This window comes from Anarhichas minor, unplaced genomic scaffold (assembly GCF_050575085.1).
Source record: "Anarhichas minor isolate MPS153535 unplaced genomic scaffold, ASM5057508v1 ptg000027l, whole genome shotgun sequence".
Taxonomy (NCBI): Eukaryota; Metazoa; Chordata; class Actinopteri; order Perciformes; family Anarhichadidae; genus Anarhichas; species Anarhichas minor.
In genome coordinates, this window is record NW_027466473.1 from 13605398 (window position 1) to 13874434 (window position 269037).

The window sequence follows — 269037 nt, forward strand, 5'->3', positions numbered from 1 at the left end:
GCACTTGTGACTGTCTCCCCTGTGGAGGCTGTGTCAGATCCTTTTGTTGGGGAGATCTGTTACCTTCCCTGCCCTTTGTCCCGACATGTTTGTCCCTATAAATGTTAAATACTCCCAAACAGCAGTTATTTTAAAAGCTGCACAGTGCAGCCGACAGAGACAATGGGGATCTTCAGCATATTATGTAATTGTCCCTGTTTTTCTAATAAGATCCTCTATCTTCAAGCCAAACATTTTGATAAACTATTGGATGATCCTGAGAATTGTTTTGTGTTGACGATAACGAACAAGTAATCTATTTTTTTAAATATGTTTCATCTAATTATTAGTTCATGTTTGTAGATTTACAGATATCCACTAATGAAGCACTTTTAGCGGTGAAACTGCCACTGAATCACTGTAGGACCTCCTTAACTCGCACATTAACAGGATTTCTTAAGAAAATGCCTGAAGGATATCTCTGTTGCTCGAGTAAAACCCAAATTAGAATCTCTGCACACTTCCTGTCTTTTAATGTGTTATGGTGCACAAGCTATACAGGGCTTTTGGAAATTGAATTAGTACATTTTCCTCAACAATGTGTGTTATAATATACAGAGTTTACACCAATAAGAAAAAAGAAAAAAAACAAAAGGTTTCATTCACCAAAACATGGTCAAATGTGAAATGCTAGGTAGCAAAATGCGCTATTCTCATGACTACAAACATTTGATTTCTGCCAAACATAAATATATAATATAATAAACACATTTCACTGTAATATCATTGTCCTAGTCTTGGTAGAAAGGCCCTTCCAATTGTGTCAACCTTTACACTATTTGTATTTACCTTTGTCACATGCGCCTATGTTTGCTTGTGTTGATGACAAAAGCAAATAGCTAACAACGCAAGTGACAATATGAAGCCTTGAATTTACCCATATTATGTCCCATCTTTGCATAAAGTGTCTGGAACATACTGAGGAATGGACTGGACTAGGGGATGGTGCTGCAGGAGGGGTTTGAGTAGTTTCTATGGATATCTTGATACTTTTTTTGCTATAAAACTGGGTCGCTGTTGGAATTATTGTGAATCCAAGTTGACTGCTAACTCTCAATAAGTAAAATAGTAAGAATAGCAAAACTACTTGAGGGTTCATTCTTTTTTTTTATTTGAAGCCTCTGTTGCAAAAAGCCAGGTGGGTCATAAGATAGCAAAGGAAAGATGGCTGAGTGAAGCAGCAGCATAACACAAGCTTCAGCTGCTCTCATGGAAGGTTTCCAAGGAATGAGATGGATTCTTCTTGAGCACCTCACTGCACCTTTCTGCTCAAACCACATCTCTATTCTGGCACTTTTTTTTTTACAATTTTAGAAGGTACTTATTTTAGGATGACATTTCCTTTATTCAAAAATACAAAAAACAACATCCACACACAAAGCAAGCTTTCGGTCGGAGACCTTCTTCAGGGCAAGAACATTCGTGCACAGATTCAAGTGTGTGGATGCTTTTTTTCATTAAGTTTGATAGTCTATAGCTCCAGCACCTCAGCTGAGGGTCATACTCTATTTTTAAGATGACATTTCCTACTTACTTTTCAGAGTGTAGGTTTGTATGATTTACGATCTTTTTCAGAAATTCCTCAAATTTACTGTGTCAATCCATATGTTTTACTTGCGAATGTGTTCATGTCTGTTTCCTTATCTGTTTATGCATGCCTGTGCTTGTCAACTTTATCTGTGTGTCTTTGTTTTTTTTGTTTTTTTGTGTAGAACTTGAAGCCAGAGAGCCAGCAATTAGAAAGAGGACTGGGACATCTAAAAGCTCAGAGGCACAGACCCAGCATACATGCTGGCAGTCAATTGGCAAGCCGGGGGAGGTGAAATTGGAGAGAGAGAGAGAGAGAGAGAGAGAGGGAGCGAGAGAAAGAAAGAGAGAGGGGAGACGAGAGAGGGAGGAAGGAGGAGGGCAGGGTGAGTGTGTGTGGGAGAGAAGAGAACCAGAGAGAAGAGGGCGGGCTCAGACTCAGCCAGCGCACACACACACTCTCCTCTGCCTTCAGTCTGGTCTAAGCGTGTAAGAGGCAGCATGTGTGAGTATGTGCTGTAATGTGTGTGTGTGTGTGTGTGTGTGCGTGTGTGTGTGTGTAGAGTGGAACGCTGCGCTGGAGTCCAGGAGACGTCTCACCGATGCAAGGATTCCCCTGTTTGCTCTCGGAGAGGATACACGCTGACTGGGTTTTAACCACCGCAGGGAATTAACTGTTACTCACACAGGAAACACTGGGAGCTGAAGTAAAGGTAAAGAGATTCCTTTCATGTTTTGAGGATGTGTTCGGGGGCTTTGTGAGTGACAGAGATAGAGTTGTTGTTTGGGTGTTGGAGATAGCTGGCTTCATGTTGTGTGTGTTTAGATGATTTGTTAACCGTTTGGATGAGCGGAGGTGAAGTTCTAGTAAGGAGTTCAAATGTGTGCATCTGACTGCATGGCCCATGTATGTATGTGTGCCAATGTCTGTATACCAACATGTTTTGTATGCTTTCTTACATGATGTGTCTTTTTTGTGTGTGTGTAATTTAACACTTTACTACTGTTTGGTGGTGGCTCTATTCTCTTGATGGATCATTCCCACTCTCTCTCACACACAGTATATTTTTAATACAAGAGAACTGCAAGAAAAAGAGCATTTCACACATTTTGTTCAAATAACCAATCTGCATGGGCCAGTGTGTGTGTTGATGAAAGCACTTTATCAATCATTAATGTTCTCACTTGGACATTGCCGGGTTTCCTACCCGAGGTAATTTAGTGATAACAAAATAGCTTAACAGCCCTCTGGACTGGTACCACCTGACATTTCCCCGCCATTGAACAAACGGCTCAGCTCAAAGGGCAAACAAAGTAGCCTAACGCATGTGCATATTTGACAGTGTGCTTTTACGCAAGAAGAAAAAGGAAAGATGAAATAACTCCAGATAAAAACTCAAGTGGTACTTACGGTAATCGTGACTTTAAGCTGAAGCACAGGTCAGTCCTGAAAATGTCTGGTTGTGCCATCAAAGGTTCACAATGCGAAATGACGAGAGCGTGTGATCCACGCTAACGCGTTTGGATCTGATAAAGACATTAGCCTACTTTGTGTGTATGTGTGCGTGCTGTGTTGTGTTGTGTGGACATATTAATAGAGGATAGGAGGGGAAACAGACAGACAAAAAGGGAGACCTAAGAGCTACTTAAAGACGATGAAACAGCAGAAAAAGGCAGTGAAGACTCGGCAGAGAGCGACAGTAGCCAACAAGACAAGAGAGAGAGAGGTAGCGTAAGAGAGAAGGGATAAGGGACAAGTTGCAAGTGAAACAAAAACAAAGGAGGAAAGTGTGCAAATGTGGACTTTTGCCTCCTACTTATTACTTCAGATGTATTTACCATCTGACACTCAAATGTGTGTGGGTTAGTAGATATGTTAGTTCTCAGCGGTGCAGAGGGTCGTCTTTAGGCATCCAGGCAGACGAAGAATTATGAGGGGTCAAAGGGCATAGTGTCTCCACTGTCCTTTCTCCTCCATCCCTTTCCTGCTTCTCTGGAGTTCAGTACAGATCAAATGAAATATAGTAAAAATAAGATGATGTGAGTTTTGCGAGTCAATTTGTTATTTAGTTGTAGATTTGATATCAGGATCAACAAGACAAGATATTTACCACTCAGAGTGTTTACAGTTTGCTGCTTAATATTGCTGTGGCATGCCAAGTCCAGGTTTTAGGCGAGCTGATAAAACATAACAAGAAGCCAAAATACCTGTAATTTGGTAAATGTGGCTTCTGTCCAAAGAGCTTTTCAGTTTCTAGTTCATTCAGCCTGCTACAATATATTGGACTGGCCCAACCACCGGGAACAATTTAGTAGTTACTTAGTAATTTAACCTATTTCAACTTCAATTGAATACTGAATAACACATTTCTTTAAGAATATTTGCACTCAGATTCTGCTACAGACTTTGCTCTTCGTGTTTGTTTTAATATTGAGAACTAGCCATCTCTTTCCCCCTCGCTCCCTTCTCTTTCTTGCTGCAATTCGCTGCTTCAGTTGCTGCTATAAGGAAGTTGAATGTTCTCAGTGTGTTTTGAGGAAGTGATCCGTGAAAGGATTCATAGTGGCAGATAAAAACCTGGTGTGTGTGTGTGTGTGTGCGCGCGTGTGTGTGTGTGTGTGCACACGCTTTCTTTTTTTCAAAATTGACAAAGACCTTGTGAAAGCCTGGGGATGTGAAATGGGGGGAAAGCCATTATCTCATACACATTTACACTCCCCTCATCCAGGTCTATTTGAATGTGTGTGTCCATTTACTATGTGTGCAAGTGTGTGTTCAGGACAAACAGTGTGCATCCACACAACCATGTGCTCCATCTGTGTACAGTAAGCTAATATAGTATGTGAGCGTGAAAGGGGGGATGGGGCTCCGCTAAGTGAGCCCTGCGGGTGTGCGGGTGTATTTGTATTGTGTGTCTGTGTGTACTTAGTGACCCAGATTGATACACTGCTTTCGGGCTAAGTCAGCTCACCTATAGCCAGTTAGAGGTATAGACATATCCTCTTTTACACACATCCAGCCTTAAACTGCCTCCACGCTCCAAAAGTCCCTAAATCGAGCAAGAAAGTTGCCACGTCGCCAACACTGACAGCTCGTCTCTTCAGGCCCCCCTCCAAGGCCCCAAACGTATCATCATGAACGTTAACATATTATAATGAACGCAAACAACAAACATGGCTATTGAAAGTTGTCACAGCTGTTAAGCCAGCAGCTTGTGGAAGACTCCGATGACGAGCAATGAGTGCATCAGCAGAATACGAGCAGGTAGACAGGCAGGTAACCCGTCCAATCATCACATTCGGGCCGAATGAAACGATTGGACGGGCTTATTACAGGCCTGCGACAGCCACAGATACTGTTTTTTTTTCTTCTTTTTTTGGTCAGAGCATTTGATTGCTGTCAGGATGTGATGAGAATTTCAACAGAAATATGATAACTAACCCTGCCTTTAAGTCATACTCATCCTTTGATCTGCACATGTACAGCTCATACAGCGCTCCATGCATCAAATCATACATTATAGAAATGGAAATAATAATCACCGTCTCCGCCCTCAACAACATGGAACTCCAGCTTGTTGCGAATACTCTCACATCTTTATCCTCCACAGTGACTGTGACTCTTCTGACCTTGTGGCAGAGCAGACGGACGCCCCCTCTCTTCACGATTATAGATGCAGTAAATAAGATGCAGTTTGATGAGCATGTGGCGGGCATGATAAAGGGATGATGCAATTAACATGAAAGGGATGATCTCTTATTCTCTCTCCCTCATCTTTGTCCGTCTTCTTCTCTCATCTTCTAACCGTTGTTGGAAAATGCTTCTCTTCCTCAGAGGTCTACTTATTTCTGCTGTTAAGCAAATATAGGGCTTATGCAGCCCCCAGTGCCCATCTCCCCACATGCAATCAAGCTGTTTAAATGTTTGTGTTTGACTGTGAGCCTGTGGGTTCTCCGTGTGTCTGTCTGTCTTCTGTGTGCCTGTCTCTCAGTCTCCCCAGTCCCTGCTGCTGTCACTTGCAGCCCAGTACCAGACAGATATCGTTGAAGTCTGTTTTGGGAAAACCGAGACAAAACTGACAGCTGAGGGTGGAGGGACGCTAAAATGATTTTTCCTTATCTATGGTTTCACTGAGTGTGTCTAATTAAGGTGCAGGTTCTGTCATGGCTGCATTCAATCGTAAGGGGAATCCCTTTGCAGTGTCGTTATAGTATACGGCAATGCTTCACAAGGGGTGACAAGATAAATCTGACAGGTTGTGAGATGATTTGAAAACAGGAAAGCAGGGGAAAGTATTTTGTGTCATAAACCATGCTATTGTTGATTATGATTAGACATTGTTTTCATTTTTTCTCTCTCAAATAAGCTGGAAACCACTGGGATTTTACATACATATGCATGCATGTGCACGTTTGTGTGTCTGTATTCCCTGTTCCCGGCCTTTTGCATAACCTTTTGAAAATATGAGGAATTGCGCAAGAGAGGCTGACCGAGACGGTGTGAACATTATGTCACACTGACGTGTTTGCTTCTGTGCGTCCATTGGTAATGTCGCTCGTCTGGTTGAGCAGGACTACAAGCGCTGTTTGCCGGGCAGTGGGAAACATCAGGTGAAGAACTTTTGTTTTGTGCCAGACTCCTCAACATCAACCCCCTGATGAGAAGAAGGGGGAACAGATGCAAAGGGTGTGGGAGAAGCAGAAGGGGATGCCTGTAATTTGTGAAGGGGTTCAGACGGGGGAGGGGTGTCTCAGAGCTGCCATGAGCTGGCATGTTCACTCATTTCCCATCTTTTGTCTGTTCTGTGTCTGCTGATGAATTGGGAGTTTCTTCTTTCCTTCCTTCCTTCCTTTGCTCCCTCCCCGTTTCTCTGTCTTTTTGTCTTTGTCCCTCTTGCTATCTCATCACTCCTTCCTTCCTCTCTTGGTTTGACGGCGTTGCCATCGCTGTCATGTCTGCCCATTATCTCTGATCAGTGTTGCGTTCCAGCCCACACATCAGCTCTGATGTGTAAATGCATGTGTCTGTGCTTATGTGCATGAATGTACATCTTATTTGATATACACAACGTTAGATCTTCATATTTTTCTAGGGTGCCCTCAATTCAGAGGAACAGTGGGAGAAAAAAAGCAGAGAAGGTGAACATGTCGAATGTTGTTCTCTGAGGTATGAGGAAACAAAGGATGTGTGCAGTTCACACAAGCTGATATGTGTCATGCCAAAGAAGTACAATTTCAAGTCCATGCATTGAGACAATGTTACCTGAACAGGAAGCTGGTGTAAGAGACTTCAGAGTGAGAGAGTGGAAATACATGTGTGTGTGAAGTGCTGAGTCTGGATTTAAAGGAGGAATTACTGTGGGAGTGCGAAGAGTGTCTTCAAAGATAGTCTTTATGCTTTGTTTGCACTGAGGAGATTTGGCCTTCCCGGGATTTCCTTCTTTTTAATCTGCTTGGAAATCTTTACACCCCCTTTCTGTGTCAGTGTTTGTGTGTTTCTGTCCAAGTTTACATCCACGTGTGTAATTACAGCAGAGGAAACAAGCCACTTGGCCATTGTCTCTCCTCTCCTCCTGCTTTCTTCCAACCCCCACATTCACATTAGTTACATAAAGAGAGTGCTGACCAGCAGCTCAGTGCTCATCACATAGTCACACTTCACATTCCTGCTTGTTGACCTGGAAGTGATGCGGTGGGATCGTACAAGTCGGTCTCAAAAGCCTGTATGTGCATTTGTAAGTGTGTGCATGTGCAAATATGTATGCGAATATGTCTGAATGTGTGTGTGTGTGAACGCAAAGATGAAGGTTTACGGGCAGAGCAGCATGGCTTTTCTTTTTGTTCTTTGGATTGAGATTCTTTTCGGATAAAAACCCTGTGGTGATTGCTGTATAAGGTTCCTATCAGACCGTGTGTTTTTGTTATTGTCTCCTGGTGCGTTGGTTTTTAGACACGTGAATGTTTGTGCATGTGTGGTCAGATTGCCTTTGTCCTCTCCCTTCAGGCCTGCACTCAGATGTCAGTCAGTCGTGTGGAGCTTATACAGGTCACTAATGCACCGGAGAGGAGAGGCTCTATTCACCGTAGCCACTCAGAGCCCAAACAATAACCCCCAGCTCGTGTCCGCACACGAGCTCAACTCCCAGGAAATGGACCCATTGACCTAGATCCAACCCCATCCACTGAAGAGACGCCACATTGCTGACATGTTGTTGACATCCTTGTCTCAGTGATAGTTTTATTTGTTGCCATCATCATTTAAACATTGGCAGAAATCCAGGGCTCTTTTGTTTTGTAGCCGGGGAGTTGATTACGGTTTACCAACCTTTTATAACCTTATATATACACAGGGGCTGCTTTCCTGAAGAGAATTAAACCTACAACCTAAAAGATGTATGTGGATGTCTCTAATAGTGCTATAACAAGCCATTTGAAGCAGTAACGTTGGGCTCTGGGCATTAAATGACTGCTCAATTATGACAAATTGCAACTAATGAAAATATTTTTTTCAGCCTCAATCTCCACTGAGTTTAGTTTTAGTCGAGCAGTTTGTGAACCTTGAAATATGCAGAACACTGATGCAACAGTCTGGGTGTGGGTCCACTATATTCTCTGAATCGGTCACACCTTACTGTAATGTTTGTGTGCAATGCACAAATGAAGAAGTAGGTAGCAAGAGGGAGGGTTCCTCTTTGCTTGGTAAACAGCAGACAAAAAAAAACAACATGATCATGTGATAAGTACAGTCAGAAAATGTGTACATTCTGCATGCTTGAGTGTACATTTACTATAAATGTATAGATGTTTGAAGTGCCGACATTGGCTACTATTATAGTTGTAGCTATTAGTTTAGTTATTATTAATAGCTATAGTTTTTTAAACCTTTTTAGCATTCTTCATGAAGTTTGAAATCTTATATTATTGCCGTGGTCTCTGTCCTCTGTTGGTCGGAGAGGCAGAGACACAACATACTGTCTGTCACGTTCTTGCTAAACATTTCTTACCCCCATCCCTCACTGCGGTGCATTGTCTCCTGTCTCTTCTTCAAGGGGATGCTTTGTTTGCAAGCGCTGCTGTTGACCCAGCTGCAGGGATCCACTAAGATAACTTCCCCTTCCACCTCCCGCTGTCCCCCTCCCCCCCCCCCTCTCTCTGCAGTACACCTCTGTGTTGCCCATTCCTCTGCCACTAACTTCTTTCTTTACACTCCCTGCTTACTCACCTCTGTCAGGATTATACTCTCATGGTGTCTCCTCTTACTCCTTCTCCACCCATAATCTTTCATTTCCTTTCTCCTCTTTCTTCCCCCACAGTACCCTCTCCACTTTTTTTCCTTCCTTCCCTCCCTACCTGTCCTTGTGCGGTCAGGCCAAAGCCTCGCTCTTGCTCCCTGGTAATGTAGTATTACAAAGGATTTGCAGAGCCTCAGCAGAAATCTTAATTAATGAAGTGATAACGTTGTCTTTGCATCACTCTAACAATTTGATTAAAACCAGAGGAAGCTAATACCTGCATATTGCATTGTTGCAGTAAAACCACCATCACGCTATCTCTATCTTTCTTACAGACAATCTGGTCACAATAACCTCTCCAATAACCCTCTCCAGATAGTCTTACCCCAGCCATATCGTTACTGACAACACATCGGGCCTGTTCACATGTGCCCTACTTTGAACTGACACAACATCTATCTCTATCAGCCCCTCAGGACCTATCAGCACCACTCCACCTCTTTACCTCTTATGTCTCCTTCCACCTCAGCACACATCATTCATCTTTCTACCTGTGGCCCAACAACACTCCATTCCACCAGCTCTAACAACCTCTCATCCCCTTTCAACACCATCATTTTTTTTTCAGACCCTCGAGCTTCTCTCATCCCTTCCCCCTGTCTCAACCTCCCACCTCAATCAGTCTACCTTTGCCTAAAACCCTCTTATCCCTCTCTCACCCACCCTGTTATTTCGCTGTCCTTTCAGCCTGCACAGAGCGGAAGAGGGAGTATTACCCGCCAATTTGGCTCCATTCACACCTGTTTGTCTCTGTCAATGTCTGACAATATATGGTGCCAAAAGTAACAAGTATGTTTAAATATGAACTTGGTCATTTTATAGCCTCAAATAAATGTAATTGGGGTACTCCTTCACAGGAAGTAATGGAAACTTTGAATGGGTTTTCAACAGTGCACTTTTCCCAATAAAATATTTAGTACATTTTATGTTAAAGTATTAGAGTTTTAATGTGGAAAAGAAAAACAAAACTTTGCCCAATAGGTCAGTTAAGGGTAAACGTGGAGAATTAATGAGCAGGAATCACCTTTTCAAGCCATAGCACTACTCAATTATTTCAGGCTTATCAGCGCTTTACAGAAGTGTGTCTTATCCCACTTCATTACTTCATTGCCGTGTCAACCGAGCTGAGAGGAGTTTGTCTCAGTGTGACTCAGATAAAACAGGAAAAAACAAAACATCACAATAAAAGAAAAGAAAAAGAAAAATCAGGTCCCACAAACAGCACGATTCCAGTGTGTGCTACAGTGCAGGAGTTAACAAATATATATAGAATTGATTAATAAGTTAGTGATAAGTTTACTGGGATTTCTACCTTCCCTGTGTTGTTTTTTAAAACTTATAAAATATAAAGGGAATCTCAACAATATATGTTTTTCAATAAAGAAATGATTGACATCGACAGGGGGAAAGCACACTCATTTTGGCTACAACTGACACTGACATGGCTGCTATCTGCCGTTTAATTAATAAAACCCGAGTTAAGTCTAACAAATATAAGGGTCACACAAATGTTCTTGTGTCCTGGAGTTTCTTTTCCCATCAAGCCTGTAGAAGCACATCATTCAGCTGTCATTTCAAGAAGAAATTCAAATACATTCAAATACGCTGCCACGTCCGCACAGTCCTCCTATTCTTCTGCAGCAGCTTTTCTCTTATTGCTCAGCCGCTCCTCCCCCAGGCCGCGTCTTGCCCCGCAGGGTTTCTACGGTTACCAGCTGAATGTGGAGCACAGTCGATGTTTCGTCCCGCTCCTCCTGGATAATTAAACAACACCGCTCACATATTTGGAGCAGCAAATCACCAACATGAATATTCAGTTGATTGGTTTTGATGACTGGGTGGCGATTGTCTGTGCAATCACGATTTCATTAGGAAGAACGAGGGTGCGTTGATTGAGGAACAGCAGAAAGACGATGATGATTCATTAGGATTCAACAAAAAAAGCAAATGATAGTTCGCCATTTGTCATGCAACCTGCTGCTTGTTGATGAATGCACTCTATGGACAAGAGGATTTCAAGTGGCATAGTAACCTGCAACAGAAGTCCAGGATGGATTTAATTCAGGCTTACGCGCCTTGATCTCCTCCTTCATCTCAGAACAAGTGGGAGAATAGAGTGCTCTGATCATCCAGTGTAAATGGCCTCACATTCAAATATACATCTTGAACGATCATAATAGGGGGGTTTAAATCTATGGGGTTTCCTGTCTTTGAATTCATACAGGGACTCACGGATCGCCGAGTTAGCACTCGGCAGCAGCAGCTACAGAGTGGAGCGTCAAAAGCTACACACACTCATTGACTCTCCCGGGCCTCACACTCAATGCAGGACTTGTGGTTGGAGGATTTTCTTTAAAATATGGTAATCCCTGACTGCACCGTGCTGCAGAGACGGTCTGAAATCTGAGTTAAGGAGTGTAGAGTGTAAGCTCCTAGAAAGACGGAGGAGCGTATTTAATGAAGTTAGTGACACTTGAGGAGTGAAGTGGAGTGAATTGGCTGACACTGAATTGTCACACAGACATTGACCCAAAATCTATAATCCATTGTATGTGTCATTTTGCACATGATATACTGTGCAGTATCTATTTCCTCCAGTTTTTGTTTTTATTTTGTTTAGCATGGTTATTTCACTCCCTTTTTTTTAAAGATTAATTGGCAGTGAATTTGCTTTACGACCACCATCGTCGCAATCCTAATTCTTGTCTCTTTTCCTCCACAGTCGACAGAAAGAGGGGAGCATATAGTAAATGAATAGCAATTGTCTTCAATTCTTTTCTCCTGTCATTTTTATGCTTTGCCCTCCTCTGTGGCCTCGAAATGAAAGTGCTCTTCAGGAAGGAATTATAATTTGTCTCTCACTAGTTAAAAGAAGAATGCATGTTTGATGTAAGCAGCAGCCGAGACTCAATGCTTGCAGGCAAGCTGTTTGTGTATGTGCACGTGTCTGTTTAAGCTGAGAGAGGGGGGATGTGGCGCGTGTCTTGTCAGATCCCAAAAGGATGAATAAGAAGCTAATCTCCCTCTTCCAGGGAATTCTACCAGTGATGTCTGAGACAGTCCCGTCTCAGCGGGACTGTGGGAGTGCAGCGGAGTGTGCGCTCCCATCTCTACAATAGGATAATTTCAGAGCATATCTGACCGTTATCTTGCCGTTGGATAGATATAGTTCCTCTTCAAATATGAACAATGCACACAGCGGTGTGCACATACCGACAGTCACTCACAAACACGTCCCCGATCCTTATTTGTTTGGACCACTGAGCCTGCACCCAGTCCTGAATCACGTGTTATTCACGGTGCGTTTGTTATCTTTCAAAGCAGGTTTACTCAGCGTAAACAACAACAAGGAAGCCGGATGTACATGCATGCATGCATGCAGGTGTATTTCTGCAGGGGTGTGCAGGTGTGTATGCAAAATCGGGGAGTATGGAGGGGCTCCGATAAAAATGTCTCCCAGATTCCCATGGTGTTCTATCTTGACTTGCTTGGATTGACGTCTGCTCCATCAGGGAAATTCCTTTGTTTACCCCCCAGAGACAGCATTAACCTCAGCGGGGCATAAAGTCCCTGCCCTGAGGTGGGGGGTACGGTAACCATTTGAGGAATGTAAAAGGTGCGGGAAAAAGGCCAAAGGGAAGGGTGAGTCCATCACAAAACATCATGTGTTTTAATGTTTGATGGAGGGGTGGGGTGGTCGTGGTTCGAGGGTGCAGAGAAAGGTGAGGGAATATCAGAGCTTCTCTGGTTACAGAAGTGTCCAGACTACTGTTGCTGCCTTTAATGTCTCTTTTAGGGTTGGACTAATGACTTTGAATCATTTATTGGGTTGTCTATAGAGTTACACATATTTCAGCCACCATGTTTACTGTGCTCTTGTGCAGAATTCAAGACCACAAGTTTTAAATCAGTAGAAGTAGAATTATAAGTATATTGTAAAAGCAAGTTCATTTATGATGGATTGTTATACTTTGGGGATGTAATTCATGTGCTCGTCGATTTCATAATTTGAAGTCTGATTTCAGCAGCCCACTCCATGTGGTCTAGACAAAGACAGGCTTATAAAAGCAATGAGACAGGTTTTGTTTGGCTTCAATCGCAGTACAGTAGCGCACATCCACGTCATGTGGGGTGTGAAACTGGAGAGCTGAGCTGTGTGTCATGTAGGGTGGAGCTGTGAGACAGGTGCAGAGATGAAAAGATTGGCGGGGGGGGGGGGGGGGGGGGGGGGGGGGGGGAGTAGGGTGTGCCTGCTCCATGGCTGTTCTGACAGGCCTTTGGTATTTTTTCAAAGAGTGTGAGCATGTGTGTGAGTCGGAAAACCTGCTCGGAATTTATCTTGGGATTGTGCAGGTGTGTGTGACTGGAAGCATGTCTGCCTTTGTACTATTTTACTCTATTGTATGCTGCAAGAAACTCCCTGCTTGTGTATGTGTGTGTGTGTGTGTGTGTTCGTGTGTTAGGGGATGGACGTGAGAGCACATAGGTGTTGAGCATCTTTCCAACACAACTGTGGCAATGTGTGGCAATAGGAGTTTGACAGCTCCAGTACAGAGTTGTACTTGACGGCGTAGTTAAGCGGCACATTCAGCCCCAGTAAGATGCTCAGCTGGAAAACAGCAGATGTGCTATTGTGATGTGTAGATGTTGTGAAATATGCAGCAAATAAAAATCAAATACAGAATTTAAAATGCAGCAAATGGACTTGATTTTTTCAGAGTTGTGTTTTTAGTGAGACATTTAACCAGTATGGAATTTTATTTTAAATAAAGATTGTTCTTTGTCCCCTCTCAGTGTGTGTGTGTGTGTGCTCGTCTGTTATTGGGCATGTCCGCCTGGTAACGCTTTGGCTGCTGTTACGCAGGCCATTGTATTAATACGCTCTCTCAGCGTGTTAATATACTGCGAGAATGAGAGCGAGAGACTGAGAGAAAGAGAGCGAATAATTATGTTTCCCCTTTTGTCTCGGCTCCCTCAATTAAGCCCGAAGAGAGGCAGCCAGAGCACATGTCTACTTATCCACTTAAACCTCGGCAACAATAGGACCCCCCCAAATTTGCCTCTATCTATCTCTCCCTCTCTCTCGTTCTTTATTTCTACCTTCCCCTGTTTTCACAGTTTTCCATATCAAACTTCTATTCATAGCACAGGACTCCCAATATGTGTTTTTCTTTTTTTCCCATTCTGTGTCTGCACCGACATCACCACCCTCCCTCATCGTGCGTTTCGCCTGCAGCCTTGCCTCACCTCTCAGCTCTACGTGGGTTTAGCAGAGAGCCCCTTGCTCTCCTTGTTACCCCTCTCCCTCTTCCGTGCTTTGCTGCAGGGCACGGGGAAGGAGGAGAAACTGAGAGACTAAACATTTTAGACTGTACACCGCCAGAGGAAAGGCAGCGTTTTTGATTTCCCATGTGTTGTGTCAGACAGGATTGTTTTGTTTGTTCGGCCTGAGTGTGTGTGTGTGTGTGTGTGTTTTTTCACACTGAACTCAGACACAGACAGATAGACGTATAGATGAACGATGTGGCTTGGCAACAGTATTTTTTTTACATTTTTTTACGAGTGAGTTATATTGCTTTCCATTCACCCACTATATGTGCCATCTAGCTATAAAACATTTTAGATATCAAGTCCTGTGTTTACATTTATTGTCAAAACATTACACTGATGCCAGATTCAAAAGGAAAGTAGAACTATAGCTCCAAAATAAATATCCAGCACCTGTCATGCATTGTGTGTGCATTGTACTTTGTGTGTTTTCTGTTTGTTTTGGGGGGGTAGGTGGCCAGCATGTGGGTTGGGATAAGTCTCATCAGGCCGGATGGGATGGAGGAGGGCTGAGAAATAAAGGGTGGAGGGAGAGGAAGAGGAGGAGAAGCATCAGGGTCAAGTTAAGCTTATGTAACTGCTTCCCACAGCTGAGGAGAAATGTGCTGCAGTTAAGTTTGAATACATGAACACACATGCTGGCATGGTGCAGGTTGACCAGTAGGAACAAAACACTGTGTATGTGTTCTATGTACGTGCTCAGCAATGGCTTTCACATCTCTTATTGTCCTTTTCACTTCTCCTTTTCTGAACTCTCATTTCTGTGTCTTTTCCCAGAACTGTAACACGGTCAATTTATTGTATTTCTTCCCGAGAGAATAAACAAAGTGACAGTACGTATCTTATTATTAACAATGTTAAAAGCAGCAGCTGTAGGCAGAATTTAGTGAAAATAACAGGAAGTAGTAAACACAGACCGGCACTGTGGACTTTAGGGAACAAATGCTTTATTGGCCTTTTAAAATTACTCACCAGATGTGAAGGATGTAAACACACCCTGATTGACATCTGCTTTGCAATTGATAAAAGCTGTATTTCTCTCTCTCATTTTTTTTTTTTGCAGGACAGTGAAATGATTACTCCATTATTTTCCTGCTTGTACGCTGATCAGAACACAAACAAATCTGACAATAGTGTTTGCAGCAATGAGATGAGCAGTCAGCCTCCTGGCCATCAGTCATATCTGCCTCGTTCTACATATAAACTACATTTTCAGAATCTTTTTCTGAACTGAAAATATGTGCAAAACGACACACAATGAGTGCACTTGCATACCTTCACACTATACATAGCACATTATGGAAATCATGGTCTACTCTAAGCAGCTCAGGGCTGTTATTAGGGAAAATTAGGTCGTGTTGGAAAGGATCATTTAATTGAGTCTTAAGCAGAAAATCATTCTGCATAGCTGCTTTCATGTTCTGTCATTTTACCCACAATGTCCGTGTGTGTGTGTGTGTGTGTGCGTGTGCATGCATGCACATCTCTTTGTCTGCAGGGAAACAAGGGGTGTTATCCCAAAATAATTTGTGCACATGCCTGTACATGCCCGTCTGCTTTCAGGTTGGCAATGAGTTTCAGGGTGCAGTTCAAAGAAATTGCAGTTGTTTCTGATGATCTGTGAGTTTGTATATGTGTGTATTTAAACGTGTGTTTCTTTATCTTACTTGCCTCACTGCATTATCTTAACTCCAGGCTTACTGACCACAGTGTCCCTTATTCTCTTTCATCCTGCATGATGTCTCTTATCACCTCCTCTCTAGTGTGCTTCACAGCTTTCCTTTCAACTTTGCTTCACCCGCTCTATGTGTCGTACCTGGCAGATGCTCTGCAGTAGTTTTTAGAACCACCTTCCCCTCCTCGTCTTCCTCCTCCTCCTCCTCCTCCTCTGTGTGCGTTTGACACATCGGGTCACTTTGAAGTTGTGAGAGCTCCACTGAAACACTTCTCTCCCTTCTTGTTCCTCTCAGGGCAATCTGACACCGCCGTTTGAGGAAGTGTGGAGGATCATGCGGTCGGTGAGAGGCGACACCGCGCTGATGTGGAGCAATTGATGATGCGGCTGCTCAACCACAGGTAACCACAGTTTGTACACCTTGGTCTCTAACTGCAAAAAAGCTCAGCAACTGTAATTTGATTTTGTACAGAACTGTAAAATCCACTTTATTTGAATGCTTCAACGCTGCTACTTTATTTTTACTAACTTAACAGAAAAGAAAGATTCTTAGATGTTTTGATTCTCAACACAAGATTAAATGATTTGTTAAAAACGGATTTTATACTTGTTAGACGAAATTTTGTCAGTTGCTCTCTGCAGTTTGAGCCCACACTGAGAACCTGATGGTGTGGATTTGATGATGTGTGACTCACAGAGGACCGACTGATCTGACAGCATTTGACTCAGCAGCTTCATGAGCTTATATAACAGAGAGCAAGAGGCGATGCAGGATGCTGGGATAACTTTGTGATCAGCAGTTAAAAACATATTCAACTGTTTAGGGAATATGGCTAATGAATAATTTCAACACCACTGAAGGGGAGAAGTGCCGCAGAAAGTATCAGGCGATCCATCCTTGTATCAACCGAGCCATGCTGCTGCAGTGCACTGCAAAGTTTTGGCATTTCAAATGTTAGATGTCTTTGTAGTCACTGAAACAACTGAATGGGACAACAGCAGAAAACCCGCAGGAAGCCTCTGTGAAATGTTAGCTGTGCCTATGCTCTAAATCAATTTTTAATTAACTCTGTTGTCCCTGTGCGACCCCATCGGAGTGCGTCGTGTTGAGCAAATTACCAAATATTAAGGTCAGTTTACGTAGCCCAAAACTGGCAAGGGAACCTCCCCCTCAATTGTGGATGCCTTGATCTGCGTGACAGCTGAACTCAACAAGACATACAAAGAGATCCTCGATGCCTCTGACGTACCACCATTAGTTAGTGGGTCATCAAATGTTACTCACTCATCCAGCACAGAGCTTGACCTGCTTTTCTGCTGTAAATGTGAGAGAGTAAACGTGCCAATGCCATTAGAGGACAAAGCCTACAATTTGGTAATGATTTAAAAGCAGAGTACATATCTCTCAATGATTTCAAACAAATATCCACATATATATATATATATATATATACAAGCTTAAAGAATGTGTTTCATCCTTAATCTACAGTTGAATCATGGGAAATGTAGAAAGTCAAAATGGGGACAGTGGTTTCTACGGCGATGTGGCGGGACATCTCTCCCGAAAGCACACGTCCCGGTCACTCCGCATCTCCAGCAAGCAACCGGTCACCCGACGTTCCCGCCTCTCTTCTTCCGTGAAACAGGAACACAGAAACTCTGATGCCTCAACTCGCTCCTCTAGCACCCCGAGCATCCCACAGTCCTTGGCAGAGAACGGACTGGAACCGTTTAACGGCACAGACGCATTCGGAGAGTTTGGCATCAACCCTCACTGGACACAGCGCGTTGCTATGACAATGAGGCCGGAGTCCTATCAACAAGATGACGACCCGTTGGCCACACCGACTCCTGAAACCTCAGAGGCGGACACTGTTGCTCAAGCTGGGGGAGAGGACTCCATGGGGGAGGGGGACGAGGTGGGAGACGTTGTTGGCGAGGAGCGGTACCTCCAGCGAATGACTGAGGGTCCACGGGAGGGAGGGAGTTTTAAGAAGAAGAGGTCCAAGTCAGCGGACATGTGGAGAGAGGACAGCCTGGAGTTCTCTCTGTCGGACCTGAGCCAGGAGCATCTGACCAGCACTGAGGAGATGATAGATGGAGGAGAAGAGGAGGAGGAGGAGCAGTTCACATGCCCCAGAGGCAATGCAGGTGAGGATGGTAAACACCCACTCACATGAATGCAGTCTATTATCTTAGAGAATACATGTCCGGTGTTTTCATGGAGTCATTCGGAGGCATACCTTTCATAGGTACAAAGACTACCATCGTCATTGTCAATGCTAATAACATTTCTTGTCTTGAATGGATACAGTAGATATTGAAGTTTTTACTCAGAATATACTTTTCAAAAGAATGATTTCTGATGACTGAGAAAAAGGTCAATATATACGTTTATCTGTGCGTGTGTGCAGTGGTGTTAGCTTGATTTGATTCGTTGTACAGGTGATGAGGGGGAGGAAGGTGGGAAAAATTGCACCAAGAGACTCACTGAGTAGCGGAAAGTGATTTGAAAAAATCAACTGATTGAGGGGTAACTGCCCTCTATCAGTTGCAGTAGTTCAGTCGATCACAGGGTTGTTAGCTTGGCTGGTGCTGGGCAGAAGCTCATGGAGATCAGGGCTACATTACCCAGTAGCTGGTAACTTAACTACTGAAGGTCTAAGCGCTGAGAATAATGGATGGGCTTGCTGCACACGCACACTCACATGCTCGAGCTCACTCACAAAAATCATGCAGATTCACAGAAGGACACAGACACGAATGGAAAAGGTTAATTCATACATCAAATGTGGCAGAGTAATCTGAAAGTGACTGATAGTAATCAGAATACATTGACCTCACCTGGCTCTCACACACACACACACACACACACACACTGCCCTGCAATAACCACCTGTGTATATTCCAGGCTCAGCTGAAAGGGCATCGTCTCTGGACCATCTGTGCAGCCAGCAGAGTCCTGGCCTCAGGGGGCAGAGGAGCCGCTACGCTAAAAACCGGAGAGAAGCCCGATGCGATGGAGAAGGGGAGGAGGGGTTGATGTCTCCTGCCGAGGAGGATGGTGGCGGGTATGGAGCATTCACGCTCCCCTGCCGACGCTCCCACTGCCTGTCAGAGGGCTTGGCAGGGCTCGGAATCCCTGCTGCACCATGCCCTGCTTTCCAGGGACGCCGTGCACAAACTACTCAGGTTAGATTATATGTTATGAATATGTGAATACATATGCAAAGCAGGCAAAACATTAATCGGGTTAAGTCTTCTTTCTGTACTTTTCTGTGGTATCCTGTCTCTTCTTTCTCTCTTCTGAAATACAGACCCCTAAATGCAGAATGAGACGTTTCCTGTGTGTAGTCATGATGTGCAGTTGTGTGTGTGTGTGCATGGATATACATCCAAGTATACTGTGTATATTTGTGTAGCAGGGAAAGGGATTACAAGGAGTCAGATAGAAAGTTGCTGTGGGGCTACTTGTTCAACACTGGCCTGGTTTCCTGGTTTCCATTCCCCCTCCAGAAATTAAAGCATTAAAGCGTAATATCTGTCATGCCCCGTTCACTAACCACACACACTATCATAACACGTATAAATATGCACGCAAAGATATTTTGATCATCATTTAGAAGCTTTTATACGATGTTAAAAAAGCAGATTCACCCAGAGGATAAAAGAGGAAGCAAAGTCACTGTTATGCAGCAACAAGAAGCCAATTAATAAGAGATTCAGTGGACAAAACAAAACTGCATCTGTAGAGTACAGAATGTAATTTCCATGTGTCATTGATTTAAAAAAATTGCCAAATAAGAAGGATCACTACAATAGCGAACCAGGCTTTTCTTTCAACTCATTCCCAGAACCCCCAAGCACCCTTGGATAGCAGAGCACACTAAGTGCTTATTATAAATTCATCCAGCCAGGCTTAGGGGGTTGTTAGACCGGATATAAATAGACCGACAACACAGCAAAACAAAGAGAAAAACAGGGAGACTCAGTTTGGTGAAAGAAAAGTGTGAAAGCACAGAGAAACTCTTGCTCAAAGTGAAAGGCTTTCTTTGAGCAGAAATCCATAAATATAGTTTGTGCACAAACACATTCTGATTCAGGAAGGCACAAACACAAAGGCAAACCCAGAAACCTTGTGTAGCCTAAGCTGGTTTGTGTTTGTGAGTGTGTATTTTGGCTATGTAATGTATTAATAACTGTATAACATTCATTTAGTTTATGTAACATTAGTTTCTCTGTCTCATAGGATATCTCGGGTGTTTTGGGCGAGGGAAGTGAGTATGGCGATAGTGGCATCGATGGCGTCACCACAGAGATAGACATGGACGGAGAGCTGGTGTCACGGCGCTGTAAGGCCATGTCGGCCTCTTTCTCAGTTTACTCGGCTGCTGAGAGCAGCGTTTTCAACGGGAGCGACAGCGGGAGCAGCAGTGCCGGAGGAGGGGAAGGGCGAGCCGGCGAGGGAGGCAGGGGAGGAGTGTATGAGAATTTCCGGAAGGAGCTGGACAATCAAGCCTGGGTTGGTTACTTTTATATGTGTGTCTTGGTTCTTTTTTTAAATACAGGTATTGATAATGGATCCAACGTGTTCGTTATTATTTACATTTTCCCATCACTCTCTCTCGTCAGACGCATCAGGGTCGGGACTGCACGGAGGAGGCTGGCTCCGCCGTGAGTGACGAGCAGAGCAGCTCCACACTCAGTAGTGCGTATCCATCGGACACTCTGATTGGCTGTGCACAAGGCATAGTCAGGAAAGCAGGAGCTCTGGCTGTGAAGAACTTCTTGGTTCATAAGAAAAGCAAGAAGGTGGAACCTGCAACGAGGCGCAAGTGGAAACACTACTGGGTCTCTCTGAAAGGTGAGCATAGACCCTCCTACTTTTATGTCAAAAATTTCTTTGGATTTTTACCGGTGTTAGATTTTACACAAAGTCGTGCAGCCCTAATGTCCCATTCAGATAAACATCTTATCCTGAACCTGTTTAATCTCTCTCCCTCTTTCTCCTGTTAGACTGTAATCACATCAGTCTTTACACAGCCCATGCCCTTGGTTGTCACCTCCACTGTCCTCTCTCACTCTCTTCTGTGTGGCCTTACGTTTCCTCCCCTCGGCCTCATCGCAATTTAATTTTACGGCGGCATCCGTGTCGAATCCAATCTCGTCCTTTTGAAATTCACAAGATACAGCATCTGTAGCGGCATCTCTGCCTGCCTCCTGTCCTCATATCCACCCCACTAACAATAAATGAATCCGACTGTCTCATAGTATTCATCCTGACCTCATGTTGTACGAGCTCATGATCTTTATTATTAAAATAATTATTTTGCTTGAGGATCAAATACATTATTAGTATTAGTATTCTTTTTTAGTTTATGAGGTATTTTTCACACATTAGATCGTAAGAGAACATCAGTAAGAGCATTTTCTGACTTTCTTTTTTCTCTCCGGCTTTTTTTTTTTAATGTGTTCTTCCAGGCTGCACTCTTTTCCTGTACGAGTCAGATGGTCGTTCTGGGATCGACCATAACAGCGTTCCCAAACACGCATTGTGGGTGGAGAACAGCATTGTCCAGGCCGTCCCTGAACACCCCAAGAAAGACTTTGTCTTCTGCCTCAGCAACTCAGTGGGAGACGCTTTCCTGTTCCAGGTAACAGAGACACTGTTATTTAAATGATCCATTATCATGTTACAGTGCGTCTTCTTGGAAAAACAAAGGGAGAAGTAAAGTATTATACTCAAACATACAGTTCAGGCTGAAACAACAGCTGCATTGGGCCCACACTTTTTTCAGTTATTTCATTATTTTTTGGGACTACATGAAGTGACAGATCACCAAGAGAGACAGAGATTGATGGGAGTAAGAAGAGATCTAATTTCTCCTCGGGTGTGTTTGTGTGTGTGTGTGTGTGTGTGTGTGTGTGTGTGTGTTTGTGTGGCACACAAGTACATGACATTTAGCCATGTGTGGGAGATAAGCCAGTACAGTGTGCAGTGTCCATGTGTTTCTTTTATGTCTGACATGTTTAAAGGCCACACTGTCATACTGTGACAGTGATCCACCACAGTGACCATTGTGTAATATTAAAATGTGTCTATTTATATGCATGGCAGCTGTCCACAGTGACGTTCAATCAATGAATGGGAAGATAAGTAATACGATGATGATGAGATAATTGTGACCACCTTCTGCCAGAGGCTAATAATGGGACTCGTGCTCGTATTCTTTTAGCTGTCAACTTCTTGATTTTTAAAAAAAATTCTTCTTCTTCCGAGATGTCACCTGTAATTTGTCCCTTATTCCTCTCCTGTCAGACGTCAGGCCAGACAGAACTGGAGAACTGGATCACGGCGATCCACTCCGCGTGCGCCGCTTCTCTGGCTCGGCAGCACCACAGGGACGATACAGTGCGACTGCTGCGAACCGAGATCCGTAAACTGGAGCAGAAGATCGACATGGACGAAAAGATGAAGAAGATGGGAGACATGCAGCTGTCGACCGTCACTGACGCCAAGAAGAGGAAGACCATTCTTGAGCAGGTGTGGAGCAGGGACGGAAGGAGGCAAAGGGGAGTCAGGAACTCTGAAAGTACTCAAATAGATTAAAGCCCGTTTTCATACAGTAATAACAGGCATGGTCAAAAACAGAGGAATCATTATCAGTGTGAAATAGCCTTCACATATTTTCATACTTTATGTCCATGTGATGCTGATGTGAACCAGGTTTGCGATCTCATGTGTTGAGCACCCAACTGAATTCCTTTAACCTCCAGTTGAGTTGAGTGAAAACACCTACGGCGCTTCACAGATGCACATCTTTGTTCCTTCAAACTGCACTGATGCTCTCACACACGGACATCGCAGCACTAAATCACCTCTACTGCACGCCGCCATCCAGACAAAATGTTCTTAAGGAGTACTTGCAACGACAGATGTGTTATGACAAATGTTCCGACAAATATTCCGACAAATATTCCGACCGGTGTACATCAGAATGCAGAATATTCATAACACGTGTTGAAACACATGCAATGCATGCTATTAGTCCGCAGGTGAGCCTGCAGTCTCTTGCTAATACTTCCATATTTAACAGCTGTTTTGAAACGAGTCACAGCTGGAATTTCAAAGCTCTTTTAGGATCAGATTTTCTTTACTCTCAGTGGAACATCGCGTGTAGCTTTATTCGAACTCCATGCAAGTCTGGAGTTGCTGATGAATGTTAAAGCAGCATTGCATGTAAACATTGCAGGAGAGCTTAAGAATGTGCACTCAAACAATAGGGCTCCTTGTGCGAGCAAGCCTCTGTGTCTTTGTATGTGTGTGTGTGGCACATGGTTGATAGTCAATAAAAGAAAACAATATTACATAAAAAAAGCACCAGGAAGTAGTCAATCTCAACCATGCAGAACATGTCCCATTTCTGAGAACCCACTTGCACTTTGATTGCCTACTATAAAGGCACATTAACTAAATTGTGGGATCAAAGGACTGAAAAAGCCTTAACCCGAGTGGCTGATTCCATCATTGTCTGACTTCTTTCAAGATCATTATCTTGGAGCAACGTTAATCTACAAAATGAGTTTACATAAACACACAGGCCTGGGATCTGCGTTGAATTAAAGACTTAAAGAAAGAGCAGTTGTATTAAGTCCTGGAACTAATAGGTGAAGGTAGGAACCAGTGCAAATTAAGCCTAGATTGTGTTTCATTGCAAGTGTGTGTGTGTTCCTGTGTTCCACCTCCCACGGCCCACCCTGTGATACATTTCACATAGCACAGCAGGTCGGCGACTGGTGGGGGTTGTGTTGGTGAGTAATACCTCTCCACAGGGGCTTCAGCACTCCCACATCTCACTCCTCCTGCAATGACCAAATAACCATCTAACAAAGGGTGATATGTTATGCATATTCTATTATTATTATTAACAAATTCCATCCGTGGCCAAATCGGGAGCAACTCCAAGGATAAATCTGGATCCAATCAGCAAAGTCTGTTTATCTTGCATAATCACAAGCCGTCCCTTTCACTTTCAACTCCTCTTTCCCTCTGTCAGATCTTCTTGTGGGAGCAGAACTTGGAGCGGTTTCACATGGATCTGTTTCGCTGCCGGTGCTACCTGGCCAGTCTGCAGGGCGGAGAACCCCCCAACCCCAAACGCCTGCTGGGCTTTGCATCGCGTCCCACCAAGCTGGCCATGGGACGACTGGGCATCTTCTCTGTCTCTTCCTTCCATGCACTGGTATGAAAAATGTCCATGCACCCACTCACATTTATGAACACGTTTTTCTTTTAGTACTCATGTGTGACTATTCATTCTGTCTCCCTCACTTGTTGTAATTTGACTCTGAAACCTAATCAAAGCTCCTTAATCCAAAACTCAAATTCTGTCCCACATGTCTCTACGTGTTCCCAGTAAGCATTGCGTGAGAGGTTCATACCGCTGACCTTCAATATCAGCGCAGCTTGTAGAGTGGGTGTGTTTATGTGGCTCTTAGAGTGAGCATCTTGTCACATACGCCCACTGAAAGAATTTCTGCTTGCCTGACAAATCTGCAAACTAAAGACAGTACATGTACCCTGAGGTTAAAACACACTCAAACTTAACTATGGTTAATTAAGAGCAAGCAGAATGGAAAAGGCTAAATGGTGAACATCCCTATATTAGCTTTGCACAGTAGCAGCACAGTAGACTTGTTGGGAAAGTCTAACAATCTTGTGTAGCTGATTCTCACAATAAATTGACCAAAGTCCGTACCAAAATACTACCCGAATGTTGCAGCCCAAAATGGGCTAAAGTTATCTGTCATTGTTCTTTCCTGGATATTTTGCTTCCTGTCAGTATACAGGAAACTACTGTAGATGCACGCCTGCATTTATATATCTGCACACACTGTATTCACCTCACACATTCATTTGTCCAGAGCTATGAACCGTGCACAGGTTGTCACCTCGAGCGCTCAAAGAATGTGCGGGATAGAACTGCACAATAGATGGAATGATCTATAAGCTGTTGTGTGTTATGCTGCTGTGTGCTCTGCCAAATTATCATCCAGCAAACAAAGAGCAGAGTGGAGAGAAAGAGGTTCAAATTATATCTCTATAGGCCAGTTTCATACAAGCAGGCCATCGGATACACCAAACATACACACACACACACACATTTACCACATCTGAGGTTGATAGTGTTTTTTTGTGACTGGTGGATCAATACGAACTCTGTTAGTAAGCTGCCATCCCTGAGGCACTTTCCCACAAACAGGCTTAACGCTCTCTGCTCTGTTGACCCCCCCCCCCCTCCTTTTACTGCCTACTCCCTCACTTCTTTTGTCTCTGTCTCTATTTAGTCTCTCCTTCTTCATATCCGCCTTATTTTCTTCATCCTTTCCTCCTCTATGTCTCACACCGTCACTGTTTTTCTCCGTCTTCTTTCCCTCCAAGTTCATTATCGAATCCTTTTTTTCTCCCACATTTAAAATGTCATAATTGCATTAGTCAAATACTGCTATAAATGGGCACTATATACTTTGCTATGTTAATGAACTAAATGAAAATGAAATACATTAACAGAATAAAGACAGAACTTGGTAATTAAATAATGAAATACAAAAACATTAAAATGAATCAATTCATATTGCCTATAGCAAAAGATAGCTGTCCTCTCTCTCAACTCTTGAGTGTTTTTCCTCTTTCACAAAAGGAACATCTCTAATGTTTTTGTTACTTTCTTCAGTAATTCTTTTTACTCATCGGGGTTTGTTATTATCCGTCGCCAACAGGGACATTGTAATAAAATAGGCAGTAAAAAGGCCTCTTGCTTATATAAGAAGAGTCTTCAAGACAGTTTGACCTATTGCGTTTGAAGTGTGTGTGTCTCATGAGCAGTGACTGGTGAGAAGACCAATAAGCACACGTCCACACAAGTACAGTGCATAAATGACATACATGTGCGTCAAAGTATGCACTCGTGTACCACATAGTCAGTCAGACTCATAGCCCAGCAGTTCATGTGTGAATTAACCCAGAAATGCCAAGAGCGGTTTCTCTTTGAATGAGTAGTGGGTCACTGAGATATGAGTGGTTGAGTGTGTTTAGTATGGGCCATTTTATATATCAAGTCAATGGATTGAATTAAAATAACAATGTTAAAATAACAATTTGGATAGACTCTCATACAACTCTTTAATTCATGTTTATATACCCTTTGCATTGGATTCATGTTTTCTATAATAATCACTGTCACAGGTGTCAGCCCGCACGGAAAGCAGCATCAGGAGGCGGAACCAGGCAATGCCTCGAACCTTCAGTAAACGTCGTAGCCGGTTCTCATCCCTCTGGGGACTGGACACCACCTCAAAGAGGAAGACCAAGGGACATCCTTCAATCAACCAGGTTACCATACATCCATACTATAAGCTTGTGACTGACTTTAGTTTTTAGCATTTGAAGTGGTAAAACTATATGATGGTAATAGTTTGGATGGTAATAGTTTGGATGCTCCATGTCAAGTCAAAAACATTGTATGTACCTGTTGGTTTTAATATGCAATACAAATGCTCAACAAACAAAAACATAGTGCAGGTTTGCAGGATGGATAAAAGTTTCTGAAGAGTGTATTTTAGTAGATGTATTAACTGCAATGTTTGTGACATATTTAGGTGCAGTTGCAATGTCCTGTTCTCTGTATGGTTGCAGGTCTTCGTTGATGGGATGGAGCCAGTGAAAAAGCCATTGGAGCGCATGTTTGAAGACTCTGCCAGTGAGAAATCTGTAAGAGCTCAGCCGTCTTTACAAAAGCTCCAACATGACTCAAATGTAACTTCATATGAAGGACCAGAACAGAATTGCGTCCTGTTTGACATTTTAAATGTGTGCTGTTTTATATCTGCCCTATTTATGAATGTTGGCCCAACTTGTCACCATTTCCATTTTGGTGACTGTTTCTGTCCATACAGTAATAATCTTCCTCAGGCTAAACACTAAGTTCCTCCTTCCGTTTGGCATTCACTACAGAGAACCAGATCAAATGTAGCTGTTTGCCTCTCGCATAAGCCAACATAAAAATCACTAGGGCATCTGATGAATCTTTGTACTTGTTTAATGGATAACTGGCTTCTTTAAGACCCTGAGGCTAGCAACATCGCTGGATTTTCCACCTCCGTTCACTTAACTGAGATCCTTTTGGTGCTCTTGCTCTTCATTTGTAGACTATCTGGGGGAGGCACAAAATCCCTGCATCCTTCTGCACCAATGAGCATTTCTTTGAGGTCATTTTCATGCTCCTGCTTTAATGTTTTCAGACATCCACTTCTCTCCTAGCTGGAGAGTGAAAGGAGAAATTTGCAGACTATAAAACTTTAAAAGCTGCAGCATTTCATCATTTCTCAATGTTATCAGATGATTCTTGAGTTTATTTGTGGTGGATAAACAACCCTTTTCACCTTCTACAGCTCTTTCTCCTCCTGCACCACTCATCAAATGATTTGCTCCACCAGACTTTGCAGGACTAACTTTAGTTTACTGCTTTCTCCTTTTTCTTGCCACTAACCACTCTGCGTCATAGCCAGAAATTATGCCATTCTTCTTCTTCTCTACCATCTTTTTGCATGTTAAACACCATTTATAGGTCCGTGTTGACAGATTTCCGTTTTCTTCTTGTCATTTGCTCCGGGCAATTCCAACTCTATCAGCATCATTGGCTTCGACTGGGGGGATATTTCTGTCTGCTAATCCCTCTGAGACAAATTTGATCCGATATGTTCTGATGATTAGCTTTCTGATGTTTCAACTAATTATGCAGACATTTGCTACCAAAGGACCCGGCAGCTTCACACCATCTGTGCTTTTGTATGTCTGTCATATTGACCACAATTTACAGACAGTTGCAAATAATCAATAATATCTTCAGAGAGAAAAATAGATTATCCAAGGCTACCATAGGAATGTAGGTTTCCGGGAGGACCTTATCACAGGGGTGAGGGATGATATATTTAGATGAACTGTGAAGGAAAAATGTCCAATTACCCATGGGTTGTGCAAGGACAAGCATTCCAACTCCATATTTTATGAGAACTGGTAGAAGGCAGCAGAGATGGGGAGGGGGGTGGGACTCTGTGTGAACTCAGGAGATGGAAGAAAACTCTCTAACACTCACCCACTCTGATTGTGGAGGCCCCCAGTGGCTCCATGTGAGATTGATTTCCTTCCACCCACTCCCAGCTTCAGCTGGCAGGGTATGGGATGACAGTGAAGAAATGCATAGGAAGTAACATGCTTCAGTTGGTTCTAAGATAGTGCTGGAAATGCTGCATCAGTAGAAATGAGAATCTCTAGTAAGATTACTGTAATTACAAATGTTCACATCTGATCTGTTTATTCTAGAGAATCCCACTGATGGCAGAAAAAGGGAGTGAGAGAGAAAGATAGTTTAGTGTGCCGCCTAGGACCCCCGCCCTCCAGCAGTGGCATCCTACATGGGCCAGGAGGGGAGCCAGATGGTGTCGAGCAGGGCTGGGGAGATCAGGGAGTTGGGGGGAGGTACTTGTTTGGGCCCCCGGTCTGTTGTCTGTCTGAGAAAATGTGTGTGTTTTTCTTTATAACTGTGTGTGTGTGTCTGTATTTTGTTTGTGCGTATGAAGATGAGCGTGTGTGTTGTTGCATACAAAAATGTGCTTTTGCATCGAGCATGCTCCCTCTGTTTCTTTCTCTGTCTCACTTTCACTCTGGCCAACACATAGATTCACCCACACACACACACGCAGAATGTTCATTTAAACAGGGACCACCGGCCCGTGTTGTTAACAGTCAGCAGATTGTATGGCGTGAGTGAAAGATGGGGAGGAGGGAGATGATGGAGCGATGTGCAGATAGAGGGGAAGGGGCACCAGAAGGAGAGGCAATGATTAGTGTGAGGGGGGTTGCAATAGAGGAATGAAAGAATAAACGAGTTTGTGGAATCTGTTACTTGATAGGAGGAGATAAGGTATCAGTGACAGACAGTGTGAGGTCGAATAGATGAGACAAACAGAGGAGAGAGGCTGCCAGATTGTCAGAGGTCAGACTGATGGGCTTAAAGGTTACAGACTCTGCTTAGAACAGAATGCGCACACATATGTAACACATACCCACGCAGTGAGACAATTCTATCAGGAGGCTCTCATCAACACAAATGAATCAGATTCTGTTATCAGATCTCCTGCTGCTTTCAGGCCACCGCCAGTGTCCATCGTATCACTCAAATCAATCTAAGCAAATCTGTGTTTGTTATGTGAAGAGCGGGAATAATGATGAATTAGGAGGATTACTACACGGTTTTAGCAATTTCTAATTGTGGATAATAAAATATGTTTTTTTCTCATTCTTCACTCAGCAGAATTTCAATTAGAACTAAAAGGTTTTCATGATAACATTGAATTTATTATGGGGTGCCTTCTGTTTCCACTGAGCACAAAGGCTACTCAAAGACGCATAAACTGTGTGTGTGTGTGTGTGTGTGTGTGTATGTGTTGCATTTTCAGAAGGAGAGAGAGGGCTCTGTGAAAACACTTCCTCAGCAAAACGTAGACAGCGACATTTGGGTTCCTGATTACCTGACTCCCTCCTGGGTGTGTCTGCCGAACAATCAGCCTGTCTTGGCCATCATACAGCCCGGTGAGACGGCGCTGGAAGTCCTGAGCACCGTCTGCAAGGTGGGTCATTGCTGATAGCGGTGCAAAAAGCAGTGCAAAAAGTGCACGCTCTTCAATTAATGGCATTTAAGAGTGATAATTACACATTGCACTTTGCTTTGTTGCACGTCAGCCTGCACACACACACATAAAGACACACATAAATGCTGTAGCAAAACTGGTAACAGTCAACAGCTGTTAGGCATGCAAATAATTCATTTCAACAGGTTTGTCAAACACGTGCAATCTTGAGGAAGGAGTCTCATAAAATTGCACACAGCTCTGTTGACGGTTTAGAAAACATAATGTTACAAAAGTTGTGATTGCGTAATCACATTTTACATTTTCAGCTGTTGACAGCTGACATGTGAAAGTAAACTTAAAAAAAAAAAATCTTGTCTTCTTGAATTAAATTCTGAAAACGAATCTGAGAATAGCTGAGATGTGAGACTGTCTCTGGTGTTTCTAGGAAGGCAGAAAAGTGAACACTTTATATGTCACCCGTGTACTTCCACTGACAGTTTCACAGATCTTTTCTTCAATTTTCCTTGTTCTCCATCTCCTCTTCTGCCTAATTGGTCTCAGCCAGAGACACACTGGAATAATGATGCCTAATGATACTTATACGTTCCACTTACGGGTCTGTTGAAACACATGGGTAAAGCTGATTGACATGTGTGTGTGTGTGGGCGTTTGTGTGCATGCATGCTATAAACATGCCACAAGGAACTGGAGCATCTAATTCATGGCCCCTGTGTGTTCCATGCAGGCAGATATATGTGGATGATATACATGATTGGATAGATGCATGCCCGTGTCCTTTTGTCAGGGGATGTCATGAGCTATTTAGTGTGGTAATGGTAAAGGCAATGGTGTTTTGATAGGTGAGTTTAAAGTATTATCCATGTGTTACATGTGAAGACAGGCTTGGTTTCAAATCGCAGGGAGAAAAAACCCCGCAAATAATTAGAGAAATTATGTCTCTGAATACATTGGTTTAATTTTCTTCATTGCCCTCCTGTCTTGTTGCCTCCAGACCCATAAACTAGACCCCTCCGGCCACTACCTGCGTTTGAAGATGTTGATCGACAACCAAATGCTCGTTTATGTTCCCGAACTTGAAGACGATATCTCTGATCTGGTGAGGAAACACACACTGAAGCACTGTGATAATACCTTGTGATGTAATGGAGGGAATAATCCTGTTATTTCACTGTACGTGATATTAAAGTTTGTTTTTTGTATTACGGTCTCAGCTGAGACACAATGTCCTATTTGGATTTTGGGTTTTTCACCTTATTACTAATTCATTTTTGTTTCATTCCGGGCAGATCTGGGTGCAAGCTTGTGCATGTTTTATGACTTGGTTGACAGATTTGATTTACAATGCATACAAAATTCCCAGGATGCAAAAGTAGCACCATCACATACTCTATAAATTATGCAAAATAGTATTCAGAGTGTATTATGTGCACCATTATTCATATAAACAATCACTCTCATTGAAAGAGACCTCACCTCTATTATTCAGCCGCTGTAAACCCCGAAAAGGAATTCTCTTTGCGACAGTGCTTTGTAGGTGATACACTGAGCTCTGTCTCAAAGTAAAGTCATTGTATAACTCGCTCTTTTATCTCCCTGCTTTGATCAGTGACTCATTTCACCCTCTTTCATCCTGAGTCTATAATATTACATTATTATTTCTCCACAGTGAGGCGAATCACACACGGCAGACTTCTGTCCCTGTCTGTTGCTTCATACACACAGCTGTGTCGATGCTCTCGCCCCGCTGTGAGGTCAAGCCCTTGTCTGAGCACCAACTCACTTCTCAGACTTGACTTGAATTTTGACCCCACAACCTTCACTTGAGATTGCTCTGTTAAGGAGCCTGAATAATACATGAATCTACCCATGCTTTATTAAGAGCGATAACATGACCTTGACCTTCTCCATCCAACAACACTGCTATCCATCAATTTTTTTTGCCAATTAAATATAATTTCCTTGTGTTTGCAGCTCTACAAAGAGATTGAGGTTTGCCCCAAAGCTACCAAGGTGATCCGGTTTGACAAAGCAGAGTCCTGCACCATCGGATATGGTATGCTTGTCTCTGACAATACCCCTTTTTGAACCCTTTTCTGTCACACTGTCGAATTCAGTATCAAATTGATTTCTTAATACACTTCTTTGAGTCATGCTCTGTTAGTGACTAAAGGGGGGTGACCCAGTATGAGTGTGTTTTGTCTTAAGTGGAGCTAATCACTTGGTAGTTATGAGTCAGCAGTGCACACTGTCAAACTGAGATTTCTTCAAAGAGGACTAAAAGAATGAATGGCCGAATCTCTCTCTCTCTGTCTTACTATCTTTGTCTACAGGTTTTTCTGTGGCAGTTATCGATGAGGAGGGGACGCAGCAGCTCCATATTACTGAAGTGAAAGCAGAGGGCCTGGCCTCGGCTAAAGGTACGTATTCCTTTTCAATTAATAAACAAACGAAGTTTGTATTGTATGGTATGTTTAGTGTCCTGAGAGTTTATATCGAGGCAAAGAAGACAAAACAAACAACACAAAAAAAAAAACTGTTACTGTTACCATAGTTGGATCGGAGTGCAGTAACAACAGGGATTAAGTAAAGGGTTTGTGAAAGCTGGGTACGTATTTCTCTCTTGAATTGTCATTGCACACTCAACACCCAAACACCTGACCTGAGAAACACCTGATCCCACATGACAGCTTATCAGTGCAGCTTTGTGTGAATGCATCGCGTCAGCTACTGAGCTAGCATAGCTAAATCTAAGACGCCTGGTGGTTTTGGACAGAGTAGAGAAGAGGTAAAGAAAAAGAACACCTTGTCTAGAAAGGTGTTGGCTCGCCGGTTAAAGGAAAGAGGGGAAAGCTGCAGACGCATTACTCTAATGCAGTCTTTTTATTTTATATTATATGGATCAAAATTTTGGCACGTCTTGCCCTTTTCAGGATTGACAAGGCAATCAACATCAACTTAGAAATGTCCAAAGCGAGTTCATTCACAGCCAAGAAAGGCCTCCAACGTCAGTATGGCTGCATGATATGAACCAGCAACCAAAAAGTAGAAAAACATCTGTATACTTGCATCAATAAGTCGAAAAAAGAGTTGAATCACCTGTCCTATACTCCATATATGTCAGTCTGACGATTACTGGCTTTCATCCTGAAAAAGGCAAAATCTTGATCGATGAAATAAAAAATAAAAAAGATTGCATAGGAGCTATGCATCTGTGGCTTTCTTCTCCTTCCTGAGAGCAAAGAAGAAAATCAGCATTCCTTTGTCTGCTGTTTGAACAGCCGGGTCTCGAGATCAACCCCCATTCGTTAGTCCTCATTTTTGAACTGAGCCAGAGAGACCTAATGGGTTTGAGAAACACACGGCCGCTCTGTAGATACAGCACTAATGTATAGAAAATAACATGCCCCACTATTGGGCCCCAGGGTGAGACCAAGGTTACTCAAGTGTGAGATTGTGTCCTCCGGTGTATTACCAATCTAGAAAGCTGCTAGTTTGGCAGCGCTGCCAGCAGCCGGAGGATACAGCTGTACTGACTCTCCACCTCTAAAGGCGAGTAGAGCTAGAGAAAGCTTGTGGCATCCAGACAACACAATGCATCTTTTTTGTAAGATTACACCATATTTTGCTGAATCACAGAATAAAGTATGTCAGGCACAACATTAGTAGGTCCATGTGTACGCTGGGATTAGCCTGTGTGTGTGCGTGCGTGCATTTTATGAGGAGTGAGGAGAATGAATGGAGAGTGAACGAAATCCCGCTTCAATTTCTGCAGGGTATACGCAGAAACCAGGCCATCTCCGGACAAGGAGCCCCAAAGGGTCTTTTCTCTCTCTCTCTCTCTCTCTCTCTCTCTCACTATAATTTCTGCTCCCCCTCCCCCTACAGAGGCACACAGAGACACATCCATGCAACACACACAGCCAAGTACACATACACTCAGCAGTATATGGCCAGAGGGGTTATCTCTCTGTCCAATAAAGACTCTGCTACAGCTGACATTTCACATCCCAGACAACTAGGTCATATCTCAGGGCTAAATGTGTGCTTTGTGTGTCTATATATGTAACTGTGTGTGTGTGCCTGCATGTGTCTGTAGCATTCAGTGCGTTACGAAAGCCATAGCACCAATGCCTGCTGTTTCTATAACAGTAGACGATACAAAATGAGACTTAAGAAAAGATAGCAAGCAACCATGTGCTGAAGTGTGACTGTGTCAACAGGAGGAAAACCCTTTGTCTTCCTTAATTCTGCAGTGAGGGCAGGGGAGACTGCTGTCAGATCTACTAAACAGCTGTCACAACCAATCAGGTTTATTGGGGGAGGTTGTCTGCTAATTGGTCGGCTGATTGAGTGCTAATTCTCAATTAGCCGAGCCGGGCACAGGTGGTTGAGGGGAGGGGCAAGAGAGAAAGCCTCAAACTGAGGCTGTGATGCAGTGAAGTCCGTGGAATCTGTTTTTGTATATAGTACCACACAGATGATGTACATGATGACAAGACAGATATAGACAGGCATTGCATCATCCTTAAAGCCATCCAGTCTTGTTAGATCAGCATTTGCGAATATGCATAGAGGGATGCATTCTTTATGTATTGGAAGACATTAGAGTCCCAACATGTCTGGTGAGCCCCAGAGCTGCCGTTGAGAAGTATGGCACCAAAGTTTTGCTTGTGTAGATCATTTGTTCGCATTAGCACTCTGGGATTGATGGCCCACAGGAAAGCTGCTGTGTTTGTTTTCACTCACTGTGTGTCGCTTTTATCACTGTCAGCCTTTTATGTTGCAATGTATTTCTCTACTTTAAAGGATGCAATTACTGTTGCTGTTTTTTTTTTTTTACATTAAAGCCTGTTTAACTTGATTTTCTCACTTAATTGTGTCCTTTCATTCTCCACCAGGTTTGAAAGCAGGCGATGAGATTCTGCTGCTGAATGGTAAACCTGCATCTGCCCTCCAAATGGATGATATGAGGGCTGCGTTTATAAACCAAACGCTGACCTTGAGCGTCAGCACCCTGCCCCAGCTGGACCCTCGCGTGCTGTGCTCCCTTCCACCGCGGCGCTCCGATGGGGAGCAGGACCCAGCCACAGACATCTTCTCCCAGAGCCAAGGTAAGATTCCTGTTCCACATACGGTGTGGAGGCATGGGTTAAGTTGTTTTCCTTATTTGGGTTTTGAACAAAGGCAGTTTTCATTAGATGATGTATAAATCATCAACAGTGTCCTCTAGTGACAAATATGGGGGCTTCTTTTTCATTTTCAAATAATAACTTAAGTTTGTTGAGGGCCGTCAGGCATCAGTGTTATCAAACTCTTCATGTTGTTATATAACAGCTGTTTCTGTTGTTAAAATCAGATCAGGGTGATCAAACTAATGCCTATTATATCTGTAGCTTGACAGCATGTTAGAAAGAAACAAAATAAAACTACCCTTTTAGGTTTTGGAATTTAAAATTGAATTTCCTTTTTAAGTTTATATTCTTATCTCTTGCCTTATACCATTGTAAATCCTCTAAGCCCACAACTTTGTGTAGTGCAAAAGGGAGTATGCAGATGGTGATTTTTTTTTTTTTTCTTTAAAGCAGAGGGTGAATAGGGCGATCTGCTAATTATGCTGTCTGATAACCAACCTGCAGGCAGCTGCCAGCTTTCCTCTGCCCTGCTCTTTTCATCCGTGCAAGGGCACCATTTGTATTCCTTTTATAAATTGGGGCTCACAGCGCACGGGCTGACAAACTGGCATTGTTTATACAGGGACTCGGAGCACTATGAATATTAATATGAATCCGTCAGCAGCGCAGAGCTGTCATTGGGTAGGATATGCCATACGCAAAGGGTCGGACAGAGAATAAAAACACTTCAGCAGCCAGATGGAGGTTATCGATGATCTCATGCTTAAGAGGTGTGTGCACAAGAGGCCTTCAACTCAAAGGAAATACATTTAAATTTCTCACGGATGTGGATAGAATAATAGACGACACGGTCGTATCATAACAAGAAACAATAAGGGTTATAGGGATGTTTGTACTGCCGTCATTATCTTTGCAGCTTAGGGATGCCGACTTACAGGGTAGTTTTTCATAACAAAAGTGTATTGTGCATATATCCAGAAGGATACACGAACACTCAGATTTCTCTTTAACACTATTAAAGGAAGTGTAGAAAATGAAATGCATTAGAACAGGTTAATTGTACAAAAGGGTCTGTAACTGAGCATTAGGGAGAAGGTCCTGTTATTTGGATACACGCAGCGTATTATGTACAATTTGCCCTTTGTCTCTGTCTGTAGAGGACATCCTGGATGAGGTGTCGGGGTTGACGGTGGAGAGCCCAGATCAGAGCTTAGTGGAAGGATCTCGGCGGACCCTGCAGAGTCCTGGAGATCATCAGGAAGACAAAACGTGCATGGGGACTGGACAAAAGGTAGAATATGGCGTGCAAAGACACAACTTTGATATGCATACACACTACGACAAACGTGCACATACATGCAACAGAGCAGGGGATTAATAGTAGTTTTACACAGTTTTACACACAACGTGTGTGTGCGCGTGTGTGTGTGTGTGCGTGCGTGTGTGTGTGTGTGTGTGTGTGCGAAGTGGCTGATTAGCTGCATTATTGTGTTGCCATCCTTCAGCTTGCTGACTACAGCAGCAGTGTGGTTAATTCCTCCCTGTTTCTTGTCTCAGATCTGTCGTACAGAAAAATGAAAACACTGATGTCACTGACCAACTATTCAACACATTCTGGATGTATGTTTGAACAAATACTGAGAGTCCATGTGTTTATGATCATATGAAAACCCTTTGGCAGGTCTTATCCTAAATATTTCTTCATTCGTGTCAGATTTTTGTGTGTGTATGTAACGAGAAAGCTGGAAGATGTTCACAGGCTTTTTCTTATGTGATACTTGTGACCTTTTACACAAAGACTGAAAGATGGAACTGAAAGATCTGACACAAGCGTGTAAGTGGTCTGACGCGCACACAGCCATAGTTCACACACTCATAACTGCCTTGAAGTTGCTTTGTAGTAAACTTAACTTGATAATTAAGTCATGCAGTTCATTTTTTATTTCTGTTGACACCTACAACATACTGTAACCATTATCTTATTCTTACATAAATAACAGATTTGTTTTCATACAGTGCTGACAACATATTGCAGGACTACTTTGTGGTGTGCTGAATAGCTCGTGTGTCAGTCCTAGCACATGTGTGTGTGTGTGTGTGTGTGTGTGTGTGTGTGTGTGTGTGTGTGTGTGTGTGTGTGTGTGTGTGTGTGTGTGTGTGTGTGTGTGTGTGTGTGTGTGTGTGTGTGTGTGTGTGTGTGTGTGTGTGTGTGTGTGTGTGTGTGTGTGTGTGTGTGTGGGGTCTGGAGCACAGCGATGAGGACAGACAGGTGAGCGAAAGAGTGAGTGAACGGCATCACTGTCTAATTAAGATTATGTCGGGTCTGATCAGGGTCGGCGCGGTGATTGCTGGGACGCGCCGTAGTGCCAGCCGGTCTCCCTTGGATACGGTTGTCACTTCCATTACCATGGCAATGTCTGATAACCAGTAACCACCGGAAACAATTTTCTTCTTTTTTTTTTTTTCCGTACCTCTCTGTCGATATCCCAGACATGGACAAAAGAGGAGAGGGAAGGGACAGCGCTGTGTTCTGTCTCGGATATGTGTCAGTGAGCTTCAGTCTCGAGGGCGAACTAATGGGGGAGGTCAGAGCCGGCTCCAGTCCGGTTGGACAGTGGTGGTTCTGTGACTCCAATGTGCCATTATTCGTTTGAAGCAAAGTATGCGAAGATGAGAGAAATACCGACAGATAGGGTTGCCAGGATGGGCTGAATAAGGACGGGAGGCTTTTAAGTCTCATTTGGTGCACTTAATGTGGGGAAAACATCCAGCAGTTCTAAACTTGTTAAACTTTACAACAGTTTGAACCTCCGCACAGCTTCTAATTAACATTTAAAGGGATTTTGCTATTCCAAGCTCATAGTGTTTCTACATGCAAGAAGAAATCAATTCAAATCTATTCTAACAAGTTGAAACACTTGGAAACACAAAATGCAGCATGTCATCTTTATATAAAACCTTTTTGGAAAGTGTGCAGTTTAATCATTTTAATGTGTTAAAGAATATGCAATGTCACTGGTGTCAGACTAGCTGTATGTTGTTTTCTATAGTGAAAGAAACTCTTTGTAGCATCTTATTACCATTAAACGAGCGCAACATTTGTATATGCAAATTCAGTAAAAACGGTCAAGTCATCAGTCAGCACAAAATGAGTACAATTGTCTTTGTTCATCAACCAATAGGTTTGTTCATGATGATACGTGTGAAATAATTTAGTCTCTTTTGGACACACAGTAAGGCTTGAGACTCGGACATTGCTTACCCATGTCTGTAATATGTTGTCCCTTGGTTTTTAATGCTTTGTCATGGGCTTCTTGGTTTATCATCCGATGCTATTACACATACAAATAGAAGAAAAAATAAAAATAAAAGCCCTGCAAGGCAGTACAGGGCACAACGGTACATCAGAGTAGTGCAATTTTATTAACAAAGCTCTGGAAAGCGATGATCTTCACCTTTCAGTGTCTCACCTCCTGCTCCAGTCTTAACGTGTGCTGTCTTGTATCTCTCCTAATGTCTTGTATCTCTCCTAATTTCCACCTGCTGTCTGTTTTGGCCTCATTTTTTCATCCTCCTTTCTCTCTACCCTTCATTTTACTTGGCTACTTGATCTATTGTCATATATTTTGTCCCTATAATTGAGTACAACAATGTGACCATGTCCTTTTGTCAGATGTGACAGCTCAGTGTTTTTTGTCCTTTCTGATAATCCTGTCTCATTATCTTTGGTTTGAACGCTCTTTCTCTTCTCCTGTCCTCCTAGTTTCCTTGTGACTTCCTCTCCTTGTTTACCCTCCTCCTCCTCACGAACACCCTGCTGCTCCTTAACATAAACAGTAGGAGGCTGCCGTTGGCTCTCAAACTGCTCCGCTCCCTATAGCTTTCCAGTCGACTGTGGGCCCTGACCTGGAGCACTTGGATGCTAACTCTTGTTAAAATAAATGAGAGAAACTTGCCACAGACTCCCTGGGAACTTTAAAAAAAAACATGTTATTTATCCTTTTAAATTTGGGTTGCCCTTTTTTGCCATGGTTTTGTTTCCCCCACTCTGCTCTTTGGAAAGCCTCCAAAGTGCCGAAGATTGCGTCTTACCTCATTTCACCCACCGCCTGCAGTCACACGGTGGCAAGATTGAGGAATAGGAGGCAAAATGGGACGGTTTTAATTATCCCCACACTCTAATTACTTCATTCTCCACAGTGTTTCACATCATTTAGTGGAGATAAATGAGTGTCTGGCTAGCCGGAGGAAACGGGGAGGTTCATTATTTTAGACAAAGCACAGAGCCACCTCCTCGATATGAAAAACCAAACTGGAGAATAAGACGGTGATTGCCTCCGATAACGGCGATAATGGAGATGACTGTGATTATAGTGTTCTCCAAGGTGTAGTCATCGTCACTGACGAGTGCTGGTTATAATTTACAAACCTCTATCAGTTTGGCTTTGGGGTATTTGAAATAGGAAATGCATTATTCATTGTGTGAAGGGTGGAGGGGACCGTTTCCATCAAGATTTGTTTTGATTAACTCCTGATGGTATAATTCAGGTTAATTAGCTCCTTGCAGGCAGTTCATTTGTTTAATGTAGTTACTGGCTGCTAAGAATACATACATTTTGTGTATCTTTAGCCTTAAAATCTTTTATTCTTTCTTTCTTTTTTTATAAATCGTCCCTCAACCTGCTTCTTCTTACTGCCCTCTCGTAGGGCCTTCCAGCTTTGTCCCAGTTGTTATTGTCTTCTCAAAGTCTTCCACTAGAGGGAGCACTGTGCCGACTCATGAAGACTGCAAGACAACAATTATGTTTAAGCATGCAACCAACAACGGATCTGGTTCAAAATGAATCAAGTATGATTAACAATATTGGTTGGAATATTTCAGTATTCTGTGTGTGTGTGTGTGATATATGATAATGTGATCTCCAATTTAGGTTAATTTAAATGTGCAAAACTGCATTTTCTTATGTTCTGTTATTAATGCCCGATGGTGACTACTGTTTTAAGGAAAGAAAGAAAATGCCTCGCACTTGACACTTTCCTCTCCCTTATAACTTCCCAGAGTTGTATAGCAGGAAGCTTGCAGTCTGCAAATGAATGTATGTTCATGCATACTGTAGATTGGTGAAGACTCGTGTGTCGTAACATCCTTTAGCTTCAGATTAAATGATTAAAGTCCCCCTCTCTCTGTGTCATGGCGTATATCCCATCATTCCTCGTAGGGATTTATGGATTTGCACGTTTCCCTGATTTCAAATGAGACTGAACTTCAAGACTCTCCTCCCTCCCCCCCCCTATTTCTGTGTTCACTGATATTCACAAGTACATGCCATCCAAATGTGTGTATATATATATATATATATATATATACGTATACATGTGTATAATACATGTCAAGATTTAATACACCAAGTGTATGTACGTGTGCGTCATGTGTTTCTGTCCGGCAGGTTATGTGGATATGGGTAATCTGTTTATCCTGGCTCTCACTGTGCGTGGTTTCAGCTGACGGCTGTGAGAGCAGGTTTGTGCTCGCCTCCACGCTCCTCCCTCATGCTGTACTCCTGTCTCAATCTGATCGAGGGCGAGTCTGGGATGTAGTACATTTTGTGAAAGGGTAAAAATTCCTCTCTGTTGGAAATGATTAGGAAATGCATGTGTTGGACTGACGATGGAAAAGGTATTGCTGCCGGGGTTTTTACTTCTCTACTTGTTGCTGCCTCTAATTGTTTTGTTCATATGTTCTCTGCTAAGCTGTTGTCTTTTCCACATGTCTGAGGTCAAAGTTTTGTGCATTGCGTGTGTGTAGAACTGCGTGAGCACACATGCTCATTTGCTGGATTGATTGTCCTTTTTAACCGACTTGATAAACATAAAAAAAAACACACTTGCATCGGTCAAAAGGTCTCGTAACTTAAGTGAAGATCTATTTCAACTAACAACTGTGTAACAAACAGTTTTATTCCTCCATGTATTAAGCAACTCTTGCTTCTCAGAAAAGACGAGTGAGCAGCAGGTGTGGTGTGGTTAGCCATAACTTGATCGACAAGTGAATTTCAGGTTTTAGATCGAAGCATTTACGGCACGAGAACTTGAAGTTCCAGTCAGATCTGGAACAAATATCATTTGTGGAATATACTTCAAGCTGCTTTGACTACCAGGAAGAGATGTTTAGTGCATCAGGGCATTTCTTATTTTGCTGGGTATGTTTTCATGTAATTTTTAAACGGGAGATGAAGCTAATGCATACCATTTGCGTTATTCATTTAATACGGCTGCTGTCGTTTCTCATGGGTGGTGATATAAGTCTCTGTGTTGTGATGAGAGAGAGAGAGAGAGAGAGAGAGAGAGAGAGAGATGCCTGTTGTCTTTTCGTGCGCTTCCTGTGTTTGGCTCTCACCACCCACCGCTTCCCCCCCCCCCCCCCCCCCACCCCTTCTCTTCTCCTCTCTCCTTTCTCCTCCCCTCTTTGCTTCCATGTCTCGTGGGGATGTGATGTTTGATCTTGTTATTTAATGTTGTATTCTCCGTTGAAGCTGCTCTTGAACACCTGGACAGACGTGACATAGCAACAAGGACAGGACAAGGACATGCAGAGGCAGTAGGGCGATTGAGACAGAGAGACTGATAGGATAGACTCTTTAGGATAAAGTGACATGAGCGTGCTGTTTTTTTACTGCAATCTGTTCTATTCAATAAGTGTTTTGACCTATTTGTTCAGCTGCAATGGTAATCATTTTACCAGCAATAGTGTTTTGCAGAGCGGTGTGAGAGCTGCATATCAGGTATTGTTTATTTTACACTTTTTTTTATCAGTTTGGCTGGACGTGTTCAACATCCTGCACAGTGTATTAGTTGTACATTTTGGCAGAAGATACTGTAAAAACGATTCCTCCTGGCTCTGAGAGGCATTGAAGGAGGAATGGAAGCTACCTGGACAGGAAAAGCAGGACAGAAAACGGACACCTGACTTCTCCTTGACCTTTTTGTTTGACCTGCCAGCATGTCAGCCTTTAGGAGGAGCGGGAACTCCAGACGCTCGACCGAATCCATCTATGATATGTTACAGCTGGTGAGCCGTGCAGTCTGATGAGTGTGTGTGTGTCTGTGATCCCTTGTGTTGTGGATATGATCCTGCAGAGCTCAGGGATTTTGTGATGGTACCAACAGTGCCGAGGTTAGAGGTTCAATTCCCATCAGAGCAACCCATTCTAACAACTAATGGAATATTTTTGACTCATCACACACTGTGATAACATGAACTTCAGGGTTCAGACCTTATATCCCCCTGTTTATATTTCAATGGAACGAGTAAAGCATTGTTCATTGTGTCATTAAAAAAGCATCACTGTGCTGCAAATCTAACAATCGGGATGTATTATCACTTGTGCTCAGTTGTTTATCTTAAATTGTATCCGTTTAAATCGGTCTAATTACTGACGTGTGTCAACATTTATGCTACCCAGGTCGCAGATTAGAAAGTTGTGTGTGTGATCAGTGTTTCTTGCACATTGATCCATGCATCAATTTCTTTTCTGCAATATATATTTTTAACAGGAATTACATATTTAAATGTTAACCTCAACTTAAATAATACATTGTGTGTCTGTCTGTTTTAAGGAGGAGTTTTAAATTGTCGTCAATGTTCTTGCATGACTCACCTTCTGGGAGGGATGCTCACAATGCTGCGTGAATGACTTGGACAGGCCTTATGATAAGCAGGCTAATTTTAATTGACTTGTCTTACATACTTTTGGTTGCTTGTGTGATTGTTGTTAGTATCGTTTTAGTGACGTAAGGAGCTCATCTTGACTCGATGAGGAATTTCCGTACCAGCAAATCGTGTGTACGTGCGTGCGTGCGTGTGTACCCAGCAGTGTTGCAAAACTGGTTTGAATACCACAATGGAAAAATTGTGTTTGTCATCGCTGCAGCTTAACAGGCGACCAGCCATGAAATCAGCAAAGACAAGCCATGTTGTTCAGCTGACCAGCTGTCTGCAAATCGGTCAGTAGAAACACACCAGCAGGCTCTGTGTGTTTCTTCACGGATTACAATTAATAAACACCTTCACTGACTCCACACAGATGTGGGATGTTTGAGTAGCATACATTTGCAACAGTGCTTTTATTAATAAGACTGATGACTGCCGCTGTGAATTGGAAACGTACATTTTATCAAACAAAACAATGGCTGAAAATCAGATCCTTGCGTTGTGTTTTCTGCAGATACAGATCACCCGATGAACTGCAATGGCTCATTGTGTCTCACTGAGTCTTAAATATCTCACAAGACAGGGGATTCTTAGTAATTGTCCTGCCTAACCAATTTCTTTAAAGGTTTAGTAAAGGCAAGAATTGGGCGTGTATTGGAGGTTTTAGATAGGAGTCATATTAAATGAGACATGGAACACGAATCTTTCGCAATTAGTGTTCCGTGTGTGGGCTGAGTCATTCAGTCGTCCACATTTCAAGGAGATTATTTTTTCTAATTGTCATTTTAATGTACTAGTCCTGGCTGAGTGGAGGCAGTGAAAAGATGACTCTTAACAGACCTGCCTGGACTTGGCCCGCAAACAATCCCATGAAACCACAGATTCACCGAGGTTTCATATAAATCCACTGAGAGAATGGAATATGAGATCTTAAGAAGTAGATTATTAGGTTGCATTTACAGACATTGGAAAGATTTGTAATAGTTTTTGGTGTTTTAGGAATTATTGCTGTATTACTCGCAGTGCATTTCAGATTTGCACATCCAGCCTCACTTTAGATGACGCTCCTATGTCACTTCCTTCGCCTACGCACTGTTGCATCACCTTCGCAGCCTTGGAACTATGAAAGAAACCGTCAAATGTGGACAGAGCCTCTTGATCCCAATTATTTATGTTCTTGCGTGGGTTCCAGTTTGTCATTCTCAAACTGCTGCTGCACCTCCAGTATGGAAGAAAATTCATCCAAGCTTTTTCCAGAAGTTGTTGACCCTCGCTTTGCAAAGCATGGTACTGAATAACGAATGTAGGAGTCTTTAGTTTTTAAGAGTAGCAGCAAATCTTAACTGCTATTGGTGTAAAGCCAGAGAGAGGCAGAGGGGAAGAGCCCTCTACTTTTTTCTTTTAAACATTAGGCCCACTACGGTACCAGTTTGGCCTGGCGGGTCTGCACATGCTTGGCATTTATACCTGGGGTGGTGTTATGGGAGGTTTTGCAAGCCTGTACACTATATGTTTTGTGGTGGTGGTGGTGCGTATTTTCAAGTTTGGCTGCACCCATTACATGATGACTTATGTTTTTGCTTCTGTTGTGATTCTCTGTCCGCTTAGCTCTACTTTGTATCATGTCAAAAATGCACAAATGAAAGTCTTCTCTGATATAAAATCCCCCTTATAGAAATCCTACTGATGAGTGACATGTTCTTTGTCTCTTTCTGTACAGAGCACAGAGCAGGTCACGGCTTTCTGCCGCAGTCTCCATGACATGAATCCCCTGGAGTGCCCTATGTCGTCCTCCTCGTCGTCGTCCTCCTCATCCCTCTCCCCGAGCCCTGTGTCAGCTCTACCGCCCACAGCAGGCATTGCCACCCAGAGACAGCTCTCCCACGCAGACAAACTCCGCAAGGTCATCAATGAACTTGTGCAGACGGAGAGGACTTACGTCAAAGTCAGTATAAGCTCTCCTGGAGCGTTAAGACAATCTTTACCAAATCGATACCTAGTGAGTCATATTTGTATCTATTTGATGGTAACGGACACACAATCTCATATTGTTGCTGGTAAAATTATATTAAACTTTTTGTTTGAGGTGTCATCATCATTGTAATAGGCATGCAGATTAACATGCTTTTGGTGTCATGGTGGGTTATGTTCATACCTGTGAGACGATTTCTTTTTTTAAATTTAAAATCCTCAGTAAAGACGCCAAATTAAACAGCCTTGCCTTCAACACAAGCTCTTGCCCATTTTTCCTTCAACATCTGATCACAGACTAATCTTGTTCCTATCCCTTGTCTTTTTCAGGACCTGAGATGCCTCATAGAGTGCTACTTGACACCTTTGCAGAAGGAGAGCTTCCTTACACAGGATGAGGTACCTTCTACCTGACCTGTATAATCCAAGAATAAAAAAAACTGTATACGAATTGTTGTAGATGTACATAACCCGAAACACTGACATTGCTCTTGAGGTGGTAACCGTGTCAGAACGATGGTTTGCGTGTGTTGTAGCTGGACGTTTTGTTCGGTAACCTCGGGGAGATGGTGGAGTTCCAGGTGGAGTTTCTCCGGACACTGGAAGATGGGATCAGACTGGTGCCAAATCTGGACAGACTGGAAAGGGTGGAACAGTTTAAGGTAAGGGAACGTACATAATAACACTTTCGAGCTACTATTGTTTAGACCTGGCTATGTGGTTTAAGGTGTTTATGCAGTTCTGTAGACATGTTTGCCCTGACGTACATTTTTTTTTCTAACTGCTGAGGGCCTCAAACAAAACACATTCACTTGAAACTTCTAGTGGAGTAAAACCTTTGCTAAAAAGTGATTCCCATTTACTATGGTGCAGCCTCGATTTATGAGCAAAGATATTTCTATTGAGATGGCATGCAATGCTTGTGTGTTTCCACAGAAAGTGCTGTTCTCCTTGGGGGGTTCATTCCTGTATTATGCCGATCGCTTCAAGATCTACAGCGCCTTCTGCGCCAGCCACACCAAGGTCCCCAAGGTCCTGGCTAAAGGTAAAAACATGCACACAAAATCGACTGGCATCAAGCACAGAGCCACCACATGCTCCTCTGGAAGTTGTACAGTAGTTCATTGCTCTCTACCATCAGTGGCATGTGATGAGGGGCTTATGTCGTACAGGAAGCATGTTGTTTTATTCCCATGCCCTGCAGTATGAAAGGCAAGCTGCAACTAGTATCGGCACACAGTGAGGCATAAACTTGAGACTTACAGCGCTGAGTTGAGAGGCGTTTGAAAAAACAGTTGAGTTTTGCATTTACTGCTTTGGTTGCTACTGTCACTTCAAGTTATTTACAGGTACAGAGGCTTCATCTTTTAGATGCAGCTGCCTGTATCTGTTTGTGTTACTTCTCCCTTTTGTACAAAATGAACAAATGCTCATATCTCTGCTCCTCCAGCGAAAACCGACCCAGATTTCAAGGCTTTCTTGGCTGAGAGAAACCCCAGACAGCAACATTCATCCACTCTGGAGTCTTACTTGATCAAACCCATCCAGAGGGTCCTGAAGTACCCGCTGCTGCTAAGGGAGCTCTACTCTCTCACTGACCCCGACAGTGAGGAACACTACCACCTGGACTGTAAGCCATTGTTTTTTTTTATTTTTTATTATTCACATTTTTAACTGCTGTGAAGCTCCAGACCCATGGAACTGTAATTAATGAAGATGCATTCAATTATGGTAATTGTGATTTGGAGATGATGAATGTTTGTCCAATTCAGTTGCAATGAAGGCCATGAATAAAGTTGCGAGCCACATCAACGAGATGCAAAAGCTTCACGAGGAGTACGGAGCTGTTTTCGACCAGCTCATCAATGACCAGACTGCGGATAAGAAAGAGGTAAACATGATCGTGTACATTTTATTAAAGGCTGGATCTGTTGCGAATCCAATAGATTATCCAATATTTTAAATGAATATTTTACAATCTGTTGAATTACTTCCAAATGTCTCAGGTGGCTGACCTCTCGATGGGGGATCTTTTGCTACATTCTACTGTGGTGTGGATCAACCCTCCAGCCTTTCTCGTCAAGAGCAAAAAGGACCCTGATATGGCTGCTTTTGGTAAGGCTTAATGTGGATTTTGGATTATATTGTAGGATTGATTCTCCTCTACTAGTCTTTCTTATAAAATATTTTTGGGGGGATTGAAATCTTTTTTTCTTTTTCTTTTTTTCAATTTCAAAAGTTTCAGCTCTTTAATGGGCATAGACATCTTCTACATAATTACAGCTAGACTGAGGGATTATAATTACATTTAACAGCTTTTATAGATCCACCCAACTATATCCAATGCACTTAAAATTCAACAGCCTGAGACTAAATCCTAACGTAGCATAATGATGTACCGAAGACATAAAATAAGCTTCTTAAAAGTAGAATTTATTGCATTAGTTTTGGTTGCATTGCAGCTCCACTTGATGTACATTTAAGAGTTAGAATGGGTCAAAAAAGTTCCACAGTCTTCATTTTTAAGTCAAACTCTTCAAACGATGACATGCAATTTTGCATCTTTTATGTATTTGATTGGTCAACATATTGTATAACATTGAAAATCCTGTCACGTCTGCAGGATTTCAAATAGACACATGATCTGCAGAGCGCTCATCCCTGTGTGTTAAATACTAAAACACTGTGATGAGTAAACGAAATATGTCCATGTACAGTAGATATGCAGTTACCGGTTTCTCTGCAAACAAAAGAGCAATGCTACTGTGTGTCTACTGTTCCCTGCCCTGGAGAAACACTGCATAACACTTGCAGGCACGCGACACTTCACTGTATCCCACATAACACTGCCATGCATAGTGTGGGACTGGGTGCTATTTCAGACGGTGACGAAATAGACTTGTTAAAAGAAAAACCCAGTCGGGCATATAACATATAACATATTTTCTTACTTTTCATGTGAAATGCAGCATGTTAGCTTTTCATTAATGGGATTACTTGAAATTCTCACACACCCAGAAGTGTCCTGTGTCTTAAAATTGCACTCTGCTCAGACACTTTTGGCAATGCATATTTCATGTACATGGTATAAGGGCTTTTCCTGGCAAGGCGATGGTGAGTTGCAGAGGTTGCTTTGTGCATGCAATGTCGCGGCTTTTAGTCCATATTCATCTTTGGTGCTGCTGATATAGCATGCCAGTAGTGTGAGGCTATTCTAAAGGTGGGACTAAAAGCCTCCACTGACATGGTGCATCAAGCTGCCACTGTAGTAAATCGAGGAATAAAAAGTCTATTTTGATGTCTGCGATGAATGAAAGCAGACCCTCCTAATGGTTTCCATCTTTCCTTTGCCCTCATTTAGTGTTCAAAACAGCAGTTGTATTTGTGTACAAAGACAGCTCCAAGCACAGGAAAAAGATCGTAAGTACTATTCTTTTTTTTCCCATTTTCTGTTGAATCCAGTCAGAGAACCACTTTGTTGTTGGATGTATTGTGGGGATTTGGGGCTCTGGGCTTTCTCTTAAGTGGTTTTCTTTTAAATTGCTTTTTGTTTTGTTTTGGGTGGCACATTGAGAATACGAAGGAATTAAGGTTAATGTCTTTCATCATGGGACAATAGACTGAATTGAATGAGGGTAGTTTTTGGCAATTGAATAGACTGAAGAGACTTTATATGCACACTGCTGCTATTCCCCTTGTACACTACAATAAAGTACAGTATGGTGGATGGTCGTGTCTGTTAAACCAACCTTCTGTCATTGCACTCTTCTGCTCTCTGCTGTCATCTCGATGTATTGCAGTGGTTATGTATTGGATATCCAACCAGTCCGTCTTTTTCAGGTTGGATCTCACCGCGCATCTGTGATTGATGACAAAGATCCTTTCCGTTTCCGTCACATGATCGCAACGGACTCGCTCCAAATCCGTGCCCTTGCAAGTACGTCTATTTACATACAGTAACGTGCAGAAAATGTCATTTTCTAATCTTGCATCACCATTCCTCATTAAGTAGTGGTTGTTTTTTTGCCCCAACTTAGTAGACTTGTATTAAAAGAAAATGTATTTAGGTAGCCATACAAGAAAGAAGTTAAATGCAGGAGCCAACTCACTGATACTGTTTTTTCTTGTGACTATCCGTGACTAAAGAGCTCCAACATAATTGGAATAGATCATCTGTAAGATCAAATCCCATCAGCAAAACATTTGAATTATACGGTCTTTAGTCAAAGTTATGAATTGGACAAGAGTTGAAATGTTTAGACGAAGCTCTTTGAGGCGCCATGTGGAGACTTTAATTTGTCTAGCCTGGGAAGCATAGATCTCATAATTGATATTGTCATTCATCCAGAATACAAGTCTGTTCAGTTGGGAAACTTGTGTGGTGATTTTTGCATGTGCTACAGATGGTGCTTTTTAATAAATACATGAATTACATTTGCATGTAAGGGAGTATGTCATCCAAACCACAGAGGTTGATTCTGATGACTTCTTATTTTCTGACGGTGGCTTCAAAGGCTCTGCAGTCAGTGTTGCTGGTTTTCTTTCGCACAAAATATATGATAACCTTTGTAAGCAAAACAAATAGATACCTATTAATATGTCTGCATGCAATCTTCCTCACATCTCTGTTCTAGATGAACCTTAAATCATTGTTTTAATCTGCCAAATGGCCTATTGTTTAAGAGGGAAGAAATTGATGACCTAAATTAACTGAATGAATATAGATGACATCTCTATTTTCCCCTCCCCTCAGACTCTGAGGGTACAGTGGCGTGTGAGATAGTTCACACCAGATCTGAATCTGAAGGAAGACCAGAGAGAACCTTCCAGTTGTGCTGCAGGTATTACTTATTTTTTCTTTTTCAAAAACTGTACACATGTATTGAAATCATGTGAACAAAACATTTTCTTTTGGTCTAATCTGCAGTTCTCCAGAGAGTAAGAAGGACTTCCTGAAAGCAGTCCACTCCATCCTTAGGGACAAGCAGCGCCGGCAGTTTCTTAATACAGAGACTCTGCCACCCAACCAGCAGTACGTCCCATTTGGGGGCAAACGTCTGTGTGCCCTAAAAGGAATGCGGCCCGCCATGAACCGAGCAGGTGACAAAGCTTAACTATAGCTTCTAGTTCACGGGACAAGAAGGGCCTGCAATGTTTGTACAAGACATTAACAAGACGGTTTCTTTTATCTTTCTTTCTGCCTGTTTAGCATCACCTCCATCACGAACGCTGTCCCGCAGGAAACTGGTGAGGAACCGCTTCACCATCGACACCGACCTGGTTTTCCATGGCAACAAAGACAGCAACAATTCGGACACGTCCCACCAGTCTTCTTACCCGCCTCTGTCCCAGCATGCTCTTCCTCAATCCAACAAACCTCAAGGAGAGGACACGGACCGTTGGGTGGAGGAGCAGTTTGACCTGGCTTGCTATGACGAACGGGGTGTGGGCATCGACGTGGGGCAGATGAAGGAGACGGACATTTTGAGCGACGACGATGAGTACTGCAAGTCTGTCCGAGCCGCTTCGGCAGAGCCGGCCGACCTGGAGGGGAGGATGGAGGGACTCGACCTTCGGGTCGCAGAGGTGAGGAGCCGCAACCTGAACGGACGAGTGGAGTCTGAAAGTGAGATAATGCTGAGTGTCATGCAGGAGGAGGAAGTTGATCGAATAAAACATGGTGATGATTCAGGCTTGTTGGACTCCTTCACCTCTTGTGGTGTCTCTCTGTCTCGCTGTGCAACCCCGAATCTAAAGCTTGCCCCCTTGAAGCAGTGTGCTGTGGGGGGGGCCACAAATAAAGACCACGATGTCATCTGGGTGCGGCGGGACGACTTTGCCAACGGGTGCAACAGTGACGTCTTCTGATTGGGAATTGTAGAAAGCGAGATGAAGAAAAGGAGACAAAGGGTGGCTTCTTCCACTTTTTACATAAAGTAGGAGGGCAAGAAAATGGGGGAGAGATTAGTTACAAGCTTTAAATATGTAGAATTTGGAGGTATTTGTGTTCAGAAGGTATTAAACCTCAGCCAGTTTTCCCTGTATCACTACACAACCCTCCTCTTCCCACCTAACCTGCAACTGCGTTGTACTGACAATCCTAAAGTACTGAAACACAGCGAGGTATAAGGAAAAGTAAAATGTACTCTCATCCCAAACTGCTTAAAAGTGAAGCCAAAAGAATACATGGTCCTTACTGTTTTAGACGTACACCCAGGTAATGCACACACCTGTGGAATTGTATGTGAACATATGAACACAACAGCACTGCATGTGCACGCAAGTACACAAGTAAGTGTGTGTATGTACACTGTAAGTATACATGCATAAAGTACACAGAGACTCTATAGGCAGCTACTGTACTGTGCACCCGTTGTACTGAAGAGACATCACTGATCTGTGGTCTTGTGGCTAAAATGTCTATTTTTCAACACAGGAATGTGGGTGTTATATTTTTCTGACTCAGAAACTGTGTTTGTATTTTGACACTCAAAGGGCTGTGTGTTACTGAACTTCTCTACAGGGGCTTTTGGCTTAATGACTGCTGTGTAAGAAGATGGCGAGAAGATATAACTAGCTTTATTGTGCTTTTTATTGTTTTAACTTAATATCAGCTGCACATTGGTGTATAGTCAGGAGTACAAAGGAGTGCCGTTAACCTCTTCTATGAAACATTTTGAAGCTCACTTTTGTCTCCTAGGATATTCTTGTACAAGGTAGTATACAAATGTATTTAATTATTGCCTTTTTACTGTATTTTTTAATGTTTACACCACACTCGGCTGCCCAGTGTTCCAAACCAGCTTTTGTGTGTTTGGTGCCAGAAACGGGCTTGAGAGAGCCAACGCTTGTGCCCTTCACATGACTATCCAGTCTCTAATATAGTTCCTCAAATAACACTCCGTTGTTATTTTGGTAACTAATGGATTTCATCAATGTCCTTAATATACTGCATCCACTCTTGCCCTAGAGGCCATGATCTCATCATGCCCCATATTCTTGAATATGCCATACCTTGAATCCTTAAAATAGCATAATTCCGCCAACAATCCTGTTTTACTTGACTTTTTTTCTTTATTTTGAAAGGAGGTATTCAATAGAACCATGTTAGTGACTGCACTGCAACTCCATAGAGAAGGTCAATCATGCAGTTGACCTGTCATCCTCTGACCAATTCACACATCATCATCATCATCTTCTCTCTCTCTCCAGCTCCTTTGACCTTTTGTCATGTCAAGAAGCATCACAACCACGGACAAGCTGGCTGAGACTTTACATCCATGACATTTGACGCCATTCCTTACTATATTTCCACTTTCCCCCTTCTGCATTTCTTCCCTGTTTCCACCAGGCGGTGCTGTTTCACTATGTCGTCACAACAACACCCTGATCGCAGAGCTCGACACCATCATGCACACCTTAATGGATGTATTGAACATGCACTTAATACCCAAATGTGGGGGGAGAATCTGATAGCTACTCTGATTCAGAGTGTGAGGTGATTGGAGGGAAATAATACACTTTGGATGTTCTTATTATTGTCTTTTTATTATGATGCTGGTTTCTTAGAATTTAGCTTTCTGGGTGATGATGCCCATTATGGACGCTCAGACTGTGAGACACAATCACCTGGCCTTGGAGGCAAATCCTGTGAGAACCCCTTTGACTCCTCCCTTTGTACTTTTAAAACTGTGTTCGTACATACAACTGTGGAGTATTATCATTTTTGTTTAAAATAAATTTTCTAAATTTAGTTTTGTGTGACGGTGCTAATTATTTTTCATTTTATTCACGTGACTGATGCCAAAGGGCTGCTTTCCCTCTCCTACAACACTGATGCAGAGAGAACCCACTTTTCTCCTTCAAAGGAAAGATAACGTTCAGTTGATCCAATAAAAATGAGAGATGCCAGATGATTTTGCAGATTCAATTGCTGTCTTAAATTGTATTTTGTTTAATTCCAGGTATTGCATAAAAGGAAATAAAGGATCAGTTTTGATGGATAACTGAACAAATATTATGAAAGTAGCGGCAGTTGAAACTTTAAAAGGAAGTGGATGTTTGATTTAGTAAAGCTGCTGCATGATATAAAGTAAAATGCATCACATATACATTTCAAAGTAATTTAGACACAAACAATACAGTAAAGTAAGACATTTCCTTGAAATTAAATGTGGCTCACCAGAATGGGCCAATAATGTTTGAAGAAAATTCTCTGTTTTAAAATGTATTATTTTTTCAATGTGAAGTAGTCCTCATTTTGCAGCTCGAGCAGACATTTACATGCACGGTATTTACCAGATGCGCTACAGAGAGAGAATTCTGCTCGGTATTCGTATCAGGCAAGTTTGGTGTTCGGGCTGGAGCCCAAGGACTCCTTCTGGAGAGGCTGGATGGTCATTTTCTGAGTTAATTAAGTTTGTCAGGTTGAAGTTGGCAGGGTTTTTTTTTTTCACCTCACTTCAGCTGCCAGCTTTGAGAGAGTTCACAAACATTGTGATAAACAAAATGTCAGTTCTGACGTAATGCAGAATTTGCTTGAGGAGAGCAGGACTGTGAGATGGCGGGCACCTGGAATCTTTGCCTTTTTCAAATGTCACATCACACAACAGTGTAGAGTTGGCCAGCTTTAGAAATCCAGCAGTGACTAGATGTTTTATGCTACTCCAATAACAAAATAATAGTAAAAATATAGTATTTAGTCAGTTCTATAAAGATGATTAAATATGTTCATGTTTGAAAGTGGATGTTAAAGCACATCAGGTGACTCTTTTATTTAAAATACATTCCCATGTCCTGTTGTTATTTGAGGATGGGAAGGCATCCAGTGACCCAGTCTGATAAAGACCTTGCTTGTCTGCAGTGAGAGATAATCTGGCATCTGCCCTGTAACCTGAAGATTATTCTCCCCTCATCAGGACCGGTGGAGAGAGCCGCTGCCAATCCATCTGCTCCTTAATCCCAACCGAATGGAGCAAAACTATCCAGAGATAACCAGAATTAGACCACGGCTACATTCAGTGTAAAAGCTGGTCTATCAAACAAAAAATGAAGATACCTATTTTGTAGGGAATATAGAGAAAACACATTACTTGATTTAGTACATTTCTAAATAGATGACTACCATTCTTTCTACTAATGGCGCAAATCTTTATTCAATAAAGTCAAAATAAGGTGTTTGGTTATGCAATGAAGGACAGCTTTAGCCTAAGTAGGCTACATATATGCAACATGAGCTTATACTTTTAGGGTCAGAGGTTACCTACAGGGTCATTTCAGAAGTAAGACATTGACATTTGTCATGTCAAAATGTAAATACCAAGCTCTTCTGTTTCTCTTCTGGGCTTTGACTTCAAGGATAAAAAATGCACTTATAGGAAATCATTTTCTTCATAATGTTTCCCTATGCAGGAGATGTGTTTGGCTGTTGGATTTCAATAAAAAAACTTCTAAAATTATTTTTTTAAGAGTCCCTCATTTTAATTTCCCCCATCAAAATAAAAGTTGTTCAGCGATCCAAATAAAGTACAAAGTGTGACGACCAACCCTGTTCTTCTCCCCTACATAAATATATATATTTTTATTTTGAAAAGGCGTACCGGAAATCAATTACATTTTGGCGTCCGTGGCACAGATCCGCGCGCTCCCACTCTCCCCAGCTCCTGCCTCACTAGTGAGTAAAAGTGGACGCGCTTACTCTGCCTCGCTGTTTCTTCGCCGCCAGTTGTTGTTCAGAAGATGTGACTCGGATTGATTTTGTGCAGGAAAGTTGGATCCACGTAACTGGTAGTCGTCATTTGTCGTTTATCTGGTGCGACGGGGTGATGCAGAGTGCAAAGGATCGAATTGGGAATACAACTTGTGCTGCGCGCTGGCATGGCGCGTCAGGTGTTCCAGCGCTTGCATAGAGGCCGTTTCTTTCTGTCATGGTGTCAATACCCGCGGTGAGTTCGCCTGGAGCACTATGGAGGACAGAAAGAGACTTTTCTTCTATCTTCTCCTTGCGGCGCAGCTCTGTCTGAGCTCAACACAAGTCCTCAGAATCGGTAAGCGCAACAGCTGTTTACGCACGGTGTTGTTGGCGTGTCTGAATTGAACCAAGCGTTCTGTATATGAATTGTTCCATTTTCTACCAGAATTAGGAGAGCATCTGTCAATACATCCTATTCCAAGTATTTGCCCGTGCAAATACAGATGTTGTGACCTTAACGTTTTTTTTTAAATTTATGGATTATAATAATGTATAGATAGTTCCCTCTGTGCTGATACATTAAACACTCACTGTGATTAATTCATAATCTTGAAGTCTTGAGTCTGGCTGGTGATCATCATTTTATCAAAATGTCTTAAAAATGCCATCAATAAAGGGAAAGTTTTTCTTTATTATGACTGGAATTCTGTCTCAACTTTGAGCTTTGCTATCAGAGGGTTTGTCTGATTGATTTAAATAATTTAAATTTCAATCTAATTCCAAGTTACATTATACAGAAGTCTACAGACACCCAGACAAACAAAAAGCTGACAGTAATAGATTATTGATTCCTCCCTGAAGACCCTGCTGGGGCATTTTCATTCAAAATGCATTCCCCAGCTGACCTTTACAAACGGATGAAACCTATCCATCCCTGAGATGGATGTAATGCAGCAGGCGAGGGCGGTGTAATCATCAGTCCTGCTGTCATCTGGCGTGTCGTTAAGAGGAGTGAGGGAACTTTACCTGGACTTGATTAGGCTGGATGAGGCTGGTGAACGCTGTGGGCTGTGTTCATTATCCAAGGGTCTCATTTTCAGGCTCTGAATCACACCAGAGCCCAACTGTGAAATGTGGACATAATTGACTGAATAAATTGAGAATTGGTGTCACTGCGACCTGTTCCGAACTAGGAGAGGTATAGAGGAGGTTCACATGCAGTACTAGTCCTTGATCAGATATACAGCAACAATTTATGCAGACTATATTGAGATAGAGTTACAAAAACAAATGCAAGTCCTTTTTTATCTTATGTTTTTACACTAGAAACCATGGTTTTGCATTTTTACCATATAGTCTATAATATTTTCCAATCCCCAATAAGGCATCTGATAATGAAGGTGCAGTAACATACTGTATATCAACAACTAAATGAAGCCATTATGACCCTAAATAATGTGAGGTTCTGGGTTGTGAGCCGACATTTAGTTGAAATATCCCTCCGTTGGTGCCTTAACAGAGTAGCTTGCCACTTTTGGATTGGAGGATTAGGAGGACGATGTCTATGTAGGGTTTCTGATCAAATTGAAGATTATTTTCATACATATACTACTTGTACTTAATACTAGTTATTTGCGTCTGATAGGATTTTTCCACAAAAAAAGGTTCAATCCCCTAGTTAAGAGCTACCCTTTCTCCCTCACTGAAAAATCCAGATGTGCAAACGTTTTAAAAGTTCTAACTGCTGGACACAAGATATTACTTCACTGAATGTCTCTGCGTTTGTGCACAAAGTATCCACATCACACAACAAACTAGTTGTAATGTTCCGAATCCTGCTTAGTACGAGTTTAACTCGGATTTAAGTAGATTACGAAGAAACACAACAAACTGCACATACATCATTCTGCACAGTGAACCAAGTGAAGCAGCAATAACTAAGACACATTTTGAGTGGAGGGGGACTTTAAAGAGCTTGCTGAAAGGACAAAGGGTCACTTTGAATTACATAATATATTCACCAGCTCACAACTAGTCAACCCAACATATTTTGTAACATAAGCACATGACTGCATGTTTGCTTATTGCTGATTTGAAAAGCTACAGTTAAAAGATTGTGGTAAAAGATTAATCAAGACATTAACAACATCAAACATATCTTGATGTTTCTGTATTGCAATTGATTGTCAGTTATCAGCTGACATACTGTATAAATCAATATATGTAATATCTGTGATCACTTAAAATTCTGTGTTTTTTGTTAACTGGTATTCAGGAAAAATATTTTTTCGACCCACAATATAAGAATTCTATTATAGGTTGCACATCTTTAAACACATCTTGATGGACGCCCGCCTGTCGATCTCGTTTTAGTATGAGCAGCATTTGTTCATTTTATCTGGTCCACAGTTGCACATGCAGCGCGTTTCTGATCCGGAGTTTAGCTCTGGGTCACACATTAATATTCAGGACCATTCAAGACCAATAAGTTCAGCTTTGATGGTTCAGCTCAACGCAAGTCCAGAAATTCCCACAACTCTAAAAGACTTAGTGTCTGTGTGTGCACGTGCATTCATGCATACGTGTGTGTGTGAGTGTGTAAGAGAGTGAGAGAAATCTCAGACGTTTGGCTCCAGGTTTCACTTTATGTCAAATGGCAGTTAAGGTGGATCTGTAACCTGCATTCATTACGAGGGGTCGCCTTCTTAATATTATTCATTAGTTCCTTTCTCTCCAACAACTGGCCGTTAGGAAAACAAATCCGCCGCCAAATTGCGGGGAGTTTTTTTTTGGAAAGTTGGCCTCACTTCTGTTGAAGATATTACACACAGATATTCTGTGGAGTTGGCTGCCTCAGTAGCGTGATCGTTCATCACGCTGGCTTTTGGTTGTGAGAGAGGAGAGGGCGCTGTAGTTTGTCATGGGATTGCATTGATAACACAGGTATCAATTTGTACCTATCGATCCTGAGGCTTTTCTTGTGACGTGCAGATCGAGTTCAGGCTGGTGAGAAAAACAGTCACGTCTATGCCCCTTTTTCTTGTCTGATTTAGTGGCACATAACAAATGATTTTGGAACCTACGAGAGACTCAACCTGAAAGGAAGCTGTGTTTCTTTTGCCAGCCTGATTGCAACTGCAACACACACTGCTTTCGTTGTACAAGCAGCTAGTAATCCCCCTTTTTTTTTTGTTGGTGAAAATGGTCAAGTTGTTAAATAGTAAGCTGAGATAATTCTGTCAAAATGCTACAATTGAGGATAATTATCGTGTGCTGAATAGCATTGGCTTAGACTTCTGGATCAAAAGCATCATATGTTCTAGACTTTTTGCAACAATGATTCTCCTTGTACATCACTCTCACAAATTCAAGTGCAAACTGATAGTGATGTAGGACATGTTGGCTTTCAGATACTACCGCTAGCCTTTTTTGGTGCCCTTGCAATCATTTTCAATTTCCGTCTGTCTCTCTTTTTTTCTGTTTTTCGCCTCCGACATCCCTGATTGCATTTTTGCCTTGTTTGCCCAAATGTGCGTCTCCCTTGATTTGTTGTCGGGAACAAAACGTTTCCCTTGTGTTTTCTCAGCCAGGGTGCACTGAAACGTCTGTCATTCCGTTTGACACCTGAGACAACTTTCCCCCCACCCCCACCCTCCCAGAAGCATTTCCTCCTGCCTGGAGCCAAAGTGCACGTCCCTGTTTTTAGAGCGACACAGATGGCAGGAGTTCTTGTCACTGTCAGCAAAAAGGAGAACTCTCTAGTCCGGTGATCTTCCAGTACTGTTAGAATGATCCACATTTCTTCTATCTCAAGTACTAGGAGACAGTTTGATGTGTCCTCCACTGAAATGTAGAGCTAAATAAAACTTTTTGGTTGATCACCTTCTGGAGGTTAAACAGATGAAGAAGAAATCCCCCCCCCCCCCCCCAAAAAAAACAACAACAACCTTGGTTCCCTCCCTTTTGTTCAAAGTGTGAAAGTCAGTGGAACTAATTAGGAATATAAAGCCACATGCAAATTAACCTTATTATCACGGAATCATCCACTAATCATTCCATTGTCAATCAGTAATGTGTTAATCCAGCATAAAAGGGCTGTGGCAGTCTGAGTGTTCATGATGAAAAAGTGATGTGAGACAACATCAACAAGGTCTTGTACTGTGGCAGGATGTTAAATGTCTCAGTAATCTCTATGCAAATAGCAGGTTAGCACAAGTTGTTATCTGTCAGTCAAAAAGTACAGAATTTTGCAGTGGTGCACTTCACTAAAACACAAAACTGTGACGTCCTCAGTCCGTCTCTTGACTGTGACTGTGTGATGTTAGTTTTCTCCTTTCTGTATCACTGCTACCCCATCTCGTTTGAAACTTCCAATTAAAAAGAAATACTGTAAAACGTTGTTAAATAACACAAATCTTACACAAACAATCACCACTGAGGTAAATGGAAAATAAACTTTGATTTTATGTTTATTGCCCTCGTCCTCAATTTGACCATAATGAGCCGTCCTGTGTTCTACGCGGCTTCAGTGCATCTTGAGTGTGCTTATATTTTTATGCAAATAAATTCCACCTGCAGTGCAAACTCCAAAGGCATGTTAAAAGGCATTTACGGAGTCCTGTGGGGCCTCTGAAACTTTTAGCGCCCATTTAGGCTGTCTGATTTGATGTTCCTGGGGCGAATTATTCCTCATTATTTTGGTAGCTGAATGAAAGCTTTTAGTGCTCAGAGGTACATTAATTCATTTGCATGGGGAAAAAAAACCACCTTGCTTAAAAGAAAAATGCCATTTTTATGATTGCAGCAGTCACAACCCACAATTACGTTCAAGCTGCTCAGCATGAAGGGATGACGCATGACTAATGTAAAATATCATTATTTGTAATTAAATAGTGAAGTGGCAGGATGGATGGGTTGAGATTTTCCATTCACACACACGCGCACGCACACACACACACACAAACAAACATCTTTATCTCTTTCATGGGTTTGATCAGGTTTGCGTGACAGGTTGGCACAAAGCTCAGATTTGTTCTTCAGCTTTTTATTTGATGTGTTCCTCGCACCGCAGCAGGGAGATAAATCTCCCGTCCATCCGTTGTACTGTAGCACATATAGTTACAGCAATATATTTGATAATCTCAGTAATTGCAAGATAAACTATATTTCTTTTATTATTTCTTCATGTTAAATGCCTAATGGTTCTTGATTATATTTACTAATTGGCTGCCCGTGCATTTACAAGGACTTGTGACATCTTTTGAGTGCCTATGTATTTGAATGCTGATAGTGTACGTTTGTGTGTGTGCGTTTTGAATTCATGAAAGTCGGCGGCGTTTGTAATCAAATAAACGTTCCTTCAGCATGCACAGAAAACCAATCAAAACTTAACAGAGAAGTCATTTTGAGGGATTGACATGTATCGACTATTCATCATGTTCGCCAACTTACACAGCCAGACATTAAATTAGGTTGGTAATTTATATTGTGTGCAAGATGTGCACTGTGACTGACCGCGTACTGCTAATCTCAATACCACACATGGAGCTCCTCCGGCTGTACTACATGTAATACTTGACCAGCAGTTGTTACCAAGCGCAGACAAAGTTCTGATATGTTTTTCCTCTGCCTCCCCATATTGTTGTGTCTCGCTATATGCCAGCAACAGTTAATTGTCCACCTGTTGTGGCTGCCCAGTGAGTCCGAATGCCTCAAACATCCCCTCTGGACCATTCTCACTGTCTGTCTGTGGAAATGAGAAGCTGGCTCTGGGATATACTTCAAAGGATCAGTTACACAATCCCTGAAGAACTCTTGTGTTCCTGCAGGGAACAGTGCAGATCCAGCCAGTATAGTCTTTGCACTGGATTTGTAAACCCGTTCTGTGTTGCACTTTTCAGTCGGGCAGTTTGGTCAGAGTATTAAACCTCAATACCCAAAAACCCAAGCCGGTACATTAAAACTATTTTCTTTTAATTATTGAAATGCTAAGTCTTCCTTAGTCAAAAAAAACAAAAGGTTTTACAGTCAACGTTCCTCATTTAAGATATCATTTTTTTTACCGATGCCGAAAATCAGGTATCAAATCAGCATTTATATAAAAGAAATACGATACCAGCTCTAAATCTCAGCCATAGTGTACCATAATTGTTTGGATGCGCAGAATTCTAACACCTACTCACACATTTTTTTTTTTTACCTATCTGGCCTTCAATAAGCTGAATCTGTGCTTGGCCTGGCCCAAGCTACATCCTTAAGGAACATAGAAACACCTTATACATGCACAATAATCACACAGCACCATACAGTATATTGTGAGCTATATTATTATTATGAGCCAATGCATCTGTACTACAACCAGAACTAGAGTAAATTAATTCAATGGCACTTAACAGCTGTAGTGCTCCTGAGCAAACCAAACATCCCAACAAGCTATATTGTTTCTACTCTTCTTCTGTACGGTTGTCTCTGTCCTAACACATCATTTCAGAGCATTCAAATCCAAGCTGGTGAAGTCTCTGCTATCGTTTGCTCACTATAACACATCAGCAGCAGAGGACAGACGGGAAGCATTTCATTAGATCTGAACAAATAGTACAACAAACAGAAAAGTTGTTTAGTTGTTTATGAGTTGAATCTGCAGAACCAGCAAGGGAGCAAAAAGTTGCTGTTTCTTGCGGAGAAAACTACCTTGAAAAATGTAACTACAAGACGGACAATAACTTGTCCAGTGTTTTTTTCTTTTTTTTGCTCTTGACTGATGTGACTTGACTCGTCTTTCATAAGACCGTTTTGAACCTCCACGAGAAGCTCTTACAGCCTTTTTATTTCCTGCCCTTTCACACTGCTGCAGCAATTACACTACTTCCTTTTCATCTTGCCTTTGAGTCCACACTTCACATCTTCTGCGCCCTTATGACAGGATGTTGATGAAGAGTTTCGGGGCAATTTCAGAAGTCTGTCTGAACAGCGTTGTTCCTTCAAAGCCTGCTGACAGCTGGTCCATGCGGCGAGTTGTTTTTTGGCCCCGGGTCCCCAAATAGTTCGAGTCAGAATAGTGGAAGAGCAGCTCCTCCCCACTTTGAGAAACAAAGTGTTGAGAATTTACTTCATGCTTTGGAGACAATGCAAGATTGTTCATCTTTGAGTACTTAATATTCATCTTCATTTGCATGCCTCTGTGGGAATTCCTGTAATTTATTCTCTTCTTGTAGAATATTGAAGCTGGAGGCGTTGACATTACAAATGATATATTTTATTGTGGACAAAACATTTATGGATTTGTTTATGGCCAGCAGATTTGGTTGGCATAAAAAAATAACTATTTGAATCGACCCTCATTAAATCAGAGAACATTTGGTGTAATTTTAGATTGTGCAGAGTGCAGCGCTGCTTTGTAACAAAAATACATGGATGTTGCTCACCTCGCCTTTCCATGTCCGGCCCAATGGGATGAATACTACGTTTTCTGCTTTTTAATGAGACATCCTTTATAAAGGAGTTAGAACTTGTTACTATGTTTACATTGGCGTTTAACAACTCTTTCTTTCTTTTTTGGGTTGCACACCTAATGTTAGCCTAACCTGCCTTTAGTTGACTTGTGGATTTCGTTTTTTTTTCTTTCATTTTCTATAGTCATGACCTCACCTAAACCAATCTCAACTGCTTGTTGGTGTAAACTTCAAATAAAAACTACACCGGTTGAAGATTACCCCGGCCTTCCTGTTATTCTCCTTCCACCACTCGATCAATCCTTAAAATAATACCATGAGATGGAAGCCCTGTCTTTCTTTGTTTTACTTTTGTGTTTTCGGTAGCTTTGAAAGGCTTTCATTTAACCAAAGCTGGTAGAATGTCTCCACCCAGACAGGAGCACAGAATCCATTCATTTAATCTCTGTTATCACAGAGACTGTTGCAGTGACGGTGTCTTTGTCCTTCATCTCCATGTGCAGGTGGTATATTTGAGACCCGGGAGAGCGAGTTGGTGAGTATGGATGAGCTGGCGTTCAAGTTTGCTGTGAATAACATCAATCGCAACAAGAGCCTGATGCCCAACACTACGCTCACCTACGACATTCAGAGGATCAACCTTTTTGACGGCTTTGAGGCTTCCAGGAGAGGTAGGAAATGATTAGAAGACGTTTATGTTAAGCTTTAGAGTTTAAGGGTTACTTTGATTTAATGGTTGTTTTACTATTTTCCTTCTTATGCATAGTGGGGAATGAATCCATGTCATTTTAATGTCTCTGCATGCATTTTGTAGATATGTGAAATAATTGGATAACTAGGATTAACATCAATTTCTGGATATAAGGGATCAAAAACACATCTCAAAGATAGAGAAATATCGGTTTAAAGTTCGCCAAACGGATGTATTTGTATTAACTTTAATTAGTTCAGTTTCTTAAAACGAAATAGCTTCTGTTTTAAAAGTTTATGATGGACTTTGGTTGAGAAACTATCTCAACAACCTGTAGAAAGAACCACCTGACTTTGTGTTCCTACCACTAGTGTGTGACCAGCTAGCTCTTGGGGTGGTCGCAGTGTTCGGCCCGTCTCACAGCTCCTCGGTCAGTGCCGTTCAGTCCATCTGCAACGCTCTGGAGGTCCCTCACATTCAGACCCGCTGGAAACACCCGTCAGTGGACAACAAAGACACCTTCTTCATCAACCTGTATCCCGAGTATACCGCCATCGCCAGGGCCATCCTGGACGTGGTCACTTTCTTTAAATGGCGGAAGCTGACGGTGGTCTATGAGGACAGCACAGGTAGGGCCAACTGTTTTTTTTTTTATCAGTCAGATTTTCATTGTAACTTTCAAAACTGAGTCACAGATATACTTCCAAGAAATCATTATATTCTGCCATGCATGAAAAGGGAAATAATGGAAGGTAAGCCCACTTTATTTAGTCAGCCTTTCATGTGGAAATAAAAGCACATTTTCAGAAGAGAAGTAGTTTTAGCAGGATGGAGTTGGGTGATATCAATTCAACAAAACTGTATGTTGACCAAATACATTGGTGTCAACTATTTTTGCTTTAAGAAAATATTATTTACAGGAGATGTTTGTGAAAGAAAATGGTGGATATGATCAAACAGTAGAGCTCATTTCTCTCATCTACAACAGAACAATTGCATCTTAATCTGTAATGTAGTCTTTTAAGAGCAGGAAAACACAATAGCTAATGATTTTTATTTCCCACTGAATTACTGGATATCAGTCATAACATTGACATTTGAAGGGGAGAATTGTCAGGGAGAAGAGGTCAAAAGGGCTGGCTTGTGTTTTGTGGACCAATATATTCATATGTCAAGGTTATAATTACTCACAAAATGCAATTCCACTGTCCACCGTGGTCACCTTCCTCACACTGGCTAGTGTACCCAATCTGTGACACGGCACGAGAGCCTCACATCAAACAGCTGCCAGTAGTACCCTGCACTCTGCCTTTATGCTGCAGAGAGCCAAACCACAACACTGATGGCCTCAAATCCAGCAGTGTCCAATATAGAGTGAGTCCCTACCAACGACCCAGAGAGTATGAAGTGCCGCTGTTGAAATGTCATAGTTTATAGATTGTTTTTTTTCAATCAGAAATGTATTTTCCTTAAATGTCACGCAGACACACAGCTGTGTAATTACACACTGATGTTCACACACATGATACATACTCAAGATACAGGAATGTGGGGTGTGTTCACAGGCTCTGCAACACAGGTGTGTTTTATACCCTTTGAGGGGTTTAAGAACCAAGTAGAAGAATCTGAGAAGAAGATGCAAGAAGTTAAGCAAGACGTTGGGCAACAAGGTGATGCAGTGAAAAGGGATCACATCCCTTAGTTAAAAGGATAGGGGTCCAAGTCTCCATGAGAGCAAGCACGTTCCCTGCTGAAGGGTTCTTGAGCCTGACCTGATACCGTCCTGCCGCGCAGCAGAAATAAACAAACGTTTAAGAGGGGGTAATCTAACCGTCTCATTTGTAATTTTTTTATAGGTCTGATGCGGATGCAGGAGTTGATCAAAGCTCCGGCAAAGTTCAACCTGAAGATCAAGATCCGTCAGCTGACCCCGGGTAACCAAGATGCCCGACCGCTGCTTAAGGAACTGAAAAAAGACAAAGAATTTTTTATTCTCTTTGACTGCTCCTACCACATGGCCTCGGAGCTCCTCAAACAGGTTTGATTGATTTATTAAGCATCTTTACATTAGTTTGTTCTACAGATTTTACAACACATGTAATGTGTCCTTTGGGGGCCACACATATTTACCTTGTTTACTAAGGTTTACATTTGAATGACAGCCATAAAAGGATACGATAATTAAAAGGATCAAATAGTATTTCCCTTATCAAAACCAGCATTTTAAATGGTGCACAACTTATTTCCCATTTGTTACTATTTAGCTAATTTAACACAGATGGTCAACTGTTTGTGACTAGTCTTGTGTCAATTCTAACACGCCTGATGGACTGAGCGGTGAAAAGTCATTTCTGTAATCTGTAGTATTTGTAAAACTACATTTTTAATATTTGTTCATGTTTTTTTTTTCTTCTATCTATATTGCCAACCAAAAACAACAGAGAACTCATGGTATTTAAAATAAGCAGCATGGCCTGACATTGTCGTCTACTACTTTATTTCTTCTTCTCAATTTGCAGCTCTCATCAATGGGAATGATGACAGAGTACTACCATTTCTTCTTCACGACTTTGGTGAGTTAGAAAACTAGTAGTTTTATGGGAGATACCCGACAAGTTGAAACCAAGCTCATCTTTTCTGTGGTCGTTTGGCCTTGGACTGGCTTTGTAAAGTCACTAGGATTATTTAAAAAATATTGCTGTGACTCATCGATTCACATTACAAGGCTCAGACAGTTACACCCTGTGCTAGAGCTTAAATCTCTGTCCTCCTCTTTTTCTCCCCCCATCGAAAAACTCATCAACACAAACCGACACATCCCTCCTTCTCTCCCGCTCCTCTCTCCCCTCAAAGGATTTGTTTGCCTTGGACCTGGAGCCTTACCGCTACAGCGGGGTCAACATGACAGGCTTCCGACTGCTGAACATTGATGACCCGTGGGTAGCCTCCACCATGGACAAGTGGGCCATGGAAAGACTGCAAGGTCCCAAACAAGAGAGTGGCTTGATGGATGGAATCATGACTGTAAGCACCGTACTGTTATTTTACATCACAGGGCACTGACAATACAAACACCTGCTCTGCTGAAAGGCAATGATGCTCATTTGTATGCTGTGTCCTCCTCTCACTGCCTCCTCCGCAGACAGACGCAGCCTTGATGTATGATGCAGTGTTCATGGTTGCCATTGCGTCGCAGCGGGCCACACAGATGACCGTCAGCTCCCTGCAGTGTCACCGCCACAAACCGTGGCGCTTCGGACCTCGCTTCATGAACCTCTTCAAAGAGGTCGGTGTCAGATAAGGCCTTGGATCACAGACAACTCCGAAACCGTGTTACATCAGCAGCATGACTTAATAAGAAACCCCTGTTGCTTTTAGCTTGACCACTATGCATTTTTCACGATGTTTTTCAGTTTGTTTTGAAAAGGCTTCGTGAGTGCAGGACCCTTCAAATTTCCCATGTCATGTTTACCAAAACTGGATGCCAGATCATTTCATGTGACATGTCACATCATAGGTCCCTTCTGACAAGCCATGCTTTGCTTCTCAAAGTACACAACATGAAAATATACGGTATTTATGTACTTAAAAGTTGAAAGCATGTGGTTTGGCCTGACTGTCAGACTGGATGCCTACAGACAGAAATGAGGCCTTTGATGCATGAGTGTATTCATCTCGCTTAAGATAAATCTTAAATCCAGCAGAGGGCCGTTGCCCGCCATTCTCATTCAATCCCATCACTCTTTTTCATGCCCCCATCCAACTCTCTCTCTCTGTCTCTGTCTCTCTGTCTCTCTCTCTCTCTGTCTGTCTCTCGCTCTGTCTCTGTCTCTCTGTGGTTCTCTCTCTCTCTGCCTCTCTCTCTCTCTGTTTCTCTCTCTGTGTCTCTCTGTGTTTCTCTCTCTCTGTGCCTCCCTCTCTCTCTCTCTCTCTCTCTCTGCCTCTCTCTCTCTCTGTTTCTCTCTCTGTGTCTCTCTGTGTTTCTCTCTCTCTGTGCCTCTCTCTCTCTCTCTCTCTCTCTCTCTCTCTCTCTGTGTCTCTCTGTGTTTCTCTCTCTGTGTCTCTCTGTGGTTCTCTCTCTCTGTGCCTCTCTCTCTCTCTGCCTCTCTCTCTCTCTCTCTGTGTCTCTCTGGTTCTCTCTCTCTCTGCCTCTCTCTCTCTCTCTCTGTCTGTCTCTCGCTCTGTCTCTCTCTCTCTGTGTCTCTCTGTAGTTCTCTCTCTCTGTGCCTCTCTCTCTCTCTCTGCCTCTCTCTCTCTCTCTCTCTCTCTCTCTCTCTCTCTCTCTCTCTGTGTCTCTCTGTGGTTCTCTCTCTCTCTGCCTCTCTCTCTCTCTCTCTCTGTTTCTCTCTCTGTGTCTCTCTGTGTTTCTCTCTCTCTGTGCCTCTCTCTCTCTCTCTGTCTCTCTCTCTCTCTCTCTCTCTCTCTCTGTCTTTGCATCTCAGTGTTTCTTTCCTCATCTGCTTTTTGTTTTGTTTGCCATCGCCCAACCTTTGGAGCATCTGTCCTCCTGTGCATTCATCACTAGATAAGAGCCTTTTTGATTGTAAGAACCAGTAAAAGGTCTAAGACAGCACCCAATTAAAAACCATTTCTAACAGGAGAGTGCAGAATAGGAGGGCACAGCTTTCATTTCAATGGCTGAAATTAAATCCTGGGCACTATAACCTGCATGTTTTCAATCCCTTCTAGCTATTCTATTGCACAATAATGAGACAAAATTAAATGAATTCTATTTGAGATGTGTGGACAAACGTTTGTCATGATAGGAAACACAAACGTTTAATAACCTTTAACCTTTAATCATTTTGTAATTTTATAGAAATGTAAATTTCTACAACTGTAGAAAAGTTGTTTCACAGATTTATTTTTCCAAGTCTATTCTTATTGATATTTCTTTATTGACTTCATAATGTTTGTACTGCAAGAAATATTACTTCACTAAGAAATTTAAGGAGACAGATTCATCACTTTCCTGTCATGAGGAACTCTGATTACTTCTAGCTTTCTAAAATTGAGAGAAGCACAGAGAAGAGATCATTTTTTTTCTTAATTTCCACATGAGAAATAAAACTTGATGTTGCTATTTAATAGTAAGTGTATAATATCTACCCTCAATTCTGGCATGTTAACAAATTCTTCTTGTTCAGGTTCCACACTTTCTTAAAAACTTTAGTTATACCTTTTTTAAATTCTAACATACATAATATACATAACTCACCCTAAGCAGTATCTTGGGGAACATCTTGTTCCAAAGGGGAAAGCTGGTTTGCAGCATTACATAAATTTGAGTTCATACTCAACATAAATCTATATCAATTATCAGTGGCTTGGTGTAACATGGCACTACTTACGTTTTATGTTCATGTATACCTCCCTTACTCTCTTTCAGTATTAAGCATAAGAAGATCAATCAATGCAGTATACAACAAGTAAAAAAATTAAAATTGTTATGTGTTCAAACAATATAATTAAATGAAGTCCCTTTGTGCAGGATGTGAAATCCTGTGCTTGAAATGAACAGGGCTACAGGCAGCCAGTCATATTTAGATAAGCCATTTAGTTGTGAAGCATGTAGTTGACTTGTCATGTACAGATGTGAAAGTTAACTGTCCAAAGGGATCCTTTTTTTTAACTATGTACTGTATTGAGATGCATGCATGCCAACATGCATGCATCTCAATGATCAAATGAACAATTTGAATACCCCTACTGTAAAGATGCATGTAAATGTAGTTATTATCGCTATCATGAACATAAACTTTGATGCATATTGAGATTGTACCACAGAAACAACCTATAGACGCCCTCCAGTTTTCACCGGATGTCTTCCAGCAGTCTGTCAACACTCTGTCTGCCTCAATCCCCTTCACTCTCCTCCTGGGAGTTTGCTCCGGAGCTTCAATAACTCTCCGCACTCAGACAGCATTTGAGACTATCCCCCACTTCTCTTTCCCTCTCCCTCTACTCCTCTGCTCTGTAGGCACAGTGGGATGGACTGACGGGGCACATTGTTCTTAATAAGACCGATGGCCTGAGGAGAGACTTTGATTTGGACATCATCAGCCTCAAAGAGGACGGCACTGCCAGGGTGAGCACAGGGGCCCGAAACAGCCAATTACACCACTCTCATGCTGCTTCCACCCTGGCTGATTCATTCCATTAAGGCATGTGTGTGTGTGTTTGTGAAAGAGAGAGAGGTGCTGTAGAGATTTTGTTTTCCATAATCCATCCACACATTTATTATTTGGTTTAGATTTGTCCGGTCATGAATATTAATAACTGCAACAACTGATTATTTCTTTCCACACTGTCTGTGCTTCCTGTTGCCTTCACATTTTCAAAAGGGTGTTGTGGAGGGCGGAAGTCGCCTCACGAAAAGGTGGATCAAGGTTTGTGCCAGTGCCATGTTTGGTCTAAGCCTTTGTTGTTCTCCCCCCCCCCCCCCCCCCCCCCCCCCTTCTCACTCTGTATGCCACGCACTTCCCTGCTCTTTGCCTTGTCAACCTTGTTTCTCTTCACTGATTTTGTGTACAGCAATGCCATGTCTTTGACATTTCAGTTTCACCCGCGTTTGAGTCCGGGCATTGCTCTGACTCTTGTCAAAACTTTATCAGCAGTGTTAGAAAAACATATTCCTGTCCTGCAATTCCACATGATGCAATGTCGTCCCACAGCTGGTACCTGTGAGTAATAAGAAAGAAATAAGGGAATATACCGTTCCTTCACTTTTGCAGAGACTTGTCAGTCCACTACTAATAATGTGCTTTACTATTAGACTGTCTTCACACTTTCATGGAAATCATACTCACGAGCAGTATTTCATTTCAGCCGAGAGGAATCCAGTTATCAGAGGAGGAGACAGCTGAAGTTGAAAAGCAAGAGGAGGCAAGGGGACAATTTAAATGCTAAGTCAGACAATATACTATAAATACTTAACTGCAAATTAAATAGTCTTACTTAACTACCTCGGTTTATCAGCTTTAAACCAAGTATTTGATGAGTGAAAGAAGGGATGTTGAATTAATTCATCCCCTTAAACTCATACTTTACTGTCAGAGAGGAAGAACTTTGCCAACTTCTGTCTGTCTCAGTTCTCAGAGAGACAGGTATACAGGCAGGCAGCAACTGTCAAGGTGCAGCAGCAGTGATTTATACTGTCATTTTAATTCCATTCAGTACTTTTAGTCCTCAAAAGCCTCCCCTCAGAGGAAATACCACAACATGGTAAGCACATCACATAAAACGCTTCACTTGATGGTCATGAAAAATGGATTATCAGTCCGTTGCAGTCGTGTAAGTTCTTGGGCACTGGAGTGTAAAATACACTCTGAAGAGGATGATGGGACTATACATGAGAGTCTTCAAGGAAATAAAGTATTTTCTTTTAAAGTTGTTGACTTTCACCCCCTCTCAGCTGTCTTGGCCTGGCTTAGTACGTCTCCCGCTCTGTGGTAACGGTTCTCCAGTTTGATTTGGTTGGATGGAGATGAGCTTTAGGATTTACAGATAATATTTTACTCCCAGCGTATGAGAGAGAATTCCTGTCAGTTTTATAGCACACTTTGTTGTTGGAAGCTGCTCTGGTATGCATGATAAATTTGCAAGGCTATACACAGTAAATCCTTGACTATTGGGTTTAAAAGATGATGATTGTATGCTGTGCAGTCATCCTGGGCTATATTTTAGCATTTATTTCATTGGCTTGCTCAGATTACTTTATTGCTTAAACTACAAACTGACTAATCGTGTGGTTGATGTTTAATATCGTGTGATATTTCCCAAAATAACACAGTTCTACAACACACAACACAAACTAGATTGTGTGAAACTGCACAATATGAGACTGAAATACCCTCCACACTAACAAAAATATTGTTCTCACTTGGTCCATTTATCTTTGAGATTGAGGACAAAACAATTAATTAAATCCAACCCCATTCACTGTGTTCCTCATCTGCAGTGTCCAGAGATAAGTCAGATTAATGGACTCCTGCACAGAGTGGACCCTTGTGAAAGTGCCACGGTGGAGATATAGAGTGCTTTTAGCAAGGTTATAAGAGAGCACATTTTGACTGGGTGAACAGAATAAGATAGAATGTAATGGGGAGTAAAATGCATGTTATCTTTTCCAATAGGTAATCCCACGTAGCCCCTTTGTGCAAAATATATTGTGCAAAATCAGACTGTAGTACTCAGTTTAATAAGATGTACTGATGCGTTCACTACTACTCATCGTCCTATGCAGTGAATGCCTTTGTTTCTGACTAAAAATACCCAAATTCATTACTTTTTCTTCCCAGACTGAGCAGCAAAAGGAGTAAAGCTTCAGTTCTATTAACAATGAAGCCTGATCATTTAATGCACTTAATGTCATGAGCCCCCTTGACCTTTGCTCAGCTCTTAACCAGTTAGGGGATTTGAAAGGGTCAAAATCCAGCTGCCAGACGCCAGCTCTAATCTGATAACTATCTGGATTATGCCGCCTGGTTGGATGAACCGGACTCTCATTCACAGCTACTGTGACAGTATGGAGGAGAAACACCATGTCGTTCTCTATCCGCCCCTGACCCTGTCCTGCCCTTCATTCACACTGTCCCTGCTGCTGTGATTTCCAATCCCTAACCGTCATGTTGAAGTAGGGCTGCAGCTGACCATTATTTTCATTATTGATTGCTCTGTGGATTTTTGTTTTTGAATCATTTGGTCTAGAAAATGGCAGGAAAAAAACGAAACCCTAAAACCCTAGAGATATTCAGTTTAGCATCAAATAACAACAAATCAGCAAAGCCTAAAAAAGAGTAAAAGGATTAATTTATCATTTAAAAAGTTGCAGATTCTCAAGCAATTTATCGTCTTATCGTTTCAGCTCTATATTGGAGTTATAATATGCACAAAAGTGAGTTATAATAGTTATTGTAAGTAACACTTGTTTGCTATTTTTGATATATGTGTATTGTTTTAGATTCAAACAGAATGAAATATAAATGCTAACAGATTTCCGTGCCAATCCAAAGGAATAATTTATCACAAAGAAGTTTTTCACATTTGTTATTAAATAAACAGCTTTGTTGTTCAGTCAATGTTCAGTTCAATACCTGATGCACACAACAGGTATGATATTGTTTTGCTCCAGAAAAGTCTCACACAATCAGCAGCAAACTACTTAATTTGCATATTCACTGTACATAAAATGGAGCTTTGCCCAGAATCATCAGAGCAAAGACGAACAAAGGGAAATGTTGGAGGACAGTGAATGGAGGAGGAGGTTGAAAATAAGCCAGGTCTTTCAACCTCAACACTTCTTTTTTCTTTTTCTTTTTTTTTTCTGTTCGACAAATCAGAAAATATTACAAATATTGAATGTATCTAAACAATTTAGTTTCCTGTTAAGACCTATAGACTAAATCCGGCCCTGTATATTTGGTGTCGATCAATTAACCGCTTAATTCAAAGTTTAACAGAAGCAAATATCTATACACTTCAAATATTGTCTTCCGTATTACCTCTTCCGGTCAAAGCAGAACATGTGGCTCAATATATCTAAAGACTTGTTTGCCTTTCCAGATTGCTGTGTGGAACTCGTACAGGGGGATGAACCTGACGGAGAAGTCCAGTCGAGAGAATAACAATGTGACAGACTCTCTGGCTAACAGGACTCTTATCGTCACCACGATACTGGTGAGGACGGTGAAATAGAGGACATCATAGGGAGGGGGAAGGAGGATAGATGGGATGTGTAGAACACAGAGAGGTGGGCTTAGGCCTGTCCCACTGTCAAATTGTTACTTACTCGTAGACATTTTACGCCCTTTAAGCACACTTTCCGTAAGTCTGCATTTCTGCGTACTTTGCTTAAGCAACTACCTACAATTCATGGCGTTGTGATGTTAAACACAGGGTGGAATGCAAGCATAGACTACATGATACACCTGGTTTACTTATCAACCATTTCTTTTAATTTTGCTAATTGAAGCTGTTTTGAAAAAAACAAAGAATCTGGAAGACGTTCAAATCTGCCAGTAAAAAAGGTAAAATAAGAACAGACAATTGTACATGTTTTTGTGTCATCAAATGTGATATGTTTGCAGATATAAATTGCAGAAAAGGAAATTATGAGAAGCACAGGTGCTAAGGAATGGACAATTGTTGCTGAAATGGATAGTTTGAATTTGTATTTTCACAATTTGATCCTTATGCACACCGGCTATACACAGAAACGATGTAGCATAGTAGAAAATGTGTTTCAGGAGCTTCATCCGTCAAAAAATATTCAGACATACTAATTCAAAGACAATTGGATGTGCTGTTCGGATGTTTAGCTTACGGATCATCAGCTCTGAGATGTAATGAAGTGCTGAACCCCAAACTCATTTGCCTTTCACTTAGCATATCAATAATTGAATCAGAAAAAGAAATATGCCTGAAAAACAGTGAAATATGTTTTCTTTTGCTGTACAGGAAAATCCATATGTGATGCAGAGAAAGTCAGAAAAGGAGCTGATTGGGAATGATCGTTTTGAGGGTTACTGTCTGGACCTTTTGAAAGAGCTCTCCAACATCTTAGGTTTTACATATGAAGTCAGACTGGTGGCTGACGGGAAATACGGCGCCCAGAATGACAAGGGAGAGTGGAATGGGATGGTGCGGGAGCTGATTGACCACGTGAGCTAACTGCATTTACACTACAGGAGTTTCTATTCACAGGTCTATAGAGTGCTGCAGGGATGACGTGTTTTTGTAGGCCAACCCCAGAATTTAGCCTCTTACTGGTTCCCTCAACAAAAAGCAAATGGGAATTTTTTCATTGGATTAATGCAGAAAAGAAGCTCCGCGGCAAATACAAGTTTATGATACTTACACCTTTTTTTTCAGCAAGATAATCTTCACAAATGATCACTACTTTATGATTTATAAGGTGTGAATGCAATCGGCAGAAGTAAAACACTAACATTAGGCGAGAAGAGAACTACAATGAGGCTGTAGAGGCAGTCCTGCATTCGCATTGAATCAATAAATTAGTCTATAATTGAGTTCACAGATGGTAACAAAGCCTGTTCGTGTTCCTGTTGGTGATGCATATACAGACTAGAAGAATCACGTTGCACCAGAAAAACACGGTACAGTCTTGTACTGCATAATCAATGGTCTTAGCCTCCTGCTAAACAGGGCTTTTAACAAATAACAGGTAAGCCCTAGTGAATTATGAATGCATTTTACTGGGCCCCGTTTATTCTCATATGTAGATACCCAATGTAAAAGTTTACAATATTCTCAGGCGAGTAGTAACATATGGAGTTAGGCAGACTCAATCCCCCTGTCCTCTTGGGAACCTCCAAATACATTTTCATCATCCTGAGGTTTGAATTGTTGCTGTTTAACGATGAAATGAACCTGTCCAGTTATCTCGGGTATGAATATGGGAATCAGTTGAATAAGATAGAGAAATCTAGGTAAGACTGTTATTTTAACTATCACAATGCGGCCTGATAATGAAATTGATAGTGTTGACCATTTTCTGAAATCTTGTTTTGTTCGTTTCAGTAGTATTTCAAAGTTATGTTTATATAACATTGTATGAGTGACTGCTGTGATTTCTATGTACATGAAATGCATTGGATTCCAGTTTCAATGGAAAGTTAGAATTGTCCGCTTAGTTAAAAAACCTTTACCAAGATATATATGTTATCGGGATATTGATACGCAGACATTTGATTGTTCGATTGACAGAAACAAATACTGGAAGACGCTGAATGTAACGTTGAGCATCTTACTTTGTCTTACTTTGTTTTCTGTCTTTTAAAGGTTGCAGACCTTGCCGTGGCCCCCTTGACTATCACATATGTTAGAGAGAAATCGATTGACTTCTCCAAGCCCTTCATGACCTTAGGTATCAGCATCCTGTACCGCAAACCTAACGGCACCAATCCAGGCGTGTTCTCCTTCCTTAATCCCCTGTCCCCGGACATCTGGATGTACGTGCTGCTAGCCTGCACAGGGGTCAGCTGTGTGCTCTTTGTGATTGCCAGGTAAGAGGATAGATTGATGCTTGTGATAATGAGATGATGAATGATGGGACGTAAACAATAACACTGAGGTTGCTGTGGATATGCTGTAGGATGTACAGATAGTGACTGTGGTCAGGGTTTGCCACAAACTATTTCGTTAATAATTTGAAATTGCACAGACAAGAAAACGGTAACATGGCGCCAGCACCAAGCATTTAAAAACATACAAACATGTATCAAATTCACATTTTCTGTCATTTTATTGTCTTGCAGGTTTACTCCATACGAGTGGTACAACCCACATCCATGCAACCCGTCCTCGACTCTAATACAGAACAATTTCACTTTATTAAACAGTTTCTGGTTTGGCGTTGGAGCTCTTATGCGGCAAGGTATTTAACGCAATCAATATTTTTATATTCGCAATGGATCAAATGGCTTCTTGAATGTGAAAGGGGTTGCTCCAAAAAGTCCTTCAATTTATAAGACAACCTCTAAAGCATTTTTTAACTCATTTTGGTTTTCTGGTCCATAACTTGTTATTTTTCACTTTACTTCACCGCTCTCACCAACGGTGTTTATCGGTTGAAAAAGGCAGCTGTTTTTTGCTCGCTTTGATAAAACCCACCATACAATACCTAACCCAGCACCAAACAGCAGACTGACAAATTTAGCGCCTAACTAGTGAACATAGTGACACATTTAGCAGCTAAAATAACAGATTCCCTCATGAGTTATAGGAGATAGTCAGGTGTTCAGAAACATGACTCTAAAGAATCAGATATTGTAATCGGAATCAGAATCAGCTTTATTGTCCATGTATGCGTGTACATACAATTTGACTCCGGTTTTTCCGTTGCTCTCAACGTACATACACAGAAATAGTCAAATAAACAAAACAATTGGACAACAAAGTAAGTTTAAAAGGTAATAACAGCAAAGGCTGCAAATGCCATACTGTAGAGCTGCCTATTAAACTCTCTGTACAGCAGTAAAGACGGTACTAGCACTGTAAACTGTGCTCTAAGCTTTTTTAATTCAAAACATCAATATTTGCCTCCTACTTTCTGCGAATGCCCTTTCCACATAGCCTGGATCCAGTCCCCAATTAATTGCAACCATACCGTGTAATAACAATCATGTTGAACTTCATGGGGACTTGACCTCCCTCGAGGCAGGAGATTTGGGCAGGATAAGTCCGACATGCCTGATTGGATGGCCAACAAACCTACTGACGACACTAGTCCAAGTAATGGTGATGCTGATGAAATGTTCCAATTTTGCTGACAGCAAACTACAGTCGTCAAATTTATCAGATCTTCAGAAATGCAGCGGTATTGATAAAAGAAGAGACGAGCAAGTGAAGCTTTCATAAACAATGTGGATGCCTTTAGATTTGGGTTTATTTTGTAGCATGTGTGGTGTATGTTACACGCTGTTTGGTGGTTAACAGTGGCCTTGAGCCGTGGGATACTGTGCCTGAAAGTAACTTCTTCATTACATACATGGCCGTTAAATCAAACCTCGAAAATATTTTACTACTTTTTCTAAGTTGTACTTTTTTGTTCTATTATGTTTTTTGCAACATGGTGTTTTAGACCCAACAAGTAGTGCAGAGAGAGAAAATAACCGTATTAAGAGGTGCACAAGTTATCATTTAGGGCTGAGGTGCAAATCCAATGAGAGCTCTGGTGTGAATCCAGCTCTTAAGATAACCCCAAAATGACCATGGCACTTGACTTTGCTTTGGAAGAGGAGAAATGTTTTTTCATTGTTTTGTTTTTTTAGTTGATTGTCTTCACATAGTACACACACAAACTGCACTTGTTACCATTCTGGTTGTCACATATACATTTAAGCTATTTTTTAAACCTTTTGTTCCCCATCGCTGTGCTTCCAGGATCAGAGCTGATGCCTAAGGCTCTGTCCACTCGTATAGTTGGCGGTATCTGGTGGTTCTTTACCTTAATCATCATCTCCTCCTACACGGCCAACTTGGCTGCCTTCCTAACGGTGGAACGAATGGATGCGCCCATCGACTCGGCAGACGACCTGGCAAAGCAGACCAGGATTGAATATGGGGCAGTGAGGGATGGATCCACCATGACCTTCTTCAAGGTACAACTTGTGTAAACTCTAAATTAGCGCCTGCTTTTTCCAAAGTTCATGTCAAGTTGTAGATCCCGTCAAAATATGTTGCACACATTAATGAATTTAAGGTCATAAGAGGTCATAAGACTAAGTTAAAGTTCTGCTGTGTTTTTGTATTTGAATATATTACACAAATAGCTCGGGTTATTTAGTACCAAATTAACCAATATTAACATCAACCACTGGACACCATAGTGTCATTTGTTTGTGCTCCCCTCTGATAAATTTGAAGTTTACTCCTGTCTGGTAATTTAAGTGAATTCAAAAAACAGTTAGTTTATATTGACATCTCTGTCGTACTTTCAGATGCGAGTATGAATCAGCTGTACAGTAGCTTCCCCTCCATAAAATTACAGTCATGACGGTTTCCTCAACTGCTCCCCTCCATCATCCTGCATCTTTGCCAAACATCCCATGAAAGAGAAAAAAATCGAAAGGCAGAGAAAAAGAGTAGCATTTACTTTAATTAAAGGCAACGTAGATGCATCAAGAGATAAGTATATGATGGGAAGTGGAGCAGATGCATATTGAGACTACTTGTGTTTGCGTTTTGGGCTGTCAATCTTGAAGTTCGGCATATGTTAACTTGTTAGTTTGTATTATATAATATACTGCTGTACCGATGTCCTTAGGCAGGGCTGTCACTTCCTTCCCCCCCCCACCCCCACCGCCACCCACTCTCCTTGCATCCTGGTGGCTCAGCAGGGGTGATCCATGCAGGGCTTTATCTTCTCAGATTGCAGCCAGTGATTACGTCTGCCTGGATAGGAAGAAGCAGGCTGTGTTGATGGCTTGAACAAATTGAATCAGCTGGAGGAGATTTAGAACACAGCTGTCCCATTTTCTCTGACTGAGCAAGGAGAAACACGCGCACACACACACACACACGCACACACACACGCACACACAGATACACACATACGCGCGCTCTCACAAAGATGGAGTCCCACACATCCTGCTGTTAAACTGTTATGCGTTTATGATAGTATTTCAAATATAGTTAAGTACATGTAGTTTATGTGTAGCCACAATCACAGATAATACAAATGCATACTTTTGGCTGTTTGTCTACGTTGGCAGAAATCAAAGATCTCCACCTATGAGAAGATGTGGGCGTTTATGAGCAGCAGGAAGAACACTGCATTGGTTAAGAACAACAGAGAAGGCATCACCCGGGTCCTGACGACGGACTACGCCATGCTGATGGAGTCCACCAGCATCGAATACATCAGCCAGAGAAACTGCAACCTCACACAAATTGGAGGTCTCATCGACTCCAAAGGCTATGGAGTGGGAACACCTATTGGTAAGCAGAATGTGAATGTAAGTGATTGCCAAACAAGGGAAGAATTGTGTCTGTAGCACAGTAAACTGTAGGTTTACTCCTCACCGCCATGTTTGTCAGTTTGTGGAGAATGAAAAGCGCCAAAGAACTGTCGATCAAGAAAACATTACTTACCAAGTAATGGAACAATCATTTTCAATACTCCACTCACATTGAAAATGAGAACGTAATGTCTCGTTGCAGACAGTTATTGACTTTGTGCTTTGAGATGAATGTTTGGAGTTGCCCTTGTAACTTCAATCCAGTGAGACTTGTTTATGATTGCGTAAACATTCCTTGGTTGTTCTCTGTGGTAGACTGTATACATTTAGCCTTTAAGTTAGTGAAAACAAGCCATTGCCAAGAATATAAACAAATCACATTTACGCACACTTTCGAGATTGTTGAAATATACTGAGGGCCTTCTGAAAATTAATAGAATATCTGTAAATGTCGGCTGTGTACTGTAGATACAAACGTCAATTTCTTTGGAATTTGCATTTTCATTCTTCAGGAATAAAAGTACAGAGCTTCTGTCCTGTATCCTCGACATGCAAGTGCACTTCCATCCAAAAGCTCTGGCAGCTGTTCACTGCAAATGTTCAATGTAAGGTTTCAGGCCAGTCTTTTGGATAGAGCACTTAAACTGGAAGCAAGTCAACCTGCTGGATCGTTTGTGCAGTTGGTACTCTTTGATGTTCACTTAAGCGGTGCTTAACATCTTGTGTCTCTCTCGTCTATTCCTCTTGAGATGTTTAAAAAAAGAGAAATGCAGAGCCTGTTCAAATATTTCTTTTTAAACTGGGGTAGTTTTTCTAAACACAACCTGTCTTCGCCAAGAACTACTACATACGTTGGCAAGAACAGGGCATTCATTTAGATGTATGGGCATCCTCCATCCACTTCATTTCTGTAATTACCATGAGATGTTCGCTGGCTGTCAGTACCAATCACAATTATATATTCTATATTATTACATGGCAATTATTACCTCCTTTACCAACGTTATAGTGATACACAATTGTGTCGTCTAAATTGATAAAAACAAGCACATGCTGATAACTCTTTATTTTGTGTGCATGCATGTAAAGATAGTTGGTGTATCGATTTTTTTTCTTCTTTAATCAGTTGAGAGTTAATTTTGCACTAAAGTTCTTAGTTAAATGAGAAAATACTCAGTACTTTCAATTTTACAAGTATTTAATTCACAGAGTATACAAAAAAGGCTTTACCATTTGTTATTTCATATTGACTATTTATATATTTGATAACCAGACAACATGCGGGAAAGAAGATTTTTGCAATATTGCCCGGCGCTAACAAAAGCCAAAGTTCAAAGGTTGCAAGGCTCTATTTCCAGCAGCACGGGGAGAAGTTGTACAGTTTGATGGCTTCAGAGACATAGGACTTCCTGTAATAGTCAAGCAGACATACGGCATGCAGGTGATGAGAGGTACTGCCTATTATCCTCTGTAGTTTGACACACCTCCACCAGAGCCTCGAGTTTCACTCTCACCAGTTCGCCAACCTTCCTGATGAGCTTTTTAATTCTAGGGTTGCTGTTCTTACCCTGAACACTATAAGATGTAATGATGGCCACCGCATAATGGAGGATTATCAGCGGCATAGTACTGCAAATGGCAAATGACCAGATCCTCCTCAGAAAATTAGAGGGTAGTAGAGGGCAGTGGGGTTGCTCATCCAGTCAAATTTGATGATGAGCTGCAGGTGGTTCAGCCCACATCATTTGTCTGAATTCAGCCTCTTTTCTCTGCTGGTACAAGAAGAGCTAGCAAGCTTGATCTGAAGGCAGAGCTGTGAGGAGTGAACAAGAGAGGAGACGGGTGAACACCTGCGATGCACCTGGTACAAATTGTGGCTGACCACCCGGGTGATTTTTCATCTATGACACTAAGCGAAGCATCTACCTGCAGTATGTGTCCATTAGTGTAGTCCAGAGCAGGGCAGGTGATAACGGCATTAAAACCAAATCCAAAATCCAAAAAACATCATGCAAGTTAGGAAAACTATGTCATCCTCCAGAGCTATATCTAACTACGGTTCTTGTGATGACTTCACTTTACCTCTCCAATTACCCCATAACTTTTTTTGTGTTTATGTTTGCCAGGATGTTTTCCACAGCGCAGGGACTCTGTACAGGTTCAGGTTTAGGTTAAAGCTTCAGAACTGACTGATGCCCTCAGGGCAGATCCAGCCATGCCTCGGCTGAGCTGCACTGAAACCGTCTTTATTCAGCTCTTTTCTTATCTGATTAACAGGCTTGAATGCCCAATATGTTTTAGGACCTGGAATACCATTGGATAGTGGAGGGGAATGCTCTAGAGGAGTTGGGGTGGAAGCCTCCTTCTGAAACCTATTAAAAGTGATTTAACTCCTTCAACTCCTTGGCCCCATCAATGTGTCCTGCAGTCACCTGATCTCTGGTCTGCTTGTTGCGGGGGATGTTATTTGAAAGGCTTTTTAAATAACGATAAACTAAGATAAGCAAATGGGACTTTTATATCCTCATGATACTTGTTGATTCGTGTTTCCTGTCAGTTAATTCTGTGTTCGTAGCAAAGGCTTGAATTTCATGGTAGAAAGATGGTTCACTAAAACAGTGTAAACAAAGTAAACAGGGGTGCCTCAGCAGGGCATGCTTTATTTTAATAATAGGGCATTTAAGGGTTTTTATGAATGCTCTGTCATTACATAATGTCTTTTCATTTGCCTTCTCCAGGGTCTCCATACAGGGATAAAGTGACCATTGCCATCCTTCAGCTGCAGGAGGAAGGGAAGCTGCACATGATGAAGGAGAAGTGGTGGAGAGGCAATGGCTGTCCAGAGGAGGACAACAAGGAGGCCAATGCTCTGGGCGTGGAAAACATCGGCGGTATCTTCATCGTCCTGGCTGCTGGTCTGGTTCTCTCTGTGTTCGTGGCTATAGGAGAGTTCATCTATAAGGCTCGTAGGAACGCTGACATAGAGGAGGTGAGTGAGGGTGAGGAACTGCTGTGCTTCTGCGGAGTGATAATGGCAACTGACCGGATTAAAGGTTAGACTCTGCTCTTGTTCCTAATGAGATCTTTGTTTTCAATAAAGCTCCGTAGAAGAAAAGATGCTGTTAAATTCATTCTAGGTTGTTTTAAAATCTTGAGTATGGAAAGAAATTAGAATATAATGTATTCTCACACACATTTTCAGAGACAAGCAATGTTCTGTTTAGTTTTTCTTTGTCACTTGCTAATTAATATTTTCTAACTATGGAAGTGCTTGTTAGATGTTGTTTGCTTGATCAAAAGTAATATACTCAAAATCATATTTGCACCTGCTGGTGTAAACAACAAGAAAGTGCATCGATGGATTCATGACTTATCAGTGCCTGACAGTCCTACACAATAAGCAGTGGGTTAAATATAGTAAAGAAGTGATGGGTTGGCAGCTCAAATTGACAGACAACTAAATCATTCACGCACTATTATTTGTGTCATATGTCATTCATGTCACCAAAAAGTTACATCTTAAATTAAAATGACTAACTATTAGTCTCATTTCTGTTCTATCTGCTTTCGATAACAAGAACATCCATTTCCATACTGTTATCAAAGGCGATGCAGTACTGTACCATTCACACCATTAGTTTCTTCTTCTGTTTCTTATTTGTTCTGTGTTTTTCTTTTCTTTGTCACATTTTTCTTGTTTTTTAAATGTCTGTTTTGTTCTCTTTTCTGCTCCATTCTTTTTTTTTTTCTGTGCATGCTTGTGTCAGGCCTTCTGTTTCTTTTATGGGGTGCAGTCCCGTCAGTTTCAGCGGCGTGGCTCCAACTCCTCCTCTGGCACCTCCTTATCGACTGATCTGGAGAGCGGCAGGCTGCTGGGGGATGACACAGAGTAGCCATGGTAGCACATTTACAACACACACTCAATCTAGACGATAGGTTTGTAACTAGCTGTCCTTTTCCTCTGCCCCCTGCTGAAAACACCCCAGTATATCTGCACCTGTGTCAGCCAATCCTAATTACCCTTTTACCTCCAATACCTGACCCTCATGCTCACACTACTATGTCCCTTCTTCCAATCGTTCGAACTGGTTTCAACTGAAATTTTGTCCTCAAATGAAGTCCTTTTGTCCTTTGACCAATATTAAATTATGACAACGTTGATCAAGATTAGTGTGGTTTTATACTGTTTAATTAGGTATATTTAAGCAGTCAAAGACTCTACTTTTTATCTTCATGCAGTCAACTCTGCTTCATAAGTGACAACACTTGTTATTTGCATGCTTTTGTTATAGCGCATGTATGGAGCACTTACAATACAGACTTTAATTAGGAGAAGCACTCAGGAAATCTAGATGTTGTTTTTAAGTTGCAAGTTATTATATGACATGTAAGTCATCTGTTCGTATCCTTTTTAAGCACCCATTCGTTTAACTCGGGATAGTTTGACAAATGTGGCATTTAAGTTAATGTACAGCAGTGCTGCCCTGCTGTTTTCTCGCTTGCACTAGTTAAATAACCTTCCTACAAGTTTTGTTTTGTTCAGTGAAGTCTCAGTAGGCATTTGTGTATACTTTAGAGGCCAACTCTGAATGCCTTTTGGGAAATCAAAAGATAGGAAAAGTTATTTGAATATTTTCCTCCTCATTACGTTTGTTGGGGCGACTGGTTTGGTTGGCTGAAATTTGGATAACATTGATGGAACAACGTGTCGAGTTCAGACGTCCCCTGACACTTCTGCTGACTGCAGCACATTTTAACTGAAGTAATGATGGATGGGATCACAGAGGGATACTGACCTTGTCATCTAGTCACAAGATGAATCTCACCAAAATAAACAAAACAAAACAAAAATTCTGTAGGTTGTAGAAAATATGAACCACTACAATGAAGAAGAATTGATCATTTTAAAGTATTTAACATCAGTAAGATAATTATGTTAACTCCTAAATAAATAGATACCCTGATACGACCAGAATCAACAAGGTTCTTCGTCCGAGTTGTTTCTGTGTCCAAAGGTGAATCTCGATTTAGTTACACTGGTACTACCAGGTGGCAAGAAACAATAATGTGATATTATAAGTAGATTAATTTCAAAATCATAGTTCAATTAGTTAAATCAGTTCCTATTTGGTGAGTCAGCATTGACCAAGCATTTATGAGTTTAATGTGTTCTACCAAGTCAAAAGTATACATGAATTTCAATCTGCAGATTCAGCTCCTCTTTCTCCGTCTTTACGGTCTGAGGTTTGTACCAGGTAGGTTTTCCACTGATACGGAGTGTTACTGGTAATCGTGGGAAACCCTGCAGGAAGCCACATTTCTTTGAACGGCCTTAGGCCGAGGATGAAAGAGGAAGACCTTCTATGGTCTTTGGATGCAGAGACCGACAGATAAAAACCGGATGACTCTGTGCTGCGAATGATAATTTGCAAAATACATTTTGAGAGTAATGTCTCTGGAGGAGAGCAAACTAAAAGGCTAATAAACATGATCGAAGATTAATGAGTTCAATGCGATGTATTATCCTGCAGAATCAAATAAGCCTCAGGCTCGTTAAGATGGCCTTCTCTTTTATAATTTAAATGAATTACCATATTATGAATGCATAGCTCCCTGCATCATGATGTTGCGCTGCAAACATTGTCCTTCATCTCTTGATCGTGTTCTTGGATTTTATGATGACACGACAGCATTTACAAGTCTTTTGGATAGATTTACATTTTATGTGTTTTGTTATTTCTGGCGTTTTGCTTACTTTACAATATTCAGCTGCAGGCAAGCTCCTGCAAAGATGAATCAAATGTTATTGCCTTCAGTTTAAACTTAAATGAGTATAGCTTTCAATAAATGATGCATTAAATAATTCCTCAGTTAATTAAGTTATACAGCAGCAGTCATTTTTATGTTATCACATTAACACAATCTTTAAACTCGTGGCCAATATTTAAAGAGGTCATAATGTCTTTTTGAAAATCTGCTTTATTGGTATCTTAACTCAGGCCTTGTTGTTCTCTTTGGCAGTGCGTATCTTTTAGCTCCCGGATGGAGGAGTTGGGTATCTCCCTGCAGTGTTACAAGGGCGTCCGGAGGAGGTCGCGACCCCACAGTGAAGCCAGGACAGCTTGCGTCCTCTGTCAACCAAAACGCACTGCAAAGAGGGAAGGAGCACGACGGGACTCCAGCACGTGAGCCTTGGATCTAAAAACTGATGGAACTTTGATCAGAGACTGCAACCTGATCGCTCTTCACTCCTCAAATTTGTTTGTGGGCCACGAAATGATATGAAGGTGTTTCTTCATCACCCCTTTCTTTATATGTCTGGGTAATAGATTAAGCATTAATTATACTGTAGATGTACCTTAGCTAACAAAGTCTTGGCCTTGTATCAACATTAATAATGTTAAAACGCGGGATGACTACGAGAATGAGAGCCCTCTCATAGTGTAAACCATTGCTGTTCCCTCATGCCTGTAGTTCCCTTTCCTGAGCAGTTTGCAGAGTTGAATCTGCAAACTTTATAGATTTTCCCATCATGTAAATGTATAACAACTTCACTGATTTTCAGAGTAAAGAGATTTTTGAATTTTTTAAACCATTGACTGATTCGCTGTTTTTGTTGTTGATGCTTGGCAGTGGTGTGTGTGCGCATGTTTCTTTGTGTGCCTACTGGCAGGCAGCAAAGCAGCTTCAGAGCGGATTGCTGAGCCAACCTTGGACAGTGAAAAGAGATAAGGACCTCTAAGGAAAGTCAGGAACAAACCTGCTGTTTTATACCTTTCAAGCACCAAAATGGCAGACAGCAAACACCCCACCTCCTTCCCCAGCACACGCACACACACACACACACACACACACACACAAATACACAAATGCTTGTGATCATGAAATATTGCTGTCTGTGTATCAGAAAAAGGATATGATACGGGGTCCATATCATATCAGGAGACGAAGAAAATGAGAAGCATTTTTTAATGCATGAAATTCTCAGGAGGTCAAAGACAATTCCCTTGTTCCTCTGGGAGCAGAAGTCTTGTTTTTCAATCAGTCAATTCAGTCATTTTTGTTCTGTTTGCAGTTGTCAAATTTGAAAGCCTGAGGGGAGATCTTGTCTCCCAGTATTGACAGTGGATCTCAGTGGATGTGTGCAACTAAAACAGTGAAAAGCTTCTCTGCAAGTACTTTACAGGCTTAGCTTACCTACCTGGAGATTTAAAGGGGAATTTTAATTTATGATAAAATATAAGATTGTGATCCACAGACAGAGCCATAATACTATACCTTTATTTTAGGACGAACAAGTAATTCCCACAAAAGTTCCTCACAGAATGTTCCCTATAGAATGGGATTCAAATGTAATATTATTTGCCAAATTTTCTAATTCAATTTGCCTTTACAGTCCTCAATTTATATTTGTATTGACATGTTTTGATATTTGATTTGATATATATACATTCTGTTACATCTTCCTCATTTCTACTGTGTTCTGAGCATAAAGCTACATTAGGAGCTCTTTTCTCTGCGTAAAAGAAATGAATCAGAAAAGATTGACGCTCTTTGTCTCTCTGCCACCTCTTGCCCAACCCTTTAATCACCTTAAGTCTCACTGTAAACCTGCCTTGTACTCTTGTCAATGGACTTGACATGTACGATGTGCTCTTCGGGAATAGCCTGCTGAAGCAATTAGTATTCTTGACATTTTTGAAATACTGCCATCGATAAAATCAGAATCGGGTTAAGAACACAATCATTCTTTACAAACAGTTATATTGACAATGTCTGTGGTGGGAAATGTTAATGGTGCACCCGAAGCATTACATCTTAATACAATTCATTATCAGTAATGTCAGGACTTTCAAAGCTGACCTAGCATTTACCAGCAAATGCATGACATTTCAAACAGGAAAGAGCAATACATGAATATAAATACTTTATAAATTACTAGAGTCAGAGCTTTTGTTCTGATATTTGTCTCGGTGGATGGTGTGCACTGGTTTGTGTGCATCCTATAAGGGAATTGGACTGAGCTTTTCTTAATCTGTTCATGTAATGAGTTTTCTTTTTTTTTTGGTATTCAGATTAATTCTGGTATTGGGCTCAGTCCAATGTAATAGCATTTGGTTGTCTCTAATCTCCTAACCCCATAATTCTTAATCAAAATCAAAGGCAGTTTTTTTTTTTTATCATCAAATAATCCATCATGACATTGGCATCTTGTCTGTTTGTGCCGTCAGCAAGAAGGTCAGAGATTATGATCCATACTTCTATACCTCTTGCACAGATGAAGAGAAAGAGATTGAGAGAAAAGTCTAGAGCAATCAAGATGAAAAGACAGCTCAAAGAGCCCGTTGTTGACATTTTAAACATGTCCAAAATGGGAAGTATATTGCCCTTATTGCGTTCACTTGAAGGAAAGGTCGGCAACGGACAGAAAATCTCAATAGAGTTCAATTTAACATTTGTTGTATGAAACCAGCTGCATTATAGAAATACATTTGACATCAGAAAGCCCTTCTTCCAGAATTTCTACCTCATATGCATCTTAAATATCACATATAAATCGTTCAAACCTGTCAAGTCTGACAATGTAAAGGAGTGGCAGACGTTTGAGTATGTCCCATCCATCACAATGAGATGAACAGTCTCTGGGGCTGATAAGGCAGGTCTGTGTCAACAGCCTGTCAATGAAGACAAATGAGGAGGAGGAGGGCTCTGGGAGGTGCAGAGCATCATTTATCTCTCTTTCTGCGTTGTCTCTCTGTGTCTTTCTTTCTGTCTACCTTCTGAAATCCTCGCTGTAAATAATTCAGGGGCAATGCTCTCATCTGCTGGTGTGTAGGTGAACTGGCCTCACGGATGTATAACTTCAGAATATTGCAGTAAATCAGAACATGGGGAAACCCTGAACAGTAATTCTTTCAGAGACTCGCAGGGCCTAATTGTTTTTATTCATTTTTTTTAGGCCTGCCTTCAAATGCTTAAGGTCAGTTTAGCATTATAACTATTATGTTGTTTTGGCCTATAATGAATTATTTTCATACACCTTGAGCCGATAAACAGACCAGATGGACGGTTGAAGATGAAGTTGTATTTTCAGCAACACTTTGGGATCAAATGCAAATTGTTGCTATTGTGTTAAAACAATAAAGTTTTTTGCATATTTATTGCTCAGCAGATATGAACCATTTCCATCAAGTAAGCCCACCACAGGCAGTAAAAAGCTAGTCTACAATGTAAACAGTATATTAATTATGCTATACTACCTTTGTAGCGTCAGATAACTAATTACAACCAAATGTATTAGCAGAATTAACACTTGAACAAAGATCATCGTGATTAGAACTACCTAGAAGACAGAAAACATTATTGGGAGAAATGTATTTTAAGTTTACTTAAATGTACTCTTTAGTTGGTTACATCCCAGTCTATGGTTACATCCGATTAAATTGAGGGGGCGGGGTTCATGACCTATATTGCAACCGGCCACGAGGGGGTGGCTTTGGCTGCACTTCAGGGGAGCTGCATGGAGCTGTCATGATGTCCATCTTTATACACAAATTAATCCTTTTAACCACAAATTGTGACCAGACATTTGGGTGCCTCACACTTTCAGTAAACCCTTCCTGCCCGTTAAATTCCCAACCTCTCAAACTCCCACCCACAAGTTTTGTCTTTGTTTTAAAAGAAAATCAATCATTATCCCTTCATATTTTCTAGACTGATGATGAAAAAGCCCACCCTTAAGTGTCTGAATCCCCTTTGAAGTAGCCTATGTATTGTAAGAAACTCCCCCCATATAAAACTCATATCATCTGCGTTACGACCTCCCCGCAGGAAAAACAGTCTATGCTTCTTCCTCCAGAGCTTTTATAGCATGAGATGTTCATTCTGAGCAACTGTCTCATTGCACAGCTATTGCAAAGCCAAAGACCATCCCGGCGACCGTGTCACTCAAAGCAGTGCCGCAGCTATGGGCATTTTTGCGGGCTAAAGTCATGTCATCTGAGACATTTAATTGGGCCCGGGTCCCCACGGGGGGGGGGGGGACAGAGGACGGCATTCCTCGCCTGCCTGCGCCCTGTTGTGTTGCTCTTCACCGCATGGCTGCTACAGTCAATGCCAACACAAACTTGAGCTGCTGGAGTCCCTCTGACTGATGCATTGATTATGAGAACTTCTGAATTCTAAATAATATAGCTGGAGTCTCAAGAGTGAAGAGGAGGTCAACTTTTGGAGAGATAGTTATGCCATGGTGCGGCCGAGAGACGCCTTATACTATTTCTGAAGAGACCTCAGCGGTGGTCCGACGGGGAAAAGGCGGCTATCAATATTGAGGACGTATAGACTTCTACCCGATTTTAATCTTTATTTTACGGAATTTCCTGCGTCGGGCTCGTGCTGCTTCAGGTAACAATGACCTGTTGGCTCAGATTATTCATTTTCACCCAGTATATGCTGGAGATAGTCCATGTCTGTCATAAAGTAGTCTCCATCATAATAAGGATTATATGACAACAATAGGTGTACTATTATGCTATTCCATCTGCTAATACTGTTATATGTTGACAGTATTAGGCATGTTTTGCTTTTCCAGCCACCGAAAGAGCCTAAATAAAAAAAGGCTGTATTTGCTGGTGTAGAAGGTCATTGAGGTTTGTTGAGTGAGACAGAGGGTTTACCAGAGTTAAAGCAGGCATATGCCCTGATATAAAAAGCCCGTACCTACACTGGAGGGGGACATGCAAAATCCAGACCTTCGAGTCTGTCAAAGTTCTCTAATCATTTAACCCCACTGCAACTCTAAATGCATGATGAAACTGGTGGCTGAGTGTGTGTGTGTTCATAAAGCCCCGTACTTTTCTAGGTGTGGATTAATCACATGATTTATCAAAGCAAGACTTTAATTCCAACTGATAACAGCACCTGCTGAGTTAAGTATTTAGTTAAGTGTGGATAAAATCCCAATAATGCACTGGGTCGGAATACAAAATGGTATACTTGGCTTACACATCAAATTAGGACTCATACTGCTTCATCTGCTGATTGTCTGGCCCATAAATAAAATAGTGAAAAAAGTGCCCTTCTTCAAGAAGCTAAGGTGGCATTTCCGAATGTGTTGTTCTGTCCAAGCAGCAGTTTAAAACCCAGAGATAACCAATTTACAGTCACATAAAACAGAGAAATGTAGGAAATCACCACAATTGTAAAAACAGATTTTTTTCATGATAAATCTCCTACATTATTTTCATTATTGCATCGTCCCGTGTCTTTCATTAGGCCCTTGTTACTGTGCTAACAGCTCTGTTTTGTGCCTGTGGCCTCATGAAGGGATAAATGATCACCTCAACCAGAAGAGTGTCTCCTGATAAATCTGAAGTTAGAATCGCCTTCAGCCTCGACGACACATCAGGTAAACACACACTCAGCAGCAAACTTTGCACACACACACACACGTACGTACTCTAGCTCTACGTGCGCTCCCCTCACACACTAAGGGCCCTGCACATACACGTGTGTCTCGTCATCTCACAAATGACGGTAACAACTTATTTTGAGTGTAGTTGCACCTATTACTCAATTGATCATTTAACACCTGGTGTTGCTTGGAGCTCTACTCTCACTGCATTTCCAGTATGTGTGGAACACATGCACGACATTCCTCCCACCAAAACAGACCAGGCCCCCCCCCCCCCCCCCCCTCCCCACCTCACACCCTATCACTTTAACTGTGTTCATTCTTCTACGCTGTGGCGGAGACAGGTGCTCCCTCTATTTCTGTAGGACCACAGCATATTAAAAAGTGACCACACATGCATGTGCGCAGCTGTGCACTTGCGAAGTATGCACAAGCAATTGCTTATGGGACCAGTATTATTTCATTTTTTAATCTTCAATCCAAACTCAATGGTCTACCCCTACCTATGGTGCAAGGTAGTATCTGTCAGGATGTTTTACTGCAGTGGGGCCAGGCACTGGGACAGCAGCTGCAGCTATGCAATGGCAGAGTCAGGTTTCCCCTCTAATACTAACAGTGTCATACTGCCTGATTCACTGTTCAGCTTTTAGAACACTGGCCTATATTTATAAGCAGTTAACACGTCTAGTCCTACTCCGCCCATCTCTGATCCCGCTTGTCTTTCTCTTAGGAAGTGAGATGAAGGGCTGTAGCAGGAACGACACTCAAATCCCACTCGAGGCATTCTGCCTGTCGTTCTCACATGGCAACATGTCCTCTTACTGAAATCACTTTTTCATTTCATAATCATTCTTATTGGTGTGCTTTTGTTTTCTAGCTTGCCTTTTCTTCTCACCTCAACCATCCATTTCAGTTCAGTTTAGTTTCACCTCGTTTTCCGATACGTGTTTTCGTTTAGTTGTGCGCTGGTTCATTTTATGATAAATCTTAAGTACATGGCCGGCTTTAGTTGGTAGCACGCTTACACGCTTTGTTTTAGTTGCAGTGGTTGCTTCCAGAGCTGCTCAGGCACAATCTGACCCTACCCTCCAAGATCAAATTTTAGATATTCCCTGGACGATCGTGTTGTTGCCTCTTTGAACTTGTGTTTCTCAGCAGGGGGACTAAGACCGGTGCTCCATCTAGGGATCATCCTCTAGGGCTCTCATGACTTCATGCCAGGCATAGTTATAACCCCACACGGTGTCAATCCTAAGCATTAGAACTGTATTTATTCCACATCATAATTGGCCCCATGGCTGTAGGCTGGCCCACTGTTACTTCTGCTTTTAGAAGGTTGCATCATCCTAGGATTCTCCACATGTGTTCCACAACTCCAGGGGGACATTGCTGGCGAGGCAGAGGCTGGTGCAGACAACCTGTCTGTTTCTGTCTGTCTGTATGTCTGGCAGGCGGCTTGTCTGTCTGAATCCCTCTATGTTCATACATCTGGCCTGTCTGTTCTTTCTGCCCACTGTGTTTGTCTGTTTGTATTCTATTTCTTACCCTTCATGTCTTTCAGTCTGACAGCTCATTACTGCTGTACAGTAAACGGACACGGCTCATTTATACGTGTAGCAATGTGTTGCAGTGGGGACGTATCAGAGACCCCTATAGTGTTTCATTTTGGTCCAATTTAAGAGGCGAAAAAGCCACCGCCTGTTTGATTACCCCATTATTTGGACCTACATTTGACAAAATAATCTCTCTTCCACAAGTTTAAAATCTTTGCAGGCTGATTATCATAAAGTACTTTGATGGAAGAAAGAAAATCAGTCCATAGACTATTGGTGGAGAGTACACTAACTATTACTAAAGTTCAGTTTTGAGGTACTTTTACTTTACTTGAACTTTTGCTGCTTGAAACTTCATTGTAACAGAATGTTTTTACAGTTACTGTTTACTGCTACTTTTACTCCTGTAGAAGATCTGATCTTGCAGAAAAAATACAGTATGCTTTGGAAAATAGTCAGTAGTAAAGCATACACAAATTGTAGTCATGTCAAACCAAAACAATTTTAAAAAGTTGGTATCATTAAGAATATACAATATTGTGTTTTGGTATGTCAGTATACTGTATATCAATCATTATACTGACTGTTCACATCTGAAAATTGCATTCTGTTTCTATAGATGTAAAAGATGTGGAGGACCTTCCTAAGACTTTCCCGGATCTTGAACAGCGACTGCAGGTATACAGCACTACTACACTCGCACATGCTGTGGCATCACATTGCTTTGAACACACACCTTGTTTTGTTGGCAGAGCAGCACAAGAGAGGATAGACAGAGCATTGGAGAGATAGCAATGATTTTAAATCCACAGTGCTGGTAAAGGATAGCATTGCGTGCCTTTTAAAAAGTCCAAATCCTGCCCTGTACTCTTATGCTATTAGCTTTTTGCGTTTCATGTCTAGCTCTGGTTTGTGTCTTTATGTTTTTTTTTTTTTTATGGATCTAATGGATAGTCAAATGCCAAATGATTTCCCTCTTTGATTTTTAATGTTTTTGCGGTGTAAATAATACTGTTGCTGTCATTATTGCTCTTTCCTTTTACTGTACAACTATTTTACATCTAAAGTCAGCCCAGAGAAATCCTTCATAATGAAATAAATCCTGAATTAAAGTGGACATAACCCTCTAAAAAGTGTGATGTTGGAATTTTCCTATAAAGCACTATTCTGTTGATTGTAGAAACAGAGCATACATCAGGAGAAGCTTGGGTTAAGCTTATCAACCTTGTAAATCAATGTCTTCACTGTGTGCGCTCAATCTGCTATTAGTGTTGTCATTGAATTATCCTTCAACGAGTGCCAGAGCCAGGGTCACATAAAGTGCATGTTGGTTTAGAGTATCAAATGAGAACAGCAGTAGCAGGCCAATGAATGACAGCTTTCATGCACTGTACCACAGGCTAATGGAGATATCGTTTCGTTCCCATTTATCGTAGTTGTGCTTTTTTTATAATCAATATTCATATTCAATTTATAGGACTAAAAAACGTTTTTAATGACAGTAAGTTGATTTGAACATGCAATATTCTTATCTGGCGTCCGACATGCTATCATTGCGCCACAAGGTCTCCCACTGTAAGGCCTTCCATGGTGTGAAAAAAAAATTACTTATACAAGAAATATGGAGACAAGTTAATTTAGGTCTCAATTGTTGTCCTCACATACAGCAATCTCTTGTTTCACCAGCAGTGATATCTATAGCAAATTCCATGGACCTTCTTGGAAAGTAGTGTTTCAAATAACAGGTCCAGGTTTGTATATATTATAATCTCTTTTGTTTTGTTTTGCCTGGCCCTAAACTAACACGGCATCTCTCTCTAACCTCTTGCAGCCAGTGCCCCCCTGTGGGTCTCTGAGAGACAGCGTTCAGGTGTACAAGGAGCACTGCAGGATGGCGAGAGAATTCCACCAGGTCAAACACGAGATCGCCGTGCTTGAGGACCGCAAGTGAGTCCCTGTGAATGCCTTTTTAAAAAAATAGAAAAAAAAACATACCAAGAGCTTGTAATGGGTGCATTGGGAGCACATCTGATCAGGAGGATGCATGTTCAAATTACGTTTGGTGTCATTTCTTGGACCAGAAGGGAAAACATCTAGTCTTACTTACTCATAGCTTTGCCTGTAGACTTCTTGGCTTAATGAAATATTAAAATATTCACTTACTGGTACACTATTAGGTAATATTGATTCAAGGAGAACAGATAAGAATGTGCTTTTATAATTATAATAATAATTTATAGTAAAATCAGTGCAAGTTTGGAACATAAACTTAGACCATTATAAACAAGGCATTTTGGATCAAATGTCCACCAGATGGCACATGTTTATAGCTTTCCCACAGCATTTAGCACATAATCTACAGCGAGCCCTTTCCATGATGTGATATTTGAACATGTATGACTTTGATGTCAGATGTATTTCTTCACTATTATAATTACTTTTAAATTAGAAACAAGATCAAGCATGTGTGATGTATACAGGAATGAGTGTGAACGTGAAGGTTGCACTGTTTCTGCGGTTTCTTTGTTTTATTCTGGATCATATTTAGGAAAAAGTAAGACCTGCTGTATGCTATAATGCACATAGAGTATGTACTGTGTGTATGCTTGCACATAAACAGAGGTGTATAGCACACACACACACACACACACACACACACACACACACAGTGCACACTGTCCCCTGTGCCCTCAGCAGCTGTGGGTAGTTTTAGCAGTGGGATTTTCAAGGCCCTTGCTGTTACCCCACTACCACACCTACCTACACACACACACACGCACACGCACACACACACAACCTACACTACTTGGCAGCTCCTAAATAGAGAACAGCATGGCAGACTCTGATGTGATGAGTATAGCTTTGAGTTTGGATAAGAACATGATGAGTCAGGCTGGTAGAAACTCTTGGTTCTCTTTTTTCACACTGTAGCTCACGCCAACATCCACTGACACACACAAAGTTAGATTCACACTTAAAGCAAAGTTAGACACAACTAGACACAAGTGACGGCAACACCAATTGTGCTTTTAGGCCGATGCTAAAAATTAAATTAACTGATACAGATACTTAATTTTGAACATTGGATATATTTTTGTGGAAGAGTGAATATTTTTAGCTTTTGGTTATCGACCATAGAGAGGCATGACGCAATGACAGTTTTGCTACTTCCTATATCACTACACAAAGATAGACAGGAGATTAATCAGACTTACAGTGAAGTGTTGCAAGGACGACAACAGGAACAACCCTCTAACACACTGCAGAGGGATTTTCCAAAATCCACTTAGTCTACTTTTGATCAGTATCAAACAAGTACATACTGTAACACTATATATTGAACTTTAACTTGTTTAACGATCCATTTTTTGAGTTCGATCAGTCCTGTAATACCAGTGAACAGAATCACTGGGAACCATCATGACACAAAGAGATTACACAAGAAATAGCCCCAATTATGAAAGAATTATAAAACATCCATATTCAAAGTTTTGGAATTGTTTTAGTAAACAGCGAAAGGTATTTTTTTCAAATTTGAAAGTATATACCCTTTTTATTAAATAAGAAAAAATGTGTTCTGTTCAATTTATATCAGATTTGATCTGGCTTCTTTGGTATTCCAGATGGAATTTCTTTGACTGAAAAAGATCTCTTCCTCTTTTTCATAAACATGCATACACACACGCGCATACATAGGACATACAGGTTTGAACTTGCTTCTGATAAAGAAAGGAGAAACTCAGCACTGAAGTAATGCATCTCAATCACTGATCTTTAACTGCGAATCACACTGCGTTTTACTTGTTGTTCAAAATGTAGTTTTTTAATTTTAGTTAAAATTTTAGTAACAGTCATTTAACCCTAAAACCAGCAAAATGATGTACGATTATAAAATGGTATATTAGAGAAGCCACATATCGCATATCTGTGTGTTTTCCATGTGTTTCATAAAGTATTCAAAAATAAAGTTATGCTTACCAACTCAGATGGAATTAACAGTTTTAGGGAAATAGCTGAAAATAGATTGTGGATGAGGAAATACACAGAGATAAGATAAGATGAAATAAACATCATAGTTTCCAGTCAGCAGTTATGTCTATTTATATCATATTTTTCTGGTCTAACAGGAAATTAATAGTCTGAACATGTTTTTTTTAGACATTGAACAAGACAATTTCTAATAAATAGTCCATTGTAATCATCAGTTAATTATTCAGAAAAGCTGAATTTGAATGATGCATCATTTTGGACTCAATAAGGTAAATTTAATCATATGAAAATTACATATTGCATACCATATTAATTCTAAAGTAAATGTAATTGTTAAGTTAATTTATATAATAATGAGAAACATGTTTAGACAAGATTGAAAAGGTTAATTTGTGATCCAAATAAAAGATTAGCCCCACTAACACAATTCAAAACACTTGCATCCCGCTATTTAGCTGAAATGAATAGATTTTTAATAATGGCGCAAAGAAATTAAGCATTAGGCTTTTAAATCATTTGGGCTTATTATCTCAAACCAATAGTCATCTTCTGTGAAAAAGTTATGGCATAAAAGCTCCACAGACAGCCTATATTGTAGGATAGAGACTCCTTTTCTTCTTTGTTGATGCTGCTGTTAATGTGACTTGGCACTTACCAGCAGTAATACAACACTGACATTCACACACCCTCAAGCGTGAGGACATGACAAGCATGTTGCGCATATACATTTCTGTGCATGTGTGCTTACACTGCCATTCAAAGTCCAAAGGCTGATCTCTTCCCAGAGTGTGAAATCACTGTTTGCCAGCGAAAGTCAGGTCAGCCTGTCTAAACCAGAGCTAGAGTCATTCAATTGGATTGACTTCATTGGGAAAGATAGTTGGGATTGTGAAATAAAGTTTATGTTATTTTTTCATGAACATACAAGTCCCCAGCCCACATGGACTTACAGGACACCAAATATACAGTTGGAGTGGAGAAACATTTGTCAGAAAATAACATAACTTCTTACCATTATATCGCAAACAAAGAACTTAATCTTCTTTACAGAGACCTTTGGTGAAATTCTGCTTCACATAAGGCTCTACACTGTAGCTTTTCATCATTAATCAGCACACCATCTTCTATTATGCATAAGAATATACATTACCCCCCCCCCCCCCCCTATATTTTAGAAACAAGACACAGCTGGAGAATCTAAATTGCTCATCGGTATGTTAGGTGGGTTATGAGTGTTCCCCTGCCTCAAGCCAAGTGTAAGCTGGGACAATGTCGAGCTTTTCACAACGAAAAAATATTAAGCGGGAAAAATCTTTTTATTTCACTCCTCTCTTAGGCGCAAGTTGCTGGCAGAGCTGGTGGAGGATGAGAAGAATGCCATGGAGATCGCCCGCCTAGAGGAGGAGTTTCGTCGTCTAACGGAGGAGAACCGCAGCTTGATGACCGTCCACAACGAGCGCGCTCAGCAGCTGGAGAGGCTCTGCTTGACCAATCGAACGAGGCAGGACTCCTCGTGACCTCTGACCTCTGCGGAACCCGAGGCCTCCAGAAATCCAGCATGACGCCAGGCCCGGACACCGTGCAGAAATAAAGGCACAGCTAGTGTTCATTCTTCATAACAACAGTCAGTGAATCAGCCACAGAAAGGCATTGTGTTTATTCATGTCTGAGTCATTTGTTTGAACCAAAGACTTAATGTCATCATCTGTGTGGAGCTGTTGGAGGGATTCTACCAAGCCATGACACAAGGCCGCTTTTCTGGGTTTTGCTATTACGTGATCTTGCAGAACCTCCCTGGTCGCCATTGCAATACCTCACAGTATATATTTATACAATGTCAGCTGCCGCGAATGACCAGATATTCTGATATCTGTCTCAGGTCCTGTAGAGACTCAGAGCTTTTACCTGAGGTCTGTGGAGGGAGCCAAAGGTGGTATGATGTGGTCCAAATGTTGTATTTTGAGGAGTGTTTCCCCTCCCTCTTCCTCTCTCCCACCCCGTCACTTGCCCGTCAAGTTCCTGTTATGATAAAAAAGGAAATGAGACAAATGTTTAACAGAGTGTCAGGGATCGGGAAATTATAGCCATTTGTGAGGAACAGCAAAAGAAGGGTGATTATCTATTTCACAATATCTGCTGCGACACAACACTGTATGAGTTGTACATTTTTTGATGTAGCGTGTCTCACACACCTGTAGAAGGGGAGGTATACAACAAGATAAACTGTTGCTTATTGTCCTCGTCTATTAATAAAATGCATTTTAATTTAACACTAGCATCAGTTCCTTAGTTTCATTTCTCGCCATGCTTTTGTGTTTGTGCTGGCTTCATGATCATATTGCGGTGCTTACATGGAAAAAGGAACTAGATTTATTTTTTTTTTCATGAGGAGATTAGCTCAGTCTGGAATTCTGAAACAGTCACCTGATTGGCCAGTTTGACACTGGCAGCCTTCCCTCTTCCTCCTTCAAAATCATGTGACATTGACAACTGTGCTTTGTGAAAACGCTCAGTCCACTTTGAAGGTGTGCTTTTCCTTTATAGAAAAATTGCTTGATAGTTTATCATTAGTGCCTCAATAGTCACCTTTATCATAGTATCACAGATATTTAATACATGGCCCAAACTGCTGCTGACATCTCAAAAGCCTATAAATATATAATGAATATGAAGACAAATAATCAATTATAGGAGTTGTGTTGGTACTCCTTTATTAAAGTCGTTAACTTATTGTGTCTCTGCCAGCAAAGGTCTCTCTCTCTCTCTCTCTCTCTCTCTCTCTCTCTCTCTCTCTCTCTCTCTCTCTCTCTCTCTCTCTGACATACACAAACACACGACAAAGAAAACTTGAACTGAAAAAACAGAATCATATGCTGCCACCTGTAAAAAACAAGATATGAGTCCTACTGAGAAATATTCATTTTCAAATGATCATAATGGCCTTAATAGTCTTGCAACAAGTTACATTTTTCTTTGCACAACTTGTTCTCAAAATGCACTGCCTGCAATTGGTCAAGTAAGTCTAGACAACTCTAAAGACACAGACAATAGATAACATTCTGTTGGGTTTATATTCCCAACCATCATCTTAATCCCTGAATTGTGTTTCGGGGTAAATCTATAAAGGAATTTTCTGGGAAAAGCCTGTTAGTTTACCAGATAAATTCAAAGGTGGGATTGTGGACGGGAAAAACTGCTTGCTCATCCTATATCAGCAGGAGTCTATGAGTCAGCGCTCTGTTACACCCACAGTTGTTGCAACACACACACACGCACGCACGCACACACACACACACTGACACAGACACAGACACACACAAACACCCACACACACTCTCACTCCCTCTATCTCTCCCTCCCTCTCACATACTCACACACAAGCCATATGACTGAGTCAAGCTCAGTTTTTAGTTCCTACCAGAGTTGAGATAAGGCTTTCTGGGAAACGTAGCCTGGTTGGACGCATTCCATTTAGAAATAGCCATGTGTGCTCAGCAGCTGGGACTTTCTTTAACGCTCTAAGAAACGTGGATATATAAAGTCAGCCTTGTAAGGTAGGCATGTCTTTGTTGTTATTTCTATGTATAACTTTTTAAGTATGTATAACCTGAAAGGGGAAATGTTACCTACAAGTTTGTATGTGCGTGTGTCTATGTTTATGTGTTTGTGCTTACATATAGATGTCCCTGATGGCCACATCTGCCCCCCGGTCATCTGTGTTTACATTTGAGTCTACAGTGCATTCCTCCCATGTGCTGCGCTGCCTGGACGAGCAGCGTCGCCGAGACTCAATGTGTGATGTTACCGTGGTTGTGGAGGGTCAGAGTTTCAGAGCCCACCGCTCAATTCTCGCTTCCTGCAGCGAGTACTTTACGCAGAGAATCTCCTCCCTCACACAGCATGGAGCGGTCATCACTCTGCCACAAGAGGTGAGATGTCACCTCACAATGCCGTGCAGGTAGAAAGTGGATACACACAAGCCACGCTGCCCAACAATGGGTCAAAATGAAGTGAGAAAAATGACTGAAAGGTTGACGGTACGGCTGTATGAGAGTTATTTGATGGTATCATTTTTTATGTTGTTTAGTCGAAAATCTCATTTTATTTTTATTTATTTTTTATTATACCACATCTGTTGAAAAAAAAGTTGCATTAACAAGATTCTTTAATGGGAGGACCTGCTTTAAATCAGGTTATTGTGAACTACAAACCCACAGAAAATAGATTTGTATTGGATGCTTTGTTAGTAAAGTCATATGATCATTGGCTTTATTTTGTTAAACATTTGTGATCATTTCCTTGGCCTACAGTATTAGATGTTTGATTATCTGACAGGAAATATTATAGAATTACCGAGCGCAGTCCTTGAGAGTTAACTTGAGCATATAAAGTGCTCATTCATGTCACTTGTCCTTTTTTTCCAGGTGTCTGTTGCTGGTTTTGAACCCTTGCTGAAGTTTGCCTACACATCCAAACTTCTCTTTGAGAAAAATGACGTCTTAGAAATACGTAACTCCGCCTCCATTCTTGGTTTCAGAGACCTAGACAAGGCATGCTTTGATTTCCTCCTCCCTAAGTTCTTCTCCAGCAGCAAGAGCCCTGCCCCTGTTCCGAGAAAGACCTGTTGTAAGAAGAAATGTAAGAGGCGATTGTCAAAGGAAGACTGTGCCACTGACTCTGTTGATGTGTTGTTGGACGAGAAAGAAGTAAAACCAGTTGCTGACTCACCAACTCAGCAGGAAGTGGCTCGGCACTGTAACAAATCAGTGAACAGCAAAATGGGAAGTCAGGACGGTGCAGGCACTCTTACACCTGTAGCTGAAGGGACAAATGGCCGTTTTATGCAGTGTCCTAAGTATCGCAAGTCCCTGGCTTGTGGTAAGGAAACTTGTGTCACAGAGAAAAGTCTGAACAATCCCGTAACGGTAATCAAGAATGACTTCGATCTCCCCTGCTCGCCCTGCTCCAGCACTGTGAACAGCAAGAATGACGTTGAATTCCCTGGTAATTCAACCTCTATTTCCACCAGGCAGAGCAAAAGAGGGGCTGATGAGCCATGGAAAACTGAAATACGTGACAAGAAAAAAGGGGACGGTAGGGGAGGGGAGGTTGATATGATTGAGAAAGACACAAATGAAAGGCAGAGGAAATGGAATGAGAAGGAAAGAGAGATGGAAAAGGAGGAAGACATCAGCTCTACAGACAGATCCAGTGTCAAGGTAGTCTCGTCAGGGCGGAGCACAGTGCTGAGTGAGAGGTCATCAGGGTTAATGTTGCATCATTGCCCCCTGACGACCTTTGTCGAGCGCCCTGCAATCACACGGTCACCGGGGCACGAAAGGTCCGTCATGGACAGTACAGAGGGCAAGAAAACAAGGGACTCTGGTGCACTAGCGCCAGGGTCCATTCATCAAAAGGCAGATGATGAGATCGATTCTGGCTGGCAAGAAAGACGACAAACTGGCTGCATGCCGGTAAATAATGCCAGAGACGGGAGCGCCGTGGAAAGGGGGGTGGCCGAGTACCTGGCCAAGCAGCTGGGCTCTGACATGAGTTTATCTCAGCTGAATTTCCAGGACCCTGATGCAGGAAGTTCCTCTGATACAGGGAGCGGACGGGTACAGAGCACATCTTTAGAGTGGCTGAAACTCCATAACCTCAGCTCCACAAGCACAAGCTGTTCCTTTTACCAGGAGCTGGACCAAAGGAAATGTTTATGGAAGGGGGCAGAGCTGTCTGAGTGCGAGGGGGCATCGCAGTCAGGTGTGTCATCCCTCAACTCAGGGGAGGATGGAGACTCAGAGACGGAAACAGAAGGAGACAGTGAGTCCTACACAAGAGAGAGGGCCAGACAGGTGAGCAGCTAAAGCACGAAACAAGCCTGCTAAGGCCCTGCACATCTGTTTTGTTCGTTGATATGTCTGTCCTGCTGCCACCTAACTGTGAAGTTCATGTGCTGAAATGAATCTGTGTCAAAAAGGGTCAGCAAGTTCACACTCCCTGTAGATTACTTTTCATTATGTTTGTTCAGAATCCCTTTAGTGCCAAGTTACTTATTCACCAAGTAGAAATGACGACGATGTGTGTGTGTGTGTGTGTGTGTGTGTGTACGTGTGTGTTGCGACAGTGTGCATGTGTCTTGCGAATTAGTTCAGAGTCCAGTTCATCTGAAATTGACAGCTCAGTCTGATGAGTTAACAATAACTACAGGCGGCTCAAACAACAGGTTTGCGGAACGTCTCATGTTACTGTTCAGAAGGTGTGATTGTGCAGACAAAGTGAATGTCATTTCAGAGGAAAAGCCGCGCTTTTATTTACTCTTGATAAAACCTTAAATGATTGCTCCAGTAAACCAGTGAGTGTACATTTCCTGTCACACATTAGCAGCAGCAATAACCCAGCACCCAACCTCTGCTTTTAAAAGGCAACTCCTCTTAGAGTCAGAGTTAATTATTAACAGCTTGGTGAAAATATAACTTGGTGTCTGAATTCCAAATCCATTTTGACTTTTGCCTCACTTAACTGTGTTTTGTTCAAATACAAAAAGCTCCACGTGTTTTTTTTGACAATTTAATATTTTTATATTTTGTGTGAAAACAGAGTCTATAGCAACTACCAACAACACAGAACACACAATTTTTTTTTCACAATTACTTTGTTTGTTCTACTGTCTGCAGATGTCTGCAAATGACTTAGATTGATGCTCTTTGGTAACTGGGAATAGCTACTGTTAGCTACCAGGGAAACCAAAAGCACTATTCTCCTCCGGTTTCGGATGCGCAGTGGGTGACGCACTTCTTTGGACCTTCATTTTCCTAAGAGATGGTACCCGGTGGCAGACAGAATTGCTTAGTATAAGCGAAGCTGATAGGGAACAAATCTAAATGCTAATGGTGTCGTTATTCTATTGCCATTACATTGTGCAATCAATATTCCTAATGATAGTGATAAGTTACGCAAAAATATGTGTCTGTTAACACTTTAATGCATTGACTGATGTCCTAAGAATAGTTAAAATGTCTTTGTTCTCATCTATGTTTCTTATGATGTTCAGACAAGCAAATTAAACCTGTCTCTAAGACTGTTGATTTAAAGGTGTGTGTGTGTGTGTGTACTATAGTCACATTCATATGTCATCTACAGCTTGACGTCATCCAAAAAGACAAAACTATGTATATATATGTATATATAAAACATAATTATATAAATACGTGTATTGATTTTTGCTCCTTCAGTGATGCTGATACCTTTGTTACCTTTATTTTCTGTTTGGGCGTCCGTAGGTGCAGCTGCCTTTCTCTGTAGAGTGGATTGTGGATCTGAACAGGTATGACTTCCAACAGCTGCTGAAGCAACAGGTCTTTACACAGGAACAGCTGGAGTTTGTCCACGATATAAGACGGCGCAGCAAAAATCGCCTCGCAGCTCAGCGTTGCCGCAAGAGGAAACTAGACTGCATACATGATCTGCAGTGTGAAATCAACAAGCTGGTAAAAAAAACAAACATGTTTTTGTTCAAATCAGTCAACTTTTATTAATAAGCACTTCTTGTTTACAGACATGTTAATCATGGTGTGTGTGTGTGTGTGTGTGTACTGCGTTTCACAGAAGACAGAGAGGGAGAAACTAATGATGGAGAAGAGCCATTTGAGCCAGCTGAGGTCAACAACATGTCACAGTGTCTCTGCATTATGCCAGAGGGTGTACAACGAAGCCAACCTGCAGCCAGAGCAGCTCCAGGTGTTGGCCCAATACGCCTCCCCGAACTGCCCTCTGTCCTCTTTCTACCCTCGCACAGATGCACTCATTTCACAGCCTCAGCCTTCTATCTCGGCCTGCTTTGCCGGCCTCGATAAGCATATGGCGTCTGAGGAGGCTTCGTCCAGCTCAAAAAAAGCACACAGTCACAGGTGATGGTCAACATTCACTTTAGATACACACTCAGCGCACGTGCATTACTAGTTGTTAAACGGTTCCCACTCTATCGTAAGATATTTATAGACATTACCACAGATTATGGACTAAGTACAGGCTGCATAGTAAGGTAACTTGTGATACATTTATAATAGGGACGTTCATAATCATGATCAAGTCAGCCATGGTGCATGATGAGAATGTTAATATTTTAGCACTGAGACAATCACAACTTTAATCAGAAAACAAAGGGAACAATGGTCTCTTTATTTATAACGCGCTTCACTGCTTAATTACCTCAGGATAACACACACACACACACGCAACATATGTACTTTAATTGTTTAACATTTTGATAAAGGTTCTCAGGTGTTAATAAGAACATTCAGCATACGATACCTCTTGCAGACAGTGCTGGCTCTCTTTTTAGAGTGCAACACAAGCCAGCATTTTTGCACTAAAACCATACAACACAGCAAACATAATGTGGCACGTTTACCTTCTCGTCATATGTCTGGCAAAGATATTTCAGACTGTCATTGTGGTCGTCTGACCACAGTGACACAGCTCTCCTTGGTTACGCACCGCTCTCTGAGCTTGGCTTTGACTCACTGTAACAGACCTCACGAATTTGCCTAAAATGTTTAAAGTGCTGTCTAAAGAAAGTGTACCTAAGCAGAGCTTTTATGCTGAGCATGAACAAAGCAGCTACACTTTTAGGAGCTGCCTCACTCAGTGTGATGAAAACCATTCCCATCATTTGTCCCACATTATGTGTGTGCCCTGTATTGTGGCAGGTATTGGACTCTTTTTGTATATGCCATGGAAATATTGTGTGTTACCCAGCACAACTTGATTATCTTTAACACCCTTAATTAAATTCCTGTCAAGGGTCAAGCGAACTATGTAGCATTACCATGCAGTACAAGCATATTGATGTGTATATTGTGTGTCTCCTGTACTATCAACACCACAGTTATGTTTATTAATTCTTTACTCCATGTTTTGTACTTCTTTTGACTTTCACCTAGTTTATCCCTGCTTATGGTAGATCTTTGACACTCAGGACTCATTACAGAAAACCAGTTTGCAAACTCCTCGTGATCAAGTTTCGCTGTATTATATATGCATATATGTATAGATTTCTTTACACCCGTGACAATCACAACTGTGCAGCTGGTCTTACATTATTTGTGTAAATATGAAAATCAGTTATACATTGATTTTATGAGGACATTTTGAGTAACCACATTGTATTTTTGAGGACAGTGGGGTTTGAGGGTGTTATTTTGTTGTTTTTTCTCCCACCAAGCCGATTGCAGACTGCTCAGCCAAAGTGTAATGCATGATAAAGCTGGTGCTTATTGCCCTCTAGTGGCAGCACCTGTGCAGTCAACAGACTGAGAGCTGTATAGACGTGTACTACGATGTGTCGGCAGCACACATTGCTCTACGACTGCATTATTTTATTTTATTGCATAAAAAGGACTGTATCTTTCTATCATAATGTCAAAGTGGATTCCTGCATTTATTTAAGCAAAAGGGAAAAATAACCAACATTGAAAACAGAAAATAAAAAGCTCCAAACAGTAAAAGATGTTTACTATCATCCCTCAGTTGTGAAGATAATTCTTAGTGCAATGCATTATACAATATTATATATATAAAAAATAAACAGAACAGTAAGGTTAATGAGATGTAAAATCGGTCAGTGTTCAGTTTGAGGGATAGCTCAGCTCATAAGGTTTTCAGAAGACTCATCTTTCAACTTGGACAGATATATTAATGATTGAATACTGCACTTAGTCTTTCATGTTTCTCCCTCCTGAATCTCATTCACCCTCTCCCACATAGCCTCATCTCTGTTACCTTTTAAGTTTCCCTTTCTTTTCACTATTTCCTTTAGTCCTCCTCTCCCCCTCTGTCTGTCTCTGGAGGCTATTTTAATTATGCAGAGACTACAATTTCATCCCTCAATATTCTTTTATGTGAGCAAACATAACGTAATACAGATGATTACGAAACTATACAAAGATCTGTGAATCACAGCATGCTGGTCATTCTCACTAGCTATTCATGAACTTATCATAAAGAGAGAATTAAAGGAAGACCCCGGGTGGCTAAGGTCAAGCAGGTCAACTTGGCCTAATAGGTTTTGGCACCGGGGAGTGGGAACCAAGAGTCGCTGAGGTCCCAGGGCTTAAAGATGAGAAAGTCACCCGAATAAAGGTAATTTGCTTGAGTAAGCATGCATGTTCACACGCTGTAATTAAGTTACAAATCCAGTCATTCTCAAGTGGTTGCACTTCATTTTAACTCGTCTGTCTGTTTCTACAGCTAAATCCAACAGTGTTTATATTTGTTGTTTTTCTGTAGAAATGAGACATCTTGGGAAACACACTATATGAGTCATGTCTCCTTAGTAGGCCATACAAGTCCAGTCTAGAAATAAAGGAGTGTGCATTGCCTGCACTGTTACTAATGTGACAACAGATGGCACCACATGAGCAGTTACTGATGGTGAGAACAGGGCAAAAGACTCTTGATCAGATTAGGTTTCTTCTATCATCTTCTTGTCGCTGCATTACGTAAATTGCCTCATGGCCTCCACGTGATTAAGCCGGCTGAATGTGTTTTGATCTTACAGAGTGTGTGTGTGTGTGAATTCTGTCTGGAAAATATTTAAAAGGAAGTCGAATGTGACCTGTTTTTAATGCGTTTGCTTCCGTTTACCTGCTTGCACCTTTGTTGAGCTGCCTGTCTCATGTTGCTGTAAGATTTGAGTATTGCTTTTCTCCCATCTCATTTTCTTCTCTTGCTAACTGCTTCTCCTCGTCTCTCTCTCTCTCTCTCTCTCCCTCTGAGAGAATATGTGGGTGTTTTCTGTAGGTGGTTCTCTGGCAGAGCCTGAGCACTAAAGAGAACACAATATGCTGGGCTAGTAATCCAAGTAATGAATAGTTAGATCTGTGCCAGCTGTTGTCATGGGAAGAGTTAATTAATGGACCAAAACTTTGAGAATATTGTTCCAAATTGAAATGAATGTTTAATTGTGTTTTGTTTTTAATTGCATCAATGACACCCACTCTCACAACAACAGCTTGTTTCTAAAGGGGTGTGTAGGATTTTTAGGCATCTAGCGGTGAGATTGCAGATTGCATCCAACCTCTCCGCTCACCCCTCCCTTTCCAAGCATGTCTGAGAACTACAGTGGCCTTCAGGTAATGTAAAAACTCAAAAGGCTCTCGCTAAAGCCAGTGTTTGGTTGGTCCGTTCTGGGCTACTTTAGAAACACGTCGGTACAACATGGCGGACTCCATGAAGAGGACCTGTTCCCTGTGTAGATATGAAGGGCTAATTCTAAACTATCAATAACATAACCATTCTGAGTTTCAGGTTTTTATAAACTAATGAAAACAGTTATGAATATTATTTTCAGTTTCTGCCAATACATCCCCCTAAATCCTACACACTGTTATTTTGTGTTGAGTTATTTATGCCGTTTAGATGAATTCAGAAGACAACATTCTTCCAAAGTGGCGCTTATGGATCAGTTGTTGTATTGTTGGTGGGGATGTTTTTAACATGAGCCAATAGCAGACGACCAAATCTAATCCCTCAAGCAGAGAATAATCCAAGCAGTCATGTGGCTTCCTAATGAGAACCTGAGGGTCCTTGATCAGTGAGGGGACACACACACACACACACACACACCTACAGTGTGTATGAACTATAGTAATCATACTGTAAAAAGGGTTGTTCCAGGTTAAAGTTAAATGGCAAGAGTACACATTAAAGTCACATTATTGTGTGGCAAAAACAGGGACGTGTGATATGATTTCATTTATTTTTTACTACTTTACACTAAATATTGAAAAGAACAATGCACAAAAGGTGTAATCAGCAGTTTGTCTCAGTTCATTTGTGAGACAAAACATTCTATTGTTGAGCTACACAGAATGTGTGCGTGCATGCAGTTCTTTCTAGGATACTGCAACATCATGCTGATATCCCACGACGTCACACACCCTCATGATGAGCCCAACTAACAATGTGAAATTGTAATCCTGTGCAGAGGTCATTGTTCAGTCCCACCAGGCCCCAATGTGCATGCTGTAAATGGCCACCATAAGAACACATGACACTGCTGTGATCAGGCGTATAAATACTGTGCAAGCACTCCTGACAGCTGGACGACACAATGTAGCATTCGTCATTGAAAATGTCCTGTACATTTGTCTCAATGGCAACAGTCCACATGATGCAATTGATTTTATACAGGTCTGGCACATTGACCCAAGGATTTGAGTCACAAACACAAAACTTCACTGTCTTAAGTTACACTAAGAAAAAAGACAACATTGAGCAAAGTGGGTTCAATTACCCTGCCTTTCACAGACATAGTACCAAGTAAAACAGAGGTGCAAGGTCAGCAAAAAGAGGAAAACAACATTGTTGTAAGATCAATACAAAATACAACATCTCTGGGTGTGTAGTCGAGCCTGTGTGGGTTTATATAATATGCTGCAAATACTGTCGGCTATGTGAATCAGATAATGAGAGAAATAGGGAGAAGAGGGGCTGGGGACATATACTGCTAAAGAAAGACACTGAAAGCAGCCACATTTCTAGGGGACGGAGAATTTTTCAGGATACAAACAATAAGGATGGAGTGTAGTGGGAGAGGAGAAAAGGTGATGTAAAAAAGATACAAGGACAGGGAGGGAGAGTGCGTGGGTATGGGTGTGTGTGTGTGCTTGTGCCTGTATGGGAATAGCTTCTCACGGATGTTGAGGATAACCATGAAAAATGATCTAGTTACCATGGATACAGAGGGTTAGGCTTTGGCAAGTGAACTCATGAGAAAGTCCAGTTTACATCCAGACAATCACCATTTTCTTTCTGATGAAAAAAAAAACTCCGGAGATGCACAAATAAAATAAATGAATCACTTTGGTTAAATGTTGCCGTAAGATATAGTGGTTATGGAAATGAACTTTGTGCAGGACATCCACTCTCTTCCATTAACAAACAATCATGTCGAACAAACCTTTGATCACCTCAACCTGAACTACTCCAGTGGAACTAGAAAGACTAGTAACACCAGGCAAGCTCCAGCCTGTGTGTGTGTGTGTGTGTGTGTGTGTGTGTGTTCAACTGTCGTCCTTTCTTTGCCTCCGACCAAGTTGTTGCTATAAATACGAATATGTTGGCGACTTTGTCAGTAGCAGGAACAGTTTTACACATAATAACATAATACATTAACTAGCATTACTCTCATAAAAGCATGGAAATAACTTAAACGCATAATAAAAAACCATGTATGTGCAAAATTCACATAATTACACAGTCAATATTGCTTTCTCTGGCTCTGGTAGAATGAACTGTAAAGGAAGCCTGCATGTCAGTTTCTTGCACCGAGTGAAGGTGGAGGTAAATAGAGAGAGAACAGCATCACAACCACAGTTGCTTGAAATGGTGAGGAACCAAAAACACAACTCCGGTTTGCCTTTGGGGCGTGTTGCATCAGGCACGCTGGGAGCATTTACTCCGTTTGTTCAGTTTGGTGCAGCACGTTGAGTGCCAGTTGCCAGAACTTCTCCAAGTGAACTTAGAAGAGCGTGTAATCTTGAGCAGCTGAAAAGAACAGCTCCTGTTTTCTACGTTTAATAACCATGCCAAAGAGCAATAGAAAAGGGCTGAAGTTATACTCGTTTGTCTGCCAAAAGAACTTTTAACTCACAGTGTGATGAGTCACTAAAAGTCGTGCTTCTTACTTCTTAGTCCATGTGATTTTAGTTTACAAACTCTGTTTCTCTTGTAATTGGGCACTGAGAACACAAACAAACCACAAACACTCACCGAAATAAAATCTTCAACCCTGGTTTTGGACCAAAGAGGCCGATCTGTACTGTGTGTACTTAAGATTTCCTTGAAAAGCTGGGTGGTGTGCCTGTCCCTCTTTGTACTACTGTCTTTCCATTCTGTTCTGTCTCTTATCCTTATTTAGAGCAGCCAGAGCAGCTCATCTGCCTGTCGGAGTGAAGCTGAGGTGAGATGGTGTCTGGTATCACGCTTTTCAGGATGTCATTCTCTGTGGCCATGATGTGCTTTACCAGGAGGTTTGCAGCTTCAACGATATTGAGATTATCCTAAAAGAGAGAGAGAAAACTGTCAGGCATGGGTCTATCATTTTGTATTTCCTTCCCTTTTATAGCCTGTCGCGTTCAAGTATTGTTTCACATTTGTATTTCCTGAATTATATATCCTGTCTGATATTTTGATTGTTTAAATTTTTATATGACAAAAGAGAATAAAAAAAAAAACATCTATGATCCCAAGAAACAAATTGTGTCAAGTAACCAAAGTAAACATACGATTTATGGACTGTTGGAAAACATGATTTTAATGGATCTGTTTGGGATAGTTTCTAAAACACTCATCTCAGCTATGTCAGCAAAGCACAAGGTTCCAGCTTCAGCTGCCGTGCCGTTAGTATGCATCCTGTGCAGGCGTTAACCTACAGCATGTTCTAAATGTGGGTAACTAGCATGCTATCGTCTTCATGTGATTAACACCATGTGTGCACCTTAAAGTGTCTGAAACTACTACAAATGAATGCTGTAAACATGTTTTTTCTAACTGCTTCCAAAGAACAACGTGTGTGTGTGTCTGTTTGCGTAGCCTACTTCTGACATTTCTGGCTGAACCTGCACCTCATAACCTTTGACCTTTTAGAATGTTGAGTCTTGATGCCACAAGAATGGCAGCGCACTTATGCAGCTCCAGCCTCCAACACATTAGTGTCAACAGGGGATGTGTTAATGACAACAGTTTTTGTAGAATTTATAGCTGCGTGTAATTACTGCAGAGTTTTTGGATCAGTGTGTGGAACGAGGTTAATTCAAATTGTCATGCATTGCAGAAACGTACGTTTTGTTTAGATTATTTGGCAGCTCAGTCCTTACAAACATATACTGTACAGAAAGAACTTGTTCAAATATAAATGTTTGAAATTCTAGTCAGGCACGCCCTATATCATAAATACTATAATATATATGTGATGCACAAAATACCTACAATTTTCTATTGATTAAGCAGAATTCTTTTTTGAACACCAGGCAGATAAATCAGTTAACAATCCTCTAACTAAAATAGCTTGTTTTGACCCTGCTTTTCAAATTCCTCTCGCAGAGCCACTTTCCACGAGGATATGAAATTCCAGCTGGCTCTGTGGGGATGTTTTTCACTGACAGTAGGGATCATCTCCCAATCAGGTCACTTCAGAGTGTGACAGCCGCTCACTGCAAAGGCCTACCATCTGGCCCATTCATTAACATGTCGATGACTAGAGCAATACTTTGATGTTTTGGGAAACACATTCATTTGCATTCTACAATTATATGAAAAGATCGACACTCATGTCAAATATGAAGCTAAAGCCCTAGGCCAGTTAGCTTAGCATAAGGGAACTGGGCTTGGGTATAGAGGAATTGGAATTTTTATTTATACATAACATAAACTGTACACATTGCACTGCTACGTTCTTACGTGCCTGACGGCACGTACTTTGATTATAACACGCTATATGAGTTTTTATGACATTTTTCTAACATACTAAATGGTATTATGACTATTTACTTGCATACTTTATATGATGTTTTTATGACATACTATAATATAACTTATTATGACGTTTTTATTTTTAAAAATGTCATCACATCCTATACTGTGACTTTTGAGACATTTTTTCATCACATACTATACAAAGACTTTATTATGAGTTGCTACACTAACTTTTTTTGATGATGTTTTTCTGGCATACTATACGGCACATTTATGATGTGCGACCGATGCTTATGCCCGCCAGTGAAGTCAACCAGGCTAGCTGTTTCGCTCTATTTCCAGTCATTATGCTAAGCTACGCTAAGCATCTTCCTGTTCCAGGTTCACGTTGACAGACAGATATAAGATATAAGAATACCTCAGCCCTGGTCTCACCTTAGCCGAGGTCTCAAACCAACCGAGAAAGCCGTGGTCCTTGCAGAACTGGTCCATTTTGATGCCGTTGTTGGTCAACTCCCTGCCCTGGTCGCACTTGTTAGCCAGGAGCACAGTGGCAATGCTCTGTCCATTAGTCAGCAGTAGTTTGGAGTCCAGGTCCTCTTTCCACTTGATGACGGCCTCAAAGGTTGTGGACCGTGTCACATCAAACACTATGAAGGCTCCCATGGCTTCACGGTAGTACACTCGTGTCATGTTTCCAAAACGTTCCTGACCTGTGATGAACGAACACACGCACACAGGGAGCTTAATTCATTAGTGTGGCAACACTGTTATTACGTCAGCCATCAGTTTGATAAGAGCCTCTCATTGTTTTGCAGCAAAACAGCTAATGCAGCTGGCATTTAGCCGTTTTAGACCACATGCAGCAGAGCCTGCATTTTAATGAAACAGCACATTCCTGTGGTCTTACCGTCAGGTTGCACTTAACTAGATGGTCAATGCAACTGCTTGTTCCCGCTGATAATAGGCCTACTTAAATTACACCTGTAATGCCTGACTTGTTATGAAAATAAACTTTTGTCCCAGACTGTAGCGGTATTCTTACAATAAAATATAACCATGTAAAATGTCTGTGTTCAGCTATGCATGTATGGGTGTTCATCCATGTTTGAGTATTGTTGCAGGGAATAGAAATTAGGTGCAAGTTAGAACAGCTGTCAACAAGACATTCCCCTGGGAGAGTTCTGCTGTTTAATGGGAGTACTTGTTGGTCCAAAACTGAGCGTGTGCCGTGTAGGTGTGTACATCCTGCTTGTTTGACATACTATGCCCTCTCAGCAGAAAATGTACATGGTTAATAAATATTTACTTATGAGAGTCCATTTTGGCTTTGCTAGAAACACTTCTGACATGACAAAATGCTGCCTCATGAGTAGGAGGAAATGGAAAATCAGACAGGACATAGATGGGGAACTTCCCCCTTTTCGTGCAAGAGAATATATGACTTGCATTGCTCACAAGGAACCCTCATGCGCAGAGAGACACACGCATCACACATGTCACTTGACACGCTGTCATTCAGTAAATGTATGGTGCAATCTACAGCTTTACATTACTTCAAAGTACAACATGTGAAATGTACCGTAGAGTATAAGAAACCAGAATTCCTCAGCCCCTACTGAGTCTATCCCTGCTCCTCCTCACAAGGATACATTTAAAGCAGGTAGATGAGACTACATCAGATGTGACATATAATTGCATTTGACCGCTTGAAGGATGTGTCTGCGTGTGAGTTGTGAGTGACTAATGATGTTTAGCTTTTTGTTTTGGCTACAATGACACCCATGTGACTGGCCTTAAAATCTCCCTCACATGGGCCTAATCACATGAAGCAGCATCATACCTTGAATGAATGACTGAATGACAGTGTGCTGGTCTTCCCTAAGCACCATTGGCATTGTGAGCATGTAGCTCAACTCACAACAGAATCACTTACACAGTAACTAAGGTTTGTACAGAGTTCAAAAGTATCCTCTCAATAAAGATCTGGCCAGAAAGTCAGATGTTTGTGTGTGTGTGTGAGAGAGAGAAAATACTGCTCTTCACAATGACAGTGCATCTTTGAGCTGTGAATGTTTCAAAAGTTTACAAAAGTCATGTCTCACTGTCATTTTGAAGATAAGTCTTATCTTCCCCAAACCATCAACTTTTCAGGAACTATGACAAACTGCTTTGCAAAACAACATGTTTACTTTTTTTTCCAGTGAGAATATGAAGAGGTCCCTTAGTTCTTGCACATATTTGCCAAATTTAACACGAAAATATACTTTAAGCTTTAAATAGTGTGCAATTAAAATGCATCATACCAATCAATGAAGCTGAGCCCTACAGCTGCAGATAACTTAAAAGTTTTGAATTCTTGAAGTGACAGCAGGAGACAACTTTTTATACCCAGCAAATAAAAGACAATTCAACTTTCCAGTCTACTTCTTCACTGCCTCACCTGCAATGTCCCACAGTTGAAGCCGGACCGTGTCAGAGTCCCAGTTTAACACCTTCAGGGCGAAGTCCACACCGATGGTGGCCCGGTAGTTGGTGGAGTAGGTCTGGTGGACGTAGCGCCTGATGATGGAAGTCTTCCCAACCCCCAGGTCTCCTATAACCAGCACCTTGTACAGGTACTCCTTCCGGAGTCTCTGCATGCCGTTGGAGTGCGCTGACTGATTGGTCATCTCACTTATCGGATCTCAGGCGCAGCAGCTTCCACAAACTTTGGCTCGGTATGAATTCAGCTTCGTCCCCTCTTCCTGTCCCGTGTGTCTCCCTCTGGTGGGGGTTGGAGACGTGTGATCTGCTGAGGGGCTGTGCTTGGGAACTTGTGACCTCGGAGACGTGCGCACGGTTTACTAAAGGCGCAGCGTAATATACTGCCACTTTATGTGACTTTCTCAAATGTTAACCCTTTATGTGCTGCGTAATAGTCGCTTCCTTGTTTAAGTTAGCCGAAACAACTATAAGCTTTACACTGCAAAGGAGAGCAGGAAAGAGTGATACATCCTGGCCTTGTCTTTTTTGTAGTCAATGGTTTCCCTAATGCTAAATGTAGCTACACTTCCCACAGGTTGCCATGCCCCTGTTGTCTGGCCAAAATAGGGAATGAGCTCCTTAAATTTATGTGTAGATGCAGTTAGAAAATCAGTCGTATTGCAATTAATGCAGTGATGTCAGTTAGTCACCCTCGTGTAAAACTGCTCAGATTCTTGCAATGCAACTAGCAGGAGAAAGCAAAACAGTAATTAGATACGAGTGCTCCCATTTTAGACTTTGTTAAAAGGCATTTCCGGTATGTAAAAATCTTTATCCAATATATGTATTCCCCATATTTAGCAACACATCCAACTGCTGGATCAGGCATGTCAAACACAACAAAATATGCATTGCAGGTTGACGTTTACAGATTGGCACGCTTGTCTCTGGAAACACAGTCTGGGGCATGTGTTATGGTCACAGGAAAACATTGTACAAAGGATGCCATACCCAAGAGTTACTAAAGCAACAATATTTTATTCATAATTGATACCATAGATTAACCAAAACTATGAGAGTCTGGAGGCCTGGCCAAAAAGAACAAAAACACAGAGGAGTCTGGGCCAGCCGCACCAGGGGCTGTAGGACATACAATCTCCCCCCCCTTAATGATCAAAACTCAAAATAATTAATTAAGCCACAAAAACTGGACTACCGAACCTCCATCTTCAGAAGAAAATTTAAACCAGGGAGCAAAATAAATGACAGGCACAAGGCTGTTTAGTCTGAGAAGAGAAAGTATTACTCACCAAAGTTATAGAAATAAACACCTGCTTGTTTAAACAGACCCCAGACCTGGTACTATTTGCCATATCTCCTAGACAGACAGATGCAAAGAGGAGAGCAGACTCTTCATTCAGTCTGTATCTTCAGCCAGGTTTGCACTCTTGTTTGATTTATAGATTTATTCTGTTTGGCCAGTTATTAACTGTTTGCACTCTGGGCTAATCAACAATGGCTATTATGTAATGAGGGGTTGCTCACATAGCTAAACAGGACATAGTGACTCGACTAACATATACTTCTTGCCACTTTCTAGCTTTAGGTGTGAATTAGAGTTCCAATGATTCTATTCTTCCCTCTGGCCCCTGAAGGGAAATAATGCTAAAACTGTTGTTTTCTGCTGCCTTTAATAACACATGTGCCTTGCAAAATTGGCATTTTGGCTATTTTTTTGCATTACAACCTGAAATAAAAATTGAAACAAATATTCTGAAGAAAAAAACCCTGAAGATTGATGCATTTTTTAGTTTTCACCTACTTTGCTATGAAGCCCTTAAATAAGATCTGGTGCTACCAATTACCTTCAGAATTCACATAATTAGTTAAATTAAGTCCTCCTGTGTGCAATCGATCTGTCACATGAGCTGTCACATGAGCTGTCACATGAGCTGTCACATGAGCTAATGGAGCACCATTAAATCCATTGTTAAAAAAAGTAAAGAATATGGCACCACAACAAACCAAGGGAGGACCAATACTCACGGATCAGGCAAGGAGGACATTAATCAGAGAGGCCCCGGGCCCCATGCCTTCAAGCCAGATGTAAACCAAGCCAGAAATGTATAGCATGCGATATTCTGTGTTGTGTGAATCTAAAGTAGTCTGTAGGAGTGAGAGAAATCATGGTTATGGTTGTTTTTAGGCTGTGAGTTGTGGTGCAGTTGACTTATTACATCATATTGAGAGTGTGCCTATATTTTTTTCCATTCCATTTATATCAGTGAGGGTAGACTACAGTATGTAACAGCATATACCACCGTCAGATTTCAAGGAAAAACAACGAGTTGGTCCATTGAGGCCTTGATATCTCCCTGGGCTCTTCAAAGCTATTACGCTCTAACTATACACTTTGCCCACCATCTTGTGAATGTTAATTTCACTGAACAATTTTGGTCCACAATGCACGGCATAAGATATTATAATATGTTATTTAATAAAGAGTGCCCCAGAAACCCTATTTCTTGTTAGGTCTATTAATTATCGCCCCGTGATTTGACACAATTATCTTCTTATTTAGAGAAGGTGTATAAGTAAAATCGGCTTAGGAGGTGTATAAATAACTACCGCTGCACATGATCCAGTTTCTTAAAAAGAAATGTGACTCCTTAAAACACGATAATATAGAAAATTCGATTTGTAAGTGTCATTCAAAAGTCACTTTGAGACATTCTCTTCCAGTAAGTTACACTTTTGATTTTTTAAATAACTGATGAATAATTCCTCCAATAAAGAGCATTTACAGAGAATTACAAATAATTGTAAGAAACTGCATTGCATTTGGATGGAAACCTTTAATGCAGCACAAGTTTAAATAGTAAATTCTGGTTATTTGAAAGGCAAATGAAGAGATAAAACGAACAAATGTCTTCTGTAGATTATATCAGTGAATTATTGGCATAAAGCGTATGTATACACCTGCAAAATTGGCACAAACCTGCATGCAAATATGGCAATTGTCTATGGTGATTTTTACATCAACAGCCAGTAGAAAAACAGTGCACATAAAAAAAACAACCTGAATACATTCCTGCCTGTGTAAACATACAGAATGAATAGGGACTGAAGGACATTCGCTAGCTCCGCTTGAACATCATCATCTGCTAGCCTTTCAGTCCCTACTGTCATTCATCTACATCCTCAGAGAGGCCAAAATGCAGATACAAAAACAAGTATATTCATTGAATATTTTCAAGCATAATAAATAACGTAGTCAAAATCTCATGAATATTATAAAAAAATAATATATCCTCCTTATAATGCCTGAAACATGAGCCCATCTATAGAAACACAATGCCATTTACTGCAGGGAGACGTTGGCACATATGTAGGTAAAAAGCCAGGCTAGAAACCGCTGTTTCTCAACAGATGTCAGAAAAATCTGGCACACTTTCAGTTTGCTTTTCTCCTCCTAAAACTAATCTTAAAAACACATCAATATACACACACACTGATAGTATCATTAGTTTTGCTACTGTAGCTATTCATCTTATTGGTTTCACATTAACAATATCAAAAAGTAATTTATTACAAATATAACCAAATCTTGACATCATGCAAACTGGAAACAATTTTGAGCCAACAGACGACAGCAGTCGTTCAGCAGGTAGGAGTTGAATCGTAAACGTATTTCGGTTCAGACACATCATACATTCAGATAAATCACATCTAAAAGAAAGAATTAAAGAAAACAGCCAAGTAGTCCATCATCTCTTTAAAACACCTGATGGTGTTGTGTCTTTTGTTCTCAGGATGGTTTCATTCTCAGTACAAAGAGAAGGCTGTTGAGAACTCTCCACTCAGAAGAACCTGCTTCCTGATTTGCATACAATAATGCAGCATCTGTACACTTTCTATTCTAGCATCTGGATACAAAATGCTCGCTTATGTCTTCCAGGATTGACAACAAATTAGAGGGCAAGAAAAATGTGTCACACTTGACCTTTGGATTTCAGACAAAGTTATTTGAGCTATTTTCTTTTGGACAGATGCCTTCATGCTGATACAGTCTGCATCCACTCAGGTCTCAAAGTATTAAAGATTAGTCAACAGCAATTATATACAGTAAGCAATTAAAACTAATTGGTTTATGGTTATTTGAGATGCAAAATATACAACTTAAATACAACTATATTGAGTGTTACAATACCTGCACTTACCTAAACAATTCAAATGCCATTTCGAGAGTCAGTGTATGAGCCATTTTGGCATAATACAAAGAAAAACTGAACATGAATATTTGGTAAATTTCCCCACTTAAGATTGATAACCATTATATAATGAACTAAAAATGCAAAAGGCAATTTTACATGTTTTCTCAGCTTATCTCAGTATTTTCTTTGGGATTTGAAAAGTCAGGGACCTGTGTCAAGCATCTAAAATGCCCATAAGTGTGTTTCAGCTTTTTACTCACTTGGAGACAAACAATGAAGCACTGACATTGCTCGGCTTAATTTCAGCATTTAGAATGTGCAGTCTTGCCAATGGTATTTCTCCAATGTGTGAGTGAATTCATCCCAATCTGAAAATTTAATTTTAAAAAACGGCTTAAATATTCAGAATATCCACTTATAGAAAGGCATCCAAGAGTCTGGTCCGGTCTGAAGCATTTTCTTTAGAAATAAATACTCCATATAGAGTAAAAACAAGGAGAAAAAATGTGTAGCGAGAGCAGGTTTAGAGAGAGGAGGAGCTCTGGCAGTAGTGTCTCAGCAGCAGCTGGTCATACTCGGCCTCAGAGGCTGGAGACAGCGAGGGCGGTGAGCTGCCGCTGGAGCTCAGAGACGAGTCTCTAAACGGGGAGGGAGGCGTCAGAGCGACCAGCTCCTCCATATCCTTGGCTCGCCTGCTACTCACGCAAGTCCCGGCCAGGTGCTCATAAATCTTACCTGCTGGTCGACTCTCGCAGAGATTGGAGACGACCGCGACCTCGGCATATGTGGTGACAGTGGAGGCGGCCTGCTTGCTTCTGGATGTGAGGTACTGAGGTGGGCAGGGGGCGGCATCTGCAGCTGCAGGCAAAGCGGTGGTAGGTGAGGCGTTGGCGGGGACTCCCCCTGGCAGCATCATGGTGTTCAGCTCGCTGATGTTGGCAGTAAAACGATTAACCACACAGCTGATTTGGTCCATGATAGTGGTGCCCTGAGCCTGGCCACCAATCATCCCTATGCCGATGTCAACAACGCCTATGACACTAATGTCCCCACAGTCCACCATACCAACACCCTGGTTGTTGTCCCCACCTCTTCTCCTGACTCCAGCTGGGTTCTCAGTCTCGTAGGTGGGTAAGGCTTGTCCATCCTCTCCATCTTCTCCTCCCTGGAAACCCCTTGGTGATGGAGAGGGGGAGCAGCTGAAGGGCTGAGACACCTGTTGCTCTTCAAACTGCTCTTTGACACCTGTACCCGCAGGTGCATCTCCTCCTTTAGAGAAAGGCTTGATGATGGCTGTCTGGTTCGTCTCGACTACCTCCTTTTTCTTGACATGGAATGACATCCTCTTCCATATGTTTGGTCTGTAGCTGTGCTCATTCTGCGCCCATGTCACCGATTTCCCATTGGAACTGCAAAACACATGAAAGAGAATTGTTTACATTTGATGAAAGATTATTATAAATATGACAGATTCATCGTGTGATACTGCATATAAGACATTATGTGTAAACATGTACTGTATATTACTATCATACCAGGGTAGCTTTTTCATATTCTACTTCTTTCTACCATTTCTACCATCCCCCGTTCTATCTTTTGCTGTCTGAGTAATTTTACATCTCCCTCCATTTTGGTTTTTATCTTCCCTAGAAAGAGAAATCCTTAAAGGCAGTGTGTCACCTCTGGGAAAACTTAACCCAAATGAGGTTGCCTTTTCTCAGCTCAGGGAGCAGTTTTTCTTGGCACATCCAGCCTGTTGTAGTGGATTCAGCTCTGATTTCCCAAAGACAGTTTAAGAAGGAACAGGGATCGTTGTTTTCATGGAAATGCCTCAGCAGAGTTTTAATCTGTATACATGGACTCATGGACAGAAACACCTTAAATATAGGGGTGTCAGTTTAGTAGTTTAGATTGTGGGTACTATAGTTTATCTGCCATGTCACTACACACCTGCAGCTTTTCCCTCTTAGCACCCTCTTGCTGGACCATCCGTTTGGACCCTAGACCATTACTGAAAAAAGTTGAGGTAAAATGCTGAGTGATTGCAATGCAAACCATGGTTTTGCCAGTATTTTTATAGTGTGATTTTTAATAACTCATCCAATTTAATGGAGTGCCTAAGGCAAAAACTAATAATATAATTCATAGGATTTTGACTCTCTGAGAACAATCTTTTGCCACATTTTATATAGTTATCAATGGCAGAAAAAGAAGAAGGTGACATTATACAAATACTGGGGACATACAGGAGAAAACATAATTGAAGAGCTTCAAAATGCAGCATATGTAACACACAATATACTGAGCAAAGGTATTCATTGCTTAATACCCACTCAGGTCCCCATACCTGTTGTTGTCCTGCACAGAACCACGGCGTCGAAACAAGTTGGCCATGCTGCTAGAGGATTTGCCAGTCTTGGTCGTTTTCTTGGCATCACCTACATGCATGCGCACCACTGTGGATGTTGTAAAAGCACTCCGGACATTTTTCTCAGGCTTGGCAAGCATGATGTACACCTGAACACAAAAATGAATATCAAAAAAAACTATTCGCATTAAAAATGCCAAAGAAAGATTGACAATGAGTTTCGTGTGAGTTTTTCATTGTGATTCTGAGAATTTGAGTTTCCATTTCTTACCTTTGGGACAAACATGCAACAGAGAGCCACTGTGGCACTGAGGCTGACACTAAAGCACATGGTTATGATCTTGTAGTTAGAGCCAAAGTAAATAGGAACAAAGGCCAGCCAGATGATGCACGTGGTGTACATGGTAAAGGCAATGTACTTGGCCTCGTTAAAATTAGCCGGAACATTTCGAGTCTGTCGGAGAAAAGGAAGAAAGGACATTTTAAAGCAGTTTAAATTGAAGTAGAATCAACAGGATACAAGGGGAAGAAAAATGAGAAAAGGTCTGAGTGCAAACAAAGAACATTATGAGCCTGATAGAGAAAGTACAATGGGAAGGCCTGTGTGTTATTAACTGCTGTTGTGCTGAGGTACCTTGAAGGCGTAGAAGGTGCAGCTCAGGATAAGCAGGCCATTGTAGCCCAGCGGCGCCACCACCCCCAGAGTGGTCAGATTGCAGATCAAGTGCACCTCACGGATACTGGGGTAGTCATAGATCACCTTAGAGAAGAGAATGGGAGAGGTCACTGTAGCTGTATAAGTAAATGTAATTGAACATCCCCCACACTGTAAGACACACACATACACACACTCGCACACAAACCTCTGGTGGCTCTATGATAAAAAGTGCCACAATAATCCCAAACTGCAGCAGTATGAGTAGGAAGGCGATGACCAATTGTGCGCAGGCGGACATAAAGCGCGGTTTCTTGGTGCAGATCTTCTTCTTGCTGCCTGCCAAGATCCTCGCTATACGGTTGGTCTGGATCAAAAATAGATCAAATGGTTATGCAGGCTTGACTTACATCTACTGTGGATACTGTGAAAACGCTTGTGATTCATAACTATAATCCCCTTTTCAGTTTCCAGATCTTAAACATCAACCTCTGCCCACACACAGATAGAATTCTTACCTCCCTTACAACTGTCCAACTTCCAATCTCTGGAAGCAGCTATGTTACTCCTGCACCTATCCTTAGATAAGTCTATTCTATCTTCTATTAATGCTAACAAAAACCAAAAAACTTTGGATTGCGATAGTGGACAAGTTGTACGATCAAATGTGTCAGTTTGCAACATCATAGACGTCTCTCTCCTTTGCCGAAGCCTCCAACATATATTGTATACTCTAACTGCATGTTCCTCCTTTTGGTCCTCTGTTGACTTCTGAACCTTCTATTCAAGTGTATGAATCTTAAATCTTGAAGCCATTTAATTTAATCTTTGATTTGAGGCTGTCAAGATAACTTTTTACGGTATGGAATAGTTTGATACGCTGTAGAGTTCAATAGAACAATCAAAATCGGCTAAGGGTGGTACCTTTGGGCTTTAACTCACAAAGTTTGACAGAAAGTGAATCATGATACTAACTTGTACTACGTACACTGGGTTTGTTCCTCTACTTCATGGCAGCAAAACAAAAAAGAAAGTACCTTGGTGACCAGCGCGGAGTAGCTCATGGCAGGGGACAGGCCGATTCCCAGCCGCTGGAGGTAGCAGTAGACTATGTGGGGCTTGGCGATAAGGCTGAAGGTGCACAGATAGCCCAGACATATTCCAGCCAGGATGATGTAGCAGAGCTCACGACTGGATGACTTGACCACTGGAGTGTCCCAAAATCTACAGATGGATCAAATGATATCTAGGTTCACAAAATTGTTAAAAGGCAGCTGGAGCAGTAAAGGTGTTACTTTTTAACCCATTACTGCGTTGGTTCATGTTAGTGCGGTTGAAGTTGGATACATTTTGACACATTGATTTTTACTATGTATGTACATGAATAGTAAAGCTGTAGGATTCAATTACTTGACGAAGACAGAAGTAACAAAAAGTGTAGCCATGAGGCCCAGGCAGGAGAAGACCACTGCAGCAATGGGCTCTGGATCCCCCCAACGCACATACTGCACAGGGATTGGCTCACAACCTGCAGGATACAGAGAGATCATGGTAGCAAGAAAGGAAGACACAGACAAGTTTGATTTGTCTAAAAGAGTGATAGTATAAGGACGTTTGTTCATGTATTTGTATGTAAGAGCTTCAGAGCTTATAGTGAAAGCAGCAAACGAGATTCACTCATACTGCACTGTTTACTGTGAACAACAACTAAGTTGTTATGTGTAAAATATTCAGTTTATGATGCAGTGGTCATGAGAGTTGTGAAAGATTAAAGAGATCTGTAAAGGAGAGATGAGGGATCATAAAGGGATAGATCAGAGGGATGACAGGTTAAGCACACAGCTGTTCTCCTCAGGAGGAGCCACATGAAAACTGCCTTCATGTGTTTTATAAATCTACAGAGGAGCAGGATTTGTAAACAATAATTTGTTACAACAGGGTGAGGAAAGGGTTTCAAATTGTTTTTGACTTTGGAGTTAAGAACTTTGGCTGCAGCCAAATCCCAAAAGTATTTGTGTTAAGATAAGATAAAATAAGATAATCCTTTATTAGTCCCGCAGTGTTGATTTCTGTGTCAGGATGTTTGCCAGTTTGTGGCAGGGGATCTTGGGTGCACCATGAGTGCATGACCCAAATTCAGGGCTCTTCTGGTCTGTTTGGAAATCTTGTATGTGCGAGTAACAGACACACAAACAAAGTGTATTTACCAGTGAGGTCATCAGTGGGCCAGAAGCCAAGGACACAGGCTCGACAAGTGTACTCATCAAACACAAACTCGTTCTCCTTGCAGGGGGTGCAAGTCCAACAGCAGCTCACCTCTCCTTTACGGATCACCTGGACACGCATACACACACACACGCACACACACACACGCACACACACACGCACACACGCACCAGTATGAGAAGGACGGAAAGGTCTCAAAGCCCCAATGGCATTTTTATGTAGCTAATCTTACACTCTGACTGCCCGAAGGGCAGGGAAATGAGGATTTCTCTGTCAGGGGATCAAAGGAAGAAAAAAAAGAGAGATGTGTGGAATAAATGTATCCTCATTAATAAAAAAAAAACCCGTCTCTTTGTCTTATCAGCCCTTCAGTGTGAAAATAAGCTGAGGAGAGAGGAGGCATGGTGGGTCAGTGGTTCATGCTTTCACTTGCAGAAAGTTCTGGGTTCATATCTCTTAGTGGAACTTGCATGTTTGCCTGGGGTTCCCTTGGGTGCTCCCGTCTCCTCTCACAGTCTAAAGACATGGAGGTCAGGAGATCTGGTATACTGCTCCTGAGTGTGAACATTTTACATGTTACTGTAGTTCTGTGATAGGATTCTGGGACAGGCTTCATGGACGGGTAAAAAGGAATAGTTTAGTGAGCAGAACTCTGAGAGAATGTGTGAGGTATTTTCTCTTTAGAGAAATGCATTGCCGATGTGATAGGAGCTAGGGGAACGATTGCTATCTTTTGTCAAACTCAGCACAGGTCAGAGAGAGGCAAGCAGTTGGTAGATTGCAAAGCTAGGAACGTGGGCTGTGGTGTAAGGTCTGAAGGTGTGAACAAGCAGATCTTCTTCAAAGCATTTGTCTGGAGTTTTGAATTCCCTACAAGCTGCCACATTATCTGGGAGTCAGTGTAGAGTGTGTAGGAAGGGTTTAATGTTAGAGACTTTTTGGGATAATTAAGAGGAGACAGACTGCATTGTTCTCCGTGATTTGGAGAAGCTGCAGGGAGTTACAGAAACCCAGATGGGACATGATTAAAGCTTGAACAAAGAGCTTTGCTGAGTCCCTGATGGGGTGTTGGAGGATGTGATTGGATTGATTTTGCAGATTGCAAAGCTGTGGTCGCCGGCTATGGCTGCTGTGTGGGTCTTTTCTTCAGTAACATTATTATACTGTGTGTTCTCTGTTCTATAGTGAATATTGCTTGAAGAGGTTGCTACATACTTTACTGCATGCATGCAAATAAAAGGTAGATACAGTAGATAAAAATGTGTTGAAATTTTAAGAAATTAAACAAATCAATTTTAAAGCAAAAATCTTGCTCGACAATATCAAACTGTGTGTTGGAGTGGTGCATACCTTGATCTGTGCCTTCTGGCAGGGCTCAGAGCAGACTGACTGGATGATTTCACTGTTGTTACTCCAGATCTCCTCATCGTTCATCTTTAGGCCACCCTGATCCCAGCTTCCCACATGGATGTAAGAGTACTCATCCTCGCCTGTGCGCTTGAAGTTCATGATTTCATACCTGAGGCACATATATTGTGAGCATGAAACAGCAATATATATGTGTGTATATATATGTATACACTTTATATATATATAACATTTCTTTCCCTCTTTCCTTCCCCAACATAGTCCTTACCTGCCAGGTGAGTCTCCACTCTGGTCAAAGTGGATGGCCTCCCCAGAAACACCAGTAAAGTTGGTTCTCATCAGGAATTCCAGCAGCTTGCGGCCATCAATGGGTCGCATGATCTCACACAAACCCTGTCATCAGAGGAGGAGCAAACACGGTCAATACTGTCAAGCCCAATGTGAGAGCATAAATGTGCACATTGTTCATTATGGTACCTTATATCCTGGACAGAGGGATTGCTGCATGGCGTGCAGACCGTAAGCCATTGAATAGATGGCATTTATGACGAAGCCCATCTTGGTGTCTTGGGCATACTGATGGCGCAGAGACTCTCTCCCTGTGGAGAACAGAGACCTGCTCATAAGAACAAACCCAGTCACTGTAATCTAAACTGATGTTGAAACATTTAGGGATGTGAATACAGTGAGGGAGGTGTGTGGAACATGATGTTGTACTAACAGGTGCAGGTGCGGTTGTACATGCTGCTCTCCTGCGGATGCCCCCTCAACCTGCACTGGAAGCGATGTTGCCAGAACTCGGGGAACCAGGGGTTTCTCAGGTTGGCGTCAGGCTTCAGGTTCAGGTAATAATCGTCGAACCAGGTCACGTATGCCGACTTTAACTTTATCGTGATTCCACCAGCTGCCTCCCTCTGGTAGCCATCTGTCACATCAGACCTGTCTGCCCAGCCATCACTGGACAGGAGGGGGAGAAAGAGGGACACAGACAAGGTACAGCAGGTTGTTAGCTAGAATAAAGATCGGTCAACAAGATTTTATATTTTACCAGGTTTTTTTCTTTTTTCTTTCCATCTAAGATTTTTTTCTCAAAGGCTATTGATTACATTTTTTAATTCAAATGCTGAGATATATAGTAAATGCATACATGCAAATAATAAAACAGACAATCGCACTTTTTTTAAAATAGAAAATCTTTCTTATTCTTACACAGAAACCAGTCATTTACATATACAGCGCATTGAGTACCATTTTGGCATCTTGCTAACTTTTGCTCAGTATTGCAACCCACACCAATATTTGACGGTTGATTCAGCACCATCACCTCAGCAAGACTTGACTCAGGAAAAGTTGTTATTATCTGTTATCTGGGAACCGGTAAACCTGACACAAATAATTTAAAGGCAGACATTCTGCCTCTATTGTCCATTACAAGGAAGACCTCTCGGTAACATCTGTCCTCATACTAAAGTACATTGCAGCATTGCGATTATGACGTTGATGCTGAAGAATAGCTCCAACCCTAACCAACACTATAGTTACGTACTGGGGTTCTTCTATACTTAGCCTTGAACCTGGTTCACAATTACACCGTAAGAAACTGGTTTCATCAACAGAGGAATAGCAGGGTGGCTGGCATCTTGAAATAGCCCATCTCAGCATTCCAAGATGCAAATCTTACAGAAATACCCAACATTAGCTCATATTAAACAAGTTGAGCCGAAATATCTCAGAAATCAAGGATTTAACAAAATAGAGGATTAGGGTACAACAGGTTATGTAGTCTAAAATGGACCCCTTAATAAAGAGGTCCATGATGCATTTTCAATGTAGCCTGCTGTAAAAAGCTTTAGTTAGTGCCTATGGTTATATTTTGTGCCAGTGTTACACAGATTGAGAGAGACAGGTGGTGCGTCGCAAAATGAACCTAATGAATGCTCTGCAGAGAGTTACAGTAAAATTAAATATGTATTATGATGACTCAGATGTACCGACACAAGACTCACTGGGTGATAAAAATATAAAAGTATTTGCTCACACATCCAAGTTTGAAGAATTGCGAAGTGTCTTTTTAAAAGTATGTTCATGTGCAAAGATGACTTGAAATAAACATCAAGGGATCAAAGGTTGATGGTGCTGGCAGGACTTGGCCATGCTGTTGATTTATAACTTTGAAATGTTATGTAAAGGATTCATTATTTGTTTCATTCTAAAGGCAGTTTGGTACAACACCTTCTTACTATAATTACAAAAAATACCTGATGCTCAATGAACTACACCAGACATACATCATCAGCCTGCAGCGTTTGCAAACGCATCTGATCTGTTATTTATTCAAAAACACTGTGGGCTTGGCCTAAAAAAAGCTGTCTTGTCAGTGAGCTGAATAGGTTTCTACTCCGTCTATTATCATTCCTCCCACTAGACGCTTGTCTACGATCAACAAAGACAGAGGGCAGATGATTACACCTCCACACACGTGCATAAATGGGAACACTCATACCTCGCTGACACAAATAAATGCACCCATCTCCTTCTAACTGGCAAGAAAAGCAAAATAACTCATTTTTGAAACTGCGCTACCCAAGCTCGAGTTATACAACAGTAGTGTGGGTGTTTTTTTTTTTATGATGCCTGGTTCTCTAGGTGAGGTAGGAGATCATTTCATAACACATCCTTAGAGAAGCGAGCACAGAAATGGTATAAAACTGGACAGGAATGGAAATGAAAAGCATGGATGGCTTTGACTCTGGATAGTTTGAATCACTCTTGAACGAGAGCTCTGAAACCCACACAGCGACCTTGGAGGGCAATATGGTGCATGCAGCGTGTTGCTACACCACCTACAAGCTTGAAGACACACACAAGTGTGCGCTCACACATACACACACTTACTCACACGTGCTATTTTTTCACCGCATACAACATAATACTGGTCAGCTATCCAGCCGTATCTTTTCTGAGTGGATACTTTGCATTGTAGTGGTACGAACTTGAAGCTGGAAATGGGTCCATTTCTAAAATTAAACTGAACAAGATGAAGTGAATCTTTTAGTATAGTACGTCAAAAAAATGTCATCAAAAAGCTTTAGTATAGTATGTCATGAAAAACATAGTCATAGTATCGTTTAACGTCATAACGGTAGTCAAAACTTTTTACAAGTCAAAATAACTGTAGGTTACAGTAGCCTATGGACTGTTAGAACATGCTAAAAGAAGCACATATGACTCGAAGCAACCAATACTTATAAGACTTTCTTCTCAAAATATTACAACTTTTTCATTGTTCCTGCCCTAAAACTGCGTCATTGACAAGGATCAATGGAATCAGGATCAATGGAGATTATTTGGAAATGAATCAGCTGATATGTGGATAGGTTATGAGATAAGAGTAAAGCATAATAAAGTTCCCCCTGCTTCCTCAAATTGATAGAAAATGCCCAATTGATCAATTTAAAAAGATTTGAAACATTTTAGCAAGACAAACCCAATATGTGACACATGGATTAAACTCTAATTAAAAATGTTTCTTTGATTAAAACAGTTTCTACTTTGATATGAAATGTTCGAAAGTGTGTGAATTTATTTTTAGTACAAGATGATTTTGTGGCAATAAACTTGGGAGTCGCACCAAATGTATAACAAGATGAAGAGTGTACAGTCATGCTAACGGATCTTTGAGGCCGTACTTTAGGCTGAGTGGTGAGCTACATGCTGACAATGACAATGCTAACATGCTGATGCTTAGCAGGTAATGCGTACCATGCCCACCATCTTAGTTAGCAGCATGCAAACATTTGCTAACTAGCGGACACAAAATACAGCTGAGGGTGATGGGAATGTAATTAGCTTTGCAGGTATGTGAAATGAAGTTAAAGGTGTCCAGTAATACGTACAAACAAATCTCAAACATCAAATATTGAAACTGAATTGATTACACTGAATCATCATCATCATCATCGTTGAAGAGAAATCGGTAGCTGTTGGCAGTAGACAGCTTTGCTTAGTTTACAAAATACCAGCGTCAGTAACTACAAACCTTTGAACTGAACTCAACTGTACAGGATTTAAATCAGCAAAGTGCTTCGCGATTTACACCTCTTAACATACAGTGTATCAAAAAAACCTATTGGACCAGATTGAATTTTTGACCTAATGGTAGGGCTTGATGAAAAGTTAAGGGATCATCAAAGTTACTAAAATTCATCTTGAGTGCGACATAAATTTGTGTCAAATTGAAAGGCAATATACCCTAGAGTTGGGCAGATTTCACCATTGCTTTCTGTCCAAACAATCTGAAGACAGACAGTGGCTTGGATACAACGGTTCAAAATTGGCTTAAGCAGTGCTGGCTACAAAACAGCAAAAAAAAGAAAATAATTACCTGCTCCTTCAGTCTCTCTCTTTCTATAAATGGATGTTTGAATGCACTGCACACACACGCACAAAGACCTGGTGACAAATCCTCCAGGCTAACATCAAAAGGATAGTTTGTGAGGGCAACACTAATAACAAGAATGGTAGTGGAGGCAACAAAGTGAGGTCAGAAACATGATGCTGAAGGACAGAATAGGACACACACATAGTGCATGCTCATATAAGATCTTATCAAAAGTGACACAAATTTGCCACCTTAACAGTACATCTCGTATCTAATCACCAACAAAACAGAACAGCAAGGAGAAAAATCTTAACAAGTTAACTATGATCTTTAATAAAGAACAGATGACACCTGTCTGGAAGCTCTGTGTGGTAATATGGATGAGAGAGCAGGATGTTTTGCAATATGTAGTTCAAGGTTATTTTATGTTTCCTGCTGTCAGATTTGAGCGACAGCCTACATATGTGGCTCCTAATGAGGGAACGCATTTTTAGAACACGAGGGACAAGACTGAGCTAGAGAGCTAACCCTTAAAATAAAACACGTTATTCTCGGAGAGAGTGAAACCTCCTACTAAATCAACCCCTTCTTTCATGCGCATCTTTCTTCCCCTTGTGTTTTTAATTGCACGTTGTCTCTCCTGCATCGCATGCCCAGTCTTCAACATGTGTTCTGCCAAAATTAACCTATGAATGAACCATTTGAAGTTGTAATATATCCCTAAAAGAAAATTGGAAAACCATCACTGCCTCATCTATTCGTTTTTGTCTATTTAGGTGGCCTCTTTTAATAAGAAATCCCTGATATGCTGACTTTATTTGACTCCCAGCTCTAGCTCTTTTCTGTTGTCCTTTTGTGACAATGAACATAACAATATTATACTAATTAATATTGATTTATGATTATTTTACTGCATTTCTCTATAGGGATTATAGAGCTAAAGGATGGTCTTACTTAGAATTATTATTTGGAACGGTAAATATAAACAAAGCAGGCTTGGTTAGCCTTCCTTAATGATAGCAACAAGTGCATCGATACGGACCGAATAAAAAAGGTAGTATGAAGTACCGAATCAAATTTAGATAAGCATACATTTGCATATTACTAGTGTGATCCAAGTCTGTGTCACAGTGTCATGTAATCACAAAAGAAGTTCGTTAAAAATACCTTGACCATCCCAGACCACCATGAAGTTGATGGATGCGATGAAGATGATACGAAGAATGACGATGAGAGGACAAAGATGGCCCCAGTGGAAACAAACACATCTTGTCTGATGATGCTGGACATGAAAAGAGTCTGGAGTCATTTCTTTTAGCCTCCAATTGAAGCAAAAACACGTCATAAATTCTACATACTACAATTCTCCACTCACCTTCCAACCAGCAGAAACTCTCCCACCAGACGCTGTCGTCTCATGGCCATCAATATGCCTCGGACCGTCATGCCCTCGCAAAAACAGGCCACAACCCTGGCTTTGGGTAAGTGGGCTCGTAGCTTCTGCAGTAGCTTATCAAAGCTCTGTTCCCCAGCGTTGCTGTATATCTTATCAGAGTGGGCAATGCAGATCCCCTCCTTTGCTGCCATGTCTTTAAATGCTTCCATACCACTCTCACCATAATTACCTATGGAAGGGAATACATGAAAGTAATTCACTGCACACACAAAATCTGGGATTTGTTACCCAATTAAAGCAATCAAACCAGATGATGGCAGTTGCTTTTTTTTTTTTTTGCATTATCAAAAAATCATCTACTTCTATACTATATTATACTATACTTATCTTGTTTGTTTTTGTTTTTGTGTTCCCCTCTCTTTCACTCTGGCACAAATGCTCTCTTGCGATTTTGTGAGACACACACAGACGCACGCAAACACAGGGTACACGCTCACATACACTGGTGTAATGCCAGCACAACACTTGGGAATCGAGTAAATTTGTCCCCATTATGGCAGCTGTCAGGGGTTACATTCTCCTGTTTTTGCTGGAAATGAGGTCATCTACTTTCTGTTGCTAAGCAAGTGTACTATCACTCTGGGCATGACACTGTTTGAGGCATCCTTCTCATTAATACTACGAATGCGTTTTACTCCCATATGTGGCATGCCTCCTTGAGTGGTAACATCTTTTTGTCTACAGGTCTGTTGTCTACAGGTATAGGCAAAATGTAATACAAAATAAGATGAGCAGTACAGTGTTTGATAGCCACAACCATAACCACTGGGGATTCTAGCAAGATAGTCTGCATCATAAACATTAGAACTAAGGCTTTTCTTACAATGAGAGCTACTTATGACGTGAGGTTTTATCCTGAAAGAGAATATTTGGCATGCAAAAGACTTTTTTTTTAAAATCCTTCTCTGCAACAGTTTGGTGTCTATATGGAATAAACCGGAATGATCCAGTCAGGATTTAGCACTCATTCCTATCAAGTGGGATTTATTTCATAAACATATGGCCTTGAGACATCAATAGATTCAAAAAGAAGCAAAAAATTGAGCGAATTAAGAGCGTATGAAATATTTTGGTGTTTGATATTGAGAATGATGGCAATACGATGCATTTTGTTTCTGAATAGGTGGGATTAGTGATTCAAGGGCTGGATCTTTTGAATTTGTGATAACCCTGTGTGTTGATATTGCCTAGACGTCTACAGCAGGGGGTGGGGTTGCTTTGGGGTGAGAAGTGGTGATCAGCCTTTATCTGCCCTACAAATTATCATATTCACTTGTGGTGACAAAAAAAAAGAAAATGACGGTGTGATCATCCATCACACCGTGAGGACAACAATAGAGATGCAACTTTATCCGCCTCTTTTCATATGGTTTTTTCTCTCTTAAATCATCTATATTTTTCACTGAATCAAAAAGTAACATATAGATAGGACAGAACAATGTAATAAAATGCAAATCTGATAATAAGTAACTGTTGTGAGAATGTGATCAGTGGCTTAAGCCTTACTGAAATCAGTGGACAGAGCACCATGATAACCAGAGAGTTCAAAGCCCTCGGCAGATGTTCCCTGGGAAGCTTTGCCAATGATGAACAGGATTACATAAAATAAATAATCACAGCTAATTTCACATGGATTTCTTATTCATCCCATAGATATAATGGCTTCCACTGTACAGAGTAGCATGGTATGCGTGGCACTGCCTTGCACATACATTGTTTTTCCATTTCTGGCCCAATAGAGATTATTATAAGCTTCACATTGTATAAAACTACAAATAATTGAACAGATGCAACTGATAAACAGGCAGCTCACAGCTCATGAGCGTAAACATCATAAATGTTGTTTAATACGTGTGTAAATAATGATGAGATAGGGAGATGAAAGGAGAATGATAGAAATGCCAAATGCAAGGAGGTAACACACATGCATGCACAGTCTCACCCTCTGTGTGTATTGCGGACACGAAGCTCCAGTTGTATTTCTTGACAATGTCCACCATGGCTTTGGCCTGTTGCATATCTGACGGCACCACCCTCATGAAATACTTAAACAGGCTCTGTTGGAAGGAGTTTACATGTTCACAAGTCTGGCAGTATTCTTGACAGCATGTCTACACATGCATCCATAATAAACCCGATCACAAACCCCATTCCATTTTATCGTCCATCGACTTCCAGACGGTGTTTAGAGCAAAGGACAGCAGCGATGTTTTAGCAGGATACTGCATACAAATCTGGTATACACATCCTGTCTAATTGTACATTCTTTAATATATTCTATCTGGCCTTCAATCACCAGCTTTCCTTCTATTGCGATGTGAAAATCGTCCTTGAGATAGGCGAGGAAATATCTGCTTTTGTTGTTGTCATGGCTACATTATCGTCCTCATACAACATGGTTGCAAGTCAGGTTACTTTGTAAAGTCTACACTGAACTTAAAAATGTAAAAAGCAGACTTAAAGTCTCTTCAAGATGATTTCCATCAAACCTCAAACCAGTAACTGCCGAGAAAGAATACAAATATCAACGTTTGATATGTTTGCTTGTAATTCAATGTGAAGGTTTGACGTTTTCTCAAACTTTGATGTCATTGTTTTTGTTAATTGATCTTACCTTGTCACTGAGATCCATGCTGGTGGCTGAGTAAGCGATCTGTGGGATGTTGAAGAGCTGGAGGAGATTTTGCACCTGGATGGCCACAGAGCTGGATCCTGGTCCAATCAGTCCCACAATGGGCTTCTTCGACTGCAGCAACATGCTCCCTGCCTCGGCAGTACACCTGCCCTGGCTCTCCTCCTCTTCGTTGAACACGAGTGTGTCCCGGATGAACTCAATGCTCTGCTCCAGCGCCACTGCAGAGTGCCAGCATGAGTCCCTGGTATAGACAGATGGAGTTCAATGTTGTTTAGGCAAGCAGAATGGGAATACGAATATCGCTTGGAGAAGCCAGTTGGATGCTTTTTAAGAACATAGTCTGCACCTCATGCAAAAAAAACCAACAATTTTTAGAGCAGTGAGAAATCTGTAATCCAAAGTTCAGCCAAAGCTAATATGAGCTTTCAGCAGTCTGAGTCAGTCAAATCAATCCTCCAAATCTGTTTTAGTACAAATTTGTCTTTTTTTGTTTCCTTGCTGAGATGCAGTGGTGAGATACTTCCTGCTAGTCACATGTAAGTCAACATCAAATCAACCATCAATCAGCCTCTTATTGGTTTCAGCTGAACTTTAAAATGATTGTTGTGCTGTGGATTCAGTCCCTCATTTGTTACGGTGTAGTTGCGCTTGGAAGGGTTCACTTCACTGCCCTTATGGGGAAGAGGAATGATTGAGGCAACTAACTCCTTCAACATTCATATGACATTTGAGTGGTGTAGTACCTTTAATTTGAAATAATCGTCACCTGTCCTTTGAATTTAAGGCAATATCTCCAACCTGTTGACTTTTTGTCAGAGTTGTATGCCAAACCTCTGTGTATTATCCCACTCCTTGCGTGATGGCCTCTCTCTCAGACAAATGTATCACAATTCTTCATTGTGTCAACACATGGTCCTCTCATAATTCAACAGTATCGGTCCTTAACAACAACAACAACAACAACAACAACATCAGAATGTTTGTGTATGGTTTCTGACCTGATCTCGCAGCCCAGGGTGATATTCGGGAGAATAGCGGGGTCTGCGTTGATTCGATCCAGAGTGTGCAGCATGGCCTCCACTCTCTGGATCCCATACTGCTCACGCACCGCACCACACTTTCGCTCATGGACCTGAACAAAGTTTTACACAACTGAGATCACTAACATTTATCCCATATACACAGGTGGAGACGATGAGCACATACACAGAAACACACAGAGCATGTACCTTGTCTGCAGGTGGTTGGTGGTGGACGGAGAACAGAGCTCCTATGATGATGTCACCAGGGATGTGTGTCAAAACCCTTCTCTCGGTGTTCTGAGCATTGACCCCACCCTGCTCTTTCAGGCCCAGCCAGCTCAGATCAGCTCCCAGTAACACACTCACTGCTACCAGCCTCACATATAACCCTAATCTATTTCCCATCCCTGTGTTCCTCCTTGCACCTCCTGTCATCCTCTGTCCTCTTAGAGCTGACGTTCAGATGAATGTGCTGTCTTTGGCATGGTGCTTGTAGTGCCTATAGGGTAAAGGTTGGATTCCTGAAGAAAATGATAGGGATTGGCAGTAATTGAGCTCAGTATATGTAGACAAGTGTAAATGTTTGTTAAACAGACAATACACCAAGATTTTTTTGTACAGACTTACGCACATGTATTTTAAACGGTTCCATGTAAGAAATTTGGTTGAAAGAAAATAGCTCCTACAAGAAACACCTCACATCAAGGTCTGTGGATCATTTTGATAAACCACGTCATGATTTCTGGAAATAGACATTGCTGTGGAGTTTTTCAAATGTATATATATTTTTTTGGCACTTTAAGCACCAAAAGCCGAGTGCCGTGTTGTTCCATTATATTCGAGAAAGGGCAGACATCTCTACAGCCGATATCTCTAAAACTAGGCAACTCACAACAAGATAAATAAATAACACTTCGGGTACAAACAATTATATTTTTTGATTTTGGGAGGAACTGTCCCTTTAAGTACAGTCATCATGTGGAGCAAAGAAAAGTAGGTTCGTCTATTAATTCACAAATCATAGCTTATGTAAACTTGTCCCTTCATACAGCCCTAAACATGTCATCAAGTTGCTGTCCATGGTGCTAGAATTATGTTGGCGGTGAATCGTGCAACAACAACAAAAAAACTGGCTTGTGGTCCAACGAATAATTAACAACCTGTGTAAAACTCCACATACAGCATACTCAAACTATACAGACAACTTCAGCCTACCTGTTTTCTGTCAGCAGCCTTGCAGATGCCATTCCTTTTGAGATCGTTTCCATCACAGACGAGCAATAAGAAACGCGTTGTAGGTTTCTGCTCAAGCTGAGCCTGCCGCCTGGTTACAGGAAACTGCAAATAGCAGCAGATAATATAGCCCGCTATTGGAACATGTTTGAGTTACTGACGCACACGGCGCGCCCCCCCTCCTTCTCCACCTCCTCCTCCTCCTACTCCAAAACAGTGGAGCGCATGGAGCATCAGCAGTGACGAAATGAGCATAACTGTAGAAAGCCAAGGGAGGCGAGGCTCGTATGAAAGATGAACGTTAAGAATTCACATCTTTAACGAATACAAGTTAAAGCACCAACTGTGGCGTTTTTTAATAGACCGTGATCGGCTAACAATCAATTGGTAGGGCGGGTTTCCCTTTCTCTTAAACTTTGAGTTCTTGATGACCCCAATCCCTCTCGCTTTCACCGTTTTAGTGTAACTGTGGTAACCGACTCGATATGATCAATTGATAATTAATCAGACACTGAAACGAGATGATTCCCTTTAAGTTACATTTAACATTTCCAGGGTTCTTCTCAGGTCACAGATAAAAGACAGTGGCCATATAACCCGATGTCTACAGGTTGGTATGAATGGCTTTGTTTTGTGGCTGACCTCCATTCACTGTTTGGCATTGTATTTTATTATATTCTCCTTGATGCTTTATGACTTTTCTTTCAATATTCAGTTAGTCATTAAAGTCTGTTCAAAGAGACACGATTGGGGTTCTTCTGAGCTGGATGGAAAATGATAGTGTCCGGGACAGAAAATATCCTTTAATGCACTTCCACTGAAGCCCTTTCCATCTCTTGCCTCAGGTCAGAATGACTCCAAACATAACTAAAGGCCCCTTTGTATAATACAAAGTGTATTTCTCAAACACTTCAATAGCCTGTTTCTTTAAAGATCGTCATGGGATCCAGTTTTTGAATGAAAGTAATCTAATGTTTTGTAGGCTAAGATGTGTGACGCATATTCAATAACAACAATCTTGACAGAGGATGTTTGGAAAGTCTAATCAAAGGGAGGTCAAATGTGTGATTGAAGATGTTTCTACATGGGGATTCATTACCAGGAGCCAAATGTATGATTTTTTTTTGCCTGCAAAAGTCTGGTTTGTTTGTTTGCCTGTGGAGACAGCGAAAGAGAAGATGGTGAGCGGTCATTTCGAGAGAGAGATGGGTATTGTAAGTAGTAGCATGGCGCCATCTGGTGGGGATTTGTTTGCTGTTATGGACGGTCCTGCTCTATAAATATCACTTTTCAAAGAGCTCCAGAAACATTAGACTAAAAGTTGAACTACGAAGGCAAACAATGGTCTTAGGTGTAGAAAACCATGTGAGCAAGTAGCCTACTGAGAAGCTCAAAAGTCATCAAAGTGTTCTTCTCAGAAAGCGTACAAATGTAAATGTCACGTGTTCTTGCTTTAGGCAATAACTTTTATCATACTTCGCTCATCAGCTTGTTCTCAGTGAGTCCTTTGTTTTAGGTTCCTGCATTAGTTTACGCTGAAGGTAATACTTTTCGGTTTTGTGGGGTCATGCCACACAGTCAAAAGAAAATCCACTAACGTGATTTGATGAAAGGGATCGTTGGAACTTTGCGTGTGACAAAACACCAAAAGATTACAGTTTTAGTTTTTGACAAATGTGCAATTAAAACTACCTTCTTTTATATACATATGTTTTTCAAAGCGTTTAAAAAGCTATTTGAATTCAAACTGGGGCTTATTATTCATTAGCCCACTGTGTAAATATGTTGGCTGCTTAGAAGTTTAATTGTTCATTTGTGGATGGCCACCTGTGATTTGACTATATCATTACGCGTATTTTATTTCTCTCCTCGTCCTCTCCGTCTCGCTCACTCTGTGGTTCCAGTGTTGACGTGGTGATTTAATTCCATAATAACAGTTTACTTTATTTGAGGCATCAATGTGTTTGTGGAGACATCATGAGGTCCGCCTGTTTTACGATGCCTCGTCTAACAAAGCAGACCGCGATCCCCAGCAGAAAACCACTGTAACATCATCGTAACAACACAATATACGACCCTCAGTTATTGGTATTATAGGCCTTCACATGCCTCTATATGAGGAGTCTTGTTTTGAGTGATATCTTTTCGTTATATCATTATATCATTTAAGTGGAAAGTGGACGCTTTAACTTTCATTAGGCCTCAAAAATCCCTTTATAGAAATGTTATACTGAATATACGTGACAGTATTTCTTTTTTTTTTTTTCTCTGGAAAGAGTTGGCTGTAGTCTTGGGATGTTTGCATTTCCACTGATTGCGCCCTCATGGGGTAAGCTTCACCCTGAGGGTTAAGCGGCATGTGACTCGCTCAACAAAGAGGAGGGGTTGCCCGGAGAAAACTCCAAAGAAGTATTTAAGCCCTTTCAATTCAACAACTTGGGCCTTACCGACTTTGCGCATTCGTGACTACTTGCCGCCTCCGAAGGTGACAACATTGCTGCAATGTGGCAACTTGCAGTCGTTTATTTCGTGCTGTGTTTTGTACCCTCCTATCAACAATTCCCCCGTCTGTGTGCCACCCGGGAGGTCTTGCGCACAAAGGAGTGCTGCCCGACATGGGAGGGAGACGGTTCACCCTGCGGAGCCAGCTCGGGTCGGGGCTTCTGCAACGATGTGGAGGTGCCGGACCAGCCCGACGGACCGCAGTACCCCTTCTCCGGGTTAGACGACAGGGAGAAGTGGCCCTTGGTTTTCTACAACCGGACTTGCCAGTGCACGGGCAGCTTTATGGGTTTCAGCTGCGCGGACTGCACGTTTGGCTACTTTGGGGTGAACTGCAATGAGAAGAGGGAGTCTCTGAGGAGGAACATATTTCACCTTTCCAGGGCCGAGAGGATCAGGCTTGTGTCTTACCTGAACTTGGCCAAGCAGACGATCAGCAGGGACTACGTTGTGGCCACCGGGACCTACCAGGAGATGGAGAACGGCTCCAACCCGATGTTCGCGGATGTGTCTTCGTACGACGTGTTTGTGTGGATGCATTACTATGTGTCCCGGGACGCGCTGTTGGGCGGGCCGGGCAATGTGTGGGCCGATGTGGACTTTGCCCACTGGGCGCCTGCGTTCCTCCCGTGGCACCGCGTATATCTGCTGCACTGGGAGCACGAGATCAGGAAGCTGACCGGAGACATGAGCTTCACCATCCCGTACTGGGACTGGAGGGATGCCCAGGGGTGTGACGTGTGCACGGACGAGCTGATGGGGGACCGGAGCCCCCATGATCCCAGTCTTCTCAGCCCAGGCTCGGTCTTCTCTTCTTGGAGGGTAAACACAATCAAGTACAACTAAAAGTGGTCATCTATTTCCTTGAGCTTTTCTTTTCTCATGACCTGAGAGGAACTTTTCCCTTAAACTATTGAAGTAGGATTCAGTTGTAATGTGTTGCCTCTACACATTCAGACCTTTTACCTAAAAGATAATAAAAATACAGAGTAATTCAAATTGATATCAATGCTGGCTCACGGTATAGCCTATGAATACATAAATTCAATGTTCAGGACGTTTAAACCTTTAGCTGCTTGAGTGAAAACACGTGTTTTGATCAACATGATTGTAATGAATTCACCTAACAGTAAATGTAATAGCAGGGGCATTTTTAAACTCAGTGTAACCTATTTCAATTAACAAGAAATAATTTGCAACCAACAACCAACTGACTTTATTTCTGTGATTTGTTGTGGTGCCTTAATGTGCTGTAGCCTATTGCAATGTGTTGCTGTGCGCCTCCATCAACAGGTGCTGTGCTCCCGAGCAGTGGACTACAGTGACAGAGGTATGTTGTGTGATGCTCGGGGAGAAGGCCCATTGCGTCGCAACCCTGGAAACCACAACCGTAACATGGTTGAACAATTACCAACTTCAGCAGAGGTGGAGTTCACTCTCAGTCTGACCAACTATGACACCGGAGCTATGGACCGCGGCGCCAACATGAGCTTCAGAAACACTCTGGAAGGTCAGATAAGCTTGACTATAAATGCACACACACCCACCCACACACACACACACACACACACTGCTCCATCTTAAATTATATACAGTTTCTCTCCACAGCTGCTCTCACTGTGTTAAAATTCTGTCTGCCTAGTCCCTGTAATGTGCTCGGTATGTGTATACTACTCTGTATGTTGCTACTATGACTTTTTTAATGACATTTTCATGACATAATATACATTATGGGCATTTATATAACATACTATGCTGAAACATTTGTATTCGTTTTATGTCATACAATACTATGACTCTAATGCCATTTCAAATTAAAATTTTCTTGGACAATATCTCATTTTGCAACAAAAAGCTTCTGTTGTCCTAACAACTGCTGCTGCCACCTTTCTCAATGCTAATTAAATACTTCTCATCTTCCAGGATTCGGGGATCCTCAGACTGGGTTGGGAAACAGTTCTCACATGGGCATGCATGCTGCTCTTCACGTGTTCATGAACGGATCCATGTCCTCAGTGCAGGGCTCAGCAAATGACCCCATATTCCTTCTTCACCATGCTTTTGTTGACAGGTGAGGCACACACACACACACGCACACACACACACACTTTCTATAATCTGAGTGAACTCACACACTTGCTTTACATTGTTTTCCTTCTCTATGAAAGCATTTATGAGCAGTGGCTCAGGAGGCATAGGCCATCTCCATCACAGTATCCAGACTCTAATGCTCCCATTGGGCACAACAGCGAATACCACATGGTGCCCTTCCTGCCCCTCTACAGAAACAGAGAATTCTTCATCTCCAGCAAAGACCTGGGATATGAATATTCATATCTGCTAGATGCTAGTAAGTTCTATCTAAATGAAGCTTTTTTTTCTCTCCTATTTTCTACATTGATTGGCATATGAGAAGTCTGTCTGTTTTCATTCTTTCTCTGCATTTTCAGAAATCTATCTGTTGAATTATTGAAGCTTAAAATAAAGTGCATTAAAACTCAAAAGGTTATCACTCAGATTTAAGGTTGTACACTATCTTGTTTGACTCAAGTAATCGCAAACATTTTACGTAATTTCCTGTGACCACTTCCATCTTCTTTTCCAGACCAGAGGCTAGCAGAATCCATGCGTCCTTACCTGGAGGCGTTGCAGGGCGTGTGGCCCTGGCTTCTGCTTGCAGGGCTCTGTGGAGCAATTACAGCAGCGACCACAGCTGCTGCCGTCCTAACTGCAAAGCGGCGATACGGAGGGTCGCCTTGGCTGCGTGTGGACACGTGGAAAAACGTATTCGCTCTCCCAGAGAGACAGCCACTTATCTGCAGCAGTGACACGGAGGAAACCAAACACCATAACTACCAAACTACTATCTGAAGGCACAGCTAGCTCTGTGTGGCGACGCACTCATCTATGAATTTTAACGACAAAGCACTGTGAATTATACATTATTAACTAATTGTAATGAGTCTATAATCTTTGTTTTTGCCAATGTATTTAAACTGTATTAAAAAGAGTAAAAAAAACTGTGCATGGAGAACATTTTTAAATGGGTTAAGAGATGTTAAACTTCGATCATGTTCCACCCACAACTTGTAAATTCTTGCTCACTTCAGACATAGCGTGTGCTACATTGATGCGTTCTGTCATGGAAATGTTTCACAGTTATTCTCTATGTTGAACATGGACTTAGCTGATTACCTTCAATATAAGGCTCTGCAGTTTGTTGCGTCAGTCATGTATGCAGGCATTATGAAGAAACACATGCGTCCAATTGCCATTCAGTCAAACACAAACTCTTCAGATGCCTTGGGGGACTTTCTTTTATTATCTTTGTGTGGGAGTTAGACTGAACCACATTTTAATTAACATTTAAATTGATTGTTTGTGGTGTGAGCCGTGCTTCTGGAAAGAGGAAAAGGTGATAGTGTCTGCAGAGATGTCAAGGTCTGAGACATCACGGCATCGGGGACGCACTTCGATATTCTAACCTTAAAGTTATGTCATAGTTTTAAAAACTTTATGACATTTGCAAAAGTCACTGCAATTCCCAGAGATGCATGTGGATCAAAGTCTTCCCTTGAAAGGTCACACCTTTAATTCCAGAGAAGTGTTTCGTTTCACCGGGTCACAACTGTTTGAATAGAGTCTGGCCTGAATACCACTCTAACACAACCTGGTCTGCATATACTGTGTGAGAGAAATATCCACAGTATATATATATCACCCCGGTTTTAAAGGTTCAACACAAAAGTTGATTTTTAGTAAGATAAATTGGTTCCCCGAATCATTTTACCCCAGACGTCATGATGTCATTCATCCAAATTGAATTCATACATTCATAGCCTTTGAAGCATGCTGTCCAGCACAGCAGTTCTCAACCTGGACACAAGACAATTACCGCTGGTCGCCAAATGGTTGTGGAGGAAATGACATGAATAAATTTTCATTTTAGACTGTGGAATGGTTTTGACTTTGCGATGCCTGTAGCAGTGATATCATTTGCCTTTGAATATATTTTATTGAGTGTGGTTAAGAAAGGTAAAGTGTGTGTGTGTGCACACGAGTGACTCGAGGGTCAGCGAGAGAAAATGTCACAGAAAAAATCCACAGATTGGACAACGCCTAGGGGGGTCGCAAACACCGACCTGATAATTCTGGGAGGGTGCGACTCGGAAAGGTTGAGAACCACTGATCTAGCATGACCTTTCATAACACAGTAGGCCCACTTTGCTGAAAAATATATTGTATTCAATTGGCATTCTCAGATATTACAGTACATTCTCATTATAAAATTGCGCTAGGTTGCTTTGACAAGAAGCGAGGAGATACATACAGCAGTGATTGTTTAGAGACAAAACTTGTAGAAAATAAACATTAGGTATAATCAGGTAAAAAAACTAATTTAGAGCAAAAAAGGGAGGGGTAGTCGGAGAACATCTTCATTTTGTTAAGTTTAAGAGTCTCAAGGAACTGCTGTATTTCTTATAACAATTTATTCAGAATAAATCCTTATTATACAGGTGTGGACATCTTAGAGATCAAACTACATAGAGCAGCTTCATTGTCTCACACACACACGGAAATATATATAAAAATGCAACATTCAGTCTGATGTGATAATGGTGGATGATCAATGCAATCATTTAAACAATTTATGAAATTACAGGACGGAATGAATCTTTTTTTCCAAACATTGAGGACATAGAGGATGCTCACAACTGTGGTCCATAACAATGACTTGATGTAAGCAGTCCACGCAAAAGGCTTTATGGGTCTGAGATTAAGCATGGTCCCACCTGACTCCTATCTTATTGTGTAGTTGTATTGCAATTAACAAGTGTTCTCATCTGACTTGATGGAAAATCTGCTAAACGTCAATGTTTACCCAGTTAACCATTCAGCGAAGAACTGTAATATCAGTACTTGGGAGATTTTTGAGCATTCAAACATATATAATGAATAATAAAAGAACCAAAACGTCAGCAAAATCAAAAAAGAAATGAAAGGGGAAACACTGTAATGTTCAAGAGTAGAGGCCAAAGTTCCAAGAGAGCAATAGAGGCGACTCTTTGAAGAGGTAAGGAATGGACTGTATGGCCTTTGATTGAGCTAAAAATACACACTATGTTTGTGAGTCCTCATCATTCATCTTCATCCTCGCTGTCAGTCTCCTCTTTCTCCTGCTCCGTCTCCTTGGGCGGGGGCGGGGGAGGAAGGTCCAGACGAGCCCATGTCATGGGCTCAGACTTATTCATGGCTATCTCGATCTTGGCGGCCATCATGTTTATTATGCTTTTACTCACATCGATCACCTGCAAGGGAACGTGAGAGTGTGACAAAAACGGCTTAGTTCCTTTCCCATATAAGCTGGTCTGGAAAAACACGAGTGAGCTATAAGCAGTTTCAAGTAATGTTGAACTAGTGGTGTGTATTCAGGTTAGGGGTGGGCCATATATCGAATATACTCAACGTATTGCGGCTCGCTCCATGTGGGATGTTGAAAATAACACAGAGTACAAATATTAATTGTCGCGCCATTTTTTTTTTAAGCCGCCAGCACGAGACTTTCTTTGGCGTCTCTCTCCCTCTCACAATCACCCTCCCCTAGGCGAGTGTGTGTGTGGCATATGAGCATAGGTGTGCGTATGGGGTGTGTGTGTGTTTTTATATCTGGAGGGGAAAGAGGGAACAGCGGAAGGGCCTGAAGAGAGCGAAAGAAGTGAGATCAAAAAACGGGAACAAAAGCATGCATTTTTAAAGACCAATCTTACTTCAAAATGACAGTACACCACCTCAGGGTGTTTAAATTATTCTGCAAGAATGATCACGTTGTCACGATCAACGGGTTAAATCCAACAGTTTTGTTATTTTAATGAAAAATATGAAAATATCGCAGCAGCCTAACAATATGGACATATGATATATAAGCCATATCGGCCCTAATTCAGGTGGAAATTTATTCTCTAGGTACAGTTACTGTCATTTTGAATTACAACTGCAAAGACCCCTCTGAAGATCAGTAACAAATCAAATATTAAGACCATGAAAGTATGTTATACTGCAGTGTCTGGAACGCTGCTACAAAATAAGTGCATGTATTAAAACCGGCTCGTAGCCAGACTGACTCCACATCAGTGTAAAAGTGATGCTCTACTTACTCCCCACAAGCTGATTTTTTGCGCAAATTCCTTCTCTCCCTCAAATATAACACGGATGTCGAGCTGAAGGGAGGAAGAGAGAAATAAAACATCAGGTTGAGAAGAACACGATCCGGAACTAAGCAGTTTAGATATGCACAGAAATCCTCTGACAGACTGATATTATGCCTCACCGTGGTGCTGTTTGCCTCCACGTAGCAGAGCTCTGGGACGGCGTTCTTGGCGTAGATAGAGATGATGACCTGCGCCCCCGTCTGGTGCCAGTCGAACCGACATGGAACCACTTTCTTACCCTGCGCGGAGATTGTTTGGTTATTTGAGACACGGATTCATAGTTCAGCCATTCAGTCTCTACCACAAAGCATCGTCTCCTCTCCGTGCCAGTGTTTAGAGCTGCGGCACACGTAGCTGTCAGACCTACCGTATCTTTTTTCCTCCATAGATGTATTCCCTTGGTACAGCCCTCTTGAGAGAGGAAGGTGTTAAAGTCGCAGGTTTTCCTCTTACAGCAGCTCCAGTATTTCATCCTGGAGATGCAGGAAAGATCATTCACACGCTGGATTGTTTTTTTTTTAGCAGTCAATAACGTGTCACTCAAGAGAAGCAGTGAAGAAGAATAACAGGAAAATACTAGTGTCACTCATCATGCTTCTCTTACAGTTTCCAGAGCATATCTGCTATTTCATGTCAATGCCGTGAAACGCAGTATTTTTCCGTATTACTAACCCTTCATGGAAGATAGGGAATCCAGAGTGGTACAAGCACACGTCCGAATCGCTTGCAGGTCCATCAAAACTCTGAAGATGACAGCAAAAGGCGCGGTTCAAAAGGTGGAAGTAGATACAAATACGGCTGTATTGCATAGCACACATTTATGAGAATGAATAAGGACTAATATCTTGTTCTCCTTGACTTTGGGAGAAGTTTAAAACATACCAATTTAGACTCCACCAAGACTTTAACTGATTAATCAACCGAAAACCGGGCAGCCCGTGAGAGGATATTTCATGGCTTTCAATCACATCAGTTGAAGTGATTTACATAATTGTTTTAAATGATTTAAGTCCCACTCCAAGCTTCTACAAAACCCGCCGATGCACATTTTCTTTACAATTTATGTTCTAATCTGGGAGTTTCTGCTCCGACAGGCCCGATTAGCTCGAGCAAGAAACGTAGCTTTGCTTCCGTCTCAGAGCAAACATGGAGGAGGAGGGGGGGGGGGGGGGGGGGGGGGGGGGGGGAGCTGCATCCGTTTCACCTCACCCACAGCATCGAGCTCTTTTGGGGCAGTATCATGACTTGTTTATGTTTTCATTTAATGACAGCTGTCATAGATTTCTTGAAATACGTCAATTGAAATTGGCTTACAAAAATCGGAGAAGAAGGCGAAACCTATTTGGCGGAATCCACAAATTCAGCATGAATTTAAAGTAAATAAATTAAAAACATTTCAGCTGCGGTTGCCAAAGCCCGACAGAGGTATGGATACAAATAGAGATTTTTTTTTTTACTAATTTCAACACCATGAGAATCTATTTCATCATGTTTTCCCAAATATACAGGCATTCACCTACTTTAGTACATCCTCCGTTTTTACAGGACGTTCCCATCTTGATCTCGTCAGTATCTTCCTCTAGAAAAGAGACAGAAATGGAGTAAAAAAAAAAAAAAAGAGAAACTGACTTGGCTGTTCGGATCTGAAAAATACATCCGCAGCTATGATGTGTTGTGCCGTCCCTGCCATCTTTAACTCAAACGCCGTGAACTCCCAGAGGCCATCCATTAACTTCCCCTGTCAACATGACCTTCCTGTCTGCTGTAACAAGAAGAGGAGGGTAATGGATGGTAGACCGTCTATGATAAAGAGGTCTTAAAAAAAAAAGAAAACAGAAACATGGAAGAGACACGGGGAAGATAACGCTCTGCTATCACCTTTCTTCTCTGCCGGATTTTCGGAAAGCTTCAGTCTCTCCAGAGCCTGCTTCAGAGAAGTAGAGACTTTATGCTGCACTCTCACCATCGGCTCATCAGCACTGCAACAGTAACAACTCTATTAGAATCAAAACATTAAGGAAGGAAGGGGCAAAATGTATTTGTTTGTAATTCATTTGTTAATTAAAAAAATAATTAAAAGGGTATTCTGTTTAGGTTTTTTTTAAACTTTAAGTAAGGAATGCGTCGGCAGCATCACTTCAGAATGAGGTCTGTTGTACGCAGCCAGGCTAAGAGCCTTACACTACTTGAAAGGAGTTTCACTATTCAGTAGTAATCGCTTCATCAGCCTTCTTTTGAACTCTGTTGGGAAGCATCCAGAGTAAAAGACGAGAGAACGCCTCCCACGAGCCTGCGGATCCTCGGTATTCAGGCTGATTTAATACCTCGGACACTGCACCTATCCTGTTATGCATTTCATACTAAACCGCAATAACTCAGAGCAGAATGTAATATGTGGGATCATAAGGATATATCGTTTTAAACTGAACGCCCTGTTGATGTAGTGAATGGAAAAAGTGTTTCCTTTAAATATGATTTGATAAAATTGTTGTATTACATATGTAATATACATTTTTTGCTTTACTTAAACAAATAATGAGAGCTTAGGGTTTTCCTCTGGTATTGATTAAAATATAAAAGAACTAACTGTCCAACCTTGGTCTGCGTATCGCCTCCTGAGGCTTCGGTGCCGAGATGATGTACTCGTTAAACTTTGGTTTTTGGTCGTCTGCGTCTTTGTTGTCTACCGATGATGTCACATCTGGTTTCACCGGCTCAGGGGGCTTCTCCTTGTTGTGGGGACCGTTAGTGCAGCCCTGCGGAGGACAAAGTCACCGCGTTAGACTCTCAGACGATGAGCGCTCGGGCCGACATGGCCACAGCAAAGGTGGCAGTCGATGCCTATGAAAACAATAGACAATGGAAAGATGACCTCGGAGGATTGAAAAGTAAGGATTAAAACAGAAACTACAACTTACAACAATGCTGAGGAAGTCGGAGAAGTCTGTAGTTCTTCTCTTGCAGCAGGACCATCCCTGGAGAAAGACACACAGACGTTAACTTTGACCAGATAACAAAGACAATGAGCTCACTGTGCTTTCTCAGGCATCTTACCTTCAATGCATCGTGGAATACTGGGACTCCTGGATGATAGGTGCAGCCATCTGTGAAAAGGAACACAACTTTGATTAATTTATAGGAAATATATGTGGTGGACCCCGTCGCCTACACCAGAATAGACCAACACGGAAACCGAGAGACTTGCAGCTTTTCTGGCCTCAATAGAGACACAGAAATGTCAACTTTCAAAGTACACCATAAAATGATTTTACAGAATGTTAGTAGTTATAGAAAAGTAGTTTCAAAACTGTGGCGGCCACCAGGCCCTTCTTGTTGAAACACTACAACATCACGACGCCTCGTCTTCATTTGCTTTCACGTGTGGTAAACCTATCAAAAGATTTGGGTCAGCCATGTCTGATGCTGCCTCCGTGTCAAGATCGTGGAGTCAAAAGTTTGAAGTAATTTTAGAAAGATAACAGGGAAAAGTTACACTCATCTGACAATGTAGCTGCATTATTCACAGGACTACTTGATAGCTGTATGGGCCATGTCTGTCCCCTAACAGTATTCACCGTTATCGTTTCTATTATAAATGTTTATTCTCTCTCTGAAGGCAATTCAGTAGTTAACAGGAAAGGAGTACGTAAGAAGCACTAAGATCATCCTGAACTGATCATCAGTCCAAAAGCGACATTGATAAAGAATAATTTGTGGACAGATTTAGCAAACTAAAAACACAAATGTTGTTGTTGTTGTTTTCATTTGTTTTTGATCAAAAATTAGACAACAATTTCCACAACCTCCGACACAAAAACGTAAATGATCTTCATTGTGTCCTTGTGAAGTGCAACACACAAAGTACATAGCCTTATGGTCTGGATTTTATGACACCCATCGGACAGTTTGACAAATCCTCATTTCAGGTTTACCTCATTTGAAAAGCACGGCGTGATTTTTTTCCAATGTCCTCTTTTTTGGAACTGCCCTACAAGATAAATGGCCGCTGAATGAAGAAAGAAAAAGTTGGCTGGGTGTCGCCATAAATCAAGAATGTTCCTTACAGTACAGAACAGCCTGAGCTATAACCCTTCTATATGCGGTTGCCTTCTACACTTCCTATACACCCCTAAAAGCAATGATTATATACTCTAGTGTTATGAGAAGAGGCACCCTATTTAGAAAATGACTTTCTGTGTCTTGCCAGACATATTACTTGACGATAAAAGGAGGACATTTCTAACGAAAGGAAATAAGCGACTCACTGAGGTCTGTCACCACCTGGAACCACATTTAAATGAGTGGCTTCATATAAACAATGGTTTCACGAGCGTGAATTATCACTACAATGATGTTATCCTTACACAACCGTGTAACTGAATTACCTCGTGATTAGTTAAGGTACTGCACACCTGGAGGTTCACAGCTTTTTCATTAAGAGAACAAAAAGTTAATCATTTGTAGATGTTATCAGCTAAATGTGTAAGGAATGAATTATCTTCATCTTATCTTTTTAAACATAAAACCGGACAATACACGCTATACATGTGTGGCACACCTGTAAACACCGACTCGACCATTGCCTCAAACGTGACAAAAGGCAATGAGATGGGAATAACTAGCTTTGCTCATGATGATGAGCGGCGATTCTTTGACAGATGTTTGTCAGATGTTCTGGTTACTGTGGACACTGTTCTCACTTTCACAGATTGATATTTACAGTGTGGGTTCAAATATATATTTGGGCTTTCCTCAGGCATAAGCCAGCTGTACTAAGGAAAATGACTATCTTATGATCTTATCCTACTTCTACACAATATGATCCTAGTTTTGCATCTCTGCATGCTCAGGTGCAGGTATGCTAAAACACAAGGTTTGTAATTACAAACCTACAGCTCATTGGTTCTCAAGGCAGTGGTATAACTTTGCAGTATTTGTGTCTCATTCATTTCAAGTGGAACTTAACGTTGCTTGACGTATGAAAGTGGCACAAAACAAGCAATTTGATTGGCATTCAATCATGAACACAGACGTAACGTTACTTCCCTTAAAGGCTGAACCTTACTGTTGACCGGTTACTCGGTTTCACTGGTTGAAATGAATCTTTTCGCAATACTACTCACATAATGGTTATGGGAAAAGTAGAGAAATTAGTAAAAACGTTGAAGGACTTGTTTCTGAAACTTTAAACCGGGCGTACGGTGTGTCCTGTACGGGACAATGGTCCTGCAAAGTCTAACGTTACCGTCTAACTTCACCTGCTAATCACAGGAGCTTAAAATGCTAACAACACGGTGCTAAGTCACACACGACGTCCTGAATGATCAGCTACAGCGGCGTTGGTGAATGAAGTTGTTACCGTGTTGGGTCCAGTCAGTTACAGCTGTATCAGGTTAGCTACATGTATCAGGTTAGCTCAGGTTAGTTACATGGGCCCAGCCGTCCCTGCAGAACATTCCAGATGACCATCTGAGGTTAACGTTAGCTTGCTAACACACTGGCGCGGGGCACAGCGGTAGTTCACGTTAGCTAACTAAGCTACTACTCACCGTCTGGGTTCTGTTCTGGATCAAATCGCTGTCCACATCCCTTATTGTAACACAAAACGGACATGATGAAGGCTGAAATAAGTTTAACTGGTGGCCAGATGTGTGACTAACCCCTAAAAGCTCGTGTGTGTGTGTGTGTGTGTGTGTGTGAGATAGAGACCGGTAGCTGCAGACTGCTGCACACACACACACTTCCGGATGTTGTCGGCTACACTCGGCAACAGTCGGAGCTTAACCAGCCCGCCTCCTCCATCCTCCTGTGAGCGCTCAGTGGTCCCACTCAACCGACAACTGATGCTGACCGCTTCCTAACTTCCACGACATGTTCTTAATACCATATCTCGGACTTAAAACCTCAAATCAGCAAGTGCCACATATCTGTTTTAACGACAGTTTTGTGTGAACTATTGCAGATAAAGTCGAAGTAGCCCACTGCACTCCAGGGTTACATTAGTTCGATGCAGGGAACTGGGGCAATAGCTTCTTAGTTTTACGAGGATCACTGCAGCCTAGTAGACAACTGCCCGTCGGGATATGTGCACATGAATTGTCCATTTCACCACCGACTTCTGCGCGATTGTTTCGTGCGTTATGCTTTGCTTTTTTTCCCCTGACTGTCGGAGAGGGGATGGAAAAGGATTTACTTTCACTGAGCTGTTTCGTGTAAAGGTAGGACACGCTCTGATGTGTGAGTGAGGTCTGTGTACAATAGAGTTAATTAAGCTATGTATTGTTGCTACAGACTGTAGGTTAACTCGTGGATTTTGCACGGAGGCGAGCTCCAATAGCATCTGCATCAACATGGGAGACGAGAAATGCACCTCTAAATCTCCCGGGACAGTCACCTTCTAGGGAATGTTAATTGTGAGTCGCTGGATTCTGACAGCATATTTGGTGCTATTATTTATCTATACTATGTCCTACATACAGTGTAAGCGGGCAGATTTCATACAATCATTTTAAATATACATTACACACACACACACACACACACACACACACACACACACACACACACACACACACACACACCTACACACACACGGTGGTATTAGCAATACAGTGTAAGTAAAATAATACAAATACAAGTAAAAGTCCTGCATTCAAATTTGTACTTAAAAGCAAAAACTTCAAAAGTATTGGCATCAGAATATGCTTAAAAGTCCAGTGCGAAATGGCCAACTGGATTACAATTAGTGATACATTAATGTTTAGGCATCACTATTGTTGCAGAAGGTGTCCCTATAATGTCAGCTATTTTATTTACTGCTGGGTAGCTTATTCAATAATAATACATTATCATTTATTCGATGATATGTGTTTTGTGTTAATAATCTGAATCTGCAAAGTAACTAGCAAATGATGTTGTCACATGTTGTCACATTGGTTTCCAAAATGTAGTGCAGCCGAGGTATGAAATTGCATAAAATAGAAATTATAATAGTAGAAATAAACAATAGTAATGCACAAGTACCTTAAAATTGCATTCTACTTTTACAGTACAGTACTACAGTTCTAAAGTAAATGATGAATGTAGTACTTAGCTACCACAGATGCAAACTTGTTTCAGAAAGTGTTTGCGCACCTAATTTCTTAAATATATATTTTTTGAAATTGTGTCCAATGATGTTTCTCAGACCATGGCTGTCTTTTGTCCCATACATTTTTTTCTCGTGAAAATACCGTACCCTGGTTGTTACTTGCTGAAGAATAACAATCCCTGTGTCTCACTCTGTAATACAGTAACAGTGATTGCTCCTGATCCCCGGTATTTTATCTGGTGACATGATGTGTTTCACTGAGGCTGTGTAAGTGCGCTGCACTTTGATGTGGTTTGTTTAAAGATATGTCAGTTCTGCTTCTGAGCCTTTTGGGGTGCAATATTCTGTGTTTGAATGCAAACTGTTGAAGCCCAACATTGAATATGCTATCATATCCCTGTGGTGATAAGCAGTAGCCTACCCCTGAAATGTCTTTTTAACTTTTGTCTCAGTTCTCTGTCAAATTTTTAGCATGCTTGTCTTTAACAACTCACCAACTGAATCAGATCTGTTTTTCTTTGTTATTCTTTCCAAATATAGGGTGACTGGGTGATGGAATAGTGATGAAGCATAATCGGTGGGGAAATATGCTTCCTCTCCCCAACCTTTCTCTTCTTTTCCACTGTATATGCTTCTTCTTTCTCCTCGGTTTTCCCTCAGCCCATGCCCAGTTCCTGACAGAAACAAGGGCGGGACAAGTTTTGCTGCTCTTTACCCAGCCTGCCTATAATGCTTCCATCTTCGAGAACTCTGCGGCGAGAACCTATACAAGTAGTGATGTCAAAATGGGCATCATTCTAGGGCCACCTCGGTCTTTAAACATAAAATATTCTGTTGCATCTGGAGACAGTGAGGGAATCTTCCAGGCTGAGGAGTTTGTAATGGGAGATTTTAGTTTTCTCCGTATACGCACTAACGGAGGCAGTGGTGCAACATTGAACCGGGAAGTTCAGGACAATTACACACTGACGGTTAAGGCATCTGCCCATGGAGGCCTAGAGGCCTTAGCCACTGTTTATATCAAGGTCTTGGATACCAACGATCTCCGACCTCTCTTCTCCCCTACCTCCTATTCATTCATTGTCTCTGAGAGTGCCCCCCTGGGTGCCAGCATAGGACGTGTAACAGCCACAGATGCTGATGTGGGCTCCAACGGGGAGTTCTACTACTTCTTCAAGAACAGAATTGAACTCTTCGCTGTTCATCCGACCAGCGGGGTCATCACCCTGACAGGTCGGCCCAGAATGGACAAACAAGACAGATTTGAGCTGGAGGTGCAGGTGGTCGACAGAGGAATGAAACTCTATGGGAACAATGGTATCAGCAGCACTGCCAGGCTGGTCCTAACTGTGGAGCGGGTGAATGAATTTTCTCCTGTTCTCAAAGCAGTTGCTGTCGTTCCATCGTGGGCGGACAAGGACCCAGTCTATGCCATAATGACTGTGAAGGACAAAGACGAAGGGGCATCTGGGGATATAGAGTGGGTGTCCATCATCGAGGGTGACCCCCTTGAACAATTTGTTATTGATCGATCGCCTGTCGGGAATGAGTATCGGGTTAAAACATCAGAATTGTTTGACTGGGATACATTCCCCTATGGCTGCAACTTAACCTTCCAAGCTAAAGACAGGGGTATACCTCCAAAGTTTTCTAATACTCAAGTTGTTCAGTTGTTGGTTACAAAGCCAGACCTAGTGTTGGTGAATTTCGAGAAAGATGTTTATGGAGTCAAGCTGAGTGAAATAGCTCCTCCAGGCACTATTGTAGAGGTGGTGAAAATCTCCCCAGCTCCTCTGAGTGTCAATTACAGCTTCAGCAGCCCCTCAGATCAAATGTACTTTGATATAAACCCTTTGACTGGAGTTATTACGACCAAGAGGCAACTGACAAGGATATCACAGGATTTCATAGAGATGGAGGTGGTTGATATTATCAGTCAGCAGCAAGCAAGGGTTCAAATCACCATAGATGATGCTAATGACAACACGCCAGTGTTCAACAGGCCATTCTACGATATTGCAATCAACGAGAGCTTACCTGTAGGCACTGTTGCTCTTGTGGTGTCTGCTGTTGATGCTGATAAAGGAGAGAATGGTTATGTAACCCACACAATAAGTGGTGAACATAATCTTCCATTTACAATAGACCAGGACACAGGGGAGGTAAGGATCACAAGAGACCTAGACTTTGAGTCATCAGATGATATCTATACTTTTGCAGTGCGGGCCTCTGATTGGGGTTCACCCTACAGAAGGGAGAGTGAAGTTAATGTCACCATTCGTCTGATCAATATAAATGACAACCAGCCTCTCTTTGAGAGAGTGTCCTGCAAGGGGATGATAAGCCGTGACTTTCCTGTCAGGCAGACTATTGTCCCCTTGTCAGCTGTGGACATGGACGAACTAGGAATGGTGACCTACAAGATACTGTCTGGGAACGAGTTAGACTATTTTCACTTAAATCCAGACTCCGGGGCTTTGTCATTGAAAAGATCGTTTGGAGGGGCTACTTTAAAAAGTGGGATATTCAACCTGAAAATAGTTGCAACAGATGGTGAGATGAGCTCTGATCCTACATTCGTGAATGTATCTGTGGTGAGGGGTAGGATGCCACCCATGGGGTTCAACTGCAAGGAGACCAGGGTAGCCCAGCTGTTGGCAGAAAAAATGGTCTCAAAAGTGTCTGCTATGGCTAGACCAAGACCAGATGACAGCTATACAGACTTTTTCTCTACAAACCAACGCACTCCACAGTTTGAGGCCTTACCTACCAGTATTCTAGTGAGAGAAGACCTTGCTGCTGGTGCCAGTGTATTTCAGGTGAGAGCACGAGATGGCGACACAGGCTTCAATGGCCGTGTTCTCTTTTCCATATCCGATGGTAACAAAGAAAACTGCTTCAACATCAACATGGAGAACGGGTTGATAACTGTGTTGCAGCCACTTGACCGCGAGCGAATGGATCGGTACTTCCTTAATATCACCATCTACGACCAGGGCGTTCCTCAGTTGTGCAGTTGGAGACTACTGACTGTGATCATCGAGGACGCAAATGATAACGACCCCCAGTTTTATCAGGACAGCTTCTCTGCGCTTGTTGCAGAAAACGCGGCCATTGGAATTGAAGTTATTACCATGACTGCCTTTGACAGAGACATGGGTCAAAATGGACAGCTTTCCTACGTAATGCTGACCCGTGTCCCTCAGTTTGGTATTGACAGCGAAACTGGAAGCGTATTTGTTTCTAGCCACTTAGACAGAGAAACCGTCCCAATGTTCACATTGAAGATTGAAGTGAGAGACAAGGCAGAAAGAGGCACTCGTAGGTCATCAGTGACTACTCTCACTATAATAGTGGAGGATGTCAATGATTGCGCCCCAGCTTTCATCCCTGGCAGCTATAGTGCTCGAGTACTGGAGGACCTGCCTCCAGGGGCTGTGATTACCTGGGTGCAGGCTCAGGACCCAGACATGGGCCCCAGTGGACAGGTCCGATACTCCTTGATTAATGACTTCAATGGCACCTTTGAGGTAGGTGATGTCACTATTTGTATTGTCTATGCTGTTGCATATGCTAATCCTCTTTTTATTGACAGTTTATGATATGATTATGGCATTATGCTTTGTGATGCTTTGTGCAGATCGATGCTGTGAGCGGAGTTTTGAGGATTAGGAAGGAGCTGGACTTTGAGAAACAACAGTTTTTCAACCTGACATTGCTTGCTGAGGACAGAGGAGTACCCAGCCTCATCAGTCAGACATTTGTGGAGGTGGAGGTGTGTAACACACACAGACACACAAATTTGTATCGAAACAAATTCAAAATCAAAACCAGTTTCATCAATTAAGCATTGACATTTATAGTTTTGTTTGTTCATTTCAACCTTCAAATGTTGATACGACCCGGCATCATTTACATGTTTTTGTTAGTTTTTATTCTCAGGAAAGAAAGAAAATCAATGACATTATATTTCAATCCATTTAATTTCATGAAAAGGACCATTTAGGGTACACCAGCAAAGTAAATAAATTATTTACCAAAATGATTCCTTCATAGCTGCTAGCCGTAATGTAATTAAAGGCAATAATGGTCATTTCTTCGAATTATATATTGTACAACCATACTGTGCTGATATACATATCTTCACACAATTTTTCAAGATTGCAGTCAAAATTAAAGCCATAACATTTTTTTCAGGTGGTGGATGTCAATGAGAATTTGTATGCACCCTACTTTCCTGACTTTGCGCTGAGAGGCTCAGTGAAGGAGAACTCTCGTGCCGGCACAAGTGTCCTGACAGTCAACGCTAAGGACGACGACAAGGGGCGAGATGGGGTGTTGAGGTACTCTGTCAGAGGTGGCAGCGGACTGGGCACTTTCACCATTGACGAAGACACAGGTGCGACACAAGATCAATTCTGAAGCCTATTTATGTAAAGTGGAAATCCAATAACTTACAAGGCCATGTGTGGAATATCAACACTCAAATGTGTTGATAATCATTGCGTACTATAGGAAATCTCACTATTTGTCTGTCCCATTGTGGTTTGCATTGCATGTGAGAAAGCATCCCCACTTGATATGTGTGTACTTGAGGGAGAGAGGTGAAGAGAGTGTGAGGTACAGTCAGAGTCCGTGTGGTGATGGGGCTTCACGTGGGAGCTGTGCACTGGGACATCATTACTGTAATGAGGGCAGCATGGCAGCTACACAGGCTGGGCCTCAGGCCGCTCAGTACAACTGATCCAGTGCTCTGTGGATACCATTGATCAAGGCTGTCCTGCGCAGCACCACCATCCTTTCCAAGAGTAGTAAAATCACTGTGACTTATTAAAAGAGGCCTGACCCCCCCCCCCCAAAAAAAGCGTGCAGTTGTCTCCAACTTTCCTGCAGTGTCAAAGCACAGCTGAAATCATGTTGGTCCAAACAAGAGGCCTTGACGCACTCACCCAGGGATAAAGTGAATCAAATATCCATGTATGAAAATAGGACAGTTCATATTGGCACATGAAACGCCAACTCTCTCTCTCTCTCCCTATCTCTCATATCTATATATCTATGTATACACACATCTATATATCTATGTATACACACATCTATATATCTATGTATACACACATCTATATATCTATGTATAAACACATCTATATATCTATGTATACACATCTATACATCTATTTATATATATATATATATATACACACTCACACATCTAAATATATATATACATACCTAATATATTTTCACAAAAACATTAAGATATGCAACCTAAATATCATTGCTAACACTGAACATTATTAGAATAACTTTAATAGAAGAAATATACATTTTCATCAAACTCTTCTTACAAAGCCCAGTGGACCATGCAGGCCCCCTCAATAAAGATAAATTCCACCAAACTCAAAAGGCATTCATACAATATGATAACATGAACAGACGGATACGATTTTGGCATGTGCTATATTTCCATCTGAGAAATAGAACTCACGTCTGCATAGTTGATATTTCAACACAAGTGGGTGTCAGTGAGAACTCTTTCTTTCCCATCAAGGCTTATTGTTACAGTTTTCTGTGTCCGTCCATGGCGCGGAAGCTTTAAAACCTACCGGTGAGCTTTCTCAGTCTCTCTCCATGGTGCTGAAACATTCAAACTCCAAGCTCCAAAATCAGTGCCTCATTCACTCATCCTCCAGGGTACTCCGTAGTGAGTAGTGCTTCATAATTACCCCTGATGCCAAGTCTTACCACTAACAGATCCTATGTTGCGTATAAGCATGCAAATTGTATGAAGTCTCTACTTTCCTGTATAAAAGAAAGAATTCATTAGTATGGGACTGTTCTGCCTGCAGTCTCTATTGATGTAATATTGAATGTAACCAGATACACCACTTCACAGCAACATAATACATGCTATGATTTAATCAGTACTGTTCTTAATACTTCATACATTATTTACATTTTCCCCACTCAAAACTCACAAATTCAATTACCACATATCTAATCCAGTTTTACCCTTTTGTATCAATTTGTTACTTGAAAGTATATGTTTTTAAATGAATGAATGAATTTTTATTGCATTTGATACAACCTATATCTTAACTTTGCCTATTAAAACCTAGTTTATTGCATTTCACATTGCTAATCATTATATTTAGATACACATTTTAAATAAACCATCAATTTTGACAGTCAAGTAGCAGAGGAATAATAAGACATAACAGGTGGGCAATTATTATAATGAGATTTTCCAGTGACTCAACATGAAAAACTGTGTCGACTAAAAAAAAAAGGTACGTTATGAAAAACATTTGACTAGTTGATACAACTTGGGAAAAATGTAAAATTAGATTCTAAACCCAAATTTGTCACTAATACTTATATGATCAGAACAATGTTATATAGAAAATAAGTAGAAGTGGTTAGTTATAGCCAGTAGATTATTATTTTTAAGAGCCAAATGACAGCGTTCCTCTTCTGGCCTCTTCCTTCACCTCTTGTCACTCTGGTCCCTACTGTACATGACTTGCACTGGAGGCCTGCATTGACCTTTAACTAGGCTAATTAGTATTGACTGTAGTTGAGAGAGAAACAGATGGACAAATGGAGAGAATGTCTCTTGCCCTCACTCCCTCTCTCTCTGTGTTCACACATATAAACTATGTGTACATAATTACACATGTTTTCGTGTATACACTGCACTCATAGACAAAACACTGTTGCAGTACACAGACAGATCCCCACAGTCTTCGGTTAGTACTTGGTGCTGTTATTTACTTTAGAATTAAAACCTCAGTAAGGCGCATCGCAGCCAGTGAGAAGGTTTATTGAGTGCAGATTTTCCAGGGGAAATCAGAGAGCTTGTTAGAGCAGAAAGGGGAGGGAGAGGGGAGTGGAAGTGAAGCGAAGAGAGGAAGGAAGAGGATGCAGGGGAGTCTGGAGTACATAAAAAGTGTCAGAAAAAAATACTGCTTTCTTCCTCCCAGGCCATATATTTCTGTCTTTTTTTCTTTTTTTCTGTAACTTTGTTTTCAAGTTGCAGCTTTTGTTATTTCCCCCCCACCCCCCCCCCCCCCCCTTATATCACAGGCAAGAGAAAAGTCACTGGCCCTTTTTGGTATCAGATGAGATGATCAGAAGTTATCCCTCATCAAATGTTCCTTTTCATCTTGTAGCTTCTAGAAGTCAGAGTTGTCAGGAGTGGACAGAGTAGCACCGCGCGGTCCTGCCACCATGCATTTAGCTGCCATGTTGAGTGGCTCAGAACCGCTCTGACTGCTTGTCAATCTGTGGCTCTTAGTGCCTGAACTAAGTGAAGATAGAGTGAGACAGACAGCGAGAGTGAGTGAAAGGGACAGAGAGAATCAGATATTGTGTGATAAATCCATTTTGTTAGGCCTGTCTTGACATGTGCATTCCCGCCCTTCTGTAGTTGGCTCTATGATGCATCTTCTGTAGCCCATGACACCCTCATTGTCTATCTTTTTTTTATTTTGGACTGTTAATGAATTTCCTACGCTTGACACTTAAGATGACTCATCCCTATATGGGTGGAAAGTAGCCTACAGGGGCTATCTGTCCAGAAAAGAAGTAGGATCTTCTCTGGCTTAAATCCTTAGCACTCCTGTACTTTGAACACAAATTTGTATTCTTGTCATTGGTTAAGGGTAAAGCAAGCCCTGCAATTTCTCATTGGGCGGCTGTCAGAAGCCACTGCTCCTCTATTAGTGGGTTTGCAAGCGCCAGGATTTGTCACAGCCAGGATAAAGCAGTCTTTCAGTTGCAGGCAAGCACACTTTTAAAAAGCAATCCATCTTGCATTTGTTAAAAATGTACAGGCTGTACTTTTGATGGCTTCTTTTCTGCCACACACAGAGCTATTGAGTTGTGCCTCAAGATGCAGAGAAATACAAATTTTCTCATCAAACGTGCGATTGATTATTCTATACGGTGGCATTCATTAGGCTCCCAAACCGGTTCCTCAAGAATGAAGAAGTTAATGGGACACAACACGTGGATGTAAACCCCCAGCGTGCTGTTAACTTCTAGATTCGAAAATGTGCCATGACCCATCAATTTCTTTTCACCCTTTGAAGTGTGTTACTTATGGTAAAAATGGATGCTGTCAAGTCGGATTTATATTGAATTCACTGAACAGCGCCTGTCGGTCTTAAAGTTCAAAGAGCTTTTGAATGAGCCAGCTCTGTTTTCCTCGCCTCTTTCGGTCGAGTTATCCGACAGAGATGAGATGTGGTTTGAAAAGGACATGGTCAAGGACGACAGAGCAAAGATGTGTTTTAACAAACACTTTTACTATGCATTGTGCATGCTCTGGGGCCGCTGCTTCGTCACATATATGCACACTTTCTGGTAATAAGATAACACCTTTGCTCTGCGGCAGAGGAGGCTACAAGAATTGTGTGATGTAACCTGGGCATGTAGGACTCAAATGATTGTAAGAATACTGATCAAATGTTTTAATTATCTATTTAGAGATGATCACTGACATTCTCAAGGTCTCTGGTTAGATGATTTTCTCTGAACAACATGTTTTTATGATTGTTCAGACGATATCTTTTTTAACAGGGTGACCGAGGTTTGGTTTGGAAACAAGCAGTGCCACTCCAACCAACACCAAATACTACTCCTTCTACCACTACTTCTAAAACGTATTCTAATGGTAATACTATACTAACACATTGTAAGTCTTTGTATGTAAGACTCATAAACTCTCTAACATCATCATGTTCTTTAATGATTGGAAGTGAAATAGAAGCGTGGAGGTTTTGGTAAGCATACACGAGCCAAAGTAAATATACAGTCTCTCACATGTCCTGTCTCAGCTCTGCCGAGCATCTTGTTGGGGCTAATTGCTTGTGAACTGAACACAGACTCTGTGAGCATTGACAAACGCATGCAGCACGTCTCATGCTGGCTTTTAAAAGTTTGTGTGCACTGAGCAGAAATGCATCAACTGCTCCCTTTGCCCTTATGATGGGTTCAGTCTATTTATTCTGAGCTGACGTGTGTTATTTTCTGTCAATATAAATGATGCAATTCGATAAATATGGTTTTTTTTTTTATCTTAACTTAAGATTCCCTTGTTTAAATAAACCACACGTGACACTCACAACCTTGCATCACTGGGCATCAGCGCTCCTGACAATGTATACAAATGACACGAGTGAACCCTAAAACCTAGAGTGTGAGTATGTGTGTCATTTTTTTAGTGTTAGCATGGACAGTCCTGCATGACTTATTTTACAAAAAAATAGAGTCACCCATGTGTCATCCGTTGTGAGTGTTCTCTTTGTCCCTCAAGAGGTCACCAAAGCTGTCAGCTACTCGTCTCCCTAAGGCCACTAAACACACGCCGGTCAATATGCGTGAGTGTCTGCGAGTGTGTCTGTATTAGTGTAGAGTAGTTCAGGGTACGTTTAGCACTAAGCAAATTGCAGCTGCGAGCAGTTTGGTCAGCTGTGATTAGCTGGAGAGAAGCTGAAACATTGAAGGTGACTACAACGGCACCGCTAATGCCTGTGAATGTCACTGAAGACAGGACACAAAGTTTTCTCTAAATTTCTGTCTTTGCCTCCGTAAAGTAAGTATTCAAAAACTTTCCCCATGAGATCTTTTAGGGATGTATTCTGTGGATGACACCCACACTGTCCTCATGAATAAACCTAATAGATACGTATGTATTCTCAAGCCCAAATAACAACTGCATTAATGTTTCTCACAGGGGTGATCTACACTGCCGGTATCCTGGACTGTGAGACAAAAGACTCCTACTGGCTGACAGTGTATGCCACAGACAGAGGGGTTACACCCCTGTCAGCATCTATTGAAGTCTTCATTCAGGTACCCACATTCTGCTGCCAATACCCATCTTGGACTGCGCATACATAAGAGGATATATACAGAGGAAATGACCTTTGTTTAGTTTTTTTCAGAGAGAGAGAGAAAGCATAAATTTGAAGTGCCCAAACAAGTACTTCACATTGGTGTTGTTTTTAGGAAAAACAGTGGAACCATAATCGATTACAAAAAACCCAACTTCAATCTTTATATATTTAAAAACAGTTCTTTTTTTTTAATGAATGGCAGGACGTTTGTTCCAAATTAAAAACAGTTAATCAACATTGAATTGCGAATTGACGCTTGTACACCAAGTCACACCAGTTTGTCCGGCAGCTTCTCATCCATCTCACCGATAACTCATAATGTTCTAAAGTCTACAGAGGAGAAATGTTTCATATTCAAAAATATAGTTTGGGTGGACCACCATATCCAGCCACCCGAAAGATTCAGTCTTATGTTCTATCGGCTTTTACTCTCTACTCATTGTATACTGTATACACACCATATTTTATACATCCAGCACTCCAGATGTTATGCAATTTTCAAACATACAAGTCATCTAACATCTTTCCACCCTAAAGTTATGCCCGTGACTGTCTGAAAGGGTGCTGTTAACAAATTAGCTTCTTTGTTTGTATCCGGCATTGTTAAAGTCTTACAGCCTGCAAACGCATAACTGAAGGCTAGTTTTTAAGCTTTCACTGCATATCATTGTTGAGTGTTGGCTCCAAAGGAACAGTATGAAGCTAAACAACAATCAGAGTGCCTCTCTCTAAAATGCTAATGGAGCTCAGTGCAGTGGAGAACTACAGCAATGCTCAGTCTGTGAGAAAGAGATACACACTGGAGGGAAGTCTCTGCTTCAGCTTCTATTTTATTTGGCACTAAGTAATCCACTGTCTAAACACTCATATACACACATCACTGCTCACCCTTTGGGGAAGAGTTCAGCCGTGTATGAACCCCCCCCCTCCTGCATTTTCTGGCTTCTGGATATTCAGGTGTGCGCTGTGATCGGGCGCTTTACTCCGTGCCTGTTCATCACAGACAAAAATAGGGAGATTAATCAGGCACAGGTGCTCCTCATTCACTGGCTGAAAAATCTTGCCGCTCTGTACCTCGCAGCAAACACTCAATCAACTCTCTGTTTGCCATAAATATTCGAGATCTATGCTGTAGTAAGGGGAATTAATTTTCTGTACATTTTAACAGTGACATCCATGACATTTTCTGGTAAATACATTTCCATTTTGTGATTGATGACGGATCAACCCGGCCCAAGTCCATGCTGCTTTTCCCGAGTTGTTGATTAACAAAGATACCAAATGCATGCTGATTTAGGAGGTTGTGTTTCAATCAACACATCCATTGTCAATTCAGATCCAACTCAGATAACGAAAGACAGCTAAAGTAGAAACAAATGACAGCTTATTCCTGTCCTTTACTCAATCCCTTCCTTCTCTCCCTCTCTCCACTTTGTCTCTCTCTCTTCCTCTATTTTTCCTCCTGCCTCTCTCTCTCTCTCAGGTTGAAGATGTCAATGATAATGCTCCTCTCACCTCGGATCCTATCTACCATCCAATCATTATGGAGAACTCTCCGAAGGATGTGTCAGTCATCCGTATCCAAGCGCAGGACCCTGACCTCACTGCCACCCCCAGTCGTCTGAGTTATCGCATCACGGCTGGCAACCCGCAGAATTTCTTCTCCATCCACCCCAAAACAGGTGAGACTAACAGACAGACACACAATATTTAATAAATGTCTTGGTAAGATAATTGACAGTATAATGTGCGAGACTAATGACATAATTAGTAATGTAGCCGTATAAAAAAAAAACTAATTACACCAGTCTTTTGTGTTTGTATGTTTACATGCGTCTGAAATTATGAGATTTTCTTTCATCACGCATCTCCTACTCCACATTCATCCAATAAAAGGCTTTAGTTCCCACACAACAAATTAAAAAGACTTTTGTACCCACACAGTCAAACATCTAGGACACTGATGAGCCGCCCGCCCAGGCAACTCTGAACTCAATATTGCTTCCAGTCTTAATGTAGTTATAGTAAGCCAGCTGTGGGTGTGTGAAGGAGTTTACATAAGTTAAAGCAATCTTTCCCATTACTTTTGTTCTCTTAAGGAGGAACAAATAGTATTATTTCAATGCATTATGTGATATATAGTAACACGAATAAAAACAGGCTTTTCACAGAAAGTTTTAATGAAGTTAGAAAGGGATACCCAAAGTTGGTAAAAGGTTTCACGAGTATAATCTTGGATTTGGAATTAGATTTTCATTAAAAACATACTGCCAACCACCATATGGGTTCACCATAAGCCCTTTATCGTGGGATCAAGACTCTTAAACAATCTGAGCTTGTGAAATGATGCTCAGACAGCCTGAGGCTGTATATTACCTCTTTTGAGCTTGTGGGAAAATACTGCATCAGAAATTAAAGTCTGAGTGTGAAAAAAAACGTGTGGAGAAAGCTACATTTTGTACCCTGTTCCTGTTCCTGTCCTGAGCAATTTAACTTTAATGTGCAAATGCAAAAAAGACGATTTAGAACTGCAGCTTGTTTTATTTATTTATTTATTTATTTATTTTACCTTTATTTAACCGGATGAGACAATTGAGAACCAGTTCTCATTTACAATGAAGACCTGGCCAAAAAGGCAGCAACAGGAGGCAAGTCGTTACAAACAAATAAAAAAAAATTTGTAATGAGTTATTGAAGGAGGGTAGTGGAATGAGGGTGTGGAGGTTTTGGCTTCTTTTGCAACTCATTCCAGTCGCTTTGAGCAGCAAACTGGAACGAGAAACGGAGGTGCAGACCTTTGGAACGACCATGTTGATGAAGCTGCTAGAGCGTAAATTGCGGTTACTGTTGGAGATAATGAGTAGAGAGCGGAGATATTTTTATTTATTTTTTTTACCAATGATAGTTTTATAGATGCACTGATACCAGTGGATTAATCAGCGGGTATGGAGTGAGGGCCGGTTGACTAAAGAGTACAGGCTGCAGTGATGAGTGTTGAAAGGAGCACCGGTGACGAAGCGGACAGCGGTGTGGTCGATGGCATCTAGTTTATTCAGAAGATTGTTGGAGGCGGACATTTAGATTACGTCACCATAGTCTAAGATGGGAAGGACTGTCATTTTAACCAGGGTGTGCTTTGCAGAGTGGGTAAAGGAGGCTTTGTTACGGTACAGAAAACCAATTTATGATCCGACTTCAGAAAGCAGTGAGTTGAAGTGCATGTTAAAGGTGAGCGAACTGTCTCGCCAGATACCCAAGTACTTATAGGAATCCACAAATTGGAGTTCTGATCCATCCAGGTAGGAGATTTCGAGAAGGCAGGCAGTTTGTGGTAAGTGTCTACTTGTGAACTGAATATAATCCCACAACATTATGCCTGAACATCATTTCAAAACACTTGTAGACCCTGTAACAAAGAGAGGAACCCTGTCAGGGCCTGCTTTGATCCTGTACTTTTCACAGTCTTTGTACACTATCAAAAGATTAAAAAACGTTTGTTTGTTTTTCAAGTAACTCTGATTTATTAACATTATATCTGTAGAGAATACAAATATTGTGTTTCAATGTGTTTGGCTGCCAAGTTTGAAGTCTAGGGAGGTCCCAATGCGTTCTCAGTACAAGCTTTGCTTGAAGCTTCCATTAAAGAATTATTGAAGAGGTGAAATGTTTTATGCAAACATCTCGAGAAAACAAAAATTGTGAAGCCTTTGCTGTCTCTGACCTAGATTAAGTGTCAGAGTGTTTCGGTAAACAACAAAAGGCATACGCATATCAGCTGTTACAGGGACCTGTATTCTCACTCAAAGAAATGTCAATTTAATGATCATGATAAAAAAAAACGATGGCCTATAACTTGTCAAGTTATCAAGCTAATGGTAGAAGGTGTGATGCTGCTCTGTGGTGTTTCCATTTCTCTTCTTCTAGTCCTCTTTGAATATGCTTTTATGCATTACAGCATCATGAATATATAACAGTCAACCAGAGTGAAAATGCTAATATTGACCCCAACAGAGATATACTGTTTCTCACACACTCATCAACATGTAAACTGTAGCCAACACACAGACACACTTACTCTTGACCCTTCATAATCTTCGAGAGTAGAATATGATTCATGTCATATATCTCGTAGCTGTGTTAATGAGTTACTGTCCCTGTGCTGGTCCGTGCGTCAGATGTGACATTGCCATTAATTGTCACGGATGCAAAATCACACTGAGTTGATTTGTTCTTCAGCAGATTACACGTACTGTTTAAACATCCAACTGCTCTGGATGAATCGTGTGTGTGTGTGTGTGTGTGTGTGGCAAATTAAACAACTGATTAATTGGTTACAGCAGTGTGCTAGAGACAGCAGCTCCATTGCAGTGAGTCAATGAGAATGATGCACCATGCAGTATGAAACTCACATGCGAGTGTGTATCCACATGTGTTCGTGTCTCTGTGTGAACCCCACACCCGACCCAACAGCTGCATAAAGATAATTTGTGTGTGTGTTGTGTTTTTGTGCCACAGGGGAGTGTTTAGCCATCTGAGCCCTGCTGTCTGTCTCTGTCAATGACACACAGTATTTTGCTGATTCTCTTCTTCACACTGTGATAATTAAACTTTCACTGCAATTCTGAGCATGAGGTGTGTAATCTTTCATGCGGAGGTTGTTTCCATCAGCTTATTGAAGCCCAATAAATAACCTTTGACAATTGTCAATGTTTTTTTTCTTTTGTGTAGATATAACATTCTGCAGTTTTAAAGGCACAACCACTCATTTGAATACATCATTTTCACAATAACGTGCATGACAATTAGTTTGTTAATTAGACATGGATGAGCGAAAGATGCATTCAATAGGAATCACACCTCACTGTTTACCCAGTCAAAAAGTTTCCATGCACCACATTGATTTCATTGGATAGATGAATAAACAAAACCCCGCTGATTGATTAGCTTTCATGAAGTGGCTGTCAGCAGCACTATGAACTGAGCTGCTGCAAAACTCTTCAAGTTTCAAATTGTTTTTCAAAACTAGCTTCGCCGTGGCTTAAAGTAATACATTTTTCAAGTTCACTCTGGAACTGTCAAACTGATGGATTTTGAGGTACTGCAACAATTCCCAAAATGAATTGAAGTCAAACTTTAAATGAGTGTAAAGTGTGTAAATGTGCTGTGACAGCTTCCTGAGCTGTCTGTTTGTCTCCTGGTGTGCGAGTGAAGCCTACCTCCTTTGGGGGGTGAAAACAGAACAGATAAGTGTTGACACAGGGTGTTGGAAGAAGGAGTGCTTCTTTTAAAAGCATGCATGTTTGCAGAGATATGTCGTGATGTCGTGATGACCATGGTGGTGTGTCTGTATGACCTTTTCTGCGATCTACTGTTAGATTGTATTGGTTATGTTGTACCAGGATATTAACAAATCAAATGTACATGTTTGAGTCTAAATCATTGATCAGCAATGAACAAAAGTATGAATTTTGAAATCGCAAGTTCCTATTTTTATTGATGCTCCAGTTAGAAAATGTATGACAGCTATTCCCCTTTCATGGTGAAGAAGTAGGCTATAAATTGATGTTACTGACAGTATTTTTTGTGAACGGATCCTTATTTGCTACTGAAAGTATTCTATAGGAAGGAGGAGTCTAACGAATTGAAATAGTCCATTGGACCATTACATACATTTTGTGTGTGCAAAGGTGTGGGTGGGTATTTTTAAATTCTTTTTACTCACATCCAATTAAAACGGAGCGTTGTCCAACTGCAGATGTGCTGCACGCTGTAGATCATTGATTTTTTTTCAGAGTTGTTACTCGCTCCGTGTTCTGCTGAACAAGCCCCACCTCCCCCCCCCCTCCACTCTTGCGCCTACAGCTTGTGACCGCTGCTCTAGATTTACTTCTAATTTGCTTAATTGAAGTTGTTATTGCATAGCAAGCTCAAGGTGACACTGTGACTTGTGCAAGCACGAGAATGTGCGAGTGTGTGCAACATGGTTTTAGTCTATCCATTGACTGCACAGATATTTCAAGCAACCAAAATATCATTACACTGAAACGATCACATTATCGCCATTCAAGCACATTCAGTGTAATCGTTCCACATAAAATCCACACAGGAATAAATTCAGAATATATATGACTGTATGTGGTCATTTTTGCATGCACCCATGTGTGTGTCTAGATGTCTTTATTTGCACATGCATGTCGTACTGTACATTAAAATAACAATGCTATAACAGTAACAAAAATAATAGTATTTCAGCTTGTAAGAGTGTTTTTTCTTCTTCTGTGTATTGTTATTGATTGATTGTTAGGATAAAATACATCCAGGTTGTGCCCAATTCACTGTGTTTGGATGCTCTCGTGAGATGTTGAATTGTTCCGAGGATTGGGATCAACAAAATTAATTTATTCTGAAAAACAAAAGTCAGTACAATATTGTAAAACTGTCATATAGTGGGGCTGAATCTGTTTATGGATCAATTCCCGCATTTTTAATATGCGTGTGTGTGTGTGTGTGTGTGTGTGTGTGTGTGTGTGTGTGTGTGTGTGTGTGTGTGTGTACTGTTATTGTAACTGTACACTGACAGTGAGCTAGAAAATAAACGAAAAAAATAAGAAAACAAAACAACCCTAAAGATGTCAGAGGAGAAATGTCTGCCGTTGTCTGTGATCTGCAATGCAGCCTGCTAGCGTTTGTCAAACCGTCTCACCGTCAGCGGAATAATCTGGTTCGATCAAAGCTGTTATCAATAGCCTCGCTCCTTTCCCTCTGTCCTGGTGGCATGCTGACCCTATACAGTGCCATATGAACATGTGCCAAATGCTGTGGTCTCTGCCAGGGCTGCAGGCCATTGCTTTTTATGTGTGTATGAGTGCACATTGACACACACTCATTCTTAAGTAGAGGACTTTCTAATTAGAGTATAGGGTTCGTAAACTTATGAAGAGGTATGATGAATCTTTTATGAAACTTGTATTCACTCGAAATGATGAAGAGACGCCATTTGTAAGCTTGTATTGTATTTTCTATCATCCATCTGTGTTCGTATAATCTAAAGTTGCTCTTTTACGATTTGTAGGGCTGATCAAGACAACTGCGAGGAAACTGGACAGAGAACAACAGGCCGAGCACTTCTTAGAGGTACAGAACAACTTGAACAGTGTGCATTGGTTCATAGTATTGTTATTTATCTGGGCCTGCCACCTGCCACAGCCCACTATTAACAGAGAGTGGGTGGAGGACAACCCTGGCAGGCCCTCAAGGCTCCATACACTGTGATAAATGGCTCTAGTTTTGGGCCCCAGGTTTAAGAATTTCTAAATGTAATCATTCATCATCGGTTATCTTCTCTACTCAGGACGGGAATAAGGAGGAGAGGAGTTGGTCTGCCCGACATTTGATAAGCGCAGACACTGGGCATACAGATAGCTCTGTGATTACCATTTCTGTTGCTGCTGCTGCTCTGCATGCAGATGAACCTGATAATCAGAGACATTCGACTTCAGAGGCACGAGGAAACTTCCACTAACCCCAGACTTCTCTTACAATTTAGTAAATGCTGTTGAATCTACAAGAACTTTCCCCTTCTGCAAAATGGAATGAAATAACCCTCAGCTGACCCACAGTGTTGTAGCTGGTGTTTTGTTTCTGTATTGCCAATTGACTTGTCTAGACTCAATAACTTTTTGTGCTGCTTTGTTCAGCTCCAGTATGTAATAAGAACCCAGTGTATGACAACTCACTACAAAATGAAAACAGCGAAAGATGCAGAAGGACGCTTGCATCTAACAGCCTGATATACTTCACACCTAAAAAGAGTTTGAAATTGGGGGCACAGAAGTCTTTGTTGTTACATCGTCCTGTCCTGTCTTGTCCTGTCCTGTGATTTCAATAGGCTTGCCAGTCTATGCTGCCTGTTTGTAATTAATAGTCTAGTGAGCAGTCAGGCTGGCAGAAATGGTGTTCACCTTGATCTGAGCAAATTGATCAGTGATCAGGCCTCTGCCTCCAGGGGATCAATAATACAAAGCGATTTCCCATGAGCTCAGCCACACAGCGGGAGCCAAGATTAAACATGTTAATAAATGTACGCTAATCCTGCATATATGACAAAACATGTTCGAGAGACAATGATGCATCTCTATGACTATATATTTTTTTTTGGTATGTGTGATCGTACATGTCCTCAGGTAACAGTTATAGACGGCCCGGTCACCACCCGCCAGTCCACCGTGTGGGTCATAGTTCACATCAAGGACGAAAACGACAACCCGCCCACCTTCCCGGAGGTCACCTACCGCATCAGCTTGATTGAACGAGACCGCAACAAACGTGGCGAGCAGGTGTACCGTGTCTTCGCTTATGACCGTGACCTCGGAGCCAATGGCAACATCACCTACAGCATTGTTGATGGTAATGCCGATGACAAGTTCAGCATCGACCCCAGGACTGCCATGGTGTCATCAAAGAAGATGGTGACAGCGGGAAGCTCTGATATCCTCACTGTGAGTTTCATGCACCAGGTTTAGTTTTTTAGAATTGATCTTTATTTAAGTGCTCTTTGGTCTAAAGTAGGCCAGTGACATATTTCAGCGAAAACACAGCACTCATAGCAGACAATAAATCTATAGTTTGAATTACAGACTGCCTATTGTCTAACTAGTGATAAGACCCCGTTCAGACACAATACTCTCTTTCCACTTCCTGAGTGCCGCTGTTCCAATTTCTGTTTCCTGTCTTGCTACAACTAAATTCATAGTCACTTGGGGCTCCATTAGGTTATATTGCTCAGCTGTCGTGCAGTTGGTAGAATCAATCACAGTCACACTGTTCATTTTCCATCGGGCACAAGTCCAGGTATTTGAGCTTGTTGTTGTTTTTTGCTATTTTACATGGCCAATGAATGTAGGTGGAGCGGCACAGCTGAAGTTGTGTTTATTCACATCAGGTGACACAGAGGGGTTTATGCCTCTCCTCTCCTCCAACACAAGCACAAATTACAGTTTTTGTAGCTTTATTTCTGTACCCAATTATTCATTCTAACAATGTATTCTTCGAGCTCCATCCCCTTTTATGTGCTGCAGACACCAGATTTTATTATGCATCTGGTGGCTCACTGATGAGTCGGTCATGCCCATGTGACCTTTGAGCTTGTACCCAGTTTCAGTGGAAAAGAGCTCATGTGTGACATAAGAGTGTCATAGACAACAAACACACCAATTTTCTCTCTTTCAACTGTTGTTTCTTCATTTTTGGGATAACTCTGTTGTCGAAGCAAATAATAGTTTAATTAATGTATTTGGCTCACAGGCTCTGGTCTTAAAATGAGCACCACTTATAACAGCATACTTTACAATTACCTCTCCTATAGGTTTCTCCAAAGAGGTAGATGATATATTGTGGTTAATGCTTTTCCCATCTAATGTGAGAAAGGCAGAGCGAGCTATTTTAAGTCAGGCAAGGACAGCCATCCCATTACACTGTAATTGCTGGAATCAATTTTGAGGTTCGAAAAAATATTATTGATGGATGGGAGGTTGCCGCTGAGGAGTAGGTGTAAGTAAATGTAGTTGCCGTGACTGAAGATAAGCATAGTGCTCATATGTATACAGTTCTGACAATCTGTGGCCATAATTGTAATATCTTCTTGATGTTTGCTCGCCCTGAATACATGCATACTAACATAACACCAAATCCAGTGTAGTGGGAAATGAATGTCATGAATCATTGGCTGAATGTCTGGTTTCTCAGTATTGTTTCCGTCTCTCAGATAAAAGCGGAGGACAGCGGTGATCCCCCATTATGGTCTACTGTCAAACTTCATGTAGAGTGGATTCGCAAACCTGTCCCCTCGCCTGTAGCCCTGCTATTCACCCAGAGGTACTACAATTTCTCTGTTTCGGAGACAGCTGCTGTAGCTCAGCCGGTGGGAGTAGTCGCTGTCAGCCAGTCAAGCGCACCTGTCTGGTTCAATATCATCGGTAAGAAAATGAATGTGTGATACTAATAGACCAGAGCATAATCCATAATTTTCTTGTGCTGTCACGTTCATTCAAATGCATTTATTCAGGATTTCTAGCCACACGATCAAAAAGGAACTAAATGACTCCTTTCATGTATTATATTGAAATTGATTTTGATTTATATATTAAAAGAGGACATTTGGTTTCCCTCAGATTTTTGACCACTTCTGACTGAGTGCAAGAGATAGTCAGTTTAGCTCGAATTGAGGTATCAAAGGATGAGGGATGAATAAAGTAGTTGGAACAGAATTGATATATCATCTGCATGGTGGAGTATCATGATAATGCTTTTGAGAGAGGCTTTTTGGGTCAGACCTGACCTGGATGAGCCAGAACCAACACACTGGAGGCGATGCATTTCACACCATGCAGTGTAAGCAATTGCAAAAGTTACATTTCTTGATTCAAACTGCAGGCTTCCACACAGACCACCATAACAGCTTTGCTGTAACTTGGACATATTTCACTTTAAATGCATCTCGCTGCTGGAGAGGTAGATAGATAGATAGATATATACTTTATTCATCCCCAGGGGGACATTTGTATTCTTACAGCAGCAAGGATATACTTCTGCAAACGAAGTAACAGAGTGAATCAAAATATTAAGTATTAGAAAATGCACAATATGTACACTAAAATAACAGAGTAGAACATATTAAATATAAGAAGATAAAATAACAAAAATTCACAGTATATACAATGAAATAGAATAGTGTTAAATTAACTAGGTAAAAAACAGTAGTGCAAAAATCAACCAACAGCAAACAACAACAGGGTAGCGGTGTGTAGTTATGTGAAGGATGATCTGGCCAGAGGTGATTTGTTATGAAGTGCTATAGCAGTGGGCAGGAATGTTCTCCTGTATCTGTCCTGTATCCTGTACTGCTCACAATCCAAATTAGCCTGTTAAAATCAAAAGGCTTATGACACAATCCGTAGATAATTAATTGTACAAAGGCAAACGTGAATTTTCTTTGTAAAACGATAGAAAATGTAAAAATAAAAAGGATGACTTCTGCTGCTGCTCGAGCTCTGGTGGCAACGATGAATCTTCTCCGGAGCGTACCGGTTCTATGCCTGTCTGCTGCTTTAAAACTGGTGAGCTCTATCTTGCCCCTTGATTCAAATCTTTGAAAGGGTAATCAGTGAATAGCTCATTATTGATTGATGCAAACCAAATTATCTTAATAGAGACCCAGGTCCCTTACTTGGATGGGAATATGAAGGTGAGTTGATCATTAGTCGATCATTCTTTTGCAGTCGCAAACGTGAAAGATACAGAAAATGCGGTGAAAACGTGGCGTTTTGTTCCTGCTCCACTCTTACTGTTGATATCAGTGGAGTAGTTGTGCAGGAACATCTCATTAAAAAAATAAAAGCATGATGATCATCTTTTTCTCTCAAACTTCAAGAACCGGACTTGAATATCATCCCTGATTGAATCGCATTATCCCAGGTTGACTTTGCAGAGTGCTGTATATACTGTAGATGATGCAGACCTTTGATCACAAGAATATCCTTGACTCCCTAAATATTCATAATGTCTCTTTTCTTTCCTTCTCCCTCTCTCTTTTACCGTTAAGGCGGACGGCTCGCCAGAGAAACGTTCTACATTCCTCAGAACGCCTGTGGAAGAAACTGCTCACTTGACACAGGTCTGGTCAAAGCTAATTTTGCCACATGCCATCCTCCAATGACCCCAGGTCTGGAGAAATTCAGACACAGTCAGAGAGACTTCTTTGAATGGAAATGTCTTTGAAATAATACCAGAGTATGTTGCGATATTAATGCCCTTGACCCCGTATGTTTCAATATAAGTCCGCCTGATGCTCTTTCTGTAGTTACAGACAAACCAAACATTTTGTTACAATAAGGGAAGTACTCTCTGTCACAGATGTTTTTGCAATAGTTGTTTCACTTCTCAAAGGGGCTCAGTATGTACACTATGTATTGTGTGGGTTGTCCTTCATGTGTGTCATAGCGTTTACATGGGCTCTTGTGCTGGTAGAATGTGATGCAAACAATACAGGGACTCATTCAAAACAAAACCCTCACTTATCTGCTGACAGCAATTAAGGCTGTTATCTTAAAATCAGATGAAAAGAAAGTTGTAATTTGTCGACTCCTACTACATAATTTCTTCTGCATACATATACTGTATAATCACCACCTGTTCAGATTTTGTATTGCTGTTTGTAAAATATGCATAAAAGACCCCCTAGAGGCACCTCTTACATACAGGAAATAAACTGTATACTTATCTATATTTAGAGACTACAGACTCTGATTTCAGTTTTTCTTAATGCTGTGAGATCATAGTGTAATATTGACCAACCTCACACCCTACAAAAAAAGCCAATCCCTTTGGTTTGCTGCGATTTAACACGCATCAGTGCTTCTGTGAAAAATGCCCAATCAGTATTCATATGCTGAGGAGAGCTCAAGCTCCCAGATATCTCGGGAGAGAAGCTGGAATGAGACGAAGGATGGTACTGAATACCTAACACATATCAATCCTCTCCCTCACTATAATCAAACATTAAGCCTCTAAACTGTACACTCACCGCCCGTGGAAAAGACCCCGGCTGCAGGTTTTTGATCCCCGAGATGGGTTGTGTTTTGGACTGATAAGACAGATGTTTGTGTGGCTGTTAACAGCTTTCTGACTGCCAAGTGGGTTCGGCGCTACATTGCATTGCTTTTCAGTTCATTTTATTTCACGGACCCTCCAGCTCCAGACGCAGGCACCTGGCCAAAACAATTACACAGTAATAACTTAGAGCATCTGAGTTTAGCACGCAACGTGAATACTGAATGACTGAAACTCTGTGTGTGTGTGTGTGTGTGTGTGTGATTGTGTGTGATTCCAGGGAGCTTTGACATGCAGTTTGACCTTCAAGTGGGGGTGGGGACTCTAGTTGTGGCCAAGCCCCTGGATGCAGAGGTGCAATCTGTGTTCAACATGACTGTACAGGTGACGGATGGGACCAACTTTGCCACAGCACAGGTACGCGCACTTGTGATTTGTAATGCATTGGCACTGCTTCTTACACACTCCAGACCCACATCACATTAAATTATTGTCACCCCCTTCCTGGGGGAGCTTTTTTTCTGTCAGCTTTCGTCCTTCCTACGCTTGCACTCCCTTTTTTTCTCAAATTATCTCTCGCTGACTATGAAATTAGCTTGTTGTTGCTCTCTCTTTGACATTTCCTGTGCTCCTGCTGTCTTGGCTGGCATACTAGGTCTGCCTTGTAAGGGAAATCCTTGATATCAGTGGATTAATGGGATTAGCCTGTGCAAATAAAGGATAAGTGTTTGTGTGCGTAAAGAAATGCAGCACAATTACATCCCTCTGGGGAAAAACTTTGTCCAGCTCGAAAAAAATAGTATTACCATTGCTTTCACTCAAGAGATTTAGTGTAAATAATACTGGTATCTCCGCCTTGCAAATAAAAAATTCAAGGGGTAACACTACCCTTCGACTGTGTCAGATATTATCAGACACCAAAGGAAGCTCTACACCAGTGTTTGTATCTATTGTCCCGAGCACACTTCTACTCTGTACCTACCTCAATGACTCTCCCTTTGTCACTTTGTCACTCAGGTGTTCATCCGAATACTGGACAGCAACGACAACCCTCCGGTCTTCTCACAGCCAGCCTATGATGTCAGTGTCTCAGAGGACGCACCGCTCGACATGGAGCTACTGCGGGTTAGAGCGTCAGACATGGACGAGCATGCCCGTTTGAGCTTCTCCATCTATGGCAGTGTAGACCCAGTCAGTATGAGACTGTTCAGGGTCAATCCTGGTACGGGGGCTGTCTACACTGCAGACAGTTTGGACTACGAGGCCAGAACACAGCACATCCTCACTATTATGGTGAGGAAGAAAAATGTGCTTCTGTGTGTGCCTGGTTGGCTGTTGCGATAAATCTGTATGTGTTACAGTATGTGTGATTCTCGTCTTGGCTACTGTGCCCGCCTTACTTCACTTTGGCTGATTTCTTTCATTTATGTTCTCCTACAACACTATCCGTATTCATCTCTCATTTCACTCTAGGTCAAGGATCAGGAGTTTCCATTTAACCGTGACTTGGCTCGTATCCTGGTGGCGGTAGAGGACTCCAATGATAACATCCCCTACTTCACCAGCACCGTATATGACGCTGTGGCCTATGAGTCATCTCCCATAGGCACTTCTGTATTACAAGTGACAGCCTTAGACAAAGACAATGGGATTAACGGGCAACTCACTTATACTATGGAAGCAGGTGGGGATTGGATTTTTAATGCTTTGTCGGAGGAAAACAAATTAGGATTTAAATTAGTTTTTTCGTATTTACTAATAATGTTGTCTGTAACCTTTCCGCTACTTTCAGGGAACACCGGTGGTGTGTTTGGAATTGATAATGCCACAGGCCTAATCTTCATTGCCAGGGATCTGGACATCACCTCTGTGGGATTTTACACCCTCACTGTGCGTGTCACAGACAGTGGATTTCCTCCGTTAATGGCCACCGCTTCAGCCCGCATCTCCTTGATACTCTCCGACTTCTCCCAACCCAAATTCTCTCAGAATGAGTATCAGGCTGAGGTAAAGAGAGAGATGGCTGACTTAAAGGATGGGTGCAATGGGGGAGAGGTGTGGGAAGGGAGAGATAGATGATATATAGAAAGTCTAGGAGGGACGGATGGTAAATCTCTGGCGAGTTATGTGCACAATGTCAGCGATGATATTTACCGACTGTCTAAAGTGCCTAAAATGTTATAACTGATGTCTTTGCATTTACAGATAATGGAGAACAGCACTATTGGAACACATGTGACCACTGTTAGCGCCCTCAGTCGTTCAGCACTCATATACGATATCAGCATGGGCAACGAGGAGCACTGCTTCTTCATCAACCACCATACTGGTGTAATCAGCACACGTAGACTTCTTGACTTTGAGGTTTGCTAATGCACGTGTTTCAACTAGAAAGTGTATGAACGCATACCGTTTGCCGAAGTTCAGTGTTGACAGAAAGAGTGACACGGAGAATTTTAAGATAGCACTTTTATTCTCTGCATAATTTTATTTTGGCAGCAAACAACGTCCTACTTTCTGGTGGTGCATGCCCTGAGCATGGCTGGAGTGGAGGCCAGCACCACTGTCATCGTCCAGGTGGGGGATGTCAATGATAACCTACCAGTCTTCCAACAAATCAGGTATAATTGGTTGTCAAAAGAGATGAGCTTTTTGCATTGACATTCTCCTCTGCTATTTGCTAAGCCGTGTTGAGGCCTGACATGTCATTTTCTGGAGTGATTTAAGTATAGCTTTTACAGCAGTGTCCTCTTTTTATCTGAACAGTTATGTGGGCGCAATCAGTGAGGCTGCTCCAGTCAACAGCGTGGTCGTGGGAGAGGATGGTAACCCTCTGGTCATTCAGGCGACCGACAGAGACCGCAATCACAACGCCCTGTTAGTGTTCCAGATCGTAGACGAGACCGCTCGTATGTTTTTTAGCGTGGACTCTGGGACTGGATCAATTCGGTAGGTGACGTATAAAAACCAGACCAACTGCAACACTTTTGAGGATGTCTGATTCACCTGCTTACAAATTGATACATCTCATACTTTCGAATCTTCTTCTTATTTGAACGTTTCTTAAATTTTAGAACAATTGCCAGTCTGGACTATGAGACCTTCTCAGAGTTCCTCTTCCGGGTTCATGTTAGAGACAGCGGTCAGCCTCCGCAGAGTGCTGACAGCCCAGCGGAGGTTGTTATAAAGGTAAGTAACTGGCATATGAATCAGCTTTCACTGCTTCATGAACCATTCTTGACTCACTTTGATTCTTGTATTCCATTTGTGGACATTATTTTCCCTCTGGGTACGATGTCCTAGGTGATCAACATCAATGACTCGCCTCCAAAGATGTCGCAGGATACTTACGAGACAGTACTCCTCCTTCCAACCTACGTGGGTGTCGAGGTCCTTACGGTGGAGGCTCTTGACCCCGATATGACCTCTGACCTCACCCTGAACCCTGACAAGGCTATGGCCTCGAAGCTAGTTTACTCTCTGGTGGACAGCAATGTGGAGTACTTCTCTGTGGAGCGCCACACCGGAGTTGTGACTGTCATCAATCAAAACCTCAGCAAAGACCGTTACCGCTTTAATGTGAAGGTAAGTGATTGGCTGCAGGTGTTCAGTGGACATGACGCATAAATACAATTTGCATGTGTCCTGTCAAGCTTAGATAAACAGCATGCAGTGGGCTTTGCTTGGCTTACATAATAATGTTTTCCACAGGGAGGTCGGAGCACTGGGTCATATGCAGAATTGTGTTCTGAGTTCATAGGTTTTCAGTGTCTTGATGTAGAATACTTCAGCTAGTTGACGCAGGGTTTTCTGCCCAGGCAGATAAGTTATCTCCAGGTTTCCATGCCTCAGGGTTGTTTTCTCATTTTTGCTGAGAAAGGAAAGGACAATGCATGCAAAGTCTTATTGAATACACATGAAAACCCCAGCATTACCAGTAAGCTGTCAAATAAATGCAAATAATGCTTTCCCACTAAGTGCTGAGGGCCCAACAAGGCACTCTTACCCTTCTGTATTTGTTTGTTTTAAAAGGTATGGGACGGACGTTTCTCCAGCATGGCAACAGTCACAGTGCTTGTCCGAGAAGCTATAGACAGCGGCCTTCTCTTCACCTTCCCGGTCTACTCCGCCTCCATCCCAGAGAACATACCCGATGTCACTTTAGTGACTGTTGTCAACACAGTCGGCCACCGCCTCAACGAACCACTGAAGTACACTCTGCTGAACCCCAGCGGACGCTTCACCATCCGGCCGACCTGTGGGGTGGTGCTCACCACTGGTGTGCCTTTTGACCGCGAGGATAAGGAGAGTTACGAGTTGGTGGTGGAGGTCAGCAGAGAAGATGAGGTACTGAGAGTGGCGAGAGTGACTGTGCGAGTTCAGGTGGGTGTCTCTTTTTTTTTACTTTCTTTGCACTGACCCCTTTGGATTTTCCTAAAATAATTGTTCTTTCTCCAGGTGGAGGATGTAAACGACAATGCTCCAGAGTTTGTGAACCTCCCCTACTACGCTGCAGTGCAGGTGGAAGCAGAGCCAGCGTCAGCTATTTTCAGGGTGTCAGCCATTGATCAAGACTACGGTCTGAATGGAGAAGTGACATACAGCCTGAAGGACGAGCAGAGAAACTTTCTGGTAGCTTGACACCGCTATTAAATGTCTTCTAACTCTTAAATGATGGACTATCCATTTCAAATTCCATGGATTCGTACATTGTTATGCGCTTCATGTTACAAACATGTATTTATGTATTTCATGCAGGTGAACCCTGTGACAGGAGAGCTGACCTTAAAGAGGGCCTTTGAGGCAGACTTATCCAACGCAGAGTACAAGGTGGTCCTCGTGGCCACTGATCGTGGCTTCCCCCCTCTGTCCAGTGAGGTGGAGCTGCCTGTTACTGTAGTAAATAAAGCCATGCCGGTGTTTGACAAGCCCTTCTATGGTGTCACTGTCAGAGAGGATGTGGCCGTCTCCACCTCTGTCTTGTGTATCAATGCCACCAGTCCTGAAGGCCAGAGCGTCATCTTCACCATCACAGATGGAGACCCTTCCCTCCAATTTGACATTGGCTTTGACACAGGAATCATCATTGTGATCTACCTGTTAGACTATGAGACCACGCAGTACTACCGGTTAACGGTGAAGGCTACAGATACTCTGTCTGGAGCCAGGTCTGAGGTCGACGTGGACATCGTCGTGCTGGATGTGAATGATAACCCACCACTGTTTCAGAACACCTCATACTCCGCTGTGCTCACTGAGAACTCCATGATCGGAACGGCCGTGTTACAGGTGTGTGTGTGCGTCTTGTGTTTATTGAGTGAGTCCACTGTGGACTCTTACTAAATGATTGTTTACACTTCAACAGTCTTGCAGCAGCACATGAATATTAGATGCCAAATCATTTACTTATGAAAAGATAGTGTGATATTTCCCTAGAAATTTCCCACTGGAAGCTCTTGGCCTTTCGCGAATAATAGACCAGCGCTGTTGTTGAGGAAAATGTTTGCACAAGATGATTTAAAATGATTGAGTTAATTGGATTCTGAAGCAATTTTGTTATGGTTTGAGGTAGAGACATCAAACTAGGTTACTGGCCTTATTTGACCATATTGTTGAAATTTAGCAACAATCAGGAAGGCAATCTAAGAATATTGGATGAAATGAATGTTTATCATTCCTTAAAATGCACACGCATGTGCTCAGTGGTATTGCAATATTGGTCACCAGATAGGTAATGCATTATAAATGGCCTAGTAGCACTGAGGGACTTAACATTTAAATAAATTCACTTTTTGTTCAAACAACGGATCAAACCAACTTACCCCCTCTACCTCACATGAATATCACACTATTGAAATTAATTTCATTAAAGTATTGTACTTCAACAAAATGATCATGCCGGGTACTGGACAATGTTTTCCTGTAGTTTCAGATGCAGTATCTCAGCAAAACACAGAACTTTATTTCCTTTTTTTCATTTGGTCTCAGTGTGAGTAGCTATAGAGAATGTCAGGGTGAACACATCAGACCATATTCTGAATAATGCATGAGGGAGTGCAAAATTTGATGTTACTCTCCCTGTAGGTGTTTGCACAGGACCAAGATTCAGAGAAGAACGCCCTGGTGAGTTACCAGATTCTATCTGACATCTACAACAGCACCAACTACTTCCACATTGACAGTAACAACGGACTGGTATTCACGGCACGCCTACTGGACTATGAGCTCATCCAACGCTACGACTTCATTGTCAGAGCAACGGACAGTGGAGACCCTGCCCTCAGTAGCGATGTTAGTGTCACTGTGACTGTTTCTGACACAAACGACAACCCGCCTAATTTCAGCCAAGCGCTGTACGAGGCCTTTGTCAGCGAGCTGGCTCCCAGAGGGCACTTTGTGACTTGTGTTCAGGCGTCGGATGCCGACACCTGTGATGCTCACAGGCTGAGGTAAAAGAAGCTTTATAAAGTTGTGGTTGTGTTCTCTGTAAATTGATGACTAAACCTTTCAGTTCATTATGTTTAGAAAAGCTTATTTCCTTATAGGGAATCTTGTTTTTGTGTTTCACTCCATGTTCTATTTGCCTTTTTCTCAAGCACAGGCAACAAAAGGGGATATGTTCCGTTTCCAGCAGCCTCTGAGCGAAATATTATAGTACACTCTAAACGCCATTGTACTCTTTTTTGATTTGCTTTCAGATACAGTATTCTCTCTGGGAATGAGAAAATGACTTTTATGATGGAGCCAGATACAGGGGTGCTCAGTCTGTCTAACAAGAGGAGACAAGGCATGAAACTGTCGTATCAACTCAATGTGTCTGTGTCAGATGGAGTCTTCACCAACACTGCTCAGGTGAGGCAACTTATGATTTAGTTCTATCAACGGATTTGCTCTTTTTTCAAACCTTTGCGGTGTTTATACGTAGCAAAGCCGAGTAACCTTTTACAGCAACCCATCGCTTCAAATTTATCACAAACACTCCCAGCTGTCCAGTGCGGCTGTTTACCACTGGCTGCTGAGCAGCTCTGCAGTTGGAGGTTAATGTGTGTTCATGTCAAATGTGATTTACTGTGAGAATGAGCTGCCAACTGGAAAAAATGTTCACATCTGTCTCGCAGTGGTAATTACAAGTGGGCTCTGGTATCCTACATCTCTGGTAGTCTACATCAGATGTCGTCGCAATGACATGACACCCCATTCTTTTTCTGACATGATGTGAACACATTGTACCTCCAAAGTGACAAACCGTTTGACAAATCAGCCATCGATGATTTTTGTGATGGCATCAACAAAATGTCAGCAGACATGGGGATGATGATGGGATGTGGATTATAATGATGATGGTGATCCCCAGGTGATTGTACGTGTCCTGGGAGCCAACCTGTACAGCCCAGTGTTCAGCCAGAGGTTCTACCTGGCTGAAGTCCAGGAAAATGCCCCTCCAGGGTCAAAGGTCATTCAGGTAAGTTATCCGTCTTACTACTCATTTAGTATTGTTTCCACCAGGACTTTTAATAGGAAACTCCCTACATGGATGATGTTGTAGAACCTTGCAATGACCATTCTGACCTTAATTTCTGTACGGACCTCTAGGTTCGTGCAACAGATGAGGACTCCGGACTGTTTGGCCAGATCACCTACTCCTTCATCAATGACCTGGGGAAAACTCAGTTCACCATTGACGCAGATGGAGTCATATCCACCGCTCAGAAATTAGACAGAGAAAATCCTCTTAACAAGGACATGGTGCTGACCATTATGGCCCTGGATGGTGGAGGTATTATTTTTGACACTGACCAGACTGTATAACTGATAAAAGCAATCTTCACATCAGCCAATATAAGACAATACACAAATACACAAGGGTCCTACCTCTAAACCTGGCAGGCCAAAGCTAACATTAATGCATGAGTGGTCACTGTTCTTGCACTGTAGGTGTCGCCTGTAAGATGATAGCTTTTGTATAATAAGATTCCACACTGAGAATTCATCAATATTTAAGCATATTCACATTACAGATGCATTACATTTTATCGTCCAGAATTACAGTGAATGAAACTCATTTATTCCCTATTATAACGTACATTTGATAAAAGCATACGCAGACATTTATGTTTGTTACTATTTTTCCAGGCCGTGCATCGTTTTGCACAGTTCGAGTGGTTCTGGCTGATGAGAATGACAATGCCCCTCGGTTCAGAGCTGTTGAGTACCGTATGAGCATTAAAGCAAATGTTGCCAAAGGCTCCCTGGTCACACAGATCCAAGCCACTGACAATGATGCTGGGTCGAATGGGAGGATCACCTACTCCCTTTACAGCGAGGCACGCCTTTCACTGGTTGATGTGCTGGAGGTCAGTGCGTTTTGCTCTTTAACGTTATACTTTATGTTGCTGTACTTTATAAAAACATACTTGTGCTAGATAGCTGTTTGCTTACTTTTTATAGAGCTGCACACATATTTTCAGTTCACTCAAGGAAAAACCCAAAGTCTAACCAGATCCAAACCTCAATAAATGTATTTTATGAGAGTAAACCATATTAATCATAATTTATGCTATAACCCTGATTTTCAATTAAGAGATGTTCTCTTACACACGCTCCCCATTTCATTGGATTAACTGCCATCTGTTGATGTAATTATGCATTTTTACTCATCAAATCAAAATCATGTTACATGGTGATTGATGCCACGGTCAGTGTTTGCTGTTCCAAAAGGGAAACATAATTACAAGCCACGAATAAATAAACAACTATGACTGTAAATTAAGCAAAAAACTGTAGTCTAAAAGGCTAATATAATATGAATAAATATAAAGAAGGAAGGAGTAGCATATAAATATTCATAGATACCAAGTGGAAGCTCAAATAACATTGTTTAACATGCGCTGATTTGTGGAAATAAACGGACAAATTAAAGATAGATTAAAGATAATCCTAACCAGTTCAAGCCATTAAGAGAAAAAAAGAAAAAAAACATTAGGAACAAAACATTAGAGACAAAGAAAGCTGAAGGATTATTGTCTCTAAAGTTGATTTAAATGACATTGCGATTTTGCTGGTGGACAGGTGGAGCCAGACAGCGGTTGGATGATGACTAAAAGCACCGTGGACCACCTCCAGGGGACTGTGCTGTCCTTCTTTGTCAAAGCCACAGACTGCGGTTCTCCTGCCAAACACTCCCTGGTGTCCGCCTTCATCCACGTCGTCCCGCCAGATGCTTTTGTTCCCTCCTTCAGTCAGCCTCAGTACTCCTTCACCATCCCAGAGGACACAGCAGTAGGAACAGCTCTGGGGTCTGTGTACATGGGCCCTGGACAGACGGGGTTCTTCACTGTAGTCGGAGGAGAGACACTCGACAGCAACCAGGGAGGGACCTTCCTGGTGGAGACGGAAACCGGTCTGATCCGTCTGATCAAGCCGCTAGACTATGAACTCATCAGCAGCTTCCGCTTTAAGGTTGCGGCAACAACAAGACGAGACCTGATCGAGTCTGTCTCCACTGTAGACCTGGAGGTTAAGGTTGGTGATACAGTTAAACATTGAGTCTGTTAGCCATAACATGAGAGCAAGTACAATCTCAAAGAAACGTGCACGTGTAAATACTGTACTTGAAACAAATAGATGCATTTCGTTAGAGCTTTTGTTGTAGTTGATTCAAAATGTGAAATACAATTTGTTATTGTTATTAAAATATAAAAAACAATGTAATTTAATGCAATTTAAATGCCATATTCATGAAAAGAATTTCAGAAAATTTGTGAATTTCAATTCCCTCTTGCATTTTTTCTTTCAGTATAATTTAGACTTTGTTGGACTGATTCAGTGGAGATTTGTCATTTTGCAGGTCCTGGACGTGAACGACAACAAGCCAGTGTTTGAGACCAACACCTACGTAGCCACAGTGATGGAGGGGATGCCGGTAGGGACAAGAGTGATCCAAGTGCGTGCACTTGATCCAGACTGGGGCTCTAATGGACAGGTGTGTGACAGCTAGGTTCAGCTGAGTATTATCTTTTGGGGTTTTTGCTCTGCAGTTTGTTGTAGATGCTTTCTAAAAGCTACTTCATGTGTCTTTTCTTAAAATTGCAGGTAACATACAGCCTCGGATCTCTGCTCACCTCAAACGTGGACTTGACAAAAGACGCTGGTTCCTTCAGCGGCCCCATCACTTTGGGTTCTGTCTTTGCTATTGACAGTAAAACAGGCTGGATCACCACAGTGAGTCAGATGGACCACGAGGCCTGCTCCAGCTACAGCTTTGAAGTAGTAGCCTCTGATCTGGGGGAGTCACAGTCGCTGTCCTCCACCACGGTGGTGACCATCACTGTGTCAGACGTCAATGACAACCCGCCGCGGTTTGAGAGGGAGCTGTACCGGGGTGCAGTAAAGGAGAGAGATCCTCTCGGTGAGGTGGTAGCTGTTCTGAAAACCAAAGATCGAGATGGCACAGATCAAAACCGCCTCGTCAACTTTTACATAACTGGTGAGGAGATTAAGTAGAATACTGACATAATATAATTCAACGCATTATGCTGCAGTAATCGTACCTCATGCAGTGAGATGAGGTGGCGTTGCATATAAATTATTTTCTGGCCTAATGGGGTTGCTATTGTTAAAGGTCAACAATTTAAATTAATTTCAACTTAAATGTCAAGCTCAACTAAACATTTAGTTTCTGTGTTTTCTTTGCGTGATGCATGATAACAACAACAATTTCAAGCTAGGCAGAGAAACCCTGTATATTCACTTTGTTATTTCTCAATATAGGTGGAAGAAAAATGCTTCATAACAAAGTATAGTTTACCTGATATATTGTTCAATAGAGCCAACCAGCACTAGGATCTTATGCTTTAAATCATTCTTGCAAAGTATGCGAAGTTAGTACATTAGATGGATTTCACAAAATAAGAAGTGGTCCTTCACAAACTCACGCATGACTTTGCGTGGTCACTCCTTTTTTATGGAAGTAATCAAAATAATTGACTCTCGCCTCTCGTGTCACCTTGACACTGAGCTTGATGTTTATCCTTCACATAACACTGTCTTATAGCTAAGGATGATGTATTGTGGCCTTGTGTTCTGGCATTTCAAAACACTGATTGGCCTAATGGAAGTATTCAAATAAAAGGTCAATTTTTTTGGAAACTTTGAAAGGCCATTGCTGCAACGCCACCAGCCTGGTTTACGTTAAGATGACAGATGTTTGTTGATTATGCCAAAGGGTACCTGCATCATTTGTGTGTGTGTGTGTGTGTGTAGATGGGTGGGGAGCTGATGCTTATTCATCCTGTGAAGGAATGAGACTTCCAGTTTGTTCAGTCGTTTACAATGCATCTTCAACTCTGTCTTTGCCATGATGTGTCAGCGTTATAATCCTTCATCTGTTTAATCTCCAGGCGGAAACCCGCGGGGCGTGTTTGGCCTGGCTCTTGTGCAGGGAGAGTGGAAGGTTTACGTGAGTGGTCTGCTGGATCGTGAGCAGCAGGACTGGTATCTGCTCAACATCACAGCCAGCGATGGCCTATATGTCGCTCGCACTGCAGTGGAAGTTACCGTCATCGATGCCAACGACAACAGTCCAATCTGCAACCAGGTCAGGGATACAGACAAATTGAGATGGGTAAAAGGAAATGTGCAAAACAAAAATATGGAGCAGACTGTGGAATATAGGATGATAAACTATTATTTTGCATGTTTATGATTCATGAATCAGAATCAGAACCGTTTATTGCCACGGTATGTTGCACATACAAGGAATTTGACATGGCGGGTGGTGCATAACATTAAACAATCAACAACAATCAACACAGTGCAAAAAGTAGAAACATATTAAAATTTACAGGAAAATATAAAATAAAGTGAAATATATATTAAAGTGCACAAACAAACAGACACCAGTACGATAAACAAGTGAGATGTAAGTGTAATGTAAAAGTGTTGAGTGTATTTAAAATAAGAAACATAGAAGGAATGTGCAGGGGAGTGACCGGTAGGAAATTGTCCTGGGGATGACAGAGTCAGTGGGGGTCCCGGGCTCTGTTCAAGAGCCCGACTGAAGAAGGGAAAAAACTGTTCATGTGGCTTGAGGTCTTGGTCCTGATGGACCGCAGCCTCCTGCGAGATTGAAGGGGCTCGAACTGTTTATGTCCAGGGTGAGAGGGGTCGGCTACAATCTTTTTTGCCCGCTTCAGGGTCCTTGAAGCGAACAAGTCTTGGAGGGATGGCAGATTGCAGCCAATCACCCTCTCAGCAGAGCGAATGATGCGCTGCAGCCTGCCCTTGTCCTTAGCAGTGGACCAGCGTACCAGACTGTGATGGAGGAGCAGAGGATGGACTCAATGATGGCTGTGTAGAGGTGCACCATCATTGTCTTTGGCAGGTTGAATCCTCTGCTGAGCCTTATTGGTGATGGAGCTGATGTTCAGCTCCCACTTGAGGTCCTGGGATATGATGGAGCCCAGGAAGCAGGACTCCACAGCGTCGACGGGGGAGTCACACAGGGTGATAGGGGCTGGTGGGGCTACGTTCTTCCAGAAATCCACGACCATCTCCACTGCCTCCACTCTCCAGGCTAACCACATTCCAATTAAAGTTTTGTCTAAAAATAGAAAGAAAACATCCCCTTTGAATAAATTATATGATAAAACAGTCAATGTGTAGTAAATGTTAGTGAAAGGGAAAGTTATTGTGGTTACAGTCAATTTGCTTTTTTGGGGACAAATATATTTAAAGTAAATTCAATTATTTTTTAGATTTACCATGTCATGCAAAAGCTGAGGGCAACAAACAGTAACTGCACATTTTAAATACTGTTATGTTTCATTTGCATAATACGTATATGAATGCACGATTCTGCAAAACAGCCATAATCTGGAGATGTAGCAGAACAGGATTTGTTCAGTAAAAGTATTGATTCTCTGTTCTACTTAATTCAAACTATGTATCCTTCTACTATATTTCAGGAACTTTACTGTAATTTGAGTGTAACTGGGTCTTACATAGCTTTTATACAGCATATAAAATGATTATATTTATTGAGATACTCAAAAGCTGATGATCTTGAAACTAAATAGATGACACGAATGAATGAATCAGTGACAAAAACTTTGCTCAGTGTGCTAATTCCTACCCTGCGACTTTAAGACTCATACTAAAATGAGTGTTAATGATGTGGCAAAAAGCTGATATATAAAGGGGAAAATCGCTGTGAAAAGGGAAGATAATTGGGTTGCGCAGTCTTCTGGGAAAATCCCTTTTCATTTAGTAACACTTTTGCAATTCTTCAATTTCATATAATTAGTTGAAGAATTTTCTATCTCCCTCTAAACTCTTACTTGTTCTCTTTTGAAATCCCCTGCCTCCCCGTTCTCCTCTTATATTCTCTTTGTTCATAGACAAGTTAGGCCTGTGTAACTACAAAGTGGTTACTCTGGCAAGTGGCAGCATCAAAAGACATAAAGACTCACACACTATAACCGTCTTATAACATTGTTACCATGTTTTTTTTAAATTATGAAATGCTTGTCGTATCAGTAGAAGTACACGTAGTGATAGTAGTAACAATTGAAGCAATTGCATTTCTACTTGAAGCAGTGATGGTAACAGTCAGTTGTAAAAGTGGAAGTAGCAGTAATGGCAGTAAAAGTACATGTAGTACTGCCACATCTGCTACTAGCCATAGTGTTAGGCATGCCTGATGCAGTACAGCAAATACTACAGGTAATTATGTTGGTAATAGGAGTACTAGTATTGGTGGTAGCCATAGTAGTGCCAATAGTTCTAGTACCATATTAAGTATGCTAGTTTCATGAAGTATTTTCAGCAATTGTAGCAGTAATTGTTTGATGACCATTATTTGATTAGTTTTAGAGATGCAACTCAAGCTTATTGATTATTTTCATCCTCAATTAATCCGCCAATTTTTTTGTTTTTTTGCTTGAATGATTATCAATCATAATAGTCACAGATTAATTTTCTGTCGATTGACTAATCAGTTAATTGACTCATCATTTCAGCTCTAAGTATGCGGCACAAAAGCAGCAGGGTGGGATATATAGTACTGCAGTAGTTTTCCCATCGTGCTGGTCTGTGATGTAGTGAGGTCACAAAGTTAATTTCTAGAGGCAGAGCACGAAACTCTTTTGTGCTCATTCTATCAGCAGGGATAATGAATACAGCGCCCAACAATTGAATGTGCCTTTTTGATGTGTTCCACAGAACTTTTCTTTTGTTTTCAGACACTGTGGTTTTACTTTGTTCTTGTATATCTGTGTGTTGTCCCAGGCGGTGTATAGTGCCTCTTTTCCTGAGGACATTCCCACTAACAAGGGCATTCTGGCGGTGGGTGCAACAGATGCTGACTCAGGCTCCAGCGCTGAGATCCAATATTCACTGTTTGGCATCGGGGTCGAAGATTTCTACATGGATGCAAACACTGGTACATTCAATCATGTTTTTCCTTTAGGTTTTTTGTACAATCAAAACAACATATACTTTACATATAAAACATCCTTTCTGCAGCTTTATGACCCTCTCCATTTGTGTCATAAGGTGAGCTGCGTACGGCCACAGTCATGGACCGAGAAATGACGTCCACCTACAAACTCATTGCCCAGGCGACTGATGGAGGAGGGCTGTTCTGCCGCTCTGACATTTCTCTCAAAGTGTTGGATGTAAATGACAATGCCCCGACTTTCTCCTCTACTCATTACCTGGCCAGTGTGTATGAGAATGCCGCCCCCAAGGCTTTGCTTACCCGGTTGCAAGCCAGTGACCCTGATGAAGGTGAGCTAATATGATGTTATAAGCTGGATTTGTAAGATGTTACACTGAATGCAGGTTCAAACCACTATGTCACCAAGCGCTCAAACTGCTGACTTGTCCTTGAGAAACTTTTTAGAAACAAATTATTCTTAGCAAAGACATTTCCTACAGCTGTTTAAGGAAAACAGACACATAGTCACATACATTTTGTAGATGTATCTAAAATGTCTTTGTAATACAAAAAAAGAACAGGAAGAAGAACATTTTGACATGAATAATAAGTCTGGGTGTGCATGAATTTGTTTTCTATTGTCTCCAGGTTTTAATCGTACAGTAGTCTATTCTCTGGTGGATTCAGTCAACGGACTATTTTCCATTGACGCGGTATCTGGGATGGTAATTCTGGAGAAATCTCTGGACCGAGAGAGCCAAGACTCCTATCGGGTCCGTGTCCAGGCCACTGACCAAGTTGGCCAGCAGGGGGCGCTGTCCTCACAGGTTGGTGGTTTCGAGTGACACACGTTTAATCTCAGTTGTATTTGTTTGCCATGCAATCCAGTGTCCACTAAACCGAACTATTATTATTAAGTGTTATTCCAAAAGATATTCACAATCCCCCAAAAAACTGGCTTCTCCCTGAAATAATTGCTAGCTGGCAAAAAACAGTACTTGTGAACGTTATTGAAAAACTCCACAACATTTATATAACATTTATATTTCAGGTGATATAATCAGAGTTTTCTAAGTAATCAAATTAGATACAGAGTAATTACCACATATTCTGAGTATTGCACTAATTATATACCAATTACAGTCATTTCACAAATCAGAAATAGATATTATTTTGTGATTAAACCGTTTACCACAATAATACAATTATAATTTATACATCAAGAGGCGCATTAGTCAGCTATGGAGTCATCCATCTTGGGATGTGTAATCTGTATTTCTGTCCATACACATGAATAAGAAAATTCACTGAATAAAAACATGTTGTTTACTGAAGAGATCAGATAAAGAACCTATTCGATTTAATCAAGATACATTTTCATCAGATTGTGCAGTGGTGGGATGGGAAAGACGGTGGAAGGTGATAGTTGCAAAACACAGAGGCAATGCAGCAAAAGACTCACTAGGTTTCTCTTCTCTTGGGTCATTTTGAGACTGCCAGAACAAGCCAATAGCTGAAAATATACACCAGGCAAAAAAGAGGTCAGATGTGGTTGTTTTGTACGAATATTGTTGCAGCAGGTATCATTACCGCTGCGAATACAAAGAGCAATAGTCTTAGCTGTAATAGCAGCAATAGCAGTGGTAGTAATAGTAGTGATTTCAGGAGTTGTAGCAGTATTTGCATCAGGCACATTAATATAAAAGCAGTAATACTTTGGCATCCCACTTGCAGTACATTTAACTGGGATCAAGGTGTGTCTCCTTCATGACTCAGTACCATATGCTGCTTGTGTATGCCAGGAGAGACTAGTGGGGTAAATATGATGAAGGTCTGATGACGAGACTAATGCAGATAGAAAGCAGCTGGACCTGTTATCCATCTGTGCACCTTTCCATTGACCCATTCCTTATACCAGCCAGCTCATATGTCTAGCTTGGAATAGAGTCAACCATCTGAACAAATACTAAGATGTAACTATTTTCAAACTAACACAATATAGAAAAAAAGGGTTAGGGTTATTGCATTATTTTCTTATACACAAATTAAAGCAACATTGACAACTACCTCTTAGAATAGTTATTAGAAATGAATGATAAAAAAACACCTCAACTACAATAAACTTATTTCAAGATGTTTTTAGGTTTCTTATTTCTATTTGCAATATTTCTTTCCGAGATAAAATTCAAAGAATTCCCTCAATAATGAGGTAATATAACTTTGTTTCCGTAACATCACAGCTTTGTTTTTCGCACCGCCCTCCAAAAGACGAAGACAAAATAACCGTACCAGAAGAGGTGAACCGTTGACTCAATTCAAGAGAACAAAAGCAGCATTTAATTTAACTCAGTAATGCTACAAACATGTATCTAGCAGCCAAGAAATTCTCTTTGGGGCTTTGGTGGACACAGACTTCAATTGATTCGTGCCTCAGTCCCCCTATCTTATTAGTTGCCTTTAGTATATTTGCTCCCATTAACGTCCATGTCTGTAGTGCTGAAACTGAACTCTAAGGGCCGGGAGCAACGCAGACAAATGAGTTGGTGTTTTCCTCAGGTTTATTTGACCATTTTGGTGCTGGATGTGAATGACAATGCCCCAGTCTTCCAGAGGAGGGACTACGCTGTTACTGTCCCCGAGGATGTAGCCGTGGGAACTGAGGTGCTGCGAGTGTTGGCGTCGAGCGTCGACATTGGACCGAATGCTGAGATCACCTACAATATCCGGTCGGGCAACGAGTTAAGAAAGTTCACCGTAAACAGAAACCTGGGTGAGCAGAGGTCCTTGAATGTGCTTGTTACGTTCAGGCCTGAATGCAAAACTAAAACTCAGCAGAACGTCTTAAATCGAATCCTGTATAAATGCCGTATTATGTGTGTGTTTTAGGCTCTATTTCTGTGGCTGATGATTTGGACTTTGAGGTGTGTAAGGACTACTACCTCACCGTTGAGGCCTGGGACAGCGGGAACCCTCCTCTCAGCACAGCTACCATGGTAATCATTGAACTCATGGATGTCAACGACAACGCTCCAGCCTTCAGTCAGGGCATCTACAATGTTCTGGTCAGCGAGGATGCGTCTGTTGGGAAGACCATTACGAGGGTAACATTCAATTTGCTCCCCACTTTTATATTGGTCTTTCTAAACTTTTTAATTTTTTCATCAACTTCTCTTTCACTTTGTTTTCTAGGTATTGGCAGAAGACTTGGACAGCCAGGTGAATGGGCGAATCACCTACTCGATCTTGAAAGGTGACCGAAGCAACCACTTCTGGATTGACCCTGTAACGGGACTGCTCAAAGTCAATAAGCGGCTCGACAGAGAACTCGTAAGGATGCATCCATAAGTACAATATCTCACAAACAATCAATAGTAATTTTATGGTTCATGAGCAGAGAAAATACCAAGCCCGCTCAAGGTCAACACCCAATGAGGTCTGATATTATGCATTCATAACAGTGCATGCCACATTGCCTGATACATACAGATGCTATGGCACTCTCATCCCCTCCTGCTCCATCTAGGTATCCAGGTACTCTCTGTCGGTGCAGGCGTTCGACAGTGGCTCTCCTGCCATGTCCTCCACTGTCCCCCTTAACATCAACATATCCGACGTTAACGACAACCCTCCTGTCTTCACGCCTCCCAACTCTACCGCCGTCATACAGGTAACAGTCTCTGCGTGTTTGCTTAAATTTATGCGTTTTCGTGCAAGGGTATTCTCAACTCCTCTCTCCCCATACTTCCAGCTAAACCAGGCGGCTGACACCACCCTGCTGAAGCTGTCAATCAGCGATAAAGACTCCCCTAGAAATGGCCCTCCCTTTGAGTTTCGCATCGCGTCAGGAAATGAGAGAAATTTCTTCTCCCTGGACCAGACTGGAACTCTGAGATCCAACCGTGTGTTTGGCCCTGAAGCCCAGAGAGAGTTCACTCTTGAAATCCAGGTTAGCAACAGGCGTGTTTGTTTAAAACACTATGTATGCAGGAAAAGTTGACGGATAAATACACTGTGATAGCATGGTTAGACACAGTCAGCATTAGGAGCTGCCCATTACTCTGTGGCTATTAGAGTCCAGCTAAAAGGCTACCCGTGTTTGTTTTTTTATTGTTTGGTTATACAGCTGCCAGAAGAGCGAGTGTCTGAGTGTAAACCTTATGCATTTACCGTCTTATAATTATCTTTATGCTATGACCATTTTTTTACCTCTTCCCCAGTAATAAATTCTACCCAAATACAACCAGCTGTAATTTGTTTAGTTTTTTACCTCTGTTTTCTTTTTCAATCGGAGTTAATAGAAATCTTACTGTATCTTTGTTTTTGTCTCTAAGGCAAGGGACTCTGGTAAGCCAAGTCTTACCTCTTCCTCCTGGATATTTATGAGAGTCATTGGGAACAGTCAGTACAAACCAACCGTCTACCCCCTGGAAATCTTCATCATCATGGTATCGGGTACCTTCCAGGGCGGCCCGATTGGTCAGATCTATGCAACCGACCGCGACCCCAACGACGTGCTGTCATTTACCCAGAAGCCTCAGCCCAAGAGCATGTTTAAGATAAACAGACAGGATGGTAGCGTTATTGCTCTGCCGGGCCTGGAACCTGGCAGGTACACACAAACACACAACTCACTCTCTAGCACACAGGCTAAAAAACTGGTTGATATGCAAAACAAAACTTTTGTCAAAACACAACACATTTCTTTTGCTCTCTCAGATACCAAATGAATGCCACAGTGAGTGACGGACGTTTCGCTGTGATAGCGGATGTGTCAGTCCAGGTCGAACAGGTGACAGATGTGCTGTTGCGTAGCGCCCTGACCTTACGTTTCAACTCCCTGTCCCCGGAAGACCTGCTTGGTCGCTACCTGAGCCAGATCAAACTAATATTGCGGGGACTAGCCAGCTGGAATTGGTCACCAGGCCAACAGGATCCCCTCCACATACTCGGCGTACAGCCAGTGATGGGGACATCTGACATGGACTTGCTTCTAGCCATGGAGATGCCAGAGACATCAGGCAGCGGAAGGATGGGTGGGATCTACTCCCAGCAGGAGTTGTCTGCAAAGCTGGAGGACGCTGCAGCGAGGGGCCAGATTCGAGGTGTCCTTGCTGGGGCAGTGGTGGTGAGCAGCGCTTGTTCTGGGGAGCTGGAGTGTGGGGACAGGGTGTGTGAACAGAGACTGGTGATGGACGGTGACTCGCCTGTCACTTACAGCACAGAGAGGGTCAGCTTGGTGTCACAAAGGTTCAGCCCTACAGAGACCTGCACCTGCCCTGGTGAGCACTGCACTCATTGACACACCTGCAATCTAATTTAGACCAGCTCACAATGATAGAGTCCTGTATATCTATCACAGCTGCTTGTTATGTGTGTGCCCATTTCCAAACAGGGGAGACATGCCCCACTCCTGTGGAGCTTTGTGAAGGTCAGTCCTGTCCAGCAGACATGCAGTGTGTACGTTCTGGTCCTACAGCGCCATCTGTCTGCCAGTGTCGGACTGAGAGACTAGACGAGTGTGCAGGTATGATTTCATCCTTCCTTGTGCTTGAAGTTTGGACCTGTGTATCTGTTCCGGGTAGCCACATTTCAAGGGTTTGATGATGTAAATTGAAGCCTTTCACCTCTAACTTTATCCTGTATGTGTATCGATGTTTTGTGAATGTGCAGGCCAAACCTCTCTAAGTTTCTCTGGAAACAGTTACATCAAGTACAGAGTGACAGAGAGTGGCCAGAGTGGGGAGATGAGGCTCGGCCTGAGGATCAGGACACTTCAGAGAAGAGGAGTAATTATGTTCACACGCGTTAACCCTTGCACCATGCTCAAGGTAAACACATCCTAATGATACACTTTACTCTGTTGTTTCCCAATGCCAGATGTGCTCAGCAAAGGGTGTGCTGTATTTCAGTTGTTCCTTTTCCTTCCATAGATTGAAGGGGGTCGACTCTGGTTCCAGTTGGACTGTGACAACACCCTTGGCATTATGGGTATCTCTGGCAGACCAATAAACGACGGCCTCTGGCATGCTGTTGTCTTGGAGCTGACTAGGAACTACACCCTCCTGTCATTGGATGACAGCTATGTGGAGCGGCGGCGAGCAGCCCGAGCCCCTGTCCGCCTTTGGCCACTGGCCCCAGATTCATCCTTTTTCTTCGGGGCCCAAGTGAGGCCACCGAACGGGCAGGAAGAGAGGCCGAGCACAGGGCCATGGAGAGGCCAGGGAGGGCAAGAACCCGGGGAACATGGAGCGAGGGCCCAGCCAAGAGCCCAGGATGGCTTCCAGGGATGCCTGGGCTCACTAATGCTGAACGGTAACGAGCTGCCACTCCAGAATAAGAGGAGCCGTTACGCTGAGATAGCCGGGCTGAGCGAGGTCAAGTTGGGCTGCGTGCTTTATCCAGATCCATGCGTCAGTCAGCCCTGCCTCAACGGAGCCATCTGCAGCAGCCTGCCCTCTGGCGGTACGTGTAGATGTCAGTGTGAATGAGTGTGGGGGTTTGTCGTCTTGTTGTATAAATAAATGACATAAATAACTGTTGCTTGTGAAAAAGATTACATTTGATGGCTTGTTTGTGCAGTATTGACCATCAGCTTGTATTACAACAATACAGTAGTATTTATATTTATATATTATATAAATCAGGCTATGAATGATATATAAACAAACCCCTCTAAAAAAAACGTTTGTATGTTAAAAAAACTCATTTGGGAAAATGGCCTTTAAAAATATGTATTATAAAATTCGATACATTTTGCACGATACTACAGGTGAATAGGGTAATATCACCATTAAACATCCCCAGTTGATTACTTACACATTTCTGAAATGTTATGTTTAAATATGTAAATGAGGCATTATCTAATGCTAACTTTTATTAATTTAGGAGAAAACTAAAAGCGCAAATTGACAAAGTTTAGTAAAAGAAACACCTAAATGTGTATTTTGCATGTTTTCTTTCCAGTAGTTTGAAAGAAGCTGTTGAAAGAAAAAGATGTTAGGGAAGCAAAATAGCTCAAAATTGACCGGTCCATGAGAATGTTTTTGCCTCGGGTTTCTCCGCTTAACAGAATGTGATATTATGTGTTATTATGTATGATTCATACACATTATTAATTGACACATTTTGAATCTGTCTCCAACAGGCTTCGTGTGCAGTTGCAGTGCTGGCTTCACTGGGGGGCGCTGTGAAATTGAATTGACATCCTGCATGCCAAACCCATGCCAGAATGGTGCAGACTGTAGGCTTGTAGGCAGTGCATTCCTCTGTGGCTGTCCTCGAGGACTCGGGGGACTTATGTAAGATAAAATAGTCTGCACCCACACTCTTACACTTTTAAGACACACTTACAGATTATAAAAACAGTGTTGATGAATGTATTTACTCAATGACAGTAAGGTTAGTGTTGATATAGACACATTAACATCTACATCTCTCCTCTCAAACATGAAAGAATATGTGTGTGACTCAGCAAACACACACACACACACACACACACACTCACTCATTAGCTCACATTAGCACCCAAACACCCACTGTGTTGTTTTACTTGTTATTGTGTGAGATAAATTAGTGTTTCTAATTTAATTCAGTATGATTTGGGTTGAAAAGCCTGTAATCATTCTCTAGCTGGCTTTTTAATTACAGCTCAGTAATTGCCTTTGAAATAACCTCCCTACACAATGTTGTTCAATGGAGCCACCACCAGAGAGCAGCTTTCCCTCATTGGAGAAAAATGGTTCTGCTCTTTTATGATTTTTAGAAAGATGTAAAAAATCTTTTTGATCAAGTTGAATTAAATTCAATGTAGCTGAATAATAAGGAACATGAAAATGAAGATGTTTTCAGATTGTTCAAATCATCATCACTTAGGGGTAAATGGACTGTACTTGTATCGTGCTTCTCTAGTCTTCCGACCACTCAAAGTGCTTTAACACTACACATGTCATCATTCACCCATTCACACACTGATGGTAGGGGGCTACCATGCAAGGTGCCACCTGCTCATCAGGACTGACTAACATTCATACAACAGTCACACACCGTAGGCTACAGGAGCAATTTGGAGTTAAGTGTCTTGCCCAAGGACACATCGACATGGACTAGCGGAGCCGGGGATCGAACCGCCGATCCTCTGATTGAAGGAGGACTCTGCTCTACTGAGCCACAGTTAATAATAAATACAGACTGAAACCATAAAGCAAATACTATATATATATAACAACTGTTGAGTGTAATTAGCTAAAGAAATGTTTTTCTTGCAGATTGATAATTGATATATCCATTTAAATAACAGCAACATATAGTATATTCAATTGGAAAATTCCCTAAAAAATGTGAAATTGTCCCTTTAAAAGCTGACTCGTAGAATCGGAAATACAAAGAAGCTTGCTGAAGTTTATAAAGTAGGGCATTCAGTATTCATGAGCAGATGTGCATTCAAACATATTTCTTCAAGTCAGAACCATATAAATGAGGATAATAAGGAATCCGTGACAGATACTCCCTTGATTTAGCAAAAGATAGGTCCCCTGAAAAGATGATCTTCCAAAGTATCTTTTCCTCCTCTCTCTTTTTAACTCCCTGTCATGTTTTCATCTTTGATTCTTCTCTTTCACTTCGATCCGGCTCCTCTTCACCACTCCCTTGCATAGTAATGCATTTGTCTCTCTGCTTCTGCAGATGTGATGAGGATGTCAATGAGTGCGACCAGGACGGGTGTGGAAATGAAGGAGAGTGTGTCAACACGTTTGGGTCGTTCTACTGTAACTGTTCAGAGGGGTACGAGGGTCAGTTTTGTGATGGCCAGGCACCTGGTGATCCGGGGGATGATACCCAGGTACAGTATGAGCAACATGTCGGAGTAAACCTTACAGAATATACTCTAGTGTCATCCATAAGGTTCTGCACATTTAGCTTACTTCTTATTGGAGTCGGCATACTAAGTGAAGCAATTGAGAACTTGTATTGTTGCAGCGGATGCCCTGAGGGTTTGTTCACCAGCTTGGTATCTTTGCAGTAGATGAATGACAATGGGGAAATCACGGTTTCCATTTGAAGTTGTCCCACTCTTGACTTCATACCTTATATTGAGACTGTAAGCCCAATTAATGTTTCACATTGTGAGGGGGTTTCATTATTCTCTAGAATACTGCAATTAGCAGAGAAGTAACAATAGTCGACAAAACCTTTCAGGCTGCTTTCACAACAAATTTATACATTAGCTTTGTTTGTTGTGTTTTAATGGTTTTATGTGAAGCACTTTGAATTACCTTGTTGTTGAAATGTGCTATATATAAACTTGCCTTGCCTTACAATAATCCCCATATTTCATTTTCATCATATTTATTTACATTACGTTTATGATTTTTCTCCTTGCAATACCCAGGCGGAGCCCCTGTCTTACGTTGGCCCAGGAGAGATAATTGGCATCGGGGTCCTTGGCTTTGTCATCATTTTCCTCCTTATACTCTTCATCGCCTTCAGGAAGAAAATCAAATTTAGGAAAGACTCAGACCAGGGCCCAGGGACTCAGGCTGTGATGGGCGTGTCAGCTATTTCCACAGAAACCAGCTACATGCTGCACAGGACTGGCATGGGGGCAGAAGGGATTGAGTTTAAGGCCGTGCGTGTGTCGGGATCTCCAGGGGCCTCGAGCATCTACGGGGAGGTGGGAGGCAGCACCGTGGGCCCTCCCCAGGTCATGGTGCGACCGACTACCCTCTCCCCTCTACCAGGAGGACTCAGCAACCAGGGCATGAGTTGGAGTGGAGATGGTGACAAGACCACCTTCAGTGAGGGCAGTCAGGTATGCAACAGCTTGCATGTGTGTGTATTAATGATTTATTCATCAATATACATATATATATAAAAAATGTTTTATGTGTATCAAAAAATTACTTTACATGACACAGAGACTTTGTTGTGGCAGTTTTAGTTGAAATTAAAATTAATATAATAATTCCATAGTTCCACACAATATACTTATAAGAGAATAATATGATATATTATTGGTAAATTAACTTGCATTCAAATATCACCTTTCTAGTCTTCTGACCCCTCATGTACATGCACCTCTACTCACTTCCTCTATTACTCTTATTCTTACAAACAGCCATGGGACAACAAGTCAACAAGTCCCATAAAAAAAAAATTATTTAAAAAAAACATGTCCGACCAGTTGGTGGCTGTCAGCCCTAACGTAAGACATACGTCTTTAAAAATGGATCAAAACTTTCATTTTTCAAAAAACAGGCTGCTAAAACAGATGGACACTGTAGTTTGTAGCAAACATTTCTCACAGGAGTAAATGATGGATTAGTTTGTGACTATTTTAAGCTGTGCACTAGTGAGAATTATTGGAAGCATTGCTGTTTTCTTTTGTCTCTACAGATGAGCAGCTTCCTCTCAGACATGTCTACCGTGCGAGGCGTGGCCAATAGGAGAGGCATCGCCGTGTGCAGCGTGGCACCCAATCTCCCTTCTGCATCAGCATTCTGCTCAGAGCACAGTCCAGCCCACAAAGTGTCCTGGGAGGGAGAGGAAACGAGGGAGGAAGGGCTGGAGAGAGGGAGAGATGAAAGAGAGGAGGAATGGGGCCAGAGAGCTTTTGAGTTGGAGAGAACACAGAGGGATAACAGTCCACAGGGTAAGACTGCCATCATGTGCATGCATATTCACACACAGTGTCTGACCTCTGATCAAAGCACACAGGCCATTAACTCATTGTGTTACACCCGTACCATCATCTCCACTGAGAGAGCTTATTTCACAGTGATCTATGCCTTTTGATCACACACATCAAAGAAAGTGTCCAAGAGGAAAAGCAAGAGTGGTTCATATTTTTTATTTTGCTATAATTTCATTTTAGTTTTCCAAATTACGAGCCGTAAATGATAATATAACACACTCTCCTTTTACACTGCTCAAATTGGCAATTGTGTCCTCTTCTATCTGGATAACTCTCTCACATCTCCGGTGCACTTCTGTTTGAATGGGCAGGGTAATCAGCCAGAAGTGATCTCCTATGTTTTTGTCCTACTTTTGCTCAAAAAAAGGTTAAGACAAAATCAGAGTAGTTAGAACACTGCCACTCAAAGAAACTTTTCGGTCAAGTTTTCTGCCATTTTTTTTCGTCCAAGTGTCCTTTGTCACCCGAGAGGACAACAAACTGAGGGTGAGTGGTGAGAAGTAGTTGTCAGATAATTTCAGTCTGATATTTAGCTGCCAATGCAACAGCAAGAGTTCACCATGTTGCATCTCTTTGCTAAGACGTCACACATTTCGATTCTCTGTCCAACCAGCTGTTTGAATAATACAGCCTGTGGTGTAAACTTCTTGCCTGTTAATTATTGATTCCTTCCTGTGGAAATGGGAAATAGGTTATTTTATTTGTTATGCCCCCCTGTTGAGTGTATGCACATTAAAAGAAATGTATTATGCCCCTTGGGGTCAAAGTTACATCACAGTCCATTAATTAAAATGTAATATAGCAAAATAATATTCATAGTATTGGTTGAATGACTCCAGTGTTAATCAACAGTTTACTTAAATCAATTGGAAACAGTTTGGCTATTTATTCACACCACAGCAACCACAAACAAGTATAATAATGAACATTTCAATAGATGGGCACAAGTCAATACCTGAGGAAACATATTGGTTGTTTTTCTGTCACTACTTGCTGCTCATGAATAAATTAAATGTCATAAATAATGAAATAACTGGAAAATACTTTAACAAATCTGGTCCAATGTTTTTGTTTATGATACTCTCAAGTATAGGATGTCTAGAAATAATCATATTGATCTTCATTATGTTTTGATAAAAGTTTCATGATTGAATGACTTTGACAACTCCGGCCTCACAGGAACACCTTAACATCCGTTCCTGTAATAATGCAGATGGAGTAAACTACCTAAGTGAGGGCTTTTCAGTTCAAAAGCTACAACTATTACTGGACCTGTTACAGGACACTTGTGAAGCTGTTTCTGTCGAGTTCAGTTAGACCTGTGTTGGGCTTAGTATTAGTGGTAATACGTATTTCTAATTAAAAATAATGTAAACTGATGTGAATGGAAAAATTTGAAAAATAATGGAAAAAGTGAGCCTGATGGCTCTTACAATTGGAAAAGTGCAGGGGATGTTAAAGGTTTGGGGCCAGAACGAGAACATGGTTTGGCTGGTTTGGTTTGCAGTAGGATTAGAGGAGGGGTTTTGGTCCGTAACCTCAGGCATGGCTGCCAAGGTTGGCACATGGCAGGGTAGTCACTGGCACAATGACAAATAACTTTCCGTGAGGAAAAACAATAAATGGAAAAAAGAGAAACTAAATAATAATAATAATAATAATTACTTGAGGTGTCCCATCACCTGCATTAGACCAGCAGTTGTGGCGCTGCCTTCCTTATATAGTTGTATTGATGGTACTGCCTTACTGCTCACATTCCCACAGGAGCATTTGTCTTGTTCCATACGCACTGAACCATGACCGCCTAGCTTGGGCTCAGAAAGCTAAAGTTGATGTCCAGACATCCTGGACCTCATGGACAGAGTTTTGATTATCAGATGGGCCAAGCCCTGACTGCTTGCTCGCAGACTGTCCATAAAACACGATTTTGAAACAGACAAGGATGTTTTCAGAAGATGTGACAGACAAGGGTGACAAAAATACATGCTGTGTTATGAGAGGCAAACACCAATCACACAACCTCTTAAAACAATCCACGGTAATCTAACAGATTGTTTATTGCTTTGCCAAACAGAGAAAGCGGTTTACTAATGGCTTTTATAAAAAAGTTGAAAGCGCTGGAAACCACAGCACTTCAAGCTCACCTGTTACATTTCTGCACAGGATTTCTGTGACCAGCATAATAGCACTGACTGTGGTTTTATTATACATATAGGTACACATGTAAATCTACATATGTCTGTCTGTGCCAATGTCTGTCTATGTTGTGTAATTGTTTAAGTCATTCAATCTTTAATTGATCAGGTTTTATTCCGTGATTTATATCAAACTATTTGGTATCATTTTGCAGCTGAGATAGCACCGCGTTCAAATATGGAAGAGTTAAAACGACTCCGTAAGTAACTAGTATTAATTCTGTAAAGTAAGGTTAAATGACATAATCAACACAGTTGTTAAGATGGGAGTGGTTTTGCTGTTCCCGCCATAAAACTGGCAGTTCTGTCCGTCTGCAGGCTCGAAGGCCCGCTGCGAGCCGGAACGTCTCTGAGAGGACATCCAGCCCCGACCCGAGTAGCCAGAACCTGAAGAAGTGCCTTCCTTCACCTGGTTTCTAATGTGTTACAACAATGACCAATAACTTTGAATCCTGCACACCGGATCTCTCCCTCAAGGCTTTTTGGTTCCGCCCTCTTCTCTAGCTTTGTGTTCCTGACCTGTAAACTACGGCCGTCCCGTGCCGTCTAATGTGCCATGCAGCTTCTACCTGCGATGCACCACCCTGCTGAAGGTTTATTCCAGCAATTACCTTAGAGTCTTAAAGAAAAGACTCTAAGATGAAGGTGCCATAATGACCCCTGCTGCTGCGAAGGGGGGGGGGGGGGTGATAACATGACTCAGCATCCTGCTGAGAAAGATGGAGACGAGGCAGAATGGATCAAGCCGAACCTCAACGAAGAAGACGACCAGGTTCTGAAGATATCAGAGAAAGCCGAATCAACTGCCACAGAGTAGCTCGACCAACTACGACCGTCCAACAACTTTCCAGATGAAGAGATGTCCGAGGAGGAACAGCCGCATACAGCTTAACCTCCCATCTGCCCATCAGAGCCGTCGGGTGAAACGATAACATTTCCAAATGTAAATGAGTTTGATGTTCTAGGCCAAATCGTTTTAAGTCACATATTTCAAAAATCGTACATAGAAATAAGTTGGGCCTGAAGATTCAATTTAAATTAGAACTAACATAAATTGCTTCACAGTCTTCCCCGGTGCTTCTCAAACTCTCAGCTGCTGAACGGTGCATAAATGTTTTGAGCAAATTTAAGGTAGAAACGTCAAACGACGGATTTAATTGACAGACATCAATCAATGATAAGAGTCACTGATTCTACCTGGTCACATGTAATCCTTTTCATATGTGTGTGGTTCATCGGTATTCATTGTACTGTTCATCATATTCTTCATTCAATCCATTCATTTATTTTCTGTTTAGTAGTTTAGTTGTGTAGTTATTCCAATAAATATTTCATTTATAAAGAACTTGATCCTTTGATTTGTGTGTATATGAAATAATATGTCCCTGTACACCTTGAGAAGAACCCCGTAGCAACCCTGAGATTAATACATTTTGAGGTTTTCCTATTTTTTCCAAAATTGTTTGGCGTTTGAATCTCATGTTAAATTCTGTTAGTTAAACTAATGGTGGCTTATGGCATAAGCTAAGTAGCATCATTCTTTTATACGAACTTATGGGTTTATAATTCATAATTTAATTATTTATAAATTACGTATGTTGATATTAATTAATTAGTTATTATAATTAGTTATTAAATCTGCAGTGAAAATGTCTGCAAAGTGTTTTCTCTTTCTGCTCTTTCCTATTTGTTCGCCATAACAACATAAAGCCTCTTTAGTTTCGCCAAAAGTTACTTTTAATCACATCAGCAAAGCTGTCAGCTCTTATTTCCAAGCTGTTTTATACTCCAAATAGATTTGTTTTCAAAGCCCATACCAGAGATTTCTGCTCTGTTAGTCTTGTGTATGGTCAATTTGAACACTGATGTGAAACCAGGCGTTTCATTGCTGCTAAATTAGATCACCTGGTGGAGCTACGTACCTGTCTCTTGGCTCAACAGACACAAGCCGTTATCTGAAGCCATTGTGACACATCAGCACCTGCTCTGCCCCGCTGGCAGTAGTTTGAAAAACAATCACTCAGAGGCAATTCTGACCCCGAAATAACAGCTCCACAGAGGAAAACTTCGTCAGGAATCTTGCCGGCTTGTATTTATTTGAGATGTTGCCTCTAAAGTCATGCAGGTTACGGCTAACTGGAGACCCTAAGGCTGGCAGCTTTCTCCAAATGAAATTTAATCTGACTTGTCCGCACAGACGAAATGTCAGGTCTGTGACTCTACCTTTGATTACTGCAGTGTGAGCAGGCTGGCCACACCAGCTATGTGGTGTGTTGTACTCTGGGCTGCATTGTACCTGCTGCTGTTCAGAGGAGTTTGTGTTTCACATCTTCTTAAGAAAACCACACCAGAACAGGTAACTCTGTGGTTCTTACTCTCAATGACACCTCCAGCTGGTTGGAAATGCTCTAGGCAGCCCTTGAGAACAGACATGAATTCATTTTTGAGTGCACTGAAATTGAACTTGTCTATAGGTGTGGATAGTTTGTATGTCTGTGAGTCTGGAGGATTGGTGTCGATAGTCCAAGCCTATATTAATCAATACCAACATGCACATATATAGATTGAAATGGGTTTTGGTTCCTGTAGTACTTTCTCCTGTTCATCCTGAAGACATCCCTTCAGCCAGGATGGACAAAAACAATGATCACAGCATTCAATAGTTCCATAAATGTACATATGGGCATGTCGGTATTGTAAGATAGCCTTCAAATGTTGAATTTATGTTGGCTTAATTCATTTTATTTTTATTTTGAGTGGGACATGTTGATATGGCTCATCGGTTATTAAGAGAAATGCTTCCAGGAAATGAAAATGTGCCTGTGTTTTCTTTGTGTGTTACATTAGAAGTGTCGGAGCTGGTGGACGAGGTGGCATGTCTCTCAGACTCCACCTCTGAGGAACACTCCCTCAGTTCCTACACTTCGGAGGTCTTTGATGACAACGGTAAGACTTTAATGCTAAAACAACCCCACATACTTTGCACTTTACTAGTTTACCACATACCGTAAGGCTTCTAAAATATATTCAAAATAAGGGAAACTTGGTCTCCAAGTAGACATTGCTGCACATTTAGGAGTTACATGCATAAAACGCTGGGAAGCACTGCTGTCGATAAAATTCTCTGAACGTAAGAATGGTCCACTTCTTCACTTTTAGTCGAGTGCATTAGCTGTATTAACATATTGAAAAGCAAGCTGAAAATAGACCTTTAAAAATGCTTCATGAAAGCTACCTGAATGCAACCAAATCCATATGTTTCAAATGCACAAGTCTTCAGTAGAAAGGAAAATGGTGTGCCTTTTCCCCCAGATAACTCAATACTATTGATCTTTCCCTGGTTTAAAGTTAGGCGGCCTAACACCTGAATGATCATGTGTGTGTGCGTGTATTGTTCCATTAAGGAACCCATGTAGATGCTTTGTTTCCTGTCTAATTACTGTAGCTGCAAAGACTTTGTCTCCCTCCCCACTTATGAGGTGCACACACATGCGTATGCACATTTTCCTCACCTCAGATACACCCATGACATTAAACCTTACCCTATTCACAAATGCACTGACATTGTCTCTGTTCTTCTTCTGTTTCTGTATTCTGCCTAGCCTCCATAGTGACAGTCATACGTCTAGTCAATGATGCTGTTGATAATATTGAAAGTGAAGGTATGAAAAATATCTTCTGTTAACTCCTCTATCTCTTTTGTGTCTGTCTTCTGATGCCAACGTGTTTGTTCAGTGCTGTAGCTCTGAGACATAATGTTCTGGAAGCAGCCACGCCTCAACTGTTCAACATCCTGCTTAGATTTCCAATATTGTTTGTCAGTTTCTGACACTGGATCTCTGGTTTTTGTGTTGTTTGTCTCGGTCTCTCTCTGACTCAGTCTCTCTCTCTCCCTTTGTAGTGTCAAACATGGACAATGAACAGCTGCGGAACAGCCCTGGTGAGTGAGATGGAAAGCAACTTAACAACGTCTTTTAAACTTTCCATCCCTTTGGCCTTATTTCTCAAGCCGTGATCCCCAAACCCAGCCTTTTGTGTTCTTTACATTCTTTACTCTGAATGACTTTATCATACCCTGTGCAGCACAGATTACCATTTCTGTTTATGCACATTTTTTGCTAACCAGACTTGAATGTAAATTTAGGTTCCCAGTTTCTTCCGACAAATGTTTGGTTTAATGACCAAATATCGATGGATCCTCATTAAGGATGTCAGTTTATGTTTTGGTTTTATGTAAATAAAAAAAAGCAGATTTAAATGATCAACATCAGCATTGACTTAAAAAACAATGCAGGATCAGTTGGGCTCTCTACACTTCCTCCTTTCAAACACCTCTCTGCAATCATGAGTGGATTAATAAGTAGCAAAACATCAGTGTTCTCCCAAATAACATTCATAAATATCATATCAATATTGTGACCTTAATAGTTACCCCCATTATATATATTAAAAAGCTTGTGGGAAATGTGTTTTGGGTTTCCTAGCCAACAAACGCAGATAAATATCTTAATTGAATCTTGGCGTTGTAGTTATTTAACTTTTGAAAAGGATTCAGATTCTGCAGCGCATTTTTATTATTTATTTTATTATAAAACAGCTTTTGATCAAACAAAAACATAAAGGCATGATCCAGTTGCACCTGATGTTCTTGTCAGTTGCTTGTGCTACAGTCCTGAAACCAATATTATCTGGCTCATAGTTAGTAAGTCTGTTTGTTCTCAGTTGCATGTAATTAACTGGGTCCACAAAGCATTGCATTACCCAGACTTACCCAGAGCAAGACTGCGTTCATGCCTCTGTCGCTGCCAGCAGAGTGAAGCACAGGGAGCTTTATTTCAGCCAGAGAGAATTAATTGATGAATGGAAGTGTTGTCCAGTCCTTCGTTCCAAATAACCCAGTGGGCTCAGTGTACAAACACGTTTTCCAATTTTAGCTATGTGCTAATGTCAAAATAAGTGACAATGACCATACTGTACAAGCCAAACATAGCTTACTGCAGAAACAACTGCTTGAACAGGACAAATATGCCAAAATGATGAGAGAAAGAAAAATGATTTATGTTTATTATTCTCCATTTGATTTATTAATCCTGCTTGCATGAGATAACGTGTGTACAAATACAGTGTGCATGTGCATGTATGTGTCTATATTACACTTTATCAATTTGGCTGGTGTGTGCATCTGTCTGTTTACATGTATCTGTGATGTGCTAAATGGCTCTCTGCCGGCCTCCCTCTTCCATTATCCGGTTGTCGTCCGTGTCATAACTCACCGTGTCTTCCTGCATTCAGTCGTTTCTATGAGAAAAGCATTTTATCATCAAAGGCTTCCTTTCCCACGAGATACTTGTCTTGTTTTCCCGCTTCACTGACAGCAAGTCGAACACCTCCAGAGCAAAGATGAGATTTGTGTAGAGTTCATCAAAGAGTACATTGTGGATTGTAAGAACATTCATTCATATTATATTAATTATTATTTTATTTTACCTTTTCATTTGAACATATTTCAACCAGAGATAGAGATATTTCAGCAGCATGGCATGCAGTAAGAACTCCCACATGGTGTGTGGTTCGTTGGCAGGGCAGTCTATTAGATATCTCTGTCCACACGTGTCATGCATTATATACCAGGAGCTGGCACTGCTTATGAAGTGTCCCACACAGACGATAACCCCCTCTGGCTTCTCTCTCTTCATCAATATGATATTTTTTCACTCACAGCTCATTAACCTAACTATGAATTATGCAACCTGCATGCTGTAGTTTTGTAGGAAGTAGCGGATTAGTTCAGGGGTTGTGTCAGTCCATTTAACAGCATGAACTCAGCTGTAGGAAAAAAAGGAACTTTTGTTGAATGATTTTATTTGCACATTCATGAATTCGAAATGAGAAGTGGAGCAATTAAACAATGTAAACACGCAGTCCCACACGACACGTCGTAAACTCCATCGTGAAACAGTAAGAATCAAAGACATTTACAAGCCTCCTGCTGCATCAGAGACACAAACAAACGTGCACGTACGTACTCTCAAACGTGCAGCACACACTCACATGTACAAACACACTCTCATACACGGAATTACCAACCAACACATTTCTATGAAAATAAAAAGAGATCAAGGGAGTAGATAATGAGCCGAGGGAAGGGAAAAGAGGAGAAACACAACAAGCCAGAGTATATGCACAAGCTATTTATTAATGTTGGGAACATTGGCTGATCTTTTTTTTCTTTTTAAAAAAGGCAGAATGAGGAGGATTTGGCTGTTGCAGTTTGTGAACAAGTCAAAGTTGGCCCCTCCTCCCCAGCTCAAAGATACCAGAAGGGTTAGGTTTAGTGTGCTCGGGTGAAAGCCAAACCCCAGATTATTTTTATATTGGAACAAGCTTTGTGCTATTGGTGCTTCATCTCACTATATTTGCGTTTTTTCAGCCCTGTGTCCATTTTCGCAGTTGTCCTCAAAGAGGCATTCTTACAATCTGGCAACCCGTTGCTTTCTTCTCATCAAGGACAAAGCCCAGAAATGTCCCAAACACAGCAAAATAAGAAGAAAAAAAGTCTCTGCAGATACACACACTCTTAGAAAAGGACATAAGTGATGATTGAGAGGATCATTTCTCTATGAGTCTATACTTTGTATGAGTATATACTTGCCATACTTTACCTTGTTTTTCTGCTCCTACAGTTAGTTGCTGTGGCTTAAGGAGAGCAGAGATGGAATCTGAGTGGTTCAAGTAATTGTGAACATCTTCAGATCAGTCCCTTTAGTAACTGAAAGCATAATTCACTGCTGTCAACTCACCTACTTCCTGAAGATAAGATTGCCATGATACTGTTAGTAACGTAACACACACATTCAAGAGATAACTACATACTTCCAGTGATTTGACAGCAGTTGTTTGTCCAGGGAATAAAGCCGCAGGCTCCTAACACAGTCTGTTAACTAAAAAATAAATCTTTTCTTGAGTCTCTTAAGTAGGTCGCTTCTACTTGTTGTTCCATTAAAGACGTACTATTAATCACTGAAAGTCCTCCAAGCTATTCAAAAAGGTTTATTTTGTCCTTTTCTTTTCAGCATACCGCTGGGAGGCTTCTAGTCAGACTTCGAGCTGGTTGTCACCATCACGCCTGCGTCTACCAGAGGTGGGATCCCATTACAACCTCAGCGAGACCCACCAAAACATCAGGCGAGGAGGCAGCACACAGTCTCTCCAGCTGGACTACAAAGTGATGGGCTACGCTGGTGACAGGGGCCGGGAGCGGGGACGGGAGAGCGGGAGGAGGAACTTCCAGTGGGAGAGAAATCAGTCGGGTGAGTGGGAGAGGAAACGCATCCTGGAAAGAGAAGAAAAGAGAAGGAACAACGGGGAAGGAAAGGACACAGGCAACATGAGCAGAGACATGGGGGCCTTACAGGACCACAGAGACCAGCAGCAGGGGCACGGCCATGACAGCTGTGAAGACAGCTCCTCGCCTGTTTACGAGGAATACCGAGAGTCCAGCCATGACCCAGAGCAAGGTGAAGACACAGAGAGCCTTTATGACACTCTACCCCCAACCCGACGGGCCTACGAAGGATACCCGTTAAGCCCCGCGGGCATCAACCTGCATCCGGCTCAACTTCTGCCCCCCCTTAGTGCGTGGGCCTCACAGACAGGGGAGTGGAGGGGATCGCAGGAGGATCGCGGTGGGCTCGGCTCCAGCAGTCTGGCAGGTTCTGGGGATGAGCTAGAGAGACTACTGAACCTGGTGTCCCTCAGAGCCCGGAGAGCCAACAGAGCCTCGACCCAATCTGAGCCCACAACAGACTGGGATGAATTTAAATGAGCACACAAGACTGTTTAAAACAAACAGATTTAATATTCCTTTATAAATGAAAGAGAGGCAATGACCCACTCTGATTATACTTGACATTTACATTATTACATCGTTGGTCCACCACCTCAAAATAATTAAGAAGGTGAATATTACCATTTATACTTTGATCAACCCGCGTTATTATCCCGCTGCAAGCGAACACTAATCCACCACCAATCCCCCGGCTCATTTATAAGCCGGAGGAATGAGAAGAAATATATGTGTTCTCTAGACACCTTCACCTGTGCAGCGGGAGAGTTAGTGGAGATTGGCTGTGAATCAATGATATTGCATTTATTATTTATGGAACTACTGGAGCACTGCATTTATCAACATCAAAATATGAAAGAAACATGTCTCTCTGTTTTAAGATGATCCCAACGTATGAACATGTTGTCGTGTTTTTCATACTTTGTTCTTTTAAAATCGCACAATCATTTTGTTTGCTCAACCGTGTAATAGTTGATGCATTTATTATTTTATTGGCACATGCTGGGGGTTGTTTTGAAGAAAACTATTCGCCCACATCCCAGATATAGCCTCAGAGATGTTATTAAGATTACCAGACGTTGATACCAGGAGATCTGTATTCATTATTCTATATTTATTAATTAATTACACTTACACTGTTTGGTTGCTTGGGACCGCGTCAGGCTCATATAGCTATTAAATACAGCACTTTATGTAATATTACATATTTTCTGTTTTACTCATACAACACAGTACCTGCTCTGCAGTTATGAAAGACAGTGGAAAAGTGGAAATATACAGATTCACTTATGCACACAGATTCTGATGTACATATGTACCTTGTATATATTCCCAAAGCTGAACTTTTAGCAGAATTTAATGAATCCCGCTTTACTCTTGGTATTAACATGTGACAGGGATTTTGTGCTAAAAGGCTTAGAGAACTATGTGGAAATGCATCCGTGAAGTACAGAATCATTCACCCAAGACATGCACACATGGTTGCCTCAGTGATAAATGCTGCTGTGTTCCCATTTCACACACACAAATAGGTAATGTAAACTCAATGTTAAACAGCTTTGAAATGCAGGCAGAACACAAGGATTAACATATTCATACCTGCAGTTCAGGACAGTTGTGGATTGTCAATGAGCCAGACTAAATGTCTGCTGTCAGAAACGGCTGCATTATCTGCATTGATCTCACGTTTCATCTATAATATCCTCTGGTAAACATGACTCCTCATGTGTCATTTGAAAAGAGTGAAAAATTGGCAAAAAACGCTCCTCTTGTGGTGGAGAGAAAAATATCTTACTTGATGATGAAAACTGTAAACAATATACGTAACAAACTGTTTTGAGCTCTTAATAAAAAGGACATAGAAGTTATTACCAGGTATGAATGCAAATCATCCACATTGGACAGTATGCACTGTACGTGCATCTTCATAAAGATGTAAAACACTGAAGAAAGAAAAGCCCTCAAATGAAATTAAATCTAACAAAAAAATACCATTCAAATGTAATTTTGTTATTAAAGTGAAACGTTAGCCAGTGGAGACATGGATTGATTTGTTAATGCAAGAATGTAGTTTTGTAAGAATAACTGTAGAACATGTTATAGGTACTATATGGAGTAACTCTTTGGAAGTACTGTAACAACCAACACCAATATTAACCAACATACCAACTGACAGGTCTTAACATATTCATGATCAGGCTGAGTGTGACCTAATGTATTCATGCCTCACACTATGGTGTCCATCCATCCATCCATCTATTCATCCTCTTCACCTGTTCCTTTTCAGATTCACTCTGTAAGTCGGTTGCTGAAGCGTGTCTCTGCTTGCATCGGGCAACAGATATAAAAACATCCTGGACAGGTCAGACTGACAACAACAAAAAAAGCATTCACACCTGTGGGCACTTTACAGTTTCCACTTCACCTGGCCTGCATGTCTGTGGAAGGAAACTGGAGCACCGGAAGGAAACCCACAGGAATACTGTGAGAACATGCAGACTCTGCACAGCACAAGCAAAACCTAGAACCTCAATGCTGCAAATCAACACTGCTAACAAGTGGGCAACCTTTGCTGTCATGTTTAACTACTCCATTGACATCCATTACGGTCGAATCATCTCGCAAATTACCTTTCAAGACTGCTGGATCTTCAGTTATTTCAAGTGGCTGATGTGCTGAAGCACACTGTCCGTGTACCAGTGTGGATGTTCAAGGACTTGAAGAATATGCTACAATCAAGCAGATTCAAAACTTAACTGGAAAGAAAATGGCATATTAAGGGTGAATATGTTGTTGATATGGTGTGCTGTAGCAGGTGAGCTATATCTCACCGCAGACTACGTGAAATGAATAACCCCCCAAAAATATTTAATCATATCACGTTAGTCTTGTCACGCCTCTTATATGTACTTCTCTCCTTCCCCGACTGGAATCTGGCAGGTTTAGCAGAGCTTAATGTCATCCATGTGCCGGGAAGACATGAAGGCATAAGAATGTTAAGGTCATAAACTATATAATAAGAAAACAATACATTTTATTTTGAAATCATTTGAGATTATTTGGAAAGTGTGTTATGATCATGGCTAAGATTGCTTTGGCTGTCTACGCTGAACAGTCGAGCTGATGTCAGCGTTATCTTGTGCTTCCGTTTCCCTAAGAACTGATTTCTTTGCTGACTTGAATAGATGTATCCGGCTTATTTTGTGTCAATCTTTGTTTCTTTGACTTTATTTCTTTACTGACCCAGTGCTATGGTAAAATTCTGCAGACCATGCATCTTTAAAAAGCACCTGTCTGTGAATGTAATACTTTTGCTGTCTGTGCAGAAATTTGTGACGAGTTTGTTATCAGCCACACATGAAAAATGCAAACCGCATTCCACAGCCTCACTGCGTATTTGTTTGATAGAACATGCATCTCTGCTCATAATCCACATTAAAGCAACCTTAATTACTGATTGTTACAAGGTCTGCTACAGGCATGTAAAGTGACATTTCGTAAAGGCTTAATGTAAATCCTTTAAAAAGAAAAGAAAAGGTGACCAGTCAATAATTATTTATTGGTGACAAAAGGTTGAAGGCAGGCACCTGTGGAGTTGACACACAAACTTTGTCCTTGTTATCATCCAACCCTCCTCGGATAAACACCACTAGGTTGACTGTCTGACAGAAAACATTCCCATGGCAACCAGACATTCCCCTGATCATGTTTGTTTTTTTATTTTCCGTGTCACACACACACACACACACACACACACACACGTTTTGCCCAATTAAGGGGCAAGGAGGTGTATATATGTGCGTGTACTATACGTGTGTCCATGCATGTGCTGAAGTACAGATGTTTGCTCAACATGCCAGCTCCCAAAATACTCTACGTTTCTTTAATGCAGTGCAACGTGTATTGTGTATGCATGCACTGAGATAAGTCAGGATTCAGTGGTAGAATGCATGCCTGAAGATCTTAGGTTAGAGGGAAAAAATGAATCTTTAAAAATGATCTAGAAACGTTTCAGGAATGCGTCATTACATCCTAAGTCATTTACTGTTTACAGGGTACATTTTAAGAAAACCAGCAGCTGTATTTTCATGACAGCAATCACTTTGTCAGAGTATGTGTTACATTTTTTGAACAGTGGATATCACTTTTGAGTGAAACACTTGATATATATTTTAGTGCATGCCAGTTTGTGTCAGTGCAATAGATGGAAATAGCTCATAGTCAAATGCTGGCTGGCTTGTTCCACTTCTATTCTCTCTCTCTCCCCCTGCAGGAACCGTGAACCACAAAAGACTCAAACATGGCAGGTACAGGGCAGAACCTGGAAGGAGATGAATCCGAAGCCCATGAAAAATAAATCATGCAGTTTTGTGTAAAATTCACATAACATTCGTCACTGCAGGAGGCATTCTAAAACTCATTCCAACTTTACAGACACAAAAATAATCAGGCTGCTTCGCTCCCCAATGTGATCACAACACCTAACTATGTTTCCTCTATTACCCCTGCCTGCCACAACAAGACACAGACCACACAGAAAGAAATGTTTCATCAATTAGCATAATATGCAAAATGTCTCAAATGATAACAACCAAACGCCTCAAAGGGGTGCAGGCGGCATGTCGGCTCTCTCTGAATCCACCTATTCATTCATGTTTTGTTTTCTTGTGTTCATCCTGCCTTGATTTTGGGTCTTTAGAGGGAGAAAAAGAAGAGTTGTTACCCACAAGACATGCATCGTTACCGGCAAAACCTTACATAACATTACCTCCGCCTCCAGCCGTATGTGTGGTACACACAGCATCAGCAACATTGCAAACACACTACAGGCAGAAATAGTCCTGCTGTCTGGTCAGGGGGCTGAAAAAACAAAAAAAATACAAACAATTTTTTTATCCAGTTTCACAGTTTATTGTATTATTCGGACAATGATTATGCGACGTGCCAATACGTTACATGCTCTGTCTGGCACACTCTTGAAGACCATCTTGCTTGTTTAATGTATTCCAAGCATGCTGGCTGTCCTAGTGACAGGCACAGGGTCAAACCAAATGCAAATACGAGGGCGTCCGAGAGAAAAGAGAAACAGACAGAGATAGAGAGCAATAAACAAAGCGACTGTTTAGTTTGTTCATCATGCATCAGAGGAAACCTGTAAGTCCCTTTAGCTCTGCTGGCTTTTCATTGGACCATCTGGTATTTACACCATAGTATCCGCTCAGCCACTTCAAACCTCTTTCTACCCCCACACCCCACCTCTCATTATTCTCTGCTTTTTTCACCATGACATTCCTGCAGATCTGGCCAGACACAGCAAGGATGCAAAGGGATGGACACAAGGTTGAATGGACGTTACATAAAAAAGGAGTTGGGAAATAAAGGATAGATCATGTAGGAAAGGCGTGAGATGTACAGAGAAGTGGAAAAAGTATACCATTCCCCAGTTTCTGCTTATTGAGGGGTAGCTGTGTGGGTGATTATAAAACCATGCTGTTCTCAGGAACACCAGGATGACACACACACTGCCAGACCTAATCTATGTGCCTAACATCTGCTTCTGATGACACACACACACATGACCATAGTGGTCACAAATGCAATCTGTGTCTGAAGCAATTTTATCACATGTATTATTCACGAATATTTTAATCTTACGAGTATAATCAGACACAACATGCCTACACTGCTACAGCAAGGTAACGGGGGGGGGGGGGGGGGGGGGGGGGCTGCTCTCAGCCTTGTTTGACGGAGCAGAGGAAGCTGTGTCCCAGCCCCCGCTCCCTGTGGTTGTAACAGATTTATTACCTTCGTCAAAAAAAAGGGTGTGTTTTTGGTTCGGTTTGTTTGTCAGCAAGATCACAGAAAAATACTGGCCCGTTGTTCCCAAAAATTGGTAGGGTGAAGCATGGGCGAAGGAAGAACCCATTCCATTTTTGGAGGGGATACGAGGTCTGCGCTCTCCGAATACCCTTGCAATTCTCTAGCATTAAGACAAATTGTCTCACACTTTCTTTGGATGGAAAGATGTTTTTTTTCCATCATGGCCACTTTCTGCAAAACTACACACGCAGCAAAGAAAAAGCTGAATTTCATTATCAGAGATATGTTTATTTTACCGTCCATAACTCTTGGCTTGAGCTCTGATATGCTGATTTGACAGGGGCCTTCAGTGTTATTGGAATTTATTACAACACTCCCCAATTTGTTTTGATCTTGCAAAGAAATGCTGCCTTTAAACAGAGGTGAGGCAGAATGATGGATCAAAAATGCTGCTGCGATATTTGGCTGCATCATGGGCCTCAGAGCTCAGCTCGTTATCTGCTTTGGCTTTGAGGAATTGGTACACAGTCGCCCTCGAGATTGCTGAGATCTGATTTTGGTAAGATGGAGGTCTGCTCAATATTGTGCTTTGATCATCACAGGTTTTTATGCTCACCAGCAGAATAATTATCCGGATTTGCAACAACTGTACAATTTGTATAAGGTTTCGTTGAACTGTGTAAATGTGGAATGCCTGTGGGAGTAACCTTTACGGTCCATCTAACGACTCAAATGTAATAATCATTATGAACAAACACACCTAAAATGCAACTAGAGAGTACAAAACTCTGCCAAAAAAAGAATTATTGCTGTTACATCTCAAGACTCTGTTCCAAAAAAATGTTTCAATTTAAATTTCTTGACACTGCAGACATACTGCTGGATCAAAAAAGGTTCTACCTCTGCACTCTAAGTCAGTTTCCTTGTTGTTGTGATAACAATTATAAGCTAATGTCAGCAATTCCCAATTATACTAAAATCTTTTTCAACAGTTCTTGGTTTAGGGCCCATTTTGCACTCGATTCCATACAGTATTTGAGATTTGGCACCAAACTATGAACTGACCGACCAATATACAATAGATGCAATTCCCAAAAGATATTCAAAACAAATCACTCAACACAACAAAACCAGGTTTTCCCTAGTTATGTCTCAAATTATAATATCCCTTTCTAATTTTCTGCCCTTGATGAAAGGGTTAATACATTTCTAACATACATTTCCTTTTTTTTGTGTGCAAATATTGAGTGATTATTCTTGAGAAAGGGTCACAGGTTTCTCATTTTCAAATAAACCATCTGCCAAAGTTGGTATGTCATCTACAAATATAAATGTGACGCTATTAAAAAATATATTATTACAAGAATTGATCAAATATGCAGTTATTAATGGCAACAGGTCATTATTTAAACACAAATGACCAATACTAATACTACAAAAAAAAATCATCCAACAGTTGACATATTTTAGTCCGACTGGGCTGACCGATAAACATATTTTGATAATTTGTGTTGTATTATAATGCACTACAACATTATCACATGCTGTATCCATACTGAATGCTACTCAATACTGCAACATATTTCTCCACCAAACCGGTCATCTCAGTGAGGGTGTTGCTTTTATGCATGACTGCAATACAAATATGGTTACAGGTGTTAACATTACTTCAATATACTGTATTATGGCAAAAAGATATATACCGACAGTATAATATTGCCAACCTATTTTTCCTTTGTTTTCTTTTAAAACATACTCAGACATTTGTTTTGGTGGCATCATCTCGTCATTCAACAAAACTTTGTGGAGAACATTGGCTCTTAGAGTGAGCCAACAAAGACTCAGCAATATTGACAAAGTCATGCTGTCCTGTAGAGAACAGCACAAAGAACACGGCCATAAGGGGCAGGTATGCTACGGGTTCTTGTAGAGGACAGTGTTGATGCCTTGTGGCCAGTTTGTCTGCTCATCATTCATCCACTTCCCTGTTTCTGCTTGAATATTAACAACAATATGATTCACTGCCATGAGTGAGCATGCTTAAGATTATCCAAGGTTCTTTCAGAGCGGGCAAGCACAGTAATCCCATTGGTTATAGATTCAGAAGTCTTTGAAGCATGTCCACCATACACACAGCACAGCATTATCAGGATTTTGCAGTTTTCATTTAGCCGATTTATTTTGTGCACATCATGCCATTGGTTTTCTTGATGTGTGATATTGTATATTGCTCGGCTCCTGCTATTGACTTTGTCTCCGTATTCAAAGTGTATATGTGCCAATCTGATTGTGAGGTCAGCCAGGGCTGTCTGTCGCCTGGTCATCACATCGCCCTGCTTTGAGGCTGTCACTACTGCTCTAATCTGTGCCTGCTGCTGTGCTTGAGGGGCATCTGCTGCAGCCATTCGCACAGTATTGAGGAGTTAAACAAGTCAATGGCGCTCGCCTCAATGTGTCACCACAGGCACTGACAGTGTCAAGGACATATGAATCTACTGGATCTGATGGAGAGTTTGACTGCACTGTTGTCCCCCAGTTGGGATAAATGGGATAAACCTGCCACCTCCACTCCCTCTGGCTGCACATGTGCAAAAAGTGAATCCGGAGTCCAAACAATTCACCCTGGTGGATGCGTTAATCGGTTAAATGATATTAAAACAATAGTGTGTCGCGTTCACAATTGAAAGACTTAGCACCAGCGGTGTTTAACATTGTAATGATTTTGTGTGTTTTTTATTGAAAATGTTATTGTGTTACACAGGTTTTAATAACCCTGATCAATCCGAAAATGTATACGTATACAGACATCAGTTTAAGACCCAATGAAAACACATTGTCTGCTTTTGTGTTGTGTGCAAGTTTCAAAATGTTCTCGTGCTCATCTTCGACAAATGCTGCACATAAGTCACAGTGTGCTGATTGGACTTCCCGCGTGCCGACCCACCGCTGTGTGTGCACTTGGAGCATTGTGCTGAGATGAAAGGCAGATTTTGGGGAAGTCACGCTGGGAATAGGCAGAGGAAAATGAGGCGAATCTTCTGTTTGCACGCACACCTTGGTATTAGGGTTAAGGTTAGTCAGAGGAGAGAGAGGGAAAGGGAGAGACACACGGAGCCGGCTCGGAGGTAATAATGTCTGTGAAACCGTCTCTGTCCTCATTCAGTGGAATTCTCCACATCCTGACTGAAGGGGCTTCTCCGTGATATTTACTACAGTAGGCTACGACGCACAGCGCTGGTTTCGTCGTATAGTTTGGCGCATGGCAAGGGCACCAGGAATGGTTAGGGAAGACAATTTGTTCCCGTCGTTCAGACAATAGAGAATTAAATCAGAAAGACTCCCGGGACGGTATAATGGTTTGACATTTTAGAAAGGAATAGCCTTTTCTTTTCTTTTTTCCCAACGTGGGCGCACGCATAGTCAGAGATGCCAAGCAGCAAGCCAGGGGCACTTGAAGAGGATGAAGACTTGAAATATGAGTGGACTGGACCTTCTTTTATGAAATATTATCCAAACGAAAAATAATTTACATTTTCTCAACGAGGAGGAGGTGTGGCACCGCCGCATGTCCGATCAGCTGTTGGTGGCACATGGATGGATGACTTTTGTCTGAAGATACAGAAAGCGAAGAGCCCATGTAACTTTATATAGGTCACACGCGAGTACCACATATTATAACTCATATCGCCTTTAGCAGACTTGACCTGCGCTCTTGTGGAATTTGGGGAGGCATTCAGGTGCGCTCCATGTTTCGTTTCGGACACACCGGTACCGGCGGTACCTGCGGGACATAAAGAGCAGTTGGGACTTGAAAGCAGCGTTGGGGCTGTGGGCCAGTGATGCCGGACACATTCACACTCATAAAGAACCGGACGGAGCCACGGCTGTGGCAGCTAGAGCGCACACTGGCCACGGAGGGGAGCGCCCGCCCCGCCTGGGTCATAGCAGTCCTGGCCAGCGTTTTGATCTTCACCACGGTGGTAGACGTGCTGGGGAATCTGCTGGTGATCATCTCGGTGTTCAGGAACCGCAAATTGAGGAACTCTGGTAAGATATTTCGTCCCTTGCAATGATTTTATATCATCACAAAAGGTTATTGGTGGTAAGTGATCACGATTTTGGGGGGGAAAGTCGTTGCATACTTTCGTCAACTGTAGAACTTTTTACTGTCGTAGAATGAATTAGCGTAATAATGTAGGCTATGTTATAGACCTAGTGAATTCTGGGTAAAGTACCCCCCCCCCCCCCACGTCTTCCTTCCCTAAGGTGCAAGTTTTGACCCACAGACCTCTGAGTGCACTTTCCCCCAAAATATCAGCCATCCCCTTGACAAAACTATTCCAAAGTAAATTAGTGCATTTTTTATAGTTTAACAAAAAAGTTAAAATTGAATATGAACTCACAGCAAATAATCTGTATTTTTAACAAAATACCTCCTTTTGGATTAGGGTTTACATCTACTTCTGTCATATGCTTGCACCTACATGCAAAGGGCTATAGCTTCCAGTTAATAACATTATTATTATTATTCACATCATGCTGAAGGGCATCTGTGGAGACAAGGCTGCTAATAGGCAGCAATGACTGCTTGGGATTTAACCATGTGCATTTCCAATTAATATATAGTGCGCTGAAGACACGATGGCCAATTATGTCCTTACAACAGCTTGGTGTATCTCTCACGTCACTCTTCAGCTTCTTACCAGAAAAGTTCAAAAGCTAATCTGACTCATGCTTGCTGTGTAAGAGCAGGTTAATAATGAGTCCTTTTGAAAAGCTGACTAGCGTTATTGTGAAAGACTGAAACTACCCAGGAGGCCACATGCTGCTATACAGTGAAGCATAATACTAAATCATAAAGCGTGGAAGTACGCTTTCACTTATCCCTCGCTCCAGGTAAAATTAACCCTCGAGGTTGTAATTTAACCCTTTTCTGATGTCAATGAATCCCTTTCAATAAGGTTAATGAATCATCCACAGCAGTCCTTTTTATTCCTGAGTATCTCACCCGAATGCAGTGGTTTTGAAACGTTATGTTATTCCAGCCTTTGGAGGCAGAAAAAAAAAAAAAAAAATCCTATTTGATAAGGAATTGTGTCTAACAATGAAAATGAACCAATGAACAAAATAAATCCTTCAGGCTTTAGGTTATTGTTAGGCAAACACAAACTCTTGGCACTAAGCCCCAATGCAGGTAACCTACTGGAAAGGTGATCTTTAATATTCATTCCTGCTAGATTTCAGAATGCTAAAAATCTCCCTCAATCAGTTAAGACAGCAACTAAGTCTCAAAGGGGTCCAAAGACCAGGGTTTCTGGCTAAATCAGCTAAAATGAGGTCTGCATTAAGTCCAGGAAGGATGAGAATATCCTGGGTGTGCAATTTCCCACTTCTCTTAAGCCCTAAAGAAAGGGCGTCGTCACCCCCTTATTGGCCAAGAGGGGAAATGCATCAAGCTGAGCCCAGTTGCTAATTAGGAGCCAGTCCTCACACCCTGAGCAACTGCTCATCCGAATAACCCTCCGATCAACTCAGGGGAATTGTGACGTTCAGCTAAAATGAATAAGGATAACGGAAATGCCAGTAAGTACCAAGGAACGAAGGAAAGCTATAGAGTTTTCAGACATAAAATACACACTAGTCTCTCATCATCTCCTACTGCACTCACTATGAGCCCAAGAGCAGAATAGGCGGCCATATTTTAGTCTTACTTATTCTTCGTTTAATAATAAAAGACAACCGAGCACATTGTCTCGTTTGTCTTGGAAACATAGCTTGTTTTTCTTTTCGTCCCCGTCAAATATCTGTCCATCCTTTAAACTGACATACCTGTCAACATCAAAACACTAGTTGGGCATCACATTTCCCCCGGTCACGCGTGCCCCACCTGTGTTTTTGTATTTTCTTTTATTTGCGCTTATTTTCTTCTCAGTCAGATGGACACAGTCCCAGGAGTATTTGAAGGCAACCTTGTCTTCAGAGAAAGACTCCCACATTCTGCACTTCAGCATGGACTTTTTTTTTTTTTAAACTAAGTCTTAGGTAAGGTTCAGCTTATTCATAGCTCTGAATCATCAGTCGCCAGGGCTATTTATTTATTGAAGCTCTTAAGAAGTTGAACTCAAGACCACGTGTAAATCAGGAGCAATATGTCAAGTGTGATTCAATTTGTGTGTAGCGTAACCTACAACATCCTTTTAAATCATTATCTTATTAACCTTCACGCTCAGTGAAAGGCTTAAAAATGAAAGCCGTGCATTTCTACATTTTCTTCACCACCATTTGCAAATAAAATTGAGTTCAAAATGTTGACGCACCACGACCATGACCCCACTAAAGACAATTCAGTAAATTGTGTTGCAGGAAACCTGTCCATTTCATCCACAATTTCAAAAACAAATTCCCTGCATGGAGACACTTGACAGCTTTACAGTTTACAGCTTAATTAAAAATGATGTTATCCTTTTTTTAAATGAATTTCTAGGTTACCTATAGCCGCTCCGTATAAAGTGCTATTAAACATATATTTGCGGTGGGGTTTTGCCACTCATATGGTGCATTTCTGCCTTAAACCTGATCTCTCTCAACTCAAACAGCCCACTCAGCAGTTGAGAAACCACTCTGAATCCACTGTCATGAACTTGAAGCACGGCGACTGTAGATTGAAACAACCCACTCAACGGTTTTAAATGGGAGAACACCTGTCTTAACAACAGCATATAAACAGTGACAGCAGGAGCAGAGGGTAGCATATGATTACCCAGTACAGTCGTCACTGCTTAGCTTAAGTCCCTGCTGTGGCAGAGTGAACAAAGAAAACTGACCGCTGAGTGTTGGAGCACTATATTTCGTCAGATGTTAGGTTAGTGATGGATGACTAACTCTGCGTCATTACCTTACAGGTTTTTTTTTGCGATTGCTGACACACTTGTTGCCCATTTTGGCTCACTGTGTCAAAACTCTATTCATAAGACACTGGTAGATTACAGTTTTTTTTACAATTGCCTCAGCACGATTTTTAAAAAAGGGTTAATTTTGTCAAAACACTAGACAAAACTCCCACAACTACACGCACACTATAGCTTAACACGTCAGATCTTTTGCAAATTGAAACAGTTCATTCAAACCTAATACAATAGTTTATTAAAACCCAATTTTGTCACAATATGGCACACACATGGTTCATACCATCGGATTCTGTTTGAACCAGTTACACTCTTCTGTGCTTAATCTTGAAACCTTTTTCTGTCTTTTCTAATGATATTGTCTGGGTTTGATTTTTCCGAGATATTGTCGGAGTGAAGTACATGAATGTATTTACTAAACACGGCACACAAGACCAGTGCTTACTACACACTAATGAAAACATGTATTTCCCTCCACATTGTAAAATCAATCAGTGTCATTGCATTTCCAAAGGTTGCATTTCTCACTGAAAGAAAATCAGAACAGAACATATTTGAAAAAGAATATAGTACATAAACGCAGAAAATATAGTTTGTGTAAACAAAAAAGATAGCATGAATTGCTAATGCGTGTTTAAACAACCAAAGAAAAGAAAAGAAAACAGGCCTCACACTGCTCTGTCGTAAACAGGGACTCACCTGTGGTCTTTCCATAGTGCTTACATAGTGATTGATGAGTTGACAGTCAAGCAATTAGGTTTTGGCCAGGTGGCATGTGTATTGGCCAATTGGTCCATGGGTGTGGCATTTTGAATTTGATTTGGCAGAGTTTTGAAATGGCAAAAGAGTGACTTTATGCAGTCAGTGTGTTGCAGAAAGTGGCATCTTGAATTACAAATTGGGTGCAAAGCAGAAACTATTTTTAGAGTTTTGGAGACTTAAGCTGAGATTTTGCCCTCTTGAGTGTCAGTCTCAATAATTGTACTTGTGTCATTTTAGTGTGTTGGCAATTGAAAAAAAATGGTCCTCCTCACTTCTATGTCCAAATTGAAACTCTGCAATCAAAACCTCAGAATCCTTTTTAATTTTTGCAGCAAAATGACACACACATACAAACTATCTGTAGTGTTTATACAAAACACTGCTGTCTATAGCACTTTGTATACCTTTTCTTATTCATGATACATCATTTTGTGAAAGATTGTTCCAGAATATAGTACATACATACACATTTCAATGGACAAAATAATAGAAAGGCTTTGGAAAAACAACAACAAAACACAGTAATAAATACAATATATTAATGTAAACTCACTAAAACTAAAATAATTACAGTCTACACTCAGGATTTGCATTTTGAAAAGAGATGTTTTCCCAATCGTAACAGATTTCATTCTTGAATGTGTTTATCCAATGTAAGAAACAGTGCGAATAACAACTGCTTTTAGTGCGTACAATCACAAAAAATGATAAAAGTGATACAGTATATGCATACGGTATTCATTTTGAAGTGGCATTAAACTATTTTATTCACACAGATCAAAACAGTGATGCATGTTGGTCGTGTAACAAAGCTACATAAGGATTGCACATTACCTTTCTACCCGCTCATCTTCTCCCCCTTTTTTTTTATCTTTTCAAAGACCTCCATTTGTAACTGAAATGAAATTTTCTCTCATCATGTCCTATAGTATATCAGCAAGCTTCAGAACGGGGTCACACAATCACACACACCATGCATTCATGAGCCATTCGAGACATTTCTCCTCTGTATGTGTCTTTTGAAAAAGAAAACTCATACACACGGACTCCAACATACAGATGTGTGTCTACATGCAAAAGCCCATAAAGCGTATTCAGGAATATGCAGTACAGTTAGTCTCCACATCTGATTGTGATGCATCGTATGAATGTGTGTGTGAGCATGTGAAAGGTGTATTCTACAGTTGTGTGGGGCAGATGTTTATGTCCCCTGTGATTTGTCTTTGAAGGAGTGTAGGTGCTGCAAAACGTCAAACATAGTTAGACAGGATCACACAATATTGACATCATATCTCTCCGCCTCCTTCTCATTTATTTTCTCTAAAGCTCTATGCCTCTACAAATACAATGCTTAAAATATTCCTTAGTTAAGACTGAGGCTTTAGAAAAAAAGCACTCCACTACCCAGTGCAGCGTTTCACATCCAGTCTCTCAGTCTGCCTCTGTCCATGGTGCTGAAACACTCAAACGTAAGGCCTCTCTCAATTGATTTTCCTTTCTGTGCTTGTGTTCTTGTGAATTTGTGAAACATCATCAGTCACAGCCCAAATACTGTTCCAATTCAAAGTCTGCATCTAGCCAAGTACAGTCCCAATGAACGGAAAGGTTGAAAATGTTTTCAGAGATGTGTGGATCCGTCGACCAGATGAGACCAGTTGCTCATCTTGGCAGCTAACAGGCCCATGGTCATCCAACGGTTTTACCTTGAGAAGCCGTTTGGTAATTTGCCGGTTAAAGTTCCTCTGAGGTCTCTGTATCGTTTGGAATATATCATGGAATTCCTTTTGGAAGATTGTTGTTGATTGTTGATGCCATATTATTTCACACTAATGTTGTGCAACAGCCGTTGTGTACTTCTGGGTCATTGTCATATAAATACGAATGAGGAAGAACACATAGTGTTGTAGATATACTTTAGATAGAAGATAGCTGCTGCATCTCACAATCCAACCTCAATCCAGTTGATAGCTCCCAAAAAGCTCTTTTTGTTTTTTGGTCTCCACAAAAATCCTGTTGGCGAAGCTTTGACTTGAGGTATTTGGTCCAAGAACTTTTGCACAGCTGTGTTGAAATGTGGCCTAATCACTAGAGCCCAGCTGAGCTGGAGCAACTCTTAAAAACCCAGCAACATCTGATGATGTTAAGATGAGTCGGTTACAAATGGGTTTAAACGTGGTGTACGTGTGTAGTTATGTGTGATGCACTGTAAGTGTTAGCCCCTGTGAATGGGTGCAAGTCCATAAGTTATCCTCAAAAGTTTGCAAATGTGTGTGAGAAAAGTGATAAAGAGAGATAATTTGTGTCGTTAGTTTATTGGACAGTCCCTAAAGTCTACATTTCACATCTTTACATTTTAGGCATTCCGACATCAAAAACAGAAGATCAAACAGCTGAAGATTGTCAGATTGATGAGATTTCCTTTAATGCGGAGGAGCTTTCTCAGTTTCTGTTGTACAGTTTAACAAAAAAAAAGCTTCTCCAAAACAGACAGCTGAAGGCAGGCTCATACCTTCCACCCAACGACCCTCTTGGAACCTTTTTATGTGCGTAACAGAGGAGATATGGAGAAAGGGAGGCAGACGGACGGAGAGATCACAGCGCAGGTGAAATGGAAATATAGGAGAGTTCAGCTGTAGCTCATGAAGAAAAGGGGAAGAGATTAGACACAGGGGCTCTGTTACTGGTTTGATTTGAATTAATCCACGATTGAATCATTTGGAATCACGCATGGAAATTGCATTTGACATCCCATTATACATCCCATTGTGATAGATATTAGCCACTCTAGTCCAGTGCCATCATGTGGTTTCATTTAGAGTCCATAGGGGAGCTGAGTTGTCACTGATCTATAACGCATGGGAGGGGAGTGTCTGCGGGGCTTTTCTATGTGTTGAGGCTTTGCCATATAATTCTTTCATCATCTGGTTTTTACTGGTTTTTGTCTTACTTAGTGAGTATTTAGGCAGAAGTGAATGTTGGGCATGACTGCTGGGGATGTTTTCAGCAGCTTTAAGTGCTCTGGGAGTCTACTTCTGCCTGAGCTGTGCCCGGACACTGTCCTGTATCTTTGGGTGAAGCCTGACTTCTGTAATTCCCTTGAACACAGACAGCCGGATGAAGGAAGCAGGGGGAGCCCAGACCAGCTAGATTGAGAGGAGGAAGGCTAGAGAGAGAGAGAGAGAGAGAGAGAGAGAGGGATGCAGAAAAAAGGTTTAGAAACAGCTTGAAAACAGAAAAATGACAAGGACACAGGCTATAAAATAGAGAAAGACAGCCCAACATTTAGAGGAAAAGGACTGAGATCCTCGCTATGAAAAGTAGGAGAGTGATGCTGTTTTATAAAGGGAAGAGGCACAGCCGAGACAATATAAGAAACTGTCATGTGTCATCACAATCACCCAGTTGTTATCAGTAGTTTGCACATATGCGCGCACACACACAGCTACTGACGGAACCATTTTCTTTTATCTCAATAACCATGAACATGATACATCGACCCATTTCATCTGCAAAGCCACTGGTCAGTAATTTCAGTCCTTTGTTCCTTATCAAATCCCGTAATGCCTGCTGTACATCCCCATATCTACAATAAGCCCTTTGTGATAATTTGAAGTGCATTATGTAACAGTTTCTCAAAACCCGCAGGCAACAGTGGGTGAAGAGGTGGAAGAAGCGAGGGATTTACTGCAAGAGAAGAGAGAGAGGGAGAGAATGAAAGGAGGGAGGTGAAATAGAGAAGACGTGAGAAATTAGGGGCAATCTAGGATGAGAAAATGAGAATAGGATCTACGAGGGAGGGAGCTGTCACAGGAATGTGCAGAACTGTATTCATGCAAACGACTGCAAACAAGACAGACAAACAGAATGTTTGTTTCAGCTAGATGCAGCGAGAGACAGCGAAGCAGGATGGAAGCTCCTTCTTAATCTGCTGTTGGATGCAGAGATGTAGATAAAGACTTTAAATAAAGGTTTAGCCAAATGTGATCATATCATAATGCATCTGCGAAGTTATTTTAAATTTGATTTATGCAGGAATTTTTGTTCAGATTGCAGATTTCATATTTAACTTTGATGGGACTGGTCATTTCTTTTGCTGGAAACATCTCAGGGGTGATATTCTGAAAATACTCACAGCGCAACTGATTTATCATTAAGCCAAACAAATCATAGCAAAATGCACAACTAAATGCTTCAATTTGCAGCTGTATCAGCACAAGATGTAGAGCTACACTTTGATACGCTACGTCCCGTTTAAGTCATTCAAATGCGTCGTTCCAGTGGTATTTATGACACTGAGTGTTTTGGTTCAAAATAATTACTGTTTAGTTTTCATTCAATTAGTTTTCTATTCAGAAAACCCTGAAGTCATGTTAAATAAAGCACTGCAGTTTAGATAAATCTTATTGGAGATAGGCAAAATGAAATCATGGATTAAAGACTCACACATGGCTATGTGTAAAGGGACCATCTGTTTCGGATTGATTTGAAATAAACCTGAATTGAATACTTAATCAAATATGATTGACTTCTACTCATACATAGTCTCGTCTTTCAAACTCAAGTTGAAGAAGCTCAAGGCTCCAGAGTCAAAATGGATATGTTTCCTACATACATTAATTTCCCTTCACCTATTTGATTTAACTTTTTTTTATATTTAACAAGTGAGGTTGTTCAGTGAATTAGCTAATTATAATTGTCTATTAGAACAAGTTTAACCATGATGGCATTTATTTGGAAAGGCTCACTGTTCTCGTGACTTATTTATTAAAAATACCATACAGGCTATCTAGTTTTATGATCAAACACAGAATGCCCAGAGAAATTAAAACCCTTCAAAGGTTGCAGTGAGTCGACTGGACGTAACTCTGTGAGCTATGATGTGAAAGCCAAGCCAGATGTTGCACATAATGAAAGAGATTGTGCCTTTTGGTGGTTTATAATCAATGATTTCAGTAATCATTTCTCCCTTTGTGCCGCGCAGATTTAATCTAGACTTTTTTATTTTCCCGATGTTCACTGTTATATGAGCAAAGACAGCTTTCTGATTTAATCCTCAGTGTGCACTTCAAAAGGTCAATCTTGCAGGACTAACCAGACTTAATGTCTGCCTGCTGCACTCAGTAGAAACGCCAGTAATCCAAAACATCACAGTGTCATGTGAGTCCAATGTGTAAATCTACCAAATCACAGATATAGTGTAACATATCACTAAGAATCTACAGAAGGGTAACCTCTTTTCCACATCATAGCAATATGTAGGTCTGCTTTGCAACAGCTTTCCTTACTAGACATTAAACTATTGCAAATACCTCTTGTTTTTAGACAGACACAGGTGTGTGTGCTGTTAAACCTCACAGCCAGCATGTGCCGCCAGACTGAGCAGGATGGCATTTTTAATGTGAAGGAATAGAGGGAAAAAATGGACGAGGGCCGGTGTTGTACATTCTTAATGTTGGGGGGGGGGGGGGGGGGGGGGGTGCAGAGGGTTTGGCTTGCCTGAGGCAAAGCGTCCACAGAGTGCATTTTGAATGTGAATCGTCCAGACCTGAGTTCAACTCCAACGCAAACAAAAGCATACCACCAGACGATAACTTCATCGATGTGCACGCATTAACTGTGATGCACACAAATAGCTTCTCATACATGTCATATGTGTGATATTTCATCTGGTTTGAGAGGCAGCTTGAGGTGGGTTAACAGCCTTGCAAAAAAACAGCAATATCTCTATTGTCCTTGTAGCTTCTTCAAAACGGATCAATAACTTGCTTCGCTTATTCAGCAAACTGCCAGACATTTTCTAGTCCTTGTACAACTCTCTAAAGGAAACTAATAGCTTCTTAAACTTACTGAAACTCCCTGTCATGTCCATCTGTAACGACAGAAGCCTCACACAATGTCTGAGAATGCTCAGAGGATCATTTTTTCATCCTTTGTCAACATTACTTTCAGTTAATAAAAAGGCTCTCAGACAGCAGTCGATGTTGGATGAGGCCTGTTCCTTTCATCCACTATAGAAAGCTCGTTGCATGCTGCTAGACAGGCTTTTTCCTCTGAGAAAGGAAATTGCCATAACTACAAAAAACAAAGAGATAGTCATTTTGTTTCTGTTTAATCACACAGACATTATTGAAATCCATATATATAATTTGTTTTCCCCTGTTTGTACTTTGTAACAAGTCTATAAGCTATTTTCCCTCCTCAATCCAAAGGGAAGTTGCAAGTTGGACCATTCGAAATGTAATAGGTTGTAAGTTAAAAGTTAAACACTTGTTGTTGTCACCCTTCGTACCTTAGTACGCATACTATATGTGGTACCTCTGCATGTTGGGGAGACAGGAAGTGTAATCACGCCTGATGGAAAAACAACTTTATAACAATAATAGTAATAACTTTATTTATATAGCACCTTTAAAAACAGAGTTCACAAAGTGCTTTGACAGTCAAAGCAGCAAAAACAAGGCAATAAAAGAAATGAATGAAATGAATTGGGTTGTCCTTGTTTTGGGTTGTCTATACCCAAAATGCTTCCAGATCTATCTGCAAAATCTACAAACCCCCAGCCGCTCCCAATAGACAACCCAAACAAGGACAACCCAATTAGCTCAACAGAACCAATGCCACAAGCTGTCTCCCCAAATCCAACACAAAGTGCCACCACCAATGAACACCGCAGTCCCAAAACCAATCAACCCCCCCCCCCCCCCCATGACAAGCACTTCCAGTACCCGGCAGAGCCCCCCCTCCGCTGCCACGACCCGATGCAAACGCGACGCACAGCCAGACACCAGGCCCCGACAGCGCCCACGAGGAATCTCAGCCCAGCCCGGGGCTAATGGGCCAAGATCCCCGAGGAACGCCGCCAGAACCCGGCGCCCGGCCACGACCCATGAAATTTTGATGATTGAAGAAGTTGGAGCAGCACAGAAGTGAAATATGATTAACAGATTGATTCATCAGTGATCATACTATCATTTACACTTGGTGGAAAACATGACACATTTCAGGGCCGTCAAGCATTCATAGAAGCTGTTATTCTATCATTGTGATTCAGGATGTTTAAAAGAAAAGCATGAACCTTAAATCTTTTCCACTTTGTTTCCACGTATAAGTCAAACTGGTGGTGAGTGTATGAAGTCACAGTCACAGCCAACACAGGGACAACTGAACTAAAACAGCTGTTGTAACTGTTCAACTTTTGCATTTACCCATTGGGGGGAAACAGGAGAACATATTTTTACCATGTTCATTTTAAATAGTTATTATTCCTCTGCACTTTTTGCATTATGCAATTAGACAATGTAAAATAGTAGTTTTAGAGGGAATAAACATCAAGTGTGTTACACTGATCTGTTAGTTTTAGAAGATCAAATTACTTATAGGGTTTGTATGATGTTTCCTTTAGTTTTTATGTCACTGGCTTTTTCATGACGATACAAAGCAATGTGGTGTACGCAGTCAAACGTGCAGGTCCCATCCATAAAGCTTACCAGTGTACTTTTTTGTGTAACCAGCTGTTTTATCCAAGTTAAGTACAATTTTCCAACGAAATACAGTATTCTGTCATCAATGAATGGCAGCAGAACACCAGGCAGGGTTCTTTCTGTTCCCCTCTTACTGAAGAGTAAATTCAAATTTGATGTTGCCTGAGTCAAAGAGGCTTCCCGTGAGCCAGATTCCTCCGCTAAAGAAATGCATTACAGAGAGGCAGAGGAAGAAGGATGCAGCTGATGGGGTTGCAGCCCACGGTTGGATAGCAGCTAGCCTGGCTGGTGAGCGGCCTGCCTGGCCAGCAGCAGCATCATCACCTTTAGCCAAAGTGATGAGGACTGAACTGCTGAGAACCAACAGGCAGAGCTGACTGGCAGTATTTGCGCAGCAGTTGCCCGCCGTTGCCAACTGAAGCTATACTGCTGTGGGTTTCACCATGGCCTGTTCTTTTCCATTGGACTACATTGCTGACACCAGCACTGAGAGGAAAGTGCCGACGTGTGACGTGGAGATTTGAAACTTTCCTTAACAATTTTTATTCGGTTATAGAGTAAACAGCCCACAGCCAGGGCAATATATAATTATATCCAGAACATTAAAAACACCTGGTTATGTATCGTACGCATCAATGTGACATCTTTTTAATGTAACAATTGATTTTAAAAATGAGTTTGGTCATCTGCCATTTCCATTTGTCATGGAGTTGCTGCATGGTCAAAATCAATTTAGTGCAGACATATTTGGAGAGATATCTCAGAGGACTGTGGTCCAAAACAAATTTGGCTTAAATGTCTAAGCCAAAAAGAGTCTCTTTTTCCCAGCCTACGCAGTTACATTCTGAGGCATTAAATTGCTGCACCTTAGCTGCACAAACGCACACAGACGCACAATTCTGCACACACTGGCACAGCATGTTTAGCAGAAACTGTTATTGCGATGAATGTAGGATCAGTAAGATACATATTAACACAAGCAGCACATGCTGATGCACACACACACTAGACGATGAATGACTTTGATAAGCTAGTTTCAGTATGGCCATTCACACAGCATATAGAGCAGAAACGTGACCCTTTGTCCCATCTACTGAATACAACTATTGATTGTAGTTGAATATGCAAATTGCCTGTGTGCAGAGGGCCAAACAGATAATTGAATTGCGTATTAAGTTATGTATAAAACATTTTCAAACAATTGTTTTGAAAAATATATACGAGATTCACTTGGGCTGAATTTATACAAGTGTATCTTTACCATAGCGTCACAAGAAGTTGAACAAAGTTAGCATTATAACAATCAACAATACTATGATACATAACTTTATGTGGCCATTCATTTCATTCAGGTGAGGAGGAACTCTGCATCTTTTGCCTCGACACCCTCTTTCTTTCTTTGTGCCTGACTGACCATGATTCAAGTTGTTCTTTATCATTATGGTTACGGTCGGTTTGCCAAAAACGTATACTCCATGACAGTTGCTTAATTTCTTCTCAGTTGAGCATGGGGGTTGTTTTTGTTTTTGTTTTTGCGGTCAGTGTGTTTGCTTTTGCCATAAAACCTCGCAAGCTTAATGATAAAGAGGTGCAACACTATCAAATAGCTTTTTCCAGAATACACATTGCATATAAATGTATTTAAACTTCAATAAACGAAAAAAGCAGAAACTTCCCAAAAGCAACTAAGTACTAGGGCTTTCTCTTTTCTTTCTGTAAGTTATTTAGAGTTATTAATGTTCCTACTGTGTAATCTGTTAATTACTGATATCATCATGTTGCAATAGATATCTTGGAGCTGGTTGCTTAACACTGATAACCATTGGCAAGTTAATGTGATTCATAAACGAAGTGTCATATTGGGTGATGCATATTGTTTACACTGTAAACAATCTGTGACAGTGCCCTCTAAAGAGAGGCGAGGGAGGCAGAGAGAGAGACCTGAGGGAGGCAGCTCAAGGAAAAGCTGCTTTGCAAAGCTGGTTTCAAAGCAGCAGCCAACTAACGGCTGAATCATGTTTACTAATATATTTAGCACCTCCTACACACTTTCCTCCAATTAGTTTTCATGACGTTGGAGCTCTTGCTAAAGACTAACTTTAAGCCAGGGTATGCAATTTATTTTACTCACATTTTTGATGTATTTGTTGAAATTCTAAAACAACTACTCTGACGAAAAGAAAAAAAACTGTGGCTGTCGCGGGCCTGTTATAAGCCCGTTGAATTATTTCATTGGGCCCCGCATGAAATGGTGGGATGGCCTACCTGCCTGTCTACCTGCCAACTGGCGTACCAGCATGCACTCTGCCAGTGCATTCATTGCACATGAGCAGAGTTTTCCACAAGAATAAGCAGACAAAACGACCCAATGCTAACGTGATTGCTTGACAGCTGTGAATACTAACAATGTCTGTCGTTTACTTTAATCATGATAATGATAGGGGTTTTCTTACAGTGAATGAGACATGAGGTACCCAAATACAGTTAGCGATGACATCGATGCGCTCCTCTCCCCAACGCTCTCTCGTGGACTCTTCCTCCGGCAGTAGTCTAGCGGTGCGCTTTCATGTGTCTTGGGGGAGTATCTTTGGAGGAATGACAGATGGGAGGGGCTGGAAGACTTTTAGGTTGGATACTTTCAAAATCTGGTTTACTCTTGCTGGTCTATCCATAGATTTGAAACTTTCAACCAGAGGAGTTCAGTAAATCTGCTCAAACCGGACCTGCGGATCATATTTAATAGTTTTATCAATACCTGAAACCACATGCCCCCACCAAAGCAGCCCCTTGCCTTGTTTTAAACAGAGGCAAAGGCAGATATATAGGCGGGTGTGTCATCCCCTTAAGCAGGGCCTCCGGTGTTTGGGTGTATAAAGTGTCTGATACAGGTCTGACACAGACCATGCTTGATATCCTGTTTCCTACCAACAGTAATAAACGAAACTAAAACTCATGCATATAGGTGGCAGATCAGAAAACACTGTATTACAGGGTTACACTGACAATGAGACAACTTGAGGAATAGTGTTGGATAAATAATTGTTGGAGACAAGAAACACAATGAAAAACAAGGCAGTTAGAATAAAACAAGGAAGGTTAATGAAACATTAAATTATATTTTTAATTAAATGTTTAAAAATGCAGGACACATTTTAGCCTGTTGGGCTTCGCTGTTCAGGTCTCTAAGAGGATCTGCAGCATTAAAGCTGGCGTAGGCAGCAATAATAACTTTTCAGCATATTGTAATTTAAGTGGTCCGACTAAAAACTAGACTCCTGCATCTCCTCTTGGCTCTGTTGCAGGCTTTAGAAAATCTAGCCGGTTAAGGGAGAGTTTGGCCAATCACACGTCATTTAAAAAAGACCTGTTGGCTACTCTATAAATGTTGAAGCATGTCCCTTCAGATGGTGAAAGTCCGATTCAGTGGCTCAAAATCCTGCAGAAAAAGTTTCTATTCCAGCATTGGCAACAACTGCAACACTGCAAAGCAATCCCCCCCCAAAAAGGAAGATGGACTTCTCAAAAAGAGTCTTAAAGAAAGAGTCTGACAATAAACGCAGTAAAACACGTCAATACCGACGACGTGTTTCAGAGATGAAAAAGTTGCTAATAGTTTAGTCTTCTGCTAACCGTAGCTAAAGGCTCATTACTGTCCCCAAGTTTGCAAAGAAAACATGATAGTAATTCTCATAGAAACGGGTCCATATCGTGGTTTGTGTTTTTGCTTTTGGCTCTGTTTCACGTATTTGAGCTAGTTATAGTCAAGCACTAATTTCCAGGTAAATTAAAACGGTCAAATCAAAAGTCCTCGTCACACACTATTACTGGATAAATTGCTTCACATCTTTAATTAAAATGTTACCTCGGGGATGTTTATACCAATTAACTCAACCAGGATGACTTTTCCCCTCAGCACTTCAGACAGAGTTTACTGGTGGGTTATATAAATGCTGATGTCAAGCCAATATAATAGGAATAGGGTATTTGGTGAGCAAGGAATAGGAATTGTTTAGCCATTTATTTATGGTGATTTTGTGGATTTATTTTTAATCAGAGATTTCTTCCACTTCTCAGACTTTTATATTTGGTTATGTGGATGGCAAATATTGGGACCTTTCAAACTCGTTAACCTACACTGATCAAGATGGTAGCGTTGCCAGCATGTTCAGTGATGTTACATGATTTCTTGCTGTTGAAGTTACACTTCTGTAATTGTTATCTGTGGCAGCGCCTTTTTTGTCCTGAAAAAGCAAAAACTAGACACTTGTAGAAATGTAGATTTACTGCAGACGTGTCCTTGCTCCAGCAGAAAGCTTATGAGAACTGTAAAGTACTTGCCTGAGGCAACATACTTCTCAGTTACAGCATGTAGTACATTTGACCTCTTTTCAAGAACAGAACTTTTAAGATCAATTCCTTCACATAGTAGTAGTTAGACATGCTTCCCAATCCATTTCGGACTGGCAATATGGCCTGGTCATCCACTTTACAGTATCAGTGTGTGCTTTGTGTGAGGAACACGTTCAACCTCAGAAAACAAGGTGTAAAAGAGAAAAAAGCAGGATCATTAAGGAGCAAGGAAGAAGGGTTATTGGGTCGTATCGTTCAAAACTAGCACTCCTTGGTTCAGAAATTTGAGGAGCAGCTAACTGAATAGACAAAATAAAGAACACACATTGGTGGAAGTGGTAGAAAGGTTTGGCTTTCTTTCCCCTGTGGGGTCAGCTATGTATGACCACACAGTCGGCAAGGCGGTGGAGTGAGGAAGCTGCTGGCATGCTGAGGAAAGGGCTGTGATCTATAGTGGTGATGACAAGATAGTTTATTGGCTTGCCTACAAGAATATGAGAAAATGTATTCCTCTTTTATCTTGTCTTATGCCATCAACATATTCTCCCCTCTCATCTTCCGCTGTTGCTGCTAACAATCCCATCCTCTACCGACCTTTAATCTCCTTTTATTTTTCGCCATCTTCCTAATTTAATTTTTCCTGTTGACAGCTTTGTTCTTCCATCTCTGCAGATTGAGTCGGACATTGCCTCCCTTTTGTCTTTGTCATGTTCTTTCATTTAACAGGCTGAAGAAATGACCAGAGCTGACAGCCTCATTATAAAATAACAAGGCTGTTAATTGTCTAGATCATGTCTTGTGGAGATTGTATTATTTACCCCCTTTTAAATGAGATTGAGTCCCGACTTTTAATACAGCCTTTCCACTTGAAAGCGCAGCTTTTATCATGCCCGACCACTTTTCCCTCCACATCACTCTTTTCTGGATTCAGTCTCCATTCCCTTGCCATCTTTTTTTTTTCTTTTTGGCCCCACTCCTTCACTGAAAACAAATTGAAATGCTAACAAGGCAAATCTGCCTAGCATGTCCTCCCACAGGATAGACATAAAAATAAAAAGCAAATGAGAAGAAAATAAATCTCTTCCCTTGAGGAATTTCTCACAGACATGGGGGGGGGGGGGGGAATGCACAAAATCCTTTTTTGGTTCTAATATTGTTTATTACAATAATCATTCATGCATGCCTTTGACAAAGGAGATTAAGTTTCAGTCAGCATTTCCATATGCAATTATGTACATGTGAATAACCTTGTATAGAGCTGTGTCAACTTAAATGATCCGATCCACCTATTAGGCATAAAAAGGAGGAAAAACCAAGCAGCAGTGCAAAAAATACTGTTTATTACGCATGTTTGTTTATTTCCTCTTTGATTGGTGCAGCCAAATAGGTTGCTACTGCAAATTAAATTCAACGCTTCAGTGTGTGTATATGCTTTCATCTGAAACTTACAAAAATTCAACATCTCTGAGCAGTTGCTTTTTTAAATTACTAAAACAAGATTGTCACATTCAAGCTTAGACTCGTAACTGTGAATAATTATCAAATGCGATCACCATCATAATGGCATAGTGAACAGGTTAAAAATCTTCACAGGTGTGCATCTATGTGCACTTATACATGTGAAACACTTGTTCACCGCTTCGCCAAATGCACCTCTCTCTCTCTCTCTCTCTCTCTCTCAAGTTTTACTTAAATATCATAACTGCTCGTCCACGTATACCTCTGAAATTAGATTTAGCACACAATTATGCATGAACAAGCGGCTCATAACAGCTGTGCAGCTATACAGGAGTTTATGTAACGCTCGTTATTTCTCATTTAGTTTGACGCCATGGCAGCGCAGTGGAACAGCAGGTCATCTAGGTCAGACATTTTACAGTTTAGACCTGTTGGTGATTGCCTTTCAAAAAGAAAACATGGCTCTGACAGTTGTGTGATAATTGTCTGAATATTTTAATGCTTGACTACACACAGCTGCACATTCACAGGTTTTACTGTCTAATTTCATGTTATAATGCCATAACGACCGTGATTAAAATTCTTCTGCTGGCAGGCTGCTCGTTGCACAGAATGTTTCAAACTAGGCCTTAATTACCAAGTGCTGTTGTTGGAGCATACATACATTTCATATAAAACAGTTCAAATTTTAGCAGTTAATCTTAACAAGGTCTATTATTGATATACTTTATCAAATTTGTATTGTTCCTACATCACATGAGGGCATGTGTATGGGGAAAAAGCAGGAAAGCAAGTTAGAAAAAAATAACAAGAAGAAGAAAATATGTTTTCTTGAATATGGAAGGTAACGTTTGAATTTTCACATGCAAGGAGTCTCAAAACTCTCCCCTGTAAAGACTGCTGTAGCCTCAAGGTGAGATTAAAGCACAAGAAGTTGGATTTATTTTGCTCTCTGTCTGTTTATTGTATAACTTTGTGTGCATGCATGCACAAGTTATACCTCCACCTCCATGCTCTATATGTGTCTTTCTGCATTGGAAAATGTATTCATTGAAGCGGGCTGCCCACACACACACACACACACACACACACACACACACACACAAAGCAGTTAATAATGAACAGCAATATATCCAGACCGAAAAGATAATTTCTGCTTTGCGAGGCCTGTAATGAAAAGACTAATATTAAGGTTTTTAAAAAGATAAAGAACGTCATCCCCTTTTCATTGTACAGTATGCTCTTCTCCCCGATGCACACGTCCAATTTATATCCAAATACACTGGAAAGAATGAAACGGTATTGGATTATGAAGTTTAATAAGGCTATAATTGAAGATGCCATGGTGCATTTGCCATAAGCCCACGCATAAGTGATTGTCTATTGAGAAATTTGTCCTGTACACACTTCAAATTTGCTGATATTTCATGCAAATATTTGCTCTTAATCCACATGTTAAGGGAAAAGTGCAGTTAGTTATTGCATTGTTTTCAGTATCTGCATATTTGAAGCAGACATGCGTTTTTTTTTTTTGGTGTTTTTGGAGTTTTTAGGATGGCAATGCTGCTCTGTCAGGCGATTGATCGCTCCACCACTTTACTCCAGACTGGAATATCACAACAACGAGGGGATGTATGCCCATGAAATTTGGTCCAATTATTCATGGTCTCCCAATGACAAATCCCTCTGACTTTGATGAATCTCTGACTTCTCTGCTAGAGCCACCATGAGATTCAGATTCATACTTTTTATGAAATGTCCCAACAACTTTTGGATGGATTGCCATGAAATTTGGGTCGACACATTCATGTCCCCAAAAGAATGAATTATAATTACGTCTGTAACCCCTTAACTTTTTATCTGGAGCCATTATCTGGTCTCAATTTCAATTTGTCCAATATTTGTTCGTATATTGTGTTCTTAGTATAGTTATTAGCCTATGTGATTCATTGATTCATGTATTTGGTGACCTTAATCACGGTTCATTTGATTGGAAATACAATACCTTATATATTAAGGCAAATTCACTCTATATCCTGTTTTTTGTGTCTATTTACAGCATTAAATTCAGGGAGTGAAACCCTAAATTAGTTTCTGAGTTTAGCTATATCCACTTCGTGCATCATACTGCATAGTGACAGTTCTAGGTTGACAGCCACACACCAAAGCCACATGTGCGTTACAAAAAGAAGTGCAGCCTCTGCTTAGTATAGCTATAAATAGAGCTCTAGTGCACTTTGCACCAAGCACTTTTGACATGGTTCGAGCAGGTGGATTATTCAAGTATCCTTAATCCCAGTGAGAGAGGTCTGAGAGTATGACACACAGCAGGCCTCCCTCCTCTAACAGCCCCACCATCAATGTCCGGGGTCCATCTTGTACTCAAGGTCCCTCCTGACAGATCTGTGAACAAAAGGATCTTGAGGTGAGCTGTGGTAAAGTTGCTGTTTTGTATATGAATACGATTGGACGCTACTAGTCAGTTTGTGGCCTAGGTAACAAGGTATTTACGAGTTAATGAGCTAAATGATCACTGATGAAACATAAATGAAGCAGCTGATTGCAATTTAGCAAATTGCATCTGCAATGGTCCGCCTGAACTAAAGCAATGCTTCATTTATGTGACATATCATCTAGAGTTTGGAAACCAGAGACCACTGTTTGGATTAGGCTCGGGGATCAGCTAGATTAGAAAGGACCTGCATGCTCCAGTGTCACTGAAGCTCAAGTGCCGTGTCCACACACTTGTCCCTCTCCTCTGTCAAAACAGAGTGACTCTGCCATTCCTGATAAAACTTTGTCTGGGGTGAGGCAACTGGCTGTGGTTTTAGCTAGAAACCTTTGGTATGTAATCTGTAAACAATGTAAACAATCTTGCCAAGTTGCTGAAATAGGCTACAGAAACTAATCAGAGAATTATCAGAGATAGAATACTGGAAACAAGGAACGTGCATGCAGGCAAATTCATTGTGCTGAGATGAGAACATGAGGGAATAAACCATTAGAGCCACATTAGAGGGTGATCCCAGTGTCTCCTGCATAATAAAGCATGTGACTCGTCCCGCAATCAGAGAGCAAGTAACTTAGAGACTGTCTCTCTGTGTCTTCCTCTCCAGGTAATGTATTTGTGGTGAGTTTGGCCTTTGCTGACCTTGTGGTAGCCTTCTACCCCTACCCCTTGGTTCTCTATGCTCTCTTCCATGACGGATGGGCACTGGGAAACACGCAATGCATGGTAAGACCGAATCAGCTAAAGCGTGTGTCAGTTAACTACCAACACAACACCAGTAATCAACTCCCAACACACTGACACAAACACTTCACTTTCTTTCTTTCTGTTTAGGTCAGCGGTTTCCTTATGGGGCTGAGTGTCATCGGTTCCATTTTCAACATCGCTGGGATTGCAGTGAACAGATACTGCTATATCTGTCATTCATTCTCCTACAGTCGGCTGTACAGCTTTCGCAACACTCTGATGTTTGTTGCCTTAATTTGGGTGCTCACAGTGATGGCCATTATCCCCAATTTCTTCGTTGGCTCCCTGCGCTACGACCCGCGGGTCTACTCCTGCACCTTCGCCCAGAATGTCAGCCGTTCATACACGGTGACGGTGGTTGTGGTTCACTTCTTGGTGCCAATTGCAGTGGTTACCTTCTGTTATCTACGCATCTGGGTACTTGTGATTCAGGTCAGTCTCCTGCTTCTCCAGTTGGTCATTTACATTTTTACAGGAACACAGAAGTTATTAACCTGTAAATAACACAGGCACACCTTTGGCCAAACAATGATAAAAAATCTTCAGGGTACATCCAAATTGGACTTGTAAAGTAGAAAAGAAAAGTTGAATCATTGACCCTTTCCTGGATGAGTTAGTGTAATTGTCTAAATGCCAGACTGACAAAATCCATCAATCCCATCATTGAAATCATTTTTTCCATGTGACATTTTAGTTGAGCATTTGATCTTTAATTACCAGTAAGTGTAGGTTTTAAACAAAAAAGAAAAACAAAGATTTCAAGAAGCCAGTGCCTGTGATTTCAGCTGGGATATTGTGTTTGACAGGCATGAAGATGGATGAGACACCTGTACGTGTGCATGTCTGTGTGGGTCTCTGTCTGGTTGTTGCAATGTGCGTAATATAGAGAGGCAGAGAGGATAATTCTTATCTTATGTGTTTTCATCCAGGTGCGACGTAAAGTGAAGACAGAAGAGAGCCCACGCCTCAGACCAAGTGACTTGCGGAATTTCATCACAATGTTTGTGGTCTTTGTGCTGTTTGCCATCTGCTGGGCTCCACTTAACCTGATCGGCTTGGCGGTGGCCATAGATCCTTCTCGTGTGGCTCCCCGTATCCCAGAGTGGCTTTTTGTGGTCAGCTACTTCATGGCCTACTTCAATAGCTGTCTGAATGCCATCATCTATGGCTTACTCAACAGGAATTTCAGGAACGAGTACAAACGCATTATCTCTTCTGTCTGGGTGACTCGGCTTTTTGTGACAGAGACTTCGCGACCAGCCACGGACGGCAGGAGCATGAGGAGCAAGCAAACGCCGCCTCCGCCGCTCAACAACAACGAGTCGGTCAGAGATCGTTCAAACAAAGAATGACATCTGTAATCCTTGAGCCTGTTAAATGGTAATTCCTGTTTTTGTGACATCCAGTCAGTTGTGCAGCTAAAGAGTATCAAGTAACGGATGAAACTAAATGACATGGCTTGGTTTTCTGTTAGCTGACATCGATCTGGTCTGATCGTGTAGGTAAACATGTTTACATCGGTGAAGAAGTTTTTTCTAAGTTGTGAAAAAATAATATAATAATATAAGTTCTTGAAAGTTTATCATTAGGAGGATTAACTCAACAACTTTGCTAAAGCGCTAAATAAGGCCGAGTGTCCTCTGTGATGTTGATATGTTGTTACGTCCTGGGAGAACGAAGCCATGCATTGCAGTTTCATTTTGCTTGTACTCTAAAAACAATCTGAATGGTACATTAATACATCATAAAAAATGTAATATCCTTTATGGTCTGCTGCTGTAAACTGCGTATTTCACAAAACGGGGTAGCAACTGGTAAACGCAGGCTACACCTCTCTTTAGTAACTTCAAAAGCCTCAAAATGTACAACTCGCCTCAACTGAATGCTAGATTTGTAGAGAGGAGATGATGTCAGTCTGTCTGATGGAGTTTGGCGTGGTGACAGTAATGTGACGGAAGCATATACTTCATGCTGCCTGGTCTGACCCTCTTGCACTGCAAAACACTTTGAACAAAAACTTAGTAATGAACATAAAACATTGATTTAGAAAATCAGCACAAAGTAAGTCACTAGCACCACAACATGTAAGATGAACCAACTAACAAACAAAACCAAAACAAGTGGTGCCTGTGATGTAGCAGGCCGAGGAGCCATATACTGTATCTACTATTGCTGCTGTAACTCCATCGTTCTGCATATCACCTCCTAATACTCCTCAACTGCTGCACTTTGACCATTTTGTTACGTTATCGTAATTCTAACGTATAGGTCACTGTGGCTGCAAGTAACGCCTCCCTTGATACTCCCGCGTGAATAAAAAATGTTTTCTTACAATATGAGAAGAAATAACCAGCCTTTTTCCTGAAAGGGAACGTGTTGATTTAATATTAAGATATTCTTAAAAAACTTTTTCTTCCTCCCTAAATATTCCATTAATTGAATAATGTTGACTCATACTTTTCTGATATTCTGCAATAGGAGTGCAACATGAGTTTTATACAGGGTACAAAATATACTTTACCACTCTGCTTCATCAGATGCTTCATCACGTAAATATAGCATATACAGCATATGATCATGAGATGGAAATTCAACAGCATGTATGATTATTTATGCACGCTAACACTTTGCTCTGCAATTCGAAACAGTGGTTGTCATGACCCAATATCAGCTGCACGTAAATATCCTATCCAGCTAACTGAGATAGTCTCTCACCTTAGTACATCCATGCATCCTACCGATTCACTTTAAAAGCATGCTGCTCCCAAGGCCACACAGCAGGCCAACAAAGGGACTACGATACCAGTTCAGGATGTTCTCCGGCCTTCTATGATAGAAAGCCTGCAGCCCCTGGAAAGAAAAGGGGATAAATACTTTTACTGAATGTGCAGCAAGCAATATAGAATGGGCAAATGCTCCTCTGCCTCCTACATCATGTGCAGAATGTGGTAGTCTTATGCAGTGGTGATTCTTATTCTTCATTCTGAAATACTTATGCAAAATGTTTGCTTTCCATCTCACAGGTAATGTAATCTTTGTTATTAATTTATTTTTTATATATAAAAACCCTTTTTGATGCTTAACACTGTGGAAAAACAAACAAAAACAAAAAGAGTACATTATAGGGGATTGTATTTAGTGTTTAGGAGTTGTTCTGTCCCTTGGTTGTATTTGATCTGACAGAAGAGGGAACTTCATTGCCTCTTAATTGAATAGAGTGTTGAAAGATGTCGATTGTTGAGAAGGTACAGCTCATATCTGTATTCCCATCTCAGGGTGCCGACCGAACATTTTCTTACACCACACTGCAGTTGATTAGCTGCCATATAAGGGAGCCTGAGGACGTTTCATAGGGATGTTTTGTAAATTACTGTGAGTGTGGTTTTTAACTGTGGTATATTGTTATTGGAGATGTATTAGAAATGTGTGTGTGATTTAAAAAAAAAAAAATATATATATATCTGAAGCTCAATAACCCCACAACAACCGAAAAATGCTTCACCTCTCTTTCCATTAACTCCGAAACATTTGCAAAGTGCATCTAAAACAAGCTCTTGCTTATTAAATGGCATGTATATTGCATCAATACAAATACATTTGTTTTTTCAATGTGAAGTGATGGAATCAACTTCTAATTGCATAAATCAAATATCCAAGAATGGCATAACACGGCCCTCATATTGTTTTAATATGTTTTTGTCTTTTACACATTTAAATTCATCGCACATTTGTGTGTTCTTATACAGGGTAAAATGTGCAAAGCCATAGATCAGGAATGGTAACAGATGCAAAGCTCAAAATCGGACTATAAATATTCATGGGCCAGGACAGATGTCAAGAGCTTTGCAAGCAGAAGAAGAATATTTGGAAGAAAATAGGGGTATGCACAGTTTTGTTGAAGAGATGGAATTTGGATAAATGAAGAGTGCGTGACTATGCTGTCTTGACAAGAGAGGTGAGAACGTCATTCCACCTCTGGGGAAGCAGTTCAGATCGGTGCAGGGAAGGAAGAGCTGAACAGCAACAGAAAACAAAGACCAGGGATGTTGTTATGGTAGAGAGAAAACGAATGCTCAAACATCTGGAGAGTGTTTTAGATGCACTTGGAGCATTACCCTACAGCAATATTATGTAACTATGTTCATCTATGTTCCCTATGCTCACTGTCGGCACCCTTACTTTGGGATTTTTTTTCTCCATGTGACCAAATATGACACCTTGCTGGTCAGTTTTAAGGATGTTTGTACTGCACAACCTCACAGCTTTAGTTTTTGAAACTAGCAACTCTGCTGCAATTACTCACACTGGGCTTGAACAGAATAATAATGTAATTATTTAGGCTTCCAAATCTTATGATGAATCTTGTTTCCAAAATTGGCAAGCTGGCAAAATAAAGAATATTGATTGTGTTTTATTAACTGGAATGAAAAAACTTCCAGCTGGCTGTTTGCAAAAGGTGAGATAATGCAGCAGAGTGTTTAAAAAAAACAACATACAGCATATTAATGGCGTAAACACAATTCCAGCTTCAAAAGAAACACACAAGGATTGAACGAGTAAATGTCATCACACTGTTTTTCAATTGAAGATGACAGCTAAGGTTTCCATGTGCTACGAAATCCTTTTGAGTGCTGGACTCAATGAGGCGACACTCTCAAATTTCTGCATTCTGCTGCTGGAGTCCCTCTTGCACTCTCCCCAACATCCGTGCACAATATTCATGCAGGTTGGCATTTTCCTGAAAGAGGCATTCCTCTCAGAAGTTTTATTTCTAACTTTTGCTCTTCTACCTGATCTTTTGGAGAGAAAGTAGCATCAGTGAAGGCAGACACTTTGTGTTTATAACAGCTAACTAACTAACTGTTTACTAACTACAAGCCTTTTCAAATGCAGTCGCTTCATACAACTTATTTTCACGGATGCAGTTTGTAATTACAGCTCAGAGATATTCGCAAATAATAGAAACCAGGCAAAATTGTAAGCAGGTATAAGAGATAATTTAGATATACTCCTCTGGGACATCCGCCCACTCTGAGCTACATGCCTGCATGGCGCAATTGAGACTAGATATATCCTTAAACCTCACTGTTCTCTACCTTTATTTTCATCTGGACATACTCGCCATAGAGTAGTCAGTCTTTTTGTGTCATTAATGGGTTATGTAACAGCATGACAACATCAGCTCACAGCTAAAGGCAGAACAGGATACGACACTGATCAATTTATGTGCAAGGTGCCTTCACTCAGATGACAATAAAATGACACGCCTTGGGAACATAATTGAATGCACTTACAGTATACAGTCACAGGAGATGCCATGACAAAGCACAGAAACGTATCTGTGTATACACCTCCTATAGAGTTTACAGACAGGAAACCAATTTACATAATTAAAACTGTGACTACAAAATAATGAATGAAACAGCTATTAAATTGTTTTTTAAAATTGATTTATTGACTGAAGTTTCAAGCATTGATCCGGTCGACTACTCGTGATCTCTGTTCCGGAGGCTGCGTGAATGTGCATGCTTGTCTGATGTTATTTATGAGGTGATGCTCATTGACAAGGATTCACTAACACGCGCAGGCCTCGACGCTCCGGAGGATGGTCTGAGTAACCAAAGGGAAATCTGTGGAATGTAATGGAATTTGAAATTTCAACACTCAAAACGCTCGGTTGTGACACTGAGTCTCATAAAAAAAAGGAACTGTGTGTAAAAAGATATGCATTATGTCATGTGTACAGTTCTACTGAAATCAGATGTTATGGAAAATAAACTTGATATATCAGACTTTGTGATATTTGCTCATTAATGCATTTTGTCAAATCAACACGCTTAAACAGGTTTGTTGCTCTCGTTTCATATTTCTTCCCTTAGTAGGTGGTTAAAGGTTTCTTTAAAAGCCACAATGCACTAAAACCAACACATTTCTCACTGTAGACCAGGATGCCAGACTTTTTAAGGGCGTTTTGCATATTTTGAACTCCCTTATGCACTTGCAGACTCTTCTTTTAAAAGGGTAGGAGAGATGGATAGATAATTCTACTGCTTGGTTGGTGAAAAGGTACAGATGTACGGAATGGGGTCAGCAACATGCAGGGTTAAAGGGTATACAGTACAAGTTGGGTCGCATTGCTTGCTGAACTTGTGGAAGGATACTGTACATTTTTTATTTTTATACTCTTGTTTATCCATAAAACTTAAATTAAATTGACTTTTGAACAAAGCCTCAACACTTAAAACAAGTCAAATTATCCACCAATGGTAATGTTTTTAGCAGTCAAATTTTAAACCATTTATATTCACACAATAAACATCATACCGCTCCTCAGTGTGTGTGTGTGTGAGAGAGAGAGGCAAGGATTGCCAGAGAGAATAAGGCGTTAGGAGAAGTAAATGCAGATTAGATTGTAGCAGACGGGAGGACATGGACAAGTGGTGGTGATCCAGCACCGGAGGCAGGGATTATGATTAAGAAAGTGGGATGTGATTAAGAGAACTGCTCCCTCATGATGAATTATTGCAGGAGGTGAGATGGTGGTCTTGACTCATCCCCATAAACAAACTCAATGCACACGTCAGGGCTGTAATGAGAAGAGGAAAACAATTAGTCGCTTCAAGAGAATAAATTCAACAAGTTACAAGTGGGACGTTGTGTGAACATTTAAGAAGGCATCTGGCTTCATACTTCAATTATATCAACTATGTCGTTTTCATTGAACGACAGCCTCTCCAACCACGAGACAATATGCTGCCACAGATGAGGAGTTCAGCTCATATCAAAGTAATTAATAAGGCTTTCAAGTATAATACTTATCTTTAAGTACATTGTCATACTCCTTTCTTTGCTTAAACTTAACCAAAGAAGAACTGTAATTAGACCCCAACTAAAATGTGCCTACTCCAGCTGCAGTATCTGTTGGCAAGTAGCCACCACATGGGAGGAAATGAATAGAGACAACAAATAGAGACATCGACTAAAAATATGAATGTAAACTGTCTCCTAACAGCCAATGAGATTTTCATATCAAGGCTTAACTGACTGGTTGTGATTGCCTTCAATAATTCTGATTAACATTCAATGTGTAAAAGGGCACTTTAATCGCACCTAATGCATGGATTAACAAAGATAATCCATGCATTAGATTAATTTTGTTAATCCATTCATTCATTTCAACCAGAGACATTATACTATTTAATTTCTCTTTTAAGCAGAAATTAGAGGGCCCTCTTTTATAAAATTATATGGATTGACTTAATGTATCGTAGTGACAGATATTACGGGGTAAATATTGGACAGGTTTATTTCTAGCTTTATTTAAAAAATTTGAATTACTTTCAATTTTAAAGAAGCAACTTTTTTTTTAGTCGTCTGTGTCAGAGATACTAGTTATACGCACAGCCATTTTAAGAGAAAAATCCCCAATTCTAAAATTCAGAAAACATGTGCTCTAAACCCGTGTGCCCAATGACTCATGGACTCCTTCACATTTAAGATGGAAAAAAAAAACAAGCCGGATACTTCCCTGGTGAGCAGAACTCAGCAGGCTTTCTGAGAGTAATGGGCTGAAAGGACTCATGCTATTTTGTATTTTGTAATGCATTTGAAAAAGCTATATTGTTTGTGTTGGCTCACAGGACATCTGATTTGGTGCATATTTAAACACAGGATCCGGGAAGCTGTTCCAACCATGTATTAACAGTTGAATGGTGATTGGAGGATGAAAAGGAATATTAAGGAAACATATTACAGATTTGAATAGTATCAAACAAATAACTACAATAAAATCAGTTCTCTCTTTGTTGTACCTGGTTTGGAGGGAAACGAGGGGAGTCTTGTGATTTAACAACATGTATGTGTGAACTAATACTGTTTGTCTAAAAACGACACTTTTGTATTATACGATTCATTTAAAAAAATGGTTGCAATTAGTTTTATGTTAGACATCTACCTGCAGCAATTGTCACCGTAGAATGAAATCAATGAAATCAGTATTGTCAACCTCTGTTTGATTAATCCTTAATATCCGATTTCCCCCTCTATTACATTGTGGTCGTAAAAATCATCTTATCCCTGAAGTCTGACAGTATCATATTTATTTTCAATCAGCTCGTTCCAACCCTTTATTGAGGTTGCATGATGTTTACTCAGAAAATTATTCAAACACCAATTCTGTTTTATTGTGGCTGCACCATTCCATCAATTGGAAATATATATATATAAACGTTGGGACCTCTACTAGAATTAAAAATCAGGTTTTGAGGGTTGCAACAATGTCTAGTTTGAAATGACTGACGCACCACCTTGTAGTACATACAGTAAATCGGTCCATCTCCACTCATTTCCTGTTAGTTTGCATCCACCCAATCTTTCCTTCCTTTGTTCTGCTGATCCACAGTTTGATTATTCTCTGCCTGCCCCCTGCTCAAAAACAGCAATCACGCCGGCGTCCCCGCTCCACTTCAAAAACTTTCAATTCCTGTACTCTGCAACTGCAACCAGCTGCTACAGGAGTCAGCTGCCGGCTCTTTGCTGAGGACGAAAAGGAGCCTGAAGACAGTCGATAGCTGCTAAGACCTTCGACATAACATACGCTGCAGACATCAGCTCTTCTCTGTAACAAAATCAACAGTCCTAAACAAGCAGACAATGTAAAGCAGCCAACCTGTCATGGTCCTTGGCATTTGGCTGAGTTCTCAGCGGAGAAGATTAGGTATTCCAATTAGCATTTTCTTTTCAGGCTGCAGCATACAGTAACACTAAAAGCCAGTGGTCTCTGCTACCATCCTTGAAACGATGCTAGTGCTGGGCATAGGTCACTGAAATATCCTTTTCTATTTAAATTGAGCCATTTACAGAGAAGGCAGTACACATTTAGTTATGGAGACTACTGTCCATTTCTAAAATACAATCCCCATCACGATCAGAATACAGTAACTTGCAACTATCATTAAAAACTTTCCTCACATTCCTAGTTTTATAGTTTGTATGGTGGCAAAGTGGTTGGTGCTGGTGGTGTCTGCATGTTGTCCCTGCGTCTGTATGGGTTTCCATCAGGTGCATCAATTCCCCTAACACTGTCCACTGACTTGCAGGTCAGGGGAAGTATAGGAGCTCTGAAATAGGTGTAATTGTGAGTGTGAATGTGTTTTTTCGTGATGGGCTTGAAACCATGCATCTATTGAGATGTGTTACACCCTCGCCCAATCGAGATGGGCTCTCGCCTCGGTGGTCCTGAAAAGGATGGATGACTCAATGGTGTGTGAAAACAAAACGCTGTATCTAATTATTGTCCAAATCACAACCATAAATAGGCTCTTGAACCTCTCACACAAAAAATTTGTAAAATCCTGGTTTAAATTTTCACAATGTATTACACAATCAGTGTTCAAACCATTCAACTAGGTGACTCACTCCAACTAATCACATTGCATTACTCTTTTACTCACAGGGGTCACAGGAATATTGCTTTACATCGATGGTCATCTAGCAGTAGGGCGGTTTTGCAAGCACATTGTTGTATTTGCATGTGAATTCCTTTAAAAAGTCAAGATTTACTTGAAAAAAAGGGAATTTGGGTAACGAGCATTTGGAGTGGATGCTCTCACTCAAATTAAATAGAAATAGGCAGTGAGCACATTTTTGGTTGAGCAGGCTTTAATTTAGACCGTGCCCTTTTGTCCTCAGTGCCCTTCTCAAATGGATTATTGAGATGACGTTTTTTAAAGTAGTTAGTCTGAAGAGCATTTCGGATTTCTACAAGGCTCCTTGGATCTGATGCGGATCACTTAGCTCTTTTCAGCAACTCACATTGAAGAACACAATTTGGTCTGAGGATTTTTTTTCAATTCATCATGTCAAAATGTCAATAAACAGCCATATTACCTAATTGTAGTCGAGCTTTGTTCCCGAGATCCTAATGAAATTGCCTTTACCCAGTCTGAACAAATGAGGTTGTGTCTCCCTTTCATATTAACAGTACTATATTCTCTTACAGGATATAAAGAGAAGAATGTATGAGAGAGATCTGACCCCAGCAGTCTGGAATAAATTAGCTATAATATATTATTGGTTTGCACACAAGAGGTACTTAATGTCAATGACAGGCTTTATAAAGTCTTGATAGTTTATTCATTGATTGGAACTCGTACATATCATAGTTAACTCTAGCTAATGTAACTGTTACATACTAACTTTTTTAAATGTATGTTTATTTGCGTCCCTTCTTTTTATATAACTGTTACCGTTCATTAGTGATATTTTCAGGGTAAACAATTACATTCTCTAAATGATTGCTATTGCTCCTTACTATTTATACCAGTTATTCAATAAGAATGAACAAAGTGAATAATGGACAACCTTTATTTTTTATTTACTAGGCAGGCGTGCTGAGTGCCAGTGGGATGTATGTAGATTTACATTCTAACATCGGGAATGGCCAGCATTAGAAAATACTGGTGAAAAGATAAATGGATTTATAGCTCCCACTTTATAAAACTGTTCGCAAATGGCATACAGTCCCAGAGTAACAAAACTGCATTTCATGGTGCTTCACAGATAAATGTAGTTTAGTTAATAGGATATTTCCTGAATGCATTCACTGTGCTGATTGGCAGGCAGTCCCAGCTCTCTTGATCCAAATCTGCTCAGCAGGGGAAGTCCAGAAAGTGTCTCAGTTGCCTGACTGGAAGGATTTAAAGACGATGTCAAACAATAATCTGAGATCTGTTCATTACAGCTCCTCAGATAAAATTTGAAATATGGACGTGAGTTATGCAAGTTAATGGCGCAGACAAATGGCGCAGACAAAATGAGAATCTGAAAAATCCATTCTGAAAAAAGCTTTAAATGACTCACTGCTCATCAAACTCTGCAATATTTTCCACAAATCATTAGCTCCATTAACTACTTAGAGAATATGTTTCATGATACATCATCTTACCTCCAGTGCAGCACATTATAATACTTGGGTGTTAATCAAAAGTTTAGGCCTCTAACATTTGTTATCACCTGTCTCCATATATAATGTTTGACCTTGTTTTTATTAGCATGAATTTAAGTCAGTCATTTACTCCATATTGTAAATATAGGTAGACATCAATTTAACCTTCATATCGTAAGTTAATTATAGACTTCAGCTAAGAGACACTGACTCGGTTGGGTAATTGTATTGGTATGTGCACGTGGATCTGGATTCCAGCGAATTTAAACAGTGCTGACAGCACTTAATTAAATCCCTCACGATGTCTTTTTGTTCTAGCTCCAACTCATCTCAATCTTCTGCTTCTCCTGCCATTTGATTAAAATTGTCCTTGAGTGTGTGGCTTTACGAAACATAAGTCATTAAAAGAGTAATGCAAATGTCATGCTCACAATGTCAGCCTTGCCAGATGTGTCTTTCATGAATACAACCAGAAAGGAGTGATAGATTCGGACCCAGATTGGTTTACTATCCTATGTTTGTCCATCAAATGTTTTCTTGGTTTACCATGTTATTTAAAAATTGTCAAATAAAACTCTAACGTGAAATTATTTCTACTTTATGGTGTACAATATGTACCACTACAGATATAATTTCCTTATCTTGAAGTGATTATACTGAAAGGATCTGATAGAAGAATACAGAAATTGATATCGCTGATATAGCTGGCTGTATTGATGTTAAGTTGAATTTCAAATGACCTTTTTGTCATCCATATTACACTCGTGTCTTCAGAATCTCTTTAATGGTAGACCTTCATTGAGTCAACTTCCAATTGGTTCACAGCCATTTTCACAGTATTTGCCAATAGTTAATGCGCTGGATGAAAACATCTGATTGAGCATGTGTTTGTGGAAGCCTAGGCCGAACACTGTGAATGGGCTTGTTGATTCTATGTTGATTATGTGGAAAGTGGCATCTCTCTGATGGTGGGTTGATTGCTAATTGTTGATCTGTAATATGTCTTGGCTATGTCTTATTACCATATGTTGATTGGTTCCAGAATATGCTTTCTGATAGCTATATGGGAGACTGTAATTTCAGAGTATCCTGGTGGCCATGTGATGATGTTGCAGCTCAATAATCACATTTTTCTCACTGGTTAGCTCTGGCAAAAAAGAGGTGGGTCCAACTATAAGAAGTTTGGAGAGTTCAAAAATGAGGTGTGCTCCATTGCTTGATTGACTTTCCTATGTAGCGGACATCCACAGAACGATGACAAAACAATAACTAATAAACTTCTTTCAGGAACTGCTCTCACACCCCATAGGGCACTAAGTGGTTAGACTCTCAATTTACCATGTGCCTGGACAACAAACTCAAGATATGACTTGGGGTCACTCAATGTTTTATAACCCCACCTTCTGGTTACGGACATCCACATTCCTGACGACATAGAGACCCATCCAATTGTTAATAAACAACTTAAAGAAACTTGTACTCGATATGATAGTCTTAGTATGTCCCAGTAATTTATATATAAATATTCAAACATCTGAGTTTATAAAAGTTATGTATAGTTAAGTTCATGATACCCAACTCTGTTTACATTCATTTCAGTTTCCTGCCATATAAACTGGATTTTATATGCTCGGCCTGCAACTTTATCTCAAACACAGCACAGAGCACCAGAGGGGGAAGGGACGCGAATGTTTTTCCCTCCCCATCTTCCCTCTCTCCCAGGACACTGATTTGTGCTGAAATGTGGAGATTAATGTTATCCATTCACTTATTATGCATAAAGGTACACATACATGTATATCTACATAGGTCTGTCTGTCATGATAGCGATGTCTATCTGTTGTGCAATTGTTTAATTAATTCCGTCTTTAATTGATTTGAAATGAAAAGGTATTATTCAGTCATTTATACCGAACTCGTTAGTGTCGTTCTGCAGCTGAGATAGCTCACATTTCAAATATGAAAGAATTAAATTGACTCTGCATGTAATCAGTATTAATTTGGTCAATAAATTGTTAAATTAAATAATCAAGACAGTTCATAGGGTGGGAGTGGTTTAATGTGCCATGCAGCACCAAAGTGCTGAAGATTTATTCCAGCAACTATTGAGAGCAAGAGACTCTAAAAGAAAATACTTTAAAATGAAAGACTATTTGAAACTGGAACAGGTGCCGTAATGACCCCCCCGCTGCTACAAAGGAGGGTGATAACACGACTCGGCATCCTGCTGAGAGAGATGGAGATGAGGAACACCGGTTCAAATCGAACCTTAACAAAGAAGACGACCAGGTTCCAAAGATGGAGAAAGTCGAGCCAACTCCTACAGAGTGAGAGATGAAAGAATGCGATTCAACAAACTACAATCATCCAACAACTTTCAAGATGAAGAGATGTCCACAAAGGAACAGCCGTCACCGCATACAGCTTAACCTCCCATCTGCCCATCAGAGCCATCAGGAGACACAACATTTCCAAATGTAAATGAGTTTGATGTTAGATCTAAGTAATATAAAGGTGCTTTCACAATCTCCTCTCAACTGCTGAACGGTATAAACATCAAATGACAGATTTAATTGATAGACATCAATCAATGACATGAGTTACTGATTCTACCTGGAATGGTAGCCAGCGTACATTGTGTTTCATCAATTGGGTTGTGTAAAACATAGCACTGTCCCTGGACTTGGCCATGACTATGAGGTTGTCGACTGTTATGGAATATTTCTATGGCTAGTCGGGAGAAGAGTGTGAAAGTTTTCAATCAATATCAAATAAACAGAGTCTTGATGAATGATCAAAGTTGTGAAGTCAATTTATTCGCCTGCAGGCAAAGAGAGCAGATTCACAGACACGTATCGCAGAGTCTGATGAGAATGCCCCAAGAACGGTTCTCCGTACATTCTTATTTATACCTTTACAAACAAAGGAGACAGTGAGAAGGAGGGGGGGTGAACAAGTCATAAGTGTGCATCAGTGTCTGGTACATGTCCTCTGCATTACAGGAAGGCGCCTCGTCCTCTGCCGCTACCCCTAAATGGCTTGCATGTGCCTCGTCTTATGCTATTGCCTTATATGGAGTCGTTTTATGTCACAGCGGCGCTTTCCTCTTACAGAGACTATGCAGAGACCATGTTAAAACATTTTTTACACGACATAATAGAATGCCCTCATGACGCGCAGCGTATGCAGCGCCGTGTCCACACATCTACTTAGTGTTTTAAGTGTAGTAGCATGTCTAGAAAATGGTGAACCAATCGCCCAGCTGGACCAGTTTTAGCATTATGAACTTCTTGGTTTAGGATGCGGATCTCCAAAATGGGTCTAAACTCTCCTGTCTTTTTGGTAACCAGGAAGTATGAGGAGTAAAACCGCTCTATTTGTTCCTGGGTGGGGACGACAGACAGCTTGTTTCCAAAAGAGGGCCCGGATCTCTGCTCAGAGGCATCTATCTTCTCTTGGGAGGATAGATTCACCTCCTTGACCCTTGACACAGCCCTCACTGTCGAAACGCATCGCTCAATCATTTCTGCGCTGGTTTGCTTCAAGCAGGACCCTTCTGCTGATGTGGTGTCTCAGCAGGGATGACAGCGGCAGAACTACCAAATACCATTTACAACAATTACTTTGTATAGATTATGGTTTACTGTATATATTTAACTTGACATCTATCTTACCTCGGCAGTGGAACAAAGTTGACATTAGCTTGGACACCACACTCCTGATGGTCATAGCTATTCGAGGATTACATAGAAACAGCAGCGCTTCCATCAGACATTCAAAAGTGTTGAAGTAATATCATAGAAAAATGTATCCAGCGGGTAATAGCAGGGGGTCCATAAGGAGTGGATTCGGCGTGAAGTTGAAGAACAGCATGTCAAATAGACATTAAAAGCTTCAAGAACAGTACTTGCACCGGGGAGCACAGAACAACTGTCAACGAAAGGAGAAAAAAAATAACTTTATAATTGATGCCAGCTCCCTCCTGTTCAAACAAACAGAAGTTTCATTTCAGAACACTCATCATCAACGAACGAAAAGTGAGCAGTTTGATCTTTCTCCGGTAGCGAAATGAACAGAAAATGGGAAATAATTACAGTTTTGATTACTTCTCTACTTCTAAACTTTCAACACATGCAGGGAAATAAAGGCAGACTCATAACATCTGCATATAAATTCATCTCACCTTTTGATATTGACCAACTTTGTGAGCAGGGACATTAGCTCAGTCTGTTGTCTGTATAATGTATTGTACTGCATGTACTGGTTGCACCAAGACAGTGGCTAGACTTAATGGTGGTCTTGACTGTGATACAATACCTAATAGACATAAGTGATGGTGCTTATAGCAGTCAGACTGAAAAACAACTTGCCCAGGGTTCTTTAGGATTTTCTTAATATATTCTGCTTATCATTCGACAATAGTTTGCTTCCCCAGTCCAACAAGATGGATGTTCCACTTTTTCATTTGAATAGTTGTTCAGAGGACGTTTGAGGCTACCCAAAAGTCCCCATTCACAGCTTCTCCAAATTCATCCATCACCCTTCCTTCCTCTGCCTTCCTTTCTGTCTTGCTACATATAGTGCACGCTACATCCTGCAGTGGCACTGAACATTGAAACTAGACAAAAAGTGTGGTGCAGAAACATCCAATGCAAAGTTGGGGCGCCAATTGCCCTTTCCCCTCTTCCTACCCCCCTACCACCTGCACCCTTGCTCAGACCGCACCCATTTTCAAACTTGATCTTTATTTTTATCTCAACCTGTAAAGTTTTGTGATGAGTTCATATAGACAGTTGGACAGACAGAAATATAAACTGGCAAAGTACTAAAACAGCTTCGGTGGCTACACAGGTTTGGGGGAGTACATGGAACGCTGTTACGTAATTAGGATACAAACAAAGTGCATTCTGTCATAGTTACACACAAAAAAGGACGTAATAATATTACTGATATATTTATTAAAAATGGGGGTAATTAGCAAGTTTACAATTTTGAAAAAGATTTTAAAATAAAGAACAATATACTAACATGGACATGCATGTTTGACATTGAAGTAATCCAAATGTAACAGGGAGTAAGTAAATCAGTTTACTTTAATATTGTAATTACTTGGATTAGGTTTTTTTTTTTTTTTTAATTGGTTTATTTGATAAGGGACAGTGCACAAAAACATTTCTGTCAATGTGCCAGAGTTAGCCAAAAGGCTATTTTTCATCTGTAGTCCCAAGACATTAGGAGTCAATTAGTAATCATAACAGAATATATTTTTTACCCCCCTAAACTGCTGCTGTAGTAGGTTTCTTCAGGACCACACTTTGCCATGACACACACACACACACACACACACACACACACACACGTGAATAGACTCACAAGGTGAAAACAATTTCAGCGTCACGGCTGGTAAAAAGCAAATTTGACAACACATGCACAGCGCAGCAAAGCAGAAATGTGCTGCAATTACAGAAAGCAATACCATAAGCTTTTCATCTTCTGTATATGGATGTGTTTTCAATTTTTTCCATCTGTCATCAAAATAGAGGTTTTTCCACCTCAGTACCACCTGTCCACTTACCAGACACCCACAGCCGTCCCCGGTGTTCCCTGCAGTTGTGCCACGGCTCCCTCACATCTCCATCAGGATTCTAACGACCACTGGAACATCCTTCTTCAGTAGCCACATTTCAAATAATACTTTTTGCAGATTTGTTTTGTGTTTTACAAGCCTATTAAATACACTTTTGCAGCTCATTTAGATATGGTAACAGATACTTTGTGATGCTATGATGTTATTCAGTTTAATTATGGCACTATCCCATATCTCCCTCCCTTCCGTCCTCTTCCTTTTTTCTATTCTCCTCTGTCACTGCCTGCTTACTGACAAACCAAACAGCTACAACATATAGAGTTAACTTATATTCAGTGAGTTTTACGATAAAGTGAGTTTCAAATAAAAATATGAATGTAATAAAATATAAAATAATGAATAAATATAGGGCACCCTGGTGGCCAAGGGACTGAACCATCCTGGGTTCAAGTCAAAATGTCTGCTGTGAAGCCAATTTGAGAAATGCACCTCAGCTTAATGAATTACGCGTCTGAAATGGAAAGTAATTTTACAACCACCTGAAATTCCGCACAGTTGCTAGTTTGAAATCATATGTAATCACATCCAGTACAAGTCTCAATTACTGTTCAAGTCTGCTGAGTTGTATCATTGTCATTCTTTGATTGAAAAACCTCTTGACATAAGAGTCTTGACCTTTAATAACGTGTCCTTCACTTGGGACAAAATCCTAATTATGCTCTTGTCTCTTACAAAGGGAGTAATTGTAAATTGAATTTAATCAATACCTCAAATAAATGTGTGTGTTTGTATGTGTGTGTTTTGTGTCAAAGAAGACTGCTGGGAAATGTTTTATCCTGTATCAGTGGGTGAATAAGTGTGTGTGTGTGTGTGTGTGTGTGTGTGTGTGTGCGTGTGTTTGCACAGAAAGGGATCCTCCTGGGGCTTACTTATACAGTTTCTTTTTTTGTGGAAGTTATTCAAATCCCATAAGCATCAGAACTCCCCCTGGTCATACTTTATCAACAGTTCTACCACCTCTAGCTAACATTAACATGTGGCCCATGTGAGATTTGACAAAGTCAAATTACCCTCAGGCCAACTGAGTGCAATCCTTGAGAGGCCACACACACACACACACACACACACACACACACGCACACACAGTTTTCTCTTCAGCTATTGACAAAATCGTTCTTATGTAATGTGGAAAGACCCTAATAACATGTGGTGATGCAAGTATTGTATAATTGAAATAAATTGATACAAAAAGTGTATGTAGCACAGAATGTACACCACTGGCATTAAAATGCTTGTTACAGACAAACACAACGTGTTTTCCAAAATTGCCTTTTCAATGCAATAATTTATTCAGTGCAGACGGGAGTGTAACAAACAATATGACTTGCTCCTTCATCTGTATCTGTCATCTGTAATGTAGTGAGTGATTTGGTTTGGATAAGAGTGAACTCTGTTGATTTATGAAAAACAGCCATATGCATTGTTTTGAAACCTTACCAAAATGATCAACAACAACAGATTATTTAACATAGAAAGAATTTAATTTGTTTGTGGGAAAGAAGCAAAATGCTTTCTGAGCAATATCATCATAGTTCAAATTCGACATATGTAAAGAAAGTGGACAACACATGAGATCCTCTTGGCTATTATAAATATGTGTGTCACCGAAATAGATAAATAGATAGCAACAAAGCAAATTCATGTTGGGATGCACTCTGACCCTGAACACGATAAGCAGGTATAGAAAAAAGATGGATAAATCCATCGTATTTTGGCCAAATTGTAGTTCTCACTGAAAATGGGATCTGCACACACATAAATACAGAAAATGACAAATGGCCCGCTTTACACGAACCATACAACCTCACATAACACTAAGGCACTGCCTTGTGTCATCACGGTTCGTTTTCTACTACACTACAGAGCCTGCAGTATATCCTTTCATGTAACATCAGAAATGAGTCAGAAGATAATATCAGAGGTGGTTTAAAAAACGTAGAGAAATATACAAGCAAAGAAAATTGCTAAGACTTCATGCTAAATCCAACATGCCACATATTGATATAGCATTTTTAGGGTGTTAATATTAATTGTTGTCATTCGATTGTTATAAATAATTTTGCATGTTGATTTTTTTGGAAAACAAAGTTATTTACTATTATTCGAGCAAAGGTAGAACCATCAACATGTTGTTTATGTAGATTTATTCCACTCATAAATTAGAGGTGACGGATAAGTAAGGACAGTGTTATTCATTTAGGTGTGCAGCTCCACGGGCCTGGCTGCTTTACATTGCAAAACTCATTCCTGAGCTGGTAAGAGCTGGTAAGATTAATATGAGTTCTAAGCGTCTTCTAATATCCCCTGTGGAGTTTTACAGAGTGTTTTTGCTTTGTAATTCACTGAAGCCTCACTTCTTGCCCTAAAGGACAAACAGCAATTTCTCAGGTGCTTTCAGCATGGTAGCCAGTTTATGTTTGCAAATTGAATTCATTCAGCTGTAAAAATAGCTTTGATCTGTGAAAATGTCCTCCCTTTGTGATTTTATCGTATAATATTGCACCAAATGAAAAAGTAATTGGTTTTCTATTAGAAGGGATTCATTTATGATACTTTGTGTCTAAGGACATAAATACAAGAATGTTGAGAACACTACATGCAAGGTATTGAATGTAAATTTAAAAAGGCACCCAACTCTGGTGTTTTTTCTTTTTTATTCTGGCTGATTAAACCTCTAATGGGGTTGAAACTGCTCAGTCACCAAACTGCATATAAATAAAAAATAATTTAGGGTGCAAATTGTCTTGCTCTATACGAAAACAAACAGGGGAGTCAAGGAGTCAATCAATCAAGCGTAGTAAAAGTGAAAAGAATGTTTATTTGTATGACAACTTTCTCTTTTACGATATTCAGAGCATTAATATAGCAGCAAACGACTATTGGGAGCAATGGCTACCTGAGCAGAGAATGAAGTTGTTCTCCCTCTGTCTGTGCCGCGTGTGCCTTTTAGTGCATGTTACGGAGGTCACAGCTGATAGCGCGGCATAGCCCCTACCCTCTGGTTTCCCCTCAGGTAAACACCGTTAGCTCTGTCAGCACTGTTACCTTTGTTTGCACTGTTAGCTGCAAGCCACTGGCTTAGACGTCGTCATGTTGAGAGCTGTGTGGAGGAACTGGATATGCTCTTCATTTTGTATTGAGCACTTTTATTGATACATTTATACTTTATTTTTAATGTGTGTTATTCTATTCGGCACACAAATTCTTGAATAGAAGCTTTTGAGGAGTAGTATTGTACTTGTAATAAAAAATAAAAATGACTTAGAACCTCAGAAACTCATAGCTGTCACATACTGGCAGCAGTTATCACACCTTAATCCCAGATTAAGCTTTGAGGCAAAGTTACTCAGAGATACATTTTAGCAGCAACATCATTTGGTATGCATCCATCAGCATTTAACTGTGACTTTCACTTCCACAACCGCACAATGTATCTTGTGAAATGACAGAACGGATTGCATTAGACAAAAATCAGACTCATTAATAATACATCATTATGCATCCGCTCCAGTGCGTCTCACTTCTTCCTTTTTTTTTTTTTTGTTAATCGACTTTGCTTTCTTGTCTAGATTTTTATTCTCAAGAAGAAACACTTGCAAAAGCTAAATTAAAAATGACGTAATTACGGCCTGCGCGTTGTGCGCAAAGGGTCCGCAAGTGGTCGCGGAGCTTAGTTGTGCACCCCTGAATATATGTAACTTGGCGCATGATCTATTAAAAGCACTACTTAAATTGGCCTTCTTTGTGTAATCCCACATGTGTTTTTAGATGCTTCTGAAACAGGAGGTATTAATAATCTACATTTGAGTATATATTTTGCAGACAAATTAAATTGTTTGTAGGATATTCAACCTTAGTTTCGTATAATACACTTAATACTTGACTTGTTTCTTTACAGGACTTTTACGAAGGCAATAAAGTAGTCCATGAATAAGAGATATGAGTTTACAGATAAATATAATCCCTCCTCGGTGGAGGAGGGATTATATTTATAGGAGGGATTTTCCAGTTACACTCTTTGTCTTTTTGATTCTTCACAGTTCATTTCGTTCGTACGCCCTCCGGCGTTTCGGAGAATAATGCAACGAACAGCACATCGAGCATAAACGCCTCTGTGCATGCTCGGAGAACGCGTCCCATCTGCATATAGTATAACCAAAGCTTCAGGCCAATTCAGACGATGATACTCATGCTTGCTTTGAGATCGTTTGGAGATCCCAACTCCCACCAACACTGCTCTGGATGAAATAATTGTTCTAGGAGATTCATTTCATTAGCAGCTTTACTGATTGGATTCTTCAGTGAGGAATTGAAGTGCGTGTTACATATAACGTGAACAATATAAAGAACGCCGTTTATAGCATGGATTAAAATTAGTTCTGGAGCTGTCCATGACCGACATATGACCCACTGGGGAAAATCATACACGTATGAATGCATGACATAATCATACTTATATAAACGTACAAAGAGACAAACTGGGACACACGTATGCATATCTCTTCAAAGAGATAATATATTTTCCTTCTGTCCAATCAAAGGCAAACGACCCTCTTGGAACACTACTTTCTTAAAAGGTAATTTGACTTATTTTTCAATGTTGACCCTTTTTTTGTGTAAGATAGAGTAACACTAATTGAAAACCAGAGTCAATTACCTCATCCACATTTTTGCTGAGCTAAATTTTAATTAACGCGTGGTCTTTTTGTCCATTCAAGCTTTGGTGCAGAAACAGACGTCAACAATGAATGCCAGATTGGCTACCACTATTCACAGTCCCCAGAGGATGAATCATATCGCTTTTGTTTGACACCTTGGCTTTCTCTTGTGACACCATCTGAACAAATTGTTTTTATGTAGAAAAGAAATATCAAATTGTAATGGGCATACAATTGAAATGCATTCATTTTGGAAACTCAGGGATGTTTGTATTTAATTACTAAGATTTGTAAGGAAAATGTACTGTGAACAGTGGGTTCAGACGCTGACTCCTAATGTATTTGGTGACCCCCTGAACCTTCGTCTATTGCTAATTTCAGCCCAAATGTGCATATGATTCAACAGATTATAACAGTTATCAACCATATTTTTCTTCATAAAATGGTATTATATTCCCTAAAATGACAAAGAATTAGGTGTAGCACTTGAGCAAGATAAGTCTCTTATTTCTCGCCCCTTAATTACATCTAAAAGCATACTGTACAGTGTACAGTAAAGTGCATTTTATACATACATGCATTGCCACTACAGTACACTAAGAATTTTTTGGAGAGAAGAGATAGAGGGCTACAGGAATGCACTCACATGAAAGAAGTGTACATATGTAAAAATATCTGGCCTTCTCCTAAAGACCTCATTCTGCATTTAAAACATTTGCCAGTTTAACTGTGGAATGTAATTAGAATGTATGACTTGTGGACCAAATCCAACTGCATGCCAAGCTGCGTTCACAATAATGAAAATAGAGGATGTGGGGACTGGGTGGATCAAATGAAGTGGGGGAGAGAGAGAAGGGTCTCTGAACAAGTAAAAGAGACGCGTGTGTTGGACCATATCAAAGTCACTGATACCTCCGTCCGGCATGCAATTCAGCCCAAAATTATACCTAGCAGAAAAAAAAGAATTCTTTCTTGAGGCATAATCTTACCAAATAACAAGTTTGAAGAGAAACAATTCTGGAACATCTGAGCTGGACAATACAGAGGTGTCTGTCAACAAACAATTTGAGAAAGAGAATTGCAGAAGTTCAGAGAATTGGTAAGAAATAAATTGGGGCAAAAACAACATTTTATCTGAAAAGAAAAAACAGAGAATGTAAGACTGTAGATGTCAGTGTGAGAATGTGTCCACATACAAGTGACAGAAAGAGTACTTTAAAGCTCACCCTACTGGTATAAGGTTACAATCACTCACTGTGACACTGAACATCATCGAGCATCTGCTAATGACTATTGCATTTATAAAAACATCAACACTGGACTGGTTTTCAAATTCAGGGGATACTGGCTTATCTTTCAAACTGCTAATCATCAATCAAGAACTGTGAAATGAATGAATGCATTGTCAGATTTTACAGCTTTAAGTGCTTCCTGTTATTTAACTACATCAGCTATATGGAACTTTATTAATCACAAAGAGCAAACATTCACAGTTTGTGTCTATTTCCAAGGTGTGAAACAGTAACTGAGATGTGCGTTTCACACCTAACAGTTTACGATAGACCAGAATGTTGTTGCATGAAGACCAGCAGAGCAGCAGGTGGGAAATACTGTTGACCATATTGGAGAATGTGTTCTCACAGCTATAGTTATGAGTGCTGACCGGTTATTTTTATATTTTTGTGCTCTTACTGTTATGATCATAAATTGGTAGTGAAAGGTCTGTAGATATCAGGGATGCCTAGGAAACGAGCTAAACTTCTTGCAGGGTAATGCTCTGTGACTGCAGGTGGCAGCGTGATATTTTAGGAGACGCAGCCTTCTGGACCACTGAATGAATCTGATGTGCCAAAGAAGACCGTGAACATAAATTAAAGTAGTAAAGTGTGTGTGTTTTCACATAAATAAAAGTGACAGAAAAAGAGAGGGAGTTCTGTGGAAAGCAGAGGCAGACACGGTGAATGTATAATCAAATCTTCAGTACGGGAGAAGTGAAAAGGGTTTTCTGTTAGAGAAGTTCAGCAGCAACGCTAACAGTCGTATAAGAGCTACAGAGAGAAACCGAGCTGAGAGAAGCAGATCAACAATCATCCCGGCTACACAGTTCATTAAGACTCATTCCGCAGCTCGCAGTTACCCCAGTATTATATTGAGGGGGACAGTTAGATCATGCCCTTGCGGAATAGTAGCACTGAGTGCATTTGGGACTGCAGTGCAACAGCAAGCTCCTGTCACAATAACAATTGTCACATGATGCTTCCAAACTCAACTGCACAGTAATGTCAGCAGAGGTTTAGAAGATGGTAATGCTAAGGAGCTTCTTTGTGGGTCTAAGGGAGTTAACTGTGTCGGACTGAATGCAGATGAGTTCTCAAAGTCAGACTGGATATGAATAAGATTAGAATCTATCCCGTCTCCTGGAAATGACATTGATTGTATATATACAAGTCGTTTGTTTTACCAAGAACCTTTCAAATGATGTAACCGCTGAGATTGCATTCTGTAGCAATGTTTTTTCAAGTGAAGAAAGTGCCACATTCTGATCCACATGAATGACAGGAAGGTGGCGAGGGTTGATGTCTTTCATACCTGAGAAACGATCATGGTTTTTGGTTGAATGTTAATAAAGTCAGCATGTCCTGTCTTGTGCTTCATGGTCTTCAGTCTTTCCATATTTAGCCAGGGCCACAATATTGCCCTAATTTTAAACTCTTTGAATAAACACATAACAATATGAATCATGCTTTTGTTGCTAGAGGCAGATGTTGTAGTAAAACAATTTAATTTTGCTGATACATTTTAGATTGGGACTTGGATAGATTAATTAAAAATATTTCCCATCATGTTAATATAGCAGCATCATGTTTCTGTTATACAATTACATAAAAGGAGACTCTGTTATTATGAATATATTTGGAATTGGTAATTTCTTCCTATAATGAGAAGTGTTCAATGAATACATTTTTGTTATTTCTTTCCTTTTTCTGCTAAAAAGACACGACATGTGTTTTGGTGGTCGCCATATTGACTTGTTTGCCCGCATCTTTAGAATGCTGATATGAAAACATTGTTCTTTCTGTTATAGTTTACCCTTTTATATTTTGTTGAAAAAATATTAGCATGACCTAGGTCGTTTGTCAGGAAGCAAACAATTGTTTTAGGATGAGGCCAGCCGCTGGACATTGCATTGATTATCTTTATCATTTGTTAAATATTTCATGTATGCAGAAAATATCCCTTTGCCTCAGCCGTCATGATGATTAGGTAGTGAAAACAACCCTGAAACATTCCTTCATATCTTTTTTAATCAAGGAAACCAGTGGTCTGTGGACAGTGTATTTTAAAATATCTTCTTTTTTATATATATATAGTTACACTCTCCTCGTGTCCGTATGTTGCATTGGCATCGAGCCTATATAGAGAAGCCAGCTGACCAGCTGCGAGTCAGAAAGCACATACCATGACCATGCCATTTCTCAGTATGTGGATACTGGCGCTGCTGTTGCTGCTGTGCTTTACAAGCTAACTAACTGGCTGTCTGCCTGTGCAAGAGCAGTGGCAGTTGCATAAGCATGCTCGATGTGGGTAGAGCAGTCAGGCACAGGTCCTGCTTTGTAATACCGAGCTGTCTAATGCGGAAACATCCTTGACGTCCAATTCGCTTTCTCTGACAGCTTAATAAAGATGAAGAGAGCACTCCTGTTTATCTTGGGGTTTTATAGGTATGTATTCAGAAGGTTATGTAATCGTTACCTCTAGCGCCACCAGCAGGTTGACATTTGTTTGGTTCAGAGTGAAATGTCTCAACAGGAATTGGTAGGATTGCCATGGAATTAAGTACAAACATTCATGTCCTCCTCAGGATAAATTGTATTAACCTTGGTGATTCTCTGACTTTTTATGCAGCCCTATCATCAGGTCAAAATCTAAATGTGTCCAAATACCTGCAAAACTAATTATCCCCATCGGTTAGAGCTGTTCTTTGTGTTTAATGCTAATTAGGAAATGTTTTCGTGCTAAACTCAGATGGTAAAGTTAAACATCTGCACATTAGCATTCTGAGTATGAGCGTGTATGAGCCGACATTAGCATTTAGCTCAGACTGATCCAGAGTACAGCCTCACAGTGCTGCTAACATGACTGTAGACTCCTAGTCAAGAAAAGAGACAACTCATTTAAACTTTATTCATGCCTACGTTTCTGACTTTTAATCTCATTCTCTTATTCTCTCTTTTTTTAAGGGTTTTCTCTGATGTTTTCCCTCCTGATTCAGTTGGGAACAATTGGTCAGTTTTGCTAACTGGACAAATGCTTTTTTTTCCTCTGAATAAATTATGAGATGGACTTTAAGCAGCAATGAAGTTATATATTAACTATATTAACAAGTACACATTTATAAAACTGATAATTGTAGTTCAGTTCTTGATTGTTTGACCCACGTTCAAAGCAGTAGCATATAATCACACAGCTGTGACTGCAAATGTCGGTATCACCTTGCCAATTAGTCACTTATTGTTTCAAAGTGTCCTACTTTTTGCTGAATTTTGATTTAGCTGGTAGGAGAAGTCTAGATATGTGTTTGAAAGAGTTGGGCTGGATAGAGGAGGTGACAGAAAAAACACAAAGATGCTGGCAAAAGAAACAAGACAGTCTACGGGGATTTATGTTTGAGCAGCCAGGGAACCCACTCTGTCCTTTCACTCGTCGCTACCACCCAAACCCATTAATGACGTAACTTTGATCGCCAAGTTTTTATTTCTAGCATATTATGCTCACTTTTCTCAAGGTATGTCAATTATAATGATATAATGTTTTGTTACAGTGTAGCTTGGTGACAGACTCACAATGATATCACTGGCAAAGGACAACAGCTACAGCGTAAAATGAAGAGATCTTTTGTTTTTCCCCCTTTCGCCTAACATTATGTTTACTAGAGAGCCCAAGGGGGTGAACTTCCATGGCTACATGTTGCCACAAATTTGTTACTGAGACAACCTAATACGGCTGCTTGAGAAGCAATACTGTACACAACTCTGATTCTGGCCTAGAGGCAAGAGAAATCATGTGAATCGCTCTGCAATCTTACTGGCATCCAAACTGCAGCGACAGAAGATGCTGGAGCAATGTCCTTGCTTCGGGCACTGCAAAATTAAAAAACACAGCTGTCCACGCAAACATCCCTGTACCAGCAAAGAGGAGTGCAATGATTAAACACTGAATAATTTCCTGATTAATGACTAAATCCAGCTAAATGTTAATCATGCTCTCCACTGCATCTGTGTGTGTTCCAGGGCAATCATTCAGTGTATTTTATCTACACTGATATACAACTTGCACCTTTTGCAATTACTTCATACTTCAAGAGTGGTACATGTTTGTATCTATTCTCAGCCTAATTATTGCAATGCACCTTACTTGGGTGTCAGCCAGGGCTCCCTTCACTGACTCTAGTTGGTACAAGACTCTGGTACAAAACTTTTCTATTTGTGAAAGCTTTAGAAAATGTTGGATTTACGTTTTTATTTATGCTGTTGTCATTCCTCTTTATCAAATCGTATTCATTTTATTGTATTTACGTCATGAATACTCATGTCCTTTGGACTTATTTTCATTCTTCCAGCAGGTAATTGGTGACTGACAATATCTGGATGCAAGCGTATGAACATGAGCAACAATAAAAACACTCAAATATCGGCCGACATTTTTTGGAGTAGGATTTTGTGGCCGTCAAGAACCATCATCCCCCAAATTCAGGAGAGCAAGGAATGTACAGATGTAATCAATGCAAATTAAAATAAATGATTTATTAAGAACTGATCTAAATAGGTTATTATAATTGGTAGCATTTTCTCAGACATTCAAACTCCTAGTTTCACAGTAACAAGAATGCATCTATTACATACTGGTTTTGTAGCATAATGCTTTAACCTGCTGGAGCGGAGATAATCGTGATGACTAATAGGGGGGGGGATGGTCAAAGTGAAATTAGCCACAAGGATAATGAATCATGTCTCAATGTGACTCGTTACGCCGTGCCAACACAGCAGCACCTTATGCCACTCCAAACATTGCTGCCTAGTTGGCTCTCTGCTGACCTCCCATAAGAGTGGACCATAGAAACCTCACAGTGTTTCCTTTTGCAGTTTTTCATACACCTCGGAAGTTATGAGTCGTCTTTTGTTTTCATATTAATTAACAGACCTCCATTAGTCAGGAAGTCGACACGAATTCTACTATGCTTTTCTGACACTGAAAACGTCATACAATAGATTTGATGGCGGTGAGTGGTATAGGTGAGCCATATGATCTCAACCCAATCTAGTAACAATTCATTTTATCCTCCACGATCTACATTGTAGCACAATCTCCTGGTATGAATCAGGTACCGATTGAAAACTAATTATAATTTAACCATTTTTGTAAATACTGGTTACTGACGGTGTTCAGCACAGGAAAACAAAAGTTTGGGGGAAATGGTGTTAACAACACTGGCATTCTGCAGACACTAACAAGTAATTAAGTGGAGGTAACTATTTTGTTTCGCAGTGCTGCACCGCAAAGTTTTGTGTTGACAAAAATACATGATAAATAAAGAATCGTCTGTTTTCCCTTTCCTCTAAAAAGGGCCAATTATTTTGTATGTGTCTTGTTTTCTTCCTCTGTACCAACATTTCAGTAGGAGTAGAAACTGGTAAGAATTAGTATGGTTTAAATTATTTATCATAAGACAAGACTGTGTATAAAAGTGTATAGTATGAATATAGAAGGATGTCTGTGATTGTTATGGGGGTATAATGGATATTGTCCTTCATATAAGCAGTATTATGAACACATCTGCTCTGTTTTTTAAATGGTAAACTGCTTTACAAAACATCCTACAAATACGAATGTTGACAAACAACACGGTTTTCTGTGTTTACAGCACTCCCAATGTTACAGTGTGTTACATGTATGTGTGCTGATGTGGATGTGAAGTAGCAAATAAATGACTCGAGAAGAATTCCATCACAGGGTACTGTTCTCTGCACAAAAAGGACAGTGTTATTACAGAGAGGTTCGTAAAGAACATGCGTTTGTGTTATGTTGCTGTTTTGTTCCGGCTAAGAAGAGCCACCACTCTCCTCCCATCAATTATTGCAGTGCTTTACTAAAACACATGCTGCTGCTGCTTAAGCCACTACACACTGAATACCAACTGGAGCACATCAAGGGACGATATAACTCGTCCGCAGTGGGAGCCAACTTGGTCGAACAAATGCTGCCTCAATTGCTTTGAATTGGATTGGACTGGACTGGAAGGAAACAGCTGGAGGGTAGTTGTTTACTTGTCCCCTGCCCCAAAAACACATGGAAGTATGCAGACACACACACACACACACAAGCCCACAAATGTGCCGTGTAAACACAGATTCTAAACTAGATTACATTTCATTTCTTTGTCACCATTCAAGTCAAATGATGGGCATAAATTCACCCTCCTCTGCAAATCTTGTCCCACAGTGCACACTCTCAGGGTCCCTAGACACGTTGTCAGAATCTTAAACCCTCTCGAATATCATTTTAGATGATAACAGACAAACTACCCACGCAGAGAAAACTCTCAGACACAAGCTGTGTGTGCGTGTTGAATCCATGAGGAATCATGCTTTATCATCAGAAAATGGTATTAGCTTGATAGACTGAGCTGGAGTTTTTTTTTTGCAAGAAGTTATCTGTAACTTTGCAGAGGAACGCTCTTGTTACATGAGTCCAAACATTCCATACTCAAGGTCCTGGGTTTTACTGACATCTTTCCTCACAGACACAACGCAACAGCATGTGCAGATGATCAACCATCTGCACCTTTATTTAGAGCATGTGTATACCTACCTCTCGAACTGTACATTTCCTGGGCGTAAAACTGAAACGATGAAGCAGAGTGGGTCGATAAGTCTCTGTGGATTTGACACTATGAGTCACTCATTTAACATAACACATGTAAATCTGTTTGATCCCATCTGACAACATTCCCTCACCTAAAAGTAGTTTCATTCCCCTAGCTCCTTCTGAGGGGGGCAGCTCAAACGGTCAAGAAGGGAGCTGAGGTTTTACAGACGATGAATTACGGCAACTAAGGAATCCCAGGTGTGTTAAGACTTTCTCATGAGAATTAACTTACAATCAGCGGATGTCGAGAGATAGCAAGACTGCTGAGAGGAACGACATTGAAAAATGACAAGTAGGAGTGAGGGGGTTGAACACAGGATGGAGCTGCGTACATCTGAGCTAACAGTTGGAGCCTGAGGTTCTCATCTGTTGGTTCTTCGTCAATGCACTAAAGTCCCAGAGGACTTGCATTCAAGCAAGAAACCCTGAGACATCAAAGTAATGGTTCTGTACAACAGCAACAATTAACAAACTCCAGTACTTTGAGTTTTCTGGCTCAGTACTTGGCTGATTCTTGAGGCACTGAAAGATACATATTGATAGCTAAAAAAGTACAAGTCAACAAGAAATTTGCCAAAACTATTTGTGCTGTCAGAGAGATCAGTGTAAATACATGACAGTAAAAGCAGAAGCATGTATTTCACACCGGAGGGAGCAAACGGAAATAAAAAGGGAATTAAAATAAACAAGAGAATTTAACGGCTTTCACACAAGGAGGAAATCTGACTTGAAGCTGTTTGTTTAGCTTCATAAGATCAAAAAACAATTTTAGATATACCACAAATGAACTCCTCTTCATCACTGGAGGAATGTGGCTTGATGCCATTCCTTTTGTTGTGCAGAATAGCAAGGGGAGACATTTCTGCATTCAAAATCCTACATTGCCAACACAGTCACTTTTATTCACCCTCTGTGCTTTGTTTGATGGAGATATTTTATTCATGTCCAGGGGATAATTGGGGATTATCGGCTCTAAGCTGACATTTTGATGGCTTTCAAAAGAACACTGATTTGCTCTGAGACAATAGTGCGTTTCTAAGTATAGTTTTATTGTGAGCGTATCTGTAAAAGAGGGAGCCATTGTGAAAACTAAAACGAAGTTGACCACCCGATTAAACCCATCTCTTTCTGTTGTGTAAACTATTTAATTAGGCATTGTCTTAAAGTCAAAAAGAGATATTGCTGCATTTCTTTTGGTTTTCTTCTAGTTTGTCTTTTGTGAAAGAAAGGTCTAGAGGTGTCATACTACATGTGTGTACTTATTTTACAGGGGGCAGAGGAGCTCATATGATTGTCCCTAATTGATAACGTACTCCAACAAACCCATTCGTGTATGATAATGTATTCCCTCTAATCTCACCCTGCTTTTATGTGCAGTGCACACTGCGTCCACAGCGACCATTCATGCACACTGTACACTACATGTCTACACTCCATTATGTCACTGTTCAGTTCACTACAGTTGCTGGTGTTGCTTCTCACTGTCATTTTGTTCTGTTTTTTTCTACGAGGTGGGAGAGTGATGAATACATTTCTGGTTTTTTTCTATCCCACCTTACACCCCCACACTATTCACCATCTTAACCCATTAATTCAGTGGCCCATTGTGTACGGCCCTGACAAGTTATGAAACATCATTTTTATCCATCACAATGGCTCTCTCAATTTGTCTCTCCCTCACTCACTCACTCTCGCTCCCACTCCTGACGGTCTCCAAAAAATGTCCCATTTTCAGAAAGTTTGATGTTGATCAGAGCTTTGGGTTTCTCAGCCACTGCTGTGCTCGCCGTTTGTTCCCATCCATTTATCCTTCAAAGGAAACACTGAACTTTTTACCAAATATCAGGGGTGAGCAGACGCACATACAAGGAACAATAGGTGAAAAAAGGTGAAGGTGAACACAATCATTGCAAATGTGTGATTTTCTGGATGGTTAAATAAGGGCATTATATAAAAGACACCCCAAATGTTGTGTGTCTGCACTCCACCATATGCTCTGTTGTTGGCATATGTTGGTTTTACTGGCTCTGCGTCACATCGGTTATAGATACAAGCTAAACGTGCAGGTCTACTGACAGGGCATGGGTATTTATGGTTTACAGAACAGGATTTTGCACCAGTAGTCTCACTGACTGGTTAGTAGTCAGACAATCTGTCCAACATGCCCAGATTTTATTAATTCATTGCCTCTAAAAATCACACTCGTTCAAAGATATAACACTGTGAAACAGAGCAGTGAATGTGGATACATGAGCAGTGCAGAACGTGTGTGGTCACACACCCCCTTGAGGTCAGCGGACACAAAAACGTACACATCACACACACATGGATACAAATATCTATACACAGAATTGACAACTAAGTGTTCTGGTGCAATATGCTGCAACAAGTGCAATTTGGTGCCGGTCACAGAGCAGCAGCCCTCGAGCCCTCAGTGTGGAAGTATTAGTGTGTGCAGGAAGTGCCGGGTGCATCAGCAGGTCACCGCACTCTATCCTTTTCACCATGCCAGAGAAAGCAGAAAGCACAGCCTATACCTAGAGTAGTAATTCACTTTGTTCATTATTATTTAATTGTGAATGAGAATAGTTCCCATTTAACTTTTCTGGCTGGAACACTAGGAAGCCATTACGAGCTAAAATATTGTTTATCGTCCAAAATACATTTTGTTCCCAACATTATTTGCGGGC

The 269037-nt window shown here is 41.2% G+C and overlaps 10 protein-coding genes across 13 annotated transcripts; 7 read left to right on the top strand and 3 right to left on the bottom strand.

Moving 5' to 3' along the window:
* Positions 1–1020: 1020 nt before the first annotated feature.
* tiam1a (TIAM Rac1 associated GEF 1a) lies at positions 1021–52141 on the top strand. Its single transcript, XM_076102328.1, has 29 exons — positions 1021–2279; positions 16157–16262; positions 17351–18012; positions 18773–19053; positions 20111–20383; positions 20494–20725; positions 21343–21515; positions 22181–22405; positions 23919–24104; positions 26108–26254; positions 26558–26632; positions 29380–29550; positions 30566–30670; positions 31546–31627; positions 31905–31991; positions 34473–34685; positions 35864–35997; positions 44138–44362; positions 44719–44787; positions 44925–45050; positions 45325–45433; positions 45839–46018; positions 46161–46279; positions 46395–46503; positions 47750–47808; positions 48229–48325; positions 49142–49229; positions 49316–49488; positions 49598–52141. The coding sequence occupies exons 3-29, from the start codon at positions 17358–17360 to the stop codon at positions 50254–50256; spliced, it is 5052 nt and encodes a 1683-aa protein (XP_075958443.1). The 5' UTR covers positions 1021–2279; positions 16157–16262; positions 17351–17357; the 3' UTR covers positions 50257–52141.
* A 2211-nt stretch (positions 52142–54352) lies between these two features.
* grik1a (glutamate receptor, ionotropic, kainate 1a) lies at positions 54353–83892 on the top strand. Of its 3 annotated transcripts, XM_076101638.1 has the most exons (17): positions 54353–54434; positions 62034–62201; positions 62593–62850; positions 64078–64259; positions 64741–64794; positions 65075–65245; positions 65364–65507; positions 68202–68309; positions 68566–68610; positions 71786–71899; positions 72680–72883; positions 74024–74247; positions 74500–74618; positions 76127–76344; positions 77458–77683; positions 80442–80692; positions 83725–83892. In XM_076101638.1, the coding sequence occupies exons 1-17, from the start codon at positions 54353–54355 to the stop codon at positions 83890–83892; spliced, it is 2736 nt and encodes a 911-aa protein (XP_075957753.1). The 3 variants fall into 3 exon arrangements, with proteins under 3 accessions (XP_075957753.1, XP_075957754.1, XP_075957755.1); XM_076101639.1 differs by lacking the exon at positions 68566–68610; XM_076101640.1 differs by lacking the exons at positions 68566–68610; positions 83725–83892 and adding an exon at positions 81471–82091.
* A 5142-nt stretch (positions 83893–89034) lies between these two features.
* map3k7cl (map3k7 C-terminal like) lies at positions 89035–96176 on the top strand. The gene is made up of 4 exons (XM_076102612.1): positions 89035–89110; positions 91289–91347; positions 92501–92616; positions 95996–96176. Exons 1-4 carry the CDS (start codon positions 89035–89037, stop codon positions 96174–96176), a joined length of 432 nt encoding a protein of 143 aa, XP_075958727.1.
* Positions 96177–98094: 1918 nt separating this feature from the next.
* On the top strand, positions 98095–104162 carry bach1b (BTB and CNC homology 1, basic leucine zipper transcription factor 1 b). Its single transcript, XM_076102618.1, has 5 exons — positions 98095–98213; positions 98340–98588; positions 99084–100514; positions 101943–102149; positions 102268–104162. Exons 2-5 carry the CDS (start codon positions 98340–98342, stop codon positions 102571–102573), a joined length of 2193 nt encoding a protein of 730 aa, XP_075958733.1. The 5' UTR covers positions 98095–98213; the 3' UTR covers positions 102574–104162.
* Positions 104163–106401: 2239 nt separating this feature from the next.
* On the bottom strand, positions 106402–112897 carry rab38b (RAB38b, member of RAS oncogene family). Its single transcript, XM_076102498.1, has 3 exons — positions 112583–112897; positions 110575–110852; positions 106402–108725 (listed from the first exon to the last, which is right to left on the bottom strand). Exons 1-3 carry the CDS (start codon positions 112809–112811, stop codon positions 108576–108578), a joined length of 657 nt encoding a protein of 218 aa, XP_075958613.1. The 5' UTR covers positions 112812–112897; the 3' UTR covers positions 106402–108575.
* A 4445-nt stretch (positions 112898–117342) lies between these two features.
* On the bottom strand, positions 117343–133365 carry grm5a (glutamate receptor, metabotropic 5a). Its single transcript, XM_076101736.1, has 17 exons — positions 133138–133365; positions 132907–133040; positions 131888–132149; positions 131216–131330; positions 129193–129442; positions 124158–124393; positions 123914–124035; positions 123705–123829; positions 123419–123587; positions 122050–122176; positions 121253–121370; positions 120880–121066; positions 120051–120209; positions 119822–119947; positions 119459–119641; positions 119167–119336; positions 117343–118228 (listed from the first exon to the last, which is right to left on the bottom strand). Exons 1-17 carry the CDS (start codon positions 133363–133365, stop codon positions 117343–117345), a joined length of 3597 nt encoding a protein of 1198 aa, XP_075957851.1.
* A 2774-nt stretch (positions 133366–136139) lies between these two features.
* Positions 136140–139536, top strand: LOC142960231 (tyrosinase-like). The gene is made up of 5 exons (XM_076101966.1): positions 136140–137487; positions 137959–138175; positions 138589–138736; positions 138834–139015; positions 139271–139536. Exons 1-5 carry the CDS (start codon positions 136666–136668, stop codon positions 139534–139536), a joined length of 1635 nt encoding a protein of 544 aa, XP_075958081.1. The 5' UTR covers positions 136140–136665.
* A 430-nt stretch (positions 139537–139966) lies between these two features.
* On the bottom strand, positions 139967–148625 carry chordc1b (cysteine and histidine-rich domain (CHORD) containing 1b). Of its 2 annotated transcripts, none has more exons than XM_076101708.1 (11): positions 148424–148621; positions 145929–145978; positions 145793–145849; positions 145470–145630; positions 144753–144853; positions 144395–144453; positions 143547–143617; positions 143242–143347; positions 142994–143113; positions 142821–142883; positions 139967–141974 (listed from the first exon to the last, which is right to left on the bottom strand). In XM_076101708.1, exons 1-11 carry the CDS (start codon positions 148485–148487, stop codon positions 141804–141806), a joined length of 1023 nt encoding a protein of 340 aa, XP_075957823.1. In that variant the 5' UTR covers positions 148488–148621; the 3' UTR covers positions 139967–141803. The 2 variants fall into 2 exon arrangements, with proteins under 2 accessions (XP_075957823.1, XP_075957824.1); XM_076101709.1 differs by lacking the exon at positions 139967–141974 and adding an exon at positions 142142–142363 and having other exon boundaries at positions 148424–148625.
* A 1902-nt stretch (positions 148626–150527) lies between these two features.
* Positions 150528–207619, top strand: fat3b (FAT atypical cadherin 3b). The gene is made up of 51 exons (XM_076101458.1): positions 150528–153494; positions 153605–153739; positions 154162–154363; positions 159704–159822; positions 161350–161548; positions 166939–167000; positions 168050–168364; positions 169630–169840; positions 171466–171537; positions 172753–172889; positions 173490–173765; positions 173946–174156; positions 174265–174479; positions 174678–174836; positions 174972–175093; positions 175239–175421; positions 175547–175661; positions 175776–176057; positions 176505–176855; positions 176931–177104; positions 177231–177761; positions 178557–178921; positions 179171–179324; positions 179827–179934; positions 180066–180249; positions 180606–180826; positions 181542–181994; positions 182320–182454; positions 182565–182958; positions 183872–184068; positions 186759–186912; positions 187026–187259; positions 187558–187736; positions 189466–189679; positions 189796–190010; positions 190099–190236; positions 190433–190576; positions 190658–190855; positions 191241–191518; positions 191626–192188; positions 192302–192433; positions 192580–192737; positions 192840–193371; positions 194054–194207; positions 195592–195748; positions 196298–196717; positions 197302–197557; positions 202642–202740; positions 203397–203456; positions 203696–203734; positions 206868–207619. The coding sequence occupies exons 1-51, from the start codon at positions 150528–150530 to the stop codon at positions 207617–207619; spliced, it is 14325 nt and encodes a 4774-aa protein (XP_075957573.1).
* A 9179-nt stretch (positions 207620–216798) lies between these two features.
* On the top strand, positions 216799–238523 carry mtnr1bb (melatonin receptor 1Bb). Its single transcript, XM_076101849.1, has 4 exons — positions 216799–217006; positions 237032–237150; positions 237259–237603; positions 238101–238523. The coding sequence occupies exons 1-4, from the start codon at positions 216799–216801 to the stop codon at positions 238521–238523; spliced, it is 1095 nt and encodes a 364-aa protein (XP_075957964.1).
* The last annotated feature ends 30514 nt before the right edge of the window (positions 238524–269037 follow it).

What these genes read in the sequence shown, in the direction of transcription:
- tiam1a (XM_076102328.1), top strand. Translation starts at nt 17,358, where the DNA reads ATGGGAAATGTAGAAAGTCAAAATGGGGACAGTGGTTTCTACGGCGAT. An exon ending in GAGACGCTTTCCTGTTCCAG is followed by an intron (nt 21,516 to 22,180) that starts GTAACAGAGACA and finishes CTCTCCTGTCAG; the next exon opens with ACGTCAGGCCAGACAGAACT. An exon ending in CCCTGATATGGCTGCTTTTG is followed by an intron (nt 46,504 to 47,749) that starts GTAAGGCTTAAT and finishes GCCCTCATTTAG; the next exon opens with TGTTCAAAACAGCAGTTGTA.
- grik1a (XM_076101638.1), top strand. Translation starts at nt 54,353, where the DNA reads ATGGAGGACAGAAAGAGACTTTTCTTCTATCTTCTCCTTGCGGCGCAG. An exon ending in TTATCGTCACCACGATACTG is followed by an intron (nt 71,900 to 72,679) that starts GTGAGGACGGTG and finishes TTTGCTGTACAG; the next exon opens with GAAAATCCATATGTGATGCA. An exon ending in TGGAGCTCTTATGCGGCAAG is followed by an intron (nt 74,619 to 76,126) that starts GTATTTAACGCA and finishes CTGTGCTTCCAG; the next exon opens with GATCAGAGCTGATGCCTAAG.
- map3k7cl (XM_076102612.1), top strand. Translation starts at nt 89,035, where the DNA reads ATGATCACCTCAACCAGAAGAGTGTCTCCTGATAAATCTGAAGTTAGA. An exon ending in CAGCCTCGACGACACATCAG is followed by an intron (nt 89,111 to 91,288) that starts GTAAACACACAC and finishes CTGTTTCTATAG; the next exon opens with ATGTAAAAGATGTGGAGGAC. An exon ending in ATCTTGAACAGCGACTGCAG is followed by an intron (nt 91,348 to 92,500) that starts GTATACAGCACT and finishes AACCTCTTGCAG; the next exon opens with CCAGTGCCCCCCTGTGGGTC.
- bach1b (XM_076102618.1), top strand. Translation starts at nt 98,340, where the DNA reads ATGTCCCTGATGGCCACATCTGCCCCCCGGTCATCTGTGTTTACATTT. An exon ending in CAAGAGAGAGGGCCAGACAG is followed by an intron (nt 100,515 to 101,942) that starts GTGAGCAGCTAA and finishes GGGCGTCCGTAG; the next exon opens with GTGCAGCTGCCTTTCTCTGT. An exon ending in AGTGTGAAATCAACAAGCTG is followed by an intron (nt 102,150 to 102,267) that starts GTAAAAAAAACA and finishes TGCGTTTCACAG; the next exon opens with AAGACAGAGAGGGAGAAACT.
- rab38b (XM_076102498.1), bottom strand. Translation starts at nt 112,811, where the DNA reads ATGACCAATCAGTCAGCGCACTCCAACGGCATGCAGAGACTCCGGAAG. An exon ending in TCAACTGTGGGACATTGCAG is followed by an intron (nt 110,853 to 112,582) that starts GTGAGGCAGTGA and finishes CGTTCATCACAG; the next exon opens with GTCAGGAACGTTTTGGAAAC. An exon ending in GGTTTGAGACCTCGGCTAAG is followed by an intron (nt 108,726 to 110,574) that starts GTGAGACCAGGG and finishes TCTCTCTTTTAG; the next exon opens with GATAATCTCAATATCGTTGA.
- grm5a (XM_076101736.1), bottom strand. Translation starts at nt 133,365, where the DNA reads ATGACAGGAGGTGCAAGGAGGAACACAGGGATGGGAAATAGATTAGGG. An exon ending in ACCCTGGGCTGCGAGATCAG is followed by an intron (nt 132,150 to 132,906) that starts GTCAGAAACCAT and finishes TGTCTATACCAG; the next exon opens with GGACTCATGCTGGCACTCTG. An exon ending in GTCCGCAATACACACAGAGG is followed by an intron (nt 129,443 to 131,215) that starts GTGAGACTGTGC and finishes TCCCTTCCATAG; the next exon opens with GTAATTATGGTGAGAGTGGT.
- LOC142960231 (XM_076101966.1), top strand. Translation starts at nt 136,666, where the DNA reads ATGTGGCAACTTGCAGTCGTTTATTTCGTGCTGTGTTTTGTACCCTCC. An exon ending in CTTCAGAAACACTCTGGAAG is followed by an intron (nt 138,176 to 138,588) that starts GTCAGATAAGCT and finishes CTCATCTTCCAG; the next exon opens with GATTCGGGGATCCTCAGACT. An exon ending in TTCATATCTGCTAGATGCTA is followed by an intron (nt 139,016 to 139,270) that starts GTAAGTTCTATC and finishes CTTCTTTTCCAG; the next exon opens with ACCAGAGGCTAGCAGAATCC.
- chordc1b (XM_076101708.1), bottom strand. Translation starts at nt 148,487, where the DNA reads ATGTCCGTTTTGTGTTACAATAAGGGATGTGGACAGCGATTTGATCCA. An exon ending in TATTCCACGATGCATTGAAG is followed by an intron (nt 145,850 to 145,928) that starts GTAAGATGCCTG and finishes GTCTTTCTCCAG; the next exon opens with GGATGGTCCTGCTGCAAGAG. An exon ending in TGGAGGCAAACAGCACCACG is followed by an intron (nt 142,884 to 142,993) that starts GTGAGGCATAAT and finishes TCCTCCCTTCAG; the next exon opens with CTCGACATCCGTGTTATATT.
- fat3b (XM_076101458.1), top strand. Translation starts at nt 150,528, where the DNA reads ATGAAGCATAATCGGTGGGGAAATATGCTTCCTCTCCCCAACCTTTCT. An exon ending in CAGCGGAGGTTGTTATAAAG is followed by an intron (nt 175,662 to 175,775) that starts GTAAGTAACTGG and finishes ACGATGTCCTAG; the next exon opens with GTGATCAACATCAATGACTC. An exon ending in TTGGGAAGACCATTACGAGG is followed by an intron (nt 190,011 to 190,098) that starts GTAACATTCAAT and finishes TTTGTTTTCTAG; the next exon opens with GTATTGGCAGAAGACTTGGA.
- mtnr1bb (XM_076101849.1), top strand. Translation starts at nt 216,799, where the DNA reads ATGCCGGACACATTCACACTCATAAAGAACCGGACGGAGCCACGGCTG. An exon ending in CCGCAAATTGAGGAACTCTG is followed by an intron (nt 217,007 to 237,031) that starts GTAAGATATTTC and finishes CTTCCTCTCCAG; the next exon opens with GTAATGTATTTGTGGTGAGT. An exon ending in TCTGGGTACTTGTGATTCAG is followed by an intron (nt 237,604 to 238,100) that starts GTCAGTCTCCTG and finishes GTTTTCATCCAG; the next exon opens with GTGCGACGTAAAGTGAAGAC.